Here is a 288,358-nt window from a genome sequence, read left to right as displayed (position 1 = left end):
GTGGGCATGCCAAGGTCTGCAAGATGGTCTCCTGACCTCCCTGATCTGCCTTCTTTCATCTTATACCATTTATACCATGAAATTGAGGTTCTTTAAAAACAAACTCAGCTTGAGGAGTGAGCAAAAATGGCTGCCAAAATTTTATCCCAAAAATATTTCCATAAAAGGTTCAAAAATGTGGAGACTATCTTCCTAAGAACATTGCATTGAAAGGTGCTATAAGCATTAGGGGGGAAATCCTTCCAATCTAGGACCTTAATGAGGTTCAGGCAACAAATGAGCACCAGCACCGGTAACAGAAAAATGGGGAATTACAGCAAGAAATTGGAAATTGATATTTGTAGTACCTGTGTGATCCAGCGGGAACACAAACCCAGCAGAAGCCGAGAGTCAGCAAAGGCAAGTGAGCCAAATAAACCCTTCAATGATGAAATGCTAGATGGTCTACTGAAAAAAGAGGAGGACAATATTTGTGCTCCAATGGAGATGCTCCAAAAAGAAACAATTCAAATTACTTTTGTGGAGTCAGGAGGAGCAAGACCTCCCCACACAAACAATAATCCGAGTTTATCGCCAAACCAAGCTCCCCGCTCTGTAGTTGAGATCTTGCCGTGGACTTACCTTACTTACGCCAAATCTTGTGCCAGCCTGAATCCGGCACGTTGCATTGGAACACCGTTTTGGGTCAGGCCACTCGCCAGTTCTATTTAACAGACCAGGGACTCAAACTGGCTCTGTCGTCTTTGTTGCCAGACAGATGATCTCCGTCAGTCAGCCATCGAAAGTAAAGTTTACCCCATGTGGTTGTATGGTGGTATTGCACAGCTCTTGTCACTTGGTCGGTTTCAATGGATTATGCTTCCATGAGAACATAGGAAATGGGAGCAGGAGTAGGCCATTCGGCCCCACAAGTCTGCTCCACCATTCAACTAGATCATGGTTGATCTTCTACCTCAACGCAATTTTCCCTAACTATCCCCATATCCCTTGATATTTTTAATATCTAGGAATCTATCAATCTCTGTCTTGAATGTACTCAATGATTGAGCCTCCAAAGCCCTCTGGGGTAGAGAATTCCAAAGATTCACCATCCTCTGAGTGAAGAAATTCCTCCTCATCTCAGTCCTAAATGGCCTACCTCTTATTCTGAGATTATGTCCCCTAATTCTAGACCCCCCTTCCCAACCCCCCCAGCCAGGGGAAACATTTTTCTGCATCTGTTGAGCCCTGTAAGATTTTTGTATGCCTCAATGAGTTCACCTCTCATTCTTCTAAACGCTACAGAATATAAGCCCAGTCTCCTCAATCTCTCCACAAAGCACAATGCTGCCATCCCACGCATCAGTCTGGCGAACCTTCGTTGCACTCCCTCTATGGTAAGTATATTCTTTCTTAGGTATTTACGTAACTGTGGTAAAATCCAGCTTGAGCAGAGCTTAATGTTGTCAGTAAGATTCCTCCTGAATTGAGCCTCAGTTATAAACCGAACCCTTAATTGCTCCAGCTTAAACATTATATCTGATTATTTGCAACCCGGAACTCCCAACTGAACAAACCAAACTCTATGTTAGGAGCCTAATTAAGTCCATTTGAATATATTAATTACTCTGAGGAGAATTTCAGTGTTGTAATAATGATCAGCTCAATGTACATGCAGCACCCTCTAGGTGTCACCATAGATCTGTACATTTCAGATAAAACTAATAGAGCAGCAGAGTAGAGGAATTATCGGCTGGCAGGAATATTGAGCCTGGACAAGAAGATAAAGAAGTGGGTGGAGATTGTGGCTATGGATGAAGTGAGGTTTTGTTTGGTCGCAAGTCACGAATGTGGCTGAGAAAATTGTTATGGACTGCGAGATTGAGGAAGGAAGAATTTGAAAGAAATGGAATAAAATCAGTTCCGACACGAGTTGAAATTCCCAAAGATGATACAGTGAAAAGGCTGAGAGAGAATTAAAGGGAGAAGGGCTCAAAGTAGGAGCTGAGGGTCCTGTTCCAAAGATGTATACAATAATACTGTGCCAATATTCATAGAAATTTTCAGCTCACAGCAGTGCAGACAAGAGTTATTTATTTACTTGTTATAATTATTTCAGTTTTTTAAACAATATTGGGGCTAAATTGTATAGCCACGGAAAATGGGCACAGGGATCACGAGGTGTGATTAACCCATGCCTGTGAATTACAATACAAACAGCACGTCAACTCAATGCTGCCTGCTCATTTGAATGATTTCTGCATCCAGCGAGCGCTAACTGTGCTGTTCCTTGGCTGGCCACATCAGCGGGGGGGCAATGTCATGAGTGGCGAGAATCACTTAAAGCAAGTCTGCACTGCTTAAAGCTAGCCTGCACCTCTTAAAGGGGAGGTGCACAGTGTTTAGAGCAGGTGCTGGGAGTTATGGGTTGAAGAGAATCTGACCTGGGAAAGAGTGAAGAATAGTATAACAGCGGAGAGCGCGGGCCCCAAGCTTTTTGGATGCTTCATTGGAGGCCTTAGTGGAGAAGGCGGAAAGGAAGAGACGTATCATTTCCCTGTAGGAGGAGAAGGAGGCCATCCATGTTCCATGATCAAAAGGCAGTGGGAGAAGTTAGCCATAAAGCTCAATGCCAGGAGTCAAGCCCCAAAGACCTGGATACAGTGCCGCAAGAAGTTCAATGACCTCACACCAGTGGTCAAGTTCAAATGCTGTATCCTACTGCATCACTAGTAGCTACACCAGTAGCCTCAACCTGTGCTCAAAACACCACAGCTCTATCACTAAACTGCCAACAAACTCTATCAATCAGAACTCGTACCTAACAGTCATATGCTTCACCTCACCCTCACAAATACTGCAAGATTCACAGGTTGCACACCCTGCCAGCTATTCAACCATGGCAGCCACATCAGCCAAACAGATTGCATGACACTCACTGACATACTTCCCTCTCTCTTGCAAAACAAGCTGATGCACAACCGGATGCAGCAGGAGCTAACCAGAGGGGAACAGGTGAGCTTGCATGTCCTAATCCCCATGAAGGAGATGGTCCTGGCCATTATCAGGTCAGCCATTGAGAGGCCATGGCCAGTGGTAGGGCTGAAACCATAGAAGATGACGGTATCCTCATACCTAATCCTCCTTCTCACATCCCACTTCCCCCTCGTCCCACACTCTGTTCTGATTTTAAAAATGCAAATGGTGTAAATATGCATCTTTTACATTCCCCCCACTTCCCACACCACGACCTTACCCTCATGCCTTTTTAATTTCAAATGCCCAAGACGTGCAATCTAACCAGACAGTAGAGGAACACCAAGAAGAGTGATTTTGAAGATTCAGCACTATCACTTGATTTCACACTCGCAGCCACCAGCTCAGATACTGGCAATGCACATATCCCAGTGGATAGATTAGAAGCGGGATCTGCACATGATGAGACCCTGGGCATGAGTGGGCTGCAGCCAGGGCAGGGGGCAAGGATAATGCAGGTGCCAACTCACTGGAGAGTGAGGTGGTACATGGGTAACTCATCTGAGGACTTCAGTCGGACAATTTACAGAAGAAGGCTGATAGGTATGCACAATGAATGGCTTGGTGCAGTGAGAAGCCTGCCAGAAAGCCTGCAGTCAATGTCAAGGAGCATCGAGGAGTCCAGCACCAACTTGGCACAGGGCTTTGCGCAGAGCTTGGAGTCTATACTTTCCAGTATGGAAATGGTGGCCAACTCTGTTTGCAACCAACCATGATGCAGCATCTGATGGTCAATGTCACAGCTTCCATCACGGTACCAGCAGAAACCAAACTATGAGCGCTGTAGTGGAAGCTCAGACTGCAATACACGATCAGTCTGCTACCATCATGACTGTGGATTACAGAGTGTAAAGGGGGTTACAGGGTGTCACAGCAGTCCAGCAATCTGTCCTCCAACAGATTAGTAGGATTGCTGAGGCACTGTCCAGGGGGCTGCAGTGGTTCCATGGAACACAAACCTGCTGTCCTCTCACAGGAAGACAGCATTCATCCATACACCTCTGCCCTTGATGTTCCAGAAATATGTTGCAAATATCTCCAGCTACGGCGTGGGATAAGCCAGGCGCACAAAAGTTCATTGCCACAGTCATTTTCACAGCCACTCGCAATGTCATCCTTGTCCTGCTCTGAGATTGCAGTTGCGGCTGCAGCAAGTGGCAGATTTCAGTGAGGACATCCTTACTGAAGTGTAGACATCTCACACATTGATCCTCACTGAGATTCATGTAGGAGAATTGCTCACTGACCACCCTGGGCAGATATGACCTCCTGCAGAGAGCCCTTCTCCCTCATCCAGCATCTGTACTACTCTGAGTGTTCTCTATTCATTCTCCAAGTCATGCTGTATTCCAAGGGAAATGCCTACTAGTGCATAGATGTCTGAGAGCAACTGGTTTGTGCAGAAGCCTTGAAGCCAGCAAAAAGTCCTTCAGAACATATCACACCACTCCTTGTAGAGGTTTGCAATCTGAAGCACCAAACACTTGTAGAATCGTAGCACCAGCCAGTAGAAATTAACCAGCAACTTACATGTAAGTGGTTGATACTGCCTTTAAATAGCATTGGCGGGTGTTCCTTTCTGCTGCTGAACACGTGTTCAGCTGTGCGAGGTTAAGAGAGGGCATTTGCCGGAGCGTGGAGCTCCAGAATGGCACTGCTGACATAAAATCAGTGTTGCACACTGATTGACATCATCATCCACCTGCTCTGCATGCTTCCAGCAGACGCTCACTACGTGCACACTATTGCCCTCACCAATATGGCGTTTAGCGTGCTTCATCCCACAAATATGTGAACACACTGTAGACACCATCTTGGAGCTCTAAGGGCACTTGTATCTCTAAAACAAGGTACTAACATGTCCAATTTCTCACCCTTTAAGTCTAATGTTGCCAAGTTATCACACAGTGTCATGAATGTGCTGGGCTGAATGATGATTTTTTTATTCATCAGTTGGAAACCTAAACTGAACTTTTAAAAAGAAAGCTGGAAACCTAAATGCAACTTTTAAAAGGAAAACAGCTAAGACGGCCACTGCAATTTGCATTGAAATACCTCACATTCTAAGGTATCAAGTTAGAGACGCATGTCTGAATAGCCCTCATCCAGGACAATGGCTTGAGCAGTTTAAATGAGCTACCTGGTATTGCCTTCATTAGCAAGACTTTCAAAGCCATCTTGGAACATTAACACTAATGGAGACAAACCTCAAGGAATAAACATTGAAACAGTAAGACCTGAGAGAGATTGGAATTCTTAGACTTGGATCTCATTAAAGTGCAAAGGAGAATACACTGAGACAATCAAGTGACAATCTCTCCATCTGTGTGAAAACCTGGAGTTGCTTCTGACTACAGTAGACAAGCTTCTGAGTTTTAACCAGTGCAGGATCCAAGTGCTCTCTCTCTCTCTCTCTCTCTCCAGATAACACTGTAAGTTTCGAACCCTGTCCACTGGCTGCAAAACATCCAAGCTTATCATTGCTGCAGGCAGAGACTCCAGGAGAAAGCCATCTACATCACTGTCTCCAAGAAAACCCTGAACCAGGTGGCCACCTCTTCTTTTGGGCCTCCTTATCTCGAGAGACAATGGATACGCGCCTGGAGGTGGTCAGTGGTTTGTGAAGCAGCGCCTGGAGTGGCTATAAAGGCCAATTCTGGAGTGACAGGCTCTTCCACAGGTGCTGCAGAGAAATTTGTTTGTCGGGGCTGTTGCACAGTTGGCTCTCCCCTTGCGCCTCTGTCTTTTTTCCTGCCAACTACTAAGTCTCTTCGACTCGCCACAATTTAGCCCTGTCTTTATGGCTGCCCGCCAGCTCTGGCGAATGCTGGCAACTGACTCCCACGACTTGTGATCAATGTCACACGATTTCATGTCGCGTTTGCAGACGTCTTTATAGCGGAGACATGGACGGCCGGTGGGTCTGATACCAGTGGCGAGCTCGCTGTACAATGTGTCTTTGGGGATCCTGCCATCTTCCATGCGGCTCACATGGCCAAGCCATCTCAAGCGCCGCTGACTCAGTAGTGTGTATACTACCAGCCAGAAATATCAGGACCACGAGCTCATCCGAAAGACAACTGAATTATCAGACTCCACAGAATATATATTATTTTATTTGTTCTGGCCTCTAATCCAACCAATTTATTCTTCAGCACTCTGTAACCTATTTGTGTGTGTGTGTGTGTGAGTGAAAGTTGGAGCACAGTTTATTATTTTACTTAGATTAGATTTTGATTTTTAAGTACAATAAACTAACCTCTTGTTTAAACTCAAGAAAACCTGTCCAATTGGTTCTTTTCTGATTATAGCACATAAAGGGTTAAGCACTCACTGAATTGGTAAGCACATCCACTGTTTAAAAGAAATAAACCCTGCTGTGGTCAAACGAGGACAAGAGGGGACCCTTTCAACCCGCTCCTCACCAGATTGTAACAAACAGTAAAGCACATAGATTTTGCATTGAGTATCTAAACATATTTGCATGGAATGTGTGAAGGTTATGCATGTTTTAGTTAGCTGAGCTAATTATTATCTAAATTAACTTCTAAAATTTGAGAGCTCTGGATACTTGTTGCTGCAGTGTCTGGCAGGGAGGGGGAGGTGATCTAACCAGTGGGGATCCAGCTCTATACTGTTACACCCCTCATTATATCTTCGCAAAGGTCCATGGTGAATGTGTACAAATTTCACCAAGTAGTATCTTGTAAGTATTAGTTGGTGTTACCTGTGCCTCAGTGGTAGCACTCTTGCTCTTGCGGTTTCATATCCCACTCCAGAGACTTCAGCCCACTATCTAGACCAGCACTTCAGTGCAGTAATGATTGAGTGCTGCAGAGCAAGAGGTGCTGTCTTTTGGGTGAGACACTAAACTGAGGCCCCATCTGTCCTATCAGGCAGGGGTAAAGATTCCATGGCACAATTTTGAAGCAGAACAGGGCGTTCTTCCCAGTGTCCTTGCCAATATTTATCCCTCAACCAACATCATTAAAATATCCCACTCCAGAGACTTCAGCCCACTATCTAGACCAGCACTTCAGTGCAGTAATGATTGAGTGCTGCAGAGCAAGAGGTGCTGTCTTTTGGGTGAGACACTAAACTGAGGCCCCATCTGTCCTATCAGGCAGGGGTAAAGATTCCATGGCACAATTTTGAAGCAGAACAGGGCGTTCTTCCCAGTGTCCTTGCCAATATTTATCCCTCAACCAACATCATTAAAATAGATTATCTGGTCAATATCACTGTACTGTTTGTGGGGCCTTACTGTGCACAAATTGGCTGCCACATTTCCTACATTAGAACAGTGACCACTTTTTGGGGTACTTTAGTAGGGTCTATATAAATACAAGTCTTTCCTTCCCATCTCTTGTTTCAACTCACCCAGCTAGTAGTCACTGCTGCATTTACACGAATCACAAAGCAGTCAAGAGAGTGGGAGGCTTGGCAAGAGCTGCCCTCTACCCTTCTCGCACTCTGAATAGTTGATAGAAGTTCTGGGCTTTCTCTTGCTGCTGCCTGCTATGCAGTGGAATACAGAAAAATTGAATTCCTCAGGCAACATGGCATTAATGACTTGTTTGAAACACGTGTGAACAGCAGACTTGCTGATGCAGCAGATGTCGCCTGTAGTCACTTGGAAAGATTCTGGGACATATATGCAAGTCTTTCTTTTTCTTTCTTTCTGTCATTCCTTAACTCTATCCCTGAGTGTCTCATTCTCTTCTTTTTCTATTTCCAGGAATGTTGGCATAAATTTGTCAGAAATCCAGTTTGTGCTTGCAAACCCTGCCCACACCTGCAGCCATGCACAGTCTGGATGGGGAGAAACATTCTGTTATAGGTTATCATTTACAGATACAAAGACTACTACCCCCACACCCAGATCTACAGAGCACACTACTCCCACCTTTACATGTCTGACGAGACCTAACTACAGTGCTCCTGCTTCATTACAAATGTTGTGATTCACCTCGGCATCTACCGTAGTCGCACTTAGGGAACCACCTCCATATTTAGCAATGCTCTTCCTGCTACTATGAAGCTATCAACTGGTGGCTTTTCTGAGAGTTCACATACTTGTGGGCATTGAAGCTCCTTACTGCAATCCAAAAGTTTACATTAATTGGCAGGTATAGGTGGTGTCAGGCCACAAAAATGTTATCCTGCAGGTCAACGCTTGCTATCTAGAGAACACCCACAATGCTCCATCATGCGGCAGTTGATACTCCCTGCATTGTTTGCAGAGTGCAATAGCAGATCCAGATAGCTCTTGTGCAACCAGGTCTATTCACTGATTCCCGTGGCTCATAACATCCATTCAGGAACCTCAAATAGCATCAGAGAGAAGCCTATGTCACCACATAGGTTACAGTGGGGTAAAGGCCGGCTACCCGACCCAAACCCGACGGGACCCAACGACCTGTGTCGGGTTCAGGTCGGGTCGGGTTGCACTTCCGGGTCCGGCATTGGGCTCGGGTTGGGTCGGGTCGCACTTCCGGGTCCGGCATTGGGCTCGGGTTGGGTCGGGTCGTGTTGGGCCGGGTTGGACGCACTCCATCACCACCTCAGGTAAGTGGCTCCACTGTTAATTGACTTTTTGGGCTTGAAAGGTTGTTTTGTTACAGTTATTTTAAGTTTGTGCAGATCCGCGAAAAAGTGAAAAACGGAAGGCAGGTTTACTGATGGTCGGGTCGGGTCGGGTCAGGCGCGGGAAAAAATGTGTAGACTCGGGCCGGGTCGGGCTCGGGGTTGGATGTGGTTCTGTCGGGCTTGGGTTGGGTTTAATTTGCAGACCCGAGCCGGCCTTTACAGTGGGGTGCACCACTGGTTTGTTGAAGCAAGTGTTCTGTGTTTAGACTGCTGGCGCGGGGTGGGGTGGCTGCTATCTGAACAGTTGACCTGTTGAATGTAATGCTAGGTGCACTGACTTTGGATTCAAAGCTTGTATTTTTTCTGAGACAGTCCTTTACTAGAAAAGGAAACTGAAAGCTTCAGAGTTCTGAGGAGAGGACTGGTTAAAACAGTCATGTGATTAGAGGTGTGACCAGAGTGGGGGAGGGTCCAAGTAAGGGGGAATTTATACCTCTAAAGAGAAATGTCAAGGCCACAAAGCTGTGTAGCAATTTGGAATAAGGTAAGAATGTGACAGGAAGGAGCAAACAGATAAGGTCAAATCAGGGGAAACGGTTAAAAAGTTAAAATTAAAGGAACCTTATCTAAATGTATGAAGCATTCGTAACAAGATTGATTAATTAATGGCACAAATAGAGATAATGGAGGCACCCTCGGAGGCATTGATCCAAATCAAAAACTATGAGGGCCAAAGCATCTAGACTTCTCAGAGTGGGTGGGAAAACCACTTTGGAGGAATCATATGTGCTGCAGGTGCGGCCATTCCTGCCCAAGGCCCCGTCTCTGGCTCCAATGGCCCCCTGGCCTGGTGTAGGGAGGCTGCTTCCATTGAGCTGGCAGCCCCCGCACGTGGCAGGGAATCACTCTGCCTGTAGCAAAATGCCTCAAAATCACCTCTAATTGGACCCTTAACCATCATAATCGATTGCCAGCCTCCATGGAGCAGGCTATTCTATTCTCAGCCAACTCTGGGAAAGCTCCACAGCAGCGGGAATGTGTTGCGGAGCCATCCCAATGCAGCTTCCCTCTATTTTCCCAGCCCCCTCCCCCCACCTCCAAGCCCACTACCACAGAGTTGTAAAAATTCCACGCTTTATGTCTGTCTTCACAGTAGAAGGCACAAAAACCATACAGAAATAGTGGGGAACCAAGGGTCAGATGAGAGTCAGGGACTTAAATAATTAACATTCATAAAAGTACTGGAGAAATTAATGGGACTGAAAGCCAACTAATCCCTTGGACCCGATGGCCTTTATCCTAGAGTTCCAAATGGGCTGGCTACAGAGATAATGAATGCATTGATTGTAGTCTTTCAAAACCCTCTAGATTCAGAAACAGGCCCAGTTGATTGGAAAGTAGCAAATGTAACACCACTATTCAAGAAAGAAGGGAGAGAGAATACAAGGAACTACAGGCCATCAGGATACCAGTCATCAGAAAAATGCTGGAATCCATTATTAAGGAGATGATAACAAGGCACTTAAAAAAATCAGAATATGATTAGACAAAGTCAACATGGTTTTATGAAAGGGAAGTTGTGTTTGACAAATCTACTAGAAGTTACTGATGATGTAACGAGCAGGGTAGATTAAAGGGATCCAGCAGAAGTAGTATATTTGGATTCTCAAAATGCATCCAATAAAGTTTCCACACGAAAGGTTGTTGCATAAGATAAGGGTTGGTGGTGTTGGGGGTATTATATTAGCATGGATAGAGGATTGGTTAAAGGATAGAAAACAGAGTAGGAATAAATGGGTCATTTTCAGTTTGGCATGCAGTTACTAATAGGGTCCTGCCAGGATCAGTGCTGGGGCCTCAGCTATTTCTAATCAATGTTACGGACAGGTGGTAGGGAGTGTGGGTGTTTCCCACTGTTCACCTCCCAGCTGACCACAATCATGTTTTGTTAAAATGATGCTTTAGCCCCTAAGTGTCTTTAGGGTCAAATAAACAGACAAATGACAGGTTTTCTTTAAAAAAAAAATTTTTTAAACATATCCTGAAATGATCGCAACCACACCCACACACACATACACAAGAATAGATAGATAAAGTGAAAAGAGTAAGAGGTAGTTTAAAGTCCCAAGTGAGGTTAAGTGTTCGTTGGTTTACAGAAGGTTATTGAGTCTTCTAGGGAGGAAAAGACTTCTGTTAAAAAGTTGCAGGCCTGATTATTCACAGTCTTGAACTTGCAGAGGTATTGTAGAGCTCTAATTTTTACAATGTAAGAGAAACTTCCAAGCCTCTTTGTGAGAGGGCACTGAGACTAAGATGCTTTGGTGGAGACTGTTTATTACTTGCCATGGAGCTTACTTCTCCACTCCAAACAACACCCAGCCAGTGCTGTCTGGCTCTTTATATATACATCTGAGTACAATTAACTATTCAACACCCAACAGCTGTTTGCCCTATTACTTTCAACTACTAGGTATTTAACATCCATTAACAGAACTTAATAGACACTAACATACAATACAGCCCAAAGCTGGTGGTGTATTTTGTTACCTTCCCTCTCTCTCTTTCTCTCTCTCTCTCTCCAGAGAGCGATCTTAACATATAAATCTCTCACATTAGCTTCTGTTAGGAGATGCACGGCCCTCTCCCCTGTTGTGGCCACACAATAAGCCAAGATATGATAACCATGGCCATCATTTGATGTTTGAATGGGAATCATTCTGTTATGATGTTGCTGCTCCACACCTTATTCATCTTGGTTTGGCTATGAGCCAGACTGTCTCCAGCATCCTCTGTTAATCGATTCATGTCGATCAGAGTCATTTATATGCAATAGCTCCTTTCAATTTCAAAGGGGTTCTCCCCAGAGCTATTTCAGATGAGGTTAATGAGCCTCATCCTTGCAGCCGAATTTGTGGATTTCCAGTACAGGAGGAGTCATACGGCCGCTTGTCCATTTTTACTGTATATAAGTCTCCATGTTCTTGTGATTTTGTTTAGCAGTTGACTTTTCTTAAATTCATAACTCTTCCATTTCATTGTTTATTTAATCACGGCTCCTTCCGTGCATGGCATATATATTAATGACATAGATGAAGGGACTGAGTGTAATGCATCCAAGTTTGCTGCCAATATAAAACTAAGTGGAAAGGACATAAAGAATCTGCAAAGGGATATAAAAAGGTTAAGTGAGTGGGCAAGAAGGTGGCAGATGAAGTATAATATGGGGAATGTGAGGCTATTCACTTGGGTAGGAAGAATAGAAAAACAGAACATTTTTTTAAATGGTGAGAAACTATTAAATGTTGGTGTTCAGAAGGATCTGGGTGTTCTTGTACAGGAAACACAGAAAGTTAACATGTAGATACAGCAAGCAATTAGGAAGTCAAATGGTACATTGACCTTTATCGTAAAGAATTCTTGCTGTAATTGTCCAGGGCCCTGGTAAGACTATACCTGGAGGTATTGTGTACAGTGTTGGTCTCTATATCTAAGGAAGGATAAACTTGTCTTACAGAGGGTTCAACGCAGGTTCACTAAATTGATTCCTGGGATAAGAGGGTTGTCGTATGATGCGAGATTGAGTGGAATGGGCCTAGACTCTCTGGAGTTTAGAAGAATGAGAGGTGATTTAATTGAAGCACACAAGATTATGAGAGGGCTTGTCAGGGTAAATGCTGAGAGATTGTTTCCCCTGCCAGGAAAGTATAGACCCACAGGGTATAGTCTCAGGATAATGTGTCAGCCATTTTAGATTGAGATGTGGGGAAAGGACTGAATGGTCTACTCCTGCTCCTAAGTCCTATATTCCTATATATTAAAATTCTTCACTCAGAGGGCTGTCATTCTTTGGAATTCTCTAGCCAGAGGGCTGTGGATGCTCAATTGTTGAGTATAATACATTTTTGGACTCTAAGGGAGTAAAGGTATACGGAAATTGGGCGGGGAAGTGGAGTTGAGATCGAGGACCAGCCATGATCTTACTAAATGGCAGAGCAGCTTGAGGGGCCATATGGCCTATTCCATCACCTATTTCCTATGTTCTCATGCGGAAGCAGCATGCCATAGACAGGGCTAAGCAATTCCACAACGAATAGATCAGATCAAAGCTCTTCAGTCCTGTCACATCCAGTCATGTATGGTGGTGGACCATTAAACAACTAACTGGAGAAGAAGGCTCCAAGAACATCCCCATCCTCACCAATGGCAGAAGCCCAGCACTCTCATGCGAAAGGCAAGGCTGAAAGGCAACTACTTTCAACCAGAAGTGCCAAGTGCATGATCCATCTCAGCCTCCTTCTCAAATTCCCACCACAGAAGCCAGTCTTCAGCTGATTCAATTCACTTCATGTGTTTCAAGAAACAGCTCAGCGTACTTGATACAACAAAGGCTACAGGCTTCGACAAAATCCTGGCTGCAGTGCTGAAGGCTTCTGCTCCAGTACAGCTACAACAACAGAATCTACCCAATAAAGTGGGAAATTGCCAAGGCGTGCAGTCTGTACAAAAAGCAGGACAAATCCAATCTGACTAATAACTGCACAATCAGCCTATTCTTAAACATCGGCAAAGTGATGGAAGGTCTCGTTGACAGTGCCATCAAGCGGCACTTACCAACAACCTGCTCACCATTGCTCAGTTTGGGTTCCGCCAGGACCACTCATCTCAAGACCTCATTACAGATGTAGTCCAAACATTTACAAAAGAGCTGAATTCCAGAGGTGAGGTGAAAGTGATTGTCCTTGGCATCAAGGCACCATATGACCAAGCATGGCATCAAGGAGCCCTAGTAAAATTACAATCAATGGGAATCAGGTGGAAAACTCTCCACTGGTTGGAGTCATACCTAGCACAGAGGAAGATGGTTTTCCTTGTTGGAGGTCCCAGGACATCCCTGAGTTCCTCAGGATAGTGTTCTAGGCTCAACATCTTCACCTGCTTCATCAATTACCTTCCCTCCATCAGAAGGTCAGAAGTGGGGATGTTCGCTGATGATCACACAGTGTTCAGTTTCATTTGCAACTCTTCAGATAATGAGGCAGTCTGTACCCACATGCAGCAAGACCTGGACAACATCCAGGCTTGAGCTGATAAATGTGAAGTAATATTTGTGCCACGTAAATGCCAGGCAGTGGCCATTTCCAACAAGAGAAAGTCTAACCATCTCCCCTTGACATTCAATGACATTACAATCACCGAATCCCCTAACACCAACATCCATTGACCAGAAAATTAATTTGCCCAGTCACATAAATACTGTGGCTACAAAAGCAGGTCAGAGGTTGGGTATTCTGAGGCGAGTGACTCACCTCCTGACTCCCCAAAGCCTGTCCACAATCTATAAATCACAAGTCAGGCATGTGATGGAATATTCTCCACCTGCCTGATATATGTAGCTCCAACAATACTCAACAATCTCGACACTATCCAGGATGAACAGCCCGCTTGATTGGCACCCATCCACCACCTTAAAATTTACTCCCTTCAACACTGGTGTACTGTGTCTGGAGTGTGTATCATCTACAAGATGCACTGCAGCAATTCACCAAGGCTTCTTCGGCAGTACGTCCCAAACCTGCGACCTGCAGGTTCTCCTCCAAGTCACACACCATCCTGAAGTGAAAATATATTGCCATTCCATAATCATCACTGGGTCAAAATCCTGGAACCCCTTACCTGTGAGAGCACTCCCAACACACAGCCTTAAGCAGTTCAAGAAGATAGTTCACCACTGTCTTCTCAAGTCTAATTAGTGATTGACAATAAAGGCTATGCTTGCCAGTAATGCCCACATACTGTGAATGAAAAAAAAAAGCATCAAACAATATAAGTCCAACCAGAAGCTTTCCATAATGGGCTGAGTTATTAAACAGGTTCACAGACTGGAGAAACTGGCATTCTCTTTAGAACAGAGAAAATCGAGACTTAAAAGAGCTGTTGAAGATCATGAAAAGTTTTGATAGAGTAAATAAGGAAATACTGTTCTCAGTGGCAGAAGCATCAGTAACCAGGGGACGCAGATTTAAGGTAATTAGCAATAGAACTAGGGATGGCATGAGGAAAAAGGTTTTTACCCAGTGTGTTGTTATGATTTGGATTGTACTGCCTGATAAGGTGGTGGAAGCAGATTCAATAATAACTTCCAAAATGGAATTGGACAAATACTTGAAGTGTAAAGATTCGGAGGGCTGTGGGGAAAGAGCAGGGAAGTAGGACTAATTGGATAGTTCTTTCAAAGAGCCGACACAAGCATGAAGGGCCGAATAGTCTCCTTCTGTGCTGTATCATTCTATGAGATCTTCTTGCAGCAATGTTTATAATACTTGGAATCTATTACTTCTCAGAAGCCACCTGGTAGAACTGATCCTCCAAAGATCCGAATCTTTGCAGAACGTATACATACACCCCCGGAGGCATGTCCATCCCCTTACCTCATAGCCAAACAACATTGAACTGCTGCCACACAAAACACTTTGAAAAACAGACCTTGTCTTGAACGTCACTGTTTGAAATAGCACTAATCTACTTTAACAATATCAACAACCTTCACAACCTATAAATAATAAAGGATGTTCACAGTCTGTGTTTGGGCTGTTTCACATGTCCACTTGGCCTCTGATTCAAAAGTGCCTTTAACTCAGTCAGTCCCCTTCACTCAGGACACGAACAGCTTCTTTCATTTAAATGCAATAACTGGAGGTGAAATTGGTCTCGGATGATAACGCAAAGTGGATGATCGTGAATTTTACATCCCATTCAATTTTCTCATCCATTGACTTCAATGGAAAAGAAATTTGGACAGTGTTTAAAATGGGTTGCCGATTTGTTACAGTTCAAAACCAATTTCACCAGCCCCCTGCATAACCATACCCCCAAACTCTTGTGGTACTTCACTTTTAATAATTTGATAATCAAAATGTTTGCCTGCATTAAGCATGATTCTCACAAATGTCTCAGGCTGCATTTTCCTCCATGATGAATTTATCACTGAACTAGCACCAAACTACACTTCCACTCTGCCAAGAATCACCAAATTTTCTTCATGATATATTCCTGGTGCTATTCACCCGTATTGACAATCTGCCTCTGATTGAGCAAAAAAAATCAGCATTGCTGCAGTGAGATAAAAGGGCTAGAAATTAGGCCAGGACCCAGCTACGTCAGATCCTGGTCTCTTCACAAACCTCTGTGCAGGCCAGCTCAAAGGCAGAGTACAAGATCAAAGACCAAAGCTACTCTCTTAGCCAAAGCTCAAGAGACCCTTGGATGAGCCACAGGCAGAAGCAGAGCCCAGTTAAGATCCCTGTAGCTACCAGTATCATGATAGAGGATGCTATTAACACTTTGAAGCCTCAAATTCCTTGTTAGATAATGGGTATCTTACAGTACAATAGTTCATTAAGCAACTCTGCTATTTCTCTAACTATCATAATAATTTTTGAGCTACCGTACTCACTCATGACTTCTTTGTGCGAGTAACTTGAAAGTTGTCATGTGCTTTCATTTTATCCTTTTGCTTTCAGCCTAATCCAACTGTTCAACCATAGAACAATGACTCTAGGAGAAAGGTGACAGAAATCACTGGGAAGAATACAGGAATCTTCAAATAGTGTAACGAGAAAGGCAATCAAGAACAACTATAAGCACTATTATCACAGAAAGAGGACCATCAAAGAAGAATTGAAAATTCCAAGGGAAAAAAACAAGTTTGGGATTGATCACTGGAAGCATTCCTTCAACCACACTGTGATTAATACCTAGAATGGTCTCCGGGTAGAGTCTCCAGGAATGGGGCATGGACATCTATAGAGTCAGGGGCTCGGTAGTTGGAGGGTGATTCAGAAGACTGAAGAATTGGGGTGTCAGAGAACAGAGGTAGAATGGAAGTCTGGCAGAGAGGGAGAATGGAGGTCAGAGAGAGAGGGGGGATGGTAGTTGGGAAGATAGGGAGAATGGGAGAGAGGGAGAATAAGGATTGAGGAGATTTTGAAAATGGTCATCTGGGAGAGATGCGGAATGGGAGTTGAGCGACAGGGGCTCGGGGGAGTGAGTTTGATAGGGGAATGGGGGTCTAGGCCTTGGTGGTCCTCATATGTTTCCTCCAAAGCAGAGCTAGGACATGAGATCACCTTCAGAAGAGTTCTTTCCCCGGTTTCTGCTATTGATCCTGTTCAACTGTGCTCAGTAAGTCATCTAGAGAGGCAGTAGAGAAGAGTTGTCACTTAGTGGCAATAGAAAGCAGTAGCATATGAGTGGTAGCCCTATGAACCACTAGATTGTCATATGGAGTGTGGGGAGGAGAAAGTTCAGTCTTGAGAGGAGAGGAACCATAGAACCATGGAAAAGTTACAGCACAGAAAGAGGCTATTCAGCCCATCGTGTCTGCGCCAGCTGAAAAAGCTAGCCGCCCAATCTAATCCCAAAAGGAAGATGGCCAAACACCCTGTGGGATGTATGTTCCAGCCTTGCCATCTGCCACACTTTGTAGGCATCCTCCCTCTGCCAATGACGCCAATGGCCATCTCCTCCATCAGCATCAGGACTAGCAAAGCTTGTGGACCTCCTTTAGTTTTGCAAGATGAGTCAGAGTACGTTAGTATGTGGCTTGTTGAAGGGATGTGTAGGTGTCTGACAGCTTAGCATAGTGTGCATGATGAGAGAAAGAAACACCCGGTGTTGGGAAGAGTGGCAGTAATTGTACATTAAACTATATTTGGAGGAAAGTAACGGGAAGTGGGGGAGGACAGCTTGTTAGTGCTGGGGCTGCAGTCGAGTGGTACAGAGCTACATAGAGATTGAGGTAGCTGTGTTTTGCTGTCTTACATCAGCAGTTCTGCCCAAGACATTGTATTTTTTTTGACATTGCTACCAGATCCTCAGTACGATGTTGCTGACATTTATAGGCTCAGTAACCTCTGCCCCACTGTTGCCAAACTATTTGGCATAGCGATCTGTATCCATCACTGTGGAAAAGGACCTCTTTCCTCCTGCTGACTTCCTTCACCAAACCCCATTGGCGAAATAGGGGGCTCTGATTAATCATTTTAAAAATAGCAACAGGTACAGACAGCTGTCATAACCAAAGACACTTCTTCTTTACAAAGTGCTGATGGCCTTTCAATTGCAGGAGCCCTGCCAGATTTCCAAGGCCTGACAATGGGAGAGCTACCAATAACAAGCACAGGTAGTTATGAAAGCTTGCACTTACTTTTCCCAAAGATATACTTTATTCATAAAAATTTGCAAAAAATACATTAAAAAAACAGTTCAAAACAGTCCAAATTTCACATTTTGGAAAAAAACAATAGAGATCAGATTCCTTCGATACAGAACATGAGTTGCCTCACAAATGTTGTCATTTTATATACAATGTATATTTGCATTACACAGCCAAAGAGTTTTTGGTGCATACAGCCCGAGGGGTTTTTCAGGGGTTCCAGCCCCTCAGTAAACCATGGCGGGAGGACCTTACACAATGGTCTTTCCCCATTGAGCCTTTGTGGCGGCTGCCCCAAGCTTTAGTGCGTCCCTCAGCTTGCCCTTCTTTTTTTTTTTTTTTCCAAAATATATTTTATTCATAAAAATCTGTAAAAATTACATTCCCAAACAGTTTAAAACAGCATCAAGTCAAAAAATACAAACCGTGCAAAGGTGATCAGTTTCCTTCTATACAATTATGAGTTGCCTCATAACCCTTACATTTCATTGTCATGCCATATACATTTTTACATTTACAGCACACAAAATTTTCCCGATACAGTTCGAGGGGTTTCCCATGGATCCAGCCCCTCAGTTCAGCTTGGGGGACCTTACACTGTGGTCTTTCCCCATTGAGCCTTTGCTGTGGCTGCCCCAAGCTTTAGTGCGTCCCTCAGCACGTAGTCCTGGACCTTGGAATGTGCCAGTCTGCAACATTCGGTGGTGGACAACTCTTTGCGCTGGAAGACCAGCAAGTTTCGAGCAGACCAAAGGGCGTCTTTCACCGAATTGATAGTCCTCCAGCAGCAGTTGATGTTTGTCTCGGTGTGCGTCCCTGGGAACAGCCCGTAGAGCACAGACTCCTGTGTTACAGAGCTGCTTGGGATGAACCTCGACAAAAACCACTGCATCTCTTTCCACACCTGCTTTGCAAAGACACATTCCAGGAGGAGGTGGGCAACCGTCTCTTCCCCACCACAGCCAACGCGGGGGCACTGTGCAGAGGGGGCGAGACTTCGGGCGTGCATGAAGGATCTGACGGGGAGGGCCCTTCTCACCACCAGCCAAGCTACATCTTGGTGCTTGTTTGAAAGTTCTGGTGATGAGGCATTCCGCCAAGTGACTTTGGCGGTCTGCTCGGGGAACCATCCGACAGGATCCCCCGTCTTCTTTTCCCGTAGGGCCTTGAGGACATTCCGTGCAGACCACAGAATGTCCGTGATGGACCGGTGGTCAAAGATGTTTTCCCGCAGAAACTGCTCCACGAAGGATAGGTGGTACGGCACGGTCCAACTGCATGCAGCGTTCCGCGGCAATGTGACCAGGCCCATCCTTCGCAACACCAGGGACAGATAGAACCTCAGCACGTAGTGACACTTGGAGTTTGCATACTGGAGATCTACACACAGCTTGATGCAGCCGCACACGAAGGTGGTCATCAGGATGAGGGCCACGTTGCGTACATTTTTCCCGCCCTTGTCCAGAGATTTGAACGTCGTGTCCCTCCGGACCCGATCCATTTTAGATCCCCAGATGAAGCGGAAAATGGCTCGGGTGACTGCCACAGCGCAGGAGTGGGGTATGGGCCAGACCTGCGCCACGTACAGCAACAACGTGAGCGCCTCGCACCTGATGACCAGGTTCTTACCCACAATGGAGAGAGATCGCTGCCCCCACATGCCCAACTTTTGTCGTACCTTGGCTACTCGCTCCTCCCAGGTATTGGTGCACGCCCCCGGCCCTTCCGAACCATATCCCCAGCACCTTCAGGTAATCTGACCTGACGGTGAAGGGGACAAAGGATCGGTCAGCCCAGTTCCCAAAGAACATGGCCTCGCTCTTGCCGTGGTTAACTTTGGCTCCTGAGGCCAGTTCGAACTGGTCGCAGATGCTCATCAGTCTGCGCACGGACACCGGATCCGAGCAGAAGACGGCGACGTCATCCATGTACAGGGAGGTTTTAACCTGAGTGCCTCCACTGCCTGGGATTGTCACCCCTCTTATGCTCGCATCCTTCTTAATAGACTCAGCAAAGGGTTCAATACAGCAAACAAACAAGACCGGGGAGAGAGGACAGCCCTGTCTGACTCCAGATTGGATCGGGAAACTTTCCGATTCCCACCCGTTGATTGAGACTGCGCTACTGATGTTTGTGTACAGCAGTTGGATCCAATTGCAGATTCCCTCCCCAAACCCCATTTTGGAAAGCGCGTCCATCATGTAGGTATGCAATATCCTGTCAAAAGCCTTCTGCTGGTCCAGGCTGATGAGGCAGGTGTCCACCCTCCTGTCCCGTACATAGGCGATCGTATCCCTGAGTAGCGCGAGACTATCAGAGATCTTCCTGCCGGGTACAGTGCAGGTCTGATCGGGGTGAATCACCAACTCCAGAGCAGACTTGACTCGACTGGCTATGACTTTGGATAGAATCTTGTAATCAACATTAAGCAGTGAGATGGGCCGCCAATTTCCGATTTCTGCCCTCTCCCCCTTCCACTTGTAAATGAGGGTGATGATGCCTTTCCTCATGGATTCTGACATGCTGCCGGCCAGGAGCATACTCTCGTATACTTCCAGCAGGTCCGGGCCAACCCAGTCCCACAGGGCCGAGTACAACTCGACCGGTAAGCGGTCGCTTCCAGGAGTTTTACACGTCTCGAAGGACTCGAAGGCCTTTGTCAGCTCGTCCAGAGTTAGCTGCTTGTCCAGTCTCTCCCTCCTGCTGTCATCTAAGACCTCTGTGATAGATGACAGGAAGGACTGGGAGGCTCTGCTGTCTGTGGGCTTCGCGTCATACAGCCCAGCATAAAAGGATTTGCTGATCCTTAATATGTCGGACTGCGAAGACGTTACCGAGCCATCTTCTTCCTTCAGGCTGCTGATAACAGAACTCTCTCTGTGTACCTTTTGGAAGAAGTAACGCGAACACGTCTCATCCTGCTCGATGGAGGATGAAGAACCTCTTGATGTTCTCCTTAATCGCTTCCCACCAGTGAACTGGAGACTCAAAGAGGGGTTTCACGGTCCTCCAACCTTTGTAATCCCCTTTGCGTTCCTCAACGTTCTCTGGGGTCAGCAGTGTAGCATTGAGCTTCCACATCCCTCTGCCAACCCGCTGGTCATCCTGTAAGTGACAGTCGGCCAGTAAGAGGCAGTGGTCGGAGAAGAACACCGGCTTGACGTCGGTGGATCCGACCGTGACGGGACGGGACGGGACACAAACAGGAAGTCAATCCTGGAACGGGCAGACCCGTCCGATCCTGACCATGTGTATCTGCGCTGCGCTCCGTCTGCAGGTTTGCTGAAGACGTCGTGCAGTTTGGCATCTTTAACTGTTTCTATTAGGAATCTGGACGTAGCGTCCAGTTTGCTGTCGTCACTGCCAGATCGTCCAGCCGCATCGATGATGCAGTTGAAGTCACCGCCTAACATGACCAGCCTGGACGTCGCCAGCAGCAGTGGGAGCTGCTGGAAGACGGTCAGCCGCTCGCTGCGTTGTACCGGGGCGTATACGTTGATCAACCGGAGCGGAGCGTTGTTGTACATTACGTCTGCTACGAGGAGGCGACCGCCCACCACCTCCTTAACTTCGGAGATGGTGAAGTTACCTCCCCGCAGCAGAATATCCAGGCCAGAGGAACGGCAATCATTTCCCCCCGACCAGATCGATGGCCCGTGGGACCACCATCGCGACCACTGCCTGAAGGTACTGAGGTGTGGTATTCCACACTCCTGCAGAAACAGTAGGTCAGCTTTGACCTTGGCGAGGTAATCCAAGGTTGAAACACATCGCGTAGTAGATTTAATGCTACGCACATTAATGGAAGCAATCTTTACACCCATTTTTTAAAAGTTAGTTGTTGCTTCCCATACCATTTGTCCTTGCTCGTCCCAGTCCTTCGGGATGTTCCTGCATACCCATCGTGTGAGCAAGCTGTTTCACAATAGTTGGGCTCAGAAACCCCTCCTGGTTTTTCATGCAGGGGTCATTCCGCTGGGGTGACATCGGTGGGGTCTTGTAGGCAGCAAAGATTGGGTTATCCTCTGCTGCTTCCATCTGTTCCTCCTTGAAAACATCACTGCTCCCGGCTTCCCGGAGCTGAGACGCGTTGGCCACGTCGTTACGTGTGGCGCTTTGGGGTTGGGGCACGCCGGGCCCATCACAGCTTCCAGTGCCCGGGGCTGGGATGCTTTATCATCCATCTCCTTGGAGTTCTGTCGCCTCTTTTGAAGGGGCTGTCGTTCCAGCATTCCCCCGTCCAGTGAAGAGGAGTTGTTGCAGTCTGTTTCAGAAGGTAGCCTCCTCTTGCCACTGGTTTGGGTGGTGGCCTGTTCCGCTTTGGGATGTTTTTTCTTTGTGGTTTTCCTCTGGACCACTTGCCACTGACCTGTTTGTCCATCTGCTGCCTCCTCCTCCATTGATTCTGTCTGTGGAGGAGGGGTTTCCGGGTGCAGGGTAGGTGCTGGGTCGCTGGTTTCAGCTGCCTCCCGTCCCTTCTCCTTCTCAGGTAGAAGTTCCTCACTGCGGAGAAGGTTGCTGGTCTCCTTTCGAACACCGGACGCCTTCATCGAACCTTCTCCCGGCCTTTCCTTGGACCTTGCCGCCTGAGCATAACTGAGGCAGCGTTTGGGGCAGGGTTTGTAGAGATGGCCTGCCACACCGCACAAGTTGCAACACTTAGTCTGCTTACAGTCCTTGGTCTGATGGCTTTCCTCCTTGCAGTTCTTGCAAACAACCGTGCTGCAGTTGGCCGCCATGTGACCAGATTTGCCACAGGTGCGGCAAACTCTGGGCTGCCCAGCGTAGACCAAGAAGCCTCGACTTCCCCCGATAGCGAAGCTGGAGGGAGGGTAGATGATGGCTCCACTGGGATCTACCTTCAAGGTCACCTTGACCTGCCGCTTGCTGGTCCAAATCCCAAAGGGGTCCTTGACATCAGTGCTGCTGCCGGCCACCTCGACGTACCTGGCGAGAAAGATCGGTATATCCACCACCGGAACATAGGGGTTGTAGAGGTGAATCGTCACCACCTGGTCCCGTTGTGACGGAAGCGTGAAGAGCGGCTCCGCTGTGAGGATCGACAGTGGCACCCGGTCCCCTTTCTCCTTGAACGCCTTCAGGAACTTGATACATCCCGCCACGTTCCGGAACGTCACGTCGAAGTATCCACTGCTGGGGAAATCCTGCAGGCAGAAGACATCCGTCGCTTGAAATCCGCAGCAATCGAAGAGAATTTTCTTGATGAAGAAGGTGCGATCGACTGGTGCATCTCCTTCCTTGTCCTTCACGACCACCCGAACGGTGTTGCGCACTCCCTGGCCCGAAGCCCTTCTTATGACAAGGAGACAAACACCTCAAAATGGTGCATGCCTTGCATCATTGGCTTTGGGCAGGTATAGCAGATGCCTCGTCCACTTCACACATGTTTTGGGTGAAGCTGAAGATACCCCACCAGTTATTATATAAAATGTATTCTTGACCATCACGAGATGATGTTTAAGATTCTCATAAACATGGGTCTGGAAATCCCGCAGGCTATTCTCTGAAAGAAGACTAGTGGGACCTTCAGAGAAAATCTACATGTCAGCAGTTTACACTGTTAACTTGGTCATTTCCATTGAAGTCACAGCAGGTGACCTGGAGAACCCTCCCGAGGAAAGAGGCCTTTACAGAGGCATTAGTGCATGAAAGTAGAATCATCAGAACAGACAGGAAGAGAAAGTCAGTGGGAAATGGTTTAACTGTGTGTGAGGCAAAAAGTTGTAAAAAGCCTTCTGTAAGCTGTGGTGTCAGTCATGGCTCAGTTCGTAGCCCTCTCAGCTCTGAGTCCGAAGATTCTGAGTTTAAGACTCATTCCAGAGACGTCTGCACATGATCTAGGCTGACATTTCAGGAGAGTACTGATGGAGTGCTGCACTGTCCGAGGCCCCATCATTCATATCTAACTGTCCTCTCAGGTGAACGTAAAAGTTCCCTTGGCACTGTTGAAAGGGCATCAACATGAACTCTACCTCTCTCCGCAGATGCTACCAGACCTGCTGAGTCTTTCCAGCATTCTCTGTTTTTATTCCACAGCAATCTTTGATCATGAGCAAGGGAGTTTTCCCAGTGCCCTGGGCAATATTTATCCTTCAACCAACATTGCTTTTTAAAGTAACAGATAATCTGGCAATCTAGCTCCTTTCAGTGGGATCTTGCTGTGCGTTTTCTTTTGTGGGTGGGGGGGGGGGGGGGGTGCCCGTTTTCCACATTCCAGCAGTGATTACACTCCAAAAGTGATTTAACTGACTGTAAAGGGCTTTGGGGAAAACTCATTTCTCGCATTTGCAAAATATCTTGAGTTGCAGGAAGGTGCTGCATAGACGCGAGTTCTTGTGCAAAAGTCAACCATTAGAAGAAAAAAAACTTATTGCAACCCCAAAGGCAAGCAGTTAAAATCCTTCAGCAATCGCACCTCTTGGCAAGGTGACTGGGAGAGGTGGCTCTGCTTTCACTGACTTTACCGGAGTCTCTCTCGGGTGGAGTTTCCCCCGGGGGCAGAGTGTATGGGTCCCACACAGCGAGTGGGGGGGTGGGGGCTCTCCAGGTAGAGTTGGGGTGAGCAGGAACGGTGCTGGGACAGGTTAGCACTTTGGCGAAGTGGTGAATCAGTGGCTGGGAATGTTCTGGGAGGGTTTATTTGGGATCTGCACTGGTCCAATGCGAGCAGCCCGGGTTGGTTGGTAGCACATGAATAATGAATGAGGGGCCGAGTTAGCAGCTGGCACCGGGCGTGGGGCAGTCACACAGGAGGATCAGGGAACATGGAGCTGTTGTTGCTGCTGCTGCTGCTGGCGGGGATGATGTGGGGGCCGGGAGTGAGGGCTGAGTGTGACCGCTGCCAGGCCAGCTCCTGCCCGCCTGTCCAGTGTAAAGTGCCCGAGCTGCTGGCACAGGACGAGTGCGGCTGCTGCGACCGCTGCCTCGGGGTGCAGGGCGAGCTGTGCGGGGGTGAGGGGTTGAAGCACGGCCGCTGTGCCCCGGGGTACGTGTGCCTGACCTCGGCGGACGGGCAGCGGCGGCAGCAGCAGGAGGAGGAGGAGGAGGGCACCGGCTCCTGTATCTGCAAACACGACTACCCGGTGTGCGGCTCCGACGGCAGCACCTACCCCACCATCTGCGCCCTGCACCTGGCCAGCTGGCTGTCCGTGCACCAGCTGCACGGCAAGATCCACAAAACCCACGACGGCGAGTGTAAATACGGTAAGAGGTGGCGGGAGGGAAGGACGAGGAGAGGGGCAAGAGATGGCAGGGGCTGCAGGCGAGAGGGAGCGAGAGGAGGTGTAAAGGGAGGGAAGGGAGAGGGGAAGACACGTGGGGGTTGAGGGGAAAGAGGGAGCTGAGGGGGACTGGAGAAGTGGAGGAGGGAGAAAGTGAGACAGGGGAGAGGGAGAAGAAAAGGGACAGAAATAGGGAGGGGAGAGAGGAAAGGGCTGGGAGAGCAGGAATGGACGAGTTAGCAGGGAGAAAGAGTTGGAGTAGAATATAGGGTGAGAGAGGATGGGGGAAAAGGAGAAAAGATAGGGGGTTGGAGGAGAGAGGATAGGGGGACGGAGGGAGAGGATGGGGGAAGGGGCAGAGGATAGGGGCTGGAGATGGGCACTAAGTGCACCTGCACACTCTTATTTTCTCTCACTGTCTTTTTTCCTCGATTTTTCCTCTTCCTTTCTCGCTGTCTCTTCCCTCCCCTGCCTCACCTTGTTCCCCACAGTTGTTGTCTTTCGTTTTCTCTCTCTATTTCTGTCTCCATCTTTTTCTTTGCCCCGTTCTCCATTTCTACTTTTCTCTTCCATTCCCACCTCATCTTTCTCTTTTTTGCCACTCTTTTATTTTCAGCCTTGCTGCACCTCCTGTATGTGTCTGACTGACAGAGAAAGGGACAGAGAAAAAGTGAGATAGAGACAAAAGGAAGGAAAGACAGAGAAAAGGACAGAGCGAAAGAAGGACGCAGAGAGAGAGAAAGAGACAGACATATAAAGACACACACCGAGACAAACATGGGATAGAGATAGACGCGATGGAAAGCAAGGCTAAGACAGAGAGAGGGCAGACTGTGTTTCTCTTTCTGCCTCTGTGTCTCACTCACTACCCCACCGCTCAGGCTGTGTGTGTGTATCCTCCTTCTCACTGTCTCTATCTCTGTCTTTGGATGGGATGCTGTGTAACAGTTTGAAATGCGGCAGGTATTGAGTTTTAGCAAACAAGCTTGGACTTATTCTAAATATACTTCCATCCAGAGTACACAGGACAGGGAGATGTCACCTGGAAATGGGACCCAGGCTGTGTCCGGCTGTTCTCCAACTATCCGAGGTTTGGTTACAGATTCCCTTCGCACTATTGTTCCACTCCTTCAAGTTAGTGCACTGGCAATCGCAGTGCCTGTTAGATTTCCAGCGTGTACGTCAGGCTAACTGTGTCAATTGTGAATCGTTACAAAGCTCTGGTGACAGCGATGGTTCGCCAATGAGCGTAAAAGGATACTTTTAAACTAGTCCCAGTGGGAAAAAGCGCTTGTCTGGACCTGGAACAAGAGTCCCGAAAAACAGCTGCTGCCTCATTTAATGGGACATTTGCACCATTGTATTCGTCGTAGTCTGTTGCCAGCCTACTTTCTTGGTAATTGGATAGTCAAGCAATTAGAAAGAAAAAGATGAATCGTCTATTCAGAATATTGAGTTGTAATTAAAAATGATTTTCGGATTTTTGGCAGGCTGAAAGGGTTTATTATGGACTATCTTGGTTTCTCGGAACTTCATGGTCTTCAACTGTCAGTCCCTGTGTCTATATCTAACCTCCTACAGGTATATCTGCTTCCTGCATAAGGAGGAGGGGGATACACAGCAAGGGTGAGATATAAACCAACAGCAAAGTGGGCAATCCCAGGCTGGGAATTTCTGTCCATCTATTTGGATGGGATGGGGGTACACTCAGGTCTGGAGTATGGATGTAGAAAGTCACTCCACGTTCCCTGTTCATTCTGGTTGCAAATTCACCTTGTGTGTTAACACATACAAGGAACCACCTCCATCATTTTTGTCCCGTTGTGCCTTTCTTTAATTTTCTAGCCAGGAAATGTATCTGGGCTTCTCCCTAACTTTGGCGGAAGTTCAGCGAAACCCCCCACCCCCCGCGCTGTTTCGCGTAAAAGGGATTCGCCGAAGTCGTGGAGCAGGAGCGGAGAAGCCCCGAGATATTCCTGGCGTTAAGTCTTTAGCCAAGGTAATGGTGCAATGTTGGGGATTTAACCTGTTCTTCCAAGAGGCTTATTCAGGGTTTATAGTACTTTTACTCGGAAAATGTCAATACCATTTGTACCACGTTTAACAACTAGAGAGTTCACGTTAGTTAAGCTGGTATAATTTTTGTGGCAGTTTAAGGTGTCCATATACCCATATGTTCAGGGATCTATGGAGATATTACAGGTATCTGCATTTTATAACAACAACTTGCATTTACATTGCGTTTTTAACGTAGTAAAAGGCCCCAAGGTGCTTCACAGGTGTGTTAGCAAAGACAATTTGTGGCTGGGGCCACGTAAGAGTTTAGGACAGCTTGGACAAAGAGGTAGATTTTAAGGAGTACCTTAAAGGCAGAAGTTTAGGGGTGAAATCCAGATCTTAGGGCCTAGGCAGCCGAAGGCACAAGCCCCCAGTGGTGGAGCAGTTAAAATCAGGGAAGTGCAGGAGGTCAGAATTGGAGCATCAGGGATATCTGGGAGGGTTGTAGAGCTGGAGGAGGGTACAGAGATAGGGAGGGGCAAAGCCGTGGAGAAATGTGAAAGCAAGGATGAGAATTTTAAAATCGGGGTGTTGCTGGACTGGGAGCCAATGTCGGTAAGGCAAAATATGTTTGGGGGTCTATGGACAGATGCTACAAATGCATGGATTTTATACTCGTGGGTAGATGGATATATTTTACAGATTTATGTATTTCATTTTCCTTCATGTAAATTACACTGGTAACCAACTAAAATCTGTTTGATCGTTCCTTGTACTGGTAAATGTCTTGAAATATTCGGTAAGCGGTTGGTTGGTTAGTATTTCTCATTGTTTTCTTCTTTTTAAATTCGGGCATTGGCTTAAATTACAAGCTAGGAAATTTAAAATCTTGGTTAGTAAAACAGTAAGTCAATTAATAAGTATTAAAAGTGCAAGGGAATTCAGTGAGGTGGAGCTAAGAGGTCTTGCTTGATTATATTCATAGGCTCTAAAGTGCTTTGGGTTGTCATGAAAGGTGCTATAGAAATGTAATTTGCCCAACAATGAGAATTCTCTTCAAAGAGAGGAAATGATTTTACCAGAAGGCCTACAACACGCGTTGAAGTATACAAAAATTTTATGAGTGGTATTCCCAACAGTAGTTGTTGGGATTAAAAATCATCGGTACCATTTGAGTAATTGAAAGAAGCCTTTTCTACTAGATTTCCTTTTTGACCAGGGTCACCATGACTACATCAGCTATTAGACAGCAAATGAAAAACATTGTAAACAACTATTCTGAAGCTGAAATTAAAGTACGTGAGGCAACCTCCAATGACCCTTGGGGACCTTCTAGTTCTTTAATGACTGAAATTGCAGACCTAACCTATAATGTAGTGGCATTCTCAGAAATAATGAGTATGATATGGAAACGTCTTATTGATCATGGCAAGAATTGGCAACATATTTATAAGGCTCTGACACTAAAAAAAAAGGGGCAAAGTTTAGAGAGGATGTGCGAGGCAAGTTCTTTACACAGAGGGTGGTGAGTGCCTGGAACTTGTTGCCGGGGGAGGTGGTGGAAGCAGGTGCCATAGAGACGTTTAAGAGGCATCTTGACAAATACATGAATAGGATGGGAATAGAGGGATACGGACCCCGGAAGTGCAGAAGGTTTTAGTTTAGGCAGGCATCAAGATCGGCGCAGGCATGGAGGGCCGAATGGCCTGTTCCTGTGCTGTACTGTTCTTTGTTTCTTCTTTGTAAATATAAGCAAATAGGGTTAAATTTGAACTGTGGGCGAAGTTACAGTAAAGACCTAAAGCATATAACCATATTTAATAAAATAACCAAGATTATAACCGATTAAAAACTAGAAATAGACAATTGAATGATATTTCAAAACTTAAAAATCTAATTAGTTAAATAAAATACAATAGAGATGCAGGGGGCAGGTTTGAGTTGGAACTGTAGCACGTGGGAGCTGGTGGACAACTGTGTGATCCACAACAACCACATCTGCAGTAAGTGTCTGCAGCTCAAGGAACTTTGGCTCAGAGTTGATGAACTGGAGTCTGAGCTTTGGACACTGCGATGCATCAGGGAGAGACACTTTGTTCCAGGAGACTGTCACACCCTTTCGGCTAGGTACTTCAGATTTGGTCTGTGGTCAGGGACAGGAGGGTGTGACTGCAAGTGAGGCAGGTATGGGGATCCAGAAGGAAGCATTGGAGGACCCTCAGCATTTGAACTTGTCCAACAGGTTCGAGGTTCTTGGAGCCTGTGTGAACGAGACCAGGGACTGAAGGGCGGATGAACAATGTGACCACAGTGCCATAGTACAGGGGCCCATTCAAGTTGGGGGAGTAAAAAGGAATGTAATTGTGTTAGGGGACAGTATAGTTAGGAGGAAAGATACTGTTCTCTGCAGCTGAGAGCGTGAGCCCCGAAGACTGTGTTCCCTGCCCGGTGCCAGGGTTAAGGACATCTCCTCGAGGCTGGAGAGGAACTTGAAGTGGGAGGGGGAAGATCGATTTGTCATGGTCCTGGTAGGTACCAACAACATAGGTAGAACAAAGAAAGAGGTTCTGCTAAGGGAGTATTAGTGGCTAGGGGCTAAATTAAAAAGCAGACCACAAAGATGATATCTGTTTTACTACCTAAGCCACAATCAAATTGGCATAGGGTCAATAAGATCAGAGTTGAATGTGTGGCTCAAAGATTAGTGTGGGAGAAATGGGTTTCAATTCATGGGGCACTGGCACTAGTACTGGGGAAAGAGGGAGCTTTCCATTGGGATGGTCTTCACTTGAACCATGCTAGGAACAGTGTCCTGTCAAATTGAATAACTAGGGCTGTAGAGAGGCTTTGAACTAAATAGTTGGAGGGGGGGGAGGGTTCAGGTAAGGGCAAATTTAGAAGTAAAAGAGAAAGGGCAAGGCAAACGTGCAAGGTAGTGATATGAGTAATGATAATCAGAGTGTGACAGGAAGGGACAGAGCATGCAAACATAAGAGTGCACCAGCAAATAGGGTCAGAGTAGGATAATTGGTAAAAAGACAAAATTAAAGGCACTTTATTTAAATGCACTGAGTGTTTGTAACAAGATAGATGAGTTGATGACAGAGATAGAACTCATTTGGGTATGATCTGAAAGCCATTACAGAGACATGGTTACAAGGTGACCAAGGCTGGAAACTGAATATTCAGGGATAGTTGACATTTTGGAACTATAGGAGAAAGGAAAAGGAGGTGCTGTAGCTCTATAAATAAAGGGTGATCTCAGTACAGTACTGAGAAATGATCTTGGCTCAAATATCAAGTTGTCGAGTTATTTTGGGTGGAGATAAGAAATAGCATGGAAAGGAGTCAACAGTGGGAGTAGTCTATAGGTCGCCTTAAAGTAGTTACACTGTAGGACAGAGTATAAATCAAGAAATAATGGGAAGAAAGCTATTGAAATAATCATGGGCGACATTAATCTTCATACAGACTGAAATCAAATTGGCAAAGGTAACCTTGAGGATGAGATTGTAGAATTTATTCGAGACTGTTTCTTAAACAATATGTTGTGGAACTAACCAGGGAACAGACTATTTTAGAACTGGTAATATGTAATGAGACAGAATTAATTAATGACCTCATAGTAAAGTCATAGTCTTCTAGGGAAGACTGACCATAACATCATTGTACTACACATTCAGTTTGAGAAACTTGGGTCTGAAAATAATGTCTTAAACTTAAAGGCAATTACAAAGGTATGAAGACAGAGTTGGTTAAAGTGGACTGAAAAAATAGATTAAAAGGTAAAAGATGGTCGTTAAGCAGTGGCAGACATTTAAGGAAATACTTCACAATTCTCAACAAACATATGTTCCATTGAGCAAGAAAGACTCTACACGATGGATGAACCATCTGTGGCTCACTAAGGAGGTCAAGGATAATATCAAATTGAAAGAAAATGCATACAATGTTGCAAAGATTAGAGGTAGGTCAGAAAATTGGGAAAAGTTTGGAAAACAGCAAAGGATTTTTTTTAAAAAGAGGGAAAAAATAGATTGAGAGTAAACTAGCAAGAAATGTTTTTCGGAGTGGTGCAGCGGTTAGCACTGCAGCATCACAGCTCCAGCAACCCAGGTTCAGTTCTGGGTACTGCCTATGCGGAGTTTGTAAGTTCTCCCTGTGACCGCGTGGGTTTCTGCCGGGTGCTCCGGTTTCCTCCCACAGCCAAAGACTTGCAGGTTGATAGGTAAATTGGCCATTGTAAATTGCCCCTAGTGTAGGTAGGTGGTAGGGGAATTGAGGGGATGTGGTAGGAAATATGGGATTAATGTAGTAATTAGTATAAATGGGTGGTTGATGGTCAGCACAGACTTGGTGGGCCAAAGGGCATGTTTCAGTGCTGTATGACTCTCTAATACTCTAAAATATAAAAACAGATAGTAAATGCTTCTACAAGTTTATAAAAAGGAAGAGAGTAGTTAAAGTAAATATTGGTCTTTTAGAGGAAGAGACTGGGAAATTAATCATTAGAAACAAGGAACTGGCAGAGACTTTGAACAAATATTTTGTATCTGTCTTCATGGTAGAAGACACTAAAAACATCCCAAGAATAAAGAAAATCAACAGGCTAAAAGGAGGGAGGAACTGAAAACTATCACTAGAGAAAAGGTACTAGGAAAACCAATGGGACTAAAGGCTGACAAGTCCCCTGGACCTGATGGCCTGCACTGTAGTGTCTTAAAAGAAGTGGCTGCAGAGATAGTGGATGCATTGGTTGTAATCTTCCAAAACTCCCTAGATTCAGGAAAGATCTCAGCGGATTAGAAAACCTCAAATGTAACACCTCTATTAAAGAAAGGAAGGAGAAAGAAAGCAGGAAACTATAGGCCAATCAGCCTAGCGTGTGTCTTTGGGAAAATGCTGGAATCCATTGCTACGGAAGGAGTAACAGGGCATTTAGAAAATCATATTACAGTTAAGTAAAGTCAACATGGTTTTATGAAAGGGAAATCGTGTTTGACAAATTTATTAGAGTTCTTTGAGTATGTAACGAGCAGGGTGGATGTACTATATTTGGATTTCCAAAAAGTATTCAATCAGGTGCTATATTAAAAGTTATTGCACAAGATAACAGCTCATGGTGTTGGGGGTAATATATTAGCATGACAGAGGATAAAGGCCGGCTCGGGTCTGAAAATGAAACCCGACCCAAGCCCGACAAAACCACATCTGAGCCCCACCTGCCTGGGTCCTTCCATTTTTTTTTTTACCCATGCTCAACCGAACCCGACCATCAGTTAACCTACCTTCCATTTTCACTTTGTTGCTGATCTGCACAAGCTTAAAATAACTATAATAAAACCAGCTTTCTAGTCCAAAAATTACATTAACAGTGGAGCCACTTATCTGAGGTTGTGATAAAGCATGTCCAAGCCGGCCTGAGCCCAAATGCCGGACCCGGAAGTGCGAACCGACCCGACTCGAACCTGACACATGTCGTCTGGTTCGGGTCAGGTAGCCAGCCTTTAATAGAGGATTGGTTAACTAACAGAAAACACAGACTCAGGATTATTAGGTTATTTTCAGGTTGGCAAACTTACTGGAGGGATGCCACAGAGATCAGTGCTGGGACCTCAACTACTTACAATCTATATTAATGATTTGGAAGGAGGGATCAAGTGTATTGTCGATAAATTTGCTGACAATACAGATAGGTAGGAAAGCAAATTGTGAAGACACAGAATCTGAAGCGGACATAGATAGGTTAAGTGAGTGAGCAAACATTTGGTAGATGGAGTAGAATGTGGGAGAATGTGAGGTTATCCACTTTGGTAGGAAGAATAGAAAAGCAAAATATTATTTAAATAGAGAGAAACTACAGAATGTTGCAGTCCAGAAAGATCTGGGTGACCTCATACATGAATCTCAAAACGTTAGCATGAAGGTATAGCAACTAATTAGGAAGGCCTTTATTGCAAGAGGAATGGAGTATAAAAATAAAGAAGTCTTGCTACAACTGTACAGGGCAATGGTGCGACCACACCTACGAGTACTGCACACAGTTTTGGTCTCCTTATTTCAGGAGGCATTGGAGGCAGTTCAGAGAAAGTTTACTAGGTTGATTCCTGGGGAAAAGTGTCTTATTGGGAAAGGTTGGGCCTAAACTCATTGGAGTTCAGAAAAATGAGAGATGATCTTATTGAAACGTATACGTTCTGAGGGAGCTTGACAGGGTAGTTGCTGAAAGGATGTTTCTCCTTATGAAGGAATCTAGAACTAAGGGGCACAGTTTCAAAATAAGGGGTCGCCCATTTAAGATGGAGGTGGGGAGGAATTTCTTCTCTCAGAGCATTGTTAATCTTTGGAATTCTCGGCCCCAGAGAGCTGTGGAGTCTGCGTCATTGAATATATTCAAGGCTGAGATAGACAGATTTTTAAACTATGGCTGTTGGGCGAGGAGGGGGGGGTGCTGTCCAAGGTTATGGGTAACAGGCAGGAAAGTGGAGCTGAGGCAAAGATCAGATCAACAATGATCTTATTGAATGGTGGCGTAGGCACTTAATTTTTATGTTTTTATGAAAGGATTCTGGAATGTGGGGTATGACAGCTGAAGGGTTTGCCACTGATAATGAAGTGAAGAGAGGGAAATGCCTAGGAGGTCTCAGTTAGAAGAGCAGAGGGCCTGGCGCCTTGGGTTGGAGGAGGTTATATAAATAGGGTGAGGTGAGATATCGGAGGGATTTCTAAACAAGGTTAAGCATTTTGAAGACAATTCATTGGAGGATGGGGACTCGACCGCATTAGGTAGATAGGGATGGCCATGCAGATCAGGAGTAGAAGCCACTGCAAGAGATGTGGCTGCTGCTTTGGGAGTAGCAAGAGCAATGTGATGCAGCTGAAGAGTGGAAGAGAAGTGGCGAATGTGATGGAATTATTGACCAAGACAAAATTTCCATTGAACCAGGAGAGATAACATGCCACAGGTATTGCCACAAATAATGTTGATGTTGGTGACCTCAGTTCTATGAATAGGACAAAAATTACATTGAAAGGAATTAAACAGAGAGAGCTGGCAAAGATGCATTCAAGGACTTTTATAGGAGAAAGCTGGTGATGGAATGAATCAAGAGTGAATTTTTGATGAGAGCAATTGGTTTGGCAATTAACTTTATATTAACAACCACAGTATGAAATGAGGACAAAAGCCTGTGCACTACTGAGTGAATTCGCTTGTATCAGGTAGCTGTTGTGCCATCACTCTTCAGCAAGATGTTAGTGCATGTTTGAATTACACTTTAAATTCCTGCGTGAGTTATCAACTAATGTTCTTAGCCTTCAAATTTAGTTATAGGAGTAAACTATCACAACTGATTTAGAATTATTTCCTAATAAGGACACCAATGAAAAGATTTTCTTTTTAAGGAAATTGCAGGTTTCAAATCTGCTTACATTTCATGCACTGAAAGGCTAATTGGTGTTTAGCCCCATGCGTAGATGTTTGCTCTTCCAGCTGCATCATACAAACAAGTTTCTAAGTGCTGCTTTTCTGTAAACTTTTGGAAATGTTTTGGAGAAACAGCTTTTTTATTGCCAGATGATGTGACTGTGCTTCCTAGAACCAGCTGAACTATGGCCTTAATTTTAAAGTGGGGGGTGGGGGGATAGCACCAATCCAGGGATGTGGAGGTTGAAAGCTTCCTTGTGGGGCTAGCAGGAACACCTATGCGCTTCCTGGCCTGCAAGAACATCCAAAATAAAATTTTAAAAACTTACCTGCCTGGGACTCTTCTAGCTCATATTCACCTGCCAACAGGTCTGACCTGATGTAGAAGTCTACACTCCTCCCCCATCCCCCAAAGCCTCCAACTAAAATGACAGGTCAGGTCCCAAATTGTACGTAGAAACAATGACTTTTACACATTGAAACATTTACTTTTAACAGGGGTCATCTGTAATTTTCATGGGAAATTATACTTTGAACAATGGTGATTTCAGCAGGTTGCAGTTCATAGAAATGAACTGTACATAATATCTATTATATCAAATGTTACTGATCGTGTTGGTATTTCCAAAGGTTGCAACTTGCTTGTATGATGCATTATCTGCATATTTAGACAAGACCCTGATAGCTTGGATGGGGTGTCCTTTTGAGCTGGTTAGCATTGTGATACAGTGGGAAGGCAGCGGGATAGGACAGAGTACGTCGCTGCCCCTATTTAACATCCCTCCACCCAGTTTCCACCAGGCAGGTGGAGTTAATACTGTGGCCTATGTGCACAAAAATCTATACATAACAGCATAGAAGCTCTTTTGGCTTCTTTAAGAGTAAAATATGCTTAAAAGTGCTGAACTATGGCTATTGTTGATATTCAATGATGCTGAAGTACAGGAGCAGATATAGCTTCACTTTCTTTAGTTCTCAGTTTTGTGACTGAAGAACTGTCATACTGACTGATATGCAAAGAAACTTTGTGATTACTGTTAAGTGCATATACTATAACAGTAACTTGAATTTATATAGCACCTTCAACAGTGTAAAACATCCCAAGATGCTTAGATTTTGAGTGAAAAATATATTTGTATACTCAGGTGGCAATTCACAGATTGACATAACAGGGCTCATCTGTAATTTTCATGGGGAATTATACTTCGAAAGGTGGTGATTTCGGCAGCTAACAGTTCATAGAAATGCACTGTAAATAATGTCTATTATATCAAATATTACTGATCATGTTGGTATTTCCAAAGGCTCTGGTTATAACTATGGTTTTAAAAAAAAAACAGTAGCAGCTGCATTCTTATTTGGAGTATTTCAACAAATATTTAGCTGCTGTATATTTAATGAATGTGTTATGGCATTGTTGAATGAAATCATTGGTTGGGGTTTTTTGGTAAGAATTGTGCTGATTTGTACCTATACTAAGCATTGTCTGTATAATTCATCAAAAGGGTTACAGCTGCCGTTTACTTTTTCTGTTGCTGAGCTTAGCGTCTGTGAATGGATATGAAGCTGGATGTCTGCGTGCTGAATCAGTCTGCGCTTTTGAATAGAGAAGAGTGAATAATTTAACTACAATAGTCTTCTGTGACAAATCTCTGGGAATACTGGCGCGCTTTGCATCCAAATGAATTAGTATCCAAAAGTAATGCTGGGCATTTTTCACATTAATTATCTTTTCACCAAAATGCAAGAAGTTCTTTAATACACCTCAGCATTGAGAACTTCAAATGATAGCCCTGAAGGCAGTAACTAGTAGCTTGTTGTGTTGAAAAATTGATCAGTCAAGAATGGTGTTTATCCATCTTGATGAATAAATGTTAAAACGCTCAATATGCCCTGTTAATGGCTGCATTTTGTTTGCAATTTGACAAAACTGAGTGAGACGGTGTTACTATATGGCAGAGAAACAGCATACCTCTAAATTGCACTAAATAAAACCTTCCTCTTTTCTTCATTCATTCCACATACAATAGGCAACCGAGAAAATTAAAGGGACACCAGAGCCTTTTAAGGGATTTTCCAGCAACTAATCTCATGATTTCAGCTTGTTCCATCTCCAAGGTCACCATTCATGATTGCATTTCGCATCTCTTTCCCCTACCATCAAACAGGAACAAAGGCCACAGAGGGACTGTCATAATCCTTTTGTGGTGTAAAAGCATCATCACTTCTCTTTGAAGTTTTGCAGAATTTTTAGATTTTCATGTTCATTTTTCGTTTCTGGATATTGACAAATTGCAGCAAGCCAATTGCTGATAAGTGCAGAATGTCCTGGTGTCTTCCAATGGATCATCATTTCTCTTCCTGTAAATTCAGGCCAGCACTTTAAAAAATAGGACAAGGTTTGCCATTGATGCAACAATGGCCAATTAAATCAGGGAAGCAAAAAGCAGTCAAGTATGAAGAGCTTAATCCTGGTTCCTGTGCAGAACATTCTTACTCACAGGGGTCGAAATGTGAAAATCCTCCCAAGTGGCATCAGCATGGGATTCAATTTCCAAATCCACCTCGGGGCACATAAAACTGCTGATGTATTATACAAAACAAAACATCATGAATGCCTTCCATATAATGTATCTCAAAGCAGCACCACAGCTGATGTTTAATGCAGGTACCTGAGGGAAGGCCAGATACAATCACACCAAAGCAGCTATGTATGCTAATTCTCAAATACTGCAGCTGCAAGCTGTGTCTGTATCAAGAACTGAGTTGCGGTCCCCCGGATCTGCCTGAGGGAGTGGTTTATTGAAAGTCCATTGTGAAGCAGGAGCCAGGGATATAATGAAGGAAACAGCATGCATTTATATAGCTGCTTTGCTGACATCCCAAAGTGCTTTACTTGAAGTGGTCACTATAATATAGCGGAATGCGCAACCAATTTGCACACAGCAAGGTCCCACAACCAGCAATGAAATAAATGACCAGATAATCTGTTTTAGTAATGCTGGTTGAGGAAGAAATGTTAATTAGAATACCAGGGGAACTCCATTACTCTTCTTTGCAAAGTGCCATGGGATGATTTACTTCTCCCTGAGAGGTATTTGTGTGAAAGACAGCACCTCCGACAATACAGCACTCCGTCAGTACTGATGGGTCAGCCTAGGTTACATGTTCAAGTCCATAGTAACCAATTTGGACAGTGGAGGTGATTTCAGTTTCCAGACCTGTGGTCAAGAGTAGCAGCTCTGGCTCAACTGAAAGGGATAAAAGATAAAATGGACTCCCAGATCCTTCCCTAATATGTATTGATTGAACAGAGTTAATAACACACTTGTTACAGTTTTTTTTTAAATAATGTCTATGTTCCAATGGTTGTACTCATAAGGTCACATCCTTTGTGATCAGGTGAGTTATCCAGGCTTCTATAGCCCCGAGATAACAGTTACCCTATTTAACAGTAGCACTGTGCAATGTAATTCCCACAGTACTCCATCTCTTGTCAAACTGGAAAATGGAAATTCAAAGACTGGACCCATCTCGTACAATCTATAACAAATCACATTGATACCTAACTTGCAGAAGCAGAGGATTTATCAAATATTCTAGACTACTTTAACTGGAGATATATCCAAAACATGGATTAATTTATCCCAATACACCACAAAAGCAAAATACTGCGAATGCTAAAAATCTAAAATAAAAACAGAAAATGCTGGAAATCCTCAGCAGGTCTGGCAGCATCTGTGGAGCGAAAAACAGAGTTAGCATTTCAGGTTCTGATGAAAGCTAGTCAACCTGAAACGTTAATTAATCTCTCTCCACAGGTACTACCTGACCTGCTGAGTAGTTCCACCATTTTCTGTTCAATTGTTATATATTCTATATTATTAAATTACCCCTTTCAGCTTCAGTCTTCCCCAGTCCAACAAACTGTTAGTTTTTGTTCAACACAAAAACAAGAAATGCTGGATTCACTCAGCAGGTCTGGCAGCATCTGTGGAAAGAGAAGCAGAGTTAACGTTTCGGGTCAGTGACCCTTCTTCGGAACTGCTGCCAGACCTGCTGAGTGAATCCAGCATTTCTTGTTTTTGTTTCAGATTTCCAGCATCCGCAGTATTTTGCTTTTATGTTAGTTTTTGTTACAGTTTCTTGAAAGCAGACCATTTTTAGGATGAAGTTTTCTCTTATCCCTTGATAGACAGACTGTATTCTTCAGAGGGATCCTTTAGATAGAGGCACTGCACGTGGAGTATATGGAGTCGTATGAGGCCAAATGCTCACTTTGAGTTCTGCGCATCATGTCAGCTGCAATTCCAAAACTGCTGAGCACTCAAAGCCTATTGTGTTTTATATATAGGAACAGGAATAGGAGTGTTCCACCATTCAGTGAGATCATGGCTGATCTGTATCTTAACTTCATTCACCTGCCTTGGCTCCTTTTACACCCTTGTCTAACAAGACTGGAATTTTACAGCCCCTCCCCTCCCCTCCCCCGCCCCCCACAATGAGTGGGCTGGTGGCGGGGGGAACGTAAAATTGAATTGGGGTGGGGGGGTTGCTGTACCCAACGCCTTCTCACCCCCGCTGCAATTTTACACGTGGCGGCAGCGGGAAACAGCCCACCCACCCCAGGCCGATGAAGATTATTAAGAGGCCAATTAACTGCCACTTAAGGGCCTCCTCCTGCCACTCCTGGTATTTTACCCTCAGCGGCTGGATAGCAAAGGCCCCAAGAACACTGCCATGTAAAAGCTGGCGACTTTCTTGCAGGCTGGGGTTGGGAGGGGGGGTGCCTTCCTGATCGGGCACCCTGTGCCCCACGGAGGGCTGCCCCTGAAACTCCAACTACCCCCACCGCATAACCCTTCCCCCCCCCCCCCCCCCGTTCCCACAAACCCCCCCTTGCCTTGCCAGGGCCCAGCCGATTGTTCCCGATGAGGCCCCAAAAAATTACCATCTTTCAGGGGCTGTCGTCCCTTCTTGCTTCCATTGGCTGGGTTGCAGTCCCAGCAGTGGCCACCGCTCCCGCTGATTGGCCGGCAGCTCCATTAGGCGGGACTTCCTGCCTCAAGGAGGTGGAAGTCCCACCCAAGGCCAATTAAGGGCCTGGGGAATGAAAATTCCTGGCGTGGCTCCCCAGGTCCAGTGGAGTTGGGCTCGCCACCAACTTTTCGGCCCAAAAGTTTATCTCGCTCAGATTTAAAATTATTAACTGAGCTAACATCTACAGCTTTTTTGTGGGAGAGATTGTACACTTCTAACACCCTTCTCTCCTGAATGGCTTAAGTCTGATTTTAAGTTTGTTGTAGCTTGCCCTAGACCCCACTAGCAGAGAAAGTTTCTCTCTATCTACTCTATCAATTCCTTTTAAAAATCCTAAAAACTTTAATCAAATCACCCCATAACCTTCTATATTGCAGAGAATACAAGCCAGTTTACATAAGCTGTCCTGATAATCTAACCCTTGGCGTCCTGATAATATTCTGGTGAATCTCTGCTGCACTCCTTCCAAGGCCAATATGTCCTTTCTAAGGCGCAGTGCCCAGACTGAACACAGTATTCCAGATATGGTCTAAGCAGGGCTTTGTATAGCTGTAGCAAAACTAACTTTATATTCTAGCCCTCTAGTTATAAAAGCTAACATTCTATTAGCCTTTTTGATTATTATTTGTACCTGACTGCTACATTTTAGTGATCTGTGTACGTGGGCCCCTAAATTTTCTTGGACCTCTACTGTTCCTAGCTTTTCACCATTTAAATAATACTCTGATCCATTGTTCCTTCTAATTTCCTTTTGCTGTGTGCAGCCCGTTTGTTACACTGCGGGGTCCCTTTAAGATTGCTGCGCAGCCCCTGCGTGCGTGCATCTTAAAGGGACAGCTGCTTGTGCGCAGCCTGTTTGTCACCTGCGTGGCACATTCCTGATTGCTGCACAGCCACATACCTGCGCAGCTTAGAGGAAATGCTCAGATCTATCCTTTTTATGTCCAAAATGGATGACCTCACACATACCTCCATTGAAATCCAGCTGCCACAGTTTCTCCTACTCAATTAATCTACCAATATCTCTTTGTGATTTTATGTTCCAGCCTACACTACTTACTATACCACTAATCTTTGTTAGCAGAAAACTGGGATATATGACTCCCTACTGAGTTATCTAAGTCATTAACACGGTGAATGGTTGAGGCCATAGTGCAGATCCTAGTGGAACACCATTAATTCCTTTGAAGATAGGACTGTCAATCAATCTTGATAACATGAAAAGTAGCATGAAACTACACAAATTCACATGCATGTCTAGTATCAAGCCATTATCAAACTCCTAGAAAACATGCTGGAGGCACAATCAATTATTAGTAGTGGTAGTATATAAAATGCTATACTGTTCACTTTCTCTTCAAAGAGAGATAGTATGTTAATTCAGGATGGGTAATATAACCTTCTTTGAGCCTACATCTGAAAACTCAGAGCAAGTTCCATCTTGTGGATGCTACTTGATAAATTGTACTAACCAGATCTAGCTGCAATTTACCAGCGTTTGGATCCAACAGTCATTGGTTCTGATTCTGTTGCTTGATTTCCATTAATGGATTTCTCATTGATGCTGGTTTGTTGTCAGACTCCACCTGGGAGTTCAGGCTGGAATAATGACCTGGAGACCTGAAGATTTAAAGATGAGCTAAAAAAAAAAATTCTAAAAGTAGCCCACTTACAAAAGCGTTTGAAGGGTTTTTTACATTTTCTTTCCATCTTCAGCACCCCTTCCTTTAAATGAGGTCACCTCCCTGACCCCCCCCCCCCCCAGCTATAGTCCTGTGAGGTCAGTGGGAGGTCGCCCGCAGGCACATTCCAGCACTTATGCCAAAATGGGGCTCTTAAGCAGGACACCACCCTTTAGATGTGTTCTGCAATTTTTCTGGTGTGAAATATCAGAATAAACCTAGTTAAATCAATACTGCTGTTTGCCTAGCAGTAGCAGTACATGTCCATTTGTAATCACCTAGCACACCAACTGTTAGAAACAATTAATGTGTATCACCAGGATATTAAGCAATTTCCGTAAAGTGTGCAGTCACATTTACTGACTTTTGAGGTAGTAGGTTGTAACCTTTTGATACTGCATTTTGAAATGGCTTCATCGCTCATCAATTAAAAATTACTTAGTGTTACACATCAAACCTCTGCTTATTAATAGACAATCTATAAATACAACATCCTTGCAAAAGGTTAAATGCCAGTAAGTGGAGATTAGAACCCATATAAACACAGGCACTCGGGTTTCATTTCCTAAACCATAAAAGCTTGCCCTAATGTAGATAACTGGTAGGTGGTAGGGGAATTGTGTAGATGTGGTAGGAATATGGGATTAATGTAGGATTAGTATAAATCGGTGGTTGATGGTCGGCACAGACTCGGTGGGCCGAAGGGCCTGATTCAGTGCTGTATCTCTAAATAAATAAATAATAAACAAACCAGAACCCTAGCTGTAGTTACTGCCCTTCTTATATTACCCTGTGAAATACAGAAATATGAGCCTGTGCTTATTTGTGATGGGGATGTAGGGAATTATTCCGTTATTCAAATACACATTGCCATTGTCTGAAGTTGAACTGGGCTGTTCACAACCTTGATGTCTTACTTGACACCGAGCTGAACTTCTGACTCCATATCACCTCCATCATAAAGCCCACCTGCTTATACCTATGTAATGCTGCCCCTCTCCAATCCTGTCTCAACACACATTTTTCTGAAACCCTCACCCATGCCTTTGTTACCTCCAGATTTGACAATTCCAATGCTCTCTAGGCCAGCCTCCCACCTGCCACACTCTGTAAAATGCAGCTCATCCAAAGCTCTACTACCCATATCCCAACTTGCACCAAGTCCCTTTCACCCATCACCCTTGCACTCATTGGTCAACATTGGTTCCAGGTCTGGCAATGTCTTGATTTTAAAATTCTCATCCTTGTGTGCAAATCCTTCCATGGCTTTGCCCCTCCCTAACTCTGTCACCACCTCCAGCCCTACAACCCTCCTTGATCTCAACACTCCAATTCTGGCCTCTGACAGATCCCCTATTTTCATTGCTCCACCATTGGCGGCGGTTCTCACAGATGTCTAGGCCTTAAGTTCTGGAATTCCTCCCTTAAACCTCTCCATCTTTCTCCCCTCCTTTAAATCACTCCTTAAAACATACCTCTTTAACTAAGTTTGCAGTCACCTGTCTAAATATCTCTATGTGGTTCAGTGGCAAAATGTATTTGATACCGCTCCTGTAAAGCACCTTGGGATATGTCTACTGTATTAAAAGTGCTACATAAATGCAAAGTGGTGTTATTGTTTTAGCCCATTCTGTATTAACAGCCCTAGTTTAGAACTGCCAACACTAAAGCAACTACAATATATTTTAAAAAACTATTGGAGTGAGAAACACAAGGGTGTTGCAAGTGATTTATTTTTAATAAAATCTGTGACTAAGCATTAATGAGTTAATTTGAACTTTATTCTGGTGCTGGATCTAGAACTGAGCAGTTAGTGACTCCCTTCTGCTTTGTGGAACTGCTTCTTGGAAGAGTAGTTTTGTGAAATGGATGGATAAAAATTAACAGCACTGACCCACAGTTTAGCATGGTCTGTACAGTTGCCACACATCCATTTTACAGCCAGACAGTTTTAGCAAGTGTCTGCATTTTTTTTTAAGGAATATAAACTGGGCAAAGGTTCACACAGAAAGCAAAATACTGCAGATGCTGGAAATAGGGAACAGCAACAGAAAACATTTTAGATTTACATTTCTCAGTATTAAATGGCATCTGCAATTATTCTGCCATTTACATATGGATAAGAAATTGTCTGAAGTGTAGAAAACCTTGTTAGAGAAATTACATCGGACTGAGGAAGGTACTGAGTGGGATGCCCTAGGAATCAGTGCTGGGTTACTGTTATTTCTAATTGATATTAATGACTTGGACTCAGAGCTCCAAGCTAATTGGTTAAATTTGCAGATGATATTAAACCAATAGTGGCAGAGAAATCCAAAGAGACAGCTCAGGAATGAGCTGGACGAAATATGTAATTGGGCAGACCAATGGCAGATGGCATTTAATATAGAAAGATGTAAAAAAAAGACTGCATGTAGGCAGAAAAGATGCCAACACATGAACTCCATAAATGGTGTTGAAATAGCTAAAGATGAAGCTGAAAGAGGCTGAGGAGACTTAGTAGACTTGACAATCTCAATATCCAACTAGTGTACAGGGTAGAGAAGCAATCAACAAAGCCAATAAAATGTTAGCAACAGTGATCTGATCAGACAATACTTGTCACAGAGCCAAAATGGGAGATATTAGGACAGGTGACAAAAAAATTTAGTCAAAGAGCTCAATTTTAAAGAGGGTCTTAGAAGGTTGACAGTGGTAGAGAAGTTTAGGAAGGGAATCCAGGGGCTTAGGTGCTGAAGGCACAACCACCAGTGGTGGGGCAAATGCAGTGAAAGAGTTGAGAGTTGGAGAAATGCAGAGTTTTTGGAGGGTTGTGGGCCTGGAGGGAGTTACAGAGATAGTGAGGTGAGTCCATGGATGGTGAGAATTTCAAAATAAGGCATTGCTGGACCGGAAGTCAGTATAGGTCAGCGAGCTCGGGGGCGATGAGCAAACAGGATTTGGTATGGGTTAGAATGGTGTGGGACGTGGTGCAGGCAGTACAGTTTTGGACGAGCTCAAAATTATAGATTGTGGAAGATGGGGGGCCGGCCAGGGAAGCATTGCAATTGTCGAGTCTGGAGGTAACCAAAGCATGGAGGAGGGTTTCAGCAGCACATAAGCTAAAGCAGGGGCAAAGACAGGTGATGTTACAGAGACAGAAGTGATCCTTTTGATGGCGATTATCTGGGGTCAGTGGCTCAGCTATGAGTCAAATGGAACACAAAGGTTGTGAACCTGGTTCAGCATGAGCCAGTGGCCAGGGAAGGGGATGGAATTGGTGGCACGAGAATAGAGTTTATAGTGAGGGGCAGAAGACTTTAATCTTCCCAATGTTTTGATAATGAAGAGGATAGCTGTAGACTCCAGAATGATATCAATGGTTTGGTCGAGTGGGTGGAAAAGTGGCAAATGGAATTCAATCCGGAAAAGTGTGAGGTAATGCATTTGGGGAGGGCAAAGAAAGCAAGGGAATAAACAATAAACGGGAGGATAGTGAGTGACCTTGGAGTGCATGTCCACAGGTCCTTGAGGGTGGCAGGACAGGTAGATAGAGTGATGAACAAGGCATATGGAATGCTTTCCTTTATTGGCCAAGGTATAGAATGCAAAAGCAGGGATGTAATGCTGGAACTGTATAAAACGCTGGTTAGGCCACAGCTGGAGTATTGCGTACAGTTCTGCTCTTCAAGCAGCATGATCAGGATGCCCAAGTATACAAAACACATCATGGAATCAAGTAATTTACCAGCAGCCAATCTGTGTACAATTATAGAAATAATTAATTGATGGACACATTACAGGAAGGACATGATTGCTTTGGAGAGAGTACACAGGAGATTTACAAGAATGTTGCCAGGACTGGAAAATTGCAGCTATGAGGAAAGATTGGATCGGCTAGGGTTGTTTTCCTTAGAACAGAGGAGGCTGAAGGGTGACTGAATAGAGGTGTACAAAATTATGAGGGGCCTAGATAGAATAGACAGGAAGGACTTGTTTCCTCTAGCGGAGAGGTCAATTACCAGAGGGCACAGATTTAAGGTGATTGGTGGAAGGATTAGAGGAGACATGAGGAAAAACTTTTTCACCCAGAGAGTAGTGGATGTCTGGAATTCACTGCCTGGAATGGTGGTGGAGGCAGAAACCCTCAATTCTTTTAAAAGGTACCTAGACATGCACCTGAAGTGCTGCAACCTGCAAGGCTACGGACCAGGTGCTGGAAGGTGGAATTAGAATGGGCGACTAGTTTTTCAGCCAGCGCGGACATGATGGGCTGAATGGCCTCTTTCTGTGCCATAACTTTTCTATGATTCTACGTTTAATTGGAGGAAATTGCAGCTCATCCAGATATCGGACAAGAATGCTGACAACACAAAAGTAGTGGAGGGATCAGGACACCTGCTGATGCGATAGGGCATAATGCTGTGGTTTCAGACGATGTTGCCAAGGGGCAGGATGTAAATGAGAAATAAGACTGGACCTAGGATAGATTCTCGAGGGACTCCAGAGGTAATGGTGCCGGGATGAGAAAAGGGGCCATTGCAGGAGGATCTCCAGCCATAATTGAATAAGTAAGAATAAAACAAGGTGAGGGCCATCCCACTTAGCTAAACAACAAAAGAGGTGTTGGAGAAGGATGATGTGATCCACCTACTAATCCTATACTGCTCTTTTACTGAAGATGATCCCAGCTGAAGCCTTATACTGTGCTGAGAGCCTTACACTGTGCTGAGAGCTGAGAAGAGTGAAGCTGTCCTACTGTATCACTCCATTTTCAAAATATACTTTTAAATAAAATTTACTCAGGTTGTAGGTTCCCTATGAATGTCATGCAGATCTGAGGGCCTAAGTGAGTGGTGTCCTGCCCTCCTGTTGGCTCTGCTTTTTGGCCCAACACCAGGAAACCATCATACATGACATGCTGCTATGTTATTTATAAAGTGGTTTTGCTGCCCAGAAGAGATCTTCTTTTTCTGTCTCTGATGACCAGTGTCCATAGATCCATTTCATTCATGCAGAGTCTCCTGTGTCACTTCTCTTTGCTAATATCTGTGTTTACTGCCACCAGTGCAATAACTTGCATTTAGCCTAATAAAACTTCCCAAGATGCTTCCCAGGAGCATTATCAGACAAATTTGACACCAAGTCGGATAAGGAGATATTGGGAGAAGTGGCTAATACCTTGGTCAAAGAGTTGGTTTTAAGAAGCGTCTTAAAGGAGGGGAGAGAGGCATAGAGGTTTAGGGAGGGAATTCCAGAGCTTATGGCCTAGAAAGTTGAAGGTGTAGCAGCCAATGGTGGAGCAAATAAATTGGGGATACACAAGAGGCTGGAGTTGGCAAAACACAGAGTTCTTCCACTGATTTCATAGATAAAAATATGCTAATTACCATCAAATTGGGCAGCGTATCCCTTCCATTGGCAGCTTCCAGAGTCCCTTTCCCCCAATAATGCCTAAATAAACCATTGGACCATAGTTGCTAGATGTAGTTATATTGCATCTGCCAAATAGTTTTATTGTAAACAACAGTAAATAAAATGTTTAAACACTCTTATCCACTCTTTTTCCCAATTCTTTCTTCAGTGTGTTATTATTATATCTTTTATTTTCTTCCAAATGTTAGAGAATTGTGACTTTTCTATATCTTGATATTTTTAAAGAAAATTTTTACTGTAGTTACCCATGCTGTCTCTGTCTCAGAGCTCCTATGGTTCATCTTGGAACAGAGTTCCACACAAAAAACAAGCCCATCATGGGCTGAAAAATCAGTGCCAATGAGTGCGCTGTCCACAGTAACCAGGAATGAGCCTGTATGTCAGGGAGCTTCAATGAACTGAAGGGGGTCAATGGGGGGAAAAGTGAAGCACCATGAGCACTCCAAGAAAGTATGCCAAGGGTGGTGGTATTCCTTCCAAAATATTTGGGTATGAGACGAGTACTCCCCAAGCACAGACTCTAGTTTTGCCGACATAACTAATTATTTGAAGCACTTTGGGATGTTTATGATGTGGCAAGGCACCCTATAAATGTAGGTACTTCACCTTAATTACAAAGAACGAAAGATTTGGATTTATATAGTGACTTTCACAACCTCAGGATGTCCCAAAGTGTTTTACAGCCAATGAAGTACTTTTTTTGAAGTGTAATCATTGTTATAATGTAGGAAGCACAGCAGGCATTTTGCACACAGCAAGATTCCACAAACAACAATGTGATGAATGATGTTTTAGTGATGTTTGTTGAGGGATAAATATTGGCCAGGTCTCTGGGAAGAACTACTCTGCTCTTCTTTGAAATAGTACCGTGGGATCTTTTTTTGCCCGACTGGGTCCGGTTCTAATGTCTCATCTAAAAGATGGCACCTCTGACAGTACAGCACTCTCATAGTATTGCATTGAAGTGTCAGTCTAGACTATGAGCTCAAGTCTACATTCACTAGGAGGAGCTCTGAGGGGCTTGTGATGACAGACACTTGTCATTATCGGCTCTTTTAAATCTGCCTTCATTGTCCTCTTTCTATAGGGGTCAAGGCCTCACTAAAAAATCTCATCTGCAGGGTTTGTCAGTAAGTCCTCTCTTCCACCTGTAATAGTACCACCTGCTCATAATAAACAAAATCAGTATTTAGAAATATTTTTAACTGGAGCGTTACAGATGAGTGCAAAAGTGATTTTTCATAAAATATAAATCTTGTAGAGATGTGGGGAGAGAGTAGGTTTTGGTGGGAAAAGCTTCGATGTACAAAGGAGAGGTCACATTAGAAAACTCTTCACCAAGATTACACACGCAAACTAGCATCTGGATGGAAAAAGCAAAAACAATTCTTACACTTGGGCAGCAGTGACATGTGAAGAAAGAACTTTACATAATTCCTTTCACATCTGCAACACATCCCGAAGCATTTTACTGCCAATGAATTACTTTTAAAGTTTAGTGACAGTCCCACAAACTGTAATGCGATGAATGATCAGTTAATCTATTTGGAGTCATTTTGATTGAAAGAGGAAGTTACATCAAGATAACTTCCCACTGTTCTTTGAATAACACCATAAGAACCTTTAGATCACCCGAACAGGCAGACAGGGCCTCAGTTTAACATCTTATTGTGATGACATTGCTGCCCTCCCTCAGTACTGCACTAAGGGGTAGCATTGATTATGTGCTCAAATCCAGGAGTGGGACTTAAATCCACAACCTTCTGACTCAGGTGAGAATACCACCACAAAGCTGACACAACAGCTACAACAACTACTTGCATTTATATTGCATCTTTCATGTGGGAAATATCCCAAGATATTTTACAGCTTCGGAGAGAAAGGAAGCAAGAGAAAAAGGAAATTAATCCACAACACATTCTGCCCTTCCCCCACTCAGTCCTTCATCCCTTGAGTTAAAAGAAAGTCTGTTCCATAGGTCACTTTAGAATAGTTTACTGCCCCATATTTCATGGGTTCTGTAGGTCACTGATTCCATACCTTATTGTTCCATTCATCAGTTTCATAGTTCACTGCTCCATATGTCATTGTTCTGTATGTCACTACTTAATTGTCACTGTTCCATACATTACTGTTCCATAGGTCGATGTTCTGCAGATTGCTGTTCCATGCTTCAATACTGTTGATATCAGTGCTTTGTAGTGTACTGGTTCAGTACGTCACTGCTCTGTCCATCACTGTTTCATCCGCTAATTCAGAAACAGAGACAGATAGGTGGAATTTGCCATTGCAGTCTGCTTGGGACCCATTTAAAATGCCAGGCCTGGTGGAGGGGGAAGGAGGCATGTTCTGTAATAAGACAAGTGGGATAACTTCATAAAACAAGTAGGTTATTATATCAAACAAAGCAAACTAATTCAATAAAGCAAACTTGTTAACTGAATAAAAAAGGTGTAATTTAATAAAACATATCAATTGTTTAAGAATACAAATAGATTAACTTAACAGGTTAACAATTTCATTAAAGATAAGAGAGGTTAAACCTTTTTTGCTGATTTATTGAGTTCAACAAGGAGACGGATTCTTGTGCCAAGGAAAGAAGCATACTGTTTTGGGCACCCTGCATCATCATCAAGCACTCCCAGATCAGTTACAGCACTGGTTAGATACAGAATAAAGGCTTTAGAAAGGGTACAGAAGAGATTTACTAGAATGGTTCCAGCAATGAGGGATTACAGTTACATAGATAAACTGGAGAAGCCGGTGGTTGGTCTCCTTAGAGCACAGAAGGCTAAGAGGAGATTTGATAGAGCTGTTTAAAATTGTGAAGGGTTTAGATAAGAATAAATAAAGAGAAACTGTTTCCAATGGCTGAATGGTCGATAACCAGAGTGCACAGATTTAAGGTGACTGGCAAAAGAACCAGAGGCAGTGTGAGGAAATTTTTTTTAGGTAATGAATGGTTAAGATTTGGAATGCACTGCCTGATAGGGTGGTGGTAACAGATTCAATAGTAGCTTTCAAAAGGGTATTGGATAAATACTTGAAGAAAAAATTGCATACAGGAAAGAGCAGGGGAGTGGGACTAAGTACTTCAAAAGAGCCGCTGCAGACTCGATGGGTCCAAAGGCCTCCTTCTGTGCTGTTCTGTGTTATGATTCTATGATTATATTGCCCATTCCTAGTTCCCCTTGAGAAAATGATGGTGGGCCTTCTTGAACTGCTGCAGTCGTTAAGGTGAAGATACCCCCTCTGTGCATTTAGTTAGAGTTCCTGGATTTTGACCGAGCAATGATGAAAGAGTGGCAATAATTGTGCAAGTTGGGACGATGTATGACTTGGAGGGGAATTTGGAGGTGGTGATGTTCCCGTGCACATGCTGCCCTTGTCCTTCTACATGGTAGAAGTCACAGGTTTGAGGGTGCTGTTGAAGAAGTCTTTGGCGATTTGCTGCAAACAGGATATTCATAAGAAACAGGTAAATTTAAAATCAATTAATTTATTAAAACAATTTAATTTAATTTAATAAATTGAATGGGTTAGTTTAATAGAACAATTTAAAAGAAATGGAAAATATAATGGAACAAGCAGGTTAATCTAATAAAGTTAGCTAATTCAATAAAATTAATAAAATAAGTTGGTTAATTTAATAAAAGAAATGATTTAATGTAATAAGACAAGTGGGATAACGTAATAAAACAAGTAGGTTATTATATCAAACAAAGCAGACTAATTCAATGAAGCAAACTTGTTAACTGAATAAAAAAGGTGTAATTTAATGAAACATATCAATTGTTTAAGAATACAAATAGATTCACTTAAGAGGTTAACAATTTCATTAAAGATAAGAGAGGAGTTTGATGTGATATCAAACATTCTTGCAATAACCTCCCCGACAGTGATTTGTAGTCTATGATGACTTGTTATCCATAAGCTTCTTTTCATGTTCTAAAAATTCGTGTCTAAGTTCTTAACATTTTTTGTGCTCATAGTAAATGGTAGTTTTATCAGCTGGTGTCGTTCAGTTAATGTTGTGCTTAATAGAAATATTGATGGATAGAATAATTACCGGGAATATTTCTTTACTTCAATATAAGAGTGTATAACTATTACATACACTGCATATTCCATCAGCATACTCTCAGAATTTAGCTTAAACCATCCCCCTCTAGTTTCTCTGCCATTTCCTCCCCATCCCCTCGCCAAGATCAACATGTCCATGAAGCCCAACTCATGCTCTCTCAACCCCATTGCCACTAAACTGGTGACCAACCAACTTCCCTTCTTTCTGACATTGTAAATGGTTCCCTCTTTTCAGGCATTGTTCCCTCCCCCTCCCCCACCTTCAGTTTTATTGGTTTATTCCTCTCCTTCATCAAAGACTTAAATGAAGTGTACCAGTGAACATTATGTTGCTTGCCTTACCTTTGAGTCTCAAGACAATCCTTGGGGATGCAACTTTTAAGGCATATTATTTTTCCCTGCATTATTAGCCCCTACATGGACTGTCATCACTGGGTCCCTTCCTGGCCCCCTCAGGAGCCCTTCCAAACTTTTATTAATATAACCTACTCTTGCTCCATGCTATTAGTATTATTGATCTAGACCAGTATATATATTCTATTTGCTGGCTTGACTTGTTTAAATTTTGTGGAGATTTGGAATGGCTATTCATAACACCATTAACTTAATCCTAAATCAGAATATCAAAATATATTTTCAAAAAAACAAGTGCTTGCATGTAGCTTCAATCAGTTTTCTGAGGCAGTGTCTATCCGGGATATAACATGCTGCTGACTGGGTGTAAAAATGATGTAGGTTTCAAAGATTTATTTAAGGTATCTCTTGTTTAGCATATGATTCATGTGCCAAACCCACTGAACAAAATGTGCCCAAACACAACTTTCAGCTTATTAATGATGGGAAGGTTGATAAGGTGCAGCTTTTCCCTGCCCTGCAGGTATATTAATACTGTACTATTGTAGATGTCTGGCCTCATATTTTGAAAGGAGTTTGTCTAGAAGTTACAGATCACCTTTTAGTGTAAAAAGCAACTGAGTCATAAGTGAATATATTCAACTGTTTATTTCATTAACAGCTGTAAATGGGGTTCGCTAAACTGAACATTTGTGCATCAAAATTAGTTTGCATGATGTTTGTCATTCTTGACCTTGGATGTGATCACAAAATAATGCACATTTAGCATTGGTTGGATGGCTTGCCAGCTGGAGTGAGACAATTGGATGAAAGATTTATTCCGGATGAGATATATCATCACAAGTGCACATAGTTTGCAAAATCATGTGTAAAAGCTGGTCAGCACTTTTGGTGTTAGCAATGGCTCAGTGGTAGTGCCCTTGCCTCTGAGTCAAGTTTTTGGTTCAAGTCACATTCCAGAGGCTTTAGCACATAATTCAGACTGACACTCCATGTAATACTGAGGGAGTGTTGCACAGGTGGAGGTGCCGTCGTTTGGGCGAGACATTTGTGACCTCTTTTTTTGCTTTCCAAGCTTCATCAGGGCTGAAGTTGCTTTGTTGAAGGATAGGCGTATGTGTGTGCATAAGGGCTTGCTTGACATTGTGTTGAGAGACATTGTTGAGATCCTGGTGAATGGGAGATGTTTGTTTTCCTTGATTTCTTGGGTGTCCAGGAGGTTTGCGGCATCAGACTAAATGGGTGGGAGAATGATTTGCGACTACACAGGTAGCTAGGGTAATGGGGTTGACTTGAGGGTTCCGATGATATACTGCTTTGCATTGTTCGAGTGTGTCTACTTCTGGTCCAGGGCACAGGACTCAGTTACAGAGCACACAAGGGCCATTGCTGATATCCTAAGCACTGATGCTGATGCTCCCCAGCTTGTTCTCACCGGTTACTGGACCAGGTTGACCCTTGTCTTCATTTTGGTGGCTTCCTTCCATCAGGTAGTCATGGAAGGTTAGTGCATGGTCCAGCTTCACTCTGAGATAGGTCGGAGTGAGGCCAGGTTGCACAGCATTGCAGCAAAAGTTCATTTTCAGAGTGTGCTTAGCGGCCCTTCTATCAAGATGGAACGCTTGATGACACTTCCCCACATTGAATTCCACCAGCCATGGTTTTGCCCACTCCCCTAATTTGTCTATGTCCCTTTGTAACTTCCTGCTCCCATCCGCACATATTCTTAGCCTCAATAACTTGTTTTTTTTATTCAGTCATGGGATGTGAGCGCCGCTGGCAAGGCCAGTATTTATTGCTCATCTTTAATTGCCCTTGAGAAGGTGGTGGGGAGCCGCTTTCTTGAACCTCTGTAGTCTTGTGGTGTAGGTGCACCCACAGTACTGTTAGGGAGTGAGTTTAAGGATTTTGACCCTGTGACAGTGAAATAACGGCGATATATTTCCAAGTCAGGATGTACAAAACTTGAAGGGGAACTTGCAAGTGATGGTTTTCACATTCGTCTGCTGCCCTTGTTCTTCTAGGTGGTAGGGTTTGGGTTAATGTCAAAAATAGGTCCACAAAAAGGTTGTAAGAATTTTTTTTTCATTTGTTCTTGCGATGTGGGTGAAATTGACAAGGCAGCATTTATTGCTCAACCCTAGTTGTCCTGATAGCGTTCAGAATCAACCACATAAGTATAGCAATGGAATCAGATGTAGGCCAGACTGGGTGGGGACTGGCAGGTGCCTCCCTGAGAGACATGTGTGATCTAGTTAGGTTTTGGGACAGAACACAGGGGGATTTTAATGTAATGACGTGCTGGGAGTCAGTAACGCGCAGGGAACCTGAAGTTCAATGCATATGTCAGTGGCTTTTTAACCCAACAACTGCATTTGTATCTGATTTCCGGGTTTCCTGAACAATTAGCATGAGCAGATATGATGACCCACCCGCAGGAGTCAATTTCAACTGCACTGTTTAAAGAGATCCTCCCAAGATCACAGTTGTTAGATTGTGGAGGTGAAGGAACAAAAGAAGTACGTGCTGTAATACAGTTCTAATATGCCAAGTTTGTGTCTCGCTTCGGAAACGCACTGATGACTGTAAGGGCTTGCAGGGTGATACTCTTCTCTGCCACTGAGAGCAAGAAGGCATGGCTGGAGATTGCTCAGGAGATGAGCAGCAGGTGTGTGGATCCATGCTCATGGATACAATGCCAGAAGAAGTTTAATGATCTAATCAGGCCAGGAAAGGTGAGCAGAATTTCAGATTCAATTACATCCTACTGTGTGTATCACGCCATCCCCCCTTGGGCTGCCTTCCCAAACCTACTCCTGCACGCTTACCTTGCAGAGGCACCCATCCTTCTCTGTCTGTGCACTTCCTCACATCCCCATCTGTGTATCCATTGCTGACACACCCTCATTTTAATGCAGTTTCACTCATTTCCCTCATAGTCACCCTCAACAAATGTTGTCCATCCATCCATTCAACACAATCCATTACTGCCACTCATAGGTCTCTTTCTGTCATTATAGAAGAGAGCACAGAACACCAGGGAGAGATAGAAACCAGAGGTTCTCTGGCAATCTCAATTATTACACAGGCTGGGGAAGAGGCAATGGAGATCAGCAGGGTGCACCTGACTATTGGAGATGGGCAATGGGGTCTTCCATTCCCTGGTGACAGATTTGAATATCATATAACCACATGCCATACAACACTCACATTAACTTGATGTCAGCAGCTAGTGAAATATGATCATGCTCACTCAAAAAATTATTGCTGTGACAATTCTAATTCATGTCTTTAATCACCTACAGGGCCATCAAATGTCCTGCAGGAAGTGATGCAGGAGGATGCCAATGACTCCTCAGAGGAGGTCACTCACTCTGAGGGTGCACCATCACAGGACTCATGAAGACCATACGCCAGTTCAGATACTCACACTTCAGTGGAGCTAGGAAGGAAAATAAAGTTTTCAACTGGGGCTGGAGTTAGTTCCTAGCCCAACGTCGGGTTCCGTGGTGGACGGCGGGCTGGAGAATCAGAGTGGCAGTGGCCGCCATGGAACCCGACGCCAGGATTGCCGGACCTGATCTGGCTGGGGGTGGGATAAGACGACATTTCCCTTCCCACCCAGAGGCCAGTTGAGGCCCTTAAGTGGCGTATGGACAGCCAATTAAGGGCCTCTTCCCGCCGCCGCTGGGCTCTCCCTGTGGGCTTGTGGAGAAGGAGTGCTCCCCCTTCGTGGATAGTTCGTGGCCCAAGAAGGTCTCACCCTTCAGAAACCACTGTAACCCACTCCCCCCCAGAAACCACTGTACCCCACCACCCCACCCCCCCAGGACCGAACCCCCACCCACTCGTCGCCAGGGCCTTCTGAACTGACCCCAACGAACCCGCCTCACCTACCTCGGGTCCAGGGTTCCACCGCTGGGCCTGGGTCCAAGGCCTTGCAGTACCAGCAGTGGCCACCATTCCCAAGTACACTGCACAGTTAGGAAATACTGAAAGCTGTTTTTATAGGAATAATCCTATTGTGCGGAATGATCTTCAATACAACTCTATAAAAACCTTGATATTAAAGGGATATTTCCTCAGAGTTGGTTGAAAAGAATGCAGGCTTTCTGTATGGATGACCCAACCTTGTTACTCTCACCCTCTCATATGTACTCAGAAGTGTGTTCAAATGTCCATTTCCTAACTAAACCTAAGCAGGTGATACCTGACTTATACTAGCTTTTCAGAGTCAAATTGTCCGAAACAGGTTGCTTGGTCCCTCTTTGTTACAATTGACACTTCACATGGAATAAATGCAGACTTACTGCCAGTACAAGGCAGCAGGCTCCAAGTACAAAATTAGTGATGGTGATAGCATGTAGCAGCTGGATCTGCCTTGTGCCAGTGCCTCTGGCCTCCTGCTCACTGGTTCAAGTGTATTATTTTAAGCTGGTACTCTATGAGCAACTTTAAAATCAGGGTGAAAATGGGGGAAAAGGAACATACTTTCTGGACTCTGTTGGGGTGCGGTGTGCAGAGGGGGAGAAATCTAGTTTGTCTTGTCATGGGGCTCGAAGACTGGGTGGGTCATGTGGATATTCGTTATACTGTAAGTGACGTATTTTTCATATTCTCACATGGTAATTTATAACCTGATACTTAAAACATGAAATCAGAATAATGGTTGCAGTCACAGTGGGCTGGATTTTATTTCGGCAACGGGGGTCCCAGCAGTGGGCCAGAAAGCAAGGGAAACCCCGCCTTGCCCTCCCTCGGACCCTTTGCTATTTAAAATTGGGCAGCCAATTAACTGCTCGCCGTCAGGGACAATGTCTCTTTAAGGGGACGAGCTCCGGCCTCCAGAACTGCCGGCCAATCAGGGTGCAGTAAGTGGGATCAGGGTCACCCGAGCCAATCAGGTAGGCTCCAGTGACAGAGTGGGGGGTAGGGTGTTAGTGGGTGGGTGTCTTCCAGGGGGGGGGGGGGGACGTTGCACTGGGAAGGGGGGGAGATCCTCTGGGAGACCTGGATTGCCCTCAAGGAGGGACCCCCCCCCCACCCCCCACCAATGCTGCTAGAAGGCCGCAGTGCCTCCCTGCAGCAGCAAGCCCCTCCATCCTCCACAAAATTGGAGTGGATGCAGGAAGAGGCCCTTAAGTGGCCATTAACATAAGGGCCTCAATTGGCTTGGGGTGGGAAAGCGTCCTTGGCCTTCCCCCCTTGAACAAAATAGACATTAAACCAAAGCCCTGTCTGACTTCTCAGATGAACATTAAAGATCAGATGTCACTATTTTGAAGAACAGCAGGGGTCGTTTCCCCGCTGTCTTGGTCAATATTTATCCCTCAATCAAAATCCTCAAAAAAAACAGATTATCTGGTTATTATAACATTGCTATTTGTGGTGCCCCGGGCGGCATTGGGAGTGAAATCCCGTGCATTTAGTTTGCTTCCCCATCTCCTTGCCTGGCTCCAAGGGCAGAATAAAATCCTGCCCAGTGAGTGGGATCTGATGTAGGATAGAATACAGGCAGCAGAGTTTTGAACAAACTCAAGTTTATGGATGTTGGAAGATTGGAAGCCGGCCAAGATCAGCTTTGGATTAGTTGAGTCTTGAGATAACAAAAGCATGATTGAAGCAGAAGATGGTCTGAGACAGGGGTGGAGAAGGCAGGTGTTACAGCGGTGGAAGGGATGGTAATGGAGAGGATATGAGGTTGGGTGCTCAGCTCAGGGTCAAATAGACTAGCAAGTTGGCCAGGGAGGGGTAGTGCATAATTGATTTGGGGATGGTTTTTGTGGTGGGGACCAAAATCAATGGCTGCATTTTGTTGCTTAGATGCTGAACTGTAATCTAGACCAATTCTGTATAATCACAAAGATACGTACAGGTGAGCTGAGGCTATTTGGCCCTTCTAGCTCATACAAATTTATGATCCCCCATCACAATGTCTAAATATCTCTTGAATGACTCCAGAGTTTTTGCCTCCACTACCCACCCAGAGACCATTCCAGGTATTAATCCCTGTCTGTTTGAAAAAGTGCTTCCTGACATCAGTCCTGAACTTGGCCTGGATCCTTTTTTGTGGCAAATAGCATAAATTGATTATCCCCCCGCAGGTACCTGGACCCGCCCATGAAGTGCTGTAACCTGCAAGGTGCTGGAAGGTGGGATTAGAATGGGCGGCTAGTTTGTTTAGCCGGCGCAGACAATGGGCTGAATGGCCTCTTTCTGTGCCATAACTTTTCTATGGTTCTATAGAAACTAGTTGTCTTTTTTAAGGCTGGTCAGAAGTCTACTCTTCCACATTTAAATGGGATCAAGGAGGCGTGTCTAACCCACTGCCTCATTTCCCACCATTTCTACCCCTTATCCACCCCAAACAATTACCGTACCTATATCAGTGATGGTAAGAGATGCTGCAAGCAGCCCATCAATGAGCAAGATACTTCATTGGGAGGCCATTTTATTTGCTCTTTCTTGGCCTGCATCATGATCTTTTTAGTGCATTTGCGGGTTGAGTTCGGACTTTAACTGCTAATTTTGGTCAACTCAGCTCAACGTTTTCCTTTACACTGTAGAAAGGGATTTCTCAATAGGAATAGGAGCTTTAAGCAGTAAGTATTAAATAGTGAAAATGCTCATAACCAGGCAATCAGTTAATGGGGATTTTAATTTTACCTTTAGGACAAAACATTGATCAAAATAATCTCTGGCTCCTTGGAAACTGAGCAACTCAATAGCTTATTATGTATCTGTATTCTTGCTGTTCATTAAAGGTTCCTTCAGGAAATTGTTTTGATATAAAGAAGTGTTTCAGTCCTTGTGCACTCCCTTAAAGAGCATTGCCTCAGATTTTGCCCTATTCATAATTTTACAGATGGAATATTCTTAGCAGATGGGCCTTCATTGATCACTGTGAAACATAACAGCTGTCTGGACAAAATCTATCTGTAGTCCATGGGGGTCCAGGTTCCCCACAGACACCCAAGGTTCTCTCATAATGAGAGGATATTTGGCAAAAGTGAAACAGCCTCTTTTAAAAGCACTCTGCTACTTCATAATGGGCTCCAAGAGTGTCGTTATCAGAGCAGCTTTTATAAAGACCTCATTAGGCACTGCTTTATTAGCTGGTAAACTCTACCACCTACATTTCTGTCCAGCTACATGCTGAGCAAGATTTTTGGGGGGATTTTGAATCAAAATACCTTTTAAATTGGTTCTAACTTCCAATTTCCAGCAGTAACCGCCTGCATTGCCTTTACTGTGCAGGATTTCAGTGCTATATCTGCAGTCTGAGCTCTCTTTGTGATGGACTTACTTTTCTAATCTAATGTTAAGAATGCTGTGAGACGACAGCACTAAGTTTTACTGTTCTAGCCACACAACTGTCTAAACTGGGGAATAACAGAGCATTGTGCCGCACTTTTAAACATACCCACTGTCCTTTAAGAGGCCAGCACACCTCCAAAGTTACCCGGGTGTTTGTGAGGCCGAGGACACTGGAATTTCCAGCATAGCGAGGCCTCATTCCTGGCCGCACGCCCTCTAATGCGGGAGACCTTGTGAAGGGCATACAGAGATTCCCTATCTTTCCCCTCTCCCATTGCAGATATTGCCACAGCACTTTCCAGCTCTCAGTTTTCCAGCTCTTTTGCCGCACTCCTAACAAAGTTACAAAGGGCTATGAAATTATGGGAATTATCAGATGTTTAACTGTACTTGGAATCAGCTGCAAGCCAACCTTGTCCTGGTTCCAGTATTGTGTATTGTTAGTGATTTGATGTGACCTTGTCCTGAGAAGTGAACTCCTGATTATCTGGAAAGATAGTCAACAGGGAATGGTTTATTGTATCTGGTTGGATGTTCAGGTGATGATCAGGGACACTACTGTTGTGCAATCTTGCCTCTTATAAACCAAATGTATGTGTGCCCTAAATTACCTCATATAATAAATGTTGAGATTGTTAAGTTGCATTCCAAATGATATAGATAGCAATGCCTCTTCTATTTTCCCTGAAAAGTATAGGACTGATTTTAACCTTGCCTGTCTGGGAGGCAATTAAAAATGGCCGCTGTGGCATACTCGCACCAATTTCACTGCCTTCCCACAGATTGCAATCTTAAACTGATCTTTTGAGAAGGTGAGAGAGATATGTGCTGGAGGGCTGTGGATCTTTCTTTAATACGTGCATCGGGTCTGATGATGTCAATGGGACCCAACTGCAATTTTAACTAGAGGCTTGCGCAGGGAAGCCATTGTGGCAAGAGGAACCAGGGCCAAAAGAAGCCCCAGAAAAGTAAGTGGCACCTCCGAGCTCCGCAAGAAAATCTCTGACTTGCCTCCCTTTCCCATAACTCTGATGCCCTTTCCCGATAACCTTTCTAACCACTTATCTGAGTGCTGGGGCCTGTTCCTGGCAGCAATCTCCTGCCACCTGAATTCCCACTCCTACCCGCCTGCCAGCTGGTGCTTCCCATCGGATTTGGGAAGGAGAATGATCTCCCAGGCCTCTCTCAGTGAAGGGGCAGACAGATTTCCATCCACCTCAGCCTCTGTCTGTATATCTCCCACCCGGAGTTTAAATCAACTCTTAGAAGAGAGAACGAAGTTGCTATTATATAGCGCTTTTCACATCTTCAGAACATATTGTTCACAGCCAATGAAATGTTTTAGAAGTGTAGACAATATTAAACTCAGCAGAACTTTCAGTCATTGTACTGATAGCCACCTCACATGCAGAATTAAAACCCAACCCAGAGTGAACAAGCTTCCACAAAGGGTAGGGATCAACTGTTGTGCTTAACCCACTCTGGACCAGACTCTGCAGCTTGATAATTGATGTCATTGATAGTTGGTGCTTTGTGCATCATTTTATTCCAAAACACGGGGACTCAAACTTTTTATGTGCTATTCTTAAGGTTCGCAATTCATAGAAATTATGCAATGCTATTTCTTTGACGTTGTGGGTTTCTGTCGCATTTCACGCAAGTTGAAGGTAGATTTGGGAACAAAACGTCAAAATTAGAACTCAAATATGCATGTTTTAATCAGAGAAAATAACATTTATTTCTGAAATTCAGAGTATTCAATCAATTATCCATTATTCTAAAGTTAAATGCAGGCTGTTCTTACTATATTTCTGTACACACAACTGATTGGCATAGTCCTTCCTAACATAAATGAAAAGTGAATACAGGGCTCCATCTTGGTCATTAATTGATGTCTGATAGGTTCTACTTCATGAATATTCCAGATGATCCTGTCTAATTTTTACAGTTATGCTGCAGTCTAGTTAGTAAATCGACAAAGATTACATGAAATAGTCAGTACAATAAGCACAATGGTGTAGACAGAATTTGTTCTAATAGTTTTAAAACTGGTCTTGCACTCAGTCCAGTGAGACCTATTAGATCCCACAGCAAATAGAAGATGGGCAGCTGTTTTTTTTATTGTGTTAAATGCTGTTAGAGCAAGGGAATAATCAGGGGAAAAAATACATAGCCGTGGTGTGCATGGACTGTATCTCCAGTGGCAGTACGCTAAAGGGAACACAGGAACTGCAGGAGCCATTCAGCTCCCTCTGAGCCTTTTCCTCCATTCAACCAGATAATGGCTGACTGTATCTCAACCCCATTTATGCATCTTTGATCCATTCCCCTTTATTCTCTTACCTAACAAAAATCTATGGATCTCGGTCTTGAAAATTTCAATTGCCCCCAACATCCACAGATTTCTACAGAGAAGAGTTCTCGTTTTCCACACCCTTGTGTGAAAAAGTGCTTCCTGATTTCACTCCTAAAGAAAATGTAAGTGAAACCAGCAGAGGGAGCAAATCATTCATTTTCACTTGATGGAAAAAACATTCTCAGCAAGTGGGAAGAAGCAAAATACAAAACTCACGACTTGAGACTTCAAACTTCTGCGGATTATAAATATTTCAATAACTTGCTCTTTCACAGCTCCTGTAATCATACTCTCACCAACGTCAGTCCAAAATGTGACTGGTTCTCAAGTCTACCTGGCCTGTGAAGTGAAAGCTGTTCCAACACCCATTGTCACTTGGAGGAAGGTAGGACAGGATTCAGTTCACATTTTGCATGATCTTTCTTTGTTTCTCTGGTACATTGATTCACATGAAAGTGGTAGTTAACAGATTACAGAAGTCATTTAATTTTCAGAACTTATATTCTACTAAAAAAAACTGTCCTTTGCAGGTTTGAAGACCAAAATTATATGTATTTGATTTCCAACATAAAAAGCCGTGAATATGACAGTGAAATCATCACCACTTGCTCCTTTTGTTAATGAGCACAATCATCCACACACAGTCTTTCTAAGCATCCACAGTATTTTAATTTTGTGTTTTCTAAGCATAAGTTATTCCCCAACGTGTATTCAAAGTTAGCAACTGCAGGAACAGTCCTTAGGTGCCAGGCCAATACTGTGACATACATGTGATGCAAAAACTGAGGCAGACAGTCTTGTGCTGAGACAGCAAGTCCAATACTGCGACAGACATACAGTCCTATAACAAGCCATGTAGTCCAATGCTCTTTCCTCCTGCACTCTCACAGGGAGAAGAATGTGAGAGTGCAGTCAGACAGGCAGCCAAGTGATCTGTCTACTTTCTAGGCCATTTCAGAGGGCAGTTAAGAGTCAGCCATGTTGGTGTGGGACTGGAGTCACATAGATCAGGTCGGGAAAGCAGGTTTCCTTTTCCAAAGGCTATTTGTGAAACAGTTGAGTGTTTACAATCATCCAAGCAAACTGATGGAGCTACGGGCTGACAAGTCCCCAGGTCCTGATGGGCTTCATCCTAGGATCTTAAAAGAGGTGGCTAATGAGGTAGTAGATGCGTTGGTGTTAATTTTTCAAAATTTGCTAGATTTTGGAAAGGTTCCATCAGACTGGAAAGTAGCAAATATAACCCCTCTATTCATGAAGGGAGGAGACAGAAAACAGGCCAGTTAGCTTGACGCCTGTCATGGGGAATGTGTTAGAATCGATCATTAAGGAGGCTATAGCTGGGCACTTAAGGTAATGGGGAATAGTCAGCATGCTTTTGTGAAAGGGAAATCATGTTTAACCAATTTATTGGAGTTCTTTGAAGGAGTAGCATGCACTGTAGATAAAGGGGAGCCCGTTGACGTACTGTACTTGGATTTCCAGAAGGCATTTGACAAGGTGCCACATAAAAGGTTATTGCGCAAAGTAGGAGCTCATGGTGTAGTGGGTAACATATTAGTGTGGATAGAAGATTGGCTGGCTGGCAGAAAGCAGAGAGTATGCATAAATGGGTCCTTTTCTGATTGGTAGGATATGTCGAGTGGAGTCCACAGGGATCTGTGCTGGGGCCTCACATTTTAACAATTTATATCAATGAATTAGATGAGGGGAGTGATGGCATGGTAGCTAAATTTGCAGATGACAGAAAGATAGGTGGAAAGTATGTTGTGAAGAGGACAGAAGGAGGTTGCAGACCAAAATAGATAGGTTGCGTGAGTGGGCAAGAATCTCGCAGATGGAGTATAATGTGGGAAAATGTGAAGTTGGTCACTTTGTCAAGAAGAATTTTTAAAAAGCAGAGTATTACTTAAACGGAGAACGACTGCAGAATTCCGAGCTACAGAGGGATATGGGTGTTCTAGTGCAGGAGACACTAAAAGTTAGTATGCAGGTACAGCAAGTAATAAAGAAGGCTAATGGAATTGAAAATAAAAGTAAGGATGTTATGCTTCTGTTATACAGGGCATTGGAGAGACCACATCTCGAGTACTGCGTGCAGTTTTGGTCTCCTTATTCAAGGAAGGTGTGAATGTGTTGGAGGCGGTTCAGAGGAGGTTTACAAGATTGATACCTGGAATGAGCGGGTTGTCTTAAGAGGAAAGGTTGGACAGACTGGGCTTATTTTTACTGGAGTTTTGAAGAGTGAGGGAGACTTGATTCAAGTATATAAGATCCTGAATGGTCTTGGCAAGGTGGATGTGGAAAGGATGTTTCCTCTTGTGGGTGAGTCCAGAACAAGGGGGAACTGTTTTAAAATTAGGGGTTGCCCTTTTAGGACAGAGACGATGAGAAGTGTTTTCTCTGAGGGTTGTACGACTTTGGAATTCTCTGCCTCAGAAGGTGGTGGAGGCAGGGTCATTGAATACTTTTAAGGTGGAGGTAGATAGATTCTTGTTAGGTAAGGAAATCAAAGGTTATGGGTGGTAGATGGGAGTGTGGAATTCGAGGCACAAACAGACCAGCCACGATCTTATTGAATGGCAGAGCAGGCTCGAGGGGCCTAGTTCTGCTCCTAATTCGTATGGTTATATATCACTTTTACTGACACCAACTTTTTAATACCAGATGTATTTCAGAGCCTTTTTTTTTAAAAAAGAACAAATTCACAAGCTACTATGAATTTATATTCTCCGGGTTACTAGTCCAGTAACATAACCACTACACCATCATACCAGTGGCACAACTCATTACCTGAGACTTGCTAGTCAAACAGTCAAAGATAATTTTGTTGTTCTATTCTGTAAGGGATGAAGCCAGTTTCATCACTTGCCTTTCCTGATGTGCATTGCGCAAAGTTTTTATTATCTGCCATTTTCTCCTTTTGCGGCAGGTCCTGTGTAGGTGGCTTGTTGGGGATTTGATGTACAGTTCCTCTGACAGGCATTCACCTCTCAGATATCACCTGAAGTCTCACATGCAAATTAGTCATTGTAAGATAGACTTTTCCTTAAAACTGTGTCACAGCACACTTTGGGGACGGGATTACAATCCATGAAATACGTACCAGGATCTCTGGTCTCAAGAGTAACTCAAATGGTGTTTCATTTTAGGGCAAAATAATTCTACATCATAAAAAGCAAGAATTTTCCGTGTCAGTTGTTTAAGCATTGGATTTGAAATGAAAGTGTCTTTGCATAGGTTTTTTTTTAGAAAAACAGACAGCTTTGGAAGATAAAAAGCAGGTGATCAGTTAGAATTTTTAAAAGAAAGGTAATGGTAAGAACAGGCCAGCTGGTAAAAGTGACAAGAGTGTGTGGTTTATTATTTTTTCCAATTTTTCGAAGGACGAAAGTGAAATTGGGTGAAGTGAGATTTGCTTTGACTGTTACTCTGTACATTCCCTTGCTATCTGTAAGATAAAGCAGCTTAATAATTCATATTGGGTTTCGTCTCACTAAGGTTCTCAGTCCACTTTTGGAACACTTGGAGAAACACACTTGAAGGCATAATTAAAAAGCATGATATTCAGGTTAGATCATGAGGGGCTCGAATTGTTATTATATCCCTAGGTTGTATTATCATATGATTAGATATTGGACAGATTTATCAGACACCTGAACATAAAAAAAGACTTGCATTTATATAGCGCCTTTCGTGACCTCAGGACATCCTGAAGTACTTTTGAAGTGTTGTCACTGTTGTAAATTAGGAAAAGCAGCAGTCAATTTGCACAGGAAGATCCCACAAACTGCGCTGAGATAATGACCAGATAATCTGTTTTTTCTCATATTGATTGAGGGATAAAATTTTGGCCAGAACATCAGGCATAACTCCTCTGCTCTTCTTCAAAATAAGTGCCATGGGATTTTCTACATCCACCTGAAGGGGAAGGCAGGGCCTTGGTTTAACATCTCATTCCAAAGACAGCACCTCTGACACTGCAATACTCCTTCAGTACTGCTTTGCAGTGTCAGCCTAGATTTTTGTGTGCAAGTCCTAGAGTGGGACCGTGAACTAACAAACTTCTGACACAGAGGCGAAGGTGCTACCAACTGAGCCAAAGTTGACACCGAAGATGAGTGGAGAATGTTTGGATCATGTACATCTTTCTGTCCATGCATTATTGCAGACTACCATCATGTAGTTCTGCACTATGTGAGTTTATTATTCATTTATTAGTCTTCTTTATCATTTAATCATTGTTTACCTATTTGCTCTGAGCAGGTCAATGAGTCCCCCAAGGGAGTAAAGCTTTTGGAAGAGTTGCCCGGAGACCGAGTGAACGTTGCGGTTCAGGTCCGTGGTGGACCATCCAAACATGAAAGCACAGGATGGGTTTTGGTAAGAAATAAGTTTTATGTTAGGTGAGATGAGGTGACTTAGCACTGGATGCAGACAAGTTAACTGTAGCAAGTTCAAGTCTTTCATTGACTGGGCCTTGTAGAACTTGGCAAAGTTGTACTATAGTATCAATGCACAACAGAATTCCCAGTGAGATGCATCTTCCATCAATCCTGGTTAGCACTTTAAGGTAAATCCTGGATGCCTAGTGGGAAGACAATGGGAGCATGGGTCAAAGCTCCCTGTGAGCAGCGCTGCCTACTAGGAATACAGAAACATTGTATTAACCTTTATCTGTGGGAATGAGTCAGTAGGTAGGAGATGTGGCATGTAAAGGTCCAGCCCCAGGTATTTTGGGCAAAATGTTAAGATGCAATGATTTTAAAGTTCTCTATTAAAGGCATAGGAGAATCTAATGAAATACTTTTATTCAAAGTACACACTATTTTTTTTAATAAGAGAAAGGGCGGCACAGTGGCGCAGTGATTAGCACCGCAGCCTCACAGCTCCAGCGACCCGGGTTCAATTCTGGGTACTGCCTGTGTGGAGTTTGCAAGTTCTCCCTGTGTCTGCGTGGGTTTCCTCCGGGTGCTCCGGTTTCCTCCCACATGCCAAAGACTTGCAGGTTGATAGGTAAATTGGCCGTTATAAATTGCCCCGAATATAGGTAGGTGGTAGAGAAATATAGGGGCAGGGGGGATGTGGTAGGAATATTGGTAGGAATATGGAATTAGTGTAGGATTAGTATAAATGGGTGGTTGATGGTCGGCACAGACTCGGTGGGCCGAAGAGCCTGTTTCAGTGCTGTATCTCTAAACTAAATTTGTTTGACATATTCTTGAAAACATCAGTCTTCCTGCCTGCTTGAGGATATTAGTTGGGCCCCTTCTCTTCCTCCAATTGCCTGCTTAATAGACGACAATATCATACACATGGGAGTTTTGTGCAAGACTGATATTGCAAGCAATGACAAGTAGCACAGAACCTTCTGGAAAATAACCAACATGTACAGACTGCAGTTCTTATTCTTATGCAATTACTCATATAAGAATGCATGCAGTGTAAGTTTGATGTTTTCTCTGAAATAGGAGCAGTTTCTGCCCTTCGAACAAGTATTAAACTGAAAACTAAAACATGCACAGAATCACAAAGTCATAGATGACTTTTTTTTTAACAGTTAAGGCCCCACAGTCTATAACGATCATGGGATGAAAGTAACGCTCAAGGCTGTACAGATGAGCTATGATTACACACACTTTCCAGGGTCACAAATTCAATATTTTCCAAATCCTGCACTTCCTGTTGCTGATGATACAAGGCAATGAATGCCCCACTCTGATCCCTCCTCATGATGTAATCTGCCAGCTTTAACTGAATAAAGTGCAGGGTGTGGAACACTTTTCACGAGACAAGCTGTCCAAGACCGGCCAAGTTCTCCTACACATAACTCCCCTTTAACATTACACTAGAAAAGGAGGGAGGTACTTCACTCACTAAAGAAAATGATCATTTCGGAAACAGTTGGATAGTACAATGGGGGAACTTTAAAATCTCAGGATGGATAAATGTAGAAGTTTTTTACTTATCAGTAATATTTTCCATCACAAGATTAAAGGCTCCCACTGGTCATTGTCATACTGTGGTTGTCAAACCCTGGTTTTATATTGGAGAATAATGTTCATATTGTTTGGATTAACCTTTCTCCTTGCAGAAGCTTATGCATCTTTACAGTCCATCTCCAGTAATTCTTATTTCTACACATTAAAATATTACTCAAACTTTTTTTCAAAATTCTTCCTTGTAACTCAGATTAATCCACTGACAAAGGAAGATGAAGGTGTTTATCAGTGTCATGCCAGCAATATCCTTGGAGAGGCTCAGACAGAAGGTACAATCAAGGTCACGGAGAAAGCCCCTCGGGCTAAAGGTATGATTAACACCCAGGAACCGTAACAAATGAGCAGTAATCCACTGGGATGTAACATTTCATTAGTCTGACTTTAGGAAATCTGCCGGAATCTCGAGGGAAGTAATGGGACACTGCACCAGCGAATTTACTTTGGGATTCCAGCAGAGGAGAAAGTTCCAGCTGAAATATTTAGAGATGGAGTTAGTTCCAGCCAACAAGGGTCATTGAAGCTGGCATTTAAGTATGATTCATTAGGTTCTCAGCTACACTTTGCCAGGTGTCTGTGGGTGTCACACCAAGAACCACATTAATGCATATGGATTGTGGCTCCTGCAGGAGGTAGAGGAGGAGACAGATAGAATGCTTGAGGGCAGCCATGGGCTTAGAAGGCATATTATCAGGAGATACCTTCTGCATTGCGTGCACTGGTAGAAAACTAGCTTTCCTGGCTAGGTTGAGGAGCAATATATAAAGAGGGTCAAACTTAGGAAGACAGAAAATGACAGTCCATTGCCTCATTAGCAGAAGAGGTGCAGCTGGATTCCAGCATCAGCATGGTCAAGTTGACCACATCACTGAATTTGTAATAAAAATAGAAAGTGCCGGAAATACTCAGCAGGTCAGGCAGCATCTGTGGCGATAGAAGCACAGTTAATGTTTCAGGTCTGCGACCTTTCATCAGAACTGACAAAGGTTAGAAAAGAATGAGGTTTTAAGCAAGTGTAGTGTGGAGGGGGTGGGGTGTTGGTGGGGAAGAGAACAAAAGGGAAGGTGTGTGATAGGGCAGAGGGCAGGAGAGATGAAATAACAAAGCTGTCTTGGTACAAAGGCGAAGAGTGTGTTAATGCTTGTGATGAAAGACAAAGCGTTAGTCCAGAGGGAGTGTTAATAGCATAACAATGAGCAGCTCTGTCTACATGAAAAACAGGCACATGGTTAAAAAATAAAATAAAGTAAAAATATAAAAAAGGCCAGTCACGCTCTGAAATTATTGAACTCAATGTTCAGTCTGCAAGGCTGCAGAGTGCCTAATCGAAAGATCAGGTGCTGTTCCTTGAGCTTGTGTTGATGTTCACTGGAACACTGAAATCGCAGGCCAAGACAGAAATGAGGGCAAGAGAGTGGGGGGGGTGGGTGTTGAAATGACAAGCAACCGGAAGCTCGGGGTCAAGCTTTCAGACTGAGCGGAGGTGTTCTGCAAAGCGGTCACCCAATCTGCCTTTGGTTTCCCCAATGTAGAGGAGACCACATTGCGAGCAGCGAATATAGTATACTACATTGAAGGAAGTACAAGTAAATTGCTGCTTCACCTGAAAGAAATGTTTGGCCTTGGATAGTGAGGAGCGAGAAGGTAAAAAGGCAAGTGTTACACCTCCTATGATTGCCTGGGAAGGGGACGAGGTGTCGGGGGGGGTGATGGAGGAGTGAACCAGGGTATCGCGGAGGGAACTATCCCTTCGGAATACTGACGGGAGGGAAAGGGGAGATGTGTTTGGTGGTGGCATCACGCTGGAGGTGGTGGAAATGGCGGCGGATGATCCTTTGGATGTGGAGGCTGGTGGGGTAGAAAGTGAGGACGAGGGGAACCCTACTGCAGTTCTGGGAGGGGAAGGGGTGAGGGCAGAAGTGTGGGAAATAGGTGGACAAGGTTGAGGGCCCTGACGACCACAGTTCGGGGGGGCTGAATTCTCAGTTGAGGAAAAAGAAGACATGTCAGAAACACTGTTGTGGAAGGTTGCATCATCAGAACAGATGCGTCAGAGACAGAAAAACTTGGAGAATGGGATGGAGTTCTAACAGGAAACAAGGTGTGAGGAAGTGTAGTCAAGGTAGCTTTGGGAGTTGGTGGGCTTATAATGAATATTAGCAGACAGCCTATCCCCAGAGATGGAGGAAGGGAAGTGTTGGAAATAGAGCATGTAAAGGTGAAAGAAGGGTAGAAATTGGAAGCAAAGTTGTTGAAGTTTTCCAGTTCGGGGTGAGAGCAGGAAGCGGCATCAATGCAGTCATTAATGTACCGAAAAAAGAGGTAGGGGAGGAGACCTGAGTAGGACTGGAACAAGGAATGTTCGACATATCACACAAAAAGACAGGCAGAACTAGGAACCATGTGGGTGCCCATAGCAACATTTTTTGAAGGGAGTGAGCCACTGAATTTGTACATGGATGGTACATTTTATGTACCTATGGAACATTTGCTGTGCATTGCAGTATTATGGAAGGGATTTCACAGAAGATCTTAATAGGCAGGCAATATGATACATACCCCTTTTCTTACTGACCCAAACCAACAGAAGAAAGTCAATGTTTACCGTTGTAGCTTTCTCAGCATCATGTACCTATCATAGATACAAAGGCCTACATGAATAAAAAAGGAAATAATTTACTTAATGTGCTAATGATTTGTGATATCCACAGGAAAATTCTTTCTTCACTTTCTTCCCTCTCTTTTCTCCACTTCTCTATCTCTTCTGCTTTGCTTGTCGCTCTCTCCTCTTTCACTTCTAAATCTTGAAGTCTCCTCTAGTTCTATTTTCTCTCTCCTGTTTTTCCCTCTTCACTTTCTTTTCTCCTACTTTCCTCCACCATTCATGTTTCTCTCTCTCCCTCCTCTTCACTCTTACATATTGTTTTACACAGTCTTAAAATCAGTTGTAGCTGGCTACCACTAAGTTGACTGCCACATAAATTATTAAGCATAACCCAAACCATAAGCAATGCTGCTTTGGAAGAATGCTCTTATGAGTACTCACAATAATTAAAGATGAAGTGGCACTTATTGCAGTAAAGGAACCAATCTTTGCTCACAGATTGAACCCAGAAACACTCCATTTTTATGTAATCCTTTAGAAACTTCTTATTTTAGTCCTGTGGTTCTTAGAACTCAAACTCTTTTATAAAGGGTGGGTGGCTGAGCTAGATTCAACCTAAGGTGCCAACTTCTACACTGTTCCGCCCCAACTATTTATGCCATTTAAAGTTGATTTCAGTAATATTTAAACTGGACCTCATCTCTAGAAAAGGTGAACTTCCTCCTTCAGTGAAAAATGGAAGAATAATTATTTAAGTCTGCAGTTATCCAGTCACAAATGAAATTGAGCAAGCACACAACTTTGAAATGTGTGATTTGTGAGGAAGTGATTTTATTGGCAACTTGACAATTAAGGAGAAAAATTTCCACACTCTTTGTTAAAAGAGGATTTTTTTTGTCAAATAATTGTGCGAAACCCATCGCCACTGTAAGAATAAATTAAGGTAGGTCTGCTTATATGAAAAATCCCATATTACTATTCCACAATTAATGGAGGCAATCTATCCATTCAGAATTATTACTTTATGTCTAGTGTTTTTGCATATGAGGCTATATTTAGTGTGCATTACTGTACATTACTCAAACAAACAGTATTAAGAAAATATGCTTACATCCTGAATGAAGTGCTGCATTGGATCAAAACCATTTGAGAGATTTCCCATCAAGGTATAACCACTAAGTTATATCTTTAACATTGTCCTGGAATTTCATTTGAGCTGCTTGTTTCTTTGGAATGCTGCTTAATTGGTTGATTGTCATTTTTTCAGGTAAGAAGAAGGATGGTCTTCAAAAGGAGGAAAACTAAACCCTGACTGACTCCAAATGCTGTCCCATCGACCCCACACCAATAAATCCTTACACTGCTTTTTAGAGTTACGTAAAGGTGCAACAAAACTAACTGAATTGCAAATGATGTATTTTTACCATTTTCTTCTAGTTTTGTAAAATTTTTAAGCCAACTTTGGTAGGCACGGTACAAAATTATTGTCATATGCAGAATCTCTGGGGTTTGAGAATCAAAATGTCTTAGATTTTTAGGGGGAAGCATGGTGGGTTTCTTGAGTGTTTAAATCTCACAGTAGCTATTTAAAACGTGGAGACAGGGTGTAATATGGTAGCATCATAACAAGGATAATTAGCTAGAGTAAATTATTTCATGCTACATTAGCTATTTTTTAATCTTTCAGCAAAGTCCCTGGTACAGTGTTTAACTCTTAAACCACACAATAGGCTTGTCGCCTTCAGTGCTGGCAATAGTCTTTGTATAGATTTCCTTAAAAACTGTACTTTTATATTTTTAAGGAATTTTACCTTCAATTTTACTGAATTAACAAGGTGAAACTTTGCAACTACTGTGTTCCTCTCCATAATTTTAACGGAAACCATGACTTGTGAATTGATGGGTGCTGCATATTACTGGCAGTAACTTGCTGTAACTAATCCAGTATGGAGGCTTTCAACAAGAACTGCTGAAGCTATGTCAAATATAACTGTTATATGCACACCAATTCAACCATCTTTGTTCTGTATTCTTTACGAAGTGTTTTAATAAATATCTTTGTTTCTCTTAAGAAGCTTTCCCTTTTTTACGTGTTATTTTTGGAGTTCTTATTTAATACCTTTTTTCTCTGGAGGGATTGTACCTCCTTCAGCTGGAGGTGATAATGCAGTGAAAGTCTCTGCTCTTTGTTAATTTGGTAATTGCCAAATTCACAATGTTTAGACTAACACTCCACCGCAAGAAAGGGTCTGCCTTTCTTTGAGAAAACAAGGTGAAAGGCCTAGGTTATCACCAGTGGGTATCACCAATGTTGCAAAGATGAAAGAGAAGATATAGGAACATGAGAATGTAGCAGGACCACAGGAGGTGGGCCCATCTAGCTGGTCCCAACATTTATAAAAGCATTGTACACTATTCTATCTCTCATAGTCAAAAGAATCTTTTACTCAAAAGGAATCCACCCGACCTGAAAAGGTCCATCTGGCTGGAAAGCCAAGGTGAATTAGGTGATATTAGCGAGGTGACATTCAGCTGAGGTTTTAACAGTCTGAAGATTGTGGGAAGAAGAAAGGTTTGAGAGCAATATCAGGAGCTCCACATTTTCAAAATTATCCATGTTTTCAGAAGGTGACAGGGTAACATTAGACCTTGTTTTAGGCTTTAGCAGACATGCACCTGGAAACATTCAATTCCCAGGCACAAAGCAGAGGAAGAAATGAGTAGAGAGTCATTGCACCGTATCTGTGCCCGTTATGCATCACCAGTGATTTCCTGGGGATTCTTTTGGGTGGAGGGATAGAGCCTAGCCAGGCCTACTGCCTCATTTACCTGTTGGACCACCAACAGGTAGCAGCCCATTTGGAAGGGCATCCAGCAGAAGAAGTCAGTAGATCTGATTCCCAGGCACACTAGGATTTGAGCATCAGAAATGGAGCCCAAAGAAAGTAAGTGAAACTTTTTTTTTAACCGGGCTAACAGGAAGACTGTTGGGCTGGAGTTTGTTTGTGGACAATTTCCAGAAGACCCTAATGTCAGCAGGCGTTAATCTCCTTTCCCCCTTTTTGTGTTCCTTGTATGAGTATACCCAAGTCCCTCTAACATCAACATATACAAATTCACGCCTTTTAATTTCTGCTTGTGGAGTTCGCTTGGGTGGTCTTTTCCCAGCTGCTATTACCATTTGTTTTACTATTCTATCATTCTCTTATTAATGCTTCTTACTGTTCTCCAAGCACGTCTGTCATTTCTCAAACATAGTTTGTTTTCACAAACTGTTCAAGTCTAAACAACATTAGTTTTTATGTTGTATTGCTTCAACCTTCCTATGTGATGACTTTTATCCTTCTCTTAAAGTAATAATTCTATAGGAATATACCTTTAAATGAAGCATCCCTTTTCAATCTGTTTCTTTCTTTGCTTCTTACCTTCCATTTTCAGTTCTATCTGCAATGGAAGGAACAGTGATTGACTCTCTCTCTCTCATAAATTCACTACATGTCTCATCAATCTTTTTCTCATACTTTTCAAGAATGCTGATAGCAGAAACCATTGAAACAAGCAGTCAAACAAAGCAGCACAGCATGGTACACAAGATTTTACAGGAAGACCTCCAAACAAAATTGAGCTAAGGAGAAAGTGGTTGCTGGGCATCTGTGCTAGAAAACCTGCCACAAATCTCACTTGTACCACCAGGTCTTCAGACTAGTGACACAAGACTTCAATGACTTCAACAGGGCAGGGAAAGAAACAATGTCCCTTTTCTTCTTAGACATAAACAGAAAATGCAGGTCAGGCAGCATCTGTGGAGACAGAAACAGAGTTAAAGGCCTCAATTTTAAGGAAACGTTAGGGACTGAAACAGAGACTGGGGGTTGGTGGGGGGGGAGGTTGGTGGAGGGGGCACCAAACCAAGACGGAAGTTGTTGGACCAGAAGTTTGAGGTTGTGATAACTCCTCTGTATTTTACTGCTGGCGGCTGACATGGAAGGCAGACTTTGCACATCCAAGACATGGGAAGGTAATTAAGGTTTTTAAGAGTCCAATTGACAGTGCTTTTATTCTCCATTTTACATTTAGCTGATGGCACATGGGATCCCCGGGCTTTCGAAGCGTTGCCTCCTTAAAGAAGGCTACAAGGAGGCAGGAGCTCAGATCTGGCTGCCAAGGGAAGCCATCGGGTGAGGCAGCATCGATTGCCAGGGAGGGTGGAGGCAAGAGGACATCAGGAATCGGTCTGAAGAGTGGGGGTAAAGGTGCCTGCACTGTGTGGGAAGCATACCAGAGTCCCATCGGCAAGTGCCACCTCATCCAAGGTGACAACTGAAGGGAAGAAGGAAGAGCAGTTGGCTGTGAAGGGGAAAGGGAGGGAGGTCCAGGCACCGTCAGCAGGACATCAGCATCCTTGGGAACCCCAGGAGGACCAACTTTGGGGTCGGGGTGCCGCAGAATGGTGCAGAGAGGCACACCAACAGCCTCCTGCATGCAGAATAGCTTTCAGAGAGGGTCTACTGGCTGAGGCTCAATCACGGGCAGATGTCATAGCAGCAATGTCTACAAAGGCTCCGCCTGTCCAGGGAGGCTGTCACTGATTTGTGTGTCTTGATGCCAGATGAGCTGGACCCCATGGTACTTAGTAGACACCCAATGCCAGTGGCGGTGAAGGTCACTAGCACTGAACTTCTACGCCTCTGGATCTTTCCAGGGAGCCACTTGAAATAAGTGTGGGATCGCGCAGTCCACGGTGCACTATGCATCAAGGTCACCAATGCCATGTTCAAGAGGGCAGGTGACTTTTATGTACGTTACTGCACAAATCCAAACAGTCAAGCTGAAAGGACGATCAGATTCAGGTCCATCGCTGGATACCCCGGGTGCACGGTATGATGGACTGCACACGTGTGGCCATCAAGGCTCCTAGTGACCAGCAGCAACCTTTATCAACAAGAAGGGCTTCCATTTGCTTAATGTGCAACTGCTTGTGACCACTGCAAAAGGATCTGTCAGTTCTATGTAAGGTTCCTGGCAAGCATAATGGCTACATATTTCAACAGTACCAGGTGCCAGAACCTTTCTGGCCCCCACCACATGCCTTCAGAATTGGATACTGGAAGACGAGGGCTACCCACAGAGGACATGGCTACTGACGCCTGTGAGGAACCCATTCACAGATGCAGAAGAGAGGTTCAACACCTGCCATGGATTCTCTTCAGAATGCCCCAGCAATTGGTTTTGCGTATCATGGTAGTCTGCTGAGCACTGCATAACCTGGCTACAGGGGGGGATAGATTGTCCAGTGAGGATATTGTGGATCATAATGCCGCCTCCAACAATGAGGATGCAGAGAAGGACATTACCCAGGCGGTGCCTGATGAAGGCCCACAGGGACAGCAGGAAATACCTGGAATAACGCGCAAGGGAAAATCAAGATGTCCTTATACATTCACACTTCTAATAACCCTTAATACCTTTGGTAGCTGCTACAATAAAGCCATGCCTTTCTGCAGCCCTGTTGTCGCCTTCCTTCATTTCACACTCCATGGCCCTGAGCCTAGGTGCACATCATAAAGTGGCAAGGCTGAAGTGTTGCGCACTTGTGGCTTGGTCCCTCACTTGCAGCCCCTTCACAGAGGCAGGGTTTAAATCACATTCTGAAGGGCATTAATGAAAGGAGGGAGATGTTGTGACCTAATCCTACTTCTTTATTGCACGCGACACCAACCACAACCCTTTCCACACAGAGTAAACAATCACCCATGCACCCCGAATGCAGCTAGATGCTCTTTTTAAATCTCTTACATGTGATTGTACATAGTGCTCCCCCTTGCCTGTCAACTGAGGTGGAGGCAGGCTGCTGACCTTGCTGCCCCGTGGCTTGGGATGACCTTGGCGGCTGTCCTCTGGCTGCCTGAGACTTGGCAGGCCTGGCAAACTCCTGTACAGGTGCAGGGGCCCTCTATGTCATCGAGGATGATGGAGGTGCTGGTGTCACTGGAAGATGAGTTTTGGCGATACTGCCCACACCAGGAGCACCTGAGAGGAGCCTCCAGATGTGGGAGACAGCCGCTCCTGCCCCCTTATAAGGCTCCTACCTGCTGACCTGAGAGTTGGACTGGTGGAGATTCCAGTTGCCTTGTCCCTCTCTTGCCTTGCCACTGCTGCACAGAACTCATGGACAAGGCGATGGTGTGTAGGTCTATGCTCATCTCTGGCAGCCACTGATTGGTCTGCTGGATCAGGCTCTCCATGAGAGCTGCGAATCTCTCAATGGAGGAAGCCAAACGCGCACCTGTCAGAAACGTGGCAGCACCTATGGCCTGGATGGACTCCTCCATTGTCCATGCTTGAGTATAATAGCCTCTGGCATCTCTGCCAGTTGTTGCCTTACCTCTCACTGCAGCTGCACAGTAGGGGTGGTTGGAATGTTGCAATGTAGCATTTCCCATGTTGCCGGCGACACCAGAGGCCCGTTGTGGGCCTGGGGCTCGTCCTGGCCTCCAGCAGTCCTCCAACTGTCAGTAGCCTCAGCTGTCACAGCCTTTGTCAGCTACTTAGGAGATCTGTGACGTGCTTACCAAGTTGTCTGCCCGAATCTAACTGTGACTGGGTGCCCACCGACGTGGGAATATCTACGCTGGTGGAGAATGCGAGGAAATTATGTGATGGTGCAACCTCTGAGGCTCCTTCCTCCTCCTCAGAGATGGCTGGCTGTTCCCTAGTCTCACAAGCTCTTTGTTCTTGTTGTTCATCTTGACTTTCATGAGAGAACAGAGACATCAAAGAATTAAGGGCTGCCCATTGCAACATTCCAACCACCCCTACTGTGCAGCTCGATTGATGCAGTGGTGAACAGATGAGCAGCATGGCTCGTATGCAGCAGATGCACTTTGTCCCCCAGGAGATGCTCATTCACTTTCTTAGGTAAGTGCCCCTGTCTCGCCATCAGCTATGGATGGGCAGCCGTGCCAGTTCCATGGCTGCCTCCTCCATCGAGTTCAAGACATGGAGATATGGCACTCCACTGCCAGTCTTGACACGCTCTTTCCGATTGTGGGCTGTCTTCGCCTGTAGACACAATGATGAACAAAGTTAGTCGCCCAGTGGGGGCAAACCCAAGATCTCTGATGGTGATAGTGCAGTGGTCCATGATGGGAGCACACATATGCCTCCTGCAAGCAGCCCCTCTCAAAGGAGGTTATACAATGACTGACATGAGCCTCTCACCAAGATGCAGCCAAGCGTCAGGTAGGATGACCCATTGCCCATACCCAATGCACATGATTGGGTGGTCACTCCCTTTCCCGCCAAACATACCCTTTCACTCTGCCACATGCAATGCCCAAAATTGTTTGGAGTTCTCACATTTGCAGCTCGGATGAGGTCACTGACCAGCTTTCTGCACTAGATACATGTCCTGGGGTGACCCCACAACTGCTGACCTCCTCTGCCATTTCCGTCCTCTCTTGTTTGGTCGGGCGGGCAGGTCTCCCCCTCCCATCACTAGGGAAGAGGGCTTCCCACTTTTCCCTTGCAGCCTGAGGAGAACCTGTAGGGAGGCATTACTAAACTGTAGGGCTTCCCGCGGTTATCCTGCAGCCATTGTCGCTGCAGGCTTGTGTTCAGCCCCTTATCCATCAGGGAGCAGAGGCAGCAGCAGGGCTCTTCGGGGCCCTGAAAGTCACTCCTTTGAACCAAACAGCAGTGAATGCAGGACGTGCAACCCTTTAAATATGATGCCAGCACCTGCTGTTGAGTCAGATGCTGCCACCATTGGCGCCTAGTTTCCCACCTCTGCTGTTCGATTGCATGGGCCCCACGCCTCCCCTTGCTTAATTGGCCAGTTGCCGCACGATCACGGTCGGCCGGCCACATTTGACTTGTGTGACAATGGCACCAGCTTCCAGTGCCGCCACTGAGACCCACGCTTGTTTGCTCTAAATTCCAGCCGAAGTTTCAGTTCTGTAACCTTTCATTCGAACTGGTAAATGTTACAGGTGTAACAGGTTTTAACCAAGCATAGAGGCAGGAAAGGGGAAAGGGGAGGAAAAAATAAAAAGGTTTATGACAGAGTGTAAGGCAGGAGAGATTAAATGAGAAAAGGGATAATGGGGCAAGAAGGAAAGAAACAAAAGATGGGTCTAGAGTAGCTGCAAATGGCAACATTTCTTCTTGCCTACCTTGGGCAACAGGACCCTTTTCAATCTCTTAAAGGAACACTTGAATAATTAATTCTTCACAACGTAATCCGATTAAGGAGGCTCTAACTCGGGATCTTGCACTATAGTTACCCAGCTCCCATAATAGCAATAACATGCAAACACAACCCTAAACGTCCCTTCTCTAATTTTTTAGGCTAATACTCCCACTACTCTTACTTCAGCTGTCCCACATCATCTGGCACATACACCTTAATTGCAAACCTTCCACTCGTTTACTCAATCTTTGGGCAGCAGAAATTGAGAAAGACAGATCTCACAGACACTTAAATGGGTCTGAGAAACTGATCCAACTCTCAAAGGAAAGGAACCAGCTGAGAATATTGCCTTCCTCCAGATAGCCTTTTTAACAAGTTTTAGCCAGATTATAACAACCCAGATATTATAAGGGGTCTCCTCAATAATTTACCTCCTCGCTGAAGAGTGTATGGAGATGGGTTCTCAAGTTTACATAACAGAAGACTATATGAGACAATATAAATTCTAAATTATATCAAAGCTTATTAAAGAACTGAACATGTAATTCTCATTTGATGGGAAAGTCAATCTCAGCATTAATATTTCTAGGAAAAGAAAGTAGAAGGTTGTTCCTTGTAGAGAATTCAATTATATAAGTATAAATATTGCCGACAAACAAATTTTTCTGCAGCACCTGTGGAAGAGTCTGTCACTCTAGAATTGGGCTTTATAGCCACTCCAGGCGCTGCTCCACAAACCACTGACCACCTCCAGGCGCTTACCCATTGTCTCTCGAGACAAGGAGGCCAAAGAGAGAGAGAAAATAATTAAGATATCCATCAACAGTTAAAGTAATATTTACCTTAAATCCGCAAGTAGAAAGCTACAGGACAAGTCTATTTTCTCTTGCAGATAGCCTCTATCATTTGCAGGCCTATCAGGATTCCATGGCACTATTTTGAAGAACAGTAAGGGTATTCTCCTCAGTGTCCTGGTCAATATTGATCTCTCAGCCAACACCTTAAAACAGTTTATCTGGCCATTAGCTCATTGCTGTTTGTGGAACCTTGCTGTGTGCAAATCGGCTGCCCTGTTTGTTATATTAGAGTAGTGACTACACTTCAAAAGTACCTAATTGGCTGTAAAGCACTTGGTGACATCCTGAAATGATGAAAGGTGCTATACAAATGGAAGTGTTTCTTTATTTCATCATGTAAACCGTTGAACTTTTGAATTGAAGCTTAGCCTCATAGCTTCAGAAGATTAATCACCCTTTAGTGTTGATTCTCTGATAAACTTGCAAGAGCTTTAAAAACATTTAGATCCTAAGTGCTGTGAGAGAGGGTAGCTACTCCCAGCCTATCAATTCCACCAGCTTCAGAGGGATAGCGGAGATGTGTGGCATCTGCATGATGGCTCGGTGCCATCACAGGTCGTTGGAGTAACAACTCTAACATTCTCTGCGTGGTAGGAATGTTGTGGATATGTGTAAACAGAGCCTCGCTGTTTAATTAATTTTATAGTTCCAATTAGTTCCTGAAGAAAAACATTTGATCGTGGGAAAAGAATGTAATGCAGAACTGTTAGGTGCAAAACAAATTTATAAGGCTTTATCTGCATAGAGTATACTTTGTTACAAGCTCACAGGACACCAGTCTGGTGTATACTGAGTCTTTATTGAAACTGCTTGTAATGGCTGCCCCCAGTCAGAGTGCCTCAGGGTAGAGGTCACATGACTATGTCAAGCCAGGAGGCAAATTAGTACAGTATTGCATTTCTATCCCAAACATACTTTAAGAGATGAGAGACCAACTCTCCTTCAGTTAAATAGAAGATCTTAGTCAGTCCATTAATTTTACCCTACAAAATTGTTTATTCTGTAATTCTCATCTGCTATAATGAGGCAATTGACGTTTATGGCAAGAGTTGCACAGGTTTGTAGTTTCAGGCCTTAAACAAAGGGGCAGTTAGCAGCCTGGTTAATTGTGCATCTCAGGACAAGAAAGATGACAGCTACACTCAAGGTGAAACATCTTCTGGTCTCCCCCCCCCCCCCAGATTTGGCAACTATAAATCTGTTTAGTTTGCGGACACAGTCTGCTAGGTGACTAACTTTACTATACATGCTGTTTCATTATATGAGCTTTATGCTAAGTGAATAACACTTTTTGTAGAATCTCATATAATAAGTGCATTGTACTTATTTTAGTATATGACTCATCACTGTGTAATTTACATTTTGAAAATAAAGCCTGACCTCAGGGGGACTAATGTGTGTGAAGTGTTTCATTGAAGGACTTGCAACTGCAATGCATGCTGTTGACCCCAAGGCCTTCTGATAGTTGCCATTCGACCAGCCATCCCATGTCAATGGGACACAGATCCAGGGCCCAGTGGAATGGAAAAGACTGGTGCCCATCTCCATAATACTGCTATCCCTCAGGACAGCAATGCATGCAAGGCCTCAATTTCAGGAGATAATTGATTTGTACCCATGTGGCTAGTGAGGCATCATCATCCAGCAATGTTGTGGGTTTTTTAAATCAAAAGAGCTTTCACAAAAAAACATTACATTGAGGTCTTGTCTAACTGTTCAGGTGACTGCATTATTCAGAGAGAACAAGGGAAATACCTGGTGCCCTGGTCAACACCTATCCTTCGACCAACATGGCAAAAGAGATTATCTGATCATGCACAAGAAGCAAAATACTGCAGATGCTGAAAACCTTAAGCCAAAATCAGAAAACACCTGAAACACTCAGCAGGTCAGACAGCATCTATTGAGTGAACATCAACATTTTGGACATTGACTCTTCCATAGAACTGTAAAATATTTCAGATGAAGAGCATTTAAAATGGAACAGAACAAAGATAAGGGGAAGAGGAAAAAAATTGCTGCAACAACCCACACACAATGACCTGTGAAGTTAGGTGGAGAGCAGAGAATAGTTAAATGAGAGAAGTGAAATGTGCAGAAGACAAAGGGAGGTGTAATGAGAGAAATCCAAGAAACAAAAAACATATGAGGCACTGAGAACATATGAATAGCTAAAGGGGGATTGCTAAGTGAGGGAGTATGTAGGCAGAAGGGAAAGCATGAAAAACTGGCAAAATTGAGAAGTTTGTAGTGGACCAGGAGCCTTGAGGAAGGAAATAAAGGTCAGGGGCAAAGGTAGAAACCACTGTGGCAGCTGATGGGAGTGTCTCCATTCCTATCTGAAACACCAACCTGCCCCTTTCTCATTATGTTGCACTTGTTTCTTCACTGCCCATTCTACTATCTCCTCTCTGACTGCTTTTAACAGTCCACATTGCATGGTGATCACAGCTCGATGACTTATTCATCTAAAGTTCTGTTCAATTCCAATTCTTCAGTTAGCCTATCTTTTGTTTTAAATCTTCCTCTACTACACTTATGTTGGAAATTGATTGGGAGTAGGAGACAGAGAGTAGGGATAGAGGGTAGGTAAACTGATTGGCGATGTGATAAGTGATGTTCCCCAGGGATTCTTTTGGGGGCCTCAGCTTTTCACCAGATTTATCAATGACACTAAGCTGGGAGGCACAGTAAGCAATGAAGATGGGAGGAGAATGTTACAAAGGAACATAGCTGGATTAAGCAAGTGGGCAAACACTGTGGCAAATGGAGTTCAATGTGGGGAAAGGTGAGGTGATCCATTTTGAATCCAAGATAGACACATCAAGTGAGAAACTAAGAACTATGGAGGAGCAGAGGGATTTGGCTATCAGAGTTTCAATGCTGCTGCATTTTTAACACAGTACATGTGGCTGGTGTTCTCCTTCATACTAGCCAGCATGTGGTGGAATCTCCCAGATAGAAAGTCTAATGCAATCTCTAATGCTCTTTTAAACTGTGAACCCCTGAGGTACACATCCTTGTCTTCTTCAGCAGAACTAGGAGCCAGGCAAAGTTTGCACGTTCATGAACTGAAGAGTCAAGCCACGAATGAATGTGTGAGGCATGAAGAGACAAAAACATTATTCGCAAACCATGATGTGGGACCAGGCCTCCAGCTTTAACATCTTTAATTGCAAGGCCTAAGGTTTTGAGGAAGGCCTCTTCAGAAGGAATGAGTCTGGAATTTAGTAGGCCCTTCCCTCTAACTGCATGGCTTGTCTTCCTCTTGCTATGGGCAATGGTTTCTGCTAAAAGAATAGAAGACAGTAAATAACAGCTTCTAGTCTTCACCATGTAATACCTGGATGCCCTTAGTTTTCATGATCGCAGAAAGATGCGTCAAACTTGGGCAAAGGGTAGAGGCGTTTTGAGAGGGAGCAGCTTTTTAGAGTATGAACAAAAATAGAGAGGATGAGCAGTAAAGATTTTCCTGTTATATAATGGGTAATCATGGGAAACAGACAAGGAGCTGACAGATTGTGGAGAGGCGAGGTTGAGAGTAAGACCCTGCTGAGTAGAAAGAATAAGAGATGTGAAGGAGAGATTCCTACCTTAGCACATCTAGTGAAGCCACGAAGTTTGTGTTTTGCACTTTCACCAAATTCTGCTCCCGCTGTGTCTATTCCATAACTTGCTGTTGGTAATGCTAACCATCCAAGGAGGAGTGAATGACCATCTTTCTCCCAGCTTGCTCCACCGAGATAGTCATACCACCTTCAGGAACCTAGGTACCAGCCAGACGTCCCCGGACTGTCTCAGACATCTCTCTCATCTTTCTCCACCTTGTAAGAATTGTTGCTGCCGTTGACTGATGAGAAAATGAGCTGCCCCTGTGTGCATTTAAGAACTGCAGCTACTTGATTTCCCACCTGCAATGGCCCAACCAGCCAATCACAAGAAGTGGAACCTGGAAAATCAGATGAGCATCTCCCTGCCTTGAGTGAGAAACGGGGAATCTTCCTTCAGTCACTTTCGAGAATGGAATGCTTTGCTAGAGGGGGTAGTTCAGGCACAGCCGGTTGCTTCTTTTCAGGGGCAAAAATTGGATTAACATTTGAAGCAGAATAAGCCACAGGGCTATGGGGAGAAAGCAGAGCATTAAGATTAGTTTTAGATTGCTCTAGTAAAGAGGTAGCACAGACATCATGGGCTGAATGATCTCCTTCTACAGTGTAAACTTCCATGGTTCTGTGACATGTGAAAACAAGTATTTCATGGGCTTTGTAACTTAATCTGTTGATATACTTAACATTCCATCACTTGTTTTGAAGGAATAAAAGCTTGAAAGCCCAAAGGGGGAAATATAAATGTTTCACAAAACTGGTGCTGGATTTCTAGGGGAAAGTTTAGAAATTTTTTATAATAAAGTATCCATGCTGGTTAATGTTTAGCATTTTTATACCTTGTAATTGAAATATTTTAACATAAAATAGAATAAAATGACACATCATCATTTCCCCAGACAATGTTTTTCTGTCTCCAGGAGTGAATCATTTCTATAAATTGTAAAGAACAATGGCACAGCCTATGGTACGACCCACAAGCCACCCTTTGTTGCAGTTCCATTCACCACAACCCTTCACTTTCTCTGTTTAACCAGTTTTCATCCACCTCAGTATCTTGCCTCCAATCTCATGCTGTCCTGCCTCTTGGACGACCAACTTGACAGGCAAGAAAAGACCAGCTGCTCCATCAACTCTGCCCCACACTCATGATGACTGCAGCATCATTACTAGATACTTCCTTTCGCCTCGCATCCATGTAATTCCCTGGGAGAGGTGAAAGAACAGAAAAACCCTGGGTCAATAAGGGGAAAATGCTCTGGAAAATTCCTCTCTGATAGTTCCTCAGGTGTTTGAAACCAGTCCCGGGGATCCGGTTGATCATGCATTACCTGTAAATCTGTAAACCTTCTATATGTTGCACCAATAGCTGGTCCCTCTTGATGGCGGAAATATATTCGCTAACATCCAAATATGTCACATCCGCAGAATTTTTATCAATGGCAAGTTCTGGCATTTTTTTCACTTAAGTTCAGTAAATTTGTGAGGCAAACCATCTCTCCCATAAATTCATGTTGACTCCCTCTTATTATACCATACCGCAATATCAAAATTTGCATTTGATACTAAAAGAGCCAGATTAACTGTGAAGAGGCCAGTAAGGGTTTAGAGACAGCTCCGTAGATTGGGTAGATAGATGTCAGATGAAATTTAAAGCAAAACATGTGGGAGGTAGGGTAGAGAGATGAAATATACAGTAAATGGTAAAACTTTAATGGATTAGAGGAGCAGAAAGATTTTTAGGCTCAAACACACAAATTTCTAAAAGTGGGAGAACAATAAAGCTTAAATATAAGCATAAGGTTTGATAAATAGGGGTACTGAGTGCAAAGCAAAGATTCTTACAATAGGGGTATTGAGTACAAAGCAAAAAATTTTACTACTTATATAAATCATTGGTTAGAATATTGATGCTGATATTTACTACCACCATGATCCCTGCCCCCGCCCCATCCCCAGCACACGACAGGATGCAGGACAGATAGAGATCATTGGGAGACAAAGAAGTGCCTGAATTTTGTGGGCTTTGTTATTAGCATGGCCGAGTAATAACTGCAAGGCAGGCCCGCCTCTAATAGGGTCTTACAACAAGAACTGGGCGTGGAATAAAGAATGAATCTTGGGCTGCCATCCTTGGGAAACAGTAGCCAGATGGTTCCCAAGCACCCAAAGTGACCATGTCCTTCAATGGGATGTTGGGCACTTACCTGCTTGGGCCTCATTGCCCTGCAGCTCTGCCTTGAGAGACCATAAAGGGGGGCTGCAGCCATAAGAGCCACCACCAGCTTCTTGGGCACCATTGTGGGGCTCAAGGAGACTAAATTGAGGTGTGAGGATTGGGAATATTCCCTTCAGCCTCATTAAAATTGTAACACCTATCGCAAGCCCTGCTCTTCCCATTTTGGGGAAGCGCCAGAAATCCCAAGGCATTGTGAGGTGATGGAAGTCCAATGTACCGAGTCTCTACCCTCTTTTCTTCTCCTTTGCACCTGGGAAATGAGTTTACCCCAGGCATTAGGGATAACATTAGTGCCATTGTGTCCAGTTTTGGGCTTCTTAGTTTAGGGAGGATGCCAAGACCTTAAAGAGAGTACCGTAAAGATTTTCTAAAAAGATCAGAGGAATGAGAAGCTATAGTTATGTGGAGAAGCGAGAGAAACTCCTGTTGACATTGCTATGAGACTGGGGCAAGAGAAAGATTAGCCTTTCCCCCTTACCAAAACTCAAAGGGACACTGTAATAGGGGCAGAATCCTGGTAGAATTCAGTTGCACCTCAAAATTCTGCTCCTTCCAGGCAAAAAAATCTTCTTTCCCATCATTCTCCCATTCATAAATTTCAGGGCAGCTGAATCCTGGATTATAGATGTTTAATTATCCCCTTTCAGAATGTACTCTATACACAGTCTTCACTGGAGTTGTATAAGTTTGATGTATTTCAGTCAACGACCTTTTTAGTTGCGTGCAGCACAAATGTTGGTTGTTTGCCAAGTCTTTGCTTTGCTGAAGGAATGGGAAGGTCACCAGTGTGCTCTGCGGGAATAAATCACATAGTTAGAGTTTGTTTGTTCTTTCTTGCCTTTCTGTTAATAATCTTTCTTCCCCCGCTTAGTTCTGTTCCAAGAGGTTGGACATTCCATCATCGTTCTGTCTGCTTGTCTGAACATCTAATGGGCCAGTACAAAAATGCAGTTATTATTTCTGTAGTTGTCTTTCTGTTCAAACAGCAGAGATTCCAGCTCTAATAGCTCCAACCAACTCACTGCCAATTTACAGACAACTTGTTGTCATTTGTCCGATTTGAATTTCTTAACACGTTCATCAAATGTAAACCACAGTAGTGGAGGTACTGCTACTGTGTGCACAAATTTGACATTATGGCCATTTTCACTAGGGAGACTGTTGGGTTGGGCACTGAATGGGGGCCAGATCAGTGGTGTGCCCATGGTGCTCACACGATGTAGCAGTCAAAAGGCCCAACCTACTTTCTGGTTCAGGCTTTGTTGGGTTGCAAACGTTAAAAAAAAGGGTGTTCACTCCACTGAAGCTCACCAGTCACTTCAGGAGCAAATTTGGCCATCTATTGCATGCAGCCGACTGGGTAAGTCAAGTTGAAGTTCTGGGAGATTGGTAGTGGATGATGAGGCTGGGGGGGTGGGTGGGGGTAGGAAGTGCGAATGGGCCAGTAGCGGGCCAGAAAGTTTTCATGGAGCCCAGAGGAACATTCCTGTTCCTCTGGACCCCACAAAAATTCCTTTCGAAGAAAAACCTTACCTTCTAGGAGAAGCTTCCGGTGGCCCTTTAAGGGTCACCAGTTAGGCCTCAAGGTGCCAAAGAAAGTAGGATTGGCATTACCTTCATGCCACACAAGTGCCAGGCAATGACCATCTCCCAACAGGAGAGAATCCAACCATCTCCCCTTGACATTCGATGGTATTAACATCACTGAATCCCCCACTATCAGCATCCTGTTGTTACCATTGACCAGAAACTGAAAGGACCAGTCATATAAATACTGTGGCTACAACAGCACGTCAGAGGCTGGGAATTCTGTGACAAGTAACTCACCTCCTGACTCCCCAAAGTCTGTCCACCATCTACAAGGCACAAGTCAGGAGTGTGATGGAATACTCTCCACTTGCCTGGATGGGTGCAGCTCCAACAATATTCAAGAAGCTCGACACCATCCAGGACAAAGCAGCCCACTTGATTAGCACCCTGTCCACCATCTTCAACATTCTCTCCCTCCACCACTGATGCACAGTGGCAGCAGTGTGTACCATCTACAAGATGCACTGCAGCAGCTTACCAAGGCTCCTTCGACAGCACCTTCTAAACCCATGACCTCTATCACCTAGAAGGACAAGGGCAGCAGATGCATAGGAACACCACCACCTGCAAGTTCCCCTCCAAGAGACACACCATCCTGACTTGGAACTATATCACCGTTCCTTCACTGTCGCTGGATCAAAATCCTGGAACTCTCTTCCTAACAGCACTGGGGGTGTACCTACACCCCAAGGACTGCAGCGGTTCAAGAAGGCAGCTCACCACCACTTTCTCAAGGGAAATTAGAGATGGGCAATAAATACTGGCCTAGCCAGCGACACCCATATCGCATGAAAGAATAAAAAAATGTGCTTTGCGTGCTTTCTCCTTGAAAATTGTAATCAGGGTCCTACAACAAGCGTTTGAATATTTAAACAGTCTGCTTGTTTTGGCCAGGAGTGCAGGGTGTCGACTCAAAGGCCTGTCTAAATGTTGATTCAGGCTGGCAATTGGGTGCACAAGATTCCCACCTGATTTTTAACAGCTTGTCACTCATTTTGAGATTAGAAACAAAAAACTGGTCATTGAAAGTCTCCCCCTCTGTTTTAATGTTGCCTTATAGGGACTAGGGCAATATTCAGCAGCATAGAGAGACTCACTTCAATTGTTGCAAAGAAAGAAATAACTTGCATTTATATAACACCTTTCACATCCTCAGGACATTCCAAAGTTCTGCACAGCCATCAAATTACTTTTTTGAAGTATAGTCTCTATTATTGCACTTGGGTCTGAGCAGTGCACAATTACCAGAATGTTACCAATCTGTGTTGCTAATTGTCCTCTGCACCTTTAGAGAAATGATTGAAGCTGCTTGTCCTCCATATCTTTCATTGAGTTTAACTGGATGTAGATGTCAGATCAATGCCACTTTAATCTCTTCCAAGTGGACATCAACTCTTCCCAACTTCTCACCATTTAAGAAATACTCTGTCTTTCTGTTTTTTGTACCAAACTGGATCACTTCACACTTATTCACATTATATTTCATCTGCCATGTTCTTGCCCATTTATTTAGCCTGTCAAGATCTCCTAGAAGCCTCCTTGCATTCTCCTCACATCTTACATTCCCACCTAGTTTTGTGTCATCAGCAAATTTGAAGATATTACATTTGGTCTCCACATCCAAATCATTTATATAGATTGTGAACACCTGTGGCCCAAGCACTGATTCTTGTGGTACCCCACTAGTAACAGCCTGCCATCCTGAGAAGGACCCATTTATTACTTCTGTTATGACCAGGTGAGAAAGAGGTCTAAGGCTCCCTCTCAGCCTTCACCTGGTCTTACTGTAACAAGGTTTTATTTTAAACACACCGGTTTTTTTTTAGCTTCCCCCTTAGTGAATCCTTGTTCACTAACTTCCAATTATAAGGCAAAGAAAATAGCCAAACAGGTTTTCTAAGGTTTAAAGAAAAAAGGTTGAACTTTATTAAACTTTAATTCGGTTAATGCCAATGGATATGCGACGTGCCCACGCTAGCATGCATACGCGATACACACATGCAGATAGAGACAGAAAAGAGCAGAAGAAATAAAGTGGAAAAGTTTGAGGCAATATCTGAAGATGGTTTTGGTTACTGTTCTTCGAACTCACTGTAAAGTCCTTGGTTGTAGGTAAGTCTTGCTTTTCATTGGGGCCCAGTATTCTTCTTAAACCTTGTTCAATGTAGGAGACTTTTCTCTCTTGAAGTTCATGTGTCCTCAGTGGGTCCAGAGGCTTGTGAGAAAGAGATGAGAGCGGACAGGAGAGGTCTTCTGACTCCAGGAGCAAACAGTCTTTCTCCAGTTCAAACTCTTTGTACAATTCAGAGAAACCCAGGTTGTCAAGCAGGTTAGTCATGTGACTAGCTGGTCTGACCACGTCTGTTTGTGGATTCTCTTGTCTTAGCCGACCCTGGAATGTCTTCTCTTACACACAATACGTGGTGCTCAAAGTCCATTGTGGGTTAAATTGGAGCAGGGAATAGCCCCTTTGTCCCTCCAAGCACTGTCTGTCAATATGCAAATGTTTATTCCAGCCACGGCTGATCTGTTTAACAAGTCATTTCCTCACTCCAGCAACAGCTTAAAATCAATGTTCATATGACAAAATTAATACGCCTCATTCTTGGCAGGTGGTGGGGGGGTGGGGGGGTGGGTCTGCATGACACTACCCTCTGCTTTCTGTCTGTTAACCAATTCTCAATCTATAACAGTATATTACCCCCAATCCCATGGGGCTGGGACTGTCATTTTGATTGCTATCGTGTCCATCATACTGACTCCTAGATTGATTAGAAATTGTCACTCAGATTGTGTGAAGTAATCCTATCTCGATCTATGCAGCCTGACTATGACTCCTGAGCATTTTTTTTTTCATCTCTCCTATTCATGTTGCTAATCTGAGAGAACAGTGGAGACTGCTGCAGCAAGGAATAGTGTGCAAGACAGTTTACAAAACTAGCTACATTCGTCTGCTAAACAGTGATTAAAAATGAGCTTACAAATGACTTCATGAGACTAAAAGTTCCTTGAGCAATATTAACAGAGGAATGCTTAACGCACTCTAGTTTAATGGAGGCATACGTCCAAATATTTTAAAAAGGGCTAGGGCTGCTATCAGAACGCCTGACAGATAGTCACCAACAAACTTGTGCTGAGAAATTCCTCAGTGCTGCTCCCACTCTGCCAGTATTGCTTCTCTCAAAGTGCTTTGGCTGAGCAGGATCTTCTCCGAGGAATCGCCAAATCTTGGTAACGACAAACTTTCTAAAGTCAGTGCAATTTTCCCCTCAATTGTTGGCTATATCAGATTATTAATTCATTAATAGTAAATATTTATCACTGTTCAATCCGCATTAGTAGGGTGATAGTTCATGGTGATAGCTCACAGACAGAGCTACCATTTATCACAAGGTATTGGGGTCATGATTAAATTATCAACACTTTGAAAATATGAGTCACAAGAGCCTGCTTGGTTGGATTAGAGCACTGATTAACAGCACTAATAGGATTTTCTATTAACTTATCATACTCCAGACCTCACAAACTTACCAAGTATCAGGGTTTTCTGTGTCTCACAGCTTTAGCACATTTCTCATGATGTAAGTGAAAATATTCTGGTTTTCAGTGGCCTATAATTTGCTGTAGCAGGAGATCATTTGCGATAGTCAGCACGGTTTTGTGAAAGGTAGGTCGTGCCTCACAAACCTTATTGAGTTTTTCGAGAAGGTGACCAAACAGGTGGATGAGGGTAAAGCCGTGGATGTGGTGTATATGGATTTCAGTAAGGCGTTTGATAAGGTTCCCCACGGTAGGCTATTGCAGAAAATACGCAAGTATGGGGTTGAAGGTGATTTAGAGCTTTGGATCAGAAATTGGCTAGCTGAAAGAAGACAGAGGGTGGTGGTTGATGGCAAATGTTCATCCTGGAGTTTAGTTACTAGTGGTGTACCGCAAGGTTCTGTTTTGGGGCCACTGCTGTTTGTCATTTTTATAAACGACCTGGATGAGGGTGTAGAAGGGTGGGTTAGTAAATTTGCGGATGACACGAAGGTCGGTGGAGTTGTGGATAGTGTCGAAGGGTGTTGTAGGGTACAGAGGGACATAGATAGGCTGCAGAGCTGGGCTGAGAGATGGCAAATGGAGTTTAATGCGGAGAAGTGTGAGGTGATTCACTTTGGAAGGAGTAACAGCAATGCAGAGTACTGGGCTAATGGGAAGATTCTTGGTAGTGTAGATGAGCAGAGAGATCTTGGTATCCAGGTACATAAATCCCTGAAAGTTGCTACCCAGGTTAATAGGGCTGTTAAGAAGGCATATGGTGTGTTAGCCTTTATTAGTAGGGGGATCGAGTTTCAGAGCCACGGGGTCATGATGCAGCTGTACAAAACTCTGGTGAGGCCGCACCTGGAGTATTGCGTGCAGTTCTGGTCACCGCATTATAGGAAGGATGTCGAAGCTTTGGAAAGGGTGCAGAGGAGATTTACTAGGATGTTGCCTGGTATGGAAGGAAGGTCTTACGAGGAAAGGCTGAGGGACTTGGGGTTGTTTTCGTTAGAGAGAAGGAGGAGGAGAGGTGACTTAATAGAGACATACAAGATAATCAGAGGGTTAGATAGGGTGGATAGTGAGAGTATTTTTCCTCGGATGAGGATGGCAAACACGAGGGGACATAGCTTTAAGTTGAGGGGTGAAAGATATAGGACAGATGTCAGAGGTAGTTTCTTTACGCAGAGAGTAGTAGGGGCGTGGAACGCCCTGCCTGCAACAGTAGTAGACTCGCCAACTTTAAGGGCATTTAAGTGGTCATTGGATAGACATATGGATGTAAATGGAATAGTGTAGGTCAGATGATCGGCGCAACATCGAGGGCCGAAGGGCCTGTACTGCGCTGTAATATTCTAATTCTAATTCTAATTCTAATCTAATGGCACTGCCGTTAGTTAGACTTGCTCTTGCAGATTTAAGTTTTTACATTTTTTGTATGTCAAGTTGCTGAAAATACGAGCTGATAATATCACAGCAAGGGAAACAGGGCATCTGGGACCTGAGTAAACAGAGCAAACTGTGTATCTCCTTAAACAACCTGATTGAAGGATTGTGAAATTAACAACATAAGGACTGAGAAAGAAATGTAAATGAGACTGGATAGGTTTAAAGTCAGTCTGGTACCAAAAGAGAAGTAAAGAAATGAAAAGAAAGACTGGATTGAGAAACAAAAGAGAGACAGAAAGGAAAAGTAATGAAAATGTAAATTTTACATTTGTAAAATTTCCAACAACAAATATAACCTGAAGGAACGAGACTCTACACTTGTACTAGTTAATTTTCGGCACCAGAGAGGTTGGCTGACTGTAGTTAACATTTAATCACATTGAGGATTGCTGAAAACAGAGACATTTTGTCAAAGCTTTTTGTCTTGCACACATCAGGACAATTCGCAAGAATACCAATGTTAGGGACGCAACAAATTTATACTGTATGAGAAGAGAGTGCTGATTGGTTAGCAAGTGGACTCTGATTGGTAGAGGCGTTGCCATGGAGAATGCACCAGTTTATGGTGCCTGACAGTTAACTGCCAAGCTTTGTTTGAAATTTAAACCAGACAGCTTGACTCTGATGAGTCAAGGCATTGTCCTGACAAATGAACCAGTGAATGGCTGTCACTTATTTTGTTTAGCTGAAACACGTGCAATGTGTGTACGTGTTCTTTCTGTCTGCAAAGAACAGGGTCCTGTGTATTAATGCATGTAGCTTCCAGTTCACACAAATATGCCATAAAGGCACCTGCCTGAAATGGGCATTGGGCTCAAATTTGCAAATCAAAGTTACGTGCTGGTTGTAAGGTCAGAGTGCAGAGTTCAAGTACAAGTGGGCAGAGATTGCACGGTGCATGATCTGCCTAATAATTGTATTAGGCTTTGAGTGATAACTCCTTAAAGGGACTGCTAAGAAAAAAGCCACTGAATAAAGGCCCAGGAAATGCAAGCCCCACTGACAATCTTAAATTGGTTGTCAGCGTAATTCTCAGCATACTGAGGATTATTTTGTAAATGTTGTCCAATCACAGAATCACATCTCATGTTGAACACTGTGTTTTGAAATAAAAACAAAAAAATGCTGGAAATACTCAGCAGGTCAGGCAGCATCTGTGGAGAGTGAAGCAGAATTAACATTTCAGGTCAGTGACCTATCATCAGAACTGTGTTTTGAGTTTTGCAAGCACGGGCTGGTTGGTTATGATCTGTACCTTGACTGTTGCGAACAGCAGAAGGGACATGCTGTTTGATATGATCTGCCAGTCTTTGGCCTATATACCTATATACCATCACACTGACATTGCGCCTGTTTCAGCTAAACAAAATAAGTGATAGCCATTCGCTGGTTCATTCCCCAGGGCAAGTAGAAGACACAAATTACATACGAGAAATAAAGGGTAGGCAAGGAGTTAATAAGAGTGAGGAACTTAAAGTAATTAATACCAGCAGAGAAAAAGTATTATAGAAATTTAAAGGACTAAAAGCCAACAAATATCCAAGGGCCTGATGGCTCACATCCTAGAGTTCTAAAAGAGGTAACTGCAGAGATACTGGATTCACTGGTTATGATTTTCCAAAATTTTCTAGATTCTAGAATGGTCCTAGTGAATTGAAAGTTAGTAACACCTCTATTCAAGAAAGGAGGGAGAGAGAAAACAGGGAACTACAGGCCAGTTAGCCTGATATTAGTCATTGGGAAAATGCTGGATTCTACTTTTAAGGAAGTCTTAACAATGCACTTAGAAACTCATAATATGATCAGAGTAAACTTGGTTTTATGAAAAGGAAATCGTGTTTGACAAATTTATTAGAGTTTTTTGAGGATGTATCTTATAGGGTAGATAAAGGGGAGCCAGTAGATATAGAATACTTGAATTTACAAAAGGCATTCAATAAGATGCCACACAAAAGGTTAAGATGCAAGATAAGGGCTCATGGAGTTGGGGCAGTACATTAGCATGGTTGGAGGATTGGTTAACAGACAGGAAGCAAAGAGTAGGGATAAGCGGGGCATTTTCAGGTTGGCAGGCTGTAACTATTGGAGTGCCACAAGGATCAATGCTGGATCCTCAGCTATTTACAAACTATATTAATGATTTAGATGATGAGATCAAGAGTAATGTATCCAAGTTTGCTGAGGATACAAAGCTAGGTGGGAATGTAAGCTGTGAAGAGGACACAAAGAGGCTGCAAGAGATAATGACAGGTTAAGTGAGTGGGTAACAAGGTGGCAGATGGAGTATAATATGGGGAAGTGTGAGGTTATTCAGTTTAGTAGAAAGAATAGAAAAGCAGAATATGTTTTAAAAGGCATGAAACTTCTGAATGTTGATGTTCAGAGAGACATGGGTATACTCGTACAAGGAACACAGAAAGTTAGCATGCAGTTACAGCAAACAATTAGGGAGGCAAATGACATGTTGGGCTTTATTGCAAGAGGATCAGAGTACAAGAATATGGAATTCTTGCTACAATTGTGCACAGTTTTGGTCTCCATATTTAGGGAAGGATATACTTGCTTTGGAGGCGGTACCGCAAAGTTTCACTAGATTGCTTCCTGGAATGATAGGGTTGTTCTACGATGAGGCTGAGTAAATTGGGTCTATATTCTCTGGAGTTTAGAAGAATGAGAGGTGATCTCATTGAAACATATAAGATTCTGAAGGGACTTGGCAGGGTAGACACTGAGAGGTTGTTTCCCCTGTCTGGGAAATGTACACATGAGCACAGTCTCAGGATAAGGGGTTGAAAATTTAGGACTTAAGATGAGGAGAAATTTCTTTGTTCGGGGTTGTGAATCTTTGGAATTCCCTACACGAGAGGGTTATGGATGCTTCATCGTTGTGTATATTCAAGGCTGTGATAGACAGAGTCTTGGTTTCTCAGGAATCAAGTGATATGGGGAGCGGGTAGGAAAGTGGATTTAAGGCAGAAGATCAGCCATGATCATATTGAATGGCGGACCAGGCTTGAGGGGCCATATGGTCCCTATTTCTATTTCTTCTGTTCTTATGTATTCGCCTCACAGTTATTTTGAAAGTAAATTATGAGCCATTATTTTTACTTACCCTTTTTTTCCAATTTTCAGTCTTGTCTTACTTGGGGTTACTAACTCTGGTTCCAGGCATTCGTGGAGCTTTGATCATGTGGAATTCTGACCACATGATGTCTGTCAATATTACTGCATTTACCTTATAGAGGTTGGATCCTCTATAGTTGAGCATCTTTGTGGTCTCACACCAGCAGCCGTTGTGCAAGGAATTCTGAGAACCAGGAGGTCACCTGTGAGCAGGTGAAGAAGGGAAATTGAGAGTGAGGAAGAGGGGAAACCGAAGAGTGATTCCCAGAGAGGAAATCAGAGATGGAAAGAACTTTAATATGTAGATCTGTTCTGGGGCCTTAACTTTTCACCATATTCACTAATGACTTGGATGAAGGAATAGAGAGTTGTGTATCCAAGTTTGCAAATGCAGCTTGGGTGACCGCTTGGCGGAACACCTCCACTCAGTCCGAAAGCATGACTCTGAGCTTCCAGTTGCTTGCCATTTCAACACCCTCCCCCCACCAACCCCCCCCCCCCCCCCCCCCCGCATCATGCTCACATATCTGTCCTGGGCTTGCTGCAGTGTTCCAGTGAACATCAATTCAAGCTTGAGGAACAGCATCTCATTTACCGATTAGGCATGCTACAGCCTACCAGACTGAACATTGAGTTCAATCATTTCAGAGCATGACAGGCCCCCCTTTTTATTTTTATTTATTAATTCTTTTTTATTTGTTTATTTTATTTTAGTTTGTTCCATCATTCATTTTTTTTTACCATGTGCCTACCCATTGTTTTTTTTCATGTTTGCGCTTTGGGCCAGGGCTGTTCATTTTTCTGTCAATTAACATCCTCTCTGCACTAATGTTTGTCTTTCACCACACCATTTGCCTTTCCTCCATGACCTTCTGGTCAGTTATTCTCTGTGACCCTCTGTCCTATCAACACCTTGCCTTTTGTTATCTCTTGCCCCAACCTCGCTTTATTTGCATAAAACCTATTACATTTCTAACATTTGCCAGTTCAGATGAAGGGTCGCTGACCTGAAACGTTAACTCTATTTCTCTCTCCACAGATGCTGCCTGACCTGCTGAGTATTTCCAGCATTTCTTGTTTTTATTTCAGATTTCCAGCATCTGCAGTATTTTGCTTTTATTTGCAGATGACATTGTTAAGGGACACAGTAAGTAGTGCAGATGAGAGCAGGAAGTTACAAAAGGACATAGATTAAGTGAGTGATTAAATCAATGGTAAATGGAGTTCAATGTGTGCAAGTGTAACGTAATCCACTATGGAACTGAAAAAAGATAAATCAGAGGATTTTCTAAATGGTGAGAAATGTCCAAATACACAAATAATTACAAGCCAGTATATGGGTACAAAAACAATCAAAAGGCTAATGGAATGTTGGCTTTTTTCTCAAAGGGGCTGGAATACAAGGAGGAGGAAGCTCTGCTTCAGTTTTATGGAGCCTTGGTCAGACCCCATCTGGAGTACTGCATCCAGTTTTGGGCACTGCCCTGTAAAAGTATCAAGGAATCTGGAGCAAAGCCAGGAAAATTAAATTGAGGTCCAGAACAACCGTGGTTTAATTGAATGTTGGAGCAGTCCCAAGGGGCTGAATGGCCTACTCCTGTTCCTAATGTTTCTAACAATATTAGGTTCTCCGCATAAGTGAAGTCTCTCGGGTCTTGTAGAATTCTGGTAAATCCATCCTCTTGCTAACTAGTAATAAAAACATTATATCTTATTTCTTTGCTCTTATTTCATGTGCCATTGTGGCTGAGTTCTCGCACCACACTTTTTGGGATTTTCTTCTCCCTGCTGCTCTCACATGCGTTCAAGTCTTCAGAAGAAGGAATTTTCCTCCACACACGATCAGGGGGCAGGTTGTTCAACCTTGCCCACCTAAAAGCGAAGACCAAAGTACGGAAAGTCCTCATCAGGGAACTCCTCTTTGCTGACGATGCTGCATTAACATCTAACACTGAAGAGTGTCTGCAGAGACTTATCGACAGGTTTGTGGCTGCCTGCAATGAATTTGCCCTAACCATCAGCCTCAAGAAAACGAACATCATGGGACAGGACATCAGAAATGCCCCATCTATCAATATCGGCGACCACACTCTGGAAGTGGTTAAGAGTTCACCTACCTAGGCTCAACTATCACCTGTCTCTCGATGCATGGGAAAGGCTTCCTCTGGTATGTCCAGACTGGCCAAGAGAGTGTGGGAAAATGGCGCACTGACACAGAACACAAAAGTCCGAGTGCATCAGGCCTGTGTCCTTAGTACCTTGCTCTACGGCAGCGAGGCATGGACAATGTACGTAAGCCAAGAGCGATGTCTCAATTCATTCCATCTTCGCTGCCTCCGGAGAATCCTTGGCATCAGGTGGCAGGACCATATCTCCAATACAGAAGTCCTCGAGGCAGCCAATATCCCCAGCATATACACCCTACTGATCCAGCGGCGCCTGAGATGGCTTGGCCATGTGAGCCGCATGGAAGATGGCAGGATCCCCAAAGACACATTGTACAGCAAGCTCGCCACTGGTATCAGACTCACCAGCCGCCCACATCTCTGCTTTAAAGACGTCTGCAAACGCGACATGAAGACTTGTGATATTGATCACAAGTCGTGGGAGTCAGTTGCCAGCGATCGCCGGAGCCGGCAGGCAACCGTAAAGGCGGGGCTAAAGCAAGGCGAGTCGAAGAGACTTAGCAGTTGGCAGGAAAAAAGACAGAAGCGCAAGGAGAGAGCCAACTGTGTAACAGCCCCAACAACCAATTTTATCTGCAGCACCTGTGGAAGAGTTTGTCACTCTCGAGTTGGCCTTTATAGCCACTCCAGGCTTTGCTTCACAAACCACTGACCACCTCCAGGCGCTTACCCATTGTCTCTCGAGATAAGGAGGCCAAAGAAAAGATTTCATGTGCCATTGTATTCGTCTAATATTATTAGCCTGAAGTTTATCTGATTAGTCTAATGTAAATGTGATATTTGTCTGATATTAATCTAACCTTATTCTAATAGTCTGATTTCAGTTTATCAGTCTGAAGTAAGTCTAATACTTGTCAGATATCCATCTGAAATCAGTCTGATATCCAGCTGAAAAAATCTGAAACTAGCACTGACATCAGTGGTAAATTAGTATGTTATTTGTCTGATATTAGGCTAATATTAGTCTCATTCTAATCTGATGTCAATCAGATATGATTTTAATTTCAGTCTGAAAATACTGATGGGAAATTAGTCTGATGTTCGTACAAAATTAGTCTGCCTGATACCAGTCTGTATTCAGCTGCAAATTAGACTGACCTGATATCAGTCTAAGTTTAGTTTGCGATCACTCTGATAGTAATCTGATACCAGTCTGATATTAGTGCGATATCAATTTCATCCGTTATATTAGTCTCAATACAGTCTATTTTTAAAAATTCATTTATGGCATATAGGTGTTGCTGGCAAGGCCAGCATTTATTAACCATCCCTAATTGCCCTTGAGAAAGTAGTGGTGAGCCATCTTCTTGAACCGCTGCAGTCTATGTGGTGAAGGTACACCCAAAGTGCTATTAGATTTTTAGATTAGATTAGAGATACAGCACTGAAACAGGCCCTTCGGCCCACCGAGTCTGTGCCGAACATCAGCCACCCATTTATACTAATCCTACACTAATCCCATATTCCTACCAAACATCCCCACCTGTTCCTATATTTCCCTACCAACCTACCTATACTAGTGACAATTTATAATGGCCAATTTACCTATCAACCTGCAAGTCTTTTGGCTTGTGGGAGGAAACCGGAGCACCCGGAGAAAACCCACGCAGACACAGGGAGAACTTGCAAACTCCACACAGGCAGTACCCGGAATCGAACCCGGGTCCCTGGAGCTGTGAGGCTGCGGTGCTAACCACTGCGCCACTGTGCCGCCCTATTAGCTAGGGAGTACCAGGATTTTGACAAAGGAATGGCAGTATATTTCATCAGGATGGTGACTTGAAATGAAATTTGCAGGTATTGGTGTTGCCTTGCGCCTGCTGCCTTTGTCTCTCTACATGGTAGGGGTGGTGAGTTCAGGCGATGCTGTCAAAGAAGCCTTGGCAAGTTGCTATAGTGCATCTTGTAGATGGTATGCACTACAGTCACAGTGGAAGAAGTGAATATTAATGATGTTGGATTGAATGTCAATAAAGCAGGATTAAATGTCCTGGATGGTGTTGAGCTTCTTGAGTGTTATTAGAGCTGCACAAATTGAGGCAAGTGGAGAGTATTCCATCACATTCCTGACTTGTGCTTTGTAGATGCTGGACAGGCTTTGTGGAGTTACTTGCTGAAGAATGCCCAGCCTCTGACCTGTTCTTGTAGCCACAGCATTTATGTGGCTAGTCCAGTTCAGTTTCTGGTCAATAATAACCCCTAGGATATTAACAGTGGGGATTCAGTGATGGTAATGCCATTGAATATCAAGGGGAGATGGTTAGATTCTCTCTTGTTTGAGATGGTCATTGCCTGACTCAAATGTTACTTGCCACTTATCAGCCCAAGCCTGGATGTTGTCCAGGTCTTGCTCCATCTGGACATGGGCTGCTTCAGAATCTGAGGAGTTGCGAATGGTGCTGAACGTTGTGCAATCATCAGCGAACATCCTCACCTCTGACCTTATGATGGAGGAAAGGTCATTGATGAAGCAACTGAAGATGGTTGGGCCTAGGCACTACCCTGAGGAACTCCTGCAGTGATGTCCTGGGACTGAAATAATTGACCTCCAACAACCACAACCATCTTCCATTGTGCTAGGTATGACTCCCCTGATTCTCATTGATTCCAGTTTTTCTAGGGCTCCTTGATGCCATACTCAGTCAAATGCTGCCTTGATGTCAAGGGTGATCACTCTCACCTCACCTCACCTCTGGAATTCAGCACTTTTGTCCATGTTTGGACCATGGCTGTAATGAGGCCAGGAGCTGAGTGGCCCAAACTGAGTGTAAGTGAACAGGTTATTACTGAGTAAGTGCCACTGGATAGCATTGTCGATGACCCCTTTCATCACTTTGCTGATGACCAAGAGTAGAGTGATAGGGCGGTAATCGACCAGGTTGGATTTGTTCTGCCTTTTGTGGACAGGACATACCTGGGCAATTTTCCACATTGTCAGGTAGATGCCATGTTGTAGCTGTACTGGAACAGCTTGGCTAGTGGAGCGGCTAGTTCTGCATCACAAGTCTTCAGTACCATTGTCAGGGCCCATAGCCTTTGCAGTATCTCGTGCCTTCAGCCATTTCTTTGATATTACGTGGAGTGAAACAGATTGGCTGAAGACTGGCATCTGTGATGCTGGGGACCTCAGGAGGAGGCCGAGAAGAATCATCCACTTGGCACTTCTGGCTGAAGATGGATGCAAATACTTCAGCCTTGTCTTTTGCACTGATGTGCTGGGCTCCCCCATCATTGAGGATGGGGATATTTATGGAGCCTCCTCCTCCTGTTAATTGTTTAATTGTCCAACACCATTCACGACTGGATGTGGCAGGTCTGTAGAGCTCAGATCTGATCCTTTGATTGTGGGATTGCTTAACCCTGTCTATTGCATGCTGCTTCCGCTGTTTGGATTGCAAGTAGTCCTGTGTCGTAGCTTCATCAGGCTGACACCTCATTTTTAGGTATGCCTGGTGCCGCTCCTGGCATGCCCTCCTCAACTCAGTATTGAACCAGGGTTGTTTCCGTCTTCATAGTAATGGGGTCTGCGGGCCATGAGGTTATATATTGCGGTTAAATACAATTCTGCTGATGCTGATGGCCTACAGTCCTCATGAATGCCCTGTTTTGATTTGCTAGATCTGTTTGAAATCTATCCCATTTAGCATGGTGGTAGTGCCACACAACACAATGGTAGGTATTTTCAATGTGAAGACGGGACTTCATCTCCACTAGGACTGTGCAATGGTCACTCCTACCAATATTGCCATCAACAGATGCATCTGTGACAGATAGATTGGTGAGGATGTCAAGTAGGTGTTTTACCTCTTGTTGGCTCCCGCACAATCTGCCACAGACCCAGTCTAGCAACTATGTCCTTTAGGACTCGGCTAGTTCGGTCAGTAGTGGTGACGGATTTTGAAGTCCCCCACCCAGAGTACATTCTGTCCCCTTGCTACCCTCAGTGCTTCTTCCAATTGGTGTTCAACGTGGAGAAGCACTGATTCATCAGCTGAGGGGGGAGGGGCATAGGTGTTAATCGGCAGAAGGTTTCCTTGCCCATATTTGAGCTGATGCCATTCGATTTCATGGGGTCTAGAGTCAATGTTGAGGACTCCCAGGGCTGACTGTTTACCACTGGGTCGAACTGCCAATGGGACAGGACATACCCAGGGATGGTGATGGTGGTGTCAGGGACATTGTCTGTAAGGTTGATTCCATGAATATGACTATGTAAGGCTGTTGCTTGACTAGTCTGTGGAACAGCTCTCCCAATTTTGCAGGGTCAAGAGGGCTGGTTTAGTCATTGTCATTTCCAGTGCCTAGGTCGATACCATTTGGTCCGTCCTATTTCATTCCTTTCTTTGAACTTTGTAGTGGTTTGATATAACTGAGTTGCTTGCTAGGACATGCTTTGGAGAATCAGGAGGTGAGTTACTTGCCACAGAATCCACAGCCTCTAACCTGCTCTTATAGCCACAGTTTTTATATGACTGGTCCAGTTAAGCTTCTGGTCAATGGTAACCCACAGTACGTAAATGATGGAGGATTCAGCATTTGTAATGTATTGAATGTCAAAGAAAGATTAGACATTCTCTTATATAATATAAAAACAGAAATTGTTGGAAATACTCAGCAGGTCTGGCAGCATCTGTGGATATAGAAACAGAGTTAACATTTCAGGTCAATGACCTACTTTCAGAATATTTCTTCGGGTATTAGACTGATAAGAATATGATAAATATCTGATAGCATTCTGAAGCTGATCTGAAATTAGTCTGAAATTTGTATTCGATTGAAATTATTTTCTTATTTTAATTAGATGTGAGCCTCATATAAGTCTGATAGTAGTCCGGTGTCAATCTGATATTAGCCATATACTAGTCTTATATCAATATCAACTCAGTCTTATTTCAGACAGGTACTAGTCGGATATTAAAGTCACATTAATTAGATAATCTAAAAGAGTCAGAAATTGTGTAGAACGTTTACTTGTGTTAGCGTAAATTGAAGTTTAGTTTGTGTGGAGGGCAGTTTGGTTCAACTTGTGTCAATTGAAATGTAATTTAGTTTGTGTAAATTTGAGTTTAGTTTGGTTCAGCTTGTGTCAGTTAGAATCGAGGTTAGTTCCTATAATTAGGAGTTTATTTTATTTTAGCTTGTATCAATGGGAGTCTAGTTTGTAGGAATGATAGTTTAATTTAGTGTGAAGGAGTGAGAGTTTAATTTAGTCTGTGTGGAATGGGAGTTTTGCTTAGTTTGTGTAAATAGGAGTTTCGTTTGTTATAGTGTGAATGGGAGTTTAGTTTGTTATATCAGTAGGAGTTTAGTTTATGTGAATTGAGTTTAGTTCGGTTCAACTTGTGTCAATTGGGGTTTTGTCTGTGTGGCTAGTTTAACTTGTATCGGTAGGAGTTTGCTTTAGTTTGTGTCAATTGGAGTTTAGCCTGGGATGTGTGGATGAGAGTTTCGTTTAATTTGTATCAGTAGGAGTTTAGGTTGTCGAATGGGAGTTTAATTTGTACCAATTGGAGTTTAGTTTGTATCAAAAGGACTTCAGTTTGTGTCAATGAGAGTACAGTTTGGGTGGAGCCTGAGTCTCTGTATAAGGGGCCCCGGGTTTGCTCAGTTTGTGTTATTTGTGAGTTTTACTGTCAGGATGGGTGTGCAGTTCCTGGGTGGGCTCCTCCTGATGCTCCTGGCGGTAGATGGGGAGGGGAAGCCGGCCTTGGTTGAGTGCCCTCCCTGTGTACTGTCCGAGTGCCCGGCTCTGCCCCCCGGAGATTGTCCGCTCGGGGAACTCCGCGATCCGTGCGGCTGCTGCACGCTGTGTGACTCCGGCCAGGGAGCGCCTTGCGGCGGCCGCGAGTCCCGCTACGGCCGCTGTGCCCAGGGTTTCGAGTGTGTCCGCTCCGGGAGCAAGCGGAGGAGACGCGGGCGCTGCCGCTGTAAATCCCCCGGGCAGGTTTGCGGCAGCGATGGCATCACCTACAGCGACGGCTGTGAACTGAGAGCCGCAGCGAAGAGGGCGGAGAGGGAGGGAGAGACCCCGATCATCAGAACAGGGAAAGGAGCCTGTGAGAAAGGTGAGAAAACACCACCCCTCCGGCAAGAGGCAACCTGAGGAAGGGAGAGAGACAGGAGAGAGGGCGGATAGATAGAAAGGGTGAGAGAGAAAAGGCAGAGGAAATGGGAGAGGAGAGGTGATAGTGAGAGAGGGACTGAGGAGGGAGAGGGAGGGAGTGAAAAGGGAGAGGACGGAGTGAGGGCGGAGTGAGGGAGAGGAGAGGGCGTGGATAGTTAGAGAGGGAGGGAGACATAGAGGAGAGGGCGTGGGTAGATAGAGAGAGGGGGAGAGAGGAGAGGGTGTGGATGGAGAGAGGAGAGGGCGCGGATAGAGAGGGTGGTAGGGGGTGACGGTGGATAGAGAGGGGCATAAGGGGTTGATAGAGAGGGGGGAGAGAGAGAAGTGGGGGAGTGAGAGAGAGATGGACAGAGAGGCAAGAGGGGGTGGATAGAGGGGGGAGAGGGGGTGGGATGGAGAGAGAGAGGGAGGGAGAGAGAAGAGGGCATGGATAGATAGAGGAGAGGGTGTGAATAGAGAGGGAGAGAAAGAGGAGAGGGTGGAGAGAGAGAGAGGAGGGCGTGGAGAAAGAGAGAGGGGTGGGGGAGAGAGAGGGGAGGGGGAGAGAGAGAGGGGAGGGGGTGAGAGAGAGAGGGGAGGGAGAGAGAGAGAGGGGAGAGAGAGAGAGAGAGAGGGGAGGGGGAGAGAGAGGGGAGGGAGAGAGAGGGGAGGGAGAGAGAGAGCGGAGAGGGAGAGCGGAGAGGGAGAGAAAGAGCAGAGAGGGAGAGAAAGAGCAGAGAGGGAGAGGAGAGACCGGAGAGGGAGAGCGGAGAGAGCGGAGAGCGGAGAGGGAGAGAGCGGAGAGGGAGAGAGCGGAGAGGGAGAGAGCGGAGAGGGAGAGAGCGGAGAGGGAGAGCGCGGAGAGGGAGAGAGCGGAGAGGGAGAGCGGAGAGGGAGAAAAAGAGCAGAGAGGGAGAGAGAGCGGAGAGGAAGAGAGGAGAGAGCGGAGAGGGAGAGAGGAGAGAGCGGAGGGAGAGAGCGGAGAGGGAGAGAGCGGAGAGGGAGAGAGCGGAGAGGGAGAGAGCGGAGAGGGAGAGCGGAGAGCGGAGAGGGAGAGAGGAGAGGGAGAGAGGAGAGAGGAGAGCGGAGAGGGAGAGAAAGAGCAGAGAGGGAGAGAAAGAGCAGAGAGGGAGGGAAAGAGCGGAGAGGGAGAGGAGAGAGTGGAGAGGGAGAGCGGAGAGGGAGAGAGGAGAGGGAGAGAGGAGAGGGAGAGAGGAGAGCGGCGAGAGGAGAGCGCAGAGAGGAGAACAGAGAGGGAGAGAGGAGGGCAGAGAGGGAGAGAGGAAAGCGGAGAGGGAGGGAGGAGAGAGGGAGAGAGGAGAGCAGAGAGGGAGAGAGGAGAGCAGAGAGGGAGAGAGGAGAGCAGAGAGGGAGAGGGAGAGAGGAGAGCAGAGAGAGGAGAGCAGAGAGAGGAGAGCAGAGAGAGGAGAGCGGAGAGGGAGAGCGGAGAGGGAGAGCGGAGAGCGGAGAGAGGAGAGCGGAGAGGGAGAGCGGAGAGAGGAGCGGAGAGGGAGAGAGGAGCGGAGAGGGAGAGAGGAGAGTGAGAGAGGAGAGGGAGAGAGGAGAGTGAGAGAGGAGAGTGAGAGAGGAGAGTGAGAGAGGAGAGGGAGAGCGGCGAGAGGGAGAGCGGCGAGAGGGAGAGCGGAGGGAGAGCGGAGAGGGAGAGCGGAGAGGGAGAGCGGAGAGGGAGAGCGGAGAGGGAGAGAGAGAGGAGAGTGAGAGAGGAGAGTGAGAGGAGAGCAGAGAGGGAGGGAGGAGAGCGGAGAGGGAGAGGGAGAGAGGAGAGCAGAGAGGGAGAGAGGAGATCAGAGAGGGAGAGAGGAGATCAGAGAGGGAGAGGGAGAGAGGAGAGCAGAGAGGGAGAGAGGAGAGCAGAGAGGGAGAGAGGAGAGCAGAGAGGGAGAGGGAGAGAGGAGAGAGGAGAGGAGAGAGGAGAGCGGGGAGGGAGAGTGGAGAGGGAGAGAGGAGAGCGCAAAGGGAGAGAGGAGGGAGAGAGGGAGAGAGGAGAGGAGAGAGGGAGAGCGGAGAGGGAGAGAGGAGAGGGAGGGAGAGAGCGGAGAGGGAGAGAGGAGAGCAGAGAGGGAGAGCGGAGAGGGAGAGGGAGAGAGGAGAGGAGAGAGGGAGAGAGGAAAGCGGAGAGGGAGGGAGGAGAGAGGGAGGGCGGAGAGGGAGAGAGGAGAGCAGAGAGGGAGAGAGGAGAGCAGAGAGGGAGAGAGGAGAGCAGAGAGGGAGAGAGGAGAGGGAGAGAGGAGAGCAAAGAGGGAGAGAGGAGAGCAAAGAGGGAGAGGGAGAGCGGAGAGAGGGAGAGCGGAGAGAGGAGAGGGAGAGAGGAGAGGGAGAGAGGAGAGCAGAGAGCGGAGCGAAGAGCGGAGAGGGAGAGAGGAGCGGAGAGGGAGAGAGGAGAGGGAGAGAGGAGAGGGAGAGAGGAGAGGGAGAGAGGAGAGGGAGAGAGGAGAGGGAGAGAAAGAGCAGAGAGGGAGAGAGAGCGGAGAGGAAGAGAGGAGAGAGCGGAGAGGGAGAGAGGAGAGAGCGGAGAGGGAGAGCGGAGAGGGAGAGAGGAGAGCGGAGAGGGAGAGAGGAGAGAGGAGAGCGGAGAGGGAGAGAAAGAGCAGAGAGGGAGAGAAAGAGCAGAGAGGGAGGGAAAGAGCGGAGAGGGAGAGGAGAGAGCGGAGAGGGAGAGCGGAGAGGGAGAGCGGAGAGGGGCGAGAGGAGAGCGGCGAGAGGAGAGCGGCGAGAGGAGAGCGGAGAGAGGAGAGAGGAGAGCGGAGAGAGGAGAGCGGAGAGAGGAGAGCGGAGAGAGGAGAGCGGAGAGAGGAGAGCGCAGAGAGGAGAGCGCAGAGAGGAGAACAGAGAGGGAGAGAGGAGGGCAGAGAGGGAGGGAGGAGAGAGGGAGAGAGGAGAGCAGAGAGGGAGAGAGGAGAGCAGAGAGGGAGAGGGAGAGCGGAGAGGGAGAGAGGAGAGCAGAGAGAGGAGAGCAGAGAGAGGAGAGCAGAGAGAGGAGAGCGGAGAGGAGAGCGGAGAGGAGAGCGGAGAGGGAGAGCGGAGAGGGAGAGCGGAGAGGGAGAGCGGAGAGGGAGAGCGGAGAGGGAGAGCGGAGAGCGGAGAGCGGAGAGCGGAGAGAGGAGAGCGGAGAGAGGAGAGCGGAGAGGGAGAGCGGAGAGAGGAGCGGAGAGGGAGAGAGGAGCGGAGAGGGAGAGAGGAGAGGGAGAGAGGAGAGGGAGAGAGGAGAGCAGAGAGGGTGAACGGAGAGGGAGAGGTAGAGCGGCGAGAGGGAGAGCGGAGAGGGAGAGAGGAGAGGGAGAGTGAGAGAGGAGAGTGAGAGAGGAGAGTGAGAGGAGAGTGAGAGAGGAGGGCAGAGAGGGAGAGAGGAAAGCGGAGAGGGAGGGAGGAGAGAGGGAGAGAGGAGAGCAGAGAGGGAGAGAGGAGAGCAGAGAGGGAGAGGGAGAGCGGAGAGGGAGAGAGGAGAGCAGAGAGAGGAGAGCAGAGAGAGGAGAGCAGAGAGAGGAGAGCGGAGAGGGAGAGCGGAGAGGGAGAGCGGAGAGGGAGAGCGGAGAGGGAGAGAGGAGAGCGGAGAGGGAGAGCGGAGAGCGGAGAGGGAGAGCGGAGAGAGGAGCGGAGAGGGAGAGAGGAGAGGGAGAGAGGAGAGGGAGAGAGGAGAGTGAGAGAGGAGAGTGAGAGAGGAGAGCAGAGAGGGTGAACGGAGAGGGAGAGGGAGAGCGGCAAGAGGGAGAGCGGAGAGGGAGAGCGGAGGGAGAGCGGAGAGGGAGAGAGGAGAGGGAGAGTGAGAGAGGAGAGTGAGAGAGGAGAGTGAGAGGAGAGTGAGAGAGAGCAGAGAGGGAGAGGGAGGGAGGAGAGCGGAGAGGGAGAGGGAGAGAGGAGATCAGAGAGGGAGAGAGGAGATCAGAGAGGGAGAGAGGAGATCGGAGAGGGAGAGAGGAGAGCAGAGAGGGAGAGAGGAGATCAGAGAGGGAGAGGGAGAGAGGAGAGAGGAGAGGAGAGAGGAGCGGGGAGGGAGAGTGGAGAGGGAGAGAGGAGAGCGCAAAGGGAGAGAGGAGGGAGAGAGGGAGAGAGGAGGGAGAGAGGGAGAGAGGAGAGGAGAGAGGGAGAGCGGAGAGGGAGAGAGGAGAGGGAGGGAGAGAGCGGAGAGGGAGAGAGGAGAGCGGAGAGGGAGAGGGAGAGCGGAGAGGGAGAGGGAGAGAGGAGAGGAGAGAGGGAGAGAGGAAAGCGGAGAGGGAGGGAGGAGAGAGGGAGGGCGGAGAGGGAGAGAGGAGAGCAGAGAGGGAGAGAGGAGAGCAGAGAGGGAGAGGGAGAGAGGAGAGGGAGAGAGGAGAGCAAAGAGGGAGAGAGGAGAGCAAAGAGGGAGAGGGAGAGCGGAGAGAGGGAGAGCCGAGAGAGGAGAGGGAGAGAGGAGAGGGAGAGAGGAGAGCAGAGAGAGGAGAGCGGAGAGCGGAGAGGGAGAGAGGAGCGGAGAGGGAGAGAGGAGAGGGAGAGAGGAGAGGGAGAGAGGAGAGGAGAGGGAGAGAGGAGAGGGATATAGGAGAGGGAGAGAGGAGGGAGCGGAGAGGGAGAGCGGAGAGGGAGAGCGGAGAGGGAGAGCGGAGAGGGAGAGAGGAGAGGAGATGGAGAGAGGAGATGGAGAGAGGAGATGGAGAGAGGAGAGTGAGAGAGGAGAGCAGAGGGAGGGAGGAGAGCGGAGAGGGAGAGAGGAGATCAGAGAGGAGAGCAGAGAGGGAGAGAGGAGAGCAGAGAGGGTGAGAGGAGATCAGAGAGGGAGAGGGAGAGAGTAGAGGGAGAGAGGAGAGGAGAGAGTAGAGCGGGGAGGGAGAGAGTAGAGCGGAGAGGGAGAGAGTAGAGCGGAGAGGGAGAGAGTAGAGCGGAGAGGGAGAGAAGAGAGCGCTAAGGGAGAGAGGAGGGAGAGAGGGAGAGAGGAGAGGAGGAGAGCGGAGAGGGAGAGGGAGAGAGGAGAGCGGAGAGGGAGAGGGAGAGCGGAGAGAGAGAGGGAGAGAGGAAAGCGGAGAGGGAGGGAGGAGAGAGGGAGGGCGGAGAGGGAGAGGGAGAGTGGAGAGCAGAGAGGGAGAGAGGAGTGCAGAGAGGGGGAGGGAGAGAGGAGAGGGAGAGAGGAGAGTGAGAGAGGAGAGGGAGAGAGGAGAGGGAGAGAGGAGAGGGAGAGGGAGAGCGGCGAGAGGGAGAGCGGAGAGGGAGAGCGGAGGGAGAGCGGAGGGAGAGCGGAGAGGGAGAGCGGAGAGGAGAGTGAGAGAGGAGAGTGAGAGAGGAGAGTGAGAGGAGAGCAGAGAGGGAGGGAGGAGAGCGGAGAGGGAGAGGGAGAGAGGAGAGCAGAGAGGGAGAGAGGAGATCAGAGAGGGAGAGAGGAGATCAGAGAGGGAGAGGGAGAGGGAGAGAGGAGAGCAGAGAGGGAGAGAGGAGAGCAGAGAGGGAGAGAGGAGATCAGAGAGGGAGAGGGAGAGAGGAGAGAGGAGGGGAGAGTGGAGAGGGAGAGAGGAGAGCGCAAAGGGAGAGAGGAGGGAGAGAGGGAGAGAGGAGAGGAGAGAGGGAGAGAGGAGAGGAGAGAGGGAGAGCGGAGAGGGAGAGCGGAGAGGGAGGGAGAGAGCGGAGAGGGAGAGAGGAGAGCGGAGAGGGAGAGCGGAGAGGGAGAGGGAGAGAGGAGAGGAGAGAGGGAGAGAGGAAAGCGGAGAGGGAGGGAGGAGAGAGGGAGGGCGGAGAGGGAGAGAGGAGAGCAGAGAGGGAGAGAGGAGAGCAGAGAGGGAGAGAGGAGAGCAGAGAGGGAGAGGGAGAGAGGAGAGGGAGAGAGGAGAGCAAAGAGGGAGAGAGGAGAGCAAAGAGGGAGAGGGAGAGCGGAGAGAGGGAGAGCGGAGAGAGGAGAGGTTGAGAGAGGAGAGGGAGAGAGGAGAGCAGAGAGAGGAGAGCGGAGCGAAGAGCGGAGAGCGGAGAGGGAGAGAGGAGCGGAGAGGGAGAGAGGAGCGGAGAGGGAGAGAGGAGAGGGAGAGAGGAGAGGGAGAGAAAGAGCAGAGAGGGAGAGAGAGCGGAGAGGAAGAGAGGAGAGAGCGGAGAGGGAGAGAGGAGAGAGCGGAGAGGGAGAGCGGAGAGGGAGAGAGGAGAGCGGAGAGGGAGAGAGGAGAGAGGAGAGCGGAGAGGGAGAGAAAGAGCAGAGAGGGAGAGAAAGAGCAGAGAGGGAGAGAAAGAGCAGAGAGGGAGGGAAAGAGCGGAGAGGGAGAGCGGAGAGGGAGAGCGGAGAGGGAGAGCAGAGAGGGAGAGAGGAGAGCGGCGAGAGGAGAGCGGCGAGAGGAGAGCGGCGAGAGGAGAGCGGCGAGAGGAGAGAGGAGAGCGGAGAGAGGAGAGCGCAGAGAGGAGAGCGCAGAGAGGAGAGCGCAGAGAGGAGAACAGAGAGGGAGAGAGGAGGGCAGAGAGGGAGAGAGGAAAGCGGAGAGGGAGGGAGGAGAGAGGGAGGGAGGAGAGAAGAGAGGGAGAGAGGAGAGCAGAGAGGGAGAGGGAGAGCGGAGAGGGAGAGAGGAGAGCAGAGAGAGGAGAGCAGAGAGAGGAGAGCAGAGAGAGGAGAGCAGAGAGAGGAGAGCGGAGAGGAGAGCGGAGAGGAGAGCGGAGTGGGAGAGCGGAGAGGGAGAGCGGAGAGAGGAGAGCGGAGAGCGGAGAGAGGAGAGCGGAGAGGGAGAGCGGAGAGAGGAGCGGAGAGGGAGAGAGGAGCGGAGAGGGAGAGAGGAGAGGGAGAGAGGAGAGGGAGAGAGGAGAGCAGAGAGGGTGAACGGAGAGGGAGAGGTAGAGCGGCGAGAGGGAGAGCGGAGAGGGAGAGCGGAGGGAGAGCGGAGAGGGAGAGAGGAGAGGGAGAGTGAGAGAGGAGAGTGAGAGAGGAGAGTGAGAGGAGAGTGAGAGAGGAGGGCAGAGAGGGAGAGAGGAAAGCGGAGAGGGAGAGGGAGAGAGGAGATCAGAGAGGGAGAGAGGAGATCAGAGAGGGAGAGAGGAGATCGGAGAGGGAGAGAGGAGAGCAGAGAGGGAGAGAGGAGATCAGAGAGGGAGAGGGAGAGAGGAGAGAGGAGAGGAGAGAGGAGCGGGGAGGGAGAGTGGAGAGGGAGAGAGGAGAGCGCAAAGGGAGAGAGGAGGGAGAGAGGGAGAGAGGAGGGAGAGAGGGAGAGAGGAGAGGAGAGAGGGAGAGCGGAGAGGGAGAGAGGAGAGGGAGGGAGAGAGCGGAGAGGGAGAGAGGAGAGCGGAGAGGGAGAGGGAGAGCGGAGAGGGAGAGGGAGAGAGGAGAGGAGAGAGGGAGAGAGGAAAGCGGAGAGGGAGGGAGGAGAGAGGGAGGGCGGAGAGGGAGAGAGGAGAGCAGAGAGGGAGAGAGGAGAGCAGAGAGGGAGAGGGAGAGAGGAGAGGGAGAGAGGAGAGCAAAGAGGGAGAGAGGAGAGCAAAGAGGGAGAGGGAGAGCGGAGAGAGGGAGAGCCGAGAGAGGAGAGGGAGAGAGGAGAGGGAGAGAGGAGAGCAGAGAGAGGAGAGCGGAGAGCGGAGAGGGAGAGAGGAGCGGAGAGGGAGAGAGGAGAGGGAGAGAGGAGAGGGAGAGAGGAGAGGAGAGGGAGAGAGGAGAGGGATATAGGAGAGGGAGAGAGGAGGGAGCGGAGAGGGAGAGCGGAGAGGGAGAGCGGAGAGGGAGAGCGGAGAGGGAGAGAGGAGAGGAGATGGAGAGAGGAGATGGAGAGAGGAGATGGAGAGAGGAGAGTGAGAGAGGAGAGCAGAGGGAGGGAGGAGAGCGGAGAGGGAGAGAGGAGATCAGAGAGGAGAGCAGAGAGGGAGAGAGGAGAGCAGAGAGGGTGAGAGGAGATCAGAGAGGGAGAGGGAGAGAGTAGAGGGAGAGAGGAGAGGAGAGAGTAGAGCGGGGAGGGAGAGAGTAGTGCGGAGAGGGAGAGAGTAGAGCGGAGAGGGAGAGAGTAGAGCGGAGAGGGAGAGAAGAGAGCGCTAAGGGAGAGAGGAGGGAGAGAGGGAGAGAGGAGAGGAGGAGAGCGGAGAGGGAGAGGGAGAGAGGAGAGCGGAGAGGGAGAGGGAGAGCGGAGAGAGAGAGGGAGAGAGGAAAGCGGAGAGGGAGGGAGGAGAGAGGGAGGGCGGAGAGGGAGAGGGAGAGTGGAGAGCAGAGAGGGAGAGAGGAGTGCAGAGAGTGGGAGGGAGAGAGGAGAGGGAGAGAGGAGAGTGAGAGAGGAGAGTGAGAGAGGAGAGGGAGAGAGGAGAGGGAGAGGGAGAGCGGCGAGAGGGAGAGCGGAGAGGGAGAGCGGAGGGAGAGCGGAGGGAGAGCGGAGAGGGAGAGCGGAGAGGAGAGTGAGAGAGGAGAGTGAGAGAGGAGAGTGAGAGGAGAGCAGAGAGGGAGGGAGGAGAGCGGAGAGGGAGAGGGAGAGAGGAGAGCAGAGAGGGAGAGAGGAGATCAGAGAGGGAGAGAGGAGATCAGAGAGGGAGAGGGAGAGGGAGAGAGGAGAGCAGAGAGGGAGAGAGGAGAGCAGAGAGGGAGAGAGGAGATCAGAGAGGGAGAGGGAGAGAGGAGAGAGGAGAGAGGAGGGGAGAGTGGAGAGGGAGAGAGGAGAGCGCAAAGGGAGAGAGGAGGGAGAGAGGGAGAGAGGAGAGGAGAGAGGGAGAGAGGAGAGGAGAGAGGGAGAGCGGAGAGGGAGAGCGGAGAGGGAGGGAGAGAGCGGAGAGGGAGAGAGGAGAGCGGAGAGGGAGAGCGGAGAGGGAGAGGGAGAGAGGAGAGGAGAGAGGGAGAGAGGAAAGCGGAGAGGGAGGGAGGAGAGAGGGAGGGCGGAGAGGGAGAGAGGAGAGCAGAGAGGGAGAGAGGAGAGCAGAGAGGGAGAGAGGAGAGCAGAGAGGGAGAGGGAGAGAGGAGAGGGAGAGAGGAGAGCAAAGAGGGAGAGAGGAGAGCAAAGAGGGAGAGGGAGAGCGGAGAGAGGGAGAGCAGAGAGAGGAGAGGTTGAGAGAGGAGAGGGAGAGAGGAGAGCAGAGAGAGGAGAGCGGAGCGAAGAGCGGAGAGCGGAGAGGGAGAGAGGAGCGGAGAGGGAGAGAGGAGCGGAGAGGGAGAGAGGAGAGGGAGAGAGGAGAGGGAGAGAGGAGAGGGAGAGAAAGAGCAGAGAGGGAGAGAGAGCGGAGAGGAAGAGAGGAGAGAGCGGAGAGGGAGAGAGGAGAGAGCGGAGAGGGAGAGCGGAGAGGGAGAGAGGAGAGCGGAGAGGGAGAGAGGAGAGAGGAGAGCGGAGAGGGAGAGAAAGAGCAGAGAGGGAGAGAAAGAGCAGAGAGGGAGAGAAAGAGCAGAGAGGGAGGGAAAGAGCGGAGAGGGAGAGCGGAGAGGGAGAGCAGAGAGGGAGAGAGGAGAGCGGCGAGAGGAGAGCGGCGAGAGGAGAGCGGCGAGAGGAGAGCGGCGAGAGGAGAGAGGAGAGCGGAGAGAGGAGAGCGCAGAGAGGAGAGCGCAGAGAGGAGAGCGCAGAGAGGAGAACAGAGAGGGAGAGAGGAGGGCAGAGAGGGAGAGAGGAAAGCGGAGAGGGAGGGAGGAGAGAGGGAGGGAGGAGAGAAGAGAGGGAGAGAGGAGAGCAGAGAGGGAGAGGGAGAGCGGAGAGGGAGAGCGGAGAGCAGAGAGAGGAGAGCAGAGAGAGGAGAGCAGAGAGAGGAGAGCAGAGAGAGGAGAGCGGAGAGGAGAGCGGAGAGGAGAGCGGAGTGGGAGAGCGGAGAGGGAGAGCGGAGAGAGGAGAGCGGAGAGAGGAGAGCGGAGAGGGAGAGCGGAGAGAGGAGCGGAGAGGGAGAGAGGAGCGGAGAGGGAGAGAGGAGAGGGAGAGAGGAGAGGGAGAGAGGAGAGCAGAGAGGGTGAACGGAGAGGGAGAGGTAGAGCGGCGAGAGGGAGAGCGGAGAGGGAGAGCGGAGGGAGAGCGGAGAGGGAGAGAGGAGAGGGAGAGTGAGAGAGGAGAGTGAGAGAGGAGAGTGAGAGGAGAGTGAGAGAGGAGGGCAGAGAGGGAGAGAGGAAAGCGGAGAGGGAGGGAGGAGAGAGGGAGAGAGGAGAGCAGAGAGGGAGAGAGGAGAGCAGAGAGGGAGAGGGAGAGTGGAGAGGGAGAGCGGAGAGCAGAGAGAGGAGAGCAGAGAGAGGAGAGCAGAGAGAGGAGAGCGGAGAGGAGAGCGGAGAGGGAGAGCGGAGAGGGAGAGCGGAGAGAGGAGCGGAGAGGGAGAGAGGAGAGGGAGAGAGGAGAGGGAGAGAGGAGAGGGAGAGAGGAGAGTGAGAGAGGAGAGCAGAGAGGGTGAACGGAGAGGGAGAGGGAGAGCGGCGAGAGGGAGAGCGGAGAGGGAGAGCGGAGGGAGAGCGGAGAGGGAGAGAGGAGAGGGAGAGTGAGAGAGGAGAGTGAGAGAGGAGAGTGAGAGAGGAGAGTGAGAGAGGAGAGCAGAGAGGGAGAGGGAGGGAGGAGAGCGGAGAGGGAGAGGGAGAGAGGAGATCAGAGAGGGAGAGAGGAGATCAGAGAGGGAGAGAGGAGATCGGAGAGGGAGAGAGGAGAGCAGAGAGGGAGAGAGGAGAGAGGAGAGGGAGAGAGGAGAGCAGAGAGGGAGAGAGGAGAGAGGAGAGGAGAGAGGAGCGGGGAGGGAGAGTGGAGAGGGAGAGAGGAGAGCGCAAAGGGAGAGAGGAGGGAGAGAGGGAGAGAGGAGAGGAGAGAGGGAGAGCGGAGAGGGAGAGAGGAGAGGGAGGGAGAGAGGAGAGCGGAGAGGGAGAGGGAGAGCGGAGAGGGAGAGGGAGAGAGGAGAGGAGAGAGGGAGAGAGGAAAGCGGAGAGGGAGGGAGGAGAGAGGGAGGGCGGAGAGGGAGAGAGGAGAGCAGAGAGGGAGAGAGGAGAGCAGAGAGGGAGAGGGAGAGAGGAGAGGGAGAGAGGAGAGCAAAGAGGGAGAGAGGAGAGCAAAGAGGGAGAGGGAGAGCGGAGAGAGGGAGAGCGGAGAGAGGGAGAGCCGAGAGAGGAGAGGGAGAGAGGAGAGGGAGAGAGGAGAGCAGAGAGAGGAGAGCGGAGAGCGGAGAGGGAGAGAGGAGCGGAGAGGGAGAGAGGAGAGGGAGAGAGGAGAGGGAGAGAGGAGAGGAGAGGGAGAGAGGAGAGGGATATAGGAGAGGGAGAGAGGAGGGAGCGGAGAGGGAGAGCGGAGAGGGAGAGCGGAGAGGGAGAGCGGAGAGGGAGAGAGGAGAGGAGATGGAGAGAGGAGATGGAGAGAGGAGATGGAGAGAGGAGAGTGAGAGAGGAGAGCAGAGGGAGGGAGGAGAGCGGAGAGGGAGAGAGGAGATCAGAGAGGAGAGCAGAGAGGGAGAGAGGAGAGCAGAGAGGGTGAGAGGAGATCAGAGAGGGAGAGGGAGAGAGTAGAGGGAGAGAGGAGAGGAGAGAGTAGAGCGGGGAGGGAGAGAGTAGAGCGGAGAGGGAGAGAGTAGAGCGGAGAGGGAGAGAGTAGAGCGGAGAGGGAGAGAAGAGAGCGCTAAGGGAGAGAGGAGGGAGAGAGGGAGAGAGGAGAGGAGGAGAGCGGAGAGGGAGAGGGAGAGAGGAGAGCGGAGAGGGAGAGGGAGAGCGGAGAGAGAGAGGGAGAGAGGAAAGCGGAGAGGGAGGGAGGAGAGAGGGAGGGCGGAGAGGGAGAGGGAGAGTGGAGAGCAGAGAGGGAGAGAGGAGTGCAGAGAGGGGGAGGGAGAGAGGAGAGGGAGAGAGGAGAGTGAGAGAGGAGAGGGAGAGAGGAGAGGGAGAGAGGAGAGGGAGAGGGAGAGCGGCGAGAGGGAGAGCGGAGAGGGAGAGCGGAGGGAGAGCGGAGGGAGAGCGGAGAGGGAGAGCGGAGAGGAGAGTGAGAGAGGAGAGTGAGAGAGGAGAGTGAGAGGAGAGCAGAGAGGGAGGGAGGAGAGCGGAGAGGGAGAGGGAGAGAGGAGAGCAGAGAGGGAGAGAGGAGATCAGAGAGGGAGAGAGGAGATCAGAGAGGGAGAGGGAGAGGGAGAGAGGAGAGCAGAGAGGGAGAGAGGAGAGCAGAGAGGGAGAGAGGAGATCAGAGAGGGAGAGGGAGAGAGGAGAGAGGAGAGAGGAGGGGAGAGTGGAGAGGGAGAGAGGAGAGCGCAAAGGGAGAGAGGAGGGAGAGAGGGAGAGAGGAGAGGAGAGAGGGAGAGAGGAGAGGAGAGAGGGAGAGCGGAGAGGGAGAGCGGAGAGGGAGGGAGAGAGCGGAGAGGGAGAGAGGAGAGCGGAGAGGGAGAGCGGAGAGGGAGAGGGAGAGAGGAGAGGAGAGAGGGAGAGAGGAAAGCGGAGAGGGAGGGAGGAGAGAGGGAGGGCGGAGAGGGAGAGAGGAGAGCAGAGAGGGAGAGAGGAGAGCAGAGAGGGAGAGAGGAGAGCAGAGAGGGAGAGGGAGAGAGGAGAGGGAGAGAGGAGAGCAAAGAGGGAGAGAGGAGAGCAAAGAGGGAGAGGGAGAGCGGAGAGAGGGAGAGCGGAGAGAGGAGAGGTTGAGAGAGGAGAGGGAGAGAGGAGAGCAGAGAGAGGAGAGCGGAGCGAAGAGCGGAGAGCGGAGAGGGAGAGAGGAGCGGAGAGGGAGAGAGGAGCGGAGAGGGAGAGAGGAGAGGGAGAGAGGAGAGGGAGAGAAAGAGCAGAGAGGGAGAGAGAGCGGAGAGGAAGAGAGGAGAGAGCGGAGAGGGAGAGAGGAGAGAGCGGAGAGGGAGAGCGGAGAGGGAGAGAGGAGAGCGGAGAGGGAGAGAGGAGAGAGGAGAGCGGAGAGGGAGAGAAAGAGCAGAGAGGGAGAGAAAGAGCAGAGAGGGAGAGAAAGAGCAGAGAGGGAGGGAAAGAGCGGAGAGGGAGAGCGGAGAGGGAGAGCGGAGAGGGAGAGCAGAGAGGGAGAGAGGAGAGCGGCGAGAGGAGAGCGGCGAGAGGAGAGCGGCGAGAGGAGAGCGGCGAGAGGAGAGAGGAGAGCGGAGAGAGGAGAGCGCAGAGAGGAGAGCGCAGAGAGGAGAGCGCAGAGAGGAGAACAGAGAGGGAGAGAGGAGGGCAGAGAGGGAGAGAGGAAAGCGGAGAGGGAGGGAGGAGAGAGGGAGGGAGGAGAGAAGAGAGGGAGAGAGGAGAGCAGAGAGGGAGAGGGAGAGCGGAGAGGGAGAGAGGAGAGCAGAGAGAGGAGAGCAGAGAGAGGAGAGCAGAGAGAGGAGAGCAGAGAGAGGAGAGCGGAGAGGAGAGCGGAGAGGAGAGCGGAGTGGGAGAGCGGAGAGGGAGAGCGGAGAGAGGAGAGCGGAGAGAGGAGAGCGGAGAGGGAGAGCGGAGAGAGGAGCGGAGAGGGAGAGAGGAGCGGAGAGGGAGAGAGGAGAGGGAGAGAGGAGAGGGAGAGAGGAGAGCAGAGAGGGTGAACGGAGAGGGAGAGGTAGAGCGGCGAGAGGGAGAGCGGAGAGGGAGAGCGGAGGGAGAGCGGAGAGGGAGAGAGGAGAGGGAGAGTGAGAGAGGAGAGTGAGAGAGGAGAGTGAGAGGAGAGTGAGAGAGGAGGGCAGAGAGGGAGAGAGGAAAGCGGAGAGGGAGAGGGAGAGAGGAGATCAGAGAGGGAGAGAGGAGATCAGAGAGGGAGAGAGGAGATCGGAGAGGGAGAGAGGAGAGCAGAGAGGGAGAGAGGAGATCAGAGAGGGAGAGGGAGAGAGGAGAGAGGAGAGGAGAGAGGAGCGGGGAGGGAGAGTGGAGAGGGAGAGAGGAGAGCGCAAAGGGAGAGAGGAGGGAGAGAGGGAGAGAGGAGGGAGAGAGGGAGAGAGGAGAGGAGAGAGGGAGAGCGGAGAGGGAGAGAGGAGAGGGAGGGAGAGAGCGGAGAGGGAGAGAGGAGAGCGGAGAGGGAGAGGGAGAGCGGAGAGGGAGAGGGAGAGAGGAGAGGAGAGAGGGAGAGAGGAAAGCGGAGAGGGAGGGAGGAGAGAGGGAGGGCGGAGAGGGAGAGAGGAGAGCAGAGAGGGAGAGAGGAGAGCAGAGAGGGAGAGGGAGAGAGGAGAGGGAGAGAGGAGAGCAAAGAGGGAGAGAGGAGAGCAAAGAGGGAGAGGGAGAGCGGAGAGAGGGAGAGCCGAGAGAGGAGAGGGAGAGAGGAGAGGGAGAGAGGAGAGCAGAGAGAGGAGAGCGGAGAGCGGAGAGGGAGAGAGGAGCGGAGAGGGAGAGAGGAGAGGGAGAGAGGAGAGGGAGAGAGGAGAGGAGAGGGAGAGAGGAGAGGGATATAGGAGAGGGAGAGAGGAGGGAGCGGAGAGGGAGAGCGGAGAGGGAGAGCGGAGAGGGAGAGCGGAGAGGGAGAGAGGAGAGGAGATGGAGAGAGGAGATGGAGAGAGGAGATGGAGAGAGGAGAGTGAGAGAGGAGAGCAGAGGGAGGGAGGAGAGCGGAGAGGGAGAGAGGAGATCAGAGAGGAGAGCAGAGAGGGAGAGAGGAGAGCAGAGAGGGTGAGAGGAGATCAGAGAGGGAGAGGGAGAGAGTAGAGGGAGAGAGGAGAGGAGAGAGTAGAGCGGGGAGGGAGAGAGTAGTGCGGAGAGGGAGAGAGTAGAGCGGAGAGGGAGAGAGTAGAGCGGAGAGGGAGAGAAGAGAGCGCTAAGGGAGAGAGGAGGGAGAGAGGGAGAGAGGAGAGGAGGAGAGCGGAGAGGGAGAGGGAGAGAGGAGAGCGGAGAGGGAGAGGGAGAGCGGGAGAGAGAGAGGGAGAGAGGAAAGCGGAGAGGGAGGGAGGAGAGAGGGAGGGCGGAGAGGGAGAGGGAGAGTGGAGAGCAGAGAGGGAGAGAGGAGTGCAGAGAGGGGGAGGGAGAGAGGAGAGGGAGAGAGGAGAGTGAGAGAGGAGAGGGAGAGGGAGAGCGGCGAGAGGGAGAGCGGAGAGGGAGAGCGGAGGGAGAGCGGAGGGAGAGCGGAGAGGGAGAGCGGAGAGGAGAGTGAGAGAGGAGAGTGAGAGAGGAGAGTGAGAGGAGAGCAGAGAGGGAGGGAGGAGAGCGGAGAGGGAGAGGGAGAGAGGAGAGCAGAGAGGGAGAGAGGAGATCAGAGAGGGAGAGAGGAGATCAGAGAGGGAGAGGGAGAGGGAGAGAGGAGAGCAGAGAGGGAGAGAGGAGAGCAGAGAGGGAGAGAGGAGATCAGAGAGGGAGAGGGAGAGAGGAGAGAGGAGAGAGGAGGGGAGAGTGGAGAGGGAGAGAGGAGAGCGCAAAGGGAGAGAGGAGGGAGAGAGGGAGAGAGGAGAGGAGAGAGGGAGAGAGGAGAGGAGAGAGGGAGAGCGGAGAGGGAGAGCGGAGAGGGAGGGAGAGAGCGGAGAGGGAGAGAGGAGAGCGGAGAGGGAGAGCGGAGAGGGAGAGGGAGAGAGGAGAGGAGAGAGGGAGAGAGGAAAGCGGAGAGGGAGGGAGGAGAGGGAGGGCGGAGAGGGAGAGAGGAGAGCAGAGAGGGAGAGAGGAGAGCAGAGAGGGAGAGAGGAGAGCAGAGAGGGAGAGGGAGAGAGGAGAGGGAGAGAGGAGAGCAAAGAGGGAGAGAGGAGAGCAAAGAGGGAGAGGGAGAGCGGAGAGAGGGAGAGCGGAGAGAGGAGAGGTTGAGAGAGGAGAGGGAGAGAGGAGAGCAGAGAGAGGAGAGCGGAGCGAAGAGCGGAGAGCGGAGAGGGAGAGAGGAGCGGAGAGGGAGAGAGGAGCGGAGAGGGAGAGAGGAGAGGGAGAGAGGAGAGGGAGAGAGGAGAGGGAGAGAAAGAGCAGAGAGGGAGAGAGAGCGGAGAGGAAGAGAGGAGAGAGCGGAGAGGGAGAGAGGAGAGAGCGGAGAGGGAGAGCGGAGAGGGAGAGAGGAGAGCGGAGAGGGAGAGAGGAGAGAGGAGAGCGGAGAGGGAGAGAAAGAGCAGAGAGGGAGAGAAAGAGCAGAGAGGGAGAGAAAGAGCAGAGAGGGAGGGAAAGAGCGGAGAGGGAGAGCGGAGAGGGAGAGCGGAGAGGGAGAGCAGAGAGGGAGAGAGGAGAGCGGCGAGAGGAGAGCGGCGAGAGGAGAGCGGCGAGAGGAGAGCGGCGAGAGGAGAGAGGAGAGCGGAGAGAGGAGAGCGCAGAGAGGAGAGCGCAGAGAGGAGAGCGCAGAGAGGAGAACAGAGAGGGAGAGAGGAGGGCAGAGAGGGAGAGAGGAAAGCGGAGAGGGAGGGAGGAGAGAGGGAGGGAGGAGAGAAGAGAGGGAGAGAGGAGAGCAGAGAGGGAGAGGGAGAGCGGAGAGGGAGAGCGGAGAGCAGAGAGAGGAGAGCAGAGAGAGGAGAGCAGAGAGAGGAGAGCAGAGAGAGGAGAGCGGAGAGGAGAGCGGAGAGGAGAGCGGAGTGGGAGAGCGGAGAGGGAGAGCGGAGAGAGGAGAGCGGAGAGAGGAGAGCGGAGAGGGAGAGCGGAGAGAGGAGCGGAGAGGGAGAGAGGAGCGGAGAGGGAGAGAGGAGAGGGAGAGAGGAGAGGGAGAGAGGAGAGCAGAGAGGGTGAACGGAGAGGGAGAGGTAGAGCGGCGAGAGGGAGAGCGGAGAGGGAGAGCGGAGGGAGAGCGGAGAGGGAGAGAGGAGAGGGAGAGTGAGAGAGGAGAGTGAGAGAGGAGAGTGAGAGGAGAGTGAGAGAGGAGGGCAGAGAGGGAGAGAGGAAAGCGGAGAGGGAGGGAGGAGAGAGGGAGAGAGGAGAGCAGAGAGGGAGAGAGGAGAGCAGAGAGGGAGAGGGAGAGTGGAGAGGGAGAGCGGAGAGCAGAGAGAGGAGAGCAGAGAGAGGAGAGCAGAGAGAGGAGAGCGGAGAGGAGAGCGGAGAGGGAGAGCGGAGAGGGAGAGCGGAGAGAGGAGCGGAGAGGGAGAGAGGAGAGGGAGAGAGGAGAGGGAGAGAGGAGAGGGAGAGAGGAGAGTGAGAGAGGAGAGCAGAGAGGGTGAACGGAGAGGGAGAGGGAGAGCGGCGAGAGGGAGAGCGGAGAGGGAGAGCGGAGGGAGAGCGGAGAGGGAGAGAGGAGAGGGAGAGTGAGAGAGGAGAGTGAGAGAGGAGAGTGAGAGAGGAGAGTGAGAGAGGAGAGCAGAGAGGGAGAGGGAGGGAGGAGAGCGGAGAGGGAGAGGGAGAGAGGAGATCAGAGAGGGAGAGAGGAGATCAGAGAGGGAGAGAGGAGATCGGAGAGGGAGAGAGGAGAGCAGAGAGGGAGAGAGGAGAGAGGAGAGGGAGAGAGGAGAGCAGAGAGGGAGAGAGGAGAGAGGAGAGGAGAGAGGAGCGGGGAGGGAGAGTGGAGAGGGAGAGAGGAGAGCGCAAAGGGAGAGAGGAGGGAGAGAGGGAGAGAGGAGAGGAGAGAGGGAGAGCGGAGAGGGAGAGAGGAGAGGGAGGGAGAGAGGAGAGCGGAGAGGGAGAGGGAGAGCGGAGAGGGAGAGGGAGAGAGGAGAGGAGAGAGGGAGAGAGGAAAGCGGAGAGGGAGGGAGGAGAGAGGGAGGGCGGAGAGGGAGAGAGGAGAGCAGAGAGGGAGAGAGGAGAGCAGAGAGGGAGAGGGAGAGAGGAGAGGGAGAGAGGAGAGCAAAGAGGGAGAGAGGAGAGCAAAGAGGGAGAGAGGAGAGCAAAGAGGGAGAGGGAGAGCGGAGAGAGGGAGAGCGGAGAGAGGGAGAGCGGAGAGAGGAGAGGGAGAGAGGAGAGGGAGAGAGGAGAGCAGAGAGAGGAGAGCGGAGAGCGGAGAGCGGAGAGGGAGAGAGGAGCGGAGAGGGAGAGAGGAGAGGGAGAGAGGAGAGGGAGAGAGGAGAGGAGAGTGAGAGAGGAGAGTGAGAGAGGAGAGTGAGAGAGGAGAGTGAGAGAGGAGAGTGAGAGAGGAGAGTGAGAGAGGAGAGTGAGAGCGGAGAGTGAGAGCGGAGAGGGAGAGAGGAGAGGGAGAGAGGAGAGGGAGAGAGAGAGCGGAGAGGGAGAGAGGAGAGGGAGAGAGGAGAGGAGATGGAGAGAGGAGATGGAGAGAGGAGATGGAGAGAGGAGAGTGAGAGAGGAGAGCAGAGGGAGGGAGGAGAGCGGAGAGGGAGAGAGGAGATCAGAGAGGGAGAGGGAGAGAGGAGAGCAGAGAGGGAGAGAGGAGAGCAGAGAGGGTGAGAGGAGATCAGAGAGGGAGAGGGAGAGAGTAGAGGGAGAGAGGAGAGGAGAGAGTAGAGCGGGGAGGGAGAGAGTAGAGCGGAGAGGGAGAGAGTAGAGCGGAGAGGGAGAGAAGAGAGCGCTAAGGGAGAGAGGAGGGAGAGAGGGAGAGAGGAGAGGAGGAGAGCGGAGAGGGAGAGGGAGAGGGAGAGAGGAGAGCGGAGAGGGAGAGAGGAGAGCGGAGAGGGAGAGAGGAGAGCGGAGAGGGAGAGGGAGAGCGGAGAGAGAGAGGGAGAGAGGAAAGCGGAGAGGGAGGGAGGAGAGAGGGAGGGCGGAGAGGGGAGAGGGAGAGAGGAGAGCAGAGAGGGAGAGAGGAGTGCAGAGAGGGGGAGGGAGAGAGGAGAGGGAGAGAGGAGAGCAGAGAGGGAGAGAGGAGAGCAGAGAGGGAGAGAGGAGAGCAGAGAGGGAGAGGGAGAGAGGAGAGCGGAGAGAGGAGAGCGAAGAGAGGAGAGGGAGAGAGGAGAGCAGAGAGAGAGAGCGGAGAGAGGAGAGGGAGAGCGGAGAGGGAGAGAGGAGCGGAGAGGGAGAGAGGAGAGGAAGAGAGGAGAGGAGAGTGAGAGAGGAGAGTGAGAGAGGAGAGTGAGAGAGGAGAGTGAGAGAGGAGAGTGAGAGAGGAGAGGGAGAGAGGAGAGGGAGAGAGGAGAGGGAGAGAGGAGAGGGAGAGAGGGAGAGCGGAGAGAGGGTGAGCGGAGAGGGAGAGCGGAGAGGGAGAGCGGAGAGGGAGAGAGGAGAGGGAGAGCGGAGAGGGAGAGCGGAGAGGGAGAGCGGAGAGGGAGAGAGGAGAGGGAGAGAGGAGAGAGGAGATGGAGAGAGGAGATGGAGAGAGGAGAGCAGAGAGGGAGGGAGGAGAGCGGAGAGCAGAGAGGGAGAGAGGAGAGCAGAGAGGGAGAGAGGAGAGCGGAGAGGAGTGCGCAGAGGGAGAGCGGAGAGGGAGAGAGTAGAGCGGAGAGGGAGAGAGTAGAGCGGAGAGGGAGAGAGGAGAGCGCAAAGGGAGAGAGGAGAGAGAGAGAGAGGGAGAGCGGAGAGGGAGAGAGGAGAGCGGAGAGGGAGAGGGAGAGGGAGAGAGGAGAGCAGAGAGGGAGAGAGGAGAGCAGAGAGGGAGAGAGGAGAGCAGAGAGGGGGAGGGAGAGAGGAGAGCAGAGAGGGAGAGAGGAGAGCGGAGAGGGAGAGAGGAGAGCGGAGAGGGAGAGGGAGAGCGGAGAGGGAGAGGGAGAGAGGAGAGAGGGAGAGAGGCGAGGGAGAGAGGAGAGGGAGTGCGGTGAGGGAGAGAGGAGAGCGGAGGGAGAGAGGAGAGCGGAGAGGGAGAGAGGAGAGCGGAGAGGGAGGAGAGAGAGCGGAGAGGGAGAGGGAGAGCGGAGAGAGGAGAGAGGAGAGCGGAGAGAGGAGAGCGGAGAGAGAGAGAGAGAGCGGCGAGGGAGAGAGGAGAGTGGAGAGAGGAGAGTGCAGAGGGGAGAGCGGAGAGAGGATAGAGGAGAGGGGAGAGAGGATAGAGGAGAGGGGAGAGAGGAGAGGGGGAGAGAGAGAGCGGAGAGGGGAGAGAGAGAGCGGAGAGGGGAGAGAGAGAGCGGAGAGGGAGAGAGAGAGCGGAGAGAGAGAGCGGAGAGGGAGAGAGGAGTGAGGAGTGAGGAGAGAGGAGTGAGGAGAGAGGAGTGAGGAGAGAGGAGTGAGGAGAGCGGAGAGGGAGAGCGGAGAGAGAGAGCGGAGAGGGAGAACGGAGAACGGAGAGTGGAGAGGGAGGGGAGAGGGTGAGAGGGAGAGAGGAGAGGGAGAGAGAGAGATTGGAGGGAGAGAGGTGAGGGAGAGGGGAGAAGGAGAGGGAGAGACGAGAGGGAGATGGGAGAGGGAGAGCGGAGCGAGGAGAGGGAGAGAGAAGAGGGAGAGAGAAGAGGGAGAGAGAAGAGGGAGAGAGGAGAGGGAGAGAGAAGAGGGAGAGCGGAGAGGGAGAGCGGAGAGGGAGAGCGGAGAGGGAGAGCGCGAGAGGGAGAGCGCGCAGAGAGGAGAGGGACAGAGGAGAGGGACAGAGGAGAGGGACAGAGGAGAGGGACAGAGGAGAGGGACAGAGGAGAGGGACAGAGGACAGAAGAGGGAGAGTGAAGAGGGAGAGTGAAGAGGGAGAGTGAAGAGGGAGAGTGAAGAGGGAGAGTGAAGAGGGAGAGTGAAGAGGAGAATGGAGAATGGAGAATGGAGAATGGAGAGTGGAGAGAGGAGAGAGGAGAGAGGAGAGAGGAGAGTGGAGAGAGGAGAGTGGAGAGAGGAGAGTGGAGAGAGGAGAGTGGAGAGAGGAGAGTGGAGAGTGGAGAGTGGAGAGAGGAGAGTGGAGAGAGGAGAGAGGAGAGTGGAGAGTGGAGAGAGGAGAGTGGAGAGAGGAGAGAGGAGAGAGGAGAGAGGAGAGAGGAGAGAGGAGAGAGGAGAGTGGAGAGAGGAGAGTGGAGAGAGGAGAGAGGAGAGAGGAGAGAGGAGAGTGGAGAGAGGAGAGTGGAGAGAGGAGAGTGGAGAGAGGAGAGTGGAGAGAGGAGAGTGGAGAGTGGAGAGTGGAGAGAGGAGAGTGGAGAGAGGAGAGAGGAGAGTGGAGAGTGGAGAGAGGAGAGTGGAGAGAGGAGAGAGGAGAGAGGAGAGAGGAGAGAGGAGAGAGGAGAGTGGAGAGAGGAGAGTGGAGAGAGGAGAGTGGAGAGAGGAGAGTGGAGAGAGGAGAGTGGAGAGAGGAGAGAGGAGAGTGGAGAGAGGAGAGTGGAGAGAGGAGAGTGGAGAGAGGAGAGAGGAGAGAGGAGAGAGGAGAGTGGAGAGAGGAGAGTGGAGAGAGGAGAGTGGAGAGAGGAGAGTGGAGAGAGGAGAGTGGAGAGAGGAGAGTGGAGAGAGGAGAGGGGAGGGGAGAGTGGAGAGGGAGAGAGGAGAGGAGAGGGGAGGGGAGAGGGGAGGGGGAGAGGGAGAGAGGAGAGGGGAGAGGGAGAGTGGAGAGTGGAGAGAGGAGAGGGAGAGAGAGAGAGTGGAGAGGGAGAGAGGAGAGGAGAGGGAGAGGGGAGAGGGGAGAGGGAGAGGGGAGAGGGAGAGAGGAGAGGGGAGAGGGGAGAGTGGAGAGAGAGAGCGGAGAGGGAGAGAGAGAGCAGAGAGGGGGGAGGGAGAGAGAGAGGCGGGAGGGAGAGAGGGAGGGAGAGAGAGAGAGAGATGGAGAGAGGGAGGGAGAGAGAGAGAGAGAGATGGGGAAAGGAGGGAGAGAGAGAGGCGCAGGGAGGGGGGAAGAGAGAGAGAGAGAGAGAAGGGGGAGAGAGAGAGAGAAATAGAGGAGGGGGGAGAGAGAGAGAGGAGGGGAGAGAGAGCGAGAGAGAGGAGAGGGGATGGATACAGATGTAGAGAGAGAGGAGGGCATGGATAGATAGATAGAGAGATAGAGACAGGAGAGGGCGTGGATAGAGAGAGAGAGAGGGGAGAGGGCGTGGATAGAGAGAGAGAGAGGAGAGGGCGTGGACAGATAGATAGAGAGAGGAGAGAGGGCATGGATAGATAGAGAGAGAGAGAGGAGAAGGCATGGATAGATAGATAGAGAGAGGGGAGAGGGCACGGATGGAAAGATAGAGAGAGAGGGGAGAGGGCGTGGATAGAGAGAGAGAGAGGGGAGAGTTCTTGGATAGAGAGAGAGAGAGAGAGAGAGAGGAGAGGGCATGGATAGATAGATAGATAGAGAGAGAGAGAGAGTGGAGAGGGCATGGATAGATAGAGAGGGGAGCGGGCGTGAATAGATAGAGAGGGGAGGGGGCGTGGATAGATGGAGAGAGAGAGAGAGGAGAGGGCATGGATAGACAGAGAGATAGGGGAGAGGGCGTGAATAGATAGAGAGAGAGAGAGAGAGAGAGGAGAGGGAGTCGATGGATAGATAGAAAGAGAGAGGAGAGGGTGTGGATAGATAGAGAGAGAGAGGGGAGAGGGCGTGGATAGAGAGAGAGAGGGGAGAGGGCGTGGATAGAGAGAGAGAGGGGCGAGGTCGTGGATAGAGAGAGAGAGAGAGGGGAGAGGACTTGGATAGATAGAGAGGGGAGGGCGTGGATAGATAGATAGAGAGAGAGGAGAGGTAATGGATAGATAGATAGAAAGAGAAAGAGAGAGGAGAGGAGAGGGTGTGGATAGATATATAGATAGGGAGAGAGAGAGGAGAGGGAGTGGATAGATAGAGAGAGGAGAGAATGTGGATAGATAGAGAGAGAGAGAGAGGAGTGAGTGTGGATAGATAGAGAGAGAGAGGGGGAGAGGGCATGGATAGATAGATAGAGAGAGAGGGGAGAGGGCGTGGATAGATAGATAGAGAGGGGGGAGAGGGCGTGGATAGAGAGAGAGAGAGAGAGAGAGAGAGAGGAGAGGGAGTCGATGGATAGATAGAAAGAGAGAGGAGAGGGTGTGGATAGATAGAGAGAGAGAGGGGAGAGGGCGTGGATAGAGAGAGAGAGGGGAGAGGGCGTGGATAGAGAGAGAGAGGGGCGAGGTCGTGGATAGAGAGAGAGAGAGAGGGGAGAGGACTTGGCTAGATAGAGAGGGGAGGGCGTGGATAGATAGATAGAGAGAGAGGAGAGGTAATGGATAGATAGATAGAAAGAGAAAGAGAGAGGAGAGGAGAGGGTGTGGATAGATATATAGATAGGGAGAGAGAGAGGAGAGGGAGTGGATAGATAGAGAGAGGAGAGAACGTGGATAGATAGAGAGAGAGAGAGAGGAGTGAGTGTGGATAGATAGAGAGAGAGAGGGGGAGAGGGCATGGATAGATAGATAGAGAGAGAGGGGAGAGGGCGTGGATAGATAGATAGAGAGGGGGGAGAGGGCGTGAATAGAGAGAGAGAGGGGAGAGGGCGTGGATAGAGAGAGAGAGGGGCGAGGTCGTGGATAGAGAGAGAGAGAGAGGGGAGAGGACTTGGATAGATAGAGAGGGGAGGGCGTGGATAGATAGATAGAAAGAGAAAGAGAGAGGAGAGGAGAGGGTGTGGATAGATATATAGATAGGGAGAGAGAGAGGAGAGGGAGTGGATAGATAGAGAGAGGAGAGAACGTGGATAGATAGAGAGAGAGAGAGAGAGGGAGTGGATGGATAGATAGATAGAGGGAGAGGAGAGAGTGTGGATGGATAGATAGAGGGAGAGGAGAGGGAGTGGATGGATAGATAGAGAGAGAGAGGGTGTGGATGGATAGAGAGAGAGAGGGTGTGGATGGATAGAGAGAGGAGAGGGCGTGGATAGATATGAGAGGAGAGGGCATGGATAGATAGAGAGAGAGGGGAGAGGGCGTGAATAGATAGAGAGAGAGGCGGGAGGGCATGGATAGATAGAGAGAGAGAGGAGAGGGAGTGGATGGATAGATAAAGAGAGGGGAGAGAGAGTGGATGGATAGATAGAGAGAGAGAGAGGAGAGGGCGTGGATGTATAGAGAGAGGAGAGGGCATGGATAGATAGATAGAGAGAGAGAGAGGAGAGGGCATGGATAGATAGAGAGAGAGGAGAGGGCATGGATAGATAGAGAGAGGGGAGGGTATGGATAGATAGAGAGAGAGAGAGAGAGAGAGAGAGAGAGGAAGGGCATGGATAGAGAGAGATAGGGGAGACGGCGTGAATAGATAGAGAGAGAGAGAGAGGAGAGGGAGTGGATAGATAGATAGATAGAGAGAGGAGTGAGCGTAGATAGATAGAGAGAGAGAGGAGAGGGCATGGAAAAGATAGAGATAGAGAGAGAGGAGAGGGATTGGATGGATAGATAGAGAGAGATAGAGAGAGGAGAGGGTGTGGATAGATAGAGAGAGAGAGGAGAGGGCGTGGACAGATAGATAGAGAGAGAGGGGAGAGGGCGTGGATAGAGAGAGGGAGAGAGGGCGTGGATAGAGAGAGAGGGGAGAGGTCGTGGATAGATAGAGAGAGAGGGGAGAGGGCCCGGATAGAGAGAGAGAGAGGGGAGAGGGCGTGGATAGAGAGAGAGAGAGGGGAGAGGGCGTGGATAGAGAGAGAGAGAGGGGAGAGGTCGTGGATAGAGAGAGAGAGAGGGGAGAGGGCTTGGATAGATAGAGAGGGGAGGGCGTGGATAGATAGATAGAGAGAGAGGAGAGATAATGGATAGATAGAGAGAGGAGAGAACGTGGATAGATAGATAGAGAGAGAGAGAGAGGGAGTGGATGGATAGATAGAGAGGAGAGAGAGTGGATGGATAGATAGAGGGAGAGAGGGTGTGGATGGATAGAGAGAGAGAGGGTGTGGATGGATAGGGAGAGGAGAGGGCGTGGATAGATATGAGAGGGGAGGGCATGGATAGATAGAGTAGAGAGCATGGATAGATAGAGAGAGAGAGGAGAGGGCATGGATAGATAGAGAGAGAGGGGAGAGGGCGTGAATAGATAGAGAGAGAGGCGGGAGGGCGTGGATAGATAGAGAGAGAGAGGAGAGGGAGTGGATGGATAGATAAAGAGAGAGGAGAGAGAGTGGATGGATAGAGAGAGGAGAGGGCATGGATAGATAGATAGAGAGAGAGAGAGAGGAAGGGCATGGATAGACAGAGAGATAGGGGAGACGGCATGGAAAAGATAGAGATAGAGAGAGAGGAGAGGGATTGGATGGATAGATAGAGAGAGATAGAGAGAGGAGAGGGCATGGATAGATAGAGAGAGAGAGGAGAGGGCGTGGATAAAGAGAGGGGAGAGGGCGTGGATAGAGAGAGAGGGGAGAGGGCGTGGATAGATAGAGAGAGAGGGGAGAGGGCCCGGATAGAGAGAGAGAGTGGGGAGAGGGCGTGCATAGATAGAGAGAGAGGGGAGAGGGCATGAACAGATAGATAGAGAGAGCGGGGGGAGGGCGTGGATAGAGAGAGAGGGGAGAGGGCATGAACAGATAGATAGAGAGAGAGGGGGGAGGGCGTGGATAGAGAGAGAGGGGAGAGGGCGTGGATAGAGAGAGAGGGGAGAGGGCATGGGTAGATAGAGAGAGAGGGGAGAGGGCGTGGTTCGATAGATAGAGAGAGAGGGAGAGGGCTTGGATAGATAGAGAGGGCGAGAGAGAGAGGAGAGGGAGTGGATAGATAGAGGGAGAGCGAGAGGGAGTGGATAGATAGATGGAGACAGAGAAGAGAGGGAGTGGATAGATAGATAGAAGAGGGAGGAGAGAGCGTGGATAGATGGAGGGAGGGAGGGGGAGAGAGAGAGGAGAGAGCATGGATAGATGGAGGGAGGGAGAGAGAGAGAGAGAGAGGAGAGAGAGTGGACAGATAGAGAGGAGAGGGCAAAGAGCTCCTTCAACTCAACTGTGACCTCTTTATATAAATAAATGGGACATAAGCACAAGAGGAATAATATTGAAGGTTGCTTCCAATACCAATGTACAGGGCATGACAAATTATGAGGAAGAGCTCAGGAGATGCAGAGATGCATGGCCGGTTAGTGAAGTGGGCAGATAAGTGATAGATGCAGTTTAATGCAGGGAGATGTGAAGTTGTACATTTTAGGGAAAAGAACAATGAAATTTTTCCTCTAAATGATAAGATTCTTAGCAGAGTAGATGAACAGAGATACAGTGGTGTAGATACGTGAAGCTTTAAAAGTGGGAGTGCAGGTAGAAAAAGTCAATAAAATGTTAAATGATGCTGGATTTTAAATACAAGGGTATCGAATATAAAAGCAAGAAATCGATGTCGAATTTGTAAGGATACAGTTGGAGGATTCTCTGCAGTTCTAGGCACCTTGTTATAGCAAGGATATTCAAGCCTATATTCAAGAGAATAGTAAAATTTATTGGAATTACAAAGGTTATCGTTATAAAGAAAACCTTGAAAAATTTGATGTGTTTTTGGTGCAGCACAGAAAACTAAGGGGTAGGCTAAGAGGTAGATAAAGTCGTGGTTTAGCTGAGGTGGTCATACTCTTGTTTCAGAACCTAGAAGGTTGTGGGTTCAACACTCACTTGGAATTTGAGCACATAAATTAGGCTGAAATTTCAGCACAATAAGAATTGTTAAAGGTACCATCTTCTGGATGAGTTAGGTTGAGGTGAAAGATCCCATAGCACAGTTTGAAGAGCAGAGAATTGTTCTACCCAACATTACTTCCTCAACCACATACTGATCATCTGTTCATTCATTTCACTTGCTGTGCACAAATTGATTGCCATATCAACAGTGGCACCTCTGTTGGTTGGGAAGTCCTAGGGTACGATGAGGTGCAATATAAATTCAGGTTTGTTCCTGTTCAAAATTAAAGCAGCTTTTTGAATAATTAGTGAAAGATTGTTTCGTTTGATTGGTGAATCATTTAACAAAAGGAAATTTACTCTTCATTATCACAAAAAGAATAAAGGGGGACGTTAGAAAAGATTTTTCACACACAGACTTATTAGAATAGGGTTAGAGTTCTGAAGAAGTGTCACTGATATGAAACGTTAACTCTGCTTCTCTCTCCATAGATGCTGCCAGACCTGCTGAGTATTTCCAGCATTTCTTGTTTTTATTTCAGATTTCCAGCATCTGCAGTATTTTGCTTTTATTATTAGAATAGGGAACGCTTTCCCACAAGTGGGAAGACGGAGACTCGTAAAAGGGAATCAGATGCATATTTCAAAAGGAAGAATATAAAAGCGTATGGGAAAAGGGTAAGGGAGATGAGTGGATAACTCCAATTGTGAAGAGCCTGCACTGGCCCAAGATGATGAGTCAAATAGCTTCTTTCTGTGCTGTGACTTCAGTAATTATATCTACTAGGATTGCAGCTGCACCATATTAATTGTACTAAAGAACATTGCACATACTTGACGTGATTCAGTTAGTTGGTGCAAGTTCAGAACTGTATGTGCAAGGTCCATTTTTGAATGTAATTCATGATATTCAACCATGCAGCCAAATTTAGGGGCTGGATCCATCAATCATATGATTCCTATCAGCTCGGAATATTTTTAGAAAGTGACTTCAGAAAATTTAGAGGAAGCATTTTGTTCATCAATATTTATACAAGCCATAATTTATTGCTCCGCAACATTGTACCTAAGAATTTAAACTTTAGCAATTCTGGACAAATTAATAATGTTCATGGCAGTCCCAAGCAACACTGTTCTTAGAGAAATACTACAGTATCTTCAATTATTTATCTGCAATGTGTTTTTTTTCCGTGTGTAATCAAAATAATATTGGGTGAATTTGTATCTCTCCCAAGCATGGGGCAGGGACATCATGGCTGGAATTAAAGGCTCTCAGGCTAGAAGTATCCTACAGCTGGAAGCTGTAGCCTGGAATCTGCCAGATGACTGGGCTAGCAGGTGGTATCTATCTTGAGGGTCCAGGGTTAGGTCTTGGCCTGGACTCCTGAAGGAAAAAGTAACATGTTAGTGGAGTGACCCTGCACCCTTGCACAGGGTACCAAGATACCCAAAAAATGTCCTCATGCTGATGGCACTAACAAGTGGCTGTAAACACTGTATTACCCCCTTGCAATTGGCAGGCACTCAGGATGTGCCCATAATGCAGCTGCCCACTCCAAATAGTTTTTTAAAAAAATGTCCCCTGACCCTGGATAATCTGGCAAAGTCAATGGTGAAGGTTCCCAGTGAATTGACCAAAAGATGTTGGGGCCTATTCCATTTTTTTTATAGTGAGGGTCACTATACAATCACCCTGGTCCTAAAAATCCACATAAGCAACATCCTGGCATCAAAACTGTGATCCCTCGCACTAGGAACCTCCAGTGCTAACCCTGCCAATGTCCCCAGAGTGTCAGGAGGACCCCATGCTATATTTTCACAGTGAGTGTTGGAACCACCAGTTGTACCTCCCGGTGTCCGAGCAAAAGCAAGAATATAGCGCCATTCACCAACTCAAGACATCTCAAAACGTTCTACAGCCAGTGAATCACTTCTTGAAGTGTATACACTGCTGTAATATCGGAAACCTGTCAATTTGCACACAGCAAGGTCTCACTAGCAGCAATGAGATATTGACCAGATCATGTGTTTTAGTGCTGTTGATTGAAAGATAAATGTTGGTCAATACCAGGCAAACTCCCCCACTCTTCTTCAAAGGTGCTAAGGAATCTTCTACATCCACCTGAGAGGGCAGACAGGGCCTCAATTTAACATCTCAAGCAAAAGAACAGCATCTTCCAACAGTGCAGCATCCCTTCAGGGCTACACTGAAATGTTAACCCAGTCTCCAGAGTGGGTCTTGAACCCCGAACCTTCTGGCCTAAAGGCAAGTGTGCTGGCACTGAGTCTGTTTCAATTGTACTTCTTTATATATGATGCTACCCAGGGAGCTACATTGATCCACAACCTGAAGCATGTGATCACCCACAATGATGATAGGTGGAGCGTAGTCCTTGCCTAGGGCTTGTTGAAAGAGAAAAAACATCTCTTTAATTCTGATAGTCATGTCATTACAGGCAAACTGTTGCAAAGTGATTCATGATTGCTTATCATCCTGAGGGTATGTCATGAAAGCACAGTCATTGTAAATAGGAATTCAGGAATAAATTCTTCAAGCATCTCTATTTTACCTTGTCGTTTGCAAATATTGCCACTGTCTTTTATTATATTCAGTATCATTATATAAGCACATAGCCCTCCCACTATACCTGTGACAAGAGTGTGACGGAAGGGCATTACCATCGCTGAATTACCGACCATCAACATCCTGGCAGTTACCATTGACCAGAAATTCAATTGGACCAGCACCTAAATGCTGTGGCAACTGGAGCAGTTCAGAGGCTGGGTATTCTGCGTCAGGTGGTTCACCTCCTGACGCCCAAAGCCTCTCCACCACCGCCAAGACACAAGTCTCTAATTGCCTGAATGAGTGCACTCAAGGAGCTCAATACCATCCAGGATAAAATAATCTGCTTGATAAGCAGCCCATGCACCACCTTAAACATTCATTCCCTCACTACTATCGACAGGATGCACTGTAGCAATTGGCCAAGGCATCTCCTCAATCTGCGACCTCTATCACCTTAAACAACTAGGGCAGCAAGTGCATGGAAATACCACCACCTCCAAGTCACACCATAGTGATCTGAAAATAGATTGCCATTCTTTCATCTTCGCTGGATCAAATCCTGGAACTCCCTACCTAACAGCACTGTGGGAGTACCTTCATTACATGGACTGCAGCAGTTTAAGAGGGCAGCTCAAGGGCAATAAATAGCCTTGCTAGCTACTCCCATATCCTAGGAATTAACTTTTAAAAGCTGAAGACAGTGATCTACTTGCATGATCACTTTGGTTAAAAGTTATATAAATTCTATCAAATGTGACAACTATATTTAAAATCAAAATATTTTAAATTTTAGCTTAATACTTTGATTGTTTTTAAAGTACCATGAGTCCCTGTAAGAAATCAAGACAGATCACATAGTGGTGTGCTCATTAGCAATGAATCAGTGTTAGTTTTGTGTTGCATTACTCAAACTTATTTATAATTCACCTTAGAACTGTGCAGTAGCATGTATAATCTTATTAACAGCCCAGGTGCAGTGTGAAGTCAAGCTAGTTTTGATAAATGTCTGCGGTCTATAATATTTTGCTGAGGTCGATCTATCAGTAGAAATGACTTTTAACCATTGGTTCTCATACGCTTCTGTTAAGCACTGGATTAATAATAAACAGAGCCGAGCACACACAATACTGTCTGAAAGGTTTTGCTGGCGTTGCTGAACCTTTTCTATGGTGAATATTTCATTCCATTATGAATGAATGTTTTCACTGCAGCTGGATTTTTTTTTTTTGTTGTTGCATGGTTTTTGCACTGCTGACACCATTTCCTGGTTTGTCCTCTTTGAATTTTGACCTAGAGGTTTGAAAAGGGCTGTTTTTAGCATTGCTGCAGCTTGCTGGATAAATCCTGAAAACCAAGACCTATTTTATATGAAAATTGATAGGTCTGTGGATTTAAATTTTATATGTGATTCCTAAGGCTTTCACGTTACACAGCTATGTAGCCCACACAGCAAAAAAGCTTTGGTACCCCTGCCTGGTCTAATGACATTAAGGGGTAAACTTGACTTTGGGGCCATTTCACGGATATGGAAAAAGCATTATTTTAACTTACTTTTTGTTGGTGTCTGCTGGGGTAAGCTGGTGCCCTTACCTTAAGGGGCCACTGAAGAATTCAGAATAGAGCAGGCCCAATGCTTTCCCCACTCATCGAAGATTAATATTGAGCAAGGGGCCCTTCAACAGGCATTGGATTCCTTACATATTTAAGGGGCCTAAGTCCTATTTTAGACATCTACCCGGGACACCAAAGTTAGGGTCCCATGAATTAAGCAGTGAGGCCAATCCCTGTGCACATTGCGCGCTTCTGTTCCACTGCTAAATTGGTTTGCTTTACACCTATTTTACAGCAGAGTAATGAACTCAATCCATACCAACTTCACTTCCTTAAGGCTCTGCTCTTCCTTATGATTTACCGTAATCCTGTTTGATGTTAAAATTTGTCGCCTTGTACGCGGCTCAAAAGTTTCATCTTTATTCTTCGTGGTCCTTTAACAAATTTGATAGTCTGCAAAATTTGTTAGTAGTGAGCCCACAAAATGATAGGACCATTCATTTTTCTGAACCTCTAACTTAGTGAACGTTACTCACATTGCAGCCTGGAATGAAGTACAAGAATTGAGAGCTGTACTTAGACCGATACTGTCAGTTGCTTGGTCTGGGCTACAGGCCAGGTTGCAGAAGTTGGCACAGGTCAACCCGGGCTTGCTTTGTGAACCTAAGGGCTGGATTTTAAGAGCCCGGCGGCGAGCTCAGAAAATGTGCAGGCCGCAATCTCCTGTGCGGCGGCTCATTTAACTAGCTGGGCGGCCTGCCCCACCCCAAATACGTGGAGGGAGCAGGCTCTCCAATGCCAGAAATGGCGTCAGCTGCCTATGCGCAAGCCTGGCGCCATTTTTAAAGGCCATAAAGATACCACCCCCCCCCCAAAATTTATCAAATAAATTTCTAATGCCCCCAATAACAATTACATACTTACATACCCCCCAAAGTGCTTACCTTTTAAATCTGACCTCCCCACCCCCCACAAAAAGACTGCACAAAGTTTAAAGTTCGCCCCTTCCCACCATCCCCTACACCCATTACATTTATTTGACCCCCCCCCCCCCCCCCGACTGTACTGAAAATCTTAACTTCTCCCCCCTCCCCACCAGTGTCACGCTGGCTTTCCCCAGACGGGGAATTGAAGGCGCAGGAGTGCTGGCCGCCGCACTGAGGATCGCGGCAGGCTGGGAAGATTAAAGGTACAGTGGCGCAGTGGTTAGCACCGCAGCCTCACAGCTCCAGCGACCCGGGTTCAATTCTGGGTACTGCCTGTGTGGAGTTTGCAAGTTCTCCCTGTGTCTGCGTGGGTTTTCGCCGGGTGCTCCAGTTTCCTCCCACAGCCAAAGACTTGCAGGTTGATAGGTAAATTGGCCATTATAAATTGCCCCTAGTATAGGTAGGTGGTAGGGGAATATAGGGACAGGTGAGGATGTGGTAGGAATATGGGATTAGTGTAGGATTAGTATAAATGGTTGGTTAATGGTCGGCACAAACTCGATGGGCTGAAGGGCCTGTTTTAGTGCTGTATCTCTAAATCAAAAAATCAAAATCAAAGGTAAGTTTATTTAAATGTATTCATCCCGTTCATTTAAATATTGTAATTCAGTTCCCACCACCATGGAGCCTCACTGCGGCTGGGAGGGTTGGGCAGGGCCCTCCCAGTGTCGGCCTCTGTGGCAGGCTTCTGCCAGAACAATTTTCCGCCCCTCCCCCCCCCAGCCTTGGTGCCCGGCGTCGTGGGCTTGGTAAAATCTAGCCCTAAGTGTGCAGAAGCATATCTCTTCATTCATGCCCTCATAATATCTCCTATGCCTGTAGACTCATAGGGTGGGGAACAGTTGTGATGGATTAGTCTCATCCTTTTTGATGCTGTTACACTGTTCTTTGCAGCCTTTGAATATCCTGCTCCTATTCCATGAACATTGCATATCCTCCATAGGGAATCCCAGGGAAAGTTATATCCATTATTGTTGGTGGTCAGAAAATTTGAGGTGACCAGAGTCTCTCAGTCTGGCAGTTTGAGATTCACTTCAAGAAGAATGGTTATCCAAAATCTGCAGCCAACCTTTGTCTTTGGGAACTAAGTCTCCAAGCTTTGAGCTGCTTTAAATAGAGCACTTCTGTCAGGAGTTTCTAATCATGTGCTGTCCCCTAGCTAATCATCCCTGTTTGTATCCCCCTCCACTGATGTGGAAGAAAGTTATAATAAGCCCAAGGTCAGTCCTAGAGCAATGGCCTTGTGAAAGTCACACATCCCTCAATTTCTACACACTGTTTCCATGCCTCCATAGATCAAGGAGAGCAGTGCAATTCAAACTAGCTAGTGGTCTCCAAGTAGTTGTGGAAGGCCTTCCAGTGGAGATTCCAGAAGAGGAAGGAAAGCCACTGATTACAGCCCTGCAGCTATTTTACAGGAGTGGCAGGAGGAAGAAACAGAAGAGGCACTAGGGTCTGGAAGAAGACAGATTAGACAACTAAACACTATCTCCTCAAGCCAATAAATAAAGAGGTAGTCCTCCTTTCAGCCTTTACTCTGACCACAAACATCCCTGTCCTTAATGTCAATTGCCCATTTCCTTAAACTATCTGTTACCCACAGAAGCTCCATTTTCCTTGTTAGTCATTTCTAAGTGAAATCCTCCAAGTAGAATGAAACACAAAATCAAACTAATCCACAGCCATAATTCAGAGTCTGCTGTCAGATCGTATTAAAATTTGCAAGATTCCTTTCTCCTGTGGCTTTAATGGTCTAATATCAGATGGTTCTCCACCTCTAGCCTCAACCCTGTTGTTTCACCTGTGATGGAGTTAACTTCAGAGAACCACCAGATCCTATTAGTAGGATAAATTAATAATTGCCATACTAACAAGATATTAGTAGTTTATTGATAATAGGGTAGTGTGGCTTATTTTACAAGCCATATTCAGGAGCTTCTGATAGGGGCTGAGATCTGCACAGCTGAAGTGTGAGCATTTGGAGATACATGGCACTCTAAGAAAGATGGTTAACCTTAATGATGAAATGTGTGTTGAATACAGATATTATTGGATGTGAGTCATTTTGTTCCTACATCAGTGAGAGTCAAAACTGAGGGTATCACTGATATTTAAATACCTGTTATAATAATAACTTTTATCTGTCCGGACTGTTTTGATTGGTCAATTTAAGGAGTGGGTCTTTTGGTGGGTTTGTTTGGTGGGCGGTGCCTGGCACTCACGGAGGCATTTGGGGCATGTGGAGGACTGGAGTGACACACGTGCAGCTGCCAGCGGTTGGTGGCGGCAGTGGCCGAGTAGGGGGGAGTATTGGTGGAGAACAAAAACAGGGGAAGGTAAGGGGAGCCCAACAACAAAGTTACTCTGGCTGGAGAGATTGTTTCCATGAGGAATGGGATGAGATTAATGGGAGGGATGGAAGGGAGAGCATGGGATGGATGGAATGGGATGGGAATGGCATGGGAGGGAGGGGATGGCATGGGAGAGGCGACATGGGCGGGGTGGATGAGATGATGGAATTGGTTATGTATGGAAAAATGGCAGGGACAATTATTTGATACAACTTATTACTCAAAAGCTATTCTTTGTCCTTTATGTAGCTTTTTGCAGAGTGAGAAGTTTTGATTCTGTTAAAGTCAAACTAGAAATCCTGTATTTAAAGTAGTACTGTTGCAATAGATACTAATCTGACCGCAAATGTTTTGCAGGTCTCTGCTAGTATTCCACATAAAACCCCAGTAATTTGAGTACAGGGAATATAGTTATATGAAGTCACTACATTTCTGTGGCACTCCAGAAAAGTCCTGGGTGTTATGGATGAGACACTAACTGTTGCTGCCATCTCCATAAATATTACCTTCACTTTCTGCCACAGAGGTCTCCTTCCCCAGCCCAATCTCTTGTTGCTTTTGACTATTGACATCGAACCCTCTGAAATTCATGGCTCTTTTTGCCATCTCTTTTATCCCAGGTATGTTCCTTCTTCCAGTGTTTAGTTTAGAGAAACAGCACTGATACAGGCCCTTCGGCCCACCGAGTCTGTGCCGACCATCAACCACCCATTTATACTAATCCTACACTAATCCCATATTCCTACCACATCCCCACCTGTCCCTATATTTCCCTACCACCTACCTATACTAGGGGCAATTTATAATGGCCAATTTACCTACCAACCTGCAAGTCTTTTGGCTTGTGGGAGGAAACCGGAGCACCCGGAGAAAACCCACGCAGACACAGGGAGAACTTGCAAACTCCGCACAGGCAGTACCCAGAATTGAACCCGGGTCACTGGAGCTGTGAGGCTGCGGTGCTAACCACTGCACCACTGTGTTGCCATAGCCCTTTAAGCAGTAGCAAGTTTTATTTTCTGCTGCTGCACCTCAGTCTCTACTTCTACCACACTCGCCCCTCCCCTACCCAAACACACACTCTGGATGACTTCCATTCAGTGCTTTCTTCACCATGTGGTTGCAGCAGCCCCCACAACCCATGCCCCATGTTGACTTTGGCATGGAAGACTAAACTTTCACTGCCGCTCTGTCTCTAATTATTAAATTACGACCCCAAGGGTCAACACTATCAAAATAGTGGCTAGAAGCCCACTCTGACTTAGCAATGGCGGTGAAACTGCGGTACATGACATTTATTTTTTTCAAATATTGAGTAATACACCTTCAGGTGAATAATTATATGTGGCTGTCCCTCCATTGCTGGTCACATGAGCGTTAACCTCCAATGCTAGTTATGTCTTTGAGTAAGTGATAACAACAGAGAAATTAAATTCACATTATTTTCCTTCTGCAGCTCCAGTCATTGTGACACAGCCTAAGGAGATCTGGAATGTCAGTGGATCCCAAGTTTACCTTACCTGTGAAGTTATTGGAGTGCCTACTCCTGTACTCACCTGGAACAAGGTTAGCAAATTTCACACAGTTTTCTATTTCTATTCAGTTTATAACTTTTAGAAAAAGAGGATTCTGAGATCTTTCTATATCACCTTCTGCATTTTGGGGAAATTAAAAATTTGTGTCCCCTTAATTAACAAATTTACATTAATCTTTTGACCAGTTAGAATCTCTACATATTAACACTTATTATGTTGAAATAAAACAAGATTTTCAATCAGCCCTTTGCTTGACAATCCTAATTGCTTTCAGAGCAGTGGCATATCAATGAGTCCATCAATCCACTACAGTCTTGGGACTCGCATCTCACCTGTTAGCGATGCCATGCGCCAGGCAATAATGCAGACAAGGCCATTCAGCCCATCGTATCTATGCTAAATCCTCACTGGAATGATCCAAAACTAAGCTCACTGCCCTGCTTTCTCACTATAGTCCAATAGCTTTCTCTGCTTCAAATATTTATCTAGTTTTCCCTTGAAAGATGCAATGGTCTCTGCCTCAATCACTCCACGTGGCAAAATATTCCATGCCCCAACAATCCTCTCAGTAAAGAAATTTCTCTTAATCAACCTCACTTGCTTAATAACAATATTATGTTGATGACAACCTTGTCACTGACTTCCCCAGCCACAGGAAATAGTCTTTCCCAATTTGCTCTATCAAAACACTACAAAATTTTTTAAAAACTTAAACAAATATTCTCTTAACTTTCTCTTCTCCCATGGAAATATAGGAACAGGGGTAGACCATTCTGCCCCTCCAGCCTGTTCCACCATTCAGTTAGATTATGGCAGATATGTACCTCAACTCCATTTATCTATCTTTGCTCCATGTTCTTTAATACCCTAACAAAACAAGAATCTATCAATTAGTCTTGAAAACTACAATTAATCCAGCATCCCACTAACCTTTATGCAAACAAACGTTCTCATTTCATTCCTGAATGGCCTAGCTCTAATTTTAAGATTAAATGTCCCTTTGTCCTGGATATCCCACCAGAGAAAACAGCTTCTCTATATCTAGTCAATCCGATCCTTTTATCAGAACTACTTTTCATAGTCTCTGTATCAATCCTATCAAATCCTTTTTTTAAGATGTCAGTTATATAGCCCCTTGACCTTCTAAACGCAAGCAAATATAAACCAAGTTTATGCAATCTGACTTCATAATTAACTCTTTATGTTCTGCTATCATTATGGTGAAAATGCTGTACTCTCTGCAAGGTCAGTACATATTTCCTGATTTTGGTGCCCAATACTGAACGCAGTACTCCAGATGGGCTCTGACCAAGGCTCTGTACAACTGAAGAATCACTTCTTCACTTTTGTATTCCAGCCCCTTGAGACAATGGCTAACATTCCATTAGGCTTTTTGATTACTTTTTTTTAAACCAGTAGACTAGCTTTTAATGATCTGTGCACATGAGACACCCAAATCCCTTTGTTTCTCCACAGTTCCTCCCTAGTCTATCATGATTAGCAATATATTCTGATTTGTCTTTCTTGGATCCAAAATGGATGGTCTCACATGGTCCCACATTGAACTCTATCTGCCATAGTATTACCACTTACGTCGTCTGTCTATGACTTCACCTAACAAAGGTAGACTATCACTCCTCAACCTGTCTGCAGCCTTTGACACAGTTGACCACAAAATTCTGCTCCAACGCTTCTCAACTGTCATCCGGCTAAGTGGGACTGCACTCGTCTGGTTTCATTCTTATCTATCCAGTTGTAGCCTGAGAATCACCTGCAATAGCTTCTCCTCCCACTCCTGCAACTAAACCTTTAGTGTCCCCTAAAGATCTAGCCTTGGTCCTCTCCTATTTCGCTGCGATTCAGCGACATCATCCGAAAATTGTGTCATTTTCCACAAGTACACTGATGATACCCAGCTCTACCTCTTCTCCACCTCTCTTGACTTCTCCATTGTCTCTAAATTGTCAGACTGTTTGTCCGACATCCAGTACTGAATGAGCAGAAATTTCCTCCAACTAAATATTGGGAAGACAGAAGCCATTGTCTTCGGTTTCTGTCACCACCTCCATTCCCTTGCAACTGACTCCATTCCTCTCCCTGTCAATTGCCTGAGGCTGAACCAGGCTGTTCGCAACCTTGGGATTATATTTGACCCCAATATGAGCTTCCTACTACACATCCGCTCCATCACTAAGACCACCTATTTCCACCTCCATAAGATCGCCAGACTCTGCCCGTGCCTCAGCTTATCTGCTGATGAAGCCCTCATCCATGCCTTTGTTACCTTTAGACTTGATGATTCAAACGTACTCCTGGCTGGCCTCCCATGCCAAACCCTCTGCAAACTTGCAGTTATTCAAAATTCTGCTGCCTGTGTCCTAACTCGTACCAAGTCCCACTCACCCATCTCCCTTGTGCCTGCTGATCTATATTCCTCCATGGCCTCGCTCCACTATCTCTGTAATCTCCTCCAGCTCTACAACCCCCCACCCCCACCCCCCGTAACCAAACCTCTGTGCTCTGCCAATTCTGCCATCTTGAGTTTTCCTGATTTTAATCGCTCCACCATTGATGGCCGTGCATTCAACTGTCTAGGCCCTAAGCTCTGGAATTCCCTCCCTAAATCCCTCTGCCTCTCCTTCCTCCTTTAAGACACTCCTTGAAACCCACCTCTTTGAGCAAGCTTTTGCTCATCTGACCTAGTATCTTGCTATGTGGCTCAGTGATAAATTTTGTAGTATAATCCTCCGGTAAAGTTTCTTGAGACGTTTTATTGTGTTAAAGATGCTATGTAGATGCAAGTTGTGGCCTGTGTCCCTTTGTAAATTCCTCCTCCCATTACACAACTTACTGTGCCTCCTAACTTCGTTTCATCTGCAAACTTGGGTATACAACTCTCTAAACGGTCATTCAAGTCGTTGATATATATGGTAAAAAAAAAAGAGGGCCCAGTGCAGATCCCTGTGGTTCACCACTAGTCACATCCCACCAATCAGCGATTCCTACTCTCTCTGTTATCTCCCAATCAATTACTAACCCATGTCACAAAGTTACCTCCAATTCTGTGTGCATCAATGCTGATTCTTTTTGATCAGCCCACATTTGTCCAGATGCTCAGTCACTCTGTTTCTGATGATGGATTCTAGTAACTTCCCTAATCTGACAGGTCTGTAGTTTCCTGGTTTCTCTTTCGCTTCCTTCTTAAACAATGGAGTAACATTTGCAATTTCCCAATGCGAGGCTGCATTGTGACTAATACATCTGCAATTTCCTCATCTTTTTCCGCCCTGGAATAGAAGCTGTCAGATCCTGGAGATTTGTCTCCAAGTCCCATTATTTTCTCCAGTGCCATTTTTTAAAATCTTATATTAGATCTACTAAGTTTGATCCCTTGATTTAATTTCAGGTTTTGGTGTATTTCATCCCCTTTCTCCATTGAAAACAGATACAATTTACTAATTTAATAAATTTGCCATTTCCTTTATTGTCCATTGTTTCTCGTTTCTCGGCTGGCGCAGACCTGATGTGCTAGGTGGCCTCCTTCTATGCTGTAAATGCTCTATGTTTCTATTATAGTCTCACCTGCATCTATCTTTAATAGGCCTACAACTACCTTTACCACTCTCTTTCTCAATGTATTTATAAAACTTTCTCCTGTTTGCTTTGATATTCTTTGCAAGGATTTTTTTCATATTCCTTTTCACCTCTCATTACTTTCTTTATTTAGCTCTCCCACTCCACTTTTTAGGGCATCTGTGTAAGCTTTTCCTTTTAGCTTCATACTGTCTCAATATCTTAAATCGCTTCTCATAACTGTACTTTCCAATGCTTGGCATCATCTTGGTAAATACATTCCAAATGGCATTAATATCCTTTCTGTAATGGAGTGGCCAAATCTGCATACAATGGTTCATAGACATAGAAACATAGAAAATAGGAGCAGGAGTAAGCCATTTGGCCCTTTGAGCCTGCTCCGCCATTCATTATGATCATGGCTGATCATCCAACTCAGTAGCCTGTTCCGGCTTTCGCCCCATACCCTTTGATCCCTTTAGACCCAAGAGCTATATCTAACTCCTTTTTGAAAACATTCAATTTTGGCCTCAACTGCTTCCTGTGGTAGTGAATTCCAAAGGCTCACTACTCTCTGGATGAAGAAATTTCTCCTCATCTCAGTCCTGAAAGGTTTACCCCGTATGCTTAGACTATGACCCCTGGTTCTGGACACCCCCACCATCGGGAACATCCTTCCTGCATCTACCCTGTCAAGTCCTGTTAGAATTTTATAGGTCTTCTGACACGAGCTACTGTCCTGGAAGAATTGCTAAGTTGCTAGTTAACTCCACACTATTTCCTTTAAGTGCTTAGAGCCTATTCTTCCTCCTCTAACCAATTCAAATTTTTATAAATATATTGAGAAGAGAGTCGTAAAGGGGATTGTGGGCCCCTTAACTGTTACTTTATGCTATTGAATAAACTGTCATATGAATATAAAAGGCCATTAAGCCCAAATGTTGCTTTCTGTAGAACATAAACAGGCACCATGCCAACCTCAATCCCTTTCCCATCCTGAATTCAAGTAAACCCAGTTGATAGGCACCCGGTGAGTGCAACTTAGTTGATTACTTGTCTGCCAGTCTCAGTACATTTGTATATGACAGTGGGGACAGGGTCCACAACTGCAGTTGTCCACATCTAGTGAAGGGCTGCTGGCTGCCTGTGGAGCACCAGAAAGTTTTCCAGGGAGTGTAGAAGAAGTGGGGGGATAGGGAAGGAGAGGCCGAGAAGGAAATGAAGGCGAGGGAAGATGGAGGAGGAGAATGGACCACTCTCTGTTTAGGGCCTCCCCTTTGTAAGCACTTCTTGCAAAGGGATATGGTACATCTAAAGTGCTGATAAGTGATCCAGTTGCATTATGAGGAAGTTCACTAATCTGCGGTTTTCCTGGCCCTAATAACCCTCGGAAACAATTTGTGCCATACGCTGCCTGGCCACATTGGACTCCACGCCCAATTGTACAGGGAGCAAGTCTGTCACATTACCAACTCTGTGGTATGTTGACTGCGTTCAATAATCTAATTTCAATGTCCTGTACTCCTGCAGCTGTAAATGTGAATTCAAGTTTCAACATCCATTGTTCTTTGACTTGTTTTGTAGATTTGATTTAGTAAAAGTAACTGAGGTAAAATGTGCTCGAAGTTTCAGCGGTTTGTTTGAGAAGTGTTGTCAAAATCTGAGATATGCAGAGTCTGGAATTCAATACATTGTGTTGGTTGAATGCATCCAAACTTGAGGTTTTGTTGCTCCCTTAAATTCAAAAATACTTTCCCTACAATAATAATATTGTCATGCTCCTCATTACACAAGTCTGCACTGACAATTTATAAAGAATGAAAAAAACATGAATGCTTGGAAGGACTATTGATATTACCTTGGACTGAAGTGAAAGCTTTGATTTGCTAAAGAGCCATTATGCTCGAGGAAACTGTAGTCGCTAATGAAATATTTGCATGCTGAAGCTTTTGAGTTATTTATAATGAAGTCTTTTAGTTCTATTTGCGTTATTTGGGAACTGCAGACAATAACATTCAATGCACACAACAGTTTGACATGATGTAATATGTCTCGGGTTAATACAGAACATACCATCATACAAGAAGCACTCTTTACGCCAAGCACCAAGAACATTCTTAAGGTGGCGTCCTTCAGCAATTTAAAATTTTATGTGAAACCAGATAAGGATATATTTATGATTCAGTTTGATGCTTTGCTATTTTAATTAACAGGTAATAAAAACAGAGACTGGTGTGGAAAAGATGGAATTGCTGCCTGGTGACCGTGATAATCTTGCCATTCAGACTCGTGGTGGACCAGAGAAGCATGAGGTGACAGGATGGGTGCTGGTAAGCTTTTAATCTAGGCGTAAGAATATTAATTAGAAATTTATGTAATCTCTACAAAAAGTAAACCTTAAATTTATGTTTATTGTGCCGCTCACAGTAAGGAATGGAACCCCTTTCCCCATGTTACACACAAAGCAAACCTGAGTCAGCCTACATTACAACAGTGACAACACTTTTAAAGTATTTTATTGGCTGTAAAGCACTTTGGGATGTCGTGAGATTGTGAAAGATGCCATATGAATGCAAGTCCTTTCTTTCTTTTGAGGCATAGCTATCAATAGAGTAAAGCTCTCTCAACTCGGCTGCGAAAGCGAGGAAAAGATTTGTTTTCTGTGCTATGAGCTAGCTTGGCTGCCCATTCATAGCTAAAGGACAAAATAATTGCATCATTAAATTTTAACCTCAAAGAACAGATTGGCTGAAACCTCAAACTAGTGCCCCTCACATCACCAGGTGGAAGGTTTCGATTTCACACATTAGCCTGTGATAACCTCTTTGAGATTGCATATTTTGCGCTAGTTCTGGTCCCCATAAGGGTGAAAAACCAGGTTGAAAATATCCAATAAAAACAGTAAGTGCTGGAAATACTCAGCCTATCCAACTCAAAATGTCAACTCTATTGTGGGCAGCACAGTGGCGCAGTGGTTAGCACCGCAGCCTCACAGCTCCAAGGACCCGGGTTCGATTCTGGGTACTGCCTGTGTGGAGTTTACAAGTTCTCCCTGTGTCTGCGTGGGTTTCCTCCCACATGCCAAAGACTTGCAGGTTGATAGGTTAATTGGCCATTATAAATTGCCCCTAGTATAGGTAGGTGGTAGGGAAATATATAGGGACAGGTGTGGCAGGAATATGGGATTAGTTTAGGATTAGTATAAATGGGTGGTTGATGGTCGGCACAGACTCGGTGGGCTGAAGGGCCTGTTTCAGTGCTGTATCTCTAAACTAAACTAATTTCTCTCTCCACAGATACTGCCAGACCTGAATATTTTCAGCACTTTATTTTCATTTCAAATTTCCAGCATCAACAGTAATTTGCTTTTATTGAAATACCCAAACCCAGTCCCCGCTGAAGACTGAATGAAGATGATTTTCATGCCATCGGTCTGGTCTGCCTCCAACCCTCAGATGCCCTTCACATAATTAAGTTTAAATATTTTAAAACAAATACATTGTTGCTTTCTTTAATCTGAAGGACCAGAAGTTTCCTTTTTCGCTTTCAAAAATATCTCCTCAGTTTAGATAAAGAGCCTGAAGAAATGATCTGCAACCTCATGTTGCTGCCTTGTTGCAAGTATCTGAAACATGTTTTAAATATAAAATAAACCTCATCATAAAATAACATACTTGAGACGTGGGACTAAATTGTATATTGCAAAATTTCCTGGATTAAATCACCCAGAACTGGACACTAATGGCACTAAATTCACAATCTTTGTGAGGTTTGACACTTGGCGTATTGAATGTGCATCTAAGTTCATATTTCCCAGTTTGTAAAGGAGTCACAAGGCCAACAATTTGCAGTTATATATTGTATGGTGCTTCATGCAGGCATGAGGAAAATAGACACTGATCCAAAGGAGAGATAAAGAGGGATGAACAAGAGCTTGGTTAAAGACTTGGGCTGAGAAATTTGTTGAAGTACCAACTGCACTATACAGGTATAAAATGGGCACCTTAGCATCTAATATGGCAGGTGACAGAAATGTAACGCCCGCCATATTGGTATACGCTCCAGTACAGACATCCTGAAACAGGCAATAGCCCTTTTGCATATGCGTATGGAAGGCTTGATGTGTTTGAGGGCCCCTTCCCAAAATTGGGCTGACCTGAACGCATCCAGCGCTAGGACCCATCAAAAAATTATTTTAGTCACTCTTGCTGGCTTCCCAGCAGTTGTTGAAAACCATTGCCAGCCCTCGCTCAGCCCCCTTTTGATTGCAATCCCCTCCACCCAGGATGCTCTTGATGGCCGCTTGAGTAGCCAACACAACTTGCTCATTCCAAACCTGGTGAGCTGTCTCTGGGTGGTGCTTAGCAGTATTCTAATGAGGCTCGAGTTAACCTCTTATTTTACATCTATTTTACACCTGAAAACAAAACTAAAACAAATTTCCACCCCTTGAGCTTTTGGCAGGATCTAGAGGGAAGTAGAGAGACTGAGGAGTTTAGGGATGAAATTCCAGAATTTGGGATCCTGTGTGCTGAAAATATGGTTGTCGATACTAGGATGATGGGAGAAGGTATGCACAAGATTCAAGAGTTAGAGGAATGCAGACTTAAGTTTTAAATTTGGGGCTCTGGAGGACCAGCAACATGTCAATACTGCACATTATTTTTTTTTATATAAAAGTGTCATGTCTCCACGCATCTGTTTTCATTTAAATTTAGATCTCTCCTCTCACGGAGGAAGATGCTGCAGAATATGAGTGCCATGCATCAAACATCAAGGGAGAAGCTGCGGCTGCTGGAAGCATACATGTGGTTGATGAACTAAAATGTGAGTGTAGCATTCTATATAAAGAATCTAGATGTGCCATGAAGTATATAAATACTCTTGAACTTTGTGACTGCTAGAAAGATTAGTGGTTTTTGCTAGTTGTGTATATTCCTTTGAAGTGAATTATAGCTGCTTATAATTATTTTGATATTCAAATATCCAATGTATCAAAAATGAATAGATGAGAGATATAACATTCATTCACCTGAAAATTCAGTGCTTAAGTTTATCTCCAGAGACATTTCTATCCAAGTAATTTTGGGTAGCAACTTGATGCATTGGAATTCTTGTTTGTATGTGGTCGAGTGCACTAGTTCTTTGTCCACTGGTTCAGCTGCTGAAAATAGGAAAGGGAGCAGGGGGAGAAAAGGGGACAGAGAAATGCTTTAGAGATATAATCAGACAAAAATGGACAGTCAAAGGTGGCAATATTAGACAGTGTGGCCAAGAGCTTGGTTAAAGAGTCATCTGGTTAGGGGTTAGAGATAGGGAAGGGCAAGGCCACAAAAAGATAAGCATGAGACTTTTAAAATAGGCCAAAAGCCCATGCAGGTTGGTAGGATGATGCAAGATGGGATTCAGGCAGCAGAGTTTTGCATGAGCTGAAGTTTATAGAATGTGGAGAACCGGAAGCGGCTGCAGTTGATGTTACCAAAGAGAACCATCTAGACGAGGAACAGGGGTTGACTTCTCGCACAGGTCACAGTGCAGCATCAGAAGGAGCTTTTGCAGGGCTCCTGAGCTGAATAATAAAGGAAAGATATTGGAGGACAGTGTGGTTGACCAAGTCAAAGGCTGCATAGATCAGGGATACTGTGAGAAAATGCACCAGTCACAATCATAGATTATTGCCATTTCAGTGCTATGGCAGGAATGGATAACTTTTTAGATTAATAGCAAAATACTGCAGATGCTGGAAATCTGAAATAAAAACAAGAAATGCTGGAATCACTCAGCAGGTCTGGCAGCATCAGTGAAAAGAGAAGCAGAGTTAACGTTTCGGGTCAGTGACCCTTCATCGGAACTGACAAATATTAGGATAATATTTGTCAGTTCCGATGAAGGGATACTTTTTTAGAGTTGTTCAGACATGGATTTGTAGGAATGATGGATACGGATTTGGGAGGCAACATATTGAATAATTTGAGGAAAGGGAGGTTGCAGATGGATTGGAAGTTTGTAAGTAGAGTCACTGGTGATGAACTGTTTTGAAAGATTGGTGGACAACACCAGAGGAAAATATTTATGTCAGCTGGGGACCAGGAAGGTAAGATTGGGTGGTCATCAGTTTAGTGGGAATGGGGACAAAGAAGCAGGAGGTGGGTTTCATGGGCAAATAAGCTTAGACAGGGGAGAAAAAAAATAGAGGACTTGGGATTAGTATTAGGTTGGACGGGGGAGGCTTAGTTTGTTGAGCAAGAGGAAGGGAAGCAACAGGTGGAGCTGAACAGATGGTATCAATCTCTGTGACAAAGTCATCCATGATTCCTTGCACTTGTAGTTGGAGGCAAGGGTGGAGGGGAATGCAGGGCACTGGATTTTAAAGAGAAAGATGGTAATGAAGAAAAGCAGCTGGGAGTTTTCTTTATTCTCCAGAATCATGCAGTGAGCAGTTTTGGCAGGGGAGAGTGAAACCCGATTGAATATATTATCTTCATATTCATTTTCAAATTTTCCATAATTCTGTTCTGCAGGCAAATAACATTTATTCACCATTACTTGTGCTCATTCTCCAATCCTTTCCCGACTTGTCTAGCCTTAAATTTGGATGGGAATGGTGACTGTTAAGTAAAGATATATTTTCTTAAACATAGTCAGCCAGGTGTGTCTACACAGTGAGATTCCTGAAGATCAATGCATTTAGCAAATGAGGTGCAGATTGTTATGATACAGAAGAAAACAAAAGTCAGTTATGATTTTATGTATATGGAAAAGGTGAAATAATTATGAAAAATCTAATGTGACAGGACTCATTTTCTGAGTATGTACAATAAAACTCAGTATTTCTTCCCATTAACTTTGGTGTTTTGTTTTACAGTGAAAGAGGAAGTACGAAAAAATAAATGAAAGGAACCAATGACCAACCACTAGCTCAGTATGGAGCTCATCTACTTATAGGGAATTCTGGGGATAAGTGCAGACTATCTGTGCAATGCTTTTTTCAATACATAAACTGAGTTTTCTAGGTATCTTTCTCAAGCATATATACTATATTGGTTTAGTTTTTTGTAATTAAAGTCTTTTCTAAATCAATTATCAAGGCAAAGGAGTATAAACCACTCATCAAGATACAAATTGTATATAAAGTTATGAAATAAAGTTTATACAAAGCTTTAAATACAAAATTTTATTTTTGTTATCGCAACAAAATCTACTTACAATGCTGACAAAGATAAAACCACTGATCAAGTCACCAGTGAGAACAATAAACATATGAACAAGTGCGGCTAAAGACCTGGTATTTGAATAAGTAATACCATCAAGCCACTTTTAACACCTGATGCACACGATGCTGCAAATAGTTTTGCCAGTCATATTACTATTTCAATACTTTGCCAGGTGTTTAGCGTCTCTGAGACCAGATCATTTTCAGTCCATCATGAAATCAACATTCGTGGTGCAATACTCATTGACATCAACTCCTGGAAGAGAAGTTTACAGGCATAGGGCATCCGTACCAACGAAATCTGAAAACCAAAGAACAAAGTTAATAAATCATAAGCATCAATTTCATCAAAACGCACTTCCATTTTTATTCCCACACACCACTCTGTTCCACTGGATATTTACAGTCATTTACACTCATTCCCTAAAATTATTTGTTACTTGAGTCTCTTCTCCAAAAGTCTTCCAGTTACTCTGGAGAAATCAGAGCTATTGACCTATGTAAACCTCATGAGGCTTTTAAAAAAAAAAAATATCCTTAGGTTATTTGCATTACTGTGATACAAGCCCTCTTTTTAAATCACTTGTTCATGTCAATTTTTAAAACTTTTTCCAATTTGTAAGGTTTAAAATATCTATGTGTGGTGTTTTTCCCTTCACGTTTTGTTAACTGCGCGCTTGGAAACAACTATTTCCACTGTCAGCATCAAGAATATTCCTTAGCCTGAACTACCAAAAAGCTCCCACAGCTGCACAGCATGAACATAGGAATATCCAGGACCAGAAATGGCTCAACAGCATATCTGGCCTGACACAAAAGCTAATTCACATCTCACCCACTCCCTCATATTTATCCACTTCCACATTATTTGCCTCAACTACCTTCCTCAGCAGTCCATCCTAGATATTCACCATCCTCTCCATAAAGTAGCTAAATCCAACCTGTCGGTGCCTGTTCCCAGATTCCAGCGTTTATGGCAATCTGAAACATATCACCAGGTTTCACATCAGATTTTTCTTCTTTGTCTCTCGAGACAAGGAGGCCAATGGGTAAGCGCCTGGAGGTGGTCAGTGGTTTGTGAAGCAGCACCTGGAGTGGCTATAAAGGCCAATTCTCAAGTGACAGACTCTTCCACAGGTGCTGCAGATAAAATTGGTTGTCAGGGCTGGTACACAGTTGGCTCTCCCCTTGCGCTTCTCTTTTTTCCTGCCAACTGCTAAGTCTCTTCGACTCACCACACTTTAGCCCCGCCTTTATGGCTGCATTTTACATTTCACAAAAGCCACCCATTGGCCCAAGAGCCAATTCAGGCCAGTTTTGTTTTTTTGGCCTATGCTCACTGGACACTGAATTGGGACTGACAAAATTCATTTGATATAGGACCCACAGGCAACAGACAGAGGAGACTTCCATTCTACCAGTCTAAATGGATTTCAGTTGAACTCCCAGAGATGAAAGTGCCTTAACCACTGTTCCAACCAAAAATAAGGAATACAATAAGCCTATCATTCAACTGGTTTTGCACAATGTAATTTTAGGCAGATACTGATGAGGAGACTGAGAATAAAGGACCAGAAGATGTATGGAGTCAGATGGAGGGAAGATAATACAACCAGTCTCTGTTGCCAGCTAGTCTTTTACAACTCTAAACATGAAACAGTACATTTCTAGATTTACCTGCCCTACTATTCCACTGACCCTTTAAAGCAATAGAATACAATAAACAGTAATTTAGGAGTTCCTCATGAGTACCACAGAATGGAAAAACTACAATAGAGAAGTTTAAAGTAACTGGATTCTTTTTCAGGATATAATTCACACTCCTAGGTCTGTTTAATCAGGAATGGAGTTTTTAGCATGGAGACTCCCATACATTGGCTTTGCTCAGCAAAATGTAAGTTATTAAAATTGGGGCAATTTACTTGCTTATCTCTTGGGCACAAGTAAATAATGCAATAATCTGAACATAGAAAGCAACAGCTTGGACTTTTGTATAGTAGGAAGAACCCTGGATAAACACCATATGGCACTTCAGCAATACAGCGAGATAAAAGCAGAAATGTACAACATGCAAACAAAAAGCAGAACTATACATTCCTTATAATATGCCAAATGAAGTTGTGATACAAAGCATGCAAAATATAGGCTTGTATGTCTATCTAGCATACCTACTTCCTAGAAGTTGGGAGGAGATCACACTTGTCATTTGAAACAACCATCACAACTTGTTAAAAAAAAGATGCTAATCCTTTAAATTTACTGCCCATATTTCAGAAAACAGGTTCTGAATGTTTGACACATACCTGAGTTTTGTTACGACATCCTCTGCATTCATAAGTGTGCGTCCTGGTATTGGCAATAGCCATGAGCCCGCAAAGATTGCATACATGCACCTGATAAGGATCAGAAACCTCAAATAGCCTTTCTCTCAAAAACTGGGCTGCACCATGAGCAATCTGACAGTCTCGTTCCATCTCCCCAAAACGTAGACCACCATCACTGAAAATGAAAACCAAATCACAAATTAGAAAAAGCAAAAAAAAATCCTAATTATCTCCTAATTTAATCATTTCCCAACACTCCCAGCCCCTACTCCATCCCTGAATTATGTACATTAGTCTCTAGCATTAGAGCTGAGCCTGGGCATGAACTCAATCAGCACACCATCCACCAACGTAAACAATCACTCCCTCCAATGTAACATGGCTGCAATACGCACCATTGACAAGATACACTAACTCCTCCCAAACCTGCAACTTCTACCACCAAGGGCAAAAGGTAGATGAGAACACCACCACCTGTAAGGTGTCCTCCAAGTCACACTTAGAAATAATACTGCAGTTCCTTCATCATCATGGTGTCAAAATCCTGGAACTCCTTAACAGCACTGTGGGAGTATCTTTAGCACACAGACGGTAGCGGTTCAAGAAGGTGGCTTACCACCACCTTCTCAAGGGCAATCAGGAATGGGCAATAAATGCTGGCCATACCAGCAACGCAGCACCCCATGAATGAATTTTTAAAAAAATGATGCCTGAATATACCAGACCATTCACATTCTTACCACAACATTTGAACAAAACTAAATAATTCAAACTACAAGTATAAACTGCAACTAAAAGAACTTGGGAAGTCACAAGATCATGAATAGTAGATGGTCTCTCACTAAACTGGAATGTTGCTCAAAGCCAACAATTCCAAAGTGTTATAACTTCAAAAACAAAGACAGACATTCAAGTTTAATCTTACCGAGATCTACCCTCCATAGGCTGTCTGTTAAGGATCTGAACAGGTCCTCGAGCACGGGAATGAATCTTGTCATCTACCATGTGTTTCAGACGCTGGTAATAAGTAGGACCAATAAAGATCTGCGATGTGAGTTTACGCCCTGTAAACCCATTATATAGAACCTAGAGCAGAGAGGGTACAAGTTAATTATGTAATTTTTAATATGTAAATGAACACAACAGCAGCTACTGTATTTATGCTGACTGTAAAGTGGAGGGGCATCATATGGCTTTCAAAGCATTAGCCTTCCTTGCATAATATTAGCAAATCACTCTCTGCATATAAAATATGTTACTCCCGCCATAGTGAACTGAGGGGCTGGACCCATGGGAAACCCCTCGGGCTGTATACACCAAATATAGAAACATAGAAAAATAGGAGCAGGAGTAGGCCATTCGGCCCTTTGAGCCTGCTCCACCATTCAACACTATCATGGCTGATCATCCAAATTCAGTAACCTGTTCCCGCTTTCTCCCCGTATCCCTTGATCCCATTAGACCCAAGAACTATATCTAACTTTCTTGAATATACTTAATGATTTGGCCTCAACTGCTTTCCATGGTACAGAATTCCACAGGTTCACCACTCTCTGGGTGAAGAAATCTCCTCATCTCAGTCCTAAATAGCTTACCCCTTATCCTTAGACTGTGACCCCTGGTCCTGGACTCCCCCGCCACCGGGAACATCTTTCCTGCATCTAGTCTGTCCAGTCCTGTTAGAATTCTGTAGGTTTCTATGAGACCCCCTCATTCTTCTAAACTCTAGCAAATACAAGTCTAATCGACCCAATCTCTCTTCATACGTCAGTCCTGCCATCCCAGGAATCAGTCTGGTGAACCTTCGCTGCACTCCCTCCATAGCAAGAGCATCCTTCCTCAGATAAGGAGACCAAAACTGCACACAATACTCTACATGTGATCTCATCAAGGCCTTGTATAATTGCAGCAAGACATCCTTGCTCCTGTACTCGAATCCTCTCACTATGAAGGCCAACATACCATTTGCCTTCTTAACTGCCTGCTGCACCCGCATGCTTACTTTCAGCGACTGGTGCACAAGGACACCCAGATCTCACTGCACCTCCCCCTTTCCCAATCTGTCACCATTCAGATAATAATCGGCCTTTCTGTTTTTGCCACCAAAGTGGATAACCTCACATTTATCCACATTATACTGCATCTGCCATGTATTTGCCCACTCACTCAACCTGTCCAAATCACATTGGAGCTTCTCTGCATCGTCCTCACAGCTCACACTCCCACCCAGCTTTGTCTCGTCTGCAAACTTGGATATATTACATTTAATTCCCTCATCTAGATCATTAATATATATTGTGAATAGCTGGGGTCCTAGCAAGGATTCCTGCAGTACCCCACTAGTCACTGCCTGCCACTCGGAAAAAGACCCTAGTATTCCTACTCTTCGTTTCCTGTCTGCCAACCAGTTCTCTATCCATGTCAGTACCTTACCCCCAATCCCATGAGCTTTAATTTTGCACACTAATCTCTTATGTGGCACCTTATCGAAAGCCTTCTGAAAGTCCAAATACACCACATCCACTGGTTCTCCCTTATCTATTCTACTAATTACATCCTCAAAAAATTCCAGTAGATTTGCCAAGCATGATTTCCCTTTCGTTAATCCATGTTGACTTTGTCCGATCCTGTCACTGTTTTCCAAGTGCTCTGCTATTACATCTTTTATAATGGACTCCAGCATTTTCCCCACTACTGAGGTCAGGCTAACCAGTCTATAATTCCCTATTTTCTCTAACTCCTTTTTTAAATAGTGGGGTTACATTAGCTACCCTCTAAACTGTTGGAACTGTTAGAGTCTACAGAATTTTGAAAAATGACCAGCAATGCATCCACTATTTCTAGGGCCAGTTCCTTAAGTACTCTGGGATGTAGATCATCAGGCCTGGGGATTTATCAGCCTTCAATCTCATCAATTTCCCTAACACTAACTGATTTCATACAGTTTTGAATGGTTTTGTTATTTTTTTTTTTAAAAACAGATTTTTATGAATAAAGTATATTTTTGGGGAAAGAGAATACTTAGTAGCAAGCTGATTGGACTGTGCAAACTGTGTGACTCTCAGTAATAGTGGGCATATGGTTAGAAGTTCCAATCCTTGCAGTCCATTTCACAGCAAGTCACTCCAATCAGTGATCCAGCAAGACACATCATTTAAGCTCCCTGGCCACCTCTCTTGCTTGGATTCAGCTCCTTACCCTCCTATACTAACAGGAATTAGAGTGCAGAAGGAGGCCATCCAGTTTATTTTTTTTTTAAATTTTATTTTATTAGAGATACAGCACTGAAACAGGTCCTTCAGCCCACCGAGTCTGCGCGACCAACAACCACCCATTTATACTAATCCTACATTGATCCCATATTCCCTACCACATCCCCACCTTCCCTCAATTCTCCTACCACCTACCTACACTAGGGGCAATTTACAATGGCCAATTTACCTATCAACCTGCAAGTCTTTGGCTGTGGGAGGAAACGGGAGCACCCGGCGGAAACCCACACGGTCACAGGGAGAAGTTGCAAACTCCGCACAGGCAGTACCCAGAACAGAACCCGGGTCGCTGAAGCTGTGAGGCTGCGGTGCTAACCACTGCGCCGCCCTTGCACCAAGCATCAGCTGCAGGTTTTTTGTGCTTGTGCCCGAACTAGCTCTGCAACTGGAGTTATCTACTGAATGATTCTACTACTTCTTCTTTGGCCTCCTTGTCTCAAGAGACAATGGGTAAGCGTCTGGAGGTGGTCAGTGGTTTGTGAAGCAGCGCCTGGAGTGGCTATAAAGGCCAATTCTAGAGTGACAGACTCTTCCACAGGTGCTGCAGATAAAATTGGTTGTCGGGGGTGTTACACTGTTGGCTCTCCCCTTGCGTTGTCTTTTTTCCTGCCAACTGCTAAGTCTCTTCGACTTGCCACACTTTAACCCCGCCTTTATGGCTGCCCGCCAGCTCTGGCGAACGCCGGCAACTGACTCCCACGACTTATGGTCAATGTCACAGGACTTCATGTCGCGTTTGCAGACGTCTTTAAAGCGGAGACATGGACGGCCGGTGGGTCTGATACCAGTCGCGAGCTCGCTGTACAATGTGTCTTTGGGGATCCTGCCATCTTCCATGCGGCTCACATTGCCAAGCCATCTCATGCGCCGCTGACTCAGTAGTGTGTATAAGCTGGGGATGATGGCCGCCTCGAGGACTGCTGTGTTGGAGATACGGTCCTGCCACCTGATGCCAAGTATTCTCCGGAGGCAGCGAAGATGGAATGAATTGAGACATCGCTCTTGGCTGACATACATTGTCCAGGCCTCGCTGCCATAGAGCAAGGTACTGAGGACACTGCATCGCGGCACAGGTTACTGGTGATAGTTGAGCCTAGGTAGGTGAACTCTTGAACCACTTCCAGAGCATGGTCGCCGATATTGATGGATGGAGCATTTCTGACGTCCTGTCCCATGATGTTCGTTGTCTTGAGGCTGATGGTTAGGCCAAATTCGTTGCAGGCAGCCGCAATCCTGTCAATGAGTCTCTGCAGACACTCTTCTGTCTGGAATTTTAATGCAGCATCGTCAGCAAAGAGGAGTTCCCTGATGAGGACTTTCCGTACTTTGCTCTTCGCTCTAAGACGGGCAAGGTTGAACAACCTGCCAACTGATTATGTGTGGAGGAAAATTCCTTCTTCTGAAGACTTGAACGCATGTGAGAGCAGCAGGGAGATGAGGATCCCAAACAGTGTAGGTGCGAGAACACAGCCCTGTTTCACGCCACTCAGGATAGGAAAGGGGTCTGATGAGGCGCCGCTATGCTGAATTGTGCCTTTCACATTGTCATGGAATGAGGTGATGATACTTAGTAGCTTTGGTAGACATCCGATCTTTTCTAGTAGTCTGAAGAGACCACGTCTGCTGACGCGGTCAAAAGCAAATGGTGAGATCAATGAAAGCAACGTAGAGGGGCATCTGTTGCTCGCGGCATTTCTCCTGTAGCTGGCGAAGGGAGAACAGCATGTCAATGGTGGATCTGTCTGCTTGAAAGCCACACTGTGCCTCAGGGTAGACACGCTCAGCCAGCTTCTGGAGCCTGTGTAAAGCGACTCGAGCGAAGACATTCCCCACTATGCTGGGCAGGGAGATTCCACGGTAGTTGCTGCAGTCACTGCGGTCACCCTTGTTCTTATATAGAGGGTGATGATACTACTACTGTACTAGAAAGTAAGCATATTGCAGTCTTTATGCTAAAACCAAATTCATATAGTTAGAGTTAAGAAATGGTACAATGCTTGGTGTGCATTACAGGCCGAACAGTGGAGATGACAGTAGAGGAAACCTGAAGACAGTTCAAAGGCATATACACAAGAACAACAGGGCAGCTCATTAGGACAAGGCCGCCTAAGTTTTGAAACATTGCTAGCCACCAGCATATAGTCAGTTTATTGGATAGGTTAGAGTCTATCCAATGCAGTTAACTTGTTAGCTATCCAAGGAGCCTAATCCTAAATTAACCTCACCAGTTTATATCAATCTCAGACATCTATCTCAACTATAATTTGATAAATCAACAATCCAGCAGAATCACTGTGACATGATGAAACTGCCTTCATAACCACTGATAATCAATTTAATTTACTAAACTTAAACGTTGAATATGCAAATAATTAAAGTAATGTAGGTATTGCTCGTAATGACTTCTGCGATGATTAAACAAGAAATTCATTCACTCAGTAACATAAGTATCCTAATTTAACTTGCCAAGATAAATGCGTACTCAATCCAAAATGGATGATGCAGGACACACTGGTGAGCCAACTAAGAGCACCATTCACTCCTAGCCATAAACCGGATGATAAAACTTACAGTTCCTTAGTGAGGAGTTAAAGGGGTTAAGGTCCAGATTTTTGACAAATATTTGTTGGAATATAAATTCCAGTGCTCTTGCATTACATAAATATGAAAAAGTGATGCTGCTCGTTAGCAAAAATGAAAGTTTCCCCAGAGCAAGAGAAGCTCAAAGCTACATTTGTGGCTGAGTACACTATAGACTGGTTCTTCTTAGAAAGAAACTGTAAAAAAAACATTGAAACCAAAAGGCTGAGATATCTTTAGGGAACTGCAAGAGTTTCACATGTATGTCCTTTGCTCTTCAGCAGATTCTGTGAACTTTAAAAAGACAGTTTACAAACTGTAGTGATGTTTATAATGCATTAGTACTGCATAGACATGTTCCAGAATATTGTCATTCAAAGTTTGGCAAAGCTGGATAAGATTCTTCAGCACTGCCTAGTCATGGAAACTTTGCTAACTGCCAGCATTCTAGACCCCAAGCCGACCTAAGTAGCGCAGAGAAAATAAACTGCATGGGAATTTTTTTTTTAAATGCTTAAACTGTGGAAGGGGGAGATTTTGAATGTCACCTCTACCATCGTCAGATTCTGTATGACAGACAACACAAACAGAACAGCTTCCAACTCTTTGCACTGCCTGGAAGATATATCTGTCAACCACCGATGCCAGCAAGAAATTCGCAGTCTATAAAGATTTTGCAAGTCAGACATCAGACACTAAGGATAAACTGTAGGCTGCTCTGGATACTGAAATTTAACAGCTACAATAAATCTGATGTAAATAGATATTTTTTCACTATATTGTAAAAACAAAAACATGCTTGCAGTAAAACTGTGCACTTCATTTAGGGTCATTGCTAGCATGAGGGTAGTAACTGTATCATCTTTTTTCATTCCACTTCAAGACTGCCTGATCCAAACCAGATGGAGACCAGGATATTCACCCGACATTTTGTTCCTGAGTCAAACAATCTTATTGGGCTAACCTTGCAGCCTATCCAGCCTATATTAAAAATGAAGAGCTCTGACTACATGGCATGCTCTTATATTGTGCAAAAGGCTGTGTGGGGCAATGTTCCAACATCATAGATGTGACAATATCACATACCTGCCCCACACTCACATCCGAACCAAGAATCAAGCAAGCTCCAAATGGAAGCAGAGAACAAAACACTTATTCAAAATGCAAATATACCGAATAGAAGAACTTTATCCTGCGCATGTAAACATTGGGACCAACTGCAAATAATGGAAGAAAAAGGTATTGCAATGTAATGCAGAAATGAGGGAGAAAAGCATCAGATTTAGGTGATCCAGGCATTTTCCTCCCCCAGAAAAGGAGTGTGTTTTGGGGGCTCCTCAATTCATGAAGTAACAGGGTGCTTATTTCTATCTGAAAGAATGATGAAAAAGTAACTACGTCACACAATGCTCACCCTCATGTGCCGGCAGCCTCAGATACTGCCTTAGTCATTCTACAGCTGCCACTAAAATGTTGAACCAGGTTATACAAATTGTCTACGGTATACAAAAGGAAAGTTACCTCATTGCCTCGAAGATGGTATCCATAGTCTGATAACAGGTTAGAAATCTTCTGCACATTAACTGCGTCGTTGAAAGGTGTAGCATCACCAATTTCACCCTTATTTGCTGACACCTGAAAAAAAACTTGAATGAGAATGTAGATGCCAACTTTGCATAACAATTAAATCTTTCTACTTTAAACATACCTTCCCTTGCAGACACTCAATCAAGTGACCAACTGTCATTCGAGAAGGAATGGCATGTGGATTGATTATAATGTCTGGAGTGATACCTTCACACGTGAACGGCATATCCTATAAAACAAAAGAGCAAGCAGAAAGACATTATAAAAAAAAAAGTAGCAAATTAAGTTAGAAACAATGTAGGTAAATGCCCGTTTATTCTTGGCCTATCCCACTCATCCATTTCCCTCGTCTTTGCTGACTTAAGCTAGCTTGGCAAACGTAAATTTTATATCCTTGCCCAGCTTCATTTTCTTCAGTTTCACTCTTCCACAACTCTAGTCACTGCCTAAACATTCTGCTCCCTGGCCTCTTCTACATGTCATCGTCATCACCACAGCCACCCATGCACCTCCCCACTCCACTGCTGGTGGCTGTGCTTTCAAATCTCTAGCTCCAACTTTGAAATTTAATCCCTAAACTCCTCCACCTCTAGCAACCTCCCCAAAATTCATCTCTCCTTTCTAGCTCAGCATCTAATTTTCCACATACCTCTCAGTGAAGAAACTTAGGAAGGACATGAGGGTCCTTGAGAGGTGCAGAGGAGATTTACCAGAATGGTTCCAGAGATGAGTGATTTTAGCTACAAGGTTAGGTTAGGTTGGAGAAGTTGGGATTGTTCTCCTCAGAGCAAAGCAGATTGAGGGGAGATTTGATAGAGGTATACAAGATTATGACATGTTTAGATGGGAACAGCTTTTCTTTGTCTACCCTATTAACTGATGGTATAAGGACTAGGGGACACAGATTTAAGGTTTTGGGCAATGTAAGCATGGGTGGGGGTGAGGAAGAAATTTTTTTATGCAGCCAACAGTAATGACCTAGAACTCACTGCTTACTAAAGGTTGTGGACGCGACGATGATGACGAATGATTTCAAAAGGAAACTGGTGACAATGGGGCAAAAATGGATATTTAAAATGTTCAAATTTTTTAAAAAAAATTTTGACATTGAAGCTCAGTGGGTCAGGGAGCACTTCTCGATGGATGCTGCCTGACTTGAGAGTTTCCACAATTTTCTGCTTTTATTTCAAGATTTTCAGCAACTGCAGTACCTCACTTTATTGATTCTGAACTGTCTTTCCAGCATCTCAAATTAAATTTTCTTTGAAATCTGAATCCATAAAACACAAATTCCTTACCTCTTGTCTGTACTGGATACCACACGTACCCTTCTGGCCATGACGACTAGCAAATTTGTCTCCAATTTGTGGAATTCGGACAGATCGTACCTGTGCAAAAAGGGCATGTGGTTAATAAAAACCTGGTGAAGGAACTGAGCAAATGAGAAATAAAAAGTCAGGTAGTTGCAATGATCACTTAACTTCTTTTAGAATGATTCTTGCTTATCTGTCCTAATGGGAATGAAATGCCTTGTAAAGGCAATCCATGAGTGAATTATGCCAACAGTCCACATACCCAAACTTCTAGTTCCGATGAAGGGTCACTGACCCGAAACATTAACTCTGCTTCTCTTTTCATAGATGCTGCCAGACCTGCTGAGTGGTTCCAGCATTTCTTGTTTTTATTACCCAAACTGCTCTGCCAGATGACAGACCCAACTCTCTTTTCTTCAACCACTCAGGTATATGGCGTTTCAAATTTACAAGCATCTTTCTATACAGCATCACTGACTTCCATTTTGGGCTTATAATCCTACCAAGAGTCGGTGAGAATATGGTACATTTTTAGACACCAAGACAGCAAAAAAAAATTTTACCTCTTTTTAGATGATTGATTTCTAGGATATTGATGTCAGCGGCTAAGCTGGAATTTATCAACCACCCTTAGTGCTCTTTGAAAAGGTGACAGTAAACCTTTTTCTTGAGCCGCTGCAGTCCATTTGACAAAGGTACTCCTTCAATGCCAGAATTTTGACCCAGCAATGATGCAAGAACAGCAATATATCCAAGTCAGGATGGTGTGCAACTTGGAGGGGAACTTGAAGGTGATTCTGCAGTGCATCCTTTACATAATAATGGCTAAAGTTCAGCACTGGATGTTTAAAACTGGTGGATAAGGTGCAGACTGCTTTATCCTTGATAGTTGAGAGCTTCTTTATTGTTGTTGCGGCTGCACCCACCCAGACAAATAAGAGATTTTCCATCAAACTCCTGACCTGCTCCAGTTGCCAAGGAATTTGGCAGTCAGGTTGAGTTTCTGGTTAATGTTCACTTACAGGATATTGATGGTGGGTGATTCAGTGATGGGAATGCCATTGACCATCAAGGGGAGGTGGTTAGGCTCTCTCTTGTTGGACCTGGTCAATGCCTGGGACTTTCATGGTATAAATGTTATCAACCCAAGCCTGGATGAAGGCATGGAATGTTTCAGTATCTGAGGAATTGTGAATGCAGTTGAGCATTGGAAAATCAGCAGCAATCAGTTCCACCTTTAGCCTTATGATGGAGGGAAAGTCATTGATGAAATAGCAGAAGACAGTGAGGGTCAAGGACATGTGACCTAAGGAACTCCTGGGCTGAGATGATTGGCCTCCAACAACCATAACCATCTTCCTTTCTGCCAGGTCACTGAAGAGTTTGCCCCTACCCCGAATCCCCACTGCCTTGATGTCACAGGCAGTTACTCACACCTCTGGAATTTAGCTTGTGTCCCATGTTTGGCCAAGGCTGTAGAGAGATCTGGAGCTGTGTGGTCCTGCAGAACCAAAACTGAGCACTGTTGAGCATGTTATCGGTAAGTATTAATCTCCACTTTTTAAATCAGATTAATCTCCCCTTGGAGAGGCAGGGATTAATCAGGGATAGTCAGCATGGCTTTGTCAGGGGGAGATCGTGTATAACAAACTTGATTGAATTGTTCGAGGAGGTGACTAGATGTGTAGATGAGGGTAAAGCAGTTGATGTAGTCTACATGAACTTCAATAAGACTTTTGATAAAGATCCCGCATGGGAGATTGGTTAAGATAAGAGCCCATGGGATCCAGGACAATTTGGCAAATTGGTTCCAAAATTGGCTTAGTAACAAGAGGCAGAGGGTGATGGTTGAGGGTTGTTTTTGCAAGTGAAAACCTGTTGACCAGTGGTGTACTGCAGGGATTGGTGTTGGGACCCTTGCTGTTTGTAGTGTACGTTAATGATTTAGATGTGAATACAGGAGATATGATCAGTATGTTCGCAGATGACAAAAATTAGTGATGTCATAAATAGTGAGGAGCAAAGCCTTAGATTACAGGACGATATAGAGGGGTTGGTAAGATGGGCATGGCAGTGGCAAATGAAATTTAATCCAGAGAAGTGTGAGGTGATGCATTTTGGGAGGACTAACAAGGCAAGGGAATATACAATGGATGGTCGGACCCTAGGAAGTACAGAGGGACCTTGGTGTACTTATCCATAGATCATTGAAGGCAGCAGCACAGGGTGGTTAGGAAGGCATATGGGATACTTGCCTTTATTAGCCGAGGCATAGAATACAAGAGGAGGGAGGTTATGATGGAGTTATATAAAACGCTAGTTAGGCCACAGCTGGAATATTGTGTAGAGTTCTGGGCACCACACTATAGGAAGGATGTGGTTGCACTGGTGAGCGTGCAGAGGAGATTCACCAGAATTCCTGGGCTGGAGCATTTCAGCTATGAAGAGACACTGGATAGGCTAGGGTTGTTTTCCTTAGAGCAGAGAAGGCTGAGGGGAGACATGATGGAGGTATATAAAATTATGAGGGGCATTGATAGGATAGATAGGAAGAGGCTTTTTCCCTTAATGGAGGGGTCAATAACCAGGTGGCATAGATTTAGGGTAAGGGGCAGGTGGTTTAGAGGGTATTTGAGGGAAAAAAAAAATTCATCTAGAGGGTGGTTGGAATCTGGAACACACTGCTTGAAGGGGTAGTAGAGGCAGGAACCCTCACAACATTTAAGAAGTATTTAGATGAGCACTTGAAACGCCATAGCATATAAAGCTACAGGCCAAGTGCTGGAAATAGGGATTAGGAAAGGTGCTTGATGGCCGGCATGGACACAATGGGCAAAAGCGCCAGTTTTTTGTGCTGTATGACTATGACAGTAAGGCAAATGGAATTTTTGGCCTTTATTGCTAGTAGTTGGAGTTTAAAAATAGGGAAGTCTTGTTACAACTATACATAGTGTTGGTGAGGCCGCAGCTGGAGTACAGTGTACCGTTTTAGTCCCTGTATTTAAGAAAGGATATACTGGCATTGGAGGCAATTCAAAAGAAATTCACTAGGCTGATTCCTGGGATGAAGGGGTTGACTTATTAATAACGGCTAAACAGGTTAGGCCTTTATTCATTAGAGTTTAGAAGAATGAGGGGTGATTTTCTTGAAACGTACAAGATTCTGAGGGGGCTTGAGAGGGTAGATGTTGAGAAGATATTTCCACTAGTGGGGGAGTTTCGAACTAGGGGACATAGTTACAGAATACGGGGACACTCATTTAAAAATGAGATGCGAAGGAATTTCTTCTGAGGGTAGTGAATGTCAGGAATTCAAAAACTACAAACAGCAAGGGTCCCAGAGCCTTCTTAATCATTTGCTGCACCTGCATGTTAACCTTTTGCGTTTCACGCACAAGAACACAGAGATCCTTCTGTGCTGCACTTTTTTGAAGTCTCTCTCCATTTAAATAATAGTCTGCCTTTTGGTTCTTCCTACCAAAGTGCATGACCTCACACTTTCCTACATTAAACTCCATCTGCCAAGTTTTTGCCCAATCACTCAACCTATCTATATTAAAGGCCTGCTCGGGTCTGCAAATGAAACCATACCCGTGCCCGACAGTACCACATCCGACCCCGACACGGCCAAAGTTCTTCCATTTTTTCCTGCACCTGACCCAGCCATCAGTTAACCTCCCTTCCGTTTTTCCACTTTGTTCCTTACCTGCACAAGCTTAAAATAACTGTAGCAAAACCACCTTTAAAGTCCAAAAAGTAAAGTAACATTAATTACCTGAGGTGGTGATCGAGTGTGTCCGATCCAGCCCAACCACCAGACCCGGAAGTCCAACCCGACCCGTGTCACCGGGTCCCGTCGGGTTCGGGTCGGGTAGCAGACCTTTAATCTATATCCCCTTGCAGATTCCTTATGTCCTCGTCACAACATGCCCTCGCATATATTTTTGTATCGTCAGCAAATCTGAATATATTACACTCTGTCCCCTCCTCCAAATCATTAATATAGACAGTAAATAATTGAGGCCCTAGGACTGATCCTTGTTGCACTTCACTAGTTACGTCTTTCTAACCTAAAAAAAACCCATTAATCCAGACTCTCTGTCTTCTGTGAGTTAACCAATCCTCAATCCATGCTAATGCATTACCCCCAATACCGTGAGCTCCTATCTTGTGCAATAATCTTTTACGTGGCACCTTACTGAATGCCTTCTGGAAATCTAAATACACTACACCTACCAGTTCCCCTTTATCAACTCTGCTTGGTATATCCTCAAAGAACTCTAGCAAATTTGTCGAACATGATTTCCCTTCCACAAAACAATGTTGACTCTGTTTGATTGCGTTAAGCTTTTCTAATGTCCTGCTATTTCTTTCTTAATAATGGACTCCAGCATTTTCCCAATGACTGAAGTTAGGCTGACTGGCCTATAGTTTCTTGCTTTTTGTCTCCCTCCCTTCTTGAACAGGGGCATCACATTAGCAGTTTTCCAATCCGCTGGGACCCTCCTGGAATCCAGCGAGTTTTGGAATATTTCGACCAATGCCTCCACCATCTTTGCAGCCACTTCCTTTAAAACCCTTGGATGTAGGCCATCAGGTCCTGGCGACTTGTCTGCCTTTAGTCCCATTAGTTTGTCAAATACTTTGCCCCTCGTGATAGAGACTGTTACAAGATCTTTCCTCCCATTAGCTCCTTGCTTATCTGATATCTGTGGGATGTTTATAGTGTCCTCCACCGTGATGACCGATGCAAAATATTGGTTTAAATTATCTGCCATTTCCCTGTTCCCCGTTATCAATTCTCCAGTCGCATCCTCCAAGGGTCTCACGCTCACTTTAGCTACTCTCTTTCTTTTTATATACCCGTAGAAACTCTTGCTGTTTTTATATTTAGTCGTAGAGTGATACAGCACTGAAACAGGCCCTTCGGCCCACTGAGTCTGTACCGACCAACAACCGCCCATTTATACTAATCCTACATTAATCCCATATTCCCTACCACATCCCCACCATTCTCCTACTACCTACCTACACTAAGGTAAATTGGCCATTGTAAATTGCCCCATCAACCTGCAAGTCTTTGGCTGTGGGAGGAAACCGGAGCATCCGGCGGAAACCCACAGTCACAGGGAGAACTTGCAAACTCCGCACAGGCAGTACCCAGAACTGAACCTGGGTCGCTGGAGCTGTGAGGCTGCAGTGCTAACCACTGCGCCGCCCCAATTTCTTGCCAATTTACTTTCATAATCAATTTTCTCCCTCTTTATTAGCTTTTTAAGTCATCCACTGCTGGTTCCTAAAAAATTCCCAATCCTCTGGCCTGCCACTAGTTTTCGCCACTTTGTATGCTTTAGTTTTTGACTGGATACTCTCCTTGACTGCCTTTGTTAACCACGGCTGGTTCATCCTCCTCATCGAATCCTTTTTGACCGGGATAAATTTGTGCTGAGTGTTATGAAATAACTGCTTAAATGTCTGCCACTGCTCATCCACTGAACTATTTTCCCAGCCCGCTTTAGATAACTCTTTCTTCATACCTCTGTAATTGCCCTTGTTTAAGTTGAGGACACTGGTTTGAGACCTGAGTTGCTCGCCCTCAAACTAAATTTGAAATTCTACCATGTCATGATCGCTACCCACTAGAAGATCCTTAACTATGATATCTCTTATTAATCCTACCTCATTACACATTACTAGATCTAGCCTGTTCCCTGGTAAGTTCTGCAACATATTGCTCTAAATAACAATCCCTGATACACTCTACAAATTCTTCTTCCATGTTACCTCTGCCAATCTGATTTGTCCAGTCAATATGCAGATTAAAATCACCCACGACAATTGTAGCGCCCTTCTTATACGCCTCTTATTTCCTGATTTATACTTTGTCCTAAGTGAGGCGACTCTTCGGGGGCCTATAGATGACTCCCACCCGTGACTTCTTCCTCTTGCTATTCCTTATTTCCACCCAAACTGATTCCACATCACGACCTATTGCACCTATATCACTACTCACTACCACACTGATACCTTCCTTTATTAACAAAGCCACCCCACCTCCTTTCCCTTTTTGCCTATTTTTCCGGAATGTCGAATACCCTTGAATATTGAGTTCCCAGTCTTGGTCACCCTGCAACCATGTCTCTGTAACAGCTATCAAGTCATACTCATTAATTTCTATTTGTGCCGTCAACTCATCTATCTTGTTACAAATGCTGCGTGCATTCAGATAAAGAGCCTTTAAGCTTTGACATTTTGCCATTACTACTCATTCTGGTTCTAATTTCTGCTGCACTCTTATATTTTCTGCCCCTTCCTGTCACATTTTGATTACCGTTCGCCTCTTCACTACCCTGCACCTCTGCTCTTTCATTTATTTTTGATTTAAAAAAAAACTTTCCTTCAATTGAACCCTCACCCCCACTAATTAAAGTCCTATCTACAACCCTGGCTATACGATTCGCCAGGACACTGGGCCCAGCCTGGTTCAAATGGAGCCTGTCCCAACTGAACAGTTCTCTCCTTCCGCAGTACTGGTGCCAGTGCCCCATGAATCGCGTTTACCGCTCTAATCTTATTTACCCTATGCCAATTTGCAAGTAGCTCAGGTAGCAATCCAGCGATTATCACCTTTGTGGTTCTGCTTTTTAATTGAGCCCCAAGCTGCTCTTTCCTAGTCCTACCTATGTCGCTGGTACCCATGTGGACGACAACTGGATCCTTCCCCTCCCACTCCAAGTTCCTCTCCAGCCCAGAAGAGATGTCCTTAACCTTGGCACCAGGTAGGCAACAAGGTCTTTGGAACTCCCTGTCTTTGCTGCAGAGAACAGTACCTATTCCCCTAACTATGCTATCCCCTATTACTACTACATTTCTCTTTGCTCCCCCCACTTGAATGGTGCTCTGAACCACGGTGCTGTGATCAGTTTGCTCATCCTCCCTGCAGACTGTGCCTTCATCCACACTGGAAGAACGAACCTCACACCTATTGGATAAGGGCACTGGCTAAGGCTCCTCCAAAGATAAATTCTGGATCCCCATACCTGCCTCACGCAGTCACACCCTCCTGTCCCTGACCACAGTCCAAATTTGATGTAATTAATCTAAGGGGGGGGGGGGGGGGGGGGGGGAGGGGGGGATGGTGACTGTCTCCTGAAACAGTGTCCAAGTAACTCTCCCCCCTCCCTGATGCGTCGCAGTGTCCACAGCTCGGACTCCAGCTCATCAACTCTGAGCCAAAGATCCTCGAGCAGCCATGAGAGAATCATTTAAATTCTGTGGTGTAATATTTTTTCCAAATAGATTGGAGCAATTTGCTTCAATTTGTGGGAATGGCAAGTAACATTTTTATGTTTCTGCTGGAATTCCTGCATTAGGACAAAAAAACAAGGAAATACTTTTTCACCCAGAGGGTGGTGGGGGTCTGAAAAGCACTGCCTGAAAGGGTAGTTGAGGCAGAAACGCTCACCTCATTCAAAAGGAGTCTGGATATCCACCTCAAGTGCTGTAATCTGCAAGGCTATGGACCAAATGCTGGAAGGTGGGATTAGAATAGGATCGTTTTTCAGTCGGCACAGACACGATGGACCAAGCGGCCTCTTTCTGTGCCTTAAACTGTCTATGATTCTATTCGGTAGCTTTTCTGTTCTCAATTATATATTCAAGTCTCTTGACTGCTCTGGAGTGCAGCTAGACCTTCTCATTTAGAGGCAAGCGTGCTATCACTGAACCAAGTCAAGCTAAGGTTTTGTATTTTTTAAATCTACAGTGGATGTTTTACATGCTTTGGAAATTGAAGAGTGCTGTTTTTTTTTTCTGATTAATACCACTTCGGTTTCTTCATTCTCAGATAGTCCCAGCTGGCCTCTTTACTTGGGCCAAGGGTGTCTGTCAAAGGCAGTGCAGTGCTCGCTATCCTAGTCTTGGACATAACTTTGGCAGATAATGTCAATGCAGTAGAGAAGAACAGACTACTGGAAATGCAAATTCTTTCTGCTGAGGCTGCAAATTCAGAATAAAGTTACAGTTTAGAAGTATTGTGGATATCTGTGTACAACACATAATCCACACTTCATCCAAAACTTTAAGAAAAAATTACATAAAATGAAATAAAAGCTATCAAGTATTTTGATGCCTTACCCTAATTTTGCAAAATTTGTATCCCTCTTGGTTTAGTGTCACCATGACCTGATCCACAATACCAGTTTCACTAGTCCGCAGGAAGGTGCTGCAGTCTCGCTTTGTGTACCGCCGATTTGTGCTCTCAAGCTCATCTTCATTTTCTGGCAGTGTTACTGTTTTACCAATGATTACATCATCACCTGACACACGCACACCAGGTGCTATAAGCCCATCTTCATCTAGCTTCTCATAAATAGCATGTCTCATACCTATAAAATACAAGGTTAAAGAATGTATCACCACAAGAGAAATAATTAGCTTACTGAATCTTTACCAGTCATATCTGTGACTTGACCAGCTGAATAAACCGGTCAGGAATAGTTTTAAAAATACGCACTGCATTTGACTTCTGTTTCTGCTGCAGTTTTTCCGGTGAAAATTACATTGAATAAATTCAGTGCATTTTAAAACATCATAATGAGCATAGTTTTTAATCAAACACTATTACTTTATGCTTTCATTCAAGTTGCAAGTTTTGTCTTATTTCCAACCAAGTGAAATGATGGACTAAACTTCTAAAAGTCTGATCATTACTAAAATCTTCAATCTACAGATACAGAATTCTATAAACATTTTCAATGAATTAGTTAGAACACTTGTTTTTTTTAAAAAACTCAATAAAGAACTGCCTTCTCGGTGGGATGTTCTTGTTTACCTCAATTTATCAAAATAATGGTGTAGGAGCAGGAAGAGAAGCCACTGCAGGTGATTGTCTGGCTGCAATTAGATAGAAAAGAATGGAACCAGGAAAGTGTAATCTTACACAGCTAGATGATGGTGGAGAGGGGTTGGAGGAAAATCGTGAGGGTCTGGACATAGTAGATAAGCAGGAATTGTTCCCATTGGCCGAAGGATCCAGAACTAGAGGACACCTATTTAAGGTGACTGGCAAAAGAAGCAACAGCGACATGAAAAAAACTTTTTTTTTTTAAACACAGCAAGTGGTTAGGATCTGGAATGCACTGCCCAAGTGTGTGGTGGAGGCAGATTCAATTGAGACCTTCAAAATAACTAGATAATTATCTGAACAGAAAATATTTGCAGGGCTATGGGGAAAAGGCAGGGGAGTGGGACTAGGTGAGTTGCTCTTGCAGACAGCCGGCACAGACACGACAGGCCAAATGGCCTCTTTCTGTGCTATAACCATAATATAATCATATAATCTAGGATTCTATGGTGTGGTCAGTTGTGTCAAAGGCTAGGTGAGAAGGACAAGGCGGAATAGCTTAGGTCAATGCATTGGCTAGAAAAATAAACAGTTAGGAAATACATGGGTGGGTCTTGGCACTCGCAGTTCTACCTTCAGTTATAATCAGTAAAGAAACAAGCTAATCGTTAGAAACTGCAAAAAAAATGCTCAAATTCATCCATTTGCCTGGTTCTACCATATAGCTTCAGACAGACTTTCTGCTACCCAGGGAGCTCTGCTAGAATAGCGCACACATACTCATTGGGTAAGGACAGGATTGGGGTCGACTTTAATATTCCTACAGTCAAAGAGCCTCTTGACATTCATTTTGAGGTTCACACACGAATAATGTGCACTCGGATGTGACCAACAGCTATAGAACTGTATTCCAACCAGGAGTGAAAGTCTTCAGTAGAGGGTAAAGGGGAAATTTCAGGAAAACTAACAAAAAGTTTCAACTATAAACATGTAACATTTTAATGCACAAGTTATCATCTCAAACTGGAGTTGCAGAAAATTAACAAACAGGAAAGAAATCAAAGGTACTAATTATTTTGATATTAATGCCTAATAGAACCCGTTGGCAGGATCAAATTTTTATCTCAAGGATTTGGGATGGTCAGGGAGCCGCAGAACATTACGACATGGACAGGCCATTGAGCCCTTCAAAGCTAATCTCACTCCCGTGCTCAAACCATCTTTCAAGCAACTTCTAGACTCTAAAAGGCCAAGGTATTTATACACTACTGACTGGTATGACACCATATTCTAAAACCAGACATAAATGTCACTTGGATACAAATATCCTGGAATACAACAGCAATGTGAAGGTGCAATTCCAGCACTAACCCTTAGTTACAATTGGGAGTCAACAGTCATAAAGGTTTTATGAAAAATGTTTAGAAGCGACAATATCCCAAATTGCCATTCCACTCTGCAGGAGAAACTCAGCTGTTAAAATGTAACATTTTAAATTCAGCTTTAAAATGGCAAATCAAAACAGAACTCACCCTGACAAGTTTCCCGAGAAGGCCTCTCAAATACTTCCTCCTGGTCAAAACCTTTTTTTGATTCTTGTTCTTTGTACGAGCGGTAGAAAACAGACCTAGCATACACAAATAGGTAGTCAGGACAATGAACATGTACACAAAAAAAATCAGTTTTTAAGAAGACATTGGAAAAGTTTTTAGGACAGGTTACACATACCTGAAATAGCCCCTGTCTACTGCAGAACGATTCATGATAACAGAATCTTCTTGATTGTAACCAGTATATGAAGCAATCGCTACTATTGAGTTGATACCTAAAACACATACAATTTGAAATAGTTAAACATCCATTTTAGGCACATTTCCCTGAAAATCCACAACAATCTTAAGTTTCAATCACCAAGATAACATTTAAGCCTGGTTTAAGCTCTGGACTCTTTTTGAATTTAATTTAACTGGAGTGCCCCTTAAGTGAAACATAGACAGTAAATCAGATTTGTAACCTTAAACATACTGGGTTCAAAATCAGTGCTATTTCATATTTATTAATAAAGACTGCTATTTTAAAATGGATCCTCTCACAGTGCAGAAATCAGATCACATTTAAACAGTTCACCGCCACCCATGAATAACAATGCAGTTTTCCACTTCAAATGGTTCATATTAGATTCCCAGACTTCTTAATGAGACTCAAATGTGTTATGAGGTTTCATACAATGCAAAAGAAATCTCAACGTCCTCCAATACAAAGATGGCATTTACAGTTAATACTCTACTCTGGCATTCCACAATTAACCTTAACTTGGGAAAAACAACAAAGAAAGAATTCAGTAGTTTTGAATTGAAGGCAGTGTATATTAGGTAAGGGATCCTTCTCCAATGTGAGATAATTAATATATCCTCCTTCTACCCAGTACATAATAGACCACCCCTCCAATGTGGTAATGATAATTCCACCAAGTATACAGAGATCAAATGTGATTCTGTAAGTGCTCAACATTTAGCTTGTTTATTCGATTAGTCACTCACCGGCTGGTAGCTCTCTGAATCGCAGGTACTCCATAGAACGGGTTGTAACAAGTGGCTTTTGTGGGTAGTATAGCACATGTGCTAGGGTGTCCATACGCACATGAAAGTTTGTAATATAAACTCCCATAGCTTGTTTACCCATAGCAGATTGATAAGTATTTCTGGGAGACTAGAACAGTAAAAGGATTAGTTAATGAAATTGGAGACTTTCACAAATCCATCTTCACACAAATCATCCCTTTCTAGAAAGCTCAGATTACACATTTAAAAATTCTGTCCAACCTCACTACACTAGGGCGGCACAGTGGCGCAGTGGTTAGCACTGCAGCCTCACAGCTCCAGGGACCCGGGTTCGATTCCGGGTACTGCCTGTGTGGAGTTTGTAAGTTCTCCCTGTGTCTGCGTGGGTTTTCTCCGGGTGCTCCGGTTTCCTCCCACAAGCCAAAAGACTTGCAGGTTGATAGGTAAATTGGCCATTATAAATTGTCACTAGTATAGGTAGGTGGTAGGGAAATATAAGAACAGGTGGGGATGTTTGGTAGGAATATGGGATTAGTGTCGGATTAGTATAAATGGGTGGTTGATGTTCGGCACAGACTCGGTGGGCCGAAGGGCCTGTTTCAGTGCTGTATCTCTAATCTAATCTAATCTAAAACTGAAAATGCAATTAGTAGTGAAGTAAAAACCAATGGAAGGAGAATTAGAGACAGAAAACAATCTTAGTTGGGGGTAGTGGCAAGCAACCTCAGATGCAAGTGGGGAGTTTGGGCAGAAAACAAATGGTGGAGGGTGGGAGGGGTGCTGGGTTTGCTGACAAACAATTCCAACATTGGGGTGTGGATTGCTGTCAACATTCCCAGCACAGAGAACAGCATACAACCTCAATAATCGGGGGCAGGGGAAGAGAGAAAAAAAAGATGGGTTTGTAACCTTAAAAATGGCTCAGAAGGGTTTTATATTTATAGTTTGAGTGATAATGGAAAATGGTCCAGGGAGACACTGAACGGACATTCGCATAGCCAATAACAGGATGGCACGAGAAATTGCAACAGGCAAGTCGTACTGAGCCAGGTTGCTGGGCCAGCAGCAGAGATTGTATATAACAATGGGTAAAGGTTACAACATTTTCTGATCAGGGAAGCCCGGTTTCAAGAGTGAAAAAGCAAAGTCATTATTTCAGAGATTATAAAACATTTTTTTCCAATTCCAAAAAGACTGAACCATTTCATACACAGGTATAGGGTTTGAAGACACATTACATCAGTGCCATCCAGTGGCCAAGGTGTGCAAATGCCTACAGATCCTTACCAGCAGTGTATCAGACAGGCTACTGCACTGGCAGCCAATGTCAAATGGAATTTCATGCTGGAGATACTCATCACAATACCAACTACAGTCATCAAGGGGAATGCCGATAAATGAGTCACTGCTAAAATGAAAAATCTCATATGGTAAAGAGGACTGAGGTTTTTGATGCATCTTGAAATGAAATATGGGGAGCCACCTATCAATTTTAATAAATAGAAGATAATACCTGGGATGGATAAGCAAAATCCCATTTATAGGAGGTGGCACAAATAGTGGGTAACAATGCAATCATCAAATCATGGTCAAGTGCCAGAAAAAATCATTTCAAAATTAGCAGTTAGGATAAGAAGGGGAAATCAGCAGAGCTTGTTTACCCAAAGGTCAATGGAGCTGTGGGAAGAATTACCAGGGAAAGTGAGTGAACCAGACCATAAAAATGCTTTCCAGAGGTAACAGATACATCTGGGGAAAGAGAGACCAAGACATGTGATGCAAACAAGCTAAAATAAGGATCAGCTCTTAAAAGAGCCTAATGGATTTCTGTTGGTAACAATTCTGGTGTTTTTGTTATGACTGGAATACTTTTTGTACTCATTCAGATGTTAGTACATCTTTCCCCAACCTGAAACAATACAAGTGATATTTGTTACATCTTTCAGCAATTTACCTCCACAATGAACCTCGCAATGAACAGTTCTCTTCTGGTTTTACTCACCTGATTATGGTCAGGAAATGGAATAATTGATGCACAAACACCAAGAATCATTGATGGGTGAATCTCACAATGTGTATACGTTGAACAGTATGCAACACCCTTTTCCTGCAAGTCATCGGGAGTCATGGCTAGCATTACAGTCTCCTCTTCCAGCGTATCAATGTATTCCACCACACCACTAGCCACAAGATCCTGCCAACTATGTGGAGAGAAAAAAGCTGGACTTAGTCAATGTGCTCTGAGTCCTATATTAGGTTATAAATCTGTCAAATACTCATGGCTATGGAACAATTCCTTTACAAGTTTTTCATGGTCTAAAAACCATTTAACCGTATACAGTATGACAAGTACAACTGCACACATTAACCACAGGAAGCTTCCCACATGATGGGAGGCTGCTGGGAGTTGCAATGCCCAATATTTCTTTTTGTTCACTCACTTTGTTCCGCTCCCCAATAGCAGCAATAGGCCTCCGGTTACAGAGACATGTTACAATCGACAGAGGAATATGTTCAACGTAAGCAGCATATACATCAATTTCCCAACATCATTGCTGAAGACAAGGAGATGTTGCAATTAACATTCACCACTGTAGGGCAAGGGAGGGATGGAACCCAGCAGCTCCATGGAGGCCCTTAAGCGAACAGATAAACCAACAGACCAGCTGGGGTTGCTAGCAGTAGCATACGATTCTGGTTTCATCATTTCATACACACATCTCATCCCCAAAACAGACAGCAGCAGAGAGATCTTCAACAAAGCAATTATTGTTGTTTTGAAAGATAAAGGAACTATCCAAGACACTGAGTCTATCAAGTTGAGGGTACACTGACAGTGTTCCTACTCCAGATTGTTTTTCAGTGACTCCTGCTGGGAAGTGTGCATGCTTGTGTATGTCAAGCATAGTTTGAGACTTAGCTGTGATGGCCCAAATTGGTTAATTAGCTAATAGGCCCACACATTAAGAATAGCCACTTGGAGAAGTTACCAGAGGGCAGATGTCATCCAAGGAACTGTATCCCAAACAACAGAGGAGGAAAGGAGGGTAAAAAAAATACAATTGGCTTCCCTTTCTCCTTTACTGGAGGCAAATACTGTAAAATTTAATACTTTTCTTCCACAGCTCATTTCTGCGGGTCAATTTTTGATCTTCCCACCTGATCTACAGTTAGCAACCCTGGAATATATAACACAGCGTGATATATAGTCTCATCATTCTTCCCCACCTCCACCGTAGCCTGTTGAAACAGAAAGCCCCCTGGCTCTGCAGAATTTATTGAGCCCCCCATTTCCCCATACATTTAGCAACTGAAGAAACCATCTACACAGGTTGAAGCTACCCTGAATTTTGCCTAGTTCGGAGAAATAATTTAGGTGCCTTGCATTCCAATCCTATAACCTTATGCTTACAGGTTCCTCTAGCATACTCTACTGTTCAGGAACTGCAAAGTTCATACTTATTTCAGCAGTTAAGATTTTAGCACTATGGATACAGGTGGATTGAAAACGCAGGAGTAGATGGGTCTATGAGTCAGATGGTCTTTATTAACTCATTGTCGAACTTCAACAGTCCTCTTCAGAGATTCAGCTTAAGCTACTTTGTCCTCAAACGAACAAGCTGCCAATCTAAAAAGTAACTTGGCAACTGTATCATCTGTTGTGTGGTCGAAAGAAGCAAATAACATTTCTTACACTTCCCAAGGTAGAGGGAGGTACTGCACAATCCTAAAACTATAGTGAAAGCCAAATTTTAACACTCCTAATAGAAATCCATCTTGGGGGGGGGGGGGGGGTGGTGGAAAGCAGACTTCAATTATGTTTGTGTTTTGAAAATGTGTTTCTCAATGCTTCCTTCGATTTCTATCCCCTGTAAATCATAAGCAAGTTACAAAAGAAAGCCTTTTTTAGCTAATAAGATTCCATATAAGGGTAACAAAGCATCTTAGAACAGTTCTAGCTTTGCCTTTAAACTTGTTAACCTGAAACTTCAAATCAGCATCCACAGGAATTCCTAGAACAGCATTTTAAATGAGAGAAAAATGCAAAGCCTGAGTGATTCTTCATTGATTCTACTGTGGAGTAGACTGAACACTGTTGACTTTTTAGGCAGGGCACAGAGAGGAGATTGATTATTAGGGTGGGTTGCTGAATGATATTTTGTCACTGCCCCAGCACTTTTATTTTGAGTACTTCCTGAACACCAAAGCTGTTGTTTGATCCAATAGAAATCTTCAAGATTATGAAAGGATTTGATAGGGCAGACGTAAAGAAGATGTTTCCACTTTTGAGGAAGTCTAAAATAAGGGGTCATATATACAAGATGGTTACTAATAAATGCAATGAACAATCCAGGAAAAACTTCTTTGTCCAGAGAATGGTTACAATGTGAAAGTTGCTACCAGATGGAGTTGAGGTGAATAGCATAGAGGCATTTAAGGATAGATACATGAGGGAGAAAGGAAAAGAAGGATCTGTTGAGGTTAGGATGGGAGGAGGTTCATGTGAAGCATTATTACTGGCATAGGCCAGTTAGGCCAAATGTATTCCACGTAATTCTATACACTCAAATAGATTTTTTGGGAGAGGATGGCAAGCAATAATACAAAACAAATCATGTTAGTTGTGCAAATATAGGATTGCTCTGTATTTTCCATAACATACCTATAATTGTTATACTCTCGTTCTTTCAATTGATCAATGTGCCTCTTCTTCAGCAGTAGTTTCTGCTTTTCTACAATCAAAAGCGGCCGACAAATTCTACCTGCATCTGTATAAATTCGAATTTCACGCTCACGGATGTCTCTCACCATGGACACCTTAAGTAAAGAGAACGTTCAGCTGTTAATAAATGAAGCTAGAAATTAATGAAGTGAGGAACACTCAAAGATATTCTAAATGTTTTTTTTTACTGAATCAGAATTAAATATACATTTATCATCACTATTTATTATCATGGATGAGTTTTCATGTAAAAAAGGAATTTCTAGGAGCATACAAAAGACCAATTGTCAGAGAACTGGACATAATTTATTTCTTTCCTTCTTTTTGACAGTGTTTTCCCCATCCGCCTCATCACTCCTCACTGTAACCTCATTGGGGTACAGGTTTGCAGGGCCCTCGCGCAAGTGGGCTTCCTCCTGCATAAGGCTGAACCCCAAGTGCTAGGAAACATGGAAGACATTGTATTCCAGTCACATTCTTTCCAACTATGGTGAAAGGATGGTGAGTAAAGGATGGAGCCAGAAGAACTTACGTCAAAGGCAAGGCTGAGTGAGGACAGGATGACAGAAGTCAGATGAGAGGGGATCAGAGCAGTTTAAAAATCACCATGGATGAGTCATCACTTGGGTGCAAAGGCTAAAGGGCCAAGTACATCAACAACTTGCACCATCATCAGTAAGTACAACCACTCTAAATGCCACATCTATTATTATATCAGTTGCCCATCAGTTAGGGCAAATATTTCAATTATTGAAAGGCAAATACAAAGGCCTGAAGGACAAATATTGGGAAGTTCACTGAAGAACTTCCATTTCCAAACAGACTTGCTCAGTGGTAAATGAAGACATTTGTTTAAAATCTGGTTCAAGTCTAGCAGCAAGCCTAAGGTGACAAGAGTGCAGAGCCACTCTCTCCTTTTCCAATTGCAAGGCAAAAGACAGAAAGGAGGAAATCAAAGAAAAATGCTAGCTTGCATGCCAGGCTAATATTAAAAAGGGCAACTAATGATTCAAAACTTAAGAAATTATTGAAGTCTAAAATCTGTAATCAGAGCTTCTGACATCTGACAAGAAGCTGTGATTACAGCTTTTGGTACAAAAAGCCTTTCAAAAACCTTAAATCAATTTAGAACTTTCAAAGTCAAACGGGATGCAACAAATCTACTGCAGCATTATGAAAGTATTTTGTATGAATGTTAAAAAAAATTCCAAGTTTAAAAACCAACCATTATAACAGAATTTAAAATTAATTCCAAGTACTTTGTTGGGCAAGAAGCAACACAAAATAGGTCATTTTTCCATTTTCAGTACCCAACTCCAAGCTCACCTTGGACAACATAGACACAAAACAAAGTTGCCTTGATGTTACCTCGATAGCATCCTAATCTTAATGAAGTAGACAAGGAGGTGCATCAGGTCTGATTTAGTGCATTATTTGGTGCAATTAGTCCACATCATACAAGTGACAAGCCAGAACTATACAGAGCAAATACAGATATTTACCATACCTCAGATACAATGATGTCCATCTGACGCCTCAGCTTTCTTAGTGTGGTCATCAGCTGGTCAGGATCTTTATGTATTCCGACCCAACAACCATTGACAAAAATTTTAGTAGCACTAAAAAAAAAAAATTGGGAAGTTTTAATGTATAGGTTTAGAAATATCTGCAGAGTCTGCAGCATTGTTTAATGTCTCAATACAATTTCTATTATTCAGGCAATTATCTAGTCAGTACAATCCACAAACAAAAAAAGGTCCCTGTGGAAGCTACAGCTGGATGTTAAGTCTTGCAACAGCCATGCATGCTTGCCAAACACTGATGCTGGATAATTACAGTCTCTCTCATTCTATTCAAAACCTATTCTAACCAACTTTGTACAGTAAAAAGCTGTTATAAAAGTTATTTTCCCTAAGTGTTACTCAGTTAACTTCACTTACTCTGCAATAGCAGCAGGAGAGATTTCTTCAAGATTTTCCATGCTCCACTCCTCCAAGAATTCCAAAATGGGCGAGGGCTGAGATCCTACAGAAATGTAAGCCATCAAAGCCAGATTTTTCACTAGTCCGACAGCATGACCCTGGAATAAGATATTAAAAGTTAGCATTTTAAACTTCAAATGTTTGACTGTTTGCCATTTGGACCAGGGCACAACTATAACCAGTGTTTAGAGTTCCCAAAAAGAAAGCTCTGCATGGCAAGTAAAAATTAAAAGATAACACCACCAGGTATACCAGTTCAAATTTCAGTCTGAATACTTGACTTACAAACCTAGAATGTTGCTATAAGAGCAAACTACTGCAAAAGCTGGAAATCTGAAATGAAAACAGAAAATGCTGCAAATACTCAGCTGGTCTTGCAGCATCTGCAGAGAGAGGGAGAGAAAAAAAAGTTAAATTTCAGGTCAACGATCCTTCAGAGTACTGCCGGATCTGCAGAGTATTTCCAGCTTTTTCTGTTTTTGATTCCAGAATGTTATTACTTATCTTCTCCCCAAGACACAGATTAGGACAAACCACTTGCAGTTCAAAATACGTCCAAATTCCGAGGTTAATTCTTAATCTCGTCTTTCAATCGTGACTTTTCTTTAAAATGACCAAACGCTTGTAGAAAAGAGCAATCAACTGAATAATTCAAGAAAATAACACACTAAATGACATCAAGCGCATGTTAGCCACGTTAGTTTGGTGACTTCCAACCAAATAGCCTTCTTTATGTATCTTCCCATTTCCCCAATATATACTTTTTGTATGACAGTACAGTGATCCAAAAAAAAAAACTCAATGGGGAAAAAAATCTTCTTTGGCCTCCTTGTCTCGGGAGACAATGGGTAAGCGCCTGGAGTGGCTATAAAGGCCAATTCTAGAGTGACAGACTCTTCCACAGGCGCTGCAGATAAAATTGGTTGGCGGGGCTGTTACACAGTTGGATCTCCCCTTGCGCTTGTCTTTTTTCCTGCCAACTGCTAAGTCTCTGCAACTCGCAACTCTTTAGCCCCGCCTTTATGGCCGCCTGCCAACTCTAGCGATCACTGGCAACTGACTCCCAAGACTTGTGGTCAATGTCACAGGACTTCATGTCGTGTTTGCAGACGTCTTTAAAGCGGAGACAGGGACGGCCGGTGGGTCTGATACCAGTGACGAGCTCGCTGTAAAATGCGTCCTTGGGGGATCCTGCCATCTTCCATGCGGCTCACATGGCCAAACCATCTCAAGGACCGCTGGCTCAGTAGGGTGCATATGCTGGGGATATTAGACGCCTTGAGGATTTCTGTGTTGGAGATACGGTCTTGTCACCTGATGCCAAAGATTCTTCGGAGGCAGCAAAAATGGAATGACTTGAGACTTCACTCTTGGCTGACGTAGATTGTCCAGGCCTCACTGTTGTAGAGCAAGGTACTGAGGACACAGGCTTGAAACACTCGGACTTTTGTGTTCCGTGTCAGTGCCCCATTTTCCCACACTCTCTTGGCCAGTCTGGACATAGCAGCGGACGTCTTTCCCATGCACTTGTTGATTTCTGCATCGAGAGACAGGTTACTGGTGATAGTTGAGCCTAGGTAGGTGAACTGTTGAACCACTTCCAGAGCGTGGTCGCCGTTATTGATGGATGGAGCATTTCTGACGTCCTGTCCCATGATGTTCGTTTTCTTGAGGTTAATGGTTAGGCCAAATTCGTTGCAGGCAGTCGTAATCCTGTCGATGAGTCTCTGCAGACACTCTTCTGTGTGGGATGTTAATGCAGCATCGTCAGCAAAGAGGAGTTCCCTTGTGAGGACCTTCCATACTTTGGTCTTCACTCTAAAACTGGCAAGGTTGAACAACCTGCCATCTGATCTTGTGCGGCGGAAAATTCCTTCTTCAGAAGACTTGAACGCATGTGAGAGCAGCAGGGAGAAGATGCTAAACAGTGTAGGTGCGAGAACACAGGCCCTGTTTCACGCCACTCAGGATAAGAATGGGGTCTGATGAGGCACCGCTATGCTGAAATGTGCCTTTCATATCGTCATGGAATGAGGTGATGATATTTAGTAGCTTTGGTGGACATCCGATCTTTGCTAGTAGTCTGAAGAGACCACATCTGCTGACGAGGTCAAAGGCTTTGGTGAGATCTATGAAAGCTACGTAGAGGGGCATCTGAAATAAAAACAAGAAATGCTGGAAACACTCAGCAGGTCTGGCAGCATCTGTGGAGAAAGAAGCAGAGTTAATGTTTCAGGTCAGTGACCCTTCTTCAGAACAACGTAGAGGGGCATCTGCTGTTCGCGGCATTTCTCCTGTAGCTGGCGAAGGGAGAACAGCATGTCAATGGTGGATCTCTCTGCTCGAAAGCCGTGCTGTGCCTCAGGGTAGACACGCTCAGCCAGCTTCTGGAGTCTGTTTAAAGCGACTCGAGCAAAGACTTTCCCCACTATGCTGAGCAGAGAGATTCCACGGTAGTTGTTGCAGTCACCGCGGTCACCCTTGTTCTTATAGAGGGTGATTACATTGGCATCGCGCATGTCCTATGGTACTGTTCCCTCATCCCAACACAGGCAAAGCAGCCCATGGAGCGCTGAGAGTATAGCAGGCTTGGCACTCTTGATTATTTCAGGGGTAATGCCATCCTTCCCAGGGGCTTTTCCACTGGCTAGAGAATCAATGGCATCACGGAGTTTCGATTTTGTTGGCTGTTCATCTAGCTCATCCATGACTGGCAGAGACTGGGCTGCATTGAGGGCAGTATCAGTGACAACATTTTCCCTGGAGTACAGTTCTAGGTATTGCTCAACACAGCAGTCCATTTGCTTGCGTTGGTCAGTGATCGTTTCCCCTGATTTAGACTTGAGGGGAGCGGTTTTCTGGATGGTTAGCCCAAAAGCTCTTTTAATGCCATCATACATTACTCTGATATTTCCGGTGTCGGAGGCCAGCTGAATACGACTGCATAGGTGTAGCCAGTAGTCATTTGCACAGCGCCTGGCTGTTCTTTGTGCAGCGCATCTGGCTACTTTAAGTGCTATGGATGTTAACTCACTGGGGGCTTTCTTGTAGTTCAACAGTGCAGTGCGCTTAGCGGCTATGACAGGTTCCAGCTCTTCAAAGTGAGATTGAAACCAGTCTGCATTCTGCTTCTCATGTTTGCCAAAGGTTGTCATTGCTGAGTCATGGATGGCGTCTCTGATGTGGGCCCACTTTGTTTCTGCATCCCCTGCAAGAGTGTTTTGAAGGGCTTTTTCCAGTGAATTTAGAAACTTATGTAACAGCTGTGGATAAGAAATTCTGTTAGTGTTGATGCGCGTGCAGCCTTTCTGCTTGGAGTCCATCATTTACCCAAACACAAGATTACAAGAGTCAGAGACCATGAAATTTTATTTAGTCTAATGAAGCTCAACACTAGTACAGTATGCAACACAAATGAGAAGCTCCAAAAGGCAATTATATTGTCAAATAAGCATGGCATACAAGCAATCTAAAACTAACCCCATATTATCTACTTCAAATATTTATCCAATTACTCACTGTGATAAAGCATCCCATGTTCCAACAACCCAGCGTAAAGAAGTCTCTCCTAACCTTCTTCTGCTCTCAGCAACAATTTTAAATTGGCTCATAAATATCTGAACCAAAGGGAATAATCTCTCCCTTTTCACTTATCAAAAAAAGGGGATATTTAAGAGTTTTTGAAAATTATATGGGCCATGATACAGTAGGTAGGGAGAAACTTTTTCCACTGACAGGAGAGTCAGAAACCAAAGGACACAGATTTAAGATAGTTGGCAAAAGAACCAGAGGGGAGATGAGGATTTTTAGGGGAAAAAAAAATGTATATTCTGGAATGCACTGCCTAACAGGGCAGTGGATGCAGATTCAATAATAACTTTCCAAAGGGAATTAGATATGTACTTGGAAGGAAAAGGTTGCAGGGCTATAGAGAAAGACAATATCAAGCTCTATATCCTGCTCTATTACCTCATTACCTAAAGCATGGTTGCTAACTAAACAAGTAGAGTCTTTGTCTTTTAGGGGTATGCAATGGCATTGTATGCCTGAATGCTTCTTTGAATACTTTCCACTGTCTGGAGGTTTACCCACAACAGCTTAGTTCAGTTTACAGTAGTCAATTTATTTTCCAGCCCTTCAAAGTTGCCCTTACATAAAACTTAAAACCTTGGTTTGTGAGTCATCCTCTCAAACCCAATATGAAATTCAATCATATTAGGGTCCATATTCATAAGATGTTTCCTTACCACCAGATTGTTAATTAATTCCGATTGGTTAATCTTCACTAAATTTCGTATGGCCTGTTCCCTGGTTTCATTTCAATACACATATGGGGAGAAATCCATTTGTGTAGCACCACTTCCAGCAGCACTATGCAGACTATGTTGATTCCCTGGGGGCAGGCAGCGCCGTGGGCCACTACCTTCATAGTATTCTTCAATTATATCAACGAAGAACACTGTACGAGCTGTACAGCTAATGGCCCATGGTGCTGCCTGTCCCTGAGAAAGAGGCAAATCTGCCTGGCTGTGCTACGCAGAGACCTTCGCCCCCTGTTGTTCCAGAAAACTACCCCAAGTAAATTCTTGAAATTTGTTGCCTTTGCTACTCAAGCGGTTTTGCTTTGCCCAGTTCACATGAAAATTAAAATCTCCCATTATAATTCCATTGTTTCTGCTGCATACTTCCCTGATGTTCGTATTTATACATCCCCGCCACTGCAGAGTCTGTGGACAACTTCCACTAGAGTTTTGCAATGTTTGCTTTCCTTAGTTCTTCTCGGTGCTTCCACTGCCTAAATCATAGTTACTGAAATCCTTTCTTGTGCTTTGTGTGTCTTTTATCAATATTGATACTCTTCCTTTCCCAATTTCCTGTCTTAAGGATCTTGTAGCCTGCAATATCTAGCTCCCACTCTCGCCCAGCTTGTAGCCAAACCTCTCTGTTGAATTTGTTGCTTCCAACTCTGATTTGTTTTCTTTTGCTACATGTACAGAAGTCTTATTTAGTTAACCACACAATGTGCACTTATGGTGCTTTTCCTCACACTTTTTGACTTTTCACACTGGCAATGAATATAGAAAATTGATGAAAGGTTGATCGTTTTTATAGGCAATACAGCAGAGAACTCAATCTTACCTCTGGTGTCTCAGCAGGGCAAATCATGCCCCATAAAGTATTGTGGAGCTGCCTGGGTTTTGCTAGTTTTCCATCTCTTCCAATTGGAGAGTTAAGACGACGAAGGTGAGAGAGCGTTGAAGCAAAGGTCAAACGATTCAATACCTAGTAACAGTGAGAAATATTCAATAATCAATTTATGAGGTCGTATTCTATATACTCACATATTTTATGAAGTCATGATACTACACAAGACCCACTGCATATTTAGGTATACATTCACACATCTTTTGAAAGTGTACATTATATATTATGCAGTTTTTGAATACACAGTGCTTACAGAAGGAATGTATCAACATGTTAAAGCTCTTTAGTATGACTGTGCTTGTATTGAGAGCAGTGAACATCAGAGAGTTCAAGCAGCTTGTTGGGTCTTAGTTTCTGGTTTTAATTGGGCCTGGGGATGGGCAAAGAGGCCTAGCATAATGGTGATCACGTCTGTTTGGATTGCTGCCCATCCATGTCCGATGGTTGAGCTGTTGCGCTGAGGTGGAGGCAAGACGATATGTGTGTTGATGAGTCTTCAAGAACAGGTCCCAGGCTACCTATTATTTTCATAGTTTCAGGCAGAAGCTGAACATCTCTTGATCTAACTGGATATGGCTCACCTATTTCAGCCACATTTACTACGCAGAGGGAAATGCAGGCTCTTGTAGGTAATAGCTAGCATTATTTAAGCACATTCATTGTAGAGGGAGCACTCACTCTCCAACAGCCAGGATTAAAACCTACTGAATTGGGCTATATGGGATTGCAAGATCCAGTCATTGGCCTAATCATTTTGCAGACTGTTACCAAGACATCTTGGCCAGATTATCTGCAGGAGGGATGAAATTTGTGGAGCTCGTGTGGGGTGATGCATGATTTTGAGTTAGTGCACACAATAAAAATGCTCACCCACCTCCTCTACCTATTTCATATACAACCTGCCAGATAATTCTGCAATCTAAACAATTACATTTCCAAGTTCCAATGGCAGACAAGAGACTAGGAATACAGGGAGGGCTTGGCCTACCAAATTTCAGGCACTCCAAGAGTGATTATGGTATAATGCCATAGCCTTGAAATTTATTTTGGCTAGAAATGGAGGTCAGGACTTCCCTACTAACACCTCCACCCACCACCACCATCCCCACTCCATTTCACAAGTACAACTCACAATTCATACACACTTAGATATTCAACCATCTTAGCAACCTTCTCAGAATGGAGAGGTTTGTGTCTTCCTAAAGATCTCACTATTAGCCCTCTCCTCCACAAGAGAAAGCTACAAACGAGACATTTCAGGTAGATGTAGAGCTTGGTGCAAGGAAGAGATTAGGCCAATCCTTCCATGAAGGCAAGACTAAACCTTTCACTTAGCTAACAAATTCCAGCATGAACAATACCACCATTGCCAGATGAAGCCCTACCTCTGAAGCCACGCAATAGTTGCCAGATTCGAATGCCAGCCAGTTCCCTTGGGCCTTTTTCGCCACCAGCTATGAACACATCTCTACTTTGAGCACATGCTTACTTCAATGACAAAGGGAGAGACAGAAGTCATGGAATCAAACCTAAGCATATCATTTAAGGAAGGAAGAATGCCGACAGGTCAGATCCTGAATATCACCACTCAAAAAGCTATGATCTTTTTCAAATCACCATAACCACTGCTCAGTGACACTCAGTTTTGAGTTCCGCCAGGGCTACTCAGCTCTGACCTCATCACGGCCTTGGTTCAAACATGGACAAAAGAGCTGAACTCAAGAGGTGAGGTGAGAGTTACTGCCCTTGACATCAAGGCAGCATTTGACAGAGTATGGCATCAAGGAATCCTAGTAAAGCTGAAGTCAATGGGAATCAGGGAGAAAACTCTGTTGGTTGGAGTCATACCTAGCACAAAGCAAGATGGTTGTGGCCATTGGAGGTCAATCATCTCAGCTCCAGGACCTCACTGTAGGAGTTCCTCAGGGTAATGTCCTAGGCCAACCATCTTCAGCTGCTTCATCAATGACCTTCCTTTAATCATAAGGTCAGAAGTGGGGATGTTCGCTGATGATTGCACAATGTTCAGCACCATTCGCGACTCCTCAGATTCTGAAGCAGTCCGTGTAGAAATGCAGCTAGACCTGGACAATATCCAGGCTTGGGCTGTTAAGTGGCAAGTAACATTCGCACCACACAAGTGTCAGGCAGTGACCATCTCCAGCGAGAGAATCTAACCATCTATCCTTGACATTCAATGGCATTACCATCGCTGAATCCCCAACTATCAATATCCTAGGGGTTACCATTGACCAGAAACTGAAATGGAGCAGTCATACAAATACTGTGGCTACAAGAGCAGGTCAGAAGCTAGAAATCCTGCGGCGAGTAACTCAACTCCTGACTCCCCAAAGTCTGCCCACCATCTACAAGGCATAAGTCAGGAGTGTGATGGAATACTCTCCACTTGTCTGGATGGGTGCAGCTCCAACAACACTCAAGAAACTCGACACCATCCAGGACAAAGCAGCCCGCTTGATTGGCACCCCATCTACAAACATTCACTCCCTCCACCACCGACGCACAGTGGCAGCAGTGTGTACCATCTACGAGATGCACGGCAGCAACGCACCAAGGATCCTTAGACAGCACTTTCCAAACCCGCGACCTCTACCAACTGGAAGGACAAGGGCAACAAATACATGGGAACACCACTACCTGCAAGTTCCACCACCGCCCCCCCCCCCCCACCCCCCTCCCCCCCAAGTCAAACACCGTCCTGACTTGGAACTATATCGCCGTTCCTTCACTGTCGCTGGGTCAAAATCCTGGAACTCCCTTCCTAAAGGCACAGTGGGTGTCCCTACCTCACGTGGACTACAGTGATTCAAGAAGGCAGCTCACCACCACCTTCTCAAGGGCAATTAGATATGGGCAATAAATGCTGGCCTAGCCAACGATGCCCACATCCCATGAATGAATAAAAAAAACTGCAACAGGAGACTAGAAACACAAATATTTGTTCCTCCCCATGACATTGTTGCAAAGTCATTATGCCCAATATGGAAAGCAAAAGAACTTTACCTGAGACACACCAGCTCTGGCTTGATGAGCCTTCTTCTGATCTCCCCAATTTCCCGTTGCTAGTGAATATTTTAGACCATCAGAAATAATCCGTGTTTTAATTGCTAATTCCAAGTTGAAATCTTTTCCCCTGTCTATGAACTTCTGGGAGTATATCCGTACTTCTTTCAGTAGGTTCTTAAACATTCTGTAGAAGTAAATTTGAATTGCTAATTTTTAATCTATTCACAACTACAGTTATTACAAAGATACTAACCATAACACTTTACGCCATTCAGCTGTACATATAGTTTTTTTTAAAATAGATTTGAAAATGCAGTGGATGTGCCATGTTGTTGCCCTTGGTGCATGGGAAGATATGCTGTTTCATAATGTGGCCCTGCTCATTCTCCCTCCCCCCACAATGAGAGGGAGAAAGAAGAAAAGCAAGATCAAAAAGAAAAAAAGATAGAATATGGAGTTTTTCTTAACCGTAGTGAAAGAATTAGTACATTCACGCTTTATTACACATCTTTCCTTACCCTCTAAACAGGAAAGCAAGCAATGGTCCAGCCAGATCCAACCTTTTGTTCCCATAGTGATCTCTGTCATCCAATTCTCTTCGACCTAAAGCCGCTAACAGTAATCTATGAACCATATAACTGAACCAAAGAAAATATAAATTAGTTTTAAACTACTAACACTCCAAAATAATAATTCATAAACATATCGTTATGAGATATAAATGCAAAGTGCACAAATGGCATACTGTTTGATAAAGTTAAATGTAAAAACAAAATGTAGAAAATGCTAAATCTTTACACACCATCCTGCACTTGGAGACATCAATTGTTCTAAAGTTCAATTGTTGAAAAGACCACTGATTTGAATTTTTTTGCACTCAATTAAGAGCCAAAGTACTGTGAGCACTGCTGTACATCTCAGGAAGTTTTTTGTAAGTTCAGCCTAGTTACCACACCAACACTGTAGCTAAGCATCACTGCATTAGTCCCTTGTTACTGATGTATCACATACAGTTTGCAACTCACTAACAAAAATCCATGCAAACCACACCTAACTCTCTCCATACACTGTACCTAAAGAATGCTTTAGGGTCAGTCTACTATTCTTAGTAAATTTAGGAAGTACTTAACTTTCTTTTCTTTCAAATCACAACAATTCTCATTTAATTACGTAATAAACATACCCCAAAAAATAAGCTTTCTTGGTCTCACAAAAATCACTGACTCCAACATGTGGTAGCACTTCCTTCTGCAGAATTTCCTTTGCGTATTTAATTCTCTTCTCTTTTGTTACACCAGGTTTTGCACCTCTTGAACCAATAAAATTCAATGCGACATTTTGTTCCTGAATAACAAAAGCTTCGTCCAGAGAAGGTTTCACCTACAATAAAAACTCAAGGATTGTAATCAGCGATTTAACTTGGACCTTCCTGAAACTATTTTCCTGTCAACTTTAAACCCAGATTCCCATTTTGCCTTTCACGCAACATATCTTTGAAGAAATTTTACTTACCATGAAAACTGTTAAAATATTTGTGGTATCTAAAATTTAGATGAACCACAGATTCTACATGATTAAATTGATCAAAGGATTCTTCCATAGCCATTTATAAAAAGTGATCATGCACAAATGCAAGAAGTGAATTTGCTTAAAACTGCAAGTCTAACAGTTCAAAAACAGAACCCAGCTGACATGGATGGGGGTAAAAGTAAGGAAAGTGGACAGCATAATGACTTAAAGCAACTCTTCCCACTTCCACAGTCCGGGCTTTAAAAAAAACACCTTGCATTTATACAATTCTTTGACGCAGAACACATCCTGAAGAGCTTCAGAGATGTTACTGGACCAAAATGAATGAGATATTTGTAGGGTTAACTGAAAGCTTGGTCAGGGGTGGGTTTTTAAGGAGAGTTTTAAGAATACAGAAATAGAGGAGATTCCAGAGAGTGGGCCCTAAATGACTAAAAGGCATGGCTGCCAATGGTGGGGCTAGGCGAAGGTGCAAGGAGCGAGGCCAGAGGTGGAAGGACCGAGTGTTTTGGGGGGAGTTGTAGAGCCTGAGGAGGTTACACAGATAGAGAATGGTGAGGCCATGAAAGGGCTGAAACACAGGATGAGAATTTTAAATTTAAGGTGTTGGAGAACCAGACGCCAATGTGTAACAACAAAAATAGGAGAAAGGCTATAGCGAGCAGGCAGTAATATTCATTCATGGGATGTGGGCGTCGCTGGCTAGGCCAGCATTTATTGCCCATCCCTAATTGCCCTCGAGAAGGTGGTGGTGAACTGCCTTCTTGAACCGCTGCAGTCCATGTGGGGTAGACACACCCACTGTGCTACTAGGAATGGAGCTCCAGGATTTTGACCCAGCGACAGTGAAGGAATGGCGATATAGTTCCAAGTCAGGATGGTGTGTGGCTTGAAGGGAACTTGTAGGTGGTGGTGGTAGAGGTCACGGGTTTGGAAGGTGCTATCGAAGGTGTCTTGGTGAGTTGCTGCAGTGCATCTTGTAGATGGTACACATTGCTGCCACTGTGCGTTGGTGGTGGAGGGAGTGAATGTTTGTGGTTGGAGTGCCAATCAAGCAGGCTTTGTGCTAGATGGTGACGAGCTTCTTTAGTGTTGTTGGAGCTTTAGGAGGAGCTGAAGTTTACAGAGGATGGAGTATAGGAGTTGGCCAGGAGAACACAGAAATAGTTGAGTGTGGAGATGTCAAAGGCATGGTTTCAGCAGAAGGTCTAAGGCACAGTAGAGGTGAGAGATGTTACTTAAGTGGAAGTAGGCAATCTTTGGGGTCAGAAGCTCAATTTGAGGTTGAGTAGGGTGCTGAGGTAGAGAACAGGCTGGTTCAACAACAGTCCAGAATGGAGATAACAAATCAGTAGTAAGGATACAGAGCTTGTTGCGGGGATTGGAGACAATTGCCAGATACTATAGCTTTGGTTTTCCCATGGTTTCATTGGAGGAAATTGTGGCTCACTCAAGACTGGATGCCTGGCAGGCATGTGGGGAGATGAAAAGAAACTACAGAAAAGCTCAGTGCTAAGGGAGGAGGAGGTATGGCTTGCTGGGTATAGGGAATGAAGGGATGCAGCATAGGCAGCTTAACAGATGGGGTCCTTAACATTGAGATTTAACTCCTTACATTTGTTGTTGGAGGGGAGGATGGAGGGGCAAGAGAGAAGGGGTTCCAGGAAACATTGGTAGTGGAGAAAAGAAGCTGGAGGTTATCTTTGCTCTCGAGAATGATCTTGGAGTGGGCAGTTTTGGCAAAGGACGAGCCACTTGATGTGGCCAGCCAGATCTGGTGATGGATGGCTAAACCAGTTCTGCCCAGATATGCTCAAGTCTGCACTTTGACTTGAGTCAGCAAAGATGGCAACCATCCCAGGATCAGAGAGAGGAAAGGTTTTAGTGGCAACAAAGGTATCAACTATGAACTTGTGGGAGTGGCTGAGCTGACTGACAGCTGCAGAAGAATTGTGGTAAATGGAAGACCGAAAAGATTAGGCAATTGGAAGTTTAAACATTCCAATTGATTTGGCCGGGGGGGGGGGGGGTGGGGGGCAGGTTCTTTCCCAGAGCAGACACAGAAGAAAGTGGGCTTAGAAGGATGCATTAGTGATGGATATCAGCAAGTGGTCGGAGATGGCCTCGTCTGTAATAAAGACCGTGGGAAAAGAGACCTGTGGAATGACAAAAAATCAAGGGGGAGGGTCTCTGAATATGGGTACGAGAGTTTATCTGGTTTAGGGAGGGCAGTGAAATCAAAAGAGAGCAAAGGAAAGGTCAGCTGAGGATGAAAAAATAAATAAATAGCTCAGTGCTAAAGGCGGAGGGAGGATATCTCAGACAAACTCATGATGTAGTTGTGGGGTGGGGGGCAGTAGAGAACAAGCATTTTAAAAGGTACAGGCAAGAGGGGTGGAACAAGGCAAGGTACTTGAAAGAGAAGGTGCTAGGGGATTAGGAGTAAATCCCCCATGTCATTGAAAGAATTCAAAAGGAACAGACACTAATATGGTTAATTTTGTGTTGTTGAATAAACCACCTAACCAACATATTGAGAATATAATGAAACAGATAACAAAAAAAGACAGACTTGTATTTATATTACTCCTTTCATGACCACCGGACGTCTCAAAGTGCTTTACAGCCGAAGAAGTACTTCTGAAGTGTAGCCACTGTTGTAATGTAGGAAACATGGCAGCAAATGTGCAGACAGCAAGCTCCCACAAACAGCAATGTGATAATGTGAAATATTGCCCAGGACACTGGAGATAACTCCCCTACTTTCGTTTGAAATAGTGGCATGGGATCTTTTACATCCAACCACAGGGGGCAGATGGGCCTCAGTTTAACACCTCATCTGAGAGACGACAGCTCCGACACTGCAGCATTTCTTCAGTGCTGCACAGGAATGTCAGCCTTGACTTTTGCGCTCAAGTCCTGGAGCGGGACTTGAACCCACAAACTTTCTGACTCAGAGGCAAAAGTGCTACCGACTGAACTATAGCTAACACACAAAACATAGCAGCATTTAGTCTAGCCACAAACTGGTGTTTAAAATGAAATGTTTTGCATTCTCACATGCTCAAGATTTCCAATGGGCCACTATGACGTAACACTGACAGAAAATTTACTTACAATTTTATTGACATTGCGTGTTAGCCACAAGAAAATTTTGACCTTCTACCACAGCAGGGCATTAAAATGAACTGCATGAGAAAAGAGTTAAAAATATGATTTTTTTTTTAAACATTGAAACTCACCATTTCCATCATTTCAGGATCATCAAAATCATAGATGATGTGCTCTAGAATGTCTCGATCAGACACAAATCCCAAAGCACGAAACACAATAATTATGGGAACTTCTTGTCTGATATATGGTAGCGTGGCAACTATTCTTTGGCCTATTGCACTTTTTCTTACACCCTGCAGAGAAAACAGACAGAATTAAGAGCCGAAAGCAAAAAATTGCACATGCTAGCAATCTGAAATAAAAACAGAAAATGCTGGAAACACTCAGCGGGTCAGGCAGTCTCTGCTGAGAAAACAGACAAGTTAATGCTTTGGATGTGAAACCCAAACATTTTTGACAAAGGGTCTGCACTAGAACCTTGTATGGCAGACAGCAGACAAATTGGATGTTACAAGCATTTTCAGAGTTAACAGTAGTGTTCAAAGATCAAAAGTGAATACTGTGAACATAATTGTCAAAAGTCCTACCTGTCCTCCTCTTGCTAGCATGCTGACCCAGATGGTACTTGTAGGACGAGAAGAATTCTCTAAACAGGAGCGACACTCTCCTGTGTATGCATATTTGGAGTCTTTCTTTGCAAACACATACACTGTGTTTGTCGCCATCTTTTCCTGAGCAATTAGGACCTGGGAAAGTTCCAAAATGACTCATTTATTATTAACTCAAGCCATTTATTTAACTGCCACTCAGTTACACCTACACCGTTTGTTGAAGTATCATATCTAATAATAAAAAGTTGCAAGCTGTAACAAGGCATAAAATACACAATGAACTATGAAAATAAAAGCAACAATAAGGCAGCAGAAAAAAAAATTCATGGCTTTAGAATTATATTGCATATTTGGGCTTATGGAATTCTACCCAAGGCAAGCAGCAATCAATATGTTCAGGCTGGGGGTAGGGATTATAAAATTGACAAGAAAAGGAACATGAATTCTTTTTCAGTGAAACAGCTAATTCCTGAAGATTTACAACTCTTTTTTTCCAACAAGCTAGAAAGGGGTTGCTCACAGAAAGCTTAAAAAAAAGAGTAAATTTGTCCATAATGCATTATAAGAAGTTAAGATTCTTTCAGGGATCACATCCTAAAATTATGAAAATAACTACTTTTACCTATAAAAATATCTAGTGCCAGTTTATGGGCTGTTAGTCTGTTCCAGCATTGTCTTGCAGTCAGTATTAACGAGGACACATTAGCCTTTCAAATTCGCCTGCCAAATTAAGCAATGAGCCAAATGCACAAACACTGGTCTACTGTAATAGTAGGCACATCAGATAGAATAGCCATATAAGCAACATTTCCTTAATTATTTTTGGAGTACGTGGAAGATTTCGTTAAGTGTGCTGCCCCCTTTAAATTTTTGAGTGGCTGCACACGCGCAGTAATTTAAAGGGGCCAACTCCCGTGAGGTTTATGTGGGGACTTACAGGTTGCTGCGCAGCTTAAAGGAAACACTGCATATAAGCAGCTATACACATCATACTAATATGGTAGTAGCTATACAGGTTAATCAGGATGAGGTCAGTGCATGAATGTTGCGGGAGGCAGGACTGTATAGGAGCCTGTTAAAACAAACAGGTATGGTGCCAGATAAGTTAGGTATTGGAAGGGAGTGTGAAGCATAAATAGAGCTATCTGTGGAATATATGAAGAGGCAAGAGAGTGAAAGCCATGCCTGACAGGCATGTTTACTCAGAAAGAAAAATGAAAAGATCTTCAGTGTTGAGCAGACTTGATAAGGGAAGCCCACAGAAACCTCACTTGACGTATTTGCACATATTCTTTAGATGTAGATAGGACCCTTGATTGTAACAGTCTCTCGTCAGGGAAACGTAATTAACCTTATCAAAAGATACAATGCAGTGAAGCCCCCTTAGGGACTTTTACCTAGTCTTGCTGAATCTACCATGAGCAGTCAAGATGATACACTTACGACAATAAAATGAAAGCAAAATGCGGATGCTGGAAATCTGAAATAAAAACAAGAAATGCTGGAAATACTCAACAGGTCTGGCAGCATCTGTGGAGAGAGAAGCACTCCTATCAGCTGTCCTATCAACATCTCCTTGGTTATCTCTTGCCCCACCCCTGTTTTACTTGCTTAAAACCCTTCACATTTCTAATATCTGCTAGTTCTGATGAAGGGTCACTGTCCTGAAACGTTAACTCTGCTTCTCTCCCCACAGATGCTGCCAGACCTGCTGAGTATTTCCAGCATTTCTTGTTTTTATTTCACGATACACCTGATGAGTCACGTGAGTTTTTTGGAACCATTCTCATGGGCACTTCATGCATCAATATTTTAATGAATGAAAGAAATTAATCAGACATCTCCGTGCTTCCTGGCCCTCAAACTTATATTAAAAAGGTAAGCACCTTACCCTATAAGCCCAACATCTATAATGTGCCTGCATATTCATTACAGCCAATTGTAAAAGAAATTGTACGAAAAGTACTGTAAATAACTTGTGTGTTAGTACTCATCTGAATCACAACCTGTATTGTGTGGCTCAAAACAATTTAGTTCTCAACAGAACAATTATTTTGAAATGTCCTTACTTTTCTAAATATTTTATGAGACAACTGCAAATTCTGTACCTTTTCTGATCCATTGATGATGAAATAACCACCAGGATCCAGTGGGCACTCATTGAGCTCACAGAGATCACGATCCGTCAGACCACTAAGAAGACAATAGGTGGATCGAAGCATGATAGGAATTTTTCCTATAAATGTCTTCTGATGCTGTGTTTGCATCTGCTCCTCTCCCTCCTTAATCACTGTCTTTGTTATATCTACGTAGAGAGGGGCTGAATACCTGCAAAACAGTAAAATGCCACATACCAAACCCCAACTTGCCTTTGGAAAGTTGAAAAAAAAAAATTACTGTAGCTCTGCAATGCATCCAAGGAAACTTACGTAAGGTTTCGTAATCTAGCTTCATTAGGCATCATTGGAGATGGTGCTCCATCCCTTTCCCAATGTGTTGGTTTGGATAAATAGATCTGTTCAAATTTTAATAGGAACCTGGGCTGGAACAGGAAAATAATAAATACATATTGTACATGTACACAAATCAACTGCTAAAAATGCAATCGAATGTTATAATAGGGGGTTTCTTACCGGCTCTTCTACTTCCCCAGTAGTATGTTGAGCTTCAGCTTGGAGATCTATTGGAGGAGCATCTTCCACAATTCTCTGCACTGACATTTGTATGAATTCATCAAATGAATCCAACTGCTGTCGAACCAAACCTTTCTCATCAAAATATGAGCTGAAAAACAAATATTCCAAGTGATTATGATTTTCTTAAAGAATGGTTTGTAAAGGTTCCACAACTTGTTTGCTGAGAATCAAACCATCACACGGTAACTTGCTTACTGGCCAGATTCAAAGGGAACTCTTAACTTTTCCCAGCATAAATCAGCTTTTCAAAGCTATTTCCAATCTTGAGTTTTCCCAAATAAAAGTCAGACTTCAGCACAGCCTTCAGTTTCAGGGGCTCATTTACTATACTTGTAGAAAACAGCATTTGAATCCAGGAATTTTAAGTTTATTTGGGAAACAGAATATTGTTAGACCATCATTTTTCCCTCCTCCTGCCCCCTTCAATTACTCATCCTTCCTTCATCTACCATGCAGTCCCTCATTTTCAATTCTGCAATTGGACAGAAAAAGTGTAAGGTGCATTTTGGCACAAGTGATAGGGAGAGGCAATAAAGACTAAATGGCAGAGTTCTAAAGAGCGTACAGGGACGGAGGGACCTGGGGGTGCATGTAGACAGATCTTTGAAGGTGGCAGGACATGTCTAGAGAATAGATACCAAAGCATACGAGATCTTGAGCTTCATGTGGGGTATTGAGTACAAAAGCAGAGAAGTTATGCTGAAGCTTTATAAAGCTCTGGTTAGGCCCCAACTTGAGTATTGTGTCCAATTCTGGTCACCACACTTTAGGAAGGATGCAAGGGTCCTTGAGAAGGTGAAGAGATTTAATTATATTTTTTTTGAGGACTTGTGTTTTAAAACTGAAAAGATTCCACGGATGTGTTTTTTTTTAAAACCAAGTTCACTGAAAGGACAACAGAAAGTGACAGAAATACTCAGCTGGTCTGGCAGCATGTCTCTACACAGATGCTGCGAGACCTGCTGAGTATTTCTGGCACTTTCTGTTCTCATTTCAGAGTTCCAGCATCTGCAGTATTTTGCTCTTATTTCATGGAAAGGACACTTGAGATGTTGTTTGAAAACAACCATCGCTGGAAATCATGTGCTTTCAGCTCAATAAACAGCAGAAACCTTGGTGACATGGGGAAGATGTTTACGGAGCAGTGATATGTTAAGATATGAGTGGTCAGGACTGAACAGCTGTTTGGGCTTTGGATTGTTTTCAGTTCAATTGGGGTGTGAACTGTTCTGAAGACAGTTGGTGTTTGGCCTGCCAAGGAAAAAGAAACCCCAGCTCATTTTGCCTGTACCTCTCCAGCAGACCCTGAGGAGGTCAGTGTGTCAGCTTCATTTTCCTCCTGCCTTCGGGAAATCCCTGCAATTCAAGTGTGTGTTGGCTGAAGCTCCTGATGCCATATGTCTCCTGGAAAGCTTACCAGACCATTTCTCGACTTCTCCAGAAGGAATTGCTTCTGAAAAGATCCCAATGACCAGTCACCATATACCAGACGCCAGGCCATAAGGGAGATATGACTTCCTTCCATACCTTCTCTTTTTTTTCTTCAAGAATTAGCAAGGATTTGGCCAAAATATTTTTTGGTCTTTTTTTTTTGTAACAGACCTCTGCAGAGAACGTCTGTTTGTTTTTGAGAGTGTGTGTGTGTAGGGAATTTAAAAAGGGAACTTTCATACTTCAATCTGTTAATGCTTTGCTTCGTTACTGGATAAGTCTTGTTTTATAACAAACTGACAATTTTGTTGTTTATTAAAGAAACCTGGCTGGTGTATTTTGTTCAGCGATAAAGAGTAGAGCAAATGTTTGACTGAATCGGTAACTGGATAAACATTTTAAAAATATATATATTTTTTATTTATTTAGATACAGCACTGATACAGGCCCTTCGGCCCACCGAGTCTGTGCCGACCAACAACCTCCCATTTATACTAACCCTACAGTAATCCCATATTCCCTATCACCTCCCTACACTAGGGGCAATTTACAACGGCCAGGGAACATAGATTTAAGGTTCTGGGTAAGAGATACGGGGGAGGGGGCGCTGTGGGAATGTGAGGTATAACATTTTTTTACGCAGTGAGAAAACTGATTTTAGCAATTATTAGCATTGCTGTAGTGACAGAACTAGAAGAGCTTCAAACGTTAAAGCACCATGAAGTCATTACCCATCTCAAACTAGCACCTACCATACTAAAAAAAAAGAAACTGGTACATATTTGTAAAATTTGCAGTTTAATTCTGCGAAGAACTGCAGTTGCACAAAGGACTGCTTCATAGCTTTAGAAAACGTTCATTGTAAAAAAAAATTAAATGCTACACAAACATTTTCTTAAAAATCTGCATTAATTATAGCGTTGAAAGGTTTTTTAAACAATGCTGCTATAAAAAAAACTATGAAACTTATTCATTTTGTAAGACCCTACAAGAAGTTTCTCTGCACAAGGTCCTATTGCTGGGGCCTAGAACTTGAGTTCTGCTTCAGTCCCAAAAATGGAAACTTCTCCTGAGCTTTGGGTGCGGAGAATTTCCAGCTCCTGTGACCAAATACCACGTATAAGTATGCATAATGGAGTCCTTTTATTTTTAAAAAACACTTATTCTATCGAGCTACAATACCACAATGACAAACAATGCAACGATCTGCAAACAATAGTGCAAAAAAAATAACAGTTTCAACACTTTATACAGTTTAAGCAGTCAAAATAAAAATCAGTAAATAAGGTTGTTCGGGATAAAGTTACTGACTTTTACACTGAGGCTGGGTGGCACACAGATTTGAGCTCAGAAGTTGAAGCCTGCTTCAAATAGCCCAGGACTATGACAAATAATCACATGCTTGAGATCTTGGTCACAGAAAACTCAACTGTAAGAAAACCTTACTGATACACCAAAAGCTTCAACAAGGACTAAAAGCCCACCCAGGGAAGCAAGAGGGCAGCAGAAAAAAAAGGTTTTGGGAAGAGAGATCATTAGTGTAATACATATTAAGGAAATCCACCGTGACAGGTAGAGGAAAAAAAAATATTGTATATAAGTAACAAAGAATAAGAGACTTCGGGGAGGGATCAAAGTTGCTGCATCTCAAGAAAAGTTGCATCACAAATATTCTGTCTATGAGGCCGATATCAATTCAGTATCTATTACACCATGTAATATTTTTAGCTGTCAGTCATATGATATATTACTTCATTAAGTTTGCTCTATTTGCTCAAGAAACTTCACATTGTGAGACCACTATAAACACAGGAAGGGACATTCCAGCTCCCAGACTAGCTGTAAGTAATAATATGGAAGATATACTAGATAGCAGTTGGCAGGAAAAAAGACAGAAGCACAAGGGAAGAGCCAACTGCGAAACAGCCCTGACAACCAATTTTACCTGCAGCGCCTGTGGAAGAGTCTGTCACTCTAGTATTGGCCTTTATAGCCACTCCAGGTGCTGCTCCACAAACCACTGACCACCTCCAGGCACTTACCCATTGTCTCCCGAGACAAGGAGGCCAAAGAGACTAGTACAATTACAGTTGGAAACACTAGTTCCCGTTTTTTAACCTTCCTTCTGCCTCATTTGTATTTTAATTTCAAATGATCAAATCAACCTATTTAGACTTACAATGCAAACCGTTTAATTGCAACTGGGATACACCTTGCTAATTGTGATAAGACAGGAATTTCTATAAAATGGAAAGCATAAGCAACAAAAATCAAGACTGGTGCACAGTCTTCATTTGCTTAAATTTCATACAACATCTTACAACATAGACGAATACCTCTTAAAAATTGCAACATCTTAGGAAGTATACCAGTTTTTAAAAAAAAAGGAAAATGCTCACACTCAGGAATTTTTTAATACACTGTGAAGAATGATGGAGTTTTTTGGTGACATCAGAACTCAAATCTCTATACTTTCCCTTCCAGTGCCTAAAATTCATCAATCAATTCACTATCCTTTGACTCAGTGATGCAAACATGCAAGTACACCTCGAATATGGGGAATTTTCAGATCTGAGGCATCTTCGTGCATATCCCTTGCAGTTTCTGTTGCCAAGTCAGAGAAAAAACTATTTCGTCATCAGTCATCTCTTCACAGATGTCAAGGTCAGCATACATCAAAGCAATAATATTGAATAATATTGAACTCCACTTCACATATAACACTGACAATCCCATCAACCTTCTCAACTTGACAATCATTGCTTTTCTCAGCAGAAAGCAGGGCAGTTTCTACGGCAGTTACTGCATTCCAAGTTCTACTGGATAAGTGCGTAGCATTCAACTCACTATAGTTTTTCATAACCTGCAAAATGCTAGTTTCCTCAGTTGAATCGAAAACAGAAACCAACTTACACTGGAATTGCTTCTTGTAGCATTGTGTCATGTTATCAATGCAACCCTCTGGGGCTGGATGATAGAGGTAGTGTCAGATGGTACAAATTGGACCCTCAAGTTTGAAGGATTGCCACATCATAACAAGTGGGATTCTCCATCAAAAACACCAGCTTCTTGCGCCAATTTTTTGTCCCAACATCGAAAGACCACAGCTACTTTCTGAAATTTGTTTATGTCATCCAAGCATTAGCAGCTCTAACACTCAAGGAGCTCGACACCATCCAGGACAAAGCAGCCCATTTGATTAGCATCCCTCCACCACTGAAACAGCCTGTAACAAGATGCACTGCAGCAATTCACCAAAGCTCTTTTGACAGCACCTTCCAAACTCATGACCATTACCACCTGGAAGGACAAGCGCAGTAGGCACATGGGAACGCTACCTGTTCCCCTCTAAGCCACACACCAACCTGATTTGGAAATATATCCCCATTCCTTGTCACTGTATCAAAATCCTGGTACTCCCTTCCAAACAACACTACAGGTGTAGCTACACCACATGGACAGCAGTGGTTCAAGAAGGCAGCTCACCACCACTTTGTCAAGGTCAATTAGGGATGGGCAACAAATACCAGCCTGCCAGCCATATTCATCCCATGAATGAATAAAAATAATTAACACTGCTTTCATAATCAGTTGGAAAGGTTTTTACATTTTTAAAGCAACGGGGACCCTTGCTTTTCCCAATCATGAAGGATTTCACTTTGGTCAAGTTTGATTTGCACTCAACAATGCAAAATGTTCAAGCAGGACTTTGAGCTCTTTTGTGATTAAACCATCTAAGCAACTCTAACATCTGCCATATTACTTTCAGGATTCTGTTTCCTACTCAGGTTCTCACTTCTTTCCCAATTCTTCAAGATGTGTTTTTTTTTTCGGATTCTAGAAACCCAAGATTCAGAATTGCCATGCTTCTGTCACTAGCTTTTGATTCCTCAATTTCTTCAAACTATTCAAAACATCCACTTTCTTGCACAGTGACAAGCAGTGGTCCTTTTGTTGTTTAGTCATCTGGAAAATGGACTTCCACATCCATATGACATTAATAAGCAGGTGAAAACCTGGTCAAGCAGGTTCTTAATGTGTTGATTTCAGTGGTCAATATGCCTAAGAGGTGACAGCCTCAGTCTCGAAGGTAAAAGTCTCACTAAAGTGGAATTTCTACACAGCACACTAGGATTTAAATGGGAATTTCAATGTACGAAAATGCAATGAAACCAGGTTTCCATAACTGGAAGTACAAAGGGGGGGGGGGGAAATGGGACTTTAGAAATTGTTGCATTAAAACTGGAATCATAATTAAGAAATTTGCAACTAACATTTTTCTTTTTCCTTTGGGCTCTTAGTTCCTATTTTGGAGTTTGAAGCATGTCCAAGTTGAGGCAATATGGTTAATGACCAAACCACTGCAACAGGGTATGCAAGATTCATTCTCAACAGTGCAACTGTTAGTGAGTATCCATGACTGAGCTGAACCACTCCATGCAGCTGACTGACTAGCAACTAGTTGTGTCTGAGAGGTTCATTCGAGCAGCCAAGAATTAAGTATAAAGCCACTTTAACCAAAAGATAGTTCAAAATGCCAGTTCTTACCAATAATTTCAGGTTACAATGGAAACAGTTAAGTACAATATACCATTTTTAACACATTTGTTTGATATTTGTTTGTTTTGGTCCAAGTCCAACAGACCCTTTCTTTACCTGATAACAATCCAACATGCCTCCTGCCACAAATCTGGGGTGATTTCATCATCATCTTCATCATATTGCGTATCTAGAAATCAAGAGGCAACATTTAGCAAGTTCCTCCAAACCAGTTAGTATTAATTAAGAAAGTCATCATACTGTGCAACAATATAAAGTACTCCATTTACTGCCAACAAAGCAGATTTGCAAAAACAGAAACCATTGGAAAATGCTGGAAAATGGGTTTAGCATAGTTAGGCGCTTGATGGCCGGCACAGACATGATGGGCCGAAGGGCCTGTTTCTGTGCTGCATAACTCTATGACTCTATTGCCATTCAATGCCTATCAGGAGGAGGGACAGCAGATGGCATGCGGAGTTCCTCTGGGTCTACTGAAGATTGTTGTAACGACTTAGTGAGCTAATGTTATGAAGCAGCATACCCTCCAGATCACAATTCATTGTTTAATACCACCATTATTTTGTGCAATTTCAGAGGTTCTCCCTACCCCAAAACTAACTGCTTCCTAGGCGCTCGAGTTTAAGTTTCTTTATTATTTCCTTATAGACCACCTAAGTAAACCAAATGAATATCATTCAGGCCTTTTAAACACCAGTCCTTTGTCAACGGTTGTACCAATTCTTCTTGAGAAAAACAAATGGAGACAGGGAGGAGAAAAAAAATTTGGCCAGGCTGTGAGTCAATGCTGTTTTTCAACTGTTTGAGCAAGGGAGTGGCATCATACTGGGCCTGCCTTCAGACAAGTGTCAAATACACAATCAGGAGGCTTTTTTTTTTAAATAAAAAAGATCATTTTAGTTCACCAGAAGTAGACTGTAGCATCTGGCAGAGAATATGCAACAGTGCAGCTCCAGCATTCAGGAGGGAGTTACTCAGTTGTAGTTGGACCAAGCGACATCTTCTTAGCCATGTACAAAGCAAATGATTACTACAGCGCAGCCAGCAGCTTACGTCATCCGACCGCGCCAATCTGCGCATATGCATAGCTTAGCGAAACGATAAAAAGGTGGTACACGCTGGTTAAACTGGATAAATGCAAGCTTATACATTTTGGGAGTAAGAACAAGAAATGAGAAAATGCACTCAATGGAAAAATATGACCATAGAAATTATGAGCAGAAGTAGGCCATTCAGCCTGTCGAGCCTGCGCCACCATTTAATAAGATCACGGTTGATCTGTTTCTGTTTCGAATTCCACACTCTCATCTACCCCCGATAACTTTTGATCCCCTTACCTAACAAGAATCCATCTACCTCAGCCTTAAAAATATTCCCCACCTTCTTCTGGGGCAGAGAATTCCAAAGTTGCACAACCCTCAGAGAAAACACTTCTCATCGTCTGTCTTAAAATGGCGACCCCTAATTTTAAAACAGTGTCCCCTAGTTCTGGACTCACCCACAAGATGAAACATCCTTTCCACATTCACCTTGTCAACACCATCCAGAATCTTATATACTTCAATCAAGTCTCCCCTCACTCTTCTAAACTCCAGTGAAAACAAGCCCAGTCTGTCCAACCCTTCCTCATAAGACAATCCGCTCATTCCAGGAATCAATCTAGTAAATCTCGTCTGAACCGCCTCCAACGCATTCACATCCTTCCTTAAATGAGACCAAAACTGCACACTGTGTCCTCAGTACCTTGCTCTACGGCAGTGTGGCCTGGACAATGTATGTCAGCCAAGAGCGACGCCTCAATTCATTCCATCTTCGCTGCCTCCGGAGAATCCTTGGCATCAGGTGGCAGGACCGTATCTCCAACGCAGATGCCCTTGAGGTGGTCAACATCCCCAGCATATACACCCTACTGAGCCAGCAGCGCTTGAGATGGCTTGGCCATGTGAGCCGCATGGAAGATGGCAGGATCCCCAAGGACACATTGTACAGCGAACTCGTCACTGGTATCAGACCCACCGGCCGTCCATGTCTCTGCTTTAAAGACGTCTGCAAACGCAACATGAAGTCCTTTTACAGTGATCACAAGTCTTGGGAGTCAGTTGCCAGTGATCGCCAGAGCTGGCGGACATCCATAAAGGCAGGGCTAAAGAGTGGCGAGTCGAAGAGACTTAGCTGCTGGCAGGAAAAAAGACAGAAGCACGAGGGGAGAGCCAACTGTATAACAGCCCCGACAACCAGTTTTATCTGCAGCACCTGTGGAAGAGTCTGTCACTCCAGAATTGGCCTTTATAGCCACTCCAGGCGCTGCTTCACAAACCACTGACCACCTCCAGGCACTTCCCTGTTGTCTCTCGAGACAAGGAGGCCAAAGAAGATGATCACTGCTATTTGTAGAAGCTTGCTTTGCACAACTGGCTGTGGCATTTTCTACATTATAACAGTATTACTACATTACAACACTTCAAAAGGACTTCATTGGCTCTAATAAAAACAAAATACTGCAGATGCTGGAAATCTGAAATAAAAACAAAAAATGCTGGAAATACTCAGCAGGTCTGGCAGCATCTGTGAGTGGCTGTAAACCATTTTGGGATATCTTGAGGTCGTGAAAGGTGCTACATAAATGCAAATCTTTCTGTTTTCTTCTTATTGGTAGTTACATAACTGAAATCAACAATACAGCATGGAACAGTGAAGGAAGCTAACCAGAATTTGGGATGTATGGGCATAGGGACAAAACACAAATTCCAGATTGAGTCTGTGCAATGCATTGGTACAGTCACCTATAAAGAGACCATTCAGCTAATCCTAGAATAGTCCAAACCTAATCTCACAGCCTTGCTCTCTCCCCATAGCCTGACAAATATGAAATGAACAGCGACAGCAATTGTGACTCCAAAAATGGTGGTTTGAGCAACACTGCAGCACCATGGAACAAGCGATTATCTTGGGTGGGGCAGAGGGAAGAGGGTCGGATAGACAAGTATAAGAGAGTGATAGTAATACACAGCGTTGCGAGAACAATGGACATGGATTTGGGAGGGTTGATCTTTGAAATGCACCACAGAATGGATGAGCTGAATTGACTGCTTCTGTGGTCGAGCAGCACACAGCAAAAATACAATGACAAACAAAACCTAACTAATAAAAACACATACTTTAACTGTAACCTCACAATTCCTTTACACACGTGAAAAGATATGCATTTATATAGCATCTTTCACTGCCTTAGTACATCCAAAAGCACTTTACAAGCAAGTACTTTTGAAGTGTCATTACTGTAATGCAGGAAACAATGCAGTCAATTTGGGCACAAGGTGCCACTGTGTTAACAGTGATGTGATAACGATGACATAATCTGTTCTCCCAATTTTGGTTAAGGGTAAATATTGGCCTGGACACCAGGAAGAACTCCCCTGCTCTTTGAATAGTGTGATGGGATCTTTTACGCTCACCTGAACGGGCAGCCAGGCCCTCTGTCTAAAGACTACTACGACAGTACTGTATTGGACTGTCTGCCTGGATTATGTGCTCAGAGTGGGGCTTGAAACCCACAACCTCCTGACTCAGATGAGAGTGTTTATCCATAGAGTCATGGCTGACAATGTTGATATGGGTGAACTAGAACTAGGGGACACAGTCTCAGAATAAGAGGTGGTCATAAAGATACAAAATGTTCAGAAAAGATAGAGAAGGGAAAAAAAAAAGGAGGTAGGGTGGCAGTCCTGATTAGGGAAGATGTCCTTGAAGGGGCAAGGACAGAATCCACTGGTTAGAGTTGAAGAGCAAAAAAGGGTATAATCATGCTACTGGGGGCCTCCAAATAGTGAGACGGAGACAGAGGAGCAAATCTGCAGGGAAATCAGTGATGTGCAAGCAGTACAGACTAGCGATATTGGAGGACTTTAAATATTGATTGGAGTAATTTTAGAGTAAAGGGTAAGGAGGGGGGAGGAATTTCTAAAATGTGTTCGGGAGAACTTCCTTGATCAGTATCTTCTCAGTCCGACTAGAAAGGAATCATTGCTGGATCTGGTGCTGGGAAATGAGGTGGGCCAAATGGACCAAATGTCTGTGCAGTAGCACTTGGCTAAGTGTGACCATTGTATCATAGGGTTTAGACTAGTAATGCAGAAAACAAAGGAACAAAATAAGCTAGAATCTCTAGAATTGAAGAGGACTAATTTCAACACAAGAAGGGATCTAGCCAGGGTAGAATGGAACCAAAGACTGGCAGGAAGAGCTGTATCAAAACAATCAGCTTTCTTTAAAGGAGAGATCCTTCAAGTACAGACAACAAAGATGAAACCTAGGGGAACCAAGAACGGGACTCCTTGGTTTACGAGGGAGATACTGATGATGATTAAACAAAAAAAAAAAACACTGCATGATGTATCTCAGCTGAACTCAGCAAATGAGAACCAGGACACATACAATAATTTGAGAGGGGAGGTGAAGAGGAAAGTAAGACTGCAGAGTGAGAATATGAAAATAGAATGACAGTCAACATAAAGGGAACCCAAAGATCTTCTACTGGGATGTGAATAGTAAGAAGAACAGACCTATTAGTGACAGAGAGGGTAATATATGCTTAGAGGCGCAGGGCAAGGCTCATACTTAATAAGTACTTTGTATCAGTGATCACTAATGAAATGGAGGCTGACAAAACATTAGAAGAGTAGACACAATGGATATAAAAATTGAGGGGAAGTAATAGAAAGGCTGGATATGCTTACGATAGATAAATCACCTTGTCTGGATGGGTTGCAGCCCAGGTTGCTACAAGAAGTGGGGTTGGAAATAATGGAGTGCTTGTCATAATCTTCCAATCTTCCCTAGATATGGGAGAGGTGCCACAGGATTGGACAGTGGCAAATGTGACACCCTTATTCAAGAAGGGGTGTAAAGACAGTCCTAACAACTACATGCCAGTTGGCTTAACGTCAGTGGTAGGTAACGTTTTAGAAACTAGAATCATCAAAAATATCAATCAATACTTGGAGAGGTTCAAGTTAATTAAGGATAGTCACCATCCATTTGTAAAAGCCAGATCATGCTTGACAAATATAATTGAATTTTTGATGAACAGAATGTTGATGAAAGGAATATGGTGGATGTTGTTTATATTGATTTTAAGTAAACATTTGATAAGGTACTACATAAGAGGCACGTGAAGAAAACTGAAGCTCATGGAATAGGAGGGTCAGTGTCCAATTGGATAATAAATTAGTTTAGGGACAAAAAACAGCAAGTTGTAGTAAATGGTTGCTTTTCAGACTGGAGGATGCTAGACAGTGGTGTTTCCCAAGGATCAGAGCTGGGACCACTGCTTTTTTTGATATATATATATAAATGACTAGGATCTTGGAATAGAGTAGAATCTCAAAATTTGCTGACACCAAAACTTGGAGGTACAGCAAACAGTGAGGATGATATGAACTGCCTGCAACAGGACATAGATAGGCTAGCAGAATGGGCAGACAAGTAGAAAATGATAAGTGTGAGTTGATGCATTTTGGAAGGAATAGGGTGAGGCAATATATACTTAATGGCACAGTCCTAAAGTGTGTGCAGTAACAGAAGAACCTGGGGGTGCATGTGCATAGATCTTTGAAGGTGGCAGGACATTTTGAGAGAGTGGCTAGTAAAATATATGAAATCTTGGGCTTCATAAATAAAGGCATTAAGTACAAAAGCAGGGAAATTATGCTGAATCTTTATAAAGCTCTGGTTAAGTCCCAACTGTGTCCAGTTCTAGTCACCACACTTCAGGAAGGATGAGATGGTCCTCGAGAGGGTGCAGAGGAGATTTACCAGAATGGTTCCAGGGATGGAGAATTTTAATTTCAAGGTTAGGTTGGAAAAGCTGGGTTTGTTCTCCTTAAAGGGAGATTTAATAGAGTACAAGATTATGATAGGCTTAGATAAGTTAGACAAGAAAGCTGTTCCCATTAGCAAATGGTACAAAGACAAGGGAACACAGATTAAAAGTTTGGAGCAAAAGATGCAGGTGGAATATGAGGAAGCACTATGGGACAGCGGGTGGTAATGACCTGGAGCTCGCTACCCACAAGAGTGGTGGAAGCAGAGACAATCAATGACTACAAGTAGGATGGCCAACTGAGAAACAGCTCCATGGAGAGCCGGCATGGACTCAATGGTCCAAATGACCTTCTGTGCCATAAATGACTATGACTCTACTTAGGACTAAGATAAGGAAGAATTTCTTCACTCAGAAGATGGTGAACCTTTGGAATACTCTACCCCATAGAGCTGTGGACGCTCAGTCCTGGAATATATTCAAGACAGAGAGCGACTGATTTCTAAATATTAAAGATATCAAGGGATATGGGGAGTGCGGAAAAATGGCATTCAGGTAGATCAACAATGATCTAGTTGAATAGTGGAGCAGATTCGATGGGCCGAGTGGCCTATCTCCTACGTTCCTAAATTTACAAATCTACCACAACAAAAACTGGTGGTACTTGCGCAAATCAGACGCTGGATGAAAAATGCATTTTGCTCAAATTCCCAGCAAACGTCCATCTCTGGATCAGCTCATGACTGTGGGGGCTGCAGCTGCTCTTTCCTTCCCAGTTCCCAACCGCACTGACAGTGCCCGCAGCTGGAAACAGACTCAACTGTGAGTGAGGCCCGGACCTCGGGCTGAACCGAGCGTCCGGCCCGGGCCTTCTCCGGTCTCTCGGGCTGAGCCAAGCGCCCGGCCCGGGCCTTCTCCGGTCTCCCGGGCCTCGGACTGAAGCGAGTCCAAGGCCCGGGCCTTCGCTAGGTTTTTTTGCAGCGCCATTTTAATTCCCCAACACATCAAAAAGCCGCGATTTACACATCAAGCGCAGGACTCACCCTCTCCCTCGTCCGGATCATACATATCGACAGCGGGTCGTCACTGGACACTGATGGAATCAAAAAATGGACAAAACCAACCCGCGAAACCAGAGGAATGAGTCCAATTAAAGCCGCATGCCCAGAGCCAGCTGCCGCTTCACTCAGCAACGCGCATGCGCCAGCCCTTCACTGTGTGTGGATATAAACTCACACAGAGGGGGAGGACACTGTGTCTGGATATAAACTCACCCAGAGGGGGAGGACACTGTGTCTGGATATAAACTCACCCAGAGGGGGATGACACTGTGTCTGGATATAAACTCACACAGAGAGGGAGGACACTGTGTCTGGATATAAACTCACACAGAGGGGGATGACACTGTGTCTGGATATAAACTCACACAGAGGGGGATGACACTGTGTCTGGATATAAACTCACACAGAGGGGGATGACACTGTGTCTGGATATAAACTCACCCAGAGGGGGATGACACTGTGTCTGGATATAAACTCACACAGAGGGGGATGACACTGTGTCTGGATATAAACTCACCCAGAGGGGGATGACACTGTGTCTGGATATAAACTCACACAGAGAGGGAGGACACTGTGTCTGGATATAAACTCACACAGAGGGGGATGACACTGTGTCTGGATATAAACTCACACAGAGGGGGATGACACTGTGTCTGGATATAAACTCACACAGAGGGGGATGACACTGTGTCTGGATATAAACTCACCCAGAGGGGGATGACACTGTGTCTGGATATAAACTCACACAGAGGGGGATGACACTGTGTCTGGATATAAACTCACACAGAGGGGGATGACACTGTGTCTGGATATAAACTCACCCAGAGGGGGATGACACTGTGTCTGGATATAAACTCACACAGAGTGGGAGGACACTGTGTCTGGATATAAACTCACACAGAGAGGGAGGACACTGTGTCTGGATATAAACTCACACAGAGTGGGAGGACACTGTGTCTGGATATAAACTCACACAGAGAGGGAGGACACTGTGTCTGGATATAAACTCACACAGAGTGGGAGGACACTGTGTCTGGATATAAACTCACCCAGAGGGGGAGGACACTGTGTCTGGATATAAACTCACACAGAGTGGGAGGACACTGTGTCTGGATATAAACTCACACAGAGGGGGATGACACTGTGTCTGGATATAAACTCACACAGAGAGGGAGGACACTGTGTCTGGATATAAACTCACACAGAGTGGGAGGACACTGTGTCTGGATATAAACTCACCCAGAGAGGGATGACACTGTGTCTGGATATAAACTCACCCAGAGGGGGATGACACTGTGTCTGGATATAAACTCACACAGAGGGGGATAACACTGTGTCTGGATATAAACTCACCCAGAGGGGGATAACACTGTGTCTGGATATAAACTCACCCAGAGGGGGATAACACTGTGTGTGGATATAAACTCACCCAGAGGGGGATAACACTGTGTCTGGATATAAACTCACCCAGAGGGGGAGGACACTGTGTCTGGATATAAACTCACCCAGAGGTGGAGGACACTGTCTGGATATAAACTCACCCAGAGGGGGAGGATACCGTGTCTGGATATAAACTCACACCCAGAGGGGGAGGACACTGTGTCTGGATAAAAACTCACACCCAGAGGGGAAGGACACTGTGTCTGGATATAAACTCACACCCAGAGGGGAAGGGCACTGCGTCTTGATATAAACTCACACCCAGAGGGGAAGGGCACTGTGTCTTGATATAAACTCACCCAGAGGGGGAGGACACTGTGTCTGGATAAAAACTCACACCCAGAGGGGAAGGGCACTGTGTCTGGATATAAACTCACACCCAGAGGGGAAGGGCACTGCGTCTTGATATAAACTCACACCCAGAGGGGAAGGGCACTGTGTCTGGATATAAACTCACACCCAGAGGGGAAGGGCACTGCGTCTTGATATAAACTCACATCTAGAGGGGGAGGGCACTGCGTCTGGATATAAACTCACATCCAGAGGGGGAGGCGTCTGTGCCTGGATATGAACTCACACCCAGAGGGGGAGGAACTGTGTCTGGATATAAACTCACATCTAGAGGGGGAGGGCACTGCGTCTGGATATAAACTCACAGCCAGAGGGGGAGGCGTCTGTGCCTGGATATGAACTCACACCCAGAGGGGGAGGAACTGTGTCTGGATATAAACTCACACAGAGGGGCTGCGTTGGCATTCTTCCCAACGAGTCTGTATCTTATCTGAAATGGTCAAAACTCATCAACTCTCAATGTCTGCTAACACATTTCAAACACAGATGTTTCATCTCTGAACACTATGGCTTTGTTCAATCTGATTGCACTGCCTGGGAAAACACGATTACTACAGAATAGTATAGTTCAGCAAGTTTTAACAGAAACATATCATGCAGACCCCCACCTGCCAAGAATGAGGCATATTAATTATGTCATATGAACATTGATTTTAAACTGTTGCTGGAGTGAAGAAATGACTTGTTTGAAGATCACCAGACACTGGGCTGGAAGGACATTTGCATACTAAGAGACACTGCTTGTGGAGACAAAGGGCTATTCCCTGCTTCAATTAGCCCAAATGGATTTTGATCACTAGACATTGAAGAGGTAAGGAAGCACATGCCAGGCCCTGCTGATACAATCCACAGAGCCAGGACTGGTTAAACCAGTTGTTCATATGACTAACTGCCTGGTCCTTTTTTTTTAAACTATCCACAGGACAGTTTGAATTCAGAAGGCAGTGTGCAACTGAAGCTGGAACAAGGAAGTCTCTCACATGGCTGCCTCTCTCTCTCGCTTTCTCCAAGCCACCAAACCTACGGAAGACACGTAAACCTCAAGAGAGAAAAGACTCCTACATCGGAACAAGTTGAAGCATGAACTGGGTTCAACGAATTGCAAGACTTCCCGGCAAGCAAAGACTCCACATTGAACTTAAAAGACTATAACTACCAGTTATTGTCTCAAACATTTCCCCTTTATTCTTTCTACTTTTTCTGTCTCTATCTGCGTGTGTGTTTATCGGGTATGCATGCTAGCATGGTCGCGTATTCATAATCGTTAACCGGATTAGAGTTTAAGATTAATAAACTTCTACCTTTCTTGTTTAAATCTAAGGAAACCTGTTTGATCTCTTTGCCTTTCAATTAGAGCTGTGAATAAGGACTCATTAAGGGGGAGCTAAAAATATGGTGTTTCTAAAATTAAACCCTGTTGCAGTTAAACCAGGCAAAAACCTAGACCCCCTCTCACCTGGTCATAACAAACTGAGCTATGCTCAGTTCTCAAGGCATGATGGTAATCTGGTCAACCTTTAGGGAAGTTAATTATTAGTAAAGCCATTACTGTCTTACACCAGTAATGAGGCATTTGAGGAGGATGGTGTGGACAACCATGTCAAAGGTTGCAGCCAGGTAAAGAAGGAAAGGACGGATAGTTCACTACAGGCGCAGTAATAGATGTCAAAGGTGGCTTTGATAAGGGCCATTTCAGTGCTGTTAAAAGACCTTGGAGAGCAAAGGAAGTTTGATGGATCGATAGTTTGCAAGGACAGAGGGGTCAACTTTGGGTTTTCTGAGGAGGGAGGTGATGACAGCAGATTTAGAAAGGAGAGGGACAGAACCTGAGGAGAGGAAACAATTAAGGATATCAGCCAACAGGGGGCCATGTAGGGAACTTGGGTGTTTATCACCTTGTTTTTTACAATTTATTCATTCATGGGATGTGGGCATCGCTGGCCAGGCATTTATTGCCCATCCCTAATTGCCCTTGAGAAGGTGGTGGTGAGCTGCCTTCATGAACCGCTGCAGTCCCTGTGGGGAAGGTACACCCACAGTGCTGTTAGGAAGGGAGTTCCAGGATTTTGACCCAGCGACAGTGAAGGAACGGCGATATAGTTCCAAGTCAGGAAGATGGGTGACTTGGAGGGGAACTTGCAGGTGGTGGTGTTCCCATGTATTTGCTGCCCTTGTCCTTCTAGTTGGTAGAGGTCGTGGGTTTGGAAGGCGCTGTCGAAGGAGCCTTGGTGCATTGCTGCAGTGCATCTTGTAAATGGTACACACTGCTGCCACTGTGCGTCGGTGGTGGAGGGAGTGAATGTTTGTAGATGGGGTGACAATCAAGCGGGCTGATTTGTCCTGGATGGTGTTGAGCTTCTTGAGTGTTGTTGGAGCTGCACCCATCCAGGCAGTGGAGAGTATTCCATCACACTCCTGACTTGTGCCTTGTAGATGGTGGACAGGCTTTGGGGAGTCAGGAGGTGAGTGACTTGCCACAGGATTTCTATCCTCTGACCTGCTCTTGTAGCCATGGTATTTATATGGCTACTTCAGTTCAGTTTCTGGTCAATGGTAGCCCCTAGGATGTCGATAGTGGGGGATTCAGCGATGGTAATGCCATTGAATGTCAAGGGGAGATGGTTAGATTCTCTCTTGTTGTAGATGGTCATTGCCTGGCACTTGTGTGGTGCGAATGTTACTTGCCACTTACCAGCCCAAGTCTGGATATTGTCCAAGTTTTGCTGCATTTCTACACGTACCGCTTCAGTATCTGAGGAGTCACGAATGGTGCTGAACATTGTGCACTCATCAGCGAACATCCCCACTTCTGATCTTATGATTGAAGGTAGGTCATTGATGAAGCAACTGAAGATGTTTGGGCCTAGGACACTACCCTGAGCAACTCCTGCAGTGATGTCCTGGAGCTGAGATGATTGACCTGCAACAACCACAACCATCTTCCTTTGCATTAGGTATGACTCCAGCCAGCAGAGGGTTTTCCCCGATTCCCATTGACCTCAGTTTTGCTAGGACTCCTTGATGCCATACACGGTCAAATGCTGCCTTGATGTCAAGGGCAGTCACTCTCACCTCACCTGATGCCAGTGTTGTCGTTGTACTGGAACAGCTTCGCTAGGGGCGCAGCATGTTCTGGAGCACAGGTCTTCAGTACTAGTGCCGGAATATTGTCAGGGCCCGTAGTCTTTGCAGTATCCAGTGCCTTCAGTCATTTCTTGATATCATGCGGAGTGAATCGAATTGGCTGAAGTCTGGCATCTGTGATGCTGGGGACTTTAGGAGGAGGCTGAGATGGATCATCAACTCGGCACTTCTGGCTGAAGATTGTTGCGAATGCTTCAGCCTTATCTTTGAATAGAGTCCAATGAATAGGAGGTGTGTCTTATGGATGAGATGAGCTCGGAGAGGTCATTAGGTGAGATAGGAGAGAAACTAAGCAGAGGACATGCATCAGGGTTGGCTAACCAGCATCAGTTGCATGTACTTGGGTTATATAAACATTCCCATCAACACCATAAAATGTTAGCACTGCACTGGATCAGCATTGGTTATCCAGTGTTACATAATGTTAGCACTGCACTCTGTGGATTACTTATATAAATGCTAGGGGAGATAATGAAACAGATGCTGACTTTTTTTTGGAAAGGGAAGGGGAACAGACAGAATGTGTATCTCATGTTGGAATCACTGCATAGGAAGATGTATTCTTTCCCAATTATTTTTAGATGTCTTCCTTTCTCCACTTTAGGTCAACAGATTCTCAACAGGACTCACTCCAACACCACTTGGAGTATTTGATGAATTGTCTACTTATTGGCCAGTTATTAAAAGAATATAGTGCCTTTGACGACCACCACATGTCTCAAAGTGCCAATGAAGCACATTTTGAACTGTAGTCACTGTTGTAATGCAGGAAGTGTGGCAGTCAGTATGCACACAGCAAGCTCCCACCAATAGCAATGTGAAATCATGACTAGATAATCTGTTGTGATGTTGACGAATAAATATTTGCCAGGAGACCAGGGATAACCCCTGCCCCGCTATTGTTTGAAATAGTGCCATGGGATCGTTTACATCGACTTGAGCAGGCAGATGGGGCCTCGGTTTAACTCATTCAAAAGACAGCACCTCTGACAGTGCAGCACTCCCTCAGTACAGCAGTCAGCCTTGATTGCTGTACTTAAGTCTTAAGAACTTGGAGCCATGTGACTCAGAAACAAGAGTGCTACCAATTGAGCCACAGCTGATAAATGATGGTTTGCAATCTTTCTTATAATAGCCCATAAGAAGTCCCCAATGGAGGAGGAGACTTTCCTCTTCTATCCCTGACGTCACCCATATTGGCTGCTAGACAAAGATGGCGGCCCCTAGTGGCTGCAGCCAATCAGAGGCTGGGTTAATGTCAGGTGGTCGAGGTGGGTGCTGGGAGGCGGTTTGGTGTCATGGTGTTGTCGTGCTCTGCCTATGGCTGCAAAAATCGGTACGACAAGGACCGGGGCGTTTCCTTCCACAGGTAATGAGTGCTTGTTGGTTGCGACCCTCTGCTTACAGGCTCCCGGCCGCGGTCTGAAAGCGACAAAGTTCGGCGCTTGCTGGCCCAGCTTTAAACTGCGCCAGAGCAAAGGGAGGCGGAGGGAAGGGGAAGTGGTGGAGGAAACGGCGTGGGGCGGGATGGCAGGGTAGGAGGAATGTTAGAAGGAAGTGAGAATGGCGGAGGAAACGGCGCGGAATGGGAGAGGGAATGGCGGAGAGGGACTGGGGGGGAAACAGTGGGGACTGGGAGAAGGAAGGAGGGGAATGGTGGAGGAAATGGGGGCAGGGTATCAAACTTGAAGATAAAACATATAATTGTGCAAAGATGGGAGGCAGGTCGAAGATTGGACAGAATATAAAAAACAGCAAAGAATGACTAAAAGATTAATAAGGAGGCAAAAATTGGAGTACGAGAGAAAACCAGCTAGAAATATAAAAACATAGTAAGAGTTTCTATAAATATTTAAAGAAAAAAAGTTAAAGTAAGCATTCCTCCTATAGAAAGTGAGTCTGGGGAATTCATAACAAAATTGGCAGATGATTTGAACATGTATTTTGCATCGGTCTGCACTATAGAGGATACAAGTAACATCCCAGAAATAGCTGTAAACCAGGAAATGGGAGGGAGGAACTCAAGAAAATAACAATCATCTGGGAAGTGGAAGTGTTGGAGCTGCAGGCTGACAGGTTCCTGGGTCCTCATTGGCTTCATCCTAGGGTCTTAAAAGAAGTGGCTAGTGAGATAGTTGATGCGTTGGTTTTAATTTTCCAAAATACCCTAGTTTCGGGGAAGGTTCCATTAGCTTGGAAAATAGCGAATGTAACTTCTTTATTCCGAAAGGGAGGGAGACAGAAGGCAGGAAACTAAGGTGAGTTGGTTTAACATTTGTCATAGGGAAAATGTTAGAAGCTATCATTGAAGACTTTACAGCAGGGCACTTAGCAAAATTCAAGGTAATTAGGCAGAGCCAACATGGTTTTGTTTAACCAATTTATTGGAGTTCTTTGAAGAAGTAGCGTGCTGTGGGTAAAGGGGAACTGGTGGATGTACTGTACTTGGATTTCCAGAAGGCATTTGATAAGCTTCCTCATCAAAGGTTATTGCAGAAAATAAAAGCTCATGGTGTTGGGGTAACACATTAGCATGGATAGAAGATTGGCTAGCTAACGGGAAATGGAGAGTAGGCACAAATGGGTAATTTTCTGTTTGGCAAGATGTAACGAATCATAGAAATTGCAGAACAGGAGAAGATCATTGTCTTACTGTCCTTGCCCTGGGGTTAGCTCTACACTGAAGATATCTACTGTAACCCCGTTTCCCTTCCTTTCCCTTTCTCCAAAACCTCCCCTTCCAATTCTGTGCCTCAATGCAGAAGCTTAATTTAGAGGTAACAGCAAATGAAAGTGCAAGGAAATAGTAAACCTGATAGTTGATGCTAGGGTGTTTATTTATTTATCATCCTTACCTAGTACGAAGTAACATGAGAGATTCAATTTTTCATTTTTATGATAGTGTAAGAGACAGTGGTGGAATGCAGGGAGGAACTGGCACACAGATGAATGGAAAAATGTGCAGAACCTTTTTTTTTTCATGGAATTCCCCAATAACACAACAGGGTAACTCCACCAAAGCCAGAAGAAATAAATTTGAAAGCTGAGTACCAATAATCTCGACCCCCCTCAAGACACGCGATGTACAAAGGTGTGCATCTCTCACACATTTCTTGTCAATCATGTGGACAGCAGGTTTCTGTTCATTTTTTTTAAAAAAAAAAGGGTTTGGGGTGCAACATTATGTTAACTAGTGTACAGACAATGCAGGGAATTGGGAGGTGTCATTGGACACAGTCACCCTGGATTTTTTTCTGGAATGCATTATTTAATCCAGTTGATGGTAGTCAGGCTGGAGATAGGCACTGCAACCTTCAAGCTCTGCTTGTTATGCGACAATACCAATATATTATGGCACTGCAGGCATCGTTCCTCAGAGTTCAGAGTGTCAATACTGACACTCCCCACTGTTCAGAGAACTCTGTGCTGACAGTCCCCAGTTGCTACATTGGAGATGGTTCTGTGCAGCTCCTGCAGTTGAGGAGCCAGCACTCTTTTAATGATAACATGGGAATGGCTGCTAAAAGCACGCATCTAGTCTGCTGATGGGAACAGGGCCGCATGATTTCTTTCTCTTTGAGGAGGAAGCTGACTGAGGTTATGCTGCAATTTAGGTTGTTAGGTCAATGTGGGCACTCCTGCATTAGAGAATATCTAAGACAGACCTGAGATTAGTAGCAAATGCAAAAAAAGATTATTCTTCCATCTAGTGCATCCAGGCACGTTCACTGAGGCTTTCCATGGCAGACAGGCGTGAGTCCAACGCATAGCCATGTTGCCCTCTAACATACAACTACAGATATACGGACGATAGTTCTTGGGAACTACAGACAAGATACCTTCATTTCTCCTTAGCTCCCTCATTCCAAAAACAGATTGCAAGATAATTATGGATGAGCAAGATCATCAAGTCCTCCTTGAATCAAGTGTTGATCCCTCTTTGTGTGAATGATTTCTTTATTCGTCTTTAAATTTGCATCTAAATCTCTCTTACACTAGGGCTCTTGTGCAAAGTCCACAGCACATCAGGAGCTCTTATGCCTCCGTGACGAGCAGTGGGCAATGGAGTTGAATTGCGACCTGAGCAGCAGACTGTTCACATTGTTTTCAATTTTCTATGATGTGAAGGCCTGGAGTTTCCATATGAGAACTGCCTGAATGGGGTAGTGGTGGTCTGGCAAATGGAATGGGGCAGATCCTCTCAGCAGAAACTTTGGATCAGAATTGGTCGCCTCGATTTCTACTGTGATTTCCCTCCCGTGAACCCTCTGGATTTGTTCTTTCTGCTAGCAACATGCTGACCAGAATCAAATAGAGTGGGGGGAGGGTGCTGTTTAAGTGGAGGCACACAAGAGTATGATTTTACAGAACAGTTTTGACTGGGAATCAAGTCCATTATGATAGTGCATCTTCTGAACTATAAAGACTACTTTGTGAGACTTCCATCTATGGAAGCAGTAACTGTAGCTACTGCAGAAGGGACAACAGCTCTTGCACCCACCTCCTGCTTGGTGGCTACATTCATCTCCTAGAGTTATACAGTCACCAGAGTCGTCTTCACGTCATGTCCTGCCTCGCACATTGCATTACAGATGCGAGTTCTGGACTCCAGTAGTTCCATCAGCATCATCACGTGCAAAGAGACTGTGTCCACTGTCTGCACTTGAGACCAGTGTTCTTGAATCATTGATCTCTAACAGCCAGGGGCACTGAGGCCTTGGTCATGGAATCCTTAGCTATGGCCTGTGGCTTTTGTCACTTCCAGGCAGAAGTTTTATCAAAGTTGTCCATTAGTTCCTCCTGCTCACTGCTGCTCTAGTCAGTAATCCTGCCTCCTTGTGTGGGTGTATCTGGGCTGCTGCTTGAATAAACAATATGCTTTGATAGAATGGTTAGATCAGATGCAGGACGGGCCCTTCTGGAGGCACCAGACTGTTCAGATACTTCATTCTTTAATTACCTGTGAGGGATGCAAAGGACAACCAACTGACTGGTGCATCATGAGATGTGACTGCACAAAAGCAGCCAGCCTTTCCTGTCATCAAAAACTCAGTTCTGTAAACAATCTATTCCATTCCCAGCCTGAACCTGGCAGCTCTCCTCCATCCCCTCACAGCCTCCCCAGTGTATCAGTGCAAGTGTTGAAGATCATGTTTCCTCCTTTGAATGCGAGGGGGACTGATGTTGGCCATTCCTTTACCCTGGGTTGTCCTTTGCTTCTGGTTGTTTACATGTTTTTCCTTTTGAGTTCACACGTGGTACAATTTTGCACTGTTTCCATCCAGGTTCTTCAGGCAATCCCCTTTGAACATGTCAGTAGGACAATGCGAAAGAGCATGCCAGCATCTCCATGGGTTCTTGTGCCTTCACTTGTTTTGCCAGCCTGCTGATGGCTTTAAAATTCTTCCAGCACTAAGTGGCTAACGATGGGCAGATGAAGTTACCACTGTCTGACCCTGAGTACCTCCTCCATCCAAACTGCCCATTCATTGCCTGGGGCATAATGCACTAGGTCCCAAGAAGCTTTTACCTTCTTGTTCCTAATGTCTGCCAAAAAATTCTCATCAGTATTCAAGTGCAGCTGCAACATGTGGCCTTATTGTTCCTCCTCCTTGCTGACCCCCTGTTCCTGTGGGCACTTTCAACAGATGCAGTCTGCACCAATTTCCCTCCTTCCCAATGTTGACAGTCAGTGATTTTCTTGCTAGAATTCTTAGTGATCCCACCCAGAAGATGTGACCAGTTGCTGGTTGGATAGAGTGGGGGAGACACAAGTCCTGATTTCCCTGATTGTGTTGTTGAAGTGGGCCAATCCCTCTTTCCTAGCATTTTGATAATCAGACTTTAATCCCCAGTTATGACCTGGCATTTAATCCTGACTGACAAAGCACCCATCACTGATGATGCACTGACAGACCCAGCACTCAAACTGATGCCTCAGTAGGCATGGAGGAAAATTTGTAATGCATAAAAGGCTCCAGAAGTTCCCAATGTCTTGCCACCTGCCTTTGTCGCCCCTTGTCCAGGAAATTACTGATCTGGCTCCCCAAATGGAGACTTGAAGTTTGACCAGTGCTGCAAATTTCTAACTGCATCAAACCATCCCAAAATAACATGCTGACCTTGCATTCCGAGGAGTTAAGTGCTGCAGGCTGACCGAGCATTCAAATGACATGCCGCCATTCCAAGGAATTAAGACTTGCTCTTCAGGTACCAATCTAAACTAAGTCATCCTACAAAATTTAGGACCTATTTAAAAGCACTGTGACCTATGCACGTCATCAGAGGGCGGTTGTGGCTTTAACAATGTGGGCTTAAATAAGTGCAGTCACAGCAACTTGCTGCATGGTCATCCTCACCTGATCAGGCCTACATGTGACTAGTCCCACTCCATGTCATGCCCTCTGGACTGGTCTAGCAAGCTACAGCTGTAAGCCATTCCCTCTCTACCACCTTTGCCCCATGAAAGCATTTTCTGCCTATCATTCTGCTCATTAAATGTCTGCCTTGGCTCTCACCTAAGTCAGGAGGTTGTGGGTTTAAGCCCCATTCCAAAGACCTGAACACAATCTAGGCTGACTTTTCAGTGGTGTGCTGCACTGTTGAAGGTGCCATCTTCTAGATGAGACATTAAATTGAGGTCACATGCCATGGAATCTTTTGGCTGGATGTAAAAGATCCCATCCCACTATTCAAAGAAGAGCAGGGGAGGTCTTGTGTCCTGGCCCATATTAATCCCTCAACCAGTCTCACTGTGCATTAGCTCCCCAAGTTAAATGTGCAAGCTTATTTCATTGCTGTTTTATGAAATCTTGTGTGCCAGTTGGCTGCCATGTTTTTCAACAATACAACTGACTCCTGCCAATTATGTATTTTTGAAGTGTAAAGTGCTTTAGTCATTCAGAGTGGGGCTTAAACCCATGACCACCTTACTGAGGTCAGAGTGCTAACACTGAGCCAAAGTTGACTAAAAGGGAACTGTGAGGAGGCACCAAGCTAGTACTATGGCCACACAGGAGCAGCACAGTAGTTATTCCCCAGGTTTAGGGCTAACCAAATGCCCAAGCAACTGAATGAGGCAGTTATGAGAACTGGCCAATTGGTTTACGCCAGGCCTTGCTCCATAGGGGGCTGCATGCCACCAATGATTGTGAATCTCAAATCGCACATGGCTCACAAATCATTGGAATTGACATCACTAAGGAAGCCTTTTGTGAATGTGTGGAGAGAGACATCATTGGGTGGCCTGGCACATGTGTTGTGACATCATTGGGTGGCCTGGTACACGTGAAGAAGAATGGCATTGAGCCAACTGGAAGTACCCACACTGTGTTGCTAAAACACTTTACTACGGTCTTCCCTCTAACAATCTTTCTAAAACTTAATTAAAGGTTCCCCTTGAAACGACCGGAGCTCTGTAAGAAGTGGCTAGCTGCAGTAAGGAGACGTAATTTTACACCCACCAGAAACAGCAATCTTTGCTCAGAACATTTTACATTGGACTGTTTCAGAAAGAACTGTAACAACAAAATTCTGGAAGAAAATGCTGTGCCATCCATATTCTGCTTTACCCAACTAAATCCACAGTCAAAGGTAATGTTTTTGTTCAATTCAGAACAAGTTGATTAATGTTGGTAACTTAAATGTAGTGTTGTCATTTTAATTGTTCACAGTACATTTTTGAAGATACCATACTACAGACTAATACAAGGGGTTCCAACTGTGATCCATATAGTTTTAACTTAAATTTTGATTGCCTAGAATTTCTGATCCATATATCAATATCTTAGTTTTTTTTGTGTATAATGTAACGTATAAAATAATAATTCTATCATATTAGAAGGCCAATGGCAGACATTTAACACAAACAGCCATGAAATGAATTATCAGTTAATCTGTTTTGATGGTATTGATTGAAGGAATGTTAGCCAGGACATTGAAAAAGTTCTCTATTCTTTGAATAGTTTCATGGGTTCATAGTCATTTAAGGCACAGAAGGAGGCTCTTTAGCCCATCGAGTCCATGCTGGCTCTCCACTGAACAATCCAGTCAGTTCCAGTCCCCCACTCAATCCCCATAGCCCTGTTAGCCAGACATGCCCAAAAACAGTTGGTTTATACTGAAAGTAGTAATTTAGTTCCAATCTGTAGAATTTCTTCAGTGGATTTGATACCAATTCTTCTTTATCTCAAGTGGGCTGTCTTTTTGCAGTTGGTAATTCATTTGTATCTTTTCCATGATCTTTAAACTCATCATGTAAATGCTTCTGTCTTTTAAAATTTTTTAAAAATATTTTGCAAATTTGCCTTAAGTTTCTTTTACTTTTCTAGTATTAATGACCAAATAGCACTTTGCATAAAGTAGAACTGAAATTTGCACCCCTCTTCACTGCTGTGCTGCGGTTATTGCAGTTAAATCAGAATCATGTTAAATCTTTCACTGGAAAATACACTCTCCTGTCAACTGAAACAGGAGAAAATACCCTAACACTAGACTGTTGTGTACAGGCTAAAGCTGCTAAAGTGTAGCTGATTTATTTATACCTAGAGAAATGTATAGAAAAAAAACACAAAATACTCTCAATAATCAAATTTACACCATGTCAAAACTGGGTGCAGCACGATAAAAAGTGCACTTTTCCAGCTTTTGTGTGCTTAAATATGCATGTTATTTGTTTGGCAGATTCTTGGGGAGCTCTGTTGTCCTATCCCCATGTAGTGACATGGGGAATGGAGAACTGAAGACCACTAGAAAATCTGTCGTATTAAAAAGATGCTTTTTAACTTTTGAATTGCAAACAATTTATTTCAGGGAATATAAATGTTTAACACCTCAGCACATAGATAGCTTACGCCTATTGGCATCCTGGTGCATAATACCCTGCTTGTTTTGACACCGTTTATATTTTTCATCTGAAAGCCTGCTGAATTCATTATTTGAAACATATATCTCCAGCGTCAAAGGGCAGCCTTGATGCTGGATGAAGAAAGCCATGACTTCTAATTAGATCTTTTTACACTAGGAAAGTTTTGACTTTGGGGTGATTTGACACACTGGTCTATAGTTGCCTGTAACTGTTTGGTCATCCTTTTTGAATATGGGTATCACATTAATCACCTTTTCAGTGTTCAGTGACTCCCCTGTGCTTTGCAAATCTCTCCCTGTCTATTAACACATTCTTATTTTTGTTGTCTGATGCATCAGCGTTTGATGTAACCAAAAATATGCAGCAATTAAACTTTTTCACCTACTGTTGATCCCAAAATCTCTGTTGATTGGTAGTTTCAACTTTAAAAAAAACCTAATTTCAAAATGTTAAACACAAGCAAACTAGGTGGCTTAGACTTCTTGATAATGTGATTAAAATGTGCTGTATTCTGCATTTTTATTTAGCTCTCAATATAAGGCATGTTATACTTCAACATGTTGAAGTGTGGTATATCAATTTAGGGTTAGATAAAAGTTTTAGTTTAAGATTTTACTGAAGTAAATCTTTGTTAGCAAATTTAAAGTTTTGTATCACCAACCATTGAAAGTATATGTTCATAACTGATTTATTAATCACTTTATTGATAGAATTTGGAAATGGCAAGTGACCAACCTTGTGCAGCAGAAGAAATAGCAGAGGAATCCGAATTGAAGCAAGCGCATGGTGTGCTAACTGTTTACGATCACAGCTACAGTGTAGGAGATGCACGTTTACAAAAGAAAAAGATTCAGCAGTTGGAAGAACAGAATGAGAAGCTGAAGAAGAAACTGAAATTCTTACAGCAGAAGTCTCGGCGCCAAGAGCAACGATTACAGAGAATGAAGAAGTTATTACAGGAACTTAATACCCGAGAGATATTAGCACATCAGAGCTGCGTGTTGTTACATGATACTTTGTATGAAGTGATTAAAGTTTAAATGTAAATATGTTTACTAGTACCACATTTAATAAATGGCAGATAGTGTAGAAACATAACCAAGTATCTTTACTACCCAGGATGAAGGGAGGGAGATGACTATCAAAATGCCTCGGGTCACTGCGCGACAGTTGTTTACATTGTACATAAATGATTTTAAATAGGCACAGCTAAATATGCTGATGGTACAATATGGAGATAGGGTACTGCAAATAAAAGAACAAGCAGACCACCCACAGAGGAATATGGGGCATTGCACTTACAAGTTTAGTATAGCCAAAAAAGCAGTGATGAGATTGAGGAAATGGACTAAGCAGTCAGAATATAAGGTGAACAATAGTAGAAAGACACCATGGATCTAAGGGAGCCTGATAGATAGCTCACTTAAACAATCACGGTATGTGACAACAATAAAGGCAAACCGGATCTTGGGATGTACAGCCAGAGGGATGGAATAGAGCCAGTGTAGGTGACAATGAGGTTTTATAGACTACTCATTCACCCCTGCCTGGAGTATTGTGTACAGTTCTGGTCACTACAATAGTGGAGGATATCCTGTTTTGTATACTAAAAGCAGCTAAACGAATGAGAGGATTGGGGATCTGAGCTAAGAGAAGCGAGTGATAAACTGGGAATGTTTATGCTACAGAGAAGACTCTTGGGAGAACCTTATCAAAGTTTTCAAGCTTCTAAATGGTACAGGTAAACTGAACCACAAACTGCAGCCAGGTGGCATGAACTCAAGCTCAGAAAGGGGAAAATGAACAGACAGATTTAATAACTTCACACAGAGGGTATACAGTGTGTGCAACAGGAGCAGGACATTCAGCCAAAAACTGCACTGATTTTGTCCATGACTACCTAATCTAATTCCTTTCTCTTGCTTTCTCTTCATACAATTTAATGTGCCTCTTTTTCAAGCAACCATCTAATTCCCTTTTAGAAGTAGTTACAGATTGCTTCAGCTGTTCTGTGGCAAAAAAATTCACGTTCTAACCACTCTGAAGTTCTTACTAACCTTTATTTTGGTGATTAAATTTGCCCTTTTATTATCACTCTTTGGCCAATAGTTACAGCCGACCAATACCCTTGTCATAATTGAAATCCTCTTATCAGGTCACCCCTTAATCTCAGTTATAGTAGAAGCAAATAAACAAATCCCAATTTCTCATGTCTTTATAAATGTAACTCCTCATCCATTGTAGCATTGCAGTGAATCTATGATAGAAGTTTCCACTGTTCTTGTATCCTTCCTATATAATAGTACCTCCTTGCATTTGTACTTTGTCTCTAGATGTAAAATCAAGGATTGCATTTGCCTGCCTTAATAGCTTTATCTACTTGCACTTCCCACCTTTAATGACCTATAATCCAAGGACTGTCAGCTCTTCCACTGCATTTTAAATCTTGTTCTTCATAGTACGTTTCCTTATTCATGGTATTTGAGGGGAAACAAAAATAGTCTAGTTTGTATTTGAACTTTGGAACTGCAGTGGTCGTTTTGGTCCTATAAAGTCTTAATCACGTTTTCAAAAACTGCAAGTTGCATATGAAATAATCTTTGCACAATTTGCTGAGTCACTTGATTATTTCAGTAATGTGTTTCAAAAATGTAATCCAATGTTGTATCTGTGAGAAATAGAGTTTCTGGACAGAATTGCAGAACTTATTTGTGAAAATATTGGCAAAATCCTAAAATAACCATGTAATAAAAATACAGTTTGACATTCTAACAGCCAGATGTCTTGATCTATGTTTTTACCATGGGGAAGATTTTCTGAGTGGTAATTGTAAGGGCAAGGCCCTGAGGTCTGACTGAGGCTCAGTGTGTGTGTGTGTGTCATGATTTTAGGTTATTATTGCTGGATGTTTTCTTGCGTGTTCAGCCACTCATGTAAGCCAATTTCTTCTCTGTAATCAAGTGCATCTTTTCTGCCAATATCTAGATGAGCAACTGCAAGATCCAGGAATCAAAGCAATGAAACGTTAATCTGTACATCAGCCACTGAAATCTGTTGCGTGTTTTCCCTGATGTTATGGAGGTCGTATATTTGAGAAGTTTGCTGGTCTCATAGCCCCATTGTTTGATGTAGTTGTACAATGTACATCAATTAGTTTTGTGAGGGAAGAATTTGTGTACAGGTGAGCAATATTCAAAGTTAGCACTGTAGGAGTGGCGCAGTGGTTAGCACCGCAGCCTCACAGCTCCAGGAACCCGGGTTCGATTCCGGGTACTGCCTGTGTGGAGTTTGCAAGTTCTCCCTGTGTCTGCGTGGGTTTTCTCCGGGTGCTCCGGTTTCCTCTCTCAAGCCAAAAGACTTGCAGGTTGATAGGTAAATTGGCCATTATAAATTGTCACTAGTATAGGTAGGTGGTAGGGAAATATAGGGACAGGTGGGGATGTTTGGTGGGAATATGGGATTAGTGTAGGATTAGTCTAAATGGGTGGTTGATGGTCGGCACAGACTCGGTGGGCCGAAGGGCCTGTTTCAGTGCTGTATCTCTAATAATGTAAGAAATAGGGACTGGAGTATGCCATCTGGCCCTTTGAGCCTCCTCTGCCATTCAACAAGATCATGGCTGATCTACCTCAACTCCATCTTCCTGCACTATCTCCATCTCCCTTAATTCCCTTAGTACCCAAAAATCTGTCAACCTCTGTTTGTATATACTCAATGACTGAGCAGCCACAACTCTGGGATAGAGAATTCCAAAGATACCCAACCCTTTGAGTGAAGAAATTTCTCCTCTCAGTCCTAAATGGCCAACCCATTATTCTGTGTGTTTCATGTTCTAGGTTCCCCAGCTAGGGGAAACATTTTCTCAGTGTCTACCTTGCCAAGCACCTTAAGAAATTTATGTTTCACTTAGATCACCTGTCCTTCTAAACTCCAGAGAATATAGGCTTAGTATATTCAATCTCTCCTCAAAGGACAATCCTATCTTCACAGGAATCAGTTGAGGAAACCTTTGTTACACTCCCTCTAGTGCAAGTATGTCATTAGGTAAGACGACCAAAACTACACACACTAGTCCAGGTGAGGCCTCACTAATACCCTGAATAATTGCACTTCGATTTCTTTACTCTTCTACTCCAATCCCTTTGTAACAAAAGTTGACGTACCATTTGCCTTTCTACCAGAAATGTTTGGGTATACATATCAGGAAAGGATTGACAGGTTGGGTCTCTTTTCTGTTGAAAAAAAAAAGTCTGAGGGGTGACCTAATACAGGTCTTGAAAATTGTGAAAGTTTTTGATGGGGTGAATACAGAAAGAATGTTTTCTCTTGTGAGGAAGAGTATAACTAGAGGCCATCTATATAAGATAGTCACCAAGAAATCTAATAGTAAAGTTTCGTCTGAATTCTCTGAGTGGTGAGAATTTGTAACTCGCTAGCACGGAGAGTGGTTGAAGTGCATAGTATAGATAGGTGAATGGGTCTTAGTGTGAGTTAAGACATGGGCAGCATAGTTTTGGATGACCTCAAGTTTATGGAGCATAGAATGTGAGAGAACAGCCATAAGAAACTCATAAGATGCTTATATTTGAAGTGAATGGCTTTGCCCCTTCCATGGACACCTGGCCAGACACACAATCTGTGACTATTGTACCAAAATAAGCAGGGCCATCTTCTGTGAGTGAGCTTGTAATTTAACTCTTATGTGATGGAAAGAAATAAGCCAATACTATGATGCACATGGATAAAAATGTTTTATTTTTATCGTACCATCCTCTGAGGAAAGTTTCATTTCTAACTGACACGTTAATAATTTTTTCAATTATTGTAAACTTGTGCCATTATAACTGTCTCACTGACCAGTGGAAACAAAAATTATAGAATAGTACAGCATAGAAGGCAGCCATTTGGCCCATTGGGTGCACTGGCTCTTTCGAAGAGCATTCCACTTAGTCCCACTCTCCTGCTCTTTCCCCATATCTCTGCAATGTTTTCTCCTTCAAATATTTATCCAATTTCCCATTGAATGCTACTATTGATTCTATATCCACTACCCCATCAGGCAGTGCATTCCAATTCCTGATCACTTGTTGCGTAAATCTTTTTTCCCTCATGCCACTTCTGTTTCTTTTACCAATTACCTTAAATCTGTGCGATTTGGCTATCGACCCTTTATCCGTTGACAAGAGTTCCTCTTTATTTATGTAAATTCGTCATGATTTTAAACAAGCTATCACTATTTATCACAGCCTTTCATAATCTTGAATACTTGCAGTAGACTTAAAGTAGATAATTTGCCCGAAATCAATTGCTATGATTCACCTCGAACAATGCCATTTCAGGTCACTGTGCTAGGTATTTCTTTGTCACTGATGATCTTAGATACATTACCAGTCATTGTGTTGATGTTGGGTGCAAAACAGATCCTTATGCTGATGTCGGATACATGGCAGTTCTACATTATAGGCATAAGTGTTGATCTTGGGTACAATACAGGTCCTTGTGCTGATGTTGGGTACACTGCTAGTCTCTGCTGCTACTTTGTACACTGTATATCTCAATGCTAACCCTGGTATACTGCAGGTCTATGTGTTAATGCAAATTCTTGTGCTGATTCTGGGTACACTGCAATGATCTTGGGTACCTCTGATCATTACACCAATACTGAATATATTGCAGGTTCCTGTGCTAATATTGCATATCCTGAAGGTTCCTGTAATTAGGTTGGGTACATTACAGATTACTGTGACGATGTGAGGTACATCACATCACTGTGCAAAGTTGCGTGTACTGTCAGTTAATGTGATATTCTTGGGTACATTACTGGTCATTGTATCGATGATAAGTACACAGCACGTCTCTGTGCTGATCATGGGTACGGTGCAGGTTCTTGCATTGATGTTGGGTGCTGTGCAGATGTTGAATACACAGCAAATTCGGTGCTGCTGTTGGATACACTAGGTTTCTGTGCTCATAATGTGTACCTTATAAATCCCTATGTTGATGATTGATGCAATGCAGGTCAAATTGCTGGTACCGCAGACACTTCGGACGTCTATGATGGTGTTAGGTATGCTACAAGTGCTACTCAATAGCTCCTTTAATGCATTGCTGAATTTTTTTTTACCAGACAATAAATGTGACTTCAGAAAAGGAAGAAGCACAACATTTATGATCTTTGCAGTCAAATAGCTCTAAGGAAAATGTAGAGAGCAAAATGTAGACTTCTTCTGTACCTTTGTTGACCTGACAAAGGCATTCAACACATAGGAAGCAGAGAAGGTCTCTGGAAAATTTTCTTCAAGTTTGGGAAGCCAGACAAATTCATTGACATGGTTAAATAATTTCATAATGGCATGAGAGCTATAGTGATGGAAGATGGGAACAATTCCATCTCCTTCCCCGTTGCAAAAGGTATTAAGCAAGGATGCATCCATGCACCATTACTCTTGAGTGTTTAATTTGCTGCTATGTTTTTTGTGGTTTTCAATAATCTTTTAAAATCTGAGTCAAGATCAGATTCCAGACTGATGGGCAACTTTTCAATGTTAGACCATATGCTGAAATAAAAGTGCTGGAACAATTTAAAATCCTATTTGCTGATGACTGTGCTCTCATGCACAATCCCAGGATGATATGCAAATTGTAGTATAAGGTTGTAAAGGGTTAATACTGAAGACAGTGAGAGAGACCCCTCCCACTGTACAAGTGATGATGTATCACATGAGATAGGCTTGAGAAGAAGGTATAGCAGCATGAAGGATGCTAGCTTAAGTGGCTTGCGGAGAGTGTATATAATAACTGTAAATCATAAAGAGTTGTTTATCTTTACCGGAGTCTAAGACTTTCTCTAAAATGCCCTACAATGTTGCTAATGCAAATACAACCAAACCCGACATGGTGGCAGAGGTAAAACAACGGTAAAACAGTATGAAAGTGACCAGGAGAATTTGAAGATCTTACCTTTGAAAGAAACACCAGGTGAACAGCAGAGAAGTTTAAAGATAAATACTGGCCCAGTATAGTAAGAAAACTACTTACCTACAAAAGAGGCTGTGAAGAGCTTCACAGATGTGGTGACTCAGAAATACTGGCTGCACCACAGAACAGAAGCCCGGTGGCCTGCAAGTAGAATCCAGCAATCGGGTGAGTCACGATACTGACGGTCTTGGATCGGTTTAAAAGCCCTTTGAAAAACTTGCAGTACTTTTCTAAAGGCATTATGTTCAGAAAATAAAAAAACGGAAAAACCCAAACCTTCACTCGGGTGAACATGAGGGGGAAGAGCAGGAAACCCCCGAAAAGCACGGAAACTCCTGAAAAGCATAGGAAATCCCCCAAAACAGCTGGGACACCTCCATTAAAGCAACCAAGCCTGAAAAAATACAAACAAGTAGAATTTCTTAAAGAAAGGGGAACACCCTAAAAAGTCTATTAAAGAAAGCAATATGGATCCAAAATTGGGAATGCCTGAGAGTTTCCAGAATCAAGAGGGGTGCAATCAGATTCAAAATTGGCTATCATGGAGAAAAAGGTTCCTAAGGTTTAGAATTGATTTGCAGCTCCATACAAAATCTAAAGTCGAACAAGTGAACACCCTCCTACATTGTGGTTGCGGACGACGTAATTGTCTGATAAGGGATAATCAGAGACAGGATAGTCATCGGAATAGCAGAGGAATCCTTGTCAGATCTGTTGCAATCCAAGGAAGACCTTACACTGGAAAAGGCCATTCCAATTGTAAGACAGGCTGAAGTTCGCAAACAATAGGGATATCCTACGAGCTGAAGACAAGCTGTGGATAACAAGGAGTCCAATGCCTGTACAGATGCTTAAGTCAAAGCCATGGAAACACTTTGAGGAACAGGAAAAACATACAGGTGAGAAGGTGCATGAAATAGGAAAACCTTGCCAATGTTGTGGAGCCAAGAAGATCTGCAGATGAGAGCAGTGCCCAGCAAGTAAAGCTGAGTGTTTTAATTGTGGAAAAACTGGACACTATGGGAAGATGTACCACAGCAAAATTTCTGCACTTAAAAGTACAAAGCAGATAACCATACAAACAGCAGTGAATCAAGTACAGCAATATCCACAAGGGAAAGAATGAGGAGAGCTCTTGGGAGAAATCAGTAATCCAGACTAAGATTTCTGGACAGCAGACATCTACATGAATGGACACCTCACGACTTTTAAGCTTGACACAGGGGCTAGCATTATAATATTGTCTGACCAAGAGCCATAAGTTAAGAGGCATTACCTGCAACTGACAGACATACAGTTGCATGGTCCAGGCAGGACACAACTGCGAGTAAAAAGCAAACTCCAAGCAACTCTTCAGCATAAAGGAAAACAACTGGTGGAGACCTTATACATTTTACACAATCAAATATTTACTGAGCAGGAATGCATGCTACAACTGCAGTTGATTAAAGAAGTAGCCGAAGTCAAGCAAACAAAGGGAAACAATTCCTTTCAAACAGAATTCCCGATGCTGTTCATAGGGCTCAGAAAAGTAAAGACGGAGTACAGGATCACTCTGAAGGAAGGGGCCAGACCAGTGTGTATCTTCATACCAAGAAGAATGCCTCATCCCTTATTAACCAAACTCCAAGAACAATTGGAGGAGATGACATTTTGTCTCCAGTAACACAACCAACGGACTGGTGTTCAGCCATGGTTCCTGTTCCGAAGCCAAATGGAACTCTGCGAATATGCGTAACGCGGCTCAACAAAGCATTAATGCATGAGATTCGCCCAATGTCTATGGTGGATGACAGTTTATCAAAACTCTGAATTTTCCAGGACTTTGCTTCGTTTCTTGTGCCAGATTATGAGTAGAGAAGGAATAATGACAGACCCTCCGAAAACGAGGACCATGAAGGAATTTTCTATCCCTACAACAGTTGAGCAACTCCAGAGATTTCTCAGAACGGTATATCAACTAGCAAGGTTTTTACTTCACTTGTCACAAATACCTGATCCGCTGCGACAGCTGCGAAGAAAACAGCAAGCGTGATGTTGGGATGCCCACCAGGAACAAGCGTTCCAGAAAATTAAAGAGATGCTAATTTCTGTGGATGTGTTGGCTTGCTACAATCCTACACTGTCTACAACGCTAGCAGCAGATGTCTCTACAGGCCATGTGGTGTGAACGTCTGATGAATGAATATTGAAAAATATCTTTTATTGCACTTGACAACTGGGAAGCAATTTCATGGTGGTTAGCAAAAGAGGTATAAAGACTTCTTAAAAACAACCCTGAAACAGGGCAAAATAGACATCCATAAATGGGAAAAACTCATGATAAGAAAGATTGGCAAAGAAACCCTAAAGATACCTACAATAATGCCCATTCCTGTTGAGGAATTCTTACCTGAAAAATCAAGATCCCCAACTGGTGTATATTCCGAACAAAATTCTCTTTTTTGATATTAGGTACATTGCAGATTTATCAACAGATGTTGGGTGCACTGAAGGTTCCTGAGCAGATATTGTCTACGTTGCAGGTCACTGCCTGACTGTGTTCACTGCAGGTCGCCATGCTGATGCTGGGTGTGCCTTTTATTTAATGGAACTGTAAGGAGATGCTATGTTTCCAATGCCATCAAACAAAAACCTAACAAAAGTGCCCCCATTTTTAGAGGGGCAAAAACATAACGAGTGGTACATTTTGTTTGAAGAATGAGGAGAGGCAATATGGACTGAATTGTACCATTTTAAAGGGGGTGCAGGATCAGAGAGTCCTGGGGTGTACATACAAAAAAATTTGAAGGTGACGGGCCAAGTTGAGAAGGCTGTTAAAAAAGCATACTGGGTCCTTGGCTTTATTACAGCATAGAATACTAAAGCAAGGAAGTTATGCCAAACCTTTATAAAACACTGGAGTAATGTGTTCAATTCTGGGCACCACACTGTAAGAAGGATGTCAGGCCTTAGAGAGGATGCAGAAGAGAATAACTAGAATAGTACCAGGATGAGGGACTTCAGTTATGTGGATAGACCAGAGAAACTAGGGTGTTCTCATTTGAGTAATGAAGATTAAGAGGCGATCTGTTAGAAATGTTTAAAATCATGAGCATTTTTTATAAGAGTAAACAAGGAGAAACAGTTTTCCAGTGACAGAAAGGTGGGTAACCAGAGGACACAGATTTAAGATAACTGGCAAAAAAGCAAGAAACGACATGTGGAAAAATTGTGATGCTAGGTATGTTGCAGGTTTGTATGTTGATGGCGACTACACTACAAATCCCTCGATTATTGCTATGTAGTGCTATACTCTTTCAGGATGATCAAAATCAACAAACAGAAACACTTAAACCATAACTTCCCCCCTTGTTAAGAGGGGTACCAATAATAATTTCAAATTATAACAAAATTAACAAACTTTTCTAGTTATAATCTTGTTCCCTGTATTCATTATGCAGTCCAGTCCCTTCAGTGTCCACGGGTCACAGAAAGCCTCAAAGCGTACCAGCGGACAATGTTTGCTCCCTCTCCAAGGACATCCAGGTAGTAGATGGGAAGAGAGACAGGCAGCTGGAGCAAATACCCCCATCAATCATGTTCTGCCTTGAGCTGTTAATGCCCACCATAGAAACATTTATGGCACAGGAGGCTATTTGGTCAATTGTGTCTGTATCTTGGCTAGGCGTTTCTCTAGGTTACTGCATTAAGACAACTCTAATGGCTGTGATACATGTGGTGGCGTCAGGAACCCATTACGAGATCCTCTGACCTGCCCACTCCCCTCTGCACTGGATGGCCAAGGATCAGGATTGTGGCACTGAAGTGCAGCCAGAAATAGTTTGCAGATGATACAAAAATTGGTTGTATAGTGAGGAAGAAAGACTGCAGGAAGATAGGAATGGAATGGTCAGGTGGGCAGAAAAATAGCAATAGAATTGAATCCAGAGAAATGTGAGGTAATGCATTTGGAAGGAAAACAAGGTGAAGGGATACACAGAAAATGGTTGGATATTGAAAAGTGTAGAGGAACAGAGGGGCCTTTGAGTCCATGTGCACCGATCTTTGAAGGTAGCAGGATTGATGGGTAAAGTGGTTAAGAAGGCATATGGGATACTTCCTTTTATTAGCCAAAGCATAGAATGTAAGAACAGGGATGTTATGCTGGAACCTTATAAAACACTATTTAGGCCGTAGCCAGAGTACTGCATAGAGTTCTGGTCACATTACGGGAAGGATGTGATCACACGAGAGAGATCTACAAGGATGTTGCCAGGAATGGAGACTGGATAGACTAAGGTTGTTTTCTTTGGAACAGAGGAGGCTGAGGGGAGATTTAATTGAAATGTATAAATTGAGGCGCCTAGATATAGTAGATAGGAAAGACCTTTTTCCCTTAGCAGAGGTCAATAACCAGGGGCATAACAACACCAACTTATTTATATAGTGCCTTTAATATAATAAAACATCCTAAGGCGCTTCACAGGAGTGTTATAAAAAGGTATGACAGAGCCACAAAAGGAGATATTAGGTCAGATGACCATAAGCTTGGACAAATAGGTAGGTTTTAAGGAGTGTATTAAAGGAGGAAAACGAGGTAGCGGCAGAGCAGTGTAGGAGGTATTCAGAGCTTGGGGCCTAGGCAACTGATAGCGCGGCCAACAATGCTGGAGCAATTAAAGTCTGGGATGCTCAAATGGCCACAATTAGAAGGGTGCAGATTATCTTGGAGGGTTGTGGGGCTGGAGATTAGAGATGGGGGCGAGGGGTGGCAAAGCCATGGAGAGATTTGAAAACAAGGATGAGAATTTAAAATCAAGACATTGCTTGTCTGGGGGGCAATGTAGGTCAGCGAGCACAGGGGTGATAGGGGAACGGGACTCGGTGGAAGTTAAGACACGGGCAGCAGAGTTTTGGATGACCTCAGGTTTATGGAGAGTAGAATGTGCGAGACCAGCCAGGAGTGTGTTGGAATAGTCAAATAATTGGTAGAAGGTTTAGGGAGAGTTGAGGAGAATTTTATTTCACCCAGGGGCTGGTGAGGGTCTGGAACTCTGCCTGAAAGGCTGGTGGAGGTCGAAATCTTCAGTACATTAAAAACAAAAATCAGATATCCTTACAGAGCAAGAACTGGAAGGTGGGATTAGACTTGATAACTCTTTTTTGGCTGGCGCAGACATGACGGGCTAAATGGCCTCCTTCCCTGGTAAATTTTGTATGTTTCTAGAGAGTATTTCTCCTCTCCAAGCAAACAAACTACTATCCCTCACACTCCTATAAACATAGACACATCCAGGCTGCAAAAATTACCAGCAGCCAATGAATAATTTTTAAAAAGAATTTTATTCATAACATTTTGCAGAATTACAATGCATAATAGTTGAAATTTGACATTACATAAAGGACAAATATATTTTAAGTTCTGTTAGTACAGTATATGCTTCTCTGAGGTGCTTCAGTACATTTACAATGACAGATTATATTTACACTCTACATTTCATGTCAATTATTTGGTACATAAAGCCCCAAAGGTTCTCCACAGATTCTTGCAGGCTGCTCCGCGCCGAATGACAAATCTCTAATGGTGGGCGGGCTGCTCCGCGTTGGAGCACAGAGGGGAGGCTCTGACGTCGGGATGCACGTAGTGACGTCGTGATTGCACGTAGTTACGCCTGCGCGCGTGGTGACGTCAGCGCTATTTTGGGAACGTGCGTAATGAGCGCGAGGATGTGCGTCACCGGGCCGGCTGGCGCCACGTTCTAATTTCATGGTCGGCTTCTGCTAGGGTCAACACGCCCGCCGGGTCTCTCTCTCTCCCCTTCCCGGAACAGCCGCATGGGAACGCCTTTTTACCAGGATGAGGCAGAGTGTCGGCGGCCGCGGCTACCTCGACACTGCTCCGATGATGGAGAAGAAAAGCGCGGCTGAGCGGCAGCAAATGGGAGACAGCCCGAGAGGCGGCTCCGAGCACACGCTGCAGTCGTCCGAACTTGACAAACTGGTCGCCCAGGCGGACGGGCCTGGCGTTAGGCGGGAGTTCGAGGGCCTGGTACACCCCTTTGTAAAAGGTGAGAGGCGGCGATCGGGAGGCTTTCAGAGCGCAGGGCCTCGAGTGCGCTGCCTGTCGGTTCTGGGCCTGGGATGTCGTACAGGCCGGTGGCGAGAAGCACTGGGAGGGGGTGGGGGGAGTCCAGGAATAGGGCCTAGGGCTGTACAGCGAGAGACTGGATAACTCACTCACTCACATGTCAGCTCTTTAACTTCCAGTCGCAGTCTGAACAGGTTTACATTGATATCTGTCTTTGTGTCTTTGTCTCTTCCCCCCCCCCCCCCCCGGTTCCTACAGGAAAACTGACAGACTTGTGTTTTAAGAAAATATTATGTTTGAGTGTCTACTTCCACTGCACATGGACACTACGTGTCTACCATTCTTGGGCTTTAGGTAGGTTTGAAAGGAATCCGAAGTGGTACAGATTACAGGATATTTAAGGCGACACTTGCAGTCTAGAACTTGAACTAACTGCGAATATTTTTCCCACGCTTCCTTAAAACCTAGCTCTTTACTTCTGCTTGCAGTCGCCACAGCTTAACTCATAGCTTGGTGCCAACTCCACCTCTTCGGCCGAGTCCTTCATGGAGCACTTTGGGGCTATTTCCCAGGATTTATGGTGCTATATGAGCAAATTGTTTAAAATATTGACAGTCCTGAGTGCACGTTTTATCGTAAAAGTATTTTTATAACAGTTTGCATTTGATTTCTATTGTATTTTTCTTGATTAACTGCAAATATTTGAGGTAACTGAAAGGTATTTTGGATTTTTAAAATCTAGTCTTTGCATTACAATTTGCAGGTCGAGGATTCTTGCTAGGAAGCAGAGACCAGATTGAAAACTCTCACTCCTACTGTAAGTGCTTATAGAAATATTGTATCTTATTAGGGAATTGTAAGGGTGCTGTAGCCAAGCAAAGATAGGAGCAGAATGTTGCAAAAGGATAAGTTAAGAAACTGGTTCAGTGAGGAGACTGAAGAAGGATGGATTTGAATATTTTCTACATGGTTTAAAAACTAGGAACTCTGGAGGGCAGGGAGACTTGAGGGTCCATGTACAGAAGCTTAAAATAGTGGACAGGTAGAAAAAAATGAAAAAAGCTAATGGAATGTTGGTCTTTATCTTATAATCTAGAGTACAAAAGGATGGAAGTTATACTGCAGTTGCATAAAGCCCCAGTTAGATCCCATCTAGTGTACTGTGTTCACTTCTGGGAAGGATATGTTGGTGTGGTTGTAATCCAGATTCACCAGAATGATATTGGGACAAAAAGGATTAACGTATGAGGACAGGTTCCATAGTCTAGGTTTGTTAATGCTTTGAGTATCAAGGGGCAAGGGAATGCAGTGGAAGTTGTCTATTTGGATTTTAAGAAAGTGTTTGACAAAGTACCACCTAAAAGGCTAGTTAACAAAATTGAGGCTCATGGAATAGGGAGGGTCGGTGTTAGTTTGGATAAAAAAAAATTGGGGTAAGGACAGAAAACGAGTATGGTTTCTTTTTTCAGACAGGAGGATGGTAGACCTCAAGGGGTAGTACTAAGACCACTGCTTTTTTGATGTGTATAAATAACTTGGATATTGGAATAGTCAGTCATTTACTCCATAGGAGGCCATTCGGCCCATCAAGTCCATGCAGCTCTCTGCGGAGCCATCCAGTCAGTCCCATTCCCCTGCTCAATCCCTGTAGCCCTGCAAGTTTATTCCTTTCACGTTCCTATCCAATTTCCTTTTTGAAATCATTGATATCTCTGCTTCCTCCACCCTTGTGGGCAGAGAGTTCCAGGTCATTCCTACTCGCTGCATTTTTTAAAAAAAAGTTCTTTCTCACAATCCCTCTGCATCTCTTGCTGAAAATCTTCAACCTGTGTCCTCTAGACCTTGTACAATCAGTTAATTGGAAAAGCTTTTCCTTGTCTAACTTATCTAAGCCTATCATAATCTTGAACGCCTCTATCAAACCTCCCCTCAATCTCCTTTGCTCCAGGGAGAACAACCCCAGTTTTTTCATCCCAATCTTGTAACTAAGATCCCTCATCTCTGGAACCATTCTGGTAAATCTCCTCTGCACCCTTTCAAGGTCCCTCCCATCCTTCCTAAAATGTGGTGACCAGAACTAGACGCAATACTCTAGCCAGAGCTTTATAAATGTTCAGCATAACCTCCCTGTTTTTGTATTCTATGCCTCTATTTATTAAACCCAAGATCCCATATGCTTTACTAACCACTCTCTCAATATGACCTGTCACCTTCAAAGATCGATGCACATGCACCCCCAGATCCCTCTGTTCTTGCACACTCTTTAGAACTGTGCCATTAAGTATGTATTGTCTCACCCTATCCTTTCTGCCAAAACGCATTACCTCACACTTGTCTGTATTAAATTAATCTGTCACGTGTCTGCCCGTTCTGCTAGCCTATCTATGTCCTGTTTAGTTTAGTTTAGAGATACAGCACTGAAACAGGCCCTTCGGCCCACCGAGTCTGTGCCGACCATCAACCACCCATTTATACTAATGCTACACTAATCCCATATTCCTACCACATCCCCACCTGTCCCTATATTTCCCTACCACCTACCTATACTAGGGGCAATTTATAATGGCCAATTTACCTATCAACCTGCAAGTCTTTGGCATGTGGGAGGAAACCGGAGCACCCGGAGGAAACACACGCAAACACAGGGAGAACTTGCAAACTCCACACAGGCAGTACCCAGAATTGAACCTGGGTCGCTGGAGCTGTGAGGCTGTGGTGCTAACCACTGCGCCACTGTGCCGCAGGTGGTTCGTATCATCCTCACTGTTTGCCACTCCTCTGAGTTTGGTATCATCGGCAAATTTTGAAAATTCTACTGTGTTCCAAGATCCAAGTAGTGGCTCTAGCACTGACCCTTGGGGAACACTAATCCTCCAGTCACAGGCTAGCAGAATGGGCAGACAGATGGAATTTAATACAGTGAAGTGTGAGATGATGTAGTTTGGCAAGAGGGATAGGAAGAGGCAATATATACTTAATGGCACAATTCTAGAGAGTGTGCAGGAACAGGGGACCTGGGGATTCATGTGCATAGATCTTTGAAGGTGATGGGGCATAGAGAGAGAGTAGTTAGCAAAGCATATGGGATCTTGGGCTTCATATACTGGTCAGAATATTTAACTCCTTGTCAGTTGTCAATGAGCAAACAGAACCAATATCTAGTCATTAAGCAGGTACAATTTATTATAATCACAGTAGTTTAATGCCTTTAGGTCAATTAAAATTTGAAAATAGCTTTTTGATAATGAGAGATATGGAAACAAGATGGGTAAATGGCATTAAAATACAGATCAACCATTGAATGAGCGACCAGTCATGAGGGGCTGAATGGTGTACTCCTGTTCTATGTTTCTAAGCTAACAATCTTTAAAAAAAAAAATCAAAATATGACTTGTTTTGGTCAGTTTTATTTTGTGGACATTTGATTATTGTAGACACAATTTCCAGATATTCAAATAATTAATTCATGTTTTTTTTTAAAGCATTTACACCATTGTGTTGTAGTACTTAACAAATTACATAGAACCATAGTAGTTCCAGAGAAAACATACTAGTTGCATTTGGCTTCTCTTTCCCCAGTCATAAACAGTGCATCATTAAAGTTACATAGGTCTTGTCTTTCCTGGTTGTAAATGCCCTTGGAGGTAGCCCAGAACTAGTCATAGGTTTGGAAAGTATAGTTGTGTGACTTTCACATGTCTGTACAAAACATGTGATCTCCCAAATATATCAACATTTCAAAGACAATTTATGGGTTATAAAGTCTTGCCCTAGGCCAGGTGTCCTGGCCTGTCGGAAGACCTTACACAAATCAACGATTCTCGGAAGACCGCCATCATTAACAACGAGCTCAGTAAATTCAATGTGGACATTGCAGCACTTCAGGAGACTCGCCTCCCCGCGAGTGGCTCTCTAGCAGAGCAAGACTACACCTTCTTCTGGCAGGGCAGGGATCCTGAAGAACCAAGACAGCATGGAGTGGGCTTCGCCATCAGAAACTCCTTGCTCAGCATGATAGAGCCTCCCTCAAATGGCTCGGAACGCATACTGTCCATCCGACTGCTCACCACCTCTGGTCCAGTACACCTACTCAGCATCCATGCTCCAACACTCTGCTCCCCACCTGTTCTATGAACAACTCCATAACATCATTAGCAGCATCCCCAACACCGAACACCTATTCCTGCTGGGGGACTTTAATGCCAGGGTTGGGGCCGACCATGACTCATGGCCCTCCTGCCTTGGGCGCTATGGCGTTGGAAGGATGAATGAGAACGGGCAGAGACTGCTTGAGTTGTGTACCTATCATAACCTCTGCATCACCAACTCGTTCTTTCACACTAAACCCTGCCACCAGGTTTCATGGAGGCACCCAAGATCGCGTCGTTGGCACCAGCTAGACCTCATTGTCACAAGGTGAGCCACCTTAAACAGTGTTCAAATCACACGCAGCTTCCACAGTGCGGACTGAGACACCGACCACTCCCTGGTGTGCAGCAAGGTTAGACTCAGACCAAAGAAGTTGCATCATTCCAAGCAGAAGGGCCACCCGCGCATCAACACGAGCAGAATTTCTCACCCACAGCTGTTACAAAAATTTCTAAATTCACTTGTAACAGCCCTTCAAAACACTCCCACAGGGGATGCTGAGACCAAGTGGGCCCACATCAGAGACGCCATCTATGAGTCAGCTTTGGCAAAAGTGCGAAGAGAAATGCAGACTGGTTTCAACCTCATAATGAAGAGCTGGAATCTGTCATAGCCGCTAAGCGCATTGCACTGTTGAACTACAAGAAAGCCCCCAGCGATTTAACATCCGCAGCACTTAAAGCAGCCAGAAGTACTGCACAAAGAACAGCTAGGCGTTGCACAAACGACTACTGGCAACACCTATGCAGTCATATTCAGCTGGCCTCAGACACCGGAAACATCAGAGGAATGTATGATGGCATGAAGAGAGCTCTTGGGCCAACCATCAAGAAGATCGCCCCCCTCAAATCTAAATCGGGGGACATAATCACTGACCAACGCAAACAGATGGACCGCTGGGTTGAGCACTACCTAGAACTGTACTCCAGGGAGAATGCTGTCACTGAGACTGCCCTCAATGCAGCCCAGCCTCTACCAGTCATGGATGAGCTGGACATACAGCCAACCAAATCGGGACTCAGTGATGCCATTGATTCTCTAGCCAGTGGAAAAGCCCCTGGGAAGGACAGCATTACCCCTGAAATAATCAAGAGTGCCAAGCCTGCTATACTCTCAGCACTACATGAACTGCTATGCCTGTGCTGGGACGAGGGAGCAGTACCCCAGGACATGCGCGATGCCAATATCATCACCCTCTATAAAAACAAAGGTGATCGCGGTGACTGCAACAACTACCGTGGAATCTCCCTGCTCAGCATAGTGGGGAAAGTCTTTGCTCGAGTCGCTCTGAACAGGCTCCAGAAGCTGGCCGAGCGCGTCTACCCTGAGGCACAGTGTGGCTTTCGTGCAGAGAGATCGACCATTGACATGCTGTTCTCCCTTTGTCAGATACAGGAGAAATGCCGTGAACAGCAGATGCCCCTCTACATTGCTTTCATTGATCTCACCAAAGCGTTTGACCTCGTCAGCAGACGTGGTCTCTTCAGACTACTAGAAAAGATCGGATGTCCACCAAAGCTACTAAGTATCATCACCTCATTCCATGACAATATGAAAGGCACAATTCAACATGGTGGCTCCTCATCAGAGCCCTTTCCTATCCTGAGTGGTGTGAAACAGGGCTGTGTTCTCGCACCCACACTTTTTGGGATTTTCTTCTCCCTGCTGCTTTCACATGCGTTCAAATCCTCTGAAGAAGGAATTTTCCTCCACACAAGATCAGGGGGCAGGTTGTTCAACCTTGCCCGTCTAAGAGCGAAGTCCAAAGTACGGAAAGTCCTCATCAGAGAACTCCTCTTTGCTGACGATGCTGCTTTAACATCTCACGCTGAAGAATGCCTGCAGAGTCTCATCGACAGGTTTGCGTCTGCCTGCAATGAATTTGGCCTAACCATCAGCCTCAAGAAAACGAACATCATGGGGCAGGACGTCAGAAATGCTCCATCCATCAATATTGGCGACCACGCTCTGGAAGTGGTTCAAGAGTTCACCTACCTAGGCTCAACTATCACCAGTAACCTGTCTCTAGATGCAGAAATCAACAAGCGCATGGGTAAGGCTTCCACTGCTATGTCCAGACTGGCCAAGAGAGTGTGGGAAAATGGCGCACTGACACACTCGTGACTTTTGTGTTCCATATCAGGCCTGTGTCCTCAGTACCTTGCTCTATGGCAGCGAGGCCTGGACAACATATGCCAGCCAAGAGCGACGTCTCAATTCATTCCATCTTCGCTGCCTTCGGAGAATACTTGGCATCAGGTGGCAGGACTATATCTCCAACACAGAAGTCCTTGAAGCGGCCAACACCCCCAGCTTATACACACTACTGAGTCAGCGGTGCTTGAGATGGCTTGGCCATGTGAGCCGCATGGAAGATGGCAGGATCCCCAAAGACACATTGTACAGCGAGCTCGCCACTGGTATCAGACCCACCGGCCGTCCATGTCTCCGCTATAAAGACGTCTGCAAACGCGACATGAAATCGTGTGACATTGATCACAAGTCGTGGGAGTCAGTTGCCAGCATTCGCCAGAGCTGGCGGGCAGCCATAGAGACAGGGCTAAATTGTGGCGAGTCGAAGAGACTTAATAGTTGGCAGGAAAAAAGAGAGCGCAAGGGGAGAGCCAACTGTGCAACAGCCCCGACAAACAAATTTCTCTGCAGCACCTGTGGAAGAGCCTGTCACTCCAGAATTGGCCTTTATAGCCACTCCAGACACTGCTTCACAAACCACTGACCACCCCCAGGCACGTATCCATTGTCTCTCGAGATAAGGAGGCCCAAAAGAAAAGAGAAAGTCTTGCCCTAAAGTGCTCTCTGAAAATCAGTGAAGAGTACATAAAAGATGTGTTGGTATCATATTGCTAGACTCATGTACTATCTACTCTGGTCATCTTCATAACTTAGCTTTTTAGACCTAAGCATGGTATCATTGAACCACTATTTTGTGATTTAGCTCACGTTCTCTCCAATATATGATGCTTTCGAAACCTTTGCAGTATCCTGAATACTAGTTTTTGCCCTTTATTTAATTTTTAAAAACTGATTAATCAGATCTTCATTGGGAAGGTTAATAAGCTAAAGAGATTAACAAACAACTGTTAGCTTAATGACTGTTTTGACTTGTTCACATTTTGTGGCTCCTTTCCAGTGGTCATTGTCACCAGCACTCCTGGATTAAATGTACTGCAGTAAATGTGGGGGTGGATGAGGTGATTGTTAATACTTCCATGTAGTTTAAACGTTAGTGAAAGTAAAAGTAATTGGCGTACTGTGTAGGGGAAAATAAAATCAACCAGTCTTGCAAGAAAATGTGTAAAATGCTGTGGTTATTACTATAATATGGGCAGTGCATCCAAAACTTTGCTGCAGGGAAAATACAGATTTTTGGGCATAGATAACATTGAGGAGGGTGTCTCATGGGCAAGTTCTATCAAAAAACTTGTTGAAAAGGTCAGAGTCTCTGTTTTTGTCACTTGGAAGTTTATTTTAATGTCATGTGGACAAGGTATCCATTTGAAGACTGAAGACCCTTAAAGGTAGGTTATATAATTGACAGTTCCCCAGAGAATTGATGGGAATTAAGACAATGGCCTAATTTGTTAAACACAGCCACAGTTGAAGCTTGTTTCCAGTGAGAGCAAAAACTGGACTAGCAGTGCAATTATAATGAAGGAAAGGTAGAGGGAGAGAGAAAGCAGGAATTGAAGTAACAGCCTATTGCCCAGAGGAACATTGAAGGCTAACCCTACATTTGCACAATTATTGTGAAGCAATTATGTGATAACCAGCGGTTTTCATTGGAGGAAGCATTCTAACTTGGGTATGGAAGAAAGGTTATTATAGAGAGTGTTAGTGTAAATCCCTCCGTAAGTGCACACTTCAAGTTATGAATTTGAGTCGGATAGCCTCCCATTGGCAAATACAAGCCTTAATTGTGAGATTATGTAGTTTAATTTGGAATGCTGGATAGCTTACTCTGATATGTGTTCCATTCAGGGAATGTTCAGAGAATGGGGCTGTTCCTGTTAGCAGATTATAGTACCATTGATCCAGATGCCTGTCAGCTTGAGGGGCTCCATCCTTTAGCACTGAGGTTCTGTGACCATTATGGTTTGGGGATGGAGTGGAGTTGGATATGGGGATGAAAGCTAAACGTTTTCCATTTATTTCAGAGGCCTGCATGCATAATATTCCCTGCCCTCTGAAAGGAAATAAAAATGGGGGAAACAAAACATAAGGGAATTCGATATATACTTGAAATGGAAAACATCTGCATAATCCCATTCCTCAGCTCTTTCCATACAATTATTTGGCTAGATCTTCCAAAGAGTTGGCATAGGCATGGTGGGCTGAATGGCCTCCTTCTGTGCATTGTTACACGATATGGACAACTTAATGATTTTAATTTTTTGTCTTTAAAGCACTGCAGGATTTGCACAAGCAGAACCAGCACCTCGTCTTACCAGGAACCCCATGCTCGGCCCATGCCTCCACTTCAGTTTATCATGGCAATCTGCATCTGGCCCAGACAAAAGATGTCCCTGTGTATACTAACCTCAGCAACTATAATCCAAGCCTGCCCACCGCAGGCTCTGAAAATTACTCCGCTGGCCATGTTCCCTATGCAGGCCCAGCACCTGCACAGCACCATTTCTCAGCCTTGGCTCAGCTTATGTGTACAAAATATCAAGAGGAGCCCCAGACAGTACCTGAAGTAGGTCCACTGAGTGAATCTCCACCACTTTCCCCAATAGACCAAGGAGGGCAGCAGATCAAAGCTGAAAAGAAGAGACTGAGAAATCGCATTGCAGCATCCAATTGTCGAAGAAGGAAGCTGGAACGGATTGCTAGACTGGAAGACAAAGTAAAGACCCTAAAGTCAGAAAACTTTGAATTAACCTCAACAGCCAGTGTCCTGCGTGAGCAAGTGGTGCACCTCAAGCATAAAGTAATGAATCATGTCAATAATGGATGTCAAGTGGTGCTTGGTTCCTCTAGCCTCCTAAAACCAGAAGAAAATGGCAGCTTTTGATAAAATAGCCTTTAATATAGCTTGGTTAAAATTGAATTCTGTTGAGAACTGGTATGCTTATCTTGACTCATTTGTATCCTGTAAGCTGCTAAACGTGATCAGAGGTTATTCAGCTGAAATGTTATGTGGAGCAAATTCATCTTGAAGAATAAAGAGACCATCTGCAGAGTCCAGTGTACCTCCTGTTCGTGTCTGATCTAGTTTCAGCTGTTTTCTGAAACAATTCTTTTGATAATATTTCACCTGTTTTTGGAAACTATATCTTATTTAAAAACACGTTAAAATTTTCTTTGCAGCGAAAAGAAATGAACATTGAAGGAAACCTCTTTGCAAAACATACTTCACTTACCTTGGGGAAAGGTATCTTCTGTTCACTATTTAAAGTGAAATTGAAAACTCAATGATTTATAATTTCCCTATTGACAAATAGATCTTTTTCTACCCAAGGACAGCCTCCAGTATAGATAGAAGTAGAAAGCATAAGATTAAGGATTTTTAATTTTGATTTTTAGAATAGCTTTGATGTGCTGCATTATTTTTGTGAAGATTGCAAAGAGTAAGATCATAGTAAATACACTGGAATGAATGTGTGGGAAATAATTACTGGTGTATTAATTTTGTCTCAATCAGACAAGATTGTCAACTATCATTGTCAAACTTTAACAAGAACTTAATATGGTGTTAATTGTCAACATTATGTGCAATTGTTTTGGCTAATACATTATGCTTGATTTTTATATTGCTTCTGTACAGTTACATTAGGAATATGGTATAAATCAGTGTTAAACATCTGAAGGGGAAGTGTTGCACTGGTGGAATAGGGCTGTTGAGTTAACTGTAATTGGATAATTCAATCATGTTCCTAATATAGTATATGTGCTTTAGGCATCAGGTTTGGCTTCGTCTCCTAAGTTATAAACTGCACAGCCTTGAGCACACGATATAGGCTGTCTGAGGGAGTACTAATGCACTACTGATAGTGCTGTACTGTCTGAAGTATTGTCTTTTGGGTGAGATGTTAAACCAAGGCCCTGCGGATGTGAAATATTACGTGCCACTATTTGAAGAAAGCAGGAGGTGTTCTCATGCCTCAGCCAACACCAAAACAAATGATCTGGTCATTTATTTCATTGCCATTTGTGGAACCTTGGTGTGCACAAATTGGCTGCTGTGATTCCTGTTACAATCGTGTCTACACTTCAAACATCCTTCATAACATGATTCAAGCAAATTACAGCCAAAGGTCAAGAAAAGGCACTATGAATGTGCAGGTTCTTTCTGCATTCTTTCTTAAGCTGTTTTCTGTATCCTCCATATGTTCTTAGATCTGCTGTACCTGCACAACTACTTTTATCTTTAGAGTGATTTAAGTTTCTGGTACTTTTTAGTTTAGTGGTACGATTTGTTCGGTGGTATTAACTTTAAAAAAAAAATAAATAAATTATAATTTAACTGCTAAGCTGTCTGACCAATTTTCAGACAGCAGTCAAGCAGGTTCCGTTGAGTTGACTGGCCTTTGTATTAAGATTGAAATTGTTTTTTTAAAACAAAACCTCTGGCATATTAAGTGATGTTCAAAACTTCAGGAAGATAGTGTTCCTGCATTTAAAAAAAAATCTAAGCTAAATGCATAAGAACATAAATGAAAATCAATTGAAGACAATGTGGCTCATCATAGCCTAACTGAACATGGTAAACAATGTACCAACCTCCATGGAGCCACTGATGCTAACTCCTGGTAGCTGGGGTGGAAACAGAAAACTTTGGGGAAATTCCAATAAATCCAGTATTGTTAAAGGCTATAGTTATCCTCCTACATTGCCTTTCACGTGTACAAATGATTTTTGGGTTTAGTATGTTTACAAAGCAATTGGTAGTTTGTTCCATTTTGTAGAAATGAAAATAATCGTATAAGCATTGTCTTTTTATACTAACCAGTAAATAAAATTGTTATTGCTGCCTTTTTCCTGTTCTTTGCTCTGAAACTGCGTAGTGATTTTCAATGTAGCTATTTTAAAGGATTTCAATAATTGAATTTAATCATCTACTTCAATGTTTTCTCCTGTCCCATGGGTGGCAGAGCCTTCACCCAGCTGACCTTAATACTGTGATACCCATTTTTGTTGAGCCTCCATTAAAACCAACCTTTACCGACCTGTGCTAATACTCTCCCTTTGGATCTCTGCAGCATTTGGGACATTGTACTCAATAGAAGTGCCTAAATTTTTAAAATCTTATATCCATCAACAAGCCAGAAAAACAGAAATCTTTTATTAAAAAAAAAAAATTTAATGTATGTTGTTTCGAATACTACTGCGGTTGATTTCAAAATCAGTAAAAACTGCTTTAGCCTGGGAGTGTGCAGGAAGTTCATCGGTCACTTCCCTATTTTAATTGCATTTTTGCTTTTTAAAAAAAAAAACCTTACAAGTTGCAGCAGTGGCAAGAAATATCTCCCATAGATTTGCAAGTAATATAGATAGTAATATGTTATTTTGGGCCTGTGGAAAAATGGAATTAAGGCTGTCGGTCAATTTTAGGTGGATTTATTGCCTGTTGAGTTGTGTTCTGAAAATTCATCAGTTAGTAAATGCTTTCCACCCAAGTAGCTAAGCAATGAAGTCACGTGGTAACATGCGCTGGAAGATAATGTAACTATTAAAACTAAAAATATACTCAGCAAATAGTAAAGCTAGATGTGGATAATCTTTCCACACAGAAGCAAATAGTTTTTTTTTAAACTTTTGCTGCCCATTCACCACTACTTTAGCATCTTCCAGCCGATATGTTTGTACTGTCGTCTTCCGTCCTTCCAATCTTACTACCTTCTCTTTCCCCTGTACAGCGCCCCTTCTTCACCTGCCCTTGTCCCTCCACATTTATTGTTGTTTCTCTTCTCTCGTTCCGTGCTCTCACTAGGTCTTCAAAAGATCCTCTGACACAATGTACCTTCCTCTCTTGCGACTTACTTTCCCCTACACGTGATGACCCACCCTCACTTGGCACTATTAACATTTTATTTAAAAAAAAAATTGCAGCAAGAGTAAGATTGTTTCTTGCTCCCCAGCAGTTTAGTTCTGAAAGTAATCTTTGTGCTTGAAGCAGTATTTGCTGATTATAGTAGGCAAATGCAATGAGGCCTTAAAGCTAGGAAATAGTAAAAGCAGTAACAGGTCTCTAGAGCAGTGGAGTGACGGGCAAGGGATTACTTGAAAATGAGGTTTGTTTCAAACATGTATGTCATACTTTAGGGAGGCAGCAGGAAAAGCTACAGTGGCAAAGTGGTGACTGGAAAACTTGCCTACAGGTAACACATAGCTCAATAACCGTAGTAGCATTTAGACGTGATGGTGCTTGGAGGAGCAACACTTTTGCTCAGTAGTGGTAGGACTTGGAAGCTAATTATCATGCGAAGTGTACATATCTTAGGTTAAGACCAACTCCCAGACATGTGACTGACAGAAAAATGAGAGTTACAGGAAGTGTTACACACCAAATGTGCCTGCAGCTTAAAGATTTGTAATACTTAACTATAAAAAAAAAAGTCAACTGTGTGTATGCTGCTAAGAAAATAACAGGGCGACATCAATTGGAGCAGCATATTATTTACTGTGGCAATCTACCCTGCTCCAGAAATCCTGGAAAGAACAAGTCTGGTTTATGTAGTGCCTTTCATGAACTCAGGATCTCTTAAAATGCTTCACAATTAATGAAGTACTTTTAAGGATAGCCACTGTTAGAATTATAAGAAAACATTCAATTTTTGATAAAATAATTTGATACATGCCAAAGAACCAGACAAGTCCTTAACACCCTCACTTAAACCCCAGATGATTCCTTAGTGAGGGGTTTATGACCCAGCTTTACATCTTGGAGAGAATGACAGGCAATGAGGTCTTGAATCAACCAGCTTGGATCCAATCTGAAGTTATATTCCTGACCCTTGATTTAGCATACTCGCAAGCAATTGAGTGAGTGAATTAACCCTTTCTTGAACCTTAAAGTCAAAAAACAGATTATATACTAACAACTCCTCATTGACTGCACAATAATGAAGTAAACTTCAATTACAGGCCAGTTAGTAACATCACTGGTGGAAAGCTTTGAGATGATAATCTGGGACAAAATTAAGTCTCAGTTGGAGAGGCGAGGCTTAATTAGGGAAAGCCAGCATAGATTTGTTAAAGGCAAATTGTATTAAACTAACTTGATTTGAGTCTTTTGAGGTAACAGAGCGTCGATGAGGGTAATGTCGTTCATGTGTATAAAGATTTCCAAAAAGCATTTGATAGTGTCAAATAATTTGCCAGCAAAGTTGAAGCCTGTGGAATAAAAAGGAAACTGTTAGGATGGATATAAAGTTAGCTACATGATGGGAAACAGTAGTGGTGGTTATTTTTTTGGTCTGGAGGAAGGAATACAGTGGGGTTCGCCAGGAGTCAGTACTAGGACCACTGCTTTTCTTGATATATTAATAACTTGGACTTGGGTGTGTATGGCACAATTTCAAAATTTGATACAAAACTTGGAGAATACTGATAGATTTAGAGGACAAACAGGCTGGTGGAATGAGCAGACATGTGGCAGGTGAAATTTAATAGAGGTGTGCGAAGTACATTTTGGTTGGAAGAACTAGGAGAGGCAATATAAAGTGCACAATTTTAATGCAGGTGCAAGAATAGAGACCCTGGGGGTATATGTGCACAAATTGTTGAAGGTGGCAGGTTGAGAAAGTGGTTAAAAAGGCATTTAGGATCCTGGGCTTTATAAATAGAGGCATAAAGTACAAAAGTAAAGAGGTCATGATGAGATTTTATAAAACACTGGTTTGGCAGTATTGTGTCCAATTCTAGGCACTGCACTTAGGAAGAATGTAAAGGTTTTAAGAGAATGGTTCTAGGGATGAGGGGCTTCAGTTACACAGATACATTGGAGAAGCTGGTGTTCTCAGAAGGTTGAGAGGAGATTTGATAGGTGTTCAAAAGTATGAAGGGTCTCGACAGTAGGATAGGGAGAAACTGTTCCCATTGATGGAAAGATTGAGAATCAGAGGCTGCTGATTTAAGGTGAATGGCAAAAGAACCAACAGCGACATGAAAAACTAATTTATGCAGCGAGTGGTTAGGATCTGGAAAAGCACTACCTGAGAGTGTGGTGGAGATAGGTACAATTGGGGCTTTCAAAAGGAATTGGATAAGCAACTGAAGAGAAACAATTTGCAGTGTTGGAACAATTCTATGATGTCTTTTGAGTACACAAGCAATTAATAGATATGAGTTACCTAGCAATTTGAACATTTAATGGACAATTAACATGAGCAAAGATAGAACTGGCAATTTAGTGTATAGTGAAATTAGCATTGGATGCTGAGTTTTAATTATAACAGTAATCACAACTGAAATATATGTGTTCCAATGTACTATGCCACTCCTATCAGTCACTTCAATCTCACTTTTATCTTTTAAATACTTTAGGATTCAGCTCATCAACAATCATCGATAAGCCTTCGTGATTTCATTAGGACCAGGTTATGAAGACAGTGGTGCTGTCCAGAGAAATGAATGATCAAGTATCATTAATTCATTTTTGGATGTGGGCATTGCTGGCAAGGCCAATTAGTGCCCATGCCTAATTGCCCTTAAGGTGGTCAAGCTGCCTTCCTGAATTGCTGCAGTCTGTGTACCGAAGGTACTCCAAGTGCTGTTAGGAAGTTCCAGGATTTTGGCCCACTTACAGAGAAGTGCGATACATTTCCAAGTGAGGATGGTGTGGGACCTGGAGATGATGGTGTTCCCGTGCGCTTTCTGCCCTGTCCGAGGTGAGAGATTGAAGAAGCTTTGGTGAGTTACTACAGTGCATCTTCTAGCCATGTTACGCCAGTGGAGGGAGTGAATACTTAAGGTGGTGGATGGGGTGCTGATCAAGTGGTATTACAAACAAGTCATTCATACTTTTTAATAAAAAAAACATTGTTCACATTTTGCTACATGCAGGGAATCCAAAATCTTTCCAATATCAAATAAGTGATTTTAGCATAGAAAATATGCAGGTAGAAAAACCACTGCATTCTATTTACAATAAGGTCTGTTCCTTTAATAGTTAAATTCCTAACTACACATACAATAGACGTCTTCAATTTTCATCTACATTTTTATACCAAGTGCAAATCAACAGGAGAAACCAGAACTCAAAAGTACATAATCTAGCCTCATGATTTGCCAATGATTCAGTTTTCATTTAAACAACCAAAATTCATGAAAAAAAATCCTGCATGTGTCCCCAAATTGAATATCTCAATTGCACCTTTAGCAATTTAACTTAATAAAACTTCAAGTCTGCAATAATTCAAATTTCAACTCTATAATGAAGTTTTCCAATACAAGCAGCTTAGTATTTCCTCTCTCATTTCAATCTGACTTGCGTTAGTTGGCAAACAAATGCTGTAATTGTAAATTCAAAAATTGCATATTTAACTTGGAGCTCATGGTTTGCAAAAGGTTCTAACCTGCTCAACAAGAAGTAACAATATCCTTTCCAGGAAAATATGCCCTTTTAACTTAAATTCAAATCAGGTTTATCTTACAGGAATATTAATTCATCTATTCAATCTTTGTGTTACTGCCTCTCGATACATGATGGAAATATAGATGAGGAGTAGAAAAATAACGAATAGGTCATCCAGAAATCCCAGAATACCAAAGAAAGCTTCAGGAATAAAGTCCAGCGGTGACGCTAAATAAAATAAGGCACCCGCCAGACAAAGGAAAATTCGTATTCGAAACATCCAGAAAAGGCCGCCAATCGAAAAAAGTTCTGTGAAGGCATGACGCAGTAGTGTGGGTAGATCCAATATCCGATCCATAAACTGCGGAAGAAATGAGATAAATTACTCTTAAAAAGCCTACTGGTACCATGTTAACAGGATAGTTCCTTACTTAATACAAGACATAACAAGTAAACATGCAATTAAGCCACCAAAATGAATGATAAATGAAGAGCTCACTTAAAAGAATAAATATCGGTGTGCAATCTTTCTCATGACTTCTAGATCACGGAAATGAACAGAATGGCCTGTTTAAGCAAGATTTTTACCTATTTGGCTTACAATGTTTTTTCTTTATTTAATTTATATATTTCTGATTGAAAGTTGGATTCAGGTAACCAAGGATTTAGAGCTGAAGCATACTTTTGAAATTTGAGAGCCTTGGAATTGCTGAAATGAAAGTACTTAGGAAGTTTGATGAGTAACCTCAAAGTGAAATGGGGTAGCCATTAAAATGTCATCTAATAAAAACCAAAAAGCTACCAATGCTGGAAATATGGGGGAAAAATAGTCAACGGGGAATGGGCTTCATTAACACATTCCAGGGAGATTCACAACTGTAATGTTGAATGGTTTCCATTCAGAGGCATTAACTAGTTAACAAGCACCAAGGGCCTGCCCACTGGGGTAGGATTCAAAGTGGCAACATTGATTAGCAGCTTGGAAAGCCTGTCTTATATAGGGAGCTGAGAAGAGGGTCAAAGATCAAGCCGGTCTTCTCCCTCAAATGCAGATTCAAGTTTGGAACAGTTAGAGAGCAGCAGAGGGCATATTCTAAAGTTAGCACCAGTCTGTTCAGGGGTGCTGCCTTCTAAAGGGCAAATTTTGCATTGACAGGAGTGATGGGAAGTATATAAATCTTTCCATGAAAACTGTATTGTTCATCCATTTATTAAATGTAAACTCAAGTTGGTTTATTTTATTATTGGCTGGGAGTGCTTTTTAAAAAATAGGGAAATGTAGTGGCATGTGAGAGATCACAGCATCCAGAACAAAGCATCGTATTATAGTTCGAATTATGCTACAGCCGAAATAAATATTGGGTAGTAAATGTGTACTCCTGGTTGTAGGGGATTTGAGGACAGTTTAGTGGAGTGACTGGTGATACTAAGCCTACGAAAACATCTAGTGCTAACTCAGAATTTTTAACAGTTTGCTTAAGTGAATTGTACAAATGAAATGAATTGAATGAAAAGCAGCAGCTCAATCTCAAAACAATTGCTTTCTGTTGCACAGTGACTCGACTTTTGAAAAATATCTTTGCCTGTTGTTAAGAGCTACTTGGCTGATTTCAGTCACCGTGATGTTCTTGCAGCACTGGCTAGTCTCCCAACTCTGGTCTCTCCAGTCTTCCCAAGTATCATGCTGCCAGCAATCATTACAGCTCAAGTCATGGAGGTCCAGAGACAGAAGGGAAAATTAATTGTACGTGGTCACTGACTGCATTAAGAATGTTATTAATGAATAGATTTAAAAAAAAAACTGATTGGGTTTTCAGATGGATTTTGTCCTGTTTAGATAAAATGGAGTGCTCAGTAAACTAGTTGCATTCTCCAGATTTATAGGGGGCAACAAAGAGCCTGACAGAACTGAATATAATAAAAATATGGATAAGGCAAGTTGATCACTGGGGCCTGAAATTAAGTAAGTGGCTAATTTTCAAGATAAATACTTTAATTCAAGTACCCATGATCTTGAGTGGATTACATATAGGGGATAATAAAGGGATATTGAAGTAATAATATAAGAAGAAATGGTCATTCAGTCCAAAATGACCATGAATTTGTATACAAATTATATATCCCACTGAGACTGGCGAATAAACACAGGTTAAAATTTACAGGAAAAGGTACTCGGGAGTTTCTCTTTAAGCATTCCCATAAAAGAAGCCCAGGATAAAGATTTTACATACTTCATTACAAATTATTCAATCTTGAAGCACAGCTGTGTTACTATGATCAGGTCAATGAGGTTAAAAAAGAAAAGTCACTAGTCAATAAGGGATGAAAACAGTAGGAAGGATTTGTTTGGATCTTGTAGAAGATCAGAGTTGTAGTAGATAATAAGCTATGATGCACCTGAGTGGGAAGCAGAGTGAGATTGATCTTGGAGAATTTGGTCTGAGCACGAGTTGGGTCATTGAATGGGAGTTGGGTGGGAGGTTAATTGTCAACTAGTGCATAATTAGTATGGCAATACAGACAAGACTTGTAGAACTTAGATAATGTGGGAAATTCTGGAACCCAAGAATGTCTGGGATACCCACAAATGGAAGTAATATTTTCAGGTGAACGTTTCAGAGCACAGAAACACATGCACAATAACTGTAGACGCTCAATGCCAGATATGGGGAGGAAGGATTTCTGGAATGCATATTCCAAAACGTGATTACTCCTTGAAAACAGGTTCAAACGTAGATGTGGGATGTGTAGATTTAACTTTTACATAGAAAGTGAAATATAAAATATTTCAATCCAAAAGTAATTTTTAAAATCATTTTTCCTAACTGTTAATTCTTAGAATTAGCTTATAGAGTCAGAGTTTTACAGCACAGAAACAGGCCCTTCGGCCCAGCGCCGACCATCAAGCACCCGTCCTAGCAATTCTAGTATACTTACAGATCTGGGCTGACCAGAAAATCTTCTGTTATAATTATTTATATTTTGAATAACCTGCGTAGACTCTTGCTGCTGATCATTCACTGGGAACAGTGGAAATAACAATGTAACCTACCAATAAGACAATTAAAATCATAAATTAAATAATGACTGCACATATTCAAATCATAGCGATTAATCTACTAATTTGCTTACCATTAAAATTACTTTAGCTGACAGGGTTCAACTCAAATCTCGACTTCATCTTTATGTAATTATACAGAATGAATTTTTTTAAATTCTAAAGTTGTAGTACTGTTCACAACCATATTAAGTGTCAGTATAGATTCTGAGAGGATGTTTAAATAGATAATGTTTATATTATGAACACAGAGAATGCAAAAGATCTCTTGCGGTGTTCCCCATGATATCCTCATATACTGTGAGCCAAGTGGATGAAGTATAGGTTTTTTGCTGGGGATCACTTGATTGACTCTGACGATCTGTGCAGGTGGGAGTTGCATGCAGTGTAATAGTGCTATTGAAGATGACAAACGATGCACTAGATCCATGGGAATATTCAGGCTACCAAAGGCCTGCTAGTAATAGTGCTGCTTGCAAGAGTTAGGAATGAAACCAGCCATATTGCTGTTCTATTCCAGCTGGCTTCAATCCAACCCCTGTTGGATTGGGCCCTCTGATGTGCTGCACTTTATTGATTCACAAACGCGCAGGTAAAAGACATCATCCCAGAAACTGGGCTGCACAGCACGCATTTCTCAGGTGCAACATGGTCTACTAAGTTCCCAAAATGACAGACAGAAAGAGCATGCACACTTCCTAGATATAGATAGAACGCACTGATGTGACAGCATCACATTAAGGAAACACCATTAACCCCAAGATACACATCCATTCGGGACTTTTACTTAACCTTGCATAGACTAGCATAAGCAGTCAAGACGCTTACAGCGCCAGATGAGTGCAATCATGAGAATCCTTTCAGTACTAGTCTCATGAACATTGCATAGATTGCATCAGTGTTTTGATGAATAAAAAATATTAATCACACGTCTTAGTGTTTCCTGGTCCTCAAACATGTTGTAAGGGTAAGGCTATTTGACTATCCTATAAACTCAACAAAAAGCACAGCCACAATCTGTTTGAATGGCACAATCTGTGAATAGCACAAATATAGACTGTAAATAGTAGACTTAAATAGAATAGTGCAGATATAAACTGTGAATATCAGATATAAATTGAGTAAATATGAACTGATATAAACTGTTTGAATTAGATATAACCTGTGAATATCTCAGATATAAACTGTTGAAATTATTTCATAAACATATGAAATAAGAAACTGCAAATGATGAAAATCTGAAACAAAAACTGAAAATGTTAAACAGAGCTGGCCAATCATCTGTAAAGAAAAAAGACAAGTTATGACATTTAGGTGTGGCTCTTTCTAAAACTGTGTGAAGATATAGATTTTATGACACTTATAGTGAATATGAGCACAACTCTGCCATTCAGTGCTATCTTCCAGGGTATAAGCAAACAGATAGGGTGAATGTGTAAACTGCAGGCTTCTCTGACCGAGGTGGCTCTTCCAAAGAGTTTTCCACTTCATGAACTATTACTCATGCATATATACTGAGTGCTCCTCCTACAGCTGGGTGGCCTGCTGTTCCTATACTGCTGCTACAGCTGCCTGATCCTGCAGCTGTAAGGATGTCAAGTGCTTTGACCATTTAAGCCCTTAGGGACCCATTTGGATAGAACAATGACAACTAGCTTCCAAATGCTTTTGGGGTGCCATCTTTCAGGGTCTGTAGAATCTAACAGACTACAATCTCTGCCCCACCACTGATCATTGGGCATTCAGATCCAGGACCTAGCACAAGTGGCATGAATAGAATCTAACTTCACAATAACAGCTAATGTGACCTTCTCCTCAGATGCCTGCTCAAATTGGTGGCAAAATACAGAACCAGACTGCTCACGTCTGCAGTAACTCAGGCTGGAGAGTTCTTCAGAGACTCAGACATCCTGACACCAAGGTCATCTCAGTCTCAAGAAGCTTGTACTACTGCAGTGCAGCCAAGCCCACAGGCATCTGTGACCCTTAGGAAGCACTTCAGTGCAAAACTAGGGTAAGTTTAAGAACAATACAAGGCGACACTGGGATAAAAGCAGCACCTGTTTGCACACAGTAAAAGCACTTGGTGATAAAAAGCCCAGTGTACTGAGGTTTGTCTATTCTTTGGATTATGGGTTTGCAAGGATGTGTTGAATGGGAGATACAGTTCCTTCTATGCTTCCTTAGTGATCTATTGCATTTTTAAGCAGATCCCATGGAGACAATCTTGAGGGAACACGATGGTGGAAGTTGGTGGCTGCCTTCTTTGCTGTAAGGCTTATCCTGCATGCCTCAGTTATTTTATCGTCCTCTTGCTTCTATTATAAGGACATGGGAATGTCTAGACTGAACCCCAAGTAAAGGCTCTGTCCAGGTTTCAGAATTTATGATCACTCTTTTGTTCAAAAAAATGTAGGAACGTTTTAAAACAAAGTGAAGTTATATAGGTTTAAATAAAACGAGGTTGCAGGTGTCAAAATTGTGTATTAAAGGTAGATGAGTTTGTGGAATACCACGGATCACAGTCAAGCGAGACAATACGGGGCAATTATCTCATCTCGGGGCCCTTTAAGTCAGGCTGGCCCTGATTTTTTTTTTTAAGAATAGTAGGATATGTATTCCAAAAGGAGTGACTAGCAACAACTTTCATTTAGATAGTGCCTTTAGCACTGCTGCAACCAAGAAAACATCCAAGACCCAAAGCTGGCAGGTTTCCTTTCATGAAGGATGGTTTTTAAAAAAATGACAATAACAGCCTTATTTTTCCACTTTTAAAAGAGTAAATTAAAATTCTTAAACTGTCACGGTAGGATTTGAATTCTTCTCTCATGGATTATTAATCCAGGCCTCTGATTACTACTCCAGTAATATAACCACGATGCTACCAAACTTTCAATTTATCATACATACTGCAGCCACAAGGTGCTTATGGTGGAATGAGTGGATATTAAATCCAGTGATAAAGGTGCTCTTTCCTCTTGAATGACATTGTGTCCATCCAGATGAATGGTGAATATTCCATTACACGTCTGATGTAAAGAACTGGCATTTAGGGTCAAGTAGTCCAAAGTGCTTCACAGCTAGTTAAGTACTTGTAAGGTTTGGTCACTTTACACGTAGCAAGGTACCACAAAACAATAAGATACATGAACTGATCATCAGTTATTTAGTAGTGTTGGTTGAAGGATAAAATTTAGTCAGGGCACTAGAACTCCCTGAACTTCTTCAAACAGTGCCATAGGATCTTCTGCATACACCCAGGGGAAAATGGGGCCTCAAACATCTCTGTGTGTGTCACTCCTTCAATGCTGCAATAAAATGCCAGCCTAAGACTACGCACTAAGCTATGAAATGTGACTTGAAACCATATCCATCTGGCACAAAGACAATAGTGCTATGACTGAGACAAGACTGACACTTGAGCCCTGAACATGGTAGATGTCTGACAAGTCAGAAAGTGAGCCACTTGTCAGAGCATCCAGTTTTGATATGGCAGGTCTGGTCAAGTCAATGATGGTACTGTTGAAGGTCAGGAGGTGGTGGTTGAGCTTTTCATGTTGGGAGACGGTCATTAGCTGGCACTTATGCAGGGGGAATTTAACTGCCATTTGCTAATCCGAGCCTTCAATGGAAACTTTGCACTAGTAGCTTCTAGCTAAGCAGCAAGCACGGATAAAATGAAGCTGGAGGCAAAAGGTGCCCCACCTAAACTTCCAGTATACAATTAGTCACTGTATGCAGATTTTACAGGCATAGCTAGTCAGTTTCACAAAGCTCGCTATTTGATGCTGATTAATGGTGAATGCTTGAATAACTTCTTGCACTTTGAATAAAGAGGTTTCATTTAAGTGCAAGAACTTCCCTGAATACATCCCTTAATATCTTTCCCCTGACTTCCCATGCTTTTGAGTCTTATCTGTTCTTTATTTAACACATCTGTTCCATTTATTGGGATGCATTTGAAACTCAATGACTAAAATACTACAATTACAGTGCCTAACTATTCTTTAGCATAATTCTGTGTTACTGATGCACTCTTCAATTTTTTTTATTTCCTTCAGTTCCCAGCTCTTCTGGTTATGTAGAGGTTCAAAAGACACTAACTTGGTTTTCATTCTCCTCCCCCAGTCCTGGTCCACATTTTGTATAAAACAAGCTGGAAAGTACAACACCTTTCTGGAACGTTTGGACTATCCAGGGCTCTCAAATCAAGTAATATTTGTTACTAAATCATAGAAAAAGTGTGAAGAGGATTAAAGCTCTACATCCAAAAGATTTCAAGTCTGCAGAGTTCCTTCAAAAATTAATTTTTCTTTTAATCTGCAACAGTCTTTGTGGAATTGATTCCAGAACTCATTGGGAAATATTCCCCAGTGGTGCATGTGCTACAGTTATTAATATTCAATATATCAATCATCTTTGGACACTGGTGCACAAGGCTTTGTTCCAAAAGGTTATATGAAGGCGATCTTATTGCCAGAAAGGGGAACTCAGTTGTTAATTCAAGTAGAAATTTTATTTGATTCAAATTCCATCCAGCCTCAGGTGATGCAACTACTCCATCATGCACTTCTCCAACTCACAGTTGAATCCAGTGTTTTGAGAAATATGGCTAAAGAAGTCTTTAATTCCCAAGTATAATTAGTTATAGAATTGTAGGCCATTCAACCCCTAAGCTTGCACAAGTGCACTGAGCCATATTTCCCCCACAATATCCTTTTATATTTTTTAAAGTATACTTAGCTTCAATAGCTACTTGTCGGGAAGCATTCCATATGGACTGAACCTTTGTGTGAATTCTTTTTCTAATACTAATCCTAACTGACAATGACCTAACTGACCCACAGCACCTCACCCTAACTGAATAGACTTAAAGTTTTTTGGTTCAGTTCTGTGATGGCTTTTGTTGGGCAGCTCCTGCTGTGCATTTGAAACTGCCCTTTTGGCTGCTGTCCATGCAGTTGATGAATAATTCCAGTGCTAATTTATTGGGCGGAGGATGAAAGCCCACAGTGAGCTCAGAGTCCTTCCCTTGCAGTTCTAGCTGTCTGATGGATAAAAGCTAAAGATGTGTCACGGTTTGGACAGGGTTTTTGTTGCCTTTTTAGGATTACAAAATGCCTTAAAAAAATTAGCATGGATGTGATTTTGCGTAGGAATTATTTCATCTTTTCTATGTTCCATGATGGTACTGCCTACTTCTAACGTTCTTTAGAAAAGGAAAGCTGCTTTCAGTTTTAAGTACCCCACCATCTACACTAAAATACGTAATCTTTCAGTCACCTCCTTAGAGTAGGGCAAGCACTTTAGTGTGGGAAAACTCTCCAAAATTGTGGGGCAATACAGAGAGGTACTTTTGTAGCAGGCATTTTCATAGATTAATAATATTTGTTGTTCTTCATCTCTGAACACATTGGTTTATATTCACAATAAAATGAATTAAAGTTCTGGGACAAATATAGGCTGACACTCCAGTGCAGTATTGAGGGATTGCTGCACTGTTGGAGGTGCCATCTTTCGGATGAGACCCTAAGTTCAGAGCTCGTCTGCCCTCTCAGGTGGATGTAAAAGATGCCTTGGCATGATTTCAAAGAGGAGCAGGGGAGTTATCCTTGGTGTCCTAGTCAATATTTAACCCTCAATCAACATCACAAATGCTCTTTGCGGGACCTTGCTGTGTGAAAATAGTCTGCCACGTTTCCTGCATTACAACCATGTTTACACTTCAAAAACACTTCATTGGCTGTAAAGTATTTTGGGATATCCTAAGGTCATGAAAATTGCTATACAAGATGCTATATAAATGCAAGTCTTTTATTAAAAGATATATTCGGTTAAATTGACATAACAGTACAGACTCACTCGCTCTTTTTGGCAGTATTCTGCTTTTCTTTAGTGAGGAAAATTTAACAGCTTTTCAGTTCAGTCGATGGAGTGAGATGGAACTTTGGCACTTTAGAACTAAACTGGCAGTGATGAGAAAAACTGACCGAGTAGGTTGTGGTGCTACGATAAATGCAAGATTCATCATTGCAACAAATCACTTTCTATTATGACAAGTTTTTTTTTTAAACTGAAAAATACAAGTAAATATATATAACAATGTTTTCCTCTCGGTTCTTCTTTTCTTTAATGTGACAACTTTCTTGACTTTAGCCCTTGTAGAACCATGGATATATTTATACATCTGGGCGCCATTAAAACAGTAGTGAGTATTCTGACTTAGTATCCTTCTCATGGTTTGACCTCAAAAAAAGGTCAAATACTGATCTGGGCACATCTGAGTCAATTTTAAATTCTGAGCTTTCAGTTGGCCGTAAAAAAAAGCCTGCAAAACTATTTTGCAGGCAGCTAAAATCCATTTTGTACAAAAAAAGACTTAGTTTCATTTCCAAAATGATTGCTAGCAATTATGAGCAGGAAGAAAGATAACTAAAAGATTCTAAAATAAACTTTAGGGGAGAGAAGAAATTAGGACATCAGATTAGGTTTTAACAAAAGTAAAACTTCTAAAATGGGATAGACAAAGAAAATAAAGAACAGAAGTCAACAGAGGAAAATTGGGACAAGAGAGTGTGCAGAATTAAAAATAGTTACAATTTATTTAGAAATAGCAGATTGTGGATAAAGTGGGAGTCAAAATGGAACTGAAACATGACATGGGGACTGAGCTGGAGCAGGGATGGAGTGGCATCAGTTTCCTATTATTTAGTAACTGGGAGCAACACAGGCCAGGAGCAGAGGCAATTTTGGGGCTGAGGCTCGGAAGACAATATTGGATGGACCTATAAGCACAGGTATATCAGGACAAGACTTAGATAATCACATCAATTTTACTCTGCAAAGTCCTCCTCGTTAACATCCAGAGACTGGAGAACGGCCTGTCCTACAAACTTCCCAAGCAAAAGCGTGTCATAATCTTGAATTACAAACTCATATCCATCAGCCAACATTCCAGACCCCTCCATCTTCAATCTGGAGTATGTCCTATCCCATCAGCAGAATATGTCCACTAACCTCTCAGGCCACTTTCTTGTCACCTTTACCAACTATATCCCCTTACCTTCCTCCAACCAAACAATCCTCACCCTCCCCCAGGAAAAACAATCTCTTCCCTAAACTCTCACAGATTCTCTTTCCAATTGCTAACTCCTAATTTCTTGTTCCCTGGCTCTGTACTTGCATGACACCGCTGCTGCTGTTCCCTTGTCTGTTTTCCATGCCATTGTTCCTAACAATTCAGTCACAGTCTCTCACTCTGTTCCACAGCTACAATTTACATCTTTAATCTCTTAAATCTAAGGACTAGCTGAAAGAAGACAGAGGGTGGTGGTTGATGGCAAATGTTCATCCTGGAGTTTAGTTACTAGTGGTGTACCGCAAGGATCTGTTTTGGGGCCACTGCTGTTTGTCATTTTTATAAATTACCTGGAAGAGGGTGTAGAAGGGTGGGTTAGTAAATTTGCGGATGACACGAAGGTCGGTGGAGTTGTGGATAGTGCCGAAGGATGTTGCAGGTTACAGAGGGACATAGATAGGCTGAGAGATGGCAAATGGAGTTTAATGCGGAAAAGTGTGAGGTGATTCACTTTGCAAGGAGTAACAGGAATGCAGAGTACTGGGCTAATGGGAAGATTCTTGGTAGTGTAGATGAGCAGAGAGATCTTGGTGTCCAGGTACATAAATCCCTGAAAGTTGCCACCTAGGTTAATAGGGCTGTTAAGAAGGCATATGGTGTGTTAGCTTTTATTAGTAGGGGGATTGAGTTTCGGAGCCACGAGGTCATGCTGCAGCTGTACAAAACTCTGGTGCGGCCGCACCTGGAGTATTGCATGCAGTTCTGGTCACCGAATTATAGGAAGGATGTGGAAGCTTTGGAAAGGGTGCAGAGGAGATTTACTAGGATGTTGCCTGGTATGGAGGGAAGGTCTTACGAGGAAAGGCTGAGGGACTTGAGGTTGGTTTTGTTCGAGAGGAGGAGGAGGAGAGGTGACTTAATAGAGACATATAAGATAATCAGAGGGTTAGATCGGGTGGATAGTGAGTATTTTTCCTCGGATGGTGATGGCAAACACGAGGGGACATAGCTTTAAGTTGAGGGGTGATAGATATAGGACAGATGTCAGAGGTAGTTTCTTTACTCAGAGAGTAGTAGGGGCATGGAACGCCCTGCCTGCAACAGTAGTAGACTCGCCAACTTTAAGGGCATTTAAGTGGTCATTGGATAGACATATGGATGAAAATGGAATAGTGTAGGTCAGATGGTTTCACAGGTCGGCGCAACATCGAGGGCCGAAGGGCCTGTACTGCGCTGTAATGTTCTATGTTCTATGATTGCAAACTCAAGCGTACCTGTCAAAGGACCGATCTCAAATTATCGCCAGATCTAGTTCAACCACATTAAGCTCTGGTATGCTTTTGTCTCCTCAACCAAACCCTGCCATTACTTCAAGATTATTTTGGAAGATGACAGTGACCCACAACCTCTTTTTGTTTTGTCACTCTCATGTCTCGGACTAAGTGCAAAGAGCTCATGGATTTATTTCTCTCTAAAATCATCTATGCAGCTACTTTTGATCAGGTCATTCTGCAATTTCTCTCCCACTGCCCTCTCTTAGCTTATAAGAACTAGGAGCAGGAGTAGGCAATTCAGCCCCTCGAGCCTGCCCCGCCATTCAATATGATCATGGCTGATCTCATCTCGGCCTCAACTCCACTTTCCTGCCCGTTCTCCATAACCCTTCAACCCATTACTAATTAAAAATCTGTCTATCTCCTCCTTAAATTTACTCAATGTCGTGACATACACTGCACTCTGGGGTAGTGAATTCCACAGACTCACGACCCTTTGAGAGAAGTAATTTCTCCTCATCTCTGTTTTAAATCTGCTACCCCTTATCCGAAAATTATGACCTCTCGTTCTAGGTTGCCCCACAAGAGGAAACATCCTCTTTACGTCTACTTTGTCAATCCCCTTAATCATCTTATATACCTCAATTAGATATCCTCTCATTCTTCTAAACTCTAGAGAGTAAAGGCCTAAACTGCTCAATCTCTCTTCATAAGACAAACCCCTCATCCCTGGAATCAAGCTAGTGAACCTCCTCTGAACTGCCTCCAATGCAACTATATCCCTCCTCAAGTAAGGGGACCAAAACAGTGCACAATACTCCAGGTGCAGTCTCGCTAATGCCTTGGACAGTTGTAGCAACACTTCCCTACTTTTGTATTCTATTCCTTTAGCAATATATATCAAAATTCCATTTGCCTTCCTTATTACCTGCTGCACCTGCATTCTAGGTTTCTGCGATTCATGCACCAGGACACCCAGATCCCTCTGCACCGAAGCACTCTGAAGTTTCTCTCCATTTAGATAATTTGCCTTTCTATTCTTCCGACCAAAATGGTTAACCTCACACATCCAAGTTAAACTCCATCTGCCAAATTTTGGCCCATTCACCTAACCTGTCCATATCCATTTGTAAATTTCTTATTTCTTTATTGCAACTTACTATCCCACCTATTTTACTGTCATCTGCAAATCTGGCTATAGTACCTTCTATCCCTGCATCCAAGTCATTAATATAGATTGTAAATAGTTGGGGCCCAAGGACTGAACCCTGTGGCACTCCATTAGTTACATTATTGCTTCCTTGAGACCCATCTCCTGCTCCCTAGATCTCCTCCCAACCCAACTGTTAAACCAATTATCTTTCCTGGCTCTAATTATTTGTAATATTGATAATGGCTCCAGTTGTTAGGCTTGATATGACATAAAATTACCATCTGACCAACAAGAAATAAATGCCTATTGTGGTAAAAGCACTCTACCAATCCTTTATTAAATATAATTGACTACATCAGTTGGCACCTTATTACAATGGCAGTTGCTTTAATGAAATTATTTCATCAAATTGAAAACTTTTCTTGCAGCAATCTTGTAGAGAAAAAGTAGAAAAGACTTTTGCAACATTTTTATTTTTAGCATATCAAACCATCTGTAATGAATTTTGTATTCTGCAACATAAATTGAATGGCTTTATTTATCTTACCATTTGTCTGCAAATGGGACAATTAACTGCTCCCAACCAGGTGCCATATGTCCAATATGCAACAATACAGGAACCTAAGAGAAGAAAAAAACAGGTATTTTGTAAACCAGACTGTTTGTGTTTTTTTCAATCATTTGTGCGCTGCTCAGTTTAGCACAAAAATAAAACCCATGTTAGTTTTGGCAATGTTTGCTTTCCCCAAGCCCCAGATTCATAGTTAAGTTTTATTAACTTGGATTCTGGCCTTAAAGAGGGACAGGAACAAAGGAACAGGAGTAGGCCATTCAGCCCATCGAGCCTGTTCTGCCATTCAATACAACCATGGCTGATCATCCACTTCAATGCCTTTTTCCCCACACTATCCCCATATCCCTTTATGTCACTGGTATTTAGAAATCTGTCAATCTCTGCTTAAAACATACTCAATGACTGAGCTTCCACAGTCCTCTGGGGTAGAGAATTCCAAAGAGTCACAACCTGAGTAAAGAAATTTCTCCTCATCCCCCTTATTTTGAAATTGTGTCCCTTGGTTCGAGACTCCCCAACCAGGGAAACATCTTACCTGCATCTACCCTGTCGATCTCTAAGTATTTGGTAGATTTCAATGAGATCACCTCTCATTCTTTGAAACTCTAGAGAATACAAGCCCAGTTACCCCAATCTCTTTTCATAGGCCAGTCCTGCAATTCCAGGAACAAGTCTGGTGAACCTTCGATGCACTCCCTCTATGGCAATAATATCCTTCCTAAGGACATTGTCAGCTGCCAATTAAAAAAAAAATAGAACTTGCAATGATATGCCCTTCACGTTCTCAGAACGTCACAAAGCATTTTACAGCCAATGAATCTCTTTTGAATTGTAGTTTCTTTTGTTACGTATGTAAGTGGTTTATTTGTATCTTGCACCCTCATTCGCTCCCTACAGCAAAAAATCGGAAATCAGACAGCATATACTGTACAATACTTATGTTCTTTACATTCCAAAATTAACATTGTTTTATTTTAAGCAGAAAGTAACCAAATCAGTTTGGAAATTAAAAGGTAGATTTATTTGTAACTGTTACTTATAGCTAGAAATATAACTGTTCCTTTAAAAAAAGGATTATTGAGTTATAATTATTTTGATGTACTTCTATCCGATTGGTATTTTAAAAGAATGAGGTCACCAACAGCTTGCTCACAAGAATGCCAGAATTGTTGGGCTGCTGGTGCTTCTGTCACTTATAAGTGCAGGGATCAGAGGGAATGGCAACAGCTGTTTCCAGCTGATAAGGGATGGATGGATGGATGTGATTTCAAATGTTTAAATGGGGAAGAACAGAATCTCATGCAAAGATGACACGATTTAAATTTTTTCTGAAACACTGTTGCATATTTTTGTTTGGCTGTTGCTTCCCCCCCCACTTCCCTTATTTGGGAGAGTGACCTACTCCCATGCCTTTTGCTAATGCTCCTCTGCAACTAGATACTAAATCTTCAGTTTTAATAGAAGATTAATCTAGGCATAAGTTACTAGTCTGAATGTTTTTATTATATTGTCAGTGATGATGGATGTAAAATTGGGCACTGTTCCCTGAAAATTCTAAATCAAAGCAGATTACTTCCAGGATACCCAATAAGTGAAAATGTTCAACTCAATGCTGATTTTCTACATTTTAGCAATTAGAATTGAATTAAGCTGGTTTTACATAATCGGGGAGGAAGGGGCCGGCTGGGTACTTCCACCACTTTCTCCCTCCCCTTTGTAGGTCCCGTCATAAACTGACTGAAGGCAACTAAACAATTCAATCCCATTTCCCCAATTGAGGGAATAGAAATTCAAGAACATGACAAAGAGGGCCAAAGTCACATTCAACTGACAAGTACATGCATCTATATCACCCTACAAAGAACTCCCATCCACTATACAAAATGTTCCATTATAATGCATGGGTCTGATTGGAGGATCTAATTTCATTTAAAAAACATTTTTTGGAACAGTAATTTTATTTTTTTAATCATAAGTAGATTTCTTAATGAAATATTTGTTGATTTTGAACTCATTCTCCAGGCTATCTTTGCCAATTTGATTAGTCCAATCTATATAATGATTAAATTGCCTACGATTATTGCAGTACCTTTTGTGCAAGCCTCCATTATTTTTTGATTTATACTCTGTCCTACACTATAGCTACTGTCAGGGGGCCTAGAAACTACTCTCAGTGACTTCTTTCCTTTGCTATTTCTTATCGCCACCTAAACTGATTCCACATCTTGATCTACCGAGCCAAGATCACTTCACTGCTGAACTGAGCTCATCTTTTATTAACAGAGCTACACCATTTCTTTTTCCTTTATTCCTAACTTTCCTAAATGTCAGATACCCTTGAATATTTAGTTCCCAGCCTTGGTCACCTTGCAACCACGTCTCCGTAAAGGCCATCATATCACACCCAATTATTTCTATTTGTGCTATCAATTCATCTATCCTGTTAAGAATTCTGCCTGCATTCAGATAAAGAGCCTTTAATTTAGTCTCTACCATTTTTCCTTACTCTGACCTTATTTGCTGGTGCACTCTTGTCTGTGTACACTCTGTCCCTTCCTGTCACAATCTGGTTATCATTACTCGTATTACTACCCTGCATTATTATTGCCTTGTCCTTTTTCATCGACTTTCTAAATTTCCCCTCACCTGAAGTCCACACCACCCACCAACTATTTAGTTTAAAGCCCTCTCTATAGCCCTAGTTAAATGATTCGCCAAGATACTGGTCCCAGCACGGTCCAAATGAGGGCCATTGCAACAGTACAGCTCCCACTGTTCCCAATACTGGTGCCAGTGCCCCATTTTACATTCATCAGGATTAAACAAACCTTCAAATGCTAGACATCAAAATCTTAAAAAATTATTTCTTTGAGATTGGCTTTGCTTTGCTCATCAATATTGGATTAGCTAAATTCCAGATCTTCCACACCAATACTTATAACTTCTTCAGAGATAATATACACTTCATATTGCATTGTAAAGTGATAGACACATGGTAGTCAACAATTCCAGATTGATTGACACAATGTAACTTCTAATAATTCAAATGTCTGTTTGAAAGCACTACAAAATTGCCTGGTGTACCCTGTTGTATTCCTAGGTTTATGGATTGTGTGCGAGTGTCAAGAACCATATCCTCAGACCATATCTATCTGATCATCTTTAAATATCCTAAGGCAACAATGATTTGCATTTATATAATGTCCTTTATATAGAAAATGTTCCAAGGCACTTTACAAAGGGGGAAAGAAAAAAAATGGATAAAGGAACAGACATGAATCCATGGTGCAAAAGTTAGGAAAGGCAACTGAAAGCTGGACTTAAAAGACTGATTGAGAAGTTTCTGAAAAGGAGAGGTTTAGACAGAGTTCAATATTGCAGTACTAAGTAGCTACTAATTTTGGGGTGAATGGAGGATCAAAGGATGCAAGGGGAAATAAAAGACTGGAAAAGGTCGCAGAGAGATGGTGGGGTGAGACTATGAAAATGAGAACAAGGATTTTTAATTCAATGCATTGGGGAGCCAATGCAGATTAGTCGGTTTCCAGTGTAGGGGGAATTCCCATTGTTCGTCATTTCCTTAGTGCATCATGTGAGGAACAGTATATTAATTTCAGCTTTGGCCCAGTTTGCACCCCTTCTCTGGTTGCCCTATTATGATGCTGAAAGAATTGTGTAGCTGCAGATGCAAGACACTCATTTCCAGATTCCTCTTCAACCCTCTAACTGCCCTTACAACATGGTTCTGAATATTCTGATTTTCTAATCCCAGAGTCCTCCCTCATGCTCTGCAGATGTTGTATTAGTTAATTTTGTTCCTTACATCACTGTCAATTGTTTTGTTGATCCATTTAGAATCATGTTTGGTCTATGGGATTGGTCTATGCTTCCTAGTTTAAACTATACATTTATCCTGTGTGCTCAGCTGTATGGCTTTACAAGTGTTCAATGTTTCCTGTACTGGAATGTGATAAACAATCCAGCTCTATCAATCTGTTTTAGGCCCAACATCCCAGTTAGGTTAGCCATTTAAAATTATATCCCAGGCTCTGAGTCTTCTGCATTTCTAAATCCCAGACCATGTTGAACTTGATCATTCTGTGGTTGCTGCCCCTCTAGAGGCCACAACTTCATTTTCTGCATGTCATGTAGGTCATTGTCTGCTCAAGATCTACACTACTTTAACACACTTGATCATGAAGCAGTCCTAAATTACTTTCATTAACCCAGATTTCTGCAGCATTTAAGTATTTACAATTTACAATTTGGCTAGTTGAAGTTTCCAATTAAAATAGATTTTTGATTCTCGCATATTCTTCCCACCACTTCATAAGGAAGCTATCTTCCTTCTTATCCTAACCTAGCATTTTAACTTTCTATTTTAACTTTCTCCTTTTTAGTATTAAAAATGTCCAATATATAGGTCTGCATCTTTTCTACCTGTATTATCAACTCTACAGATCTATATTTCTGCATTCATAGATTTGTTTCTTCATTACAGCAGCAGCACCATGGCTGGCACTGTTGTTCAGCAGGGAGGGACAAAGCGCAGAAGAGCAATAGTTATAGGGGACTCTATAGTCAGGGGCACAGATAGACTCCAGGATGATATGTTGCCTCCCTGGTGCCAGGGTCAAGGATGTCTCTGAACGGACAGGGGGCATTCGGTACCAATGACATAGGCAGGAAGAGTGACGAGGTCCTGCAGGGGGAGTTTAGGGAGTTAGGTAGAAAGTTAAAAGACAGGACCTCTAGGGTTGTAATCTCGGGATTACTCCCTGTGCCACGTGCCAGTGAGGCTAGAAATAGGAAGATAGTGCAGCTAAACACGTGGCTGAGCAGCTGGTGTAGAAGGGAGGGTTTCAGATATCTAGACCATTGGGATCTCTTCAGGGACAGATGGGACCTGTATAAGGACAGGTTGCATCTAAACTGGAGGGGCACAAATATCCTGGCTGCGAGGTTTGCCAGTGTCACTCGGGAGGGTTTAAACTAGTGTGGCAGGGGGGTGGGAATCACAGCAGTAGGACAGAAAGTGAAATAAATGAGGGGGAACTAGTAAATAAGGTAAGTAAGACTAAGAGGAAGAGCCGGCAGGGAGATGTTGCGGAGCACAGCGGGACTGGTGGTCTGAAGTGCATTTGTTTCAATGTGAGAAGTATAACAGGTAAGGCAGATGAACTTAGAGCTTGGATTAGTACTTGGAATTATGATGTTGTTGCCATTACAGAGACTTGGTTGAGGGAAGGACAGGATTGGCAGCTAAATGTTCCAGGATTTAGAAGCTTCAGGCAGGATAGAGGAAAATGTAAAAGGGGTGGGGGAGTTGCATTACTTGTTAAGGAGAATATCACAGCTGTACTGCGGGAGGACACCTCGGAGGGGTCGTGCAGTGAGGCAATATGGGTGGAGCTCAGGAATAGGAAGGGTGCAGTCATGATGTTGGGGGTTTTCTACAGGCCTCCCAACAGCCAGCGGGAGGTACAGGAGCAGATATGTAGACAAATTTTGGAAAGATGTAAAGGTAACAGGGTTGTAGTGGTGGGTGATTTTAACTTCCCCTATATTGACTGGGACTCACTTAGTGCTAGGGGCTTAGATGGGGCAGAATTTGTAGGGAGCATCCAGGAGGGCTTCTTTAAACAATATGTAGATAGTCCAACTAGGGATGGGGCCGTACTGGACCTGGTATTGGGGAATGAGCCCGGCTAGGTGGTTGAAGTTTCAGTAGGGGAGCATTTCGGGAACAGTGACCATAATTCCATAAGTTTTAAGGTACTTGTGAATAAGGAGAAGAGTAGTCCTCGGGTGAAGGTGCTAAATTGGGGGAAGGCTAATTATAACAATATTAGGCAGGAACTGAAGAATTTAGATTGGGGGCGGCTGTTTGAGGGTAAATCAACATCTGACATGTGGGAGTCTTTCAAACGTCAGTTGATTAGAATCCAGGACCAGCATGTTCCTGTAAGGAAGAAGGATAAGTTTGGCAGGTTTCGGGAACCTTGGATAACGCGGGATATTGTGAGCCTAGTCAAAAAGAAAAAGGAAGCATTTGTAAGGGCTGGAAGGCTAGGAACAGACGAATCCCTTGAGGAATATAAAGACAGTAGAAAGGAACTTAAGCAAGGAGTCAGGAGGGATAAAAGGGGTCATGAAAAGTCATTGGCAAACAGGATTAAGGATAATCCCAAGGCTTTTTATACATATATAAAGAGCAAGAGGGTAACTAGGGAAAGGGTTGGCCCGCTCAAGGACAGAGAAGGGAATCTATGTGTGGAGCCAGAGGAAATAGGCGAGGTACTAAATGAGTACTTTGCATCAGTATTCACCAAAGAGAAGGACTTGGTGGATGATGAGCCTAGGGAAGGGAGTGTAGATAGTCTCAGTCATCTCATTATCAAAAAGGAGGTGGTGTTGGGTGTCTTGCAAAGCATTAAGGTAGGTAAGTCCCCAGGGCCTGATGGGATCTACCCCAGAATACTAAGGGAGGCAAGGGAAGAAATTGCTGGGGCCTTGACAGAAATCTTTGCATCCTCATTGGCTACAGGTGAGGTCCCAGAGGACTGGAGAATAGCCAATGTTGTTCCTTTGTTTAAGAAGGGTGGCAAGGATAATCCAGGAAATTATAGGCCGGTGAGCCTTACGTCAGTGGTAGGGAAATTATTGGACAGGATTTACTCCCATTTGGAAACAAACAAACTTATTAGCGAGAGGCAGCATGGTTTTATGAAGGGGAGGTCGTGTCTCACTAATTTGATTGAGTTTTTTGAATAAGTGGCAAAGATGATTGATGAAGGAAGGGCAGTGGATGTTATCTATATGGACTTCAGTAAAGTCTTTGACAAGGTCCCTCATGGCAGACTGGAACAAAAGGTGAAGTCACACGGGATCAGAGGTGAACTGGCAAGATGGATACAGAACTGGCTCAGTCATAGAAGACAGAGGGTAGCAGTGGAAGGGTGCTTTTCTGAATGGAGGGATGTGACTAGTGGTGTTCCACAGGGATCAGTGCTGGGACCTTTGCTCTTTGTAGTATATATAAATGATTTGGAGGAAAACGTAGCTGGTCTGATTAGTAAGTTTGCGGACGACACAAAGGTTGGTGGAGTTGCGGATAGTGATGAGGATTGTCAGAGGATACAGCAGGATATAGATCGGTTGGAGACTTGGGCAGAGAAATGGCAGATGGAGTTTAATCCGGACAAATGTGAGGTAATGCATTTTGGAAGGTCTAATGCAGGTGGGAAGTATACAGTAAATGGCAGAACCCTTAGGAGTATTGACAGGCAGAGAGATCTGGGCGTACAGGTCCACAGGTCACTGAAAGTGGCAACGCAGGTGGATAAGGTAGTCAAGAAGGCATACGGCATGCTTGCCTTCATCGGTCGGGGCATAGAGTATAAAAATTGGCAAGTCATGCTGCAGCTGTACAGAACTTTAGTTAGGCCTCACTTCGAATATTGCGTGCAATTCTGGTCGCCAGACTACCAGAAGGACGTGGAGGCTTTGGAGAGGGTACAGAAGAGGTTTACCAGGATGTTGCCTGGTCTGGAGGGCATTAGCTATGAGGAGAGGTTGGAAAAACTCGGATTGAGGTGAGAGGGGCAAAGTTTAGAGGGGATGTGAGAGGCAAGTTCTTTACACAGAGGGTGGTGAGTGCCTGGAACTTGCTGCCAGGGGAGATGGTGGAAGCAGGTACGATAATGACGTTTAAGAGGCATCTTGACAAATACATGAATAGGATGGGAATAGAGGGATACGGTCCCCGGAAGTGCAGAAGGTTTTAGTTTAGGCAGGCATCAAGATCGGCGCAGGCTTGGAGGGCTGAATGGCCTGTTCCTGTGCTGTACTGTTCTTTGTTCTTTATTAAGAATCTTACTATTTAGCATGCACAAAGTATATTTATGAAACTGGCATTTTTTTTTGTATATAAAGATACCAAATTGCTAGTCCCTTATTTACATCCTCAATTTTTTGTTGGTGTATTCCTACTCTTTATCCAACACACTGCTTTGTTTCTCTCAGTAAATATCAATCCTGGAACTCAGAAAACCTTACCCACAAGCACTGCATCACCCCTGGTAGTGGGAGCATAAATTAACCACAGGACCCAGGACAGAATTAGATGAATAAATAGAGCAAAGCCATCGACATATACTAATCAGCTGCCCCAATCTAATGGTGTAACTCAAAGCTTAATGAAATATTTTGATTACCATCCAGATCATATGCACAAAATTCCTGTGCTTACAACAGTAGAGAATGCAACAGCAGTCCCACATCCTTGAAATAGAAGAATAGACAATATCAACATTATCAGGATCTTCAATTTGTAAAGGTCAATCATTCACATGCTACAGAGTTAATGTCCCAGACTAGGGCTAAGGTGATCTATGCGTCCAGACCATCATGTCTTGATCTTTGCATTTCAGCTGAGCTCTTACAGAAAGGCAAGGCTGTTAATATCAAATTTCCTATCTGCTAACAAAGATATCCATAGTGACTTGTACTGCTCGGCATAATATTCTAACTGAGTAAATGTCTCTTCAGTATCGTCAGAGCAGGCCACAACTTCCCACAAAGCAACATCAACCCATCATCTAGCAAATCCCCCCATAGAAATTACTATCTCCAAAGGGTGGAAAAAGCCCACTCAAAAACCTAAGAACCACAGAAAATATCACCTAACCCTTAGTGATTAGGATAGTGGCCTCACTCGCATGGACCTCCTAATGCATAGTCCAAGATAAGATTTTTAATGAAACCCTGAAGCCAGGCATCACCAAGCTCTAGCTGTTCCATCATACACAGGCCACTGGTCTTTCAGATGAGACTTTAAGCTGAGGCCCCATTTGCCCTCTCGGGTGACTTCAAAGAAGAGGGGGATAATTCTCCCTGGCGTCCTGGCCAGTATTTATCCATCATCTTTACTAAAACAGACTGTCTGGTCATCATTTCAATGCCGTTTATAATACATTGCTGTGTGCAAATTGGCTACAGTGTTTCCCTCCAATACAATAGTGATTAAACTTCAAAAGTACTTCATTGGCTGTAAAGCACTTTGGAATGTCCTGAGGCCATGAAAGGTGCTATATAAATGCAAGTTCTTCCTTTTTAACCAAGGCAAAAGACACCATTGTCATTCAATTTATCCAGCAAATTTTATTCAATTTTGATTTGTAAATTGTACTGAGAATCAATTACATTGACAGTAAAGGGGCAAGTGAGGAGGACTGTGCTGCTCAAGGTGCTCTGGGTCAGCTTCTTTGGTATTGGTGGGCAGAAGAGTTCCTTAAAAGACACAACTCATTTAGATAACTTTAACTTCTTGGACCAGGGCTTGGAAGGAAGACTTGTTTAGTGCTACTACTGGTCTGGGAGAGAACTTACCCCTGATCAACAATGGGCCATAAAGTGCTGTAGCAGGTTATCTAATGGTGTCTGCCATTAGATAGACTTGCTCTTGCAAATTTAGGTTTGTAACTTTTTTGCATGCCAAGTTGCTGATAATGTCGCAAAGGGGGAAACCTAGCATCTGGGATCATCGTGAACAGGACAAACTACTCTATTTCCTTAACAAGTCAGATTGAATAATTGAAAATGTTTTACTAAGATCGATATCCCAAATGATTATTATGCAACATATGTGGAGTTTAATAGCACTTTGCTCAACATATAAAGGAATAGATTACTTTCATAAGGCCTACTCAAGTCACCTCTAAATTAAGGAGTCTTCACAACTTCTTCAAACCCTTCAATTTATTTGATCATTGCTTACATAAATCTAGTTGTATGAATTTTTAAGTGGTTGAAATTCAAATTCATATTGTCCTAAACATTGTGAAATCCTTATGTTTATATTTCAATGCAATAATTACATACCACAGAACAGGTGACCACAGTTTGTTTCAACAGGAAATGCAGCTTGCTGTAAACAGACTGGACAGGACATGTCGGTGTAGAATTGGGGCCTATTCCTTTGAAATCCATCCTGTAACAATAGAAAAAGTCAAAGTGAAATAATCCACATTTCCAAAGTCTGCGCAGCTCCAACATGCTGTGGTAGATTTTGACTTTTGGGCAGCTAACTGGGGGAGCGCACCGTCCTTTCTGATGAAGTGGCCCCCAGGATTTTAAGGTTGAAGCTTCACTTAAAATTCAGCAGGTGAACTGCAGGGCACCAAACAGGTGTCCTGACCAGTCTCTCCAGATTGAGATTGTAAACTGGGCTGGAGCTGCCTCCCAGCAAGGTAAATTGCCAGTGGAGGTGAAGAGGAGTTACAATTGGGGAGGGGGGGTAGGCGGGTCGGGGAGGGGGGGTAGGTGGGTCCCAGCCGTCAATTATTAATGTGGGCATGGAAGGTGCACCTGCTGCACCCCTCCATCAATTCGTTTGATCTCATGACTGCCTGTGTTGTCAGCCTACCTGTCTGATAACAAGATTGGATAAATAAAAATTTCCTCCAGCTAAACATCAGCAAGCAAAGACAGAAGAACTGGAAGAACGTGTAAAAAGATAAAAAGAAGCATCTTTCATGACCTCAGGACATCTCAAAGCGCTTTATAGCCAAATGAAATACTTTTTAAAGTGTAATCACTCGTGATTATAAGGAATGTGGCAGACAATTTGCACACAAGCTCCAACAAACAACAATGTGATAATGACCAGATAATCTGTTTTTGTGATGTTGATTGCGGGAGAAATAATTGGCCAGGACACCAGGGATATCTCCTACTCTTTGTCAAAACAGTGCCATGGGATATTTTATGTCCATCTGAGCCAACAGAGCCAACCGACAGGGAATAGAACAGGCAGACAGGACCTCAGTTTATCATCCCGTTCAAACAACACCACCTCCAAAAATGCAGCAACCCCAAGTAGTGCAGTATTTACTTGTGCTTTACAAATCATTTTGAGCTGTAAATTTTGATTTTACTTATTTGGCCACTAGAGATATTTCTGCACTATAGTGATGTCAAACTATACCAAATGTGGCGAAAATCTTAGTGAATGAAAATCTCACCTGATAATTTAAAGCCTCAGCCTGGAGATGTTGCCGGAGCTCCCTCACACGTTCCTGGTTCTCAGGATGGATGTTCTGGTGCTCAGTTCTACAATAATGGAATATATTAATAGCTGAGGGAAATCACAGAAATAAATTTTACATATTCCAGAAAGATGCAGGTCATTACTATAAATCTTCACATTTTTGAATTTAGATGGATCTGTGAATCAAACCTTGATTTTTTTTTAAACTGACGATGGAGTTGATAAGATATTCACATTTCAAGGGACAGGATAGTGCAGCAAGTTCTTTATCTCCTAATTATGTTTTTGGTTCTCTTTTTACACTCTTATGCTTGTTTATTTCGGCTCTCATATCATACATCAATTTCATGAGTCCCAACTCCCCATACCTTGGAATGTGTCCATCCTAACCTAAAGATCTAGGTAAGTTTTCAGTAACATGACCAGCAACCAAAAGCAAATCCTGCCTAGTGATCACATTCAGGCACTGGAATCTATGCCTTCATACGACACTACCACAAGTGCTCAAAGTGGTATGGTAGCACATCATGCCTCCTTTTAAGTTTAACATTAATTTTTTTAATTTATTGCACAAAAAATGAATAAGCACGTAAGTAATAGTCATACAATATAACTATTTGAAGTGGACAATGTTTCAACTCCATGTACAGACAAAATAATAAATTCAAGAACAAAGCCAATTATATATCTACCTCTAGCTTCTTGAGAAAAATCTTACATCTGCACACATCCTGTACAAAAAATCTTAATTCTTTTTGTCACTCCCTTCTCCATACTTGTGTCAACTTTTCCCATTATAAATTCTTATAACCATATTTATAATAGAACCAGCCTATGCAAACTGTTATGCTGTAACTGCACAATCTGGCTACTGTATGGGGGTGGGGGTGCAATGTGTTTGTGACTTTCTCTAATAAATGTGCTATCATCTTGATTTTTTTGGCAAGATTGCAGAAAGATAGTATTGAACCTTTTCACTCAATATTTTTCAACTTAAAAACATTAACTGCAAAATTCCAGTTTACATATCAAGTTTTGTCAATCCTTCAGCTGTCCCACTCTGTCTCCACTTTCTTTATCAGCCTCCCATGACTGGGTGGTGGGAGGTGGGAAGAAAACTCTCAAAAACCCAGGGAACAAAAACTCTTAGGCAGCAGGATGGTTGATGAAAGCCTAAAGAGGAGAAACTCTGGGAATTAGGGCAGCCAACCCAGGAGACCACAAGACACCCATTTAGCAGCAACATCAGTGGTTGCTGGGGAGCTAGCAGAACTAGTCATTCAGGAAGTAAGAGGAGCCATATTATATCTACATTTATTTCCATATCCCCATTGACATCCATGTTATTTCTTTTAAAATTATTTCAGAAATGTTTTTAAAAATTGTAATGCTTCTAATTCTATCCTGGTTCCAGGCCACTGGGCTTCCCTTCAGAATGCATACCTACCGTAAGCTTGCCATGCTTCCTATTTTTATTGGCAATTTCGTATGCATCCACGTGGCTTCTTTAAAACAAAACATAAATTATTTATATTTATTTATAAAATTTCCGGTCTGGTTCCCATCCAACCCATTCACTTTGCTCCTCTAAATGCACCCACCTGCAATTTTACCCGCTTAAACCAGTTAATCATGACCACCTGCTTTATATTCCATTTGCACCCTCCCATGTTCATTCAAACCCCTCCATATTGAAATGATACACTTCTAAGCAATTTGATAAAATGCTCTTCCATTTTGTCCTACCTTTTCTGCTCGAGTCGATCCCCTCTTATTTCAGTACCATTTCCTGTCATTCCTGTCTAGCCTTTTTCTTAAATTAAAAAATTTCCTTTCCTGTTTCCATCCAGCCCAGTCTATTTTGCAGCCATCCACTATATTTAAGTAACTGCAAATACTTGAAAAATTGAGGCTGTTTTTGTCGGGACAACACACAAAGATAGGACATGGTAGATGGAAACAAGACTATTTCCAGTAGTTAAGTGATAGAAAACAAGGGGCTATAGGCACAAGATTAAATAGAAGAAACCTCTTTCCAGAAAGTCCAGGGTGAGTGGTAGTGGCAGGAACTATGCCAACATTCAAAATTAGATTGGCTCGGTGCATGAATGAAAAGGAATGAAGGGATTTGAAAAGGCAGGTAAATATGATCAGCGCTATTTGCTTGTATGGATGGTAGATGCTGACATGGATCAGTTGGGCCAGATGTAACTTCTATATATTTTTATGTTTAACGTGCCTGATTTGTACTCTCCTGCTCTTGTTTATTTTCTGATTTTTCTCCTGTTTTTCTTTGCATTGTAAACGATGTTCTGAATTACATTGGTTTCAGCTGTGCCTTAATCAGTACAGGTCCTGCTCTGAATAATTCTTTTAATGAACACTTTGTAAAAACAAAAACTGCTACTCTTGTGACTTGGGAAAAACTGGCAAGGTTGCATTTATTGTGTGGAACTTGAAAGTCAGTAACCGATGTCACAAGTACACCAGACTGGGTAAGGGTGGCAGGGGAGCTATGAGTGACCCAGTTGGGCTTTTATAACAATCTGTCATCTTTCAGGGTTACTGCTCATTAGTACCAGTCCACAAATGACAAGGTTTAATGAATTTGATTCAACAACATGCCATGGATTCTCAATCTCTGAATTGCGAGTTCAGGACCATAACGCTACTGTTCCCTCGGTCTTTATTTATTTCTGCTACAGATAATTTTGTACTTCTGCTCACCTCAACCTACTCGCTCAATCTCCACTTCATCTTTTCAAAAAAAAAACCACTCAATTATGGTATTACATTTATTTATGCTCCACTGTTTGCACTTCCAATATTTAAAAAATGCTCACTTTGGGTCTGCTTTCCCCATCCCCACTCTAAATCATTTGTTTTAAATCATTTTGTCCAGCTTCCCTTCTCCCAATAGTTTCCAAATCTTTTGTGTATGGTACACTTCCTATAACAGTCCAATACTTCCACAACACTTCCCCATCAAATTGTTGATAACACCCGAATATAGTAAAAAAGCATCTTTCTTTCATAAATATGTAAAATGTTTACTGCTGTAACTATGGAAAACTGCATCCAACTGGCTGCCAATTTTTTGCTTTATTTAAGTATATAAACTAGCTGCACACTAACAAATAAAATCATGATTTGCCTTGAAGAAATTTAACTTTTCCCACTGCAGCTCTTTTATTCAATTGTCTACTTCCTGTCTTCCCATGTAAACTAAATAAACTCAATGCTTTGCCAACAGCTGGCAGCTTGCATTTTCATTCAACTTTAAAAACACCCTCACATTATTTACATTGTTCAAAATCAATATATTTTTCCACAACTGCCACAAGTAGCAGCATGCCTTGGTGGCAGCATTCTTACCCAAGCCAGGATGGGTTATGGGCCATAATTTAAGCTGACACTTTTTGACACATTTTTCAGGAGTTCGGGAGGAAGTTAAAAAGTAGGACCTCAAAGGTAGTAACCTCTGGATTGCTCCCAGTGCCATGTGCAAACGAGAGTAAAAATAGGAAGATAGGGAGGATCAATGCAGGGCTTCAAACATGGTGCAGAAAGAAGGGCTTCAGATCCTTGGGCATTGGAACCAGTTCCGCGCAGAAGGCACCTATTCAAAAAGGGACAGGCTGCACCTCAACAGGACTGGGATCAATATCCTCATGGTTGGGTGGGTTTTAAATTAATTGACAGGTGGATCGTCGGCAGCATATAGAAGTAGAAAAGAGGAATAACGCAAGCGTATTGGACAGTACTGAAGAAGGAAGTAGTTCCATATTAGATAAGAGCAGACAGAGAAGGACTACGAGGAATGCAAAGACAGGATTACAATGCATATATGTAAATGCACAAAGTTTAGTGAATAAGGTTGGTGAGCAACAAGCACAAATAGCAGCGTGGGAATTTGTTGTTCTTTTTCTTCGTTCGGGGGATGCGGTCGTTGCTGGCTAGGCCAGCATTTATTGTCCGCCCCTATTTGCACTTGAAAAGGTTGAGGTGGGTTGCCTTCTTCAACTGCTGCAGTCCTTCGGGTGTAGGTACACCCACAGTGTGTTAAAAACGGAGTTCCAGGACTTTGAGCGACAGCGAAGGAACGGTGATACAGTTCCAAGTCAGGATGGTGTGTGGCTTGGAGGGGAACTTGCAGGTGGTGGTGTTCCCATGCATCTGCTGCCCTTGTCCTTCTAGGTGGTGGAGGTGACGGGTTTGGAAGATGCTGTCGAAGGAGAATTGGCAAGTTTCTGCAGTGCATCTTGTAGATGGTACACCCTGCTGCCACTGTGGTAGAGGGAGCCCATGTTGAGGTTGGTGGATGGGGTGCCAATCAAGTGGGCTGCTTTGCCTTGGATGGTGTTGAGCTTGAGTGTTGTTGGAGCTGCACCCATCTAGGCAAGTGGAGAGTATTCCATCACACTCCAGACTTGTGCCTTGTAGATGGTGGACAGGCATTGGGGAAAGACATGAGGTGAGTTACTCACCGCAGAATTCCCAGCTTCTGACTTGCTCTTGTAGCCACAGTATTTATGTGGCTAGTCCAGTTCAGTTTCTGGTCAATGGTGACCCCAGAATGTTGACAGTGGGGGATTCAGTGATAGCAATGCCATTGAATGTCAAGGGGAGATTGTTAAATTCTCTCTTGTTTGAGATTGTCAATGCCTGGCACGAATGTTACTTGTCACTTATCAGCCCAAACTATAATGGAGGGCACACGTGTAGGCTCGTCACCCTGTAACTGCACAATTCGGTCACCTGACAAAGTTTCTCCACAAATCGCTGAAAATGCTTTCTGGAAAAAATTTCATATGCCATTTTTCTCAGCCTCTCCCATTTACCTCTATGAATCCCTTGGGAAGTTTTGCTACCAAAGCTACTATTTAAGTCTAAGTTGTTGTAAAAGAAACTTGCTCAACTAGTTTCTTTTCTTTGACCGCAATAATCTATGACACCAGAATAAGTAATGATTCTTGGCAGTTTAATATAATGTATTGCAGGTTTGGCTTAATGTTGCTAAAATACAGTAAGAATGATGGGAAGCAGCTGCATGGGAACAACACCCCTGCAAGTACCCCTCCAAGCCACACACAATCCTGTCCTGGAACTATAATCGCCTTTCATTCACTGTCACTGGGTCAAAATCCTGGAACTCCCTTCCTATCAGCACTGTGGGTGTACCTACCCCACACAGACTGCAACGGTTCAAGAAGACAGTTCACCACCACCTTCTCAAAGGCAATGAGGGATGGGCAATAAATGCCGGCCTAGCCAGCGATGCCCACATCCCGTGAACAAATAAAAACAAGCAGCTAAAAAATGGAATAAAATTACGTCCAACAAACTCTAATTAAACTGCTTAAGATTATCTCACCTGTAAAGGAATGTTGCCAAACCACCCAACATTGTAATGGTGATAGCTAATGTCAGAAGAACTTGGTTGCTTACTCCTTCAATTAATGAAACCTCATCAATTCTTGCTCCAAGTAATTGCTCTGGATGCTGTTCCATTCCAGAAGACAGATGTCTGGAGAAGAAACCAAAAGATTAAACACCTATAAGGGTGGTCAAGAAAACACACTATGCCAAATAAGGAATTTTAATTAATCGGTTGGAAACTTACATTAAACTTAAAAAAAGGAGGAAAGCTTGATTACAAAAAACTTTTACAAAGACTTTGCCGCAGCAACAAATGCCGCAACCATTTGTATTTGAAAGCCTTGCACATTCCAAGGCATCAAAAGTGGAGACACATGTCTGATTAGCCTGTACCCAAAACAATGGCTTGCCCTATTGATTGAACTATCTGAGATTGTTTTCATAAGCAAGATATTCAAAACCATCCTGAGACATTAATATTGAAAGGGCAAACCCCTCCAGGGTAGAACATTAGCAACATGAGGCTTGAAAGATGGAAATTCCTGAACTTGAATCTCATTAGAAGGTACCAGGGTATATACTGGGACAGTCATGTGACCATCTGTCCATCTCTGTGAAAGTGGGGAGTTTCCCTTAGGCAAGCCTGTACAGAAGCTGTACAGAAGCCAGAAGGGCTGTTTCTCTCTCTCTCTCCAGAATCCTGGTGGGGTGTACGAAGCCTAGCTGCCAGCAGCTAGATCCAAGACAAAGACACTGAGAAGGAAGCCCTCTGTTCAGCTGTCTCCAACAACAATTATCAACGCAGAACTTCAGGACCACGAATTCAACCGAAGACCACTAAAGCTACCAGACCACAGACTGTATTATTTTTATTTGTTCTGGATTCTAATCCAACACAAATCTGTTCCTCAGCAGTCTGTAATCTATTTGTGTGTGCGTGAAAGTATAGTGTAATTTTATTATTTTATTTAGATTGGGTTTAGATTTTTAAATACAACAAACTCACCTCTTCCTTGTTTAAACTCAAGAAAACCTGTCCAAATTATTCTTTTACGATCACAACAAAGGTAAAAGGTAAACACTCACTGAAGTGGTAAGCATATCTACTATTTAAAAAGGAATAAACAATGTTGTGGTCAAAAAAAAGGACAAGAGGGGAGCCTTGTGACTCCTCCTCACCTGATTATAACAGTGTTCACCACATTTAAATTTAAAGCTGAAGGGACAAGCATATGAACTTACTTAGGTGGAAAAGGGAGTTCTATTTTCTATTTTTAAAACCATGAAGTTTACTCCGTGATGAATAAATATTTCATCACCAGCAAAAAAATGGCTCAATGTGTCCACAAATAGCATTACTATAAACTATTAACATAAGAACACAAGAAATAGTCGCCGGATTAGGTCATAGGGCCCCTCAAGCCATTGCCAGAGTGAAGTTGCAAATTTGGCGCACGTGGTAAGTTCTAGTTCGTTTTTCTCCAGTTAAAATTTTAGATTAAGAGTCAGGCTTTAAATATCCTGGTTAGGTAAATAGCCTTGTTAAACAAGAAACAGCCAGCATTGGCAGTTATATGTCAATCAGTTGAAAGTATTTTGTGTTAATTATTGTAGCAGAAAGCTGAGCTAGCTAGTGAGTCATCAGAATCTCTATGTAAAGCAGACTAGTTTCTTAACCGAACGCAGTGAGAGGAGACATTGCCGGAATGAAGTTGGAAATTTGGCGCACGTGGGAATTTGGTGCAAAGGGAGAAAGAGGGACTCCTTTTCCTTTTTTTTTTATAGCCTCCAGCAGCTGGTGAGTCTTCTTCCTTTGATTCCAAGATAGGGGAGTGCAACTTTCTATTACTTCAGCTCTGTGAATTATTAACTAATTGACTAATTAAACCAAATAAGGTTGCATAGAGATGGCAGGGCTGGTGGTGTGCTGCAACTGCAGCATGTGGGAATCTGTGGGTTTGCACTGTAATCTCAGACAACCATGTCTGTAGTAAGTGTCTGCAGCTTACATGACTTCAGCTCAGAATTGCTGAGCAGGAGTCTGAGTTGCGGACATTGTGGAGCATCAGGGAGGGGGAAAGTTACCTGGACATTTTGTTCCAGGAGACAGTCACACCCCTGAGAGTAGGGAGAACATTAGAGGGCCCATGATCAGGGACAGGAGGGTGTGACTGTGAGTGAGGCAGGTCTGGAGAAATCAGCATGTAGTGATAGAGCAGCCTCAGCCCCTGACCTTGTCCAACAGGTACGAGGTCCTTGCTACCTGTGTGAATGAGAAGGACTGCAAGGTGAATAAGCTAGCTGACCATGGTGAAGGATGCCATTCCACGGCGGGGAACAAAGAGACATGGTCATGACAGGAGACAGTATAGTCAGGGGGATAGATACTGTTCTCTGAGGCCGCGACTAGGAGCTCCGACGGCTGTGTTACCTACCCGGTGCCTGGGTTAAGGATATCTCCTCACAGCTGGAGAGGGAGGATCAGTTGTCATGGTCCATGTGGGAGCCAATGACATAGGTAGAACCAGAAATTATGTTCTGCTTAGAGAATTTGAGGAGTTAGGGTCCAAACTAAAATGCAGAACAAAGGTAATCATCTCCGGATGGTTACTCAAGCCACGTGCAAATTGGCACAGGATTAAGCAGATTAGAGAACTAAATGCATAGCTCAAGGAGTGGTGTGGGAAGAAAGGATTTCGTTTCTTGGGGCACTAGCATCAGTACTCAGGGAAGAGTGAGCTATTCCATTGGGATGGGCTTCACTTGAACCAGGCTGGGAGCGTGTCCTGGCCAATCACTTAACCAGGGCTGTGGACAGGGCTTTAAACTGAGAGGGGGGGGTGGGTGGGTTTGGGTAAAGGGAAATTTAGGAATCCAAAGAGAGGGGTCGGGGCATCGGAGCAGGAAAGTGATGTGGGTAAATGCCAAAAGAATGGGACAGGAAGGGACAGAGAGTTTAACAAAAATTGTACATCGGTGAATAGGGCCATTGCAGGGAAGAGGTAAAAAAATGAAATTAAAGTTCCTTTATCTGAATGCACGAAGCATCTGTAATAAGATAGTGGCATGAAGAGAGGTAAGTGATCTAGATCTAATTGCATTACTGAGACATGGTTACAAGGAGATCAAGGTTGGGAAATGAATATGCCAAGGTGCACAATATTTTGGAGAGAGACAAACAGAATGGCGAGAGGTGGGGTAGTCCTGATAGTAAAGGATGACATCAGGACATTAATAAGGAGGGATCTGGCCTCAGAAGATCATGGAGTACAATCAGTTTGGGTGGCAATTAGGAATAGCAGGAGTCAGAAAACACTAGTGGGAGCAGTTTACAAGCCCGCTAACAGTACTTATATTATTGGACAGAACGTTAAACAGGGAACTACTGGAGCTTGTAACAAAGGTAATGTATTAATTGTGGGGGAATTGAATCTGCACATAGACTGGGACAATCGGATTGGCAACAGTGGTCTAGAAGATGGATTTGTAGAATGTTATCATGACAGTTTCTTGGAGCTATACGGTGTAGAACCAACGAGGGATAAAGCTATCTTAGATCTCATATTGTGTAATGAAACAGGGTTAATTAGCAATGTTGTAGTAAAAGATCCACTGGGAAACAGTGATCATGATGCCATTGAATTTCATGCTAAGTCTGAAAGTGACATTTCATCACAAACAAGAATCTTAAACAAAGCCAAATACGAAGGTATGAGGGGAGAACTGGCAAAGGTTAATTGGGTAAATAGACTGGAAGATATGGCGGTAAATGAACAGTGGGAAATATTTAAAGAAACAATTCAAAAGGTTCAACAAAAATACATTCGTTCAAAAACAATAACTCGTCAAGACAGAGCCATCAGCTCACTCTGGATGATTAGACTAAAAGAGGCTTACAATGTTGAAAAAAAAAGTAGCAATTCTGAGTACTGGGGAGTGTTTTAGAAAGCAGCAAAGAGCCAGAGAGTAAACTAGCCAGCTATATAAAAACAGATTCTAAGAACTTCTATAAGTATATAAAAAGGAAGAGAGTAGGTGAAGTTGACATTGGTCCCTCAGAGGCAGAGACAGGAGATATCATGGGAAATGAGGAAATAGCAACGGTATTGAACAAATATTTTGTGTCTGTCTTCACAGTAGAAGACGCAAGTTCTGTGCCAGAAATAGGCAGTAACCTAGGGGCTAAAAAGTGAGGAAACTAAGGAAATTGATATCAGCTGAGAAAAAGTATTGGGAGAAACTGGAGGGTCTAAAATCTGACAAGTACCCGGGACCAGATGGACTAGACACTAGGGATCTGAAAGAGATAGCTGAAGAGATAGTGGATGCGTTAGCTATGATTTTCCAGAATTCCTTAGATTCAGGAATAGTCCCGTCAGATTGGAAGTTGGCAAACATTTTTCCCTCCTTTCTTGAAAAGCAGCGAGAGAAAACAGGGAACTGCAGGCCAGTTAGCCTAACATCAGTCGTTGAGAAGATGCTGGACACTATTAAAGAAGTCTTAACAATGCACGTAGAAATGCATAGTATTATTAGAACAAGTCAGCATGGTTTTACGAAAGGGAAATCCTGTTTGACAAATTTATTAGAGTTTCTTGAGGATGTAACTAGTAGGGTAGATAAAGGGAAACCCCAGTAGATGTAGTATACCTGGATTTCCAAAAGGCATTCGATAAGGTGCCACATAAAAGATTAATAGTCAAGATAAGGGCTCATGGTGTTGGGGGTAATATTAGCATGGATAGAGGATTGATTAACAGACAGGAAGCAGAGTGGGCATAAATGGGGTATTTTCAAGTCGGCAGGCAGCAAATAGTGGGGTGCCGCAAGGATCAGTGCTGGGGCCTCAGCTATTTACACTATATTAATGATTTGGATGAAGAGACTGAGAGTAATGCATCTAAGTTTGCTGATGGTACAAAGTTTGGTGGAAAGGTAAGCTGTGGGAAGCTGCAAAGAGATATAGACAGGTTATGTGAGTGGGCAACACAATGGCAAGTTGAGTATCATGTAAGTGTGAAGTTGTTCACTTTGATCGTAAAAATAGAAAAGCAGAATTTTTTATTAAATGTATGAAACTGGTTAAGTGTTGATGTTCAAGGAGACTTGGGTGTACTCATACAAGGAACACAAAGTTAGCATGCAAATGCAGCAGGCTATTAGGAAGGGAAATGGCATGTTGGCCTTTATTGCAAGGGGATTGGAGTACAGGAATAAGAAAGTCTCACTAAAATTGTACAGGGCTTTGGTGAGATCGCACCTAGAATACTGTGTGCAGTTTTGGTCTCCACATTTAAGAAAGGATATAGTTGCACTGGATGCGGTGTAGCAAAGATTTACTAAATTGGTCCCTGGGATGAGGGGATTGTCCTATGATGAGAGATGGAGTGAATTGGGCCTCTATTCTCTAGAGTTTAGAAGAATGAGAAGCGATCTATTTGAAACATACAAGATTCTGATTGGGCTTGATAGAAGCTGAGAGATTGTTTCCACTGGTCAGGGAATCCAGAGTGTGGGGGCAGAGTCTCAGGAGCCCCAAAGCCTGTCCACCATCTATAAGACACAAGTCAGGAGTGTGATGGAATACCCTCCCCTTGCCTGGATGGGTGCAGCTCCAAAACCACTCAAGAAGCTCAACACCATCCAGGACAAAGCAGCCCGCAAACATCCACTCCCTCCATCATCGATGCAGTGGCAGCAGTGTGCACCATCTACAAGATGCACAGCAGCAACGCACCAATGCTTCTTAGACAGCACCTTCCAAACCCGCCTAGAAGGACAAGGGTAGCAAATGCATGGGAACACCACCACCTGCAGGTTCCCCACCAAGCCACACGCCATCCTGACTTGGAACTATATTGCTGTTCCTTCACGGTCACTGAGTCAAAATCCTGGAACTCCCTTCCTCACAGCATTGTAGGTGTACCTACCCCACATGGACTCCCACTATTCAAGAAGGCAGCTCACCACCTTCTCAAGGGCAACTAGGGATGGGCAATAAATTCTGGCCCAGCCTGCCACGCCCACATCCCAGGAATGAATAAAAAGAATAAGGGGCTGATCACTCAGGACTGAGATGAGGAGAAATTACTTCACTCAAAGGGTTGTGAATCTTTGGAATTCTCTACCCCAGAGGGTTGTGGATGCTCCATCGTTGAATACATTAAGGCTAGGATAGATACATTTTTGGTCTCGCAGCGAATCAAGGCATATGGGGAGTGGGCAGAAAAGTGGAATTGAAGTCCAAGATCAGCCATGATCGTATTCAATGGCAGCGCAGGCTCGATGGGCCATATGGTCTACTTCTGCTCCTATTTCTTGTGTTCTTGTGTTCAAAGACAAGAAAAGGTGGCCCTTGTCATTAGAATAAGGAGGTTAAGGGAAGATCTGATAGAGGTATTCAAAACTGAAGTTTTGATAAGGGACATCGGGAAAAATTTGTTGGTCATTCCCTAATTATGGACGAATAAATTTATCATAAAAAGAATAATGGGAACAGTTAGTTTTTTTTAAAAAGAGGGTTGTTAGGACATGGAATACCCATCAGAAACAGTGGTGGAAGCTGAATTTGTTTCTTTAAAAAGTGGAAAAAGAAAAAAGGCTTAGGGAGCAGGCAGCAGAATGGAACTAAAATGGATAGGATTTTCGAGAGCCAGCAGACAACATGTGCTGAAATTCTACAACTTAATGATTCTATGGAGAAGATATTAAATTCTTAGAATCATGGAAGTTTACAGAAGGAAACCATGTGGCTCATGTCTGTGGTGGCTTCTCCCTCAGGCAATCTAAAAGCAATCCAATTTTCCTGCACTCTCCCCAGAGCTTTGTTTTCCTCTGCTTCAAATGTTTGTCTACTTTTCAAAGAAGTAATGGTACCAGCCTCAACTCTATACTCCCTATGGTAAACTACTCCTACTTCCAACAATTCTTTGCCTGAAGAAATGTCTCCTAATCTCTATCTTCACCGTTGACTATTTTAATTTGACGAGCCGTTGTCATTGATTCAGCAACCAAAGGAGCGAGGTGATTTAAATGTGTGCTGATTTAATAAAGATTGTACGACTCATTCTTTACAGTTTTCTTTGCTTCTGTCTGCATTTAAGTCTTGTAAATAAATCCAACTTATTGTTTTAGACTGAACAATATAGACAGCGTGATTTTCTTTCAGCTACTGGAGAAGACAGGAGCACACAGTGGAAATCCTGTGTAAAAGATTAAAATATTTCAATAAAAGGCTATGGAAATCCTGTGTAAAAGATTAAAATATTTCAATAAAAGGCTAACTGATAAATCTGAGGTACATTAGTTTTTCACAGGATGCATAAGGTTATATATTAATTATAAAAGGAAAAACAAACATTCACAGTTCCGAAGAAGGGTCACTGACCCGAAACATTAACCCTGCTTCTCTTTCCACAGATGCTGCCAGACCTGCTGAGTGGTTCCAGAATTTCTTGCATTCACAATAGAAACTGCAATTTCACTGTGCTTCCAGACTGAAGTCTACTTTCTCATAATAAATACTGAAAATTCAGGCATGTGCTATGTATAGTTTTTCAACATTTAATTTAAATGGTTGAAAAATGTGAGCATATGCTGCAATTCTGACGCACACAGGCTCCATTAGGCCTACCTTCCAGTCAAGAGCATGAAATCAGAAAGTGACTGTCTCCTTACTACAAATTTTTTTTAACCAAAGCAATTCTATCCAACTCAAAACATAACAGGAATTTTTATGAAATCACATACACACTTTGACATAGACACAAAACTTTCAATAACACTTCATCTCTGCCTCAAGAAAAAGGGGAAGCAAAATAAGCTTGCTCACCAGTTCCTGAGGAAGTTTATAATAAGAGATCCTCCATTTCCTCTCTCCACATACATGATTGTTTTTATATTTACAGTGGGTTACTAATGGATATCTGATGATGGTATTTACAGTAAATTGAAATTGAAACAGAGATGCAAGAAATAACAATAAGAACTCTTGACGACACTGCACTCATCTGGAGAAAACCAGTGAAAGTAGCTAATCTACTGTTGGATGATGCACTCTACATTGTGATCAGGTGAGTGGTTGAAGGGAAAATGTTTTTTGGTTCTCCAATCTAATTGGTTGAAGGAACTCCATAATAGTATATCACACACATTCAGACAGATACAACATGTTTATTCTAACAGAGGATATCTCACTACAAGTGATTGCTCCAAATAAAATAGCCACTGTTATATGAATACGGATCTGCCATAGATACCTTTGTGGATTTAGCGGTGCCAGTTGCTTTAAGTGGTCCGACCATCTTAGTTTCATGGGAGTTGACTCATCCGGTCCTACGTCTACTTAAGAGTCTTAACAGTACAGGAGACCATTCGGTCCATTGAGTCCATGCCGGCTCTCTAATCCCAGCAATCCTATCAGTCCCATTCCCCTGCTCTATTCCCGTAATCCTGAAAGTTTATTTCCGTCAAGTGCTCATCCCATTTCCTTTTGAAATCATTCAGCATCTCTGCTTCCACCACCCTCAGGCAACAAGTTCCAAGTCATTACCACTCAATGTGTAAAAAGAAAGTTCTTCCTCACATTCCCCCTGCATCACTTGCCCTAAACCTTAAATCTGCATCCCCCAGTAACACCAGTTAATGGAAACAGTTTTTCTGTGTCTAACTTATCTAAACCCGTCATAATCTTGTACAAATCTCCCTTCAATCTTCTTTGCTCCAAGGAGAACAATGGCAGCTTCTGCAATCTAAACTCCCTCATCCCTGGAACCATTCTGGTAAATCTCCTCTGCACCCTCTCAAAGACCCTCACATCCTTCTTAAAGTGCGGTGACCAGAACTGGATGTCATACTCTACTGGGGCCTAACCAGAGCTTTATACAGGTTCAACATAACTTCCCTGCTTTTGTACGCAATACCCCAATTTATGAAGCCCAAGATCTCAGATGCTTTGCTAACTACTCTCTCAATATGTCTGCCACCTTTAAAGATCTATCCACATGAACCTCCAGGTCCCTCTGTTCCTGTACACTCTTTGGAACTGTGCCATTTAGTCTATATTGCCTCTCCCCCTCTCCTGCCAAAATGCATCACCTCACACTGCTCTATATTAAATTCCACCTGCCACTTGACTGCTCATTCTGCTAGCCTACTTATGTCCATTGCAGTCAATTGGTATCAACCACAGCCCCAAGTCTAGTATCAGAAAATTCAGAAATTTTATTTTGTATTCCAATATCTATGTCATTTTAGTCCTAGCACTGATCCTTGGGGAACACGACTGTCGACCATCCTCCAGTCCGAAAAACAACCATTTACCACCAATCACTGTTTTCTGTCCTTAAGCCAATTTTTTTATCCAATCTGACGATGAACCTCCTGTTCCATGAGCCTCAATTTTGTTAACCTGCCTTTTATGTGGTAGTTTGTCAAACGCTTCCTTAAAATCCATTTGGATAATATCTATTACTTTCCCTTCACCAACCTTCTCTGTTATTTTATCAAAAAATTCCATTAGGTTAGACAAGCACGATCTGCCTTTTACAAATCTGTGCTGGCTCTCCTTAATTCACTTAAATCGCTCCAAGTGCCTGTTGATTTTTTTTCCCTGATTGTTATTTCTAAAACTGTACATCATCCTTATGTTGAGCTGATTGGCCTGTAGTTACTAAGACTGTCCTGACATCCTTTCTTGAATAAGGGTGCCAACATTTGCCACTCTCCAAACCTCTGGCACCTCCCCCAAAATCCAGGGAAGATTAAGATTGGAAGATTATGGCAAGACCTTCCGCTATCTCTGCTCTCGCTTCCTTTCGCAACCTGGGATGCAAGCCATCTGGACCAGGCAATTTATCCATTCTAAGGTTAGCCAGCCTTTCCAGTACATCCTTCCCATCAATTTTCATTCCATCCATTACCTCTACCATCTCTGCTTCTAATAATATTTTATCATTCTCTTCTTTAGTAAACACCGATACAAAGTATTCATTAAGTATTTAGCCTTGCCCTGCGCTTCTAAGCATATATCACCCTCTTTGTCCCCAATAGGCCTCACTCCA

At 44.1% G+C, this 288,358-nt stretch overlaps 5 protein-coding genes, 1 long non-coding RNA gene and 1 pseudogene across 10 annotated transcripts in view; 5 read left to right on the top strand and 2 right to left on the bottom strand.

Annotated features, from left to right (window-relative positions):
• Nucleotides 1–24,496: 24,496 nt before the first annotated feature.
• On the top strand, nucleotides 24,497–71,408 carry LOC137376315 (insulin-like growth factor-binding protein-like 1). Its single transcript, XM_068044616.1, has 5 exons — nucleotides 24,497–25,042; nucleotides 61,006–61,115; nucleotides 64,997–65,113; nucleotides 66,923–67,040; nucleotides 70,602–71,408. The coding sequence occupies exons 1-5, from the start codon at nucleotides 24,541–24,543 to the stop codon at nucleotides 70,637–70,639; spliced, it is 885 nt and encodes a 294-aa protein (XP_067900717.1). The 5' UTR covers nucleotides 24,497–24,540; the 3' UTR covers nucleotides 70,640–71,408.
• A 30,278-nt stretch (nucleotides 71,409–101,686) lies between these two features.
• Nucleotides 101,687–147,910, top strand: igfbp7 (insulin-like growth factor binding protein 7). The gene is made up of 5 exons (XM_068044604.1): nucleotides 101,687–102,164; nucleotides 137,087–137,196; nucleotides 142,952–143,068; nucleotides 145,457–145,565; nucleotides 147,604–147,910. Exons 1-5 carry the CDS (start codon nucleotides 101,738–101,740, stop codon nucleotides 147,630–147,632), a joined length of 792 nt encoding a protein of 263 aa, XP_067900705.1. The 5' UTR covers nucleotides 101,687–101,737; the 3' UTR covers nucleotides 147,633–147,910.
• Nucleotides 147,898–206,337, bottom strand: polr2b (RNA polymerase II subunit B). Its single transcript, XM_068044590.1, has 25 exons — nucleotides 206,177–206,337; nucleotides 199,409–199,481; nucleotides 193,259–193,409; nucleotides 193,055–193,167; nucleotides 192,734–192,953; nucleotides 190,602–190,760; nucleotides 190,143–190,307; nucleotides 186,554–186,750; nucleotides 185,889–186,008; nucleotides 185,368–185,554; nucleotides 182,278–182,421; nucleotides 177,097–177,236; nucleotides 176,664–176,775; nucleotides 175,097–175,251; nucleotides 172,436–172,634; nucleotides 170,413–170,581; nucleotides 169,601–169,697; nucleotides 169,405–169,499; nucleotides 167,164–167,414; nucleotides 159,013–159,102; nucleotides 157,836–157,943; nucleotides 157,649–157,762; nucleotides 151,201–151,361; nucleotides 150,255–150,450; nucleotides 147,898–148,252 (listed from the first exon to the last, which is right to left on the bottom strand). The coding sequence occupies exons 1-25, from the start codon at nucleotides 206,199–206,201 to the stop codon at nucleotides 148,163–148,165; spliced, it is 3,531 nt and encodes a 1,176-aa protein (XP_067900691.1). The 5' UTR covers nucleotides 206,202–206,337; the 3' UTR covers nucleotides 147,898–148,162.
• Nucleotides 206,338–212,392: 6,055 nt separating this feature from the next.
• LOC137359973 (THAP domain-containing protein 1-like) lies at nucleotides 212,393–222,767 on the top strand. 2 transcript variants are annotated; one of them, XM_068025658.1, is made up of 3 exons: nucleotides 212,393–212,498; nucleotides 218,641–218,722; nucleotides 220,706–222,767. In XM_068025658.1, exons 1-3 carry the CDS (start codon nucleotides 212,428–212,430, stop codon nucleotides 221,033–221,035), a joined length of 483 nt encoding a protein of 160 aa, XP_067881759.1. In that variant the 5' UTR covers nucleotides 212,393–212,427; the 3' UTR covers nucleotides 221,036–222,767. The 2 variants fall into 2 exon arrangements, with proteins under 2 accessions (XP_067881759.1, XP_067881693.1); XM_068025592.1 differs by having other exon boundaries at nucleotides 218,521–218,722.
• Nucleotides 222,768–232,697: 9,930 nt separating this feature from the next.
• LOC137376302 (transcription factor Jun-like) lies at nucleotides 232,698–244,199 on the top strand (annotated as a pseudogene).
• A 3,422-nt stretch (nucleotides 244,200–247,621) lies between these two features.
• The window catches only part of LOC137376293 (uncharacterized), a 42,842-nt gene continuing 2,105 nt past the window's right edge, over nucleotides 247,622–288,358 (top strand). For 2 of the 3 annotated variants that reach the window (XR_010976161.1, XR_010976162.1), the window contains exons 1-2: nucleotides 279,808–280,095; nucleotides 286,205–286,369. This is a non-coding gene — a long non-coding RNA (uncharacterized lncRNA). Of the gene's footprint in view, nucleotides 248,068–279,807; nucleotides 280,096–286,204; nucleotides 286,370–288,358 lie in introns of those variants that run through there. The other variant, XR_010976164.1, reaches the window with a different exon arrangement.
• Nucleotides 248,169–288,358, bottom strand: part of rnf170 (ring finger protein 170) — a 48,157-nt gene continuing 7,967 nt past the window's right edge. Inside the window, exons 1-7 of one of the 2 annotated variants that reach the window (XM_068044545.1) lie at nucleotides 278,293–278,384; nucleotides 274,366–274,423; nucleotides 272,893–272,980; nucleotides 271,751–271,859; nucleotides 261,842–261,915; nucleotides 251,669–251,779; nucleotides 248,169–249,092 (exon numbers count right to left, since the gene is read on the bottom strand). In XM_068044545.1, coding sequence (XP_067900646.1) covers nucleotides 248,823–249,092; nucleotides 251,669–251,779; nucleotides 261,842–261,915; nucleotides 271,751–271,859; nucleotides 272,893–272,980; nucleotides 274,366–274,412 — 699 coding nt within the window. In that variant the 5' untranslated portion in view covers nucleotides 274,413–274,423; nucleotides 278,293–278,384 and the 3' untranslated portion in view covers nucleotides 248,169–248,822. Of the gene's footprint in view, nucleotides 249,093–251,668; nucleotides 251,780–261,841; nucleotides 261,916–271,750; nucleotides 271,860–272,892; nucleotides 272,981–274,365; nucleotides 274,424–278,292; nucleotides 278,446–288,358 lie in introns of those variants that run through there. The other variant, XM_068044537.1, reaches the window with a different exon arrangement.

This window comes from Heterodontus francisci, chromosome 1 (genome assembly GCF_036365525.1).
Source record: "Heterodontus francisci isolate sHetFra1 chromosome 1, sHetFra1.hap1, whole genome shotgun sequence".
Taxonomy (NCBI): Eukaryota; Metazoa; Chordata; class Chondrichthyes; order Heterodontiformes; family Heterodontidae; genus Heterodontus; species Heterodontus francisci.
The sequence above is the reverse complement of the archived record's forward strand: the minus strand, read 5'-3'. Positions and strand labels throughout refer to the sequence as shown.

What these genes read in the sequence shown, in the direction of transcription:
- LOC137376315 (XM_068044616.1), top strand. Translation starts at nt 24,541, where the DNA reads ATGAGGGGCCGAGTTAGCAGCTGGCACCGGGCGTGGGGCAGTCACACA. An exon ending in CGACGGCGAGTGTAAATACG is followed by an intron (nt 25,043 to 61,005) that starts GTAAGAGGTGGC and finishes GCTCTTTCACAG; the next exon opens with CTCCTGTAATCATACTCTCA. An exon ending in CCATTGTCACTTGGAGGAAG is followed by an intron (nt 61,116 to 64,996) that starts GTAGGACAGGAT and finishes TGCTCTGAGCAG; the next exon opens with GTCAATGAGTCCCCCAAGGG.
- igfbp7 (XM_068044604.1), top strand. Translation starts at nt 101,738, where the DNA reads ATGGGTGTGCAGTTCCTGGGTGGGCTCCTCCTGATGCTCCTGGCGGTA. An exon ending in GAAAGGAGCCTGTGAGAAAG is followed by an intron (nt 102,165 to 137,086) that starts GTGAGAAAACAC and finishes TTCCTTCTGCAG; the next exon opens with CTCCAGTCATTGTGACACAG. An exon ending in AGGTGACAGGATGGGTGCTG is followed by an intron (nt 143,069 to 145,456) that starts GTAAGCTTTTAA and finishes ATTTAAATTTAG; the next exon opens with ATCTCTCCTCTCACGGAGGA.
- polr2b (XM_068044590.1), bottom strand. Translation starts at nt 206,201, where the DNA reads ATGTATGATCCGGACGAGGGAGAGG. An exon ending in GCCCTGCTGAGACACCAGAG is followed by an intron (nt 177,237 to 182,277) that starts GTAAGATTGAGT and finishes ATCTTATTCCAG; the next exon opens with GGTCATGCTGTCGGACTAGT. An exon ending in TGGACATCATTGTATCTGAG is followed by an intron (nt 175,252 to 176,663) that starts GTATGGTAAATA and finishes TCTTTACTTAAG; the next exon opens with GTGTCCATGGTGAGAGACAT.
- LOC137359973 (XM_068025592.1), top strand. Translation starts at nt 212,428, where the DNA reads ATGGTGTTGTCGTGCTCTGCCTATGGCTGCAAAAATCGGTACGACAAG. An exon ending in CGGGGCGTTTCCTTCCACAG is followed by an intron (nt 212,499 to 218,520) that starts GTAATGAGTGCT and finishes ACTTAATTAAAG; the next exon opens with GTTCCCCTTGAAACGACCGG. An exon ending in AACTAAATCCACAGTCAAAG is followed by an intron (nt 218,723 to 220,705) that starts GTAATGTTTTTG and finishes CTTTATTGATAG; the next exon opens with AATTTGGAAATGGCAAGTGA.